We start from the raw sequence: 235,956 nt of genomic DNA, 5'->3' as shown, positions 1-235,956 counted from the left end.
TTGTGTAAACTTCCCCTCCCCGTAAGGCTCGGCTCTCTTTCTTATCTCGAGAACGACAATCTACAATCCACTGGTGTTAGAAACAATCTGCAATGAATCAAGTTAAACCTTGCGATCAGGCTAATTTTTGCCCTGGTGTTATTTGTTTATGATCGCATTCGGTCAGACAAATATTCTTTGTCTTTAATTTCGACTATTTTTCACTAAGTTTTAATATAATATTGCTTTATTATTGACATTATTTGATGAAGAAATTAAATTTATTACAGGTACGTCATAAGGTCGATTATTATGAACATAATCCTCACTGTCGGCTCGGCTACTCAATATTTTATACAACGTGTAACGTTAGCAGTAACCATTGCGTTACTAATAACGTTGCTTACATTATTGCGTGACCTGTTCACTAAGCTCGTTACCAATCTCCTTGAACGTCTCGCAGTGTTTACAGTTCACCATCATTTCAAAGATCGAGCGACTTCAGTGAGATCTCCACAAGAAATATGGGAATTTTGGCAAGTCGAGGAATAGAGTATGAAGACAGCTATCGTTCCTTTTCCGAGAAAGAACGCCAACAACTTTTGTCCCTATTCGACAGGCTGGCTACAGCGAACGAGCATGGAATAATGAAGGTAGAGCTTGAGCCGTTCAAGGTAAGGATATCAGCTTCATGTAAGGTCTATAAGATTGAATTTGAGCAACTATTGAAATTACGTCGTTAAAATTGTAACTTGAGCAATCCTTCCGCTTCCTAAAGAGGGACTTCTGTTCAGGAAAGAAAAGAAAAGTGTAAAATTCACAAATATACTGATGTAGATTACCTGACAGCTGAATTGGTTCACATCTTGTTTTTTGACGCAGCTCTTTGTGTTAATGCCAATAGTTTTGACGCCTTCGATTTCCAGCTGTCCATGTATTTTTGTTCGTTTCCCTTGAGTTGAAATCATTGAGGCTTATCTGTTCCTGTCATAACAAATTTTATTTACACAAGGGTGTGTTTTGTTTTTGCTACATTCTCATTCACTAGTGTTAGAAACATTTTTCCTGCTGCTGTGTTTTTCGTACCGAAAAAAATTTTAGTTTTAATTCGTAGATGTAATTTTAATTAGGAGGGGCTGGCTTTTGTGGACCGTGATTACCGTTCTTAACAGTTTTCTGAATAAACGTGAGCTAAACTAGAATGTTCATTTGACACTTTTCCACAAAAAATTCAATTTCAAGAATGGTAGAATTGTCAGTGGATTTCCAGATAAAATTGCATTCGATATTGACTGCTATTTCCAGTTGTATCTGGGTATAGGATATACATTGTCAAATAAATGTAGATAGATCTGATCTTTCTCAGCAATTTTTTAAAATCTTTTTCAAGGTACAAAAGAGGTCAGCCTGACATTTAATAAAAAGTGCTTTGCATTGCAAGCTAATGTAGCGTTTTCCAATTTTTGTGTGAGTACATGTACAGCAAATGCAAATCAGAATGCAACCCGTGTGGTACAAGGAAAGTGATCTGAAGAACATATATTACTTTCAGTAGTGTACAAAGTTTTAAAGCACTCACATTAACTGACAAATGTTTAACTTTTCCTTTTAGAGCATGAAATACAGTAGATATACTGTTATATATAGTGCTGACTTGAGGTAAACGTATATGTCATGCCCATATAAGGCCCATCATTTTAAGACTTCACTTCTAAAGAGCAGCTGTTCATGTTTATGACTCCCTACAGCTGCAGCTTATGTTATTTTTCTGTATCTTTAAAAGTGTAATTAAAGGGATCAATTAACATACAGAGTTACATACGTGCATGCCTTACTGAAAATCATTTGTTGGATAAAATCTAGAGATGTTGTTTTGTTTTAAGTTACAGATTATTTTAGAAGGTCATAATTTCAACTCAGTCAATATTCCCTTATTTGTGAAACAAACTCTTAGTACTAACTTTTACAGTTTGACATCAGGGAAAAGTCATAATATTTAATAAACAAGTATATTTTATAGTTTCAGTTAAATCTTAGCACTAATCTGACCATTAGTGGCCTCAAGGTACCAAAAATCTAACCGTATTTAAAACTAGATGAAGATAAAGGTTTAAGTTGCTGGTGATTGTGTTAATGTTTATGATCATGAGATGGTTATAAGACGAAAATCAACCAAGCCATTTTAGGTATGATTATTATAAATTCACTGGACTTTTTTCCAGCAATATATTATTTAGACGTGTCTTTTTTATGCATCACTTCTTTGCATATTTCCAACAAGGAAGATTATATTAGTTATAAGTAGTTTTCATATTAACTGACAGTAAAATTGCTAATTTCACTGGCTCAGATTAATAGAGCTTATCACAACATAATGGTCGTACATGTATTAAAGAATTACTTAAACTGCATATATATACCACTATCTCTATGTTTGTATACATACATGTTACACGGAGGTCAACATTTAAAAGTCGGTTCTGTTCATGAGCTTTGATATAATGATGCTGTGAGTAAGAGAATTGACATTTCAATAAATTGTGAATGTAATTGTAAATTTTCCATTCTTTTTCTTGCAGCTTCTCGTAACAGAAGTAGAGAACATTTTCTCCTTGTTAATATAAAGTTACATGTATTTACTATTATCATGAAACAAGTTTGTGCAAGTTTGAGAGAACTCAAAAAATTTTGGGAGAACTCAAGATGAGAATGTTTATAAATAAATATACATATAGTTTCAATTTGTTTATGGTGTGCAATTTTATAAATTTATTAAGTTTATGTCTTCTGCTGGGGTAACCCAAAAACACTGACCCCAGTCTGTGGACCCCCACTACACTGACAGGTCAACAGACTACCCCTACAGACCCCCTCCACAGACCACCCAACAACAAATGAAGATTTTACTTACGAGTTGTCTAAAAGATCAGTTGTGTTGGTGAAATTTTGAGTGTCATGCTATACAAATGTACCATACTTGGCTTTTTAAAATCCCCCAAAATAATTTCTGAGAGCTGTTTTCTGCAAAATGAGATGCCAATGGCAAAGAGAAAGAAAGTTCTTACCTTCCATGGGTGGCTGAATCCGGCCACAAAAGATGACCAAAGATTTGTTGTATAACGTTAGGGTCTTTTAAGCTTGTTTGTATCTGTTATTCCGTTGAGCAGATTTTGAAGTCTAGGATGACTCCATGAACCCACAGGAGAATGGGCTGGACATAAATGGCGGAGGGAAAGGGCACAAATTTCGAGGCCTCCCGGTCTCTCATAAATAGCCACAACAAAGGAAATGGCAGTGTGTAATGATGTAACTTGCCCTTGAACCTGAACCCAAGTCTGGTACATTTGCATAGCATAACACTCAAAATTTTGCAGAACACAAGTTATCTATTAGACACCCGGTAGGTCTATATTTGTTCTAATAATTTTACATTTACTTTTGGGTTTGTGCATAGAGGGGGTCCATAGGGTAGTCCATGAACCCAGTCCATAGTGGGGGGTCTGTAGACCAAGGGTCAGTGTTTTCAGGTTACCCTTTCTTTTGTTTTAATAGTAAATGTGTAGTTCTAGAAAATATCCATACCTGCCCAGCAGAAGCAATTTTTTACAAGACCCCCACCCCTCTGAAAATTCCAGTTAAGCTTCATACATTTCTTTAAATTTTTTGGTTTTACAGAATCCCCCACCCATCCCCCAGGAAATTCCAATCCCTTCTGTGGGGAGAGTATGGATATTTTCTTGAACTGCACAATATACTGAAACAGTAGAAAATGAATAAGAAACTGCTGAATGCTTTCAATGTAAAACATGTTTTAAATCACAGCATGAGAATGTATGAGCTTACAAGTACAAGTCAGTTTAAAATGATAATCATGTTGCTTTGTTTTGCTCAATTGCAGAACCATTTGACATGGCTTTTGCCAGAGCCCATCATTGACCGTTTCTTTAAAGAAATGTGCAATATTCAGCGGGCTCGTAGAGCTTTGAAAAATCCGCTGCAGAATGGACAAGTGGGAAAGGTGGCTTTCTTTGTGTCCATGTCTCATATCTTTAAAAGAAGCAGAGAAGAGAAAGCACACATATTTTACTACTTAACAGCTGATGTTGATCAAGTTGTAACCAGCGTAGAGGTAGAAGATCTCTGTAAAACACTATTGGATGCCTATGTAATTGCATTAAAGAAGACAAGCATTGGTGCAGAATGGAAGCTGCAAACAAATGCACAAGCAAACCATAGATTTGCCAAAAATGCCATCAAAGATCTTCTAGGGAAGAAAACAGATCCTAGTTGTGTTTCTCCTGAGGAAGTTGTCTCATGGTTTGGTAAGTTTCCACTGATTGAAAATTTGTTTCTTGCTGTGTCAAGAGCTTGTTTCCTTGATGTGGAGAGTCTGTTAGAAGAGAAGCCTCATGGACTGGATGAAGGATGTGAAGAGACAGTTGCACATGTTCAGTATGACAGGTCAGTACTGCAGCATAATACCTAAAGGTGGTGCATGTAATCTACAATGTAATTAAACTCTGTGACAACTGATAATCTTCTGAAACTGTGTTGCAAGTTTCGCAGGCAAATTCACAACCTGTTCCAGGTGTTTGGGTAAGTGGGAAAAACAGCAAGTCGTAGCAAGTAAAATATCATGTGTGCCCCTCCCCACCCCCACCTCCCACGCCTCAAACTAACTGAACACCTCCAGGGGAGGCTGATAGATTTGGGTTTTGAGTCTTTATTTGTACATAGGTGCTACATAGTTTTGTTGTTGTTCTTTTTTTTTATTTCATTTTTGTTTTTCATTGTCAAACTTCAACTTTAAATACGTCAGGTCACACATCATAATGCCATGCAAGTTTGAAGTGGATTTCAGTAAAATTGATTCACTGTTGGATATTCCATCTATTGTCCTCATTAATCATCACTTACCGGCATCACAGCAACATCGATGGCGGCTTTTGTTCTCAACTCAGATTCATGGTGAGAGCTTCAGTGCTTTCATTCACCAAATAACCAATCAAGGACCTGTGGTAATTGTGGTCAGAGACACTAGTGGACATGTCTTTGGAGGGTTTGCCTCAATGAGTTGGACTATCAAGTCTCATTTTGTAGGTGAGTATATACTATATATTTTAAGCTTATAATGGTGGAAAAATATGCTAAAGCCTAAAGAGCATTTGCTTAGGGCCAATTAGTGTCCCAGGAACTTATATCCATGTATTTGTGGTCGCTGGTGAGAAGCCTCTTCCCCTTGAATAACCCCAAGCAGTTTGACACACACACCTTAACTATACCCCAGGAGGAGGGGGCACTCCTTTAATGATGGACAAAACGAGGAGGCTCTGCCCAGAATGGAAACATTTTCAGACTGGGAATGAAAGGGTAGGGAATCTGAAGTGCACTTGCACTAACCGTTTTCAGTGCTTGCAAGATTGAAGGTAAAAGAACTGTATCTTTTATAACATTTACATGTATTTGGTAACGCATATTTTAATTAACCACATTATCTGTATTCTTAATCTCTCTGTAGGTGATAGCTACTGCTTTCTGTTTAGCATAAAGCCTAACATGGGTGTGTATCACCCTACTGGCTACAACGAGAACTTCATGTATCTCAATATGGGCATGCAAACAATGCCCAATGGACTGGTAAGCAGTGCAGAATTATTTAAGTTCAGGTGACCAATAACAGTTATTATTTTGTCCCATCACTGACTTGTCACTTAATAGATCAATACTACCATATGTACCCCGTATCTTATTTTAGAATAATTATTTACCAGAGCTTAATTTTGAGTTATATTATACATGTACATTTGTTTGCCATTGAGAAGAAGATTTTTAAAATTAATACTTTGTTCAATTCACATGTTTCTTTTGCTACCAGTAGAAAAATAGTGAGTAGCATCATGACATGAAAAGAATTTTTTTTGCAGGGTATGGGTGGTCAGTTAAACTACTTTGGGTTTTGGCTGGATGATGATTTTGGTTCAGGGCATAGTCGTGGTCAACCCTCCTGTACGACATATGGCAGCCCACAACTCTCTGCAGAGGAAGAGTTTAAGCTTGACAAGCTGGAGGTCTGGGGAGTCGGTGTACCCCCAGAAAATGAGGTGAGCTATAACCCAGGTTAGCCTTAACAATAAATGTAAAGCTGAAAAACGACACACGCATGTTTTGATATAAAATCAAACGGGGCGAGAATAGGGAGTTCAGTTGCCAATCAAGGGCTTTAAGTACTGAATGATGTTTTCTTAGCTTCCAATTGTACTCATCAACAAAAGAAGAGCTTAAAGAATGGTGCCGAGCCACGAGCAATCTGAGCCGAGTGCGTAGGGTACCCATGACAACCCTGTGTGCGGCAATTACCAGACCCTGTCCTCCAAGGTGCTCGGAGGGCAATGGGCCCGCGAACAGAGTGGAGGCGAGACCCAGACCCACCAAACCTTCCATGCCCCAGATCCATAGCCAGACGAAAGGTAGAAACTAAAGCCGGCTACATCACGATGCCCAGCACAACAAATGTCGGCTTGACGAGAAACAGCAAGATCGTACCAAGCCTGGCAGCGTTGACATGGACTGAGCCAGTGCAAAGAACTAAGGCCTAGAGACAGAAATAACTATCACTCTCTAGCGTAGCAGAGCTTTGTCATGACCTTTGTTCGTTACATGAAGGGAAGCATCATGGAGAACAGACTAACAACATTCACACATAACTGAGCCGACAAAAGCCACTCAGATTGGACGTAAGCCAAGCAAAGGCCTGACAGTCACTTCAGATCCCAGTGGATCCGAACTAAGTGATCAGCTAGTAGCTTAAGACACGAGCTGCTTCAAAAGTCGTGACAGCGAATCCGCAGTGCTCCAGATCTTGGATCTGATGGTCTGGGATGCCGTTCCTATCAGCTTCGGTTGCCGCTCCAATGCGGAAGCTGTGGCTGGAAAAATTGCCTTGAATGCCAACTGATGATACGATGCCTCGCAACCACGAAGACAATATGACATGGGATAATGGCCGTCCATCACGAAACAGAAACAAAAGGCCTGGAGCATCTCCCGTCAACGACAAATAAGCCAAGAGAGAATGGATTGCACACAGAGGGTACTCGCCCTTGCCTATGTACAAGAAAAAGCTCTTGCGGATTGTAGCTGTTTTAGAAGCCTTGATCCTGAAGGAGATGTATCCGAATCATCTGTTGGCTGCACCTAGGTGGATAGCAGATGAAAAACTAGCAAGATTCAGGACGGTAAAAGAAACCAAAAACAGCTAAATTACACGCTGCCTAAAACATGCAGTGGTCTGGAAGGCTCTAGTCCAATGCACGAAAAATCACCATCAAGATGTCGTCTGTAACTGGTACTGAAGTATAGCCGAGAAGCATCACCTTGTCTAAGCATCCGCTGTAACCGCAAGCAATTAGCAACAGGATCAGAAAAGCCCTGTTCAATATGCAAAGAGTGAACCCCCGACTGATAAACCTTGCTTTAATGCTTTAATTGGATACTCCTAAAAAACAGTAAAAAACTATACTAGGAGGTTTAATGTTAAACTTGAATCTATATATCAACTATATCAACTGGATGGTGTAATGTTGAACTCCAACAATCAAACTCTTGTTTGGCTTTAATTTTAGTATTTGTTAATGTCTGCACCAGCACTTAGAAGAAGATATATTTGTATATGATCTTTCATATATTCGCTTGCAAGATCATAATTGTTAGTCTCTCTTGTAAGTTATTTCAACATTGGACAGTTGAGAGTGAAGTAATGTAGTTATCAAGGAATTTTGTTCCTTCTTCATACTTAACCCAGCAATTGACGATTCCACTCCACACATTTCAATGGACAGTGTGATGTATCCTTGATAAACACATAACGGCATAAACAACATTGCAGCTCTCTGTGTTCTTAATTATTCCCATTCCTTTTTTCTTCCTTACTTACTTCCTTTGTTCCTTTGTTCGTTCATTTGTTCATTTATCTATATTTTGTCCCGTCTGTTTTAGTTGGAAAAAAAGAGTGTATTGGACACAGAGATAGAAGCCAAAGCCTTCTTGGAAGTGATGGGCAAGAAGATGCACAGTGAAGGATATAGAGAGCCAGAGACAGACTAGCTAAACCATGACAGAGATCTTATGATAGAAGTTTATCATGTAATATTAAATACTGTATTTTCTGGATTAATCGCCAGGTGCCGAATAAACGCCGGGTGTCCCAGGTAGATTCGTTCATAAGATCCGCGAGGAATTTACATTCAAAGTATAATAAACTTTAGGTATGGTTCATTCCGGTTTCATTCATCCATTCATTCGTGATTATATTTAGCTCTCAAAAATAAGATAGGAGAGGAGGGAGGGATTTAATCGAGAAAATACGTACTTGCATTTAGAATGTCTTACTGTTCAGCTTTTTATCCAAGTACAAACATAGTTTCAGACCAAGACCTTGCTTTTTAGCATCTGTATTTGTTTAATTTAAAATGGAAAATACTTCCAAAATCAATCCTGGGCCAGGAAGCTTATAATTTATTTGCCCAGGACATTCTCTTTTTCATAATCAGTCTTTCAATGGGATTTTGCACGACAAAAAATGAAAAAATTAAACAAGACTTACTTCCCTGTAAAGTGAAGTTTGATTGGAATCCTATCAAGTCATCATACTGCTCCAAGAGATCTCTGCTTGTGGTGGCCGTATTGAACAGGAGGGCGGTGCTATCCATGATAACCGTGAGAGTTAACTTTGTTTTTGACATTTCGCCATACTGGGTAGAGCTAACAAGCTTAGCCGAGCAACAAAAGCTCCTGTACTTTTTGAAACACTCAGTCCATCCTTTGGCTTCGACGTGGGAGCAAGTCCCACACCTCTTCACTGGCACTCTTGACGTTGAGAAGCGTGATATTCTGTTGTGATAAATATGTGTCCATACTCTCTTAATGTCGGTGGAGAGGTCATCCGTCAACATATTGTCAATTATTTCTGTAGTTTTTCACTAAGTAGCTGGGGATTATTTCGTGTTAGGTAGATAAGCCTGGCTCAGGTTCCCTACGATGTTGGTCTGGCTCTGAGACTCCGAGTCGGAGCAACAGTCACCCAGTCATTCACAGCTGTTGTGATCTGACTGATTTTGCTTGTCTGTCGGGATTTGGTTGATTTTTAAGGACGATCTTCAGGCTGTCGCAGACGGAAATTTTTGCTGCCGCCATCAAGTTCTAATTTTTGAGCCCGAGGGTGTTGCTGAGGGATCCCCCGTCGTTGCCGACATGGATAACGACATTAGATACCGACTGGGCAACTTTTTTCTCAGAAAAATTTGAGAAATCTGCGAAAAAACAGCGACATATTTGTCCGGAATACTATGATGTCCGCGCCGAAAGCACTAATTATGCGCATGCGCGTAGCCATCTCATTGGATCTCTATACAGTAATGATGAGATAGAATTTCAAGTTTTGAACAATGAGATTAAATACATGCAAGCTATACGAAAGGGGCCTGACACTTTACAATCAGTTGACATGTGTCATGTGAGGGGTGGGGATCTTAAGCAGTGGGTGTGGAAGAAAGGCTTTCCATGGGGTGGGGTGGGGAGAGTGTTGTAAAGTGAAAAAATTATCCTGACAAATTCACAAAGCAATTTAGTTATTGTATAAAATAGTATCCGAAGTAGAAATTAAGTAATATCAATGAATATTGAATGCCTCAGGAGTAATAATTAACACTACACAGTGTTGAGTCAATCCCGTATTATGATGAAAGAAATCTGAACAAACTCGTCCAAGTTAGTTAGAGGAGCCTGCATCCATCTTCTTCTTGTCAATAGTAGACGCACAGTGTTACAGGAATCTTGATGTATGATAAAATCGATTTTTAATTACAAGAGTTATTTATTCGCTGAGATATTATTTATTATTGAATATCAGTTAGGTAATCTTTAACTGAAAACGACCTTAATTCAGAATTTTAGTATACAATGTACGTGAAGCAATCTCTGTATATTTTGTGTGTGGTCACATCATCAGCAGGGCATTAAAGTTTAAAGTTATAAACAGACACTTCTGAGGGATAAGCTCATTTGAATCCCGCAGAAACTTTGCGCTGGAGGCATACATCATCCTTTTTTACAACACCTGTGTTGGTTGCCAAAGAATGGCTGGTGTTTTCTGGGTATAAATTGGCTGGGTATAAAGGGTATAAATTGCTTACTAATTCATTTTGCTTGCACCGGAAACTTGAAGAGTCTTACAGGTTGCTTATGTCGTCTGTCACGGCAGTGAGATAAATATTTGATCAACAATGGCCAATTAAGAAACTTCAATCTTATTGGCAGCAATTCACCAAATGAAAAATGTTGTAGAGCGGTTTTCATGTGAAGGTCGAAAAGTAATTGGAAGTGAAACCAAAAGCAACCGTGACTCGTTCGCATACGTTTTCCCGCGGTACGCGTCAACTCCGAGTTCTGATTGGTTCGCTGGATGTGATTGACTAGACTGATTACTTAGCTTTGCTTTTGGTTTTACGACACTTAGTTGAAAACCACTTTATAGATCGTTTTCTCTGTCTCCCAAAATAAAAAAAAAATTCCAAAACCATTTACGGGGTAAAGTCAAAAATTGTGATAGGAAATAAATTAAGAAGACACTTCTCCAAGTTTTGGGTCTCTGCGTTTTCCCAAACTTCAGATATTCGTCGAAATGTTTTGCAAAAATTTACAGAGGCCAGTATGGAGCCACCATGTTGACGTGCTGCGTACTCTGTGGTACAACAATATGGCGGCCAGAAAATAGTGTAAACATCTTGAGCTTACTTTGGCTATCTAGGCGACTGATTTTCTGAACTCAACAAACAAACGTTTGCTTAAGCACTTTTCCTAATACTTTAACTTCTAAAAGGCTCAAAATCGCGATAAATTCTAGTTGTGCAACGCTTTCTCGTTGTATACCATGCAATATCCCACGAGTCAATTGTGTTTTCTCGGTATGTATACCGAGAAAACAAGTAACAAGTAGGACATTCCATGGTATACCACAAGAGAGTGTTACATAACTATCTTATAACATGCCATAGAAAATATATAAGCCAACACAATCGATGCGACATACGCGCGACACATGATGGGAAGGTTGCGAGTAATACCGTCGAATATACAACGGCTTTCCTGTATTCTGATTGGATGTATTTTCTATGGCAAAAGCATATATTTTTCGAGAAACGTAATCGTAGTTTTAAGTCACGCACCGCCACAACTCTGAAATTCAAAATGGGCTGAGCACGCTGCTGAGGTGAAAAGTTGGAAACAGGTATAAATTTAGTATTTCTTATACCTGGTGAAAATTAAAACTTTGGTGGCTCTTTAGTTTGGATTTTAGAACATGATGACGTCAAGTGAAAACGATCTACAGTAAATAAATGTATCTCTGTGATTTTACGATGAAGTTAACGCGGTTTTTTAAAGGACTGCCCGTGCCAGTATACCTTGCAAGACAGATTCCCCTCTTTATATGTGCGGTTATGAACGGAGGTTCCTTCTCGTCTCTTACCGACCAGAAAGAGAGGGATCGCCTGGTTCAATCGTGCCCCAATCTCTGTCTCACCATAGTTACTACAGGGGTATGGTTATGAAACTCGACAAAGTTCTTTGCTGTAAGTTTTTGTTTTCTTTTTTGGCCTTGACCGTGCACCAAACACAATAGTTGTTTACTTCTGACCGAGGAACTAACCAATAGAACCGTTTTGATTGAGTGTATGAACGTAAAACAAAAGATTGTACACGGTCGTGACCTTCCAACATGAATCTTGGCATCTTTGGTTGCTCCTTTGATGCTTGCCGGGCTTCATAACCATTTCCCTCTATTAACTATCGTCTCACAGAATGGCATTTGTTTAGGATATGGCCAAGTACAGTTACTAGCCCCCAAAGTTACAATCGATAGCACACAATACGATGAGTATATGATTATTTTCCTTTATTTAGAGCGTAATAAGGTTTTAAACAGCAGTTATGGTTACGGCATGGGCTAGAAAAGGATGCCCTCAAATTTCAAAATAAAAATATGATGAACGTTAAAACCTAACAACGAACAAAAGTGACAACTTTTTTTGTCTCAACCCGTAGTATATATCGAGGCCGAGATTTTTCCGGTATGACTCAAATAATAGTACTTTAAAAACCCATTACTTTAGAAGAAAAACACTACAGAAATGAGCTGGAAAACTAGATCGAGATCGCCGTTAATGAGGCACTGTAGTTTTACAACACCTACGACAACTTTCATAAAGTACAGATTATCAATACACTTGACACTTTAAAAGATTACATCAGCTTCTATGACATTCATTCTACCACTCAGCACTCTAAAAACGACCAGAGATAAGTTGTATCTCACATGTGAAGAAACAACCCAAGGGCTGCAAAAAGCGTGATCACAGCAGACACTGCAAGCGACCTGGCTCCTGCTGCCGGTATCCGTCCTTTTTTGCCAACTGGCTCAGTTAACTCGACCAACCAATTGTACACGTCGGTTTTGTCCTGGTCTTTTAACATATTGCCAATCTTCTCCCGGCATTGCTTATGGTAGTTGTTGAGCCATTCAATCTGCAATAAGATGAAGAGTTGTCAATTTGCTTAACTATTGTTGTCTTTTCGTTTTTCTCTAGCAGCTTTTTACCGGGTAGTTCGTTTCCTCGTAGGATTGAAACGCTCGTGTCTCTCGCATATACCTCGCATACATCCCCCACTCCTCCCCGCTAGAATACATCCCACGCATCTCAGAGAAAAGAGGTTACAATCTTTACTTCGTGTATTTCTGTCACAACCATCAGGGCGGAAAACGGAAATAAACGCGATGGATAAAGATTTCTGCATATATATAGAGAGAGAGGAATCCACAATGGCAGGCGTTCTTGCCTATTCTGTAAACTTTATCTGTCCAGTCTTAATTAGGAGTAGAAAAGACAGAATGCTGTCTAAAAGCTCATTCTGAAACAGAAAACTGAAGAGAACTCAAAACAAGCGCAGTCCCAATCAAACGGGTTCAAAATATGCGCGATGGTAAACAACTGATGAGATGGAGGATGTTTTGTCTGGTACATACACGAGAAGATGATTTTTCTGTCACTGACACAGGCAGCCAGGAATCAAACCCAAGATCTTGTGGTGACCAGTTCAGATGCAACCACTGAGCTACAGGAGACACGTGGGAAGTAAGGCCATTAAACTTGGTTTATGTGACAATCTTTCTGCATACTGCATTCTGTTAGGTGTTGAATGTCTGTAAGTGAGGGTCCACCATAGGGTTCTCAGATCCCGCTTTCCCGTCCATTTTTTCCTGTTAATCCCGCCATCCCGCCTTTTTTTGCCTGGAAATCCCGATCCCGCCCACTTTTCAGACCTTTCTGCGTGAATTATTAACTTGTTAATTTAATTATTAACACAAACTTTTAAAAAATAGGGATATCGCATTAAAGACCACAAAAGAATTCAATGGCTAGCAGACAAACACAAGTGATTATAACGTTTCTTTCTGTTCACGGTTTACTGTTTTGTTTTCTTTTGTCCACATATTATTAAAAGAAAATGATTGTTCATTCCCATATTTAAGAGATGGCCTGTTAACACACTTGACAGTTTCTTTCAAAGCTTTAAACGCCTTCACTTTCCTTGAGGTCTGGCCTCAGAACTTTTCTGAGTGACGGCCTGCACATCCTTTTCGCAATATATGGTGACGCAAATCATAATGTCGCATACTTCACTCGGTAAACCACTGTCATAGCCATTCGGTGAGGAAGTTCTGGCCAAAAAAAAGCCAAGTGCTCTGGAAAAGGTTGAAAGACTAGACAAACTATAAAGGATCGGGGGGCAAAGATTACTGACGCAAGCGTCGAAAATGTCAGGAATGGACAGATGTCAGAGGTCAACACAAATGATTGCAATAGGACTCAAAGACCTCATACAGTCTCATGATACTAACGTAGTCAAGCGATAATGGATACGTTTGACAGAACCTGACAGGGTGCAGAGCCGTTGCTATAAACCTGACACAGCTATTCGCATTCGTCTCTGCCAGCTTGTGGTTTTTACGCTGGTCAAGAATAATTTATATGGTCATGTAAGAATTGAAATCCCGTATCCCGCTCTGTTCCCCTTGCGAATCCCACATCTCAACCCCATAAAAACACGAAATCCCGCTCCCGCTCATATTTGTAATTCCCGCTTCCCGCCCCTGGTTTCAGCTCAAATCCCAAATATCACGGCGAAAAAAAAGCCAAATCCCGCATCCCGCCAAACCTATTGTGGACCCTCTGTAAGTGGCATATTCGTAATTAAAAAAAAAAAATGGGATACTTGATTTTTTAGCCTGGTGAATATTTAAGAAGATTATTTTTTTTTCTGTCGGTGACGTTGGTTCTGTATTAATTTCATAGCTGACCTATTTTCACTGGAAAATTATTTTGATCTTTTCATTTAGCGGTTGAGTCAGGACTTTATGTGTATATTTTAAACTTGTTAACAGAGTTGAGGTGTTAACTAATCACAGCGTACAGTATCTTGTTTTTACTGTTTTAAAATGTAAAATTGATATCTGGTATGTTCTAAATTAAAATACCTCAGTGGGAGTCATGATATCCAAGTCGATCAAACTCTTCCAGTACGGTAGCTGCCAATTAAACAAATTGCCATTATCTCAACGCATTTGTTTACCGAGCGATAAAATACACTAAAAACAGCAAGGCGCTCTAACAAAGAAGAATTTAAGCTAAATAAAAAGTTGAAGTTAGTGCACTTACAAAGGACACTGCTTCAAATGTCACATACTGCTTGTCATTGAAGGAGTTCTAACAAAAGAAAGGAAAAAAGAATATAACCACATAAACCCAGAAATAAACACAGACTAACACCAAGAAAACTTTCCCACTCTTTTTAGGTTTTAAGTCATAGAGGAGGAAGTACATTTTGCTATGAACTAACCCCAATTTCTGATCCATATTATTACACAGAAAAAACCGAGACTCTTTGGGATTTTTTAGTCTTACTTGTGTCTTCGCGGGGACTGCCATGACCACAGTTTCAAGTCTGATGCCGAATTTACCATCTTCGTAATATCCGGGCTCTGAAGAAAAAGAAGGGTCCCCGTTAGAAATGAGAAAACTTCAATTTTCACCTGCAACTATTTATTTCAGGGCCATAAATTGTCACTGGACTTAACTTGCACCATGGTTTGGTTTGTAACGTACGGATGAAACTCATTTAAACGCCCTTTTCATCTGATACTTAACAAATGTCGTAGAAAACTGCCGATAATTTCTTACCTTCCAAATTATTATACTTCAATCTTTTTCGTTACACCCTCCCAGGATGATTTTCGTAGATAACTACACTAAGAAATAATAATACGCTAAGCTTACCATCTGATTGAAACATTCCAGGAACGATTGGTTTTTCATATGCTCTCGGGCAGCCGACGGTTATTCTCTGTGGTCCTACAACATACAACAGTGTGTCACAAAAATAGACACGGAGCTGTTGTTACGGAGTTTTTGTAATATCCCAACTCATTATCTTGCCTCATCTCACCTTCATGTACACCGAGAAACATGCCAATACCGTGCCCCGTCCCATGCCTGTAGTCCAGGCCATTTTGCCACAATTCTCTGCGCGCGATTGTGTCTAAGAAACGACCTGTCAAGAAAGTAATAGAGACAGCAGTGAGTTCATGTGATCGAGGTGTTGAAGTTACACGCAACACTCTGTAATAAATAGCAACACATATGAGTGGATTTATGGAAACAGTGTAAATGAAGAATGCGCTCCTTTGCAGCAAGTGAGTTACCTACTTTGATTTAACGCGGACTCTAAAAGACCTAAAATCACTCCAAACAATGACAAAAAAAAAAAAAAAAAAAAACAGCAACAGCGAAAGAAAAAGCAGAAAGGTAGAAGACTACAAAAGGACGATAAGAGAGAGGGGAAGAAAGAATGACACTCGCTTTGAAGTTCTATATTGTCTACTTTGTCTCTGACGAGAAAAGAAATGCTGAGGCAGGGTGAGCCATACATAAATATAGCTCATTAAAATTAGAAACATTAGTCTCTTTGTAAAGAAGACTTGTTTAGGAAAGAGTTACAAAACTTGAGCAGCAATATGCAGGTCGGCAACATGTGAAGGGTTCTTTCTCGGCGGAATTAGCGCAAGCATCGGAGTTTTGGTCTGAAGCTGGTGCAATTTTAGCAGAAGCTGCAAAACCATACTTACAAATACATAAAATACAAATTACAAATACGTACAACCATACAGAAAAATATTCAGGGAAATTAAAATTTCCCTGAATATTGGAATATTGGAATATTTTTTCCTCTTTTCTACTTGAAGGTTTTAACCTTCAAGGAAAAAATATGTATGTCCAGCAATGTGTTGATGATCAAACGATTCAATCTTCAAGCGACACACTGCAGAACAATGAACCATCATACCAGATCAATCAATCAATCAATCAATCAATCAATCAATCAACTTTATTTAGAGAGGGTGACACATGAAAGTATAAACTGATAAACTAGTGGCCCTCTGTGCTAAAAATCTACGAGCAATTATATAATAACTAAGTATAGTACAAAGTATGAACAATAAAAAATTACAATATTTAAAAAGTTACAATAAAAGGTTACAAAAATATATATAAATGTATATACATAATTACAATGATTTAATAATTCCTAAAAATTTCTAATTATAAGTGTTAAAATATTAATTTAAAATATAAAAGTTAAAATATTACGAAATTGTAAAATGGTCAATATTAGCGTACCCCTTCTTTACGTACTCGATATATTTGCGTTTAAAACTGAGAGTTAATACTTTCGCTGGATCTTATTTCTACAGGTAGGGAATTCCATAATACAATTTATGATGTTAAAAAGGTTTTACCCCCTTCTGTTTTCCTGTTGTACATGGGGCTGCGTAGTATTATGTGACCATAACCCGAGGATCGGACTGATGTGTCACTTACAAGAACTAACTTATTGCATAGATATTCTGGGCATTTACCCGTTTAAACATTTAAAGATAAGACACAGTTTGCTAACATTAATTTCATCACAGAAACGCATCCAGTTCAGCTTCTTAAATAAACTACTGAACTGTTCGTTCTTAACATGTAGTTAACATCTAGCATGGCCCAGACAGCTCTCTTTTGTAATCGAAAAACTCGTCTAATACGTTTGCTTTGGATGTCATACTCCAGACTGCTCCGCCGTATAGAACCAAAGGCATAATAGTTGCATTACAGAAAAGTATGCGCTCATTGAAAGGTAGGTAATGCCTAATTGATCTCAGGACGCCTATACGCTTAGCAAGTTTCTTACATAAACGTTCGACATGCTCGTTAAAAGAAAGGTCCGAATCAATGAACACTCCAAGTACCTTATGGCTTGTGGTCGTCTTACCAGGAATTTATCTTGTTGCCAGATAAATTCCAGATAATTATATAAAGTCGCAACGTTTAATTAACAGCGTTGACTTATTAAATATTGAAGAAGTTGTAGACGGTCAAATTCAGCAAAGGCACTTTTCACCGTCCTTCCTCCGTTCTGTCTGAAAAGCGTTAATCTGATATACATATTTTACCTTGCGTATTGTTTGGAAATATAGTCAGTGCTAGTGCGATCTGACCCTTCAAAACACGGGTGTAGGCATCCTGTGAAGCAACAAAGAGCGGCTCATTACTGTAAATAATACGGGCCGGGAAATTAATATAGCATTTTTTTTTGTATGTCGAAACACAATGGCTCTTGAATAGACCAATTTCGATGTATTAAAATTCAGCCTAAGACAATAGGCCTCAGCACGAGGCTCTGGGGAATAAACCCCCCAAACTCTGTAGATATTCCCCAGAGCCTCGTGCTGAGGCCTATTGTTTTAGGCTGAATTTTAATATATCGAAATTGGTCTATTGACATGTCAAAAGTAAGTTCACCTTTTCTTGGGCTGTTGGTGTTCCAAAGTGGACTGTACGAGTTGTATCTGTTGTTCCATCTCTACACAGGGTAAATCAAAATTAACAGAAAAAGTCATTGAAAAGCTACTATAACTAACGACTATCTATCGTGACGTTGACATCGCATTAACAGCAGGAGAAGACGAGTGATTTTCTCCAAGTTTTATCGCTGGTTCATTGCGCAGTTGTTAAATTGTCCGCAGCTTTGATCAAAGGAGCAGCTCGTGAGCTTTATTTAGAGGAGACGCTTTAGGCCTTTAATGTTTACAACATGTTTTCAAGTTTATCTGGGTTCCCTCTCAAATTTACATCAATCATGATCCAACTCAGTCCATCCTAACCCCATCTTCCTTCCTTGACGTGACTGGAAGACAGCAAGCGGAGGAGACTCGAAGGACATGTATGTTAAGTTGTTCATGGCCGTATGAATCAGATCAAAGTTTTGTCCATTTTTCAAATTTGTCTTCAGAATTAAGAACTTATTCTTAGTTTTATTTGTATATCACGAAATATCCCATTCGACACATGAAAATTTTAATGGTTCGCTTGGTTTGAGCAAGCTATGGATAACTTGGAACAACTTATGCTTGTGTTAAGAGATATGGAATAATTAGCTCTCACTTCAACTGGGATCCACTGTCAACGAGGAAGGTACTTTGATCGGTAATCTGTAAGTTTGTGCTTTCTTCTGGCCTGCGAGATGAAACAAAGCCTTTTCACCCCCTACATTACCATGCATTTGACCCTTCCTATTCTCAACTTTCCATTTTTCTGAGGTCCTACTGTCCTACTTCTAACTTGTATAGTACTTGTATAGCCATGGTTCATATTTCGGCAAGACGCAGTCAAGCCAATTACCCATGTATGGCGAGACCAAACGAGTCTGATATGTTACCGAACCAGACTTGTAACAAAGAGGTAGGATTACTCAGGTATTTATACCATACCCAGCAAGAGGGCGCACCCAGACTGAATCGGCCGTAAATCTACGCATGTAGTACCGTATTGGTACCCACCTTTGATTTCCTATGACTACATCTCGTTATATCAGGTACCGTAAATATATGTATAATACGTCACTTATTTTCCGCGAGTCTCTGTTCAGAAAAGGAATTTTATTTACAACAGCTTGATGAGTACACTGAATTTCTCAGCTTTCAGTACCTGTAATGAATAATAGCTCCATTGGGACCAAAACCTGCGATGGTATCAAAACTATGACCCATGTAGTCAACTTGTTTACTACAAATAACAAAAATATGAAATTGAATACAAAGCAAATATCATGTTAATGTTATGTTAAATATCATGTTAATATCAATCTCGAGCTTTCGGTCTGTACATATTTTTGAGAACATTACATTGGAGATTAAGGGGCGTTCGTGTCGATATTAAAGCATCTTTATTTTCTTCAATAAAGATAGTTTTGACACAAACGTAAAGGTCATTTACCTTTTAAATTCTTCCAGTTTCTTTACTGCAGACATTTCTGTTAGGTCCTTACTTCCTTTAGAGACCTTCAGGCAAGGAAAGAAAAGTTACTTTTCGTTTAAAAAAGACTTAGAACGTCACTAAATAGCCTCATTGCAATGCTAAGTATATTTATGTTGGTCAAAGGGAAACACTATTGTGAGTTCAGTGGAGGTTGAGGTTTTCTCTTTCTCGATTTTCTTGGAATTTCTACAACACAAGTCAAGAAAAGGACGCAGAGCTGAGAGACTTCTCGCGTTCTGATTGGTTAACGAAGTGTGGCATTTCCGGTGCTATAGCTTAACATGGGACTGCAACGTTCGTCGTTTTTTGTGCACTTTGAATGGAAAACAAACAGGTGAAGTTTTATTCAATTCATTATTTGATTTGATCACGCTTTCGTATCTTGCGAATATGTTGCGACTAAATCGTACCAGAGCTACATGTAAGTCGTAAATTTAACACATACCTCATTTTTCAGCCAGTAAAAAAACTCCAGCATCGCTGTATTGTCCTTGAGCTGTAGCAAAACACATGGAAATGGTAAGTATCTTTCTCCCGTCGAATGCCTCTGCCACGTCACGGAAGTTAAAATTAAAATCAAGTGAGATAAACGTAATGTTTTCAAAATGGCTGCCGTTAATCAGCGGCATTTAAACTAAAGAAGGCTGGTCTGGCTAGCCGAAATATTGTCATTTTATATTATAATTTTATGCCCTTTGTAGCTCTTTGTATCAGTTCTGCAATGAGGGGTGCTTCGATAGTTGTTTTGCTGGTTCGTTGCAATTAGTTAGGTTGGTTGGCTGGTTTGTTTGTTTGTCGCCTCTATGTGTGTTGGTGAGTGTGGTTATTAAACGAAACAAACCATTGCTCACAGTAGACTAGCAGCAAAGTTTTCATTTCAAAGGTGTCCGACAGCAAGTGGAATACTTGATATTTAGCTAGTTAGCAAGTTCATGAACTAGAGGTTGAGACGAAAGAACAGCGGTCAAAATATCGAATCGACATGACTTTATGCAAATGACTGTTGCCACATTAATACCATACCGAAAATATAAAGGTACAATTAAGAAGAACCGTTGCTTGTCATGTTACTTACATAAGCATTCTTCATTCCTTCAATCTCTGTGGGATTTTTAATAGATTTCGGCAGTGCTATGGGCGAGTCCATCAGCAATAAATTGTCCTGTTTGTAAGAAATTTAATTTTAAAAGCTGACACTGAAGAAAATCAACAATGAAGCTGCTGCAAAGATTTAGCGAGATGCTGTTAAAAGAATTCACTAACTGTTTACTCGAGTTTTAGAGCTGTGGCGATTATCTTGTTTTGGAACTCGACGGAGAGTACTAAATGAAGACAAGCTAAGTAGACTCTTGTATAAATGTATTTTCATGTTTTCAAAATTCTAGAGTATGTTGACGTCAGACTAGCTTATTTCGTCCCCAGACCTTGCTTAGAAACTGCAAGCTTGTAACTTCAATAGTAGATTTGCACGACAGCGTCATTTGACTACAAATACCAGAATTCAGTTTTTTTCTTTATTATTCAAATTTTAAAGCACCAGTGGGAATAACTATTGCGTTAATTAGCATAAGAAAGAGGAGAAGTGAAGGATTCTGGTAGTTGTAGTCAAATGACACCATCATGCAAATCGCCTATTAAGAAAAAATAATAAAAAAATAGCATGAAAGGTACCAAAAGACTGAAAAGAGTATCGTTCTACGTGGCTTGGGGATGGATTTTGAGCATCTCGCGAAATCACGCATTCTGCCTATTGGCAGACTAAAAACAAACCGAACTTTCTTTTCCTCGTCTACGTACTTCTTGTAGGTGAAAAGGTGGGTTCGGTAAAGGGCCGGACCTGTTGTTCCATGAATCTCTATTAAAATTCAGATCAATGAGAAAGATCATTTATAAGGAAGTTCATTGACTGACTCTCATAACCAACCTGAGGAATTGCTTCTTTCATGGCGTAACCGGATAAAGGACTTAGCTGAAGATAAAAAAATACAAGAAAAGTTACACAAAGAAAAGTGTTTAAGATCCTAATGCTATTAGTTACAAAGGAGGAGAGATAAGTCTACAACATCGTGAAATGCGCCATGGGCTGCCATCACACACACGTTAGTATGTGAAGACGTATTTAGAAATTTGTCAAAGAACTCTGGTGTTAGAGACAAACAAACAGGAAGCATGAGGCAAAGTGAATATTGCAGAACAGTAGCTAAGACACGTGATAAGACATGTGGCGAACATGTGAGTATGTGAGCAGGTCATATGAGCTCGTCTTTCCGATGGATCTTCCTTTGACTTCTTTCCATTCAGTCACCGCACGCCTCGCTATTATGTGCTCTCAGCGAGACTGAGTTTTGAATGAATCTACATAGAAACCACCCTTAAAGAAAGCATTGAATATAAAATGAAACGTGGTTGAAGGGACTTTCTCATGATCGGAAGCAAATATTTGGAATTTGAACTCATGTTAGTTTAACGTAATCAAATTCGATACAGAGCTTCATCAAACGTGCACTTTGCTTTATCATGCCACCGACTCTGAAACTTTTAGTAAAAATTGTATAAAGAATACAAGCTTACCCAAATTTTCGCATCACTTTTAGCTGCTTCGGTTTTTATGTCCCCCAGAAAAATGGACATGTTGTAAGGTTGTAGTGTAGCAACATTTAATTGCGTCTTTGCTGCGGGAGTTAACCTCTCTTCTTCAATGTAAACCCTGATCAGAAAAAAAGCGTCAATATTATAGCGTTTTTCTCGGGTTACCTTATATTTGCATAACCATAAAGTTGAATTACAGAAAGACAATTTTAAATGACAAGCTTTACAAATCCGTCTTCCTTAACCTCCTTCAAATGGTTCATCTGACAATTATTCCATGCGGTCGAGTTGGATGTAAGTTAATAACAAAACATACAGAACATGCGAGTGAAATGCGAATGGCTTTATCACGGTATACGAGGCGACGTCATCTTGAGCGGTCAGAAATTACAGTGTTTCTCTGGAATCCGATGGCAAATAACTTTTTCCAAAATTGAATTTTACACACTTTGTGAATCGCAACGTTAAAATACCAGGTAGACAATTTTATTTACCAAGTTTGAAGAATGCATCCTAACTAGAAAACGCTCAGTCAATTTTTCTAATTTTCCATACATTGTGAAAAGTGAATTGATCAACATGACATGTGCGTGGGACAAAGACAAAATCTGAGTCCCCGACAGGAATCGAACCCATGACCTCCCGAACACCGTGGGCGCCCTATCCACTGAGCTACGAGAACTCTTTGATAGCAACGTCATTTAACTGAGTTCATTTGTGACAGGCATCCTGCATACTGCTAGGATCAGCACTGTCGAAGTCACATATCCCTGTCGGGGAGTCAGATTTTTTCTTTGTCCCACGCTCGTGTCATGTTCATCAGTTCACTTTTCACATTTCATTACCGAGCGTAAAATTCACCATCTTTTTTCACTTTCCATGCATTTGTCTGTAAATTTAGCCGGGTAGACGCTGTTCGCGGGAAAAAAAAACAATTACAGACAAATGTATGCATCTATCGGTGCATAGTGTTCTTGCAGCTTATCGTTTCAGAAATTCATCGGTTGAGCTGGTTTGAAAACTTTGCCGCTAGAATAGAGTACGAGCAGTCGATTTTCGTCCCTGAAATCTCCCGCGCGATTGGAAAAACTAAAATTATGCAAATCAGAAATGTACAGAAACTAGTAAGAGGCCTAAAAATTGTTTCGGTTTCGGGTCTCCCTGTGAATCAAAGTAATTACTGTTTTCCTTTTTGTGCTCATTACTCTGTCGTTTTTGATGTACATTAACAGACATTTTCAATGAAATTAAATCTTCTGTTCTAAACTTTGTGAATCGTTTGAATATGATGGGCAAGTAAATACGCTTAATAGCAAATGCGCTTTACATGTAGGGTAGCGGTGCGATCTTAACCAATCGTTCAAGTTACAATTATTTTGTCGCTACGAACAACATCCAGGTACTTTTCATATTAGATAAAAACTCGGTGAATCGCTGTTAACCCAGATCTGTGAGCCAATCAGAAAGCAATAACCTACTGAGAACTTACTGAACAGTTTTAAACTGGAGCAAACCTAAATTAATCAGTAACTCCTTTGGTTTAAGAACGTAGAGAAGATCGTAATGCGATTTTTCTGTCACTAACATTTGTACTTACTTGATGTGGCTTGGAGTAACGATAACGAAAGCGAAAAAGAAAGGGCTTGAAGGCACGTCCGCCCCTCTCAAGTTCAACAGCCCTGTAAATTGGCAAGTATACTATTACTTTTACATGACTTAAAAAAAGCTTTACTAGGCTTAACTAAACTTGGCGTTCTTTGACGTTTTATGTTTGTAAGGGGCATAGGTCCAGACTTTTATCACATATAATCTTCGAAAACAGTAAAGTTTACTTACAGGCAACCTCATCAAGCTGGTACACAATAACCGCCGTCGCATCATTTGCAGTCATCTCGTTTCGAAGATCTTTTATTTTGTCAGACCATGCCTTTCCTAACCAACAATTGTAAAACATAAAACAAATAAACTAAATGAAGAAATGAGGTGCGGATCAATTGTGATTTGTTAGACAAACACTGTTAATTGAGTCGCCTCGTCTTGTACCAGTTTATGCTTTAGAACTTTGCCACTGAAATGTTGAAGAAGCGAGGACCCTTGTTTAGCGTTAGGGCTAGACAAGAGGTAGTTTGTTTGTTACACATTTCTGATCTAAATGATCTTGACTATGTCAAGTGACAATCATCATTATAAACCGATGAATTTTTCCCCCTTTCATTGGTCATCCGAGACCCAACCACGTGATCTGCATAACTACCAGCAAATAATGGTCTGTTCATGCGCAATACCGTTGGGCAGTGATTTTGTTTTTCAGAGTGTCGGAAAATGCTTTGAAACCTCAAGTAAACGAAAAACAAACTCGACTCTGAGTAATCGACTGATAAGACAATTGTTCAAGAATTCACTAACCTGTGAATTTCATTTCCAGCGGGTAGATCGTAGCGTTGCTCAAAGCTGGTCTACCCTCAGTCCATATCAAGTCAACAAGATTTTCAGAAATCGATTTCACTGTAATGTTTGACTTTTGAAGCTCCTGAAGAAAAAAAATCTCGCGGATCAGAGGCAAAACCAGGGGAGGGATTGAGAGACTTGGAACAGCATTATTTGTTATTTGTTTGAAACTTCATAAAACAAGAGAATAACTTTTTTTATACGCAGTTGTTTCACTTCCGTCAATTGACTGACTGCCAAGGTAGGGAAATATATTTTATTTTGCGACTGCATTAATATTTTTGTTCTTCTGGTTGAGAAGTAAGGTGAACACCAGATTTTATATCATGCAAGTATCAAGTATCAAGTGTCCGGAACGCTGAAAATGGCGTTTTACAGGGTAAAATCGGAAATATTCAACGTAAAGGGATGACCCCGGACCCCCCTCGAACCTCACGACTGCGACGCTGGCCATCCACGCCGATGAAATAAAAAGTTGTGAAGGTGTACACCGCCCCGCCCACCCCCCCCCGCCCCCCCCCCCGCCCCCCACCCTTCACTCCCTTTCAGAAATTCCTGGATCCGCTCCTGTGGATCGTGATTCTATATGCATTAATAGTGAATTGCAATTTAGCGGTTTGACGCTGGTTTAATAGCGGGCCGAGTAAAAAGATATAACAAAGTTGACGATAAGCTCTGTATGACTAAGGGTACAAGGATAGTTGCAAAGTGACATATGTAGAAGTTCTTTTGTCCTGTTCTGTAATCCGCCGTACTCCTCCCCAGATCTACTCGTCTTTGTTTTGTCTGGTTTGTCATTATTTCTTTAGTGTCTTCAATTGAAAGCAAATCCGGTCTTCTCTCAGTTGAAGAAAATTTTGCAATTCGAGGTTTAATTCTTTTTAAAGGAATTTTCCACACATGCTGTGAAAACTCTGAGAATAGAAATATAAATCTTCACACCTTGGTCATGTCCTCGTAATTACCTGCAAGAATTAAAACAATAAAATCAGGCTTCTGATAAAATATGTAAATTTACCTTAAAAAACCAAATGTGCACAAAATCTTCTGAAAATATGAAGCCGAAAGTTCCATTGCAATGTTCTTAACTTCCTTTTCTCTTCCATATTCAATTTATTACATGATTTCCCGCTTTTGCATATGTACATATGTTACGTTCCAATTACTTACCCTGCTCTGTATAACTAGAAAATTTTCCAACAGGGATCGAAACAATAGCTCAAGTTAAGCATAGCACAAACGCTTACATCTGTTTTCGTCTAACCTCTCCCAGGCGTTCAGTTAGTTTGGGGCGCAGTATAAAAAAATGCGCTCGACAAAATGGGGGAAGCGCAACACTAAGCCTCTCTCTCTCTCTCTCTCCCTTATTTCGTTCCGCCGTTTTTCTTCGCGCAACGTCCCAACTAACTGAACGCCTAGCCTGGGAAAACTTTGTTCATTCGCTACGTCTTGAATTAATACGTACCAATGGAAATGAGGTTTGCATCAACTCCAACTTTTTCATCGCTGGAAAGTTCCTAAACAAAGGTTATTGCTTATTCAGTAACATCAGGAATATTGTTTCATTGTTTAAAACAAGTTCGATAACAATCTTTTAAAAGAAGCCCATTTTAATTTCACGAACTCGTTCGGTTCCCTGTTGATCGCCTCTGTATGTCCGATGTTCGTTACTTGCAGTGCTTGGTTATAATAAACACCAAGCGCAATCATCAAAACATCCGTTATACACACTTCCACCTGTTTTACAGAGATCATATAATTTTTTTATTGCAAACTGGGCTTGCATTATATTCCGACAAGGCAATTCTGTGTCTAGGCAGGCCAGAAAAGTTTCGCAAACATCATTCAAGCTCGCCATAGCACTACCAGACATTCTCACACATAGATTAACTGACTAACAGTACGGCCGAAGTTGGTCACATTGAACCTGCTTTACGTCATTGCATAACTCCCTTGACCATCCTTTCGCACAGAGGTTGAGCGTTTGACCGAATAACCATGGGTTAGACTCAGAATTCTCGGTTTTCCGAGTAACTTCAATAACTTGGTGATGAAATGTTTCTCCATGTGCTGTACCGTGGTAAACGTATACGATCCGATCTTTCCGTGTCCTTACATAACGCAAAACGCGCATGTCCGTCCGTTCTTAATCAAGATATGATTCAAAGTATGAGTACCCTTTTTACGTAACAAAACAACCCGAACAAGTTTTCTCAGGTATGGGTCTAGTGTACGTTATCTCCCGATAGTCATCAAGTGCATTACCTGTGACAACCATTCGGCTTGTGTTGGGGTACCTGCCAGACCTAAGACAGCAAAATATGACATTTATTTGCACATCAAATTGGTATTATTAAGACAGGATGAATGTGAGAGAGCTAATCCCCATATAGGTCTTATTCCCAAGTTAATCTTTCTCAGGCTCTTTTTAGAGATGGTACTTCGTTCTCAAGCGGATAACGTTACTACTCGCGTTAAGTGGATGTTTTCGTGGAGGATAAAAATGCGTGTAAAACTGCTTGGATTGTCCACGCGAGCAAAGCATCTTCTTTTTGACTTCACCGCCTCGTATTACTACAGGGCTAGCTGTGAGATGTTGGTTCTAATTAAGGCAATTAGAGCGGTTTTCAATCGAGTGTCGTAAAACCAAAACCAAAGCAACAATCTACCAATTAGACTACTCAATAAATCTCAAACTGTAGTAAAAGCCAAAATCAAAACCAAAGTAATTGCCTGATTACTTTCGTGGACACTCAACTGAAAACCGCTCAAATCATACATCATGGGTCAATACATGACGGTGTATCGGCAAGGTGGTATGCAATGAAGCTATTACAGTTTGTGTAGTTTATGAACTAGTTACCCTGTTTCATCAACGTCCAGTTATCATCCATTTGCATGGTGGCTTGAAGGAAGTAGCGACCATCAGTCCACATTGCAGCCTTCGTCAATGTAACGACTGCATCACCTAAATAACCAACAGAGATGTGGATTAAATAAGAAAGTACATCGCATCAGTTCATCGCATCTGATGGGCTAGTTAGAAGACCTGCACACAAATGTAAGTCAAAGAGCTGCATATGCATTTTAAGGTACTGGTGTAAGTTAACCCATTGACTTTGGTCCACTTCTGACGTCATCAACTTTAGCCGAAATTGCCATCACTTATATCCAAGTTCTGTAGGAGGAAAAGATCTTTCCAATGATATCCAGCTCAGAGTGATTGAGTCAATTGAGCCTGAAATATGCACGAACATGCTTAGAAATTGGAGGGAAAAACTAGGAGGAAAATGTCCCTCAAGCTCAACCACACTAGGCTACTCCGTGGTAAGAATTTTTCGTCTCGATGAGGCTTTCTTGGGAAATGTTTGAACTGGAAGCAAGCCCAGTAGAAGGTCACAACTGCAGCAAAAAGATAAAAAAGGAAAAAAAAAGGAAAGTCAAAAAAATCCCGAAAAGCCTCAAGATGTAGGTCAGACGTAGATCGCAAATTTGTGATTTGTGCCCATACCCGAGAAAAAATGTCATAAAACGCGATGCTAGCGGAAAGAAAGGCAAGCTCTCATATTGCAAATACCTTTATGGGTAGATTGCAGCTAATTTAGCTGATATCCACGCTAAAAATGTCCAAAATATCCAAAAAATGCGTGTTTGCCAAAAGTCAGATCTAGGTGTCAATGGGTTAAATCAACAAAATTAAGCTAACAAACAGGGGCGAAATGAAGACGAACAAAGAAGGAATGCCAAGAGGCAAAAAAGCACCAAACCTTACCACTTGAGCCGGTAAAACCAGATATGTATTGGCGTCGTTGAAAGTGTGGGGCAACATATCCGCTCTGTATTTATAAGAGAGAGAAGTTTATAATTAAGTATCATTCATTTCTCAATAGCGCAGGCAAATACGAAGTCTGTAATTGCAGGGCCTTTGTATGATCGCAGGCGGTCTAACACGTCATGTTTCGACATAACACGAAGCGATTCAGACTTGCAATTGAACAAATGCTAGTTAGACCTGAAATGTTCACGCAACGGACCACGAAGAGAAACACCACTATTTTCAACGTTGTCTGAAGTCACTACATGTACAAAGCTTAAAATATTTCGGCCTTAATCAGTAAAAATATCAAAAGCCTCTAAGCATTTTTCGGCCTAATAATTGTGCCTTCGTTGGGCAAGAAAGCGACTTAATAATCTCAGGTGTTTAAAATAATATACTTCTAGCTAATGGAGGAAGTTCGCTGCGTTTCGAAAGAAACCATTATATTTGGAATGCCAGAAGTTCGACCAACGTCTAAGAGGTTTGTGGAAAAAGACAATCAAAATGTTAAACCCGAGGAGGATTTAACTTAACCAAGAAACAGTTTAGGCCGTTCCCTGGAGACATGCTCTGCCGGGGCGGCGATGAGACTTGACACCACAATAACTGAAGAATTGAGGGAACTACCCTATTTGAAAAGACTGACGACTCATTTCTCCACAATTACAATGATATCGCAAGTTTTAAAAACTTCTGCCAGCACTTCATAACCATATCAATAACAAGTAAAGACACAGCCTGGTAGCAACTTCTAAAATCGTTTACCATGTGTTGGTCAACAGAGGGAATGATGTAGGCCTGAACGCCTTCTTGTTGCATCTTCTGTCTTAGCTCCTTTAAGCGCTCAGTTGTGTTCACCTTAGGCAAGGACGGGGCAGCCTGAAAACGAAACGAAGTCAAAATTGCATGATGATTAAGGATGGCTAACGCTACGGTGTAGCGCAGTGTACAACACGCTTTCACTGTGTTTCCATATCGAGGAGCTGTGGAGAATATCAGTGAAGGATAAGACAGCCTTGAAATTAAGTCCAGAGGTCTGCGCTAAAATTTAAAAAGAAAACACTAACTAATAGGCATGTAAAGCGCTAGAAGCAACCTCGCTTCAGTCAAGATAAGCGGGGGAGGGGGGGGGGAGGGAAACTAGTAACTAGGGACTGGGACTCTGGTGAGAGGGATTGGCACAGCATGACCCAGTAGTATTCAAAAAATATTGTTGTTTTGTCAACGCAGACTGTTATTTAAAGATTCCAGTTTATTTTGAGTAAATCAGATCTAACATATTGGTCGTTAATGGAAACATCGAGCGTGTTCCACCTCAAGGAAACCGCAACAACAATGCAGACGGTGGAAACATTTCTTCCAGTACTATGTGTTCATCTTGAGCTCATCACAATTATAGTTTGTATCGGGGGTAGTTTTCGAAATGTAAAATTAGCGATTGTGCAAATGGAAAAAATATTTTGAAATATTCAAGTGTCTCTCTTGACAAGGGAGATAATGGTTAAGTTTCTTTATCGCCGTAGAATCTGTAAAATATTCATTCCTTTCTAAAAGGGGATATCAACAAAGTAAGCCAATCTCCTTCAGTTCTCACATCTTCCTACGCAGCTGTTCTCGTCACACAGGTATATTCAAGGGGTAATCTCTTCAGTTCTGAATGCGAGACTGTCAATTCCAGCATCAGATCACGTTTCGTCAAAGGGGATTCATTTATCACGAGCAAATATGCCAGAATTCTCGATTCTAAACTTTATTCCTGTCCAGATCTAACAGGAATCATCAATATCAGTCCCGGGTTTCCAGTAGCAGACTAGGTCAGTACTACTGAACGACTTGTCTCGGAGTTAAGTGTTTTCTTCAATATCGCACTAAATGTTCAGTTACTCGGTCTCAAACGAAACCCACGCAATTTTTTTTTAGTCAACTCCCTTTTGTCTTTACCTAGATTTCGACTCGATATAATTTATTGTCTACCAATTTCAAGCTAAAGTTCTCATTTAGTTGATGTTGCTGTTTATAGACTGAGGTGCATCTAAAATTCCGGGCAATCATAAAGGTTCTTTGGGGATGGGTGGGTAAAAAGAAGTTCAAAAGAAGTTATGGCCGAAAAGTAGCGAATATGTTATTTCTGTTAACATTGCTCTCATTGTAAAACCAAAAACCCGTTTTGATGAGTGAGTTAGTGAGAGGCGACGTCATACAAATGATTAATCTTGGAATTCCCACAACCGAGACGACAATTATTCACTCAATTCAAGCGCAGTTGTAATAAATCAGCTTGTGCTCTTGCGTCTTCTTTTCAGATCGCATAGAGCAGACTGTCAATATCACCCCTAAGCGTAAAAACAATGCATGGTTTTGTCACTTTAGCTGCTCAAATTCGGATCAAATGCTTGTGTAACTGCTCTGTTGCCTTGCTTACTGTCCTTTGGTTTGGTATTGGCTGAAGTCAAACTTGAACTTTACTACTGTTTGTGTTAAAGAACAATCTGACAGTGGAGTTGTTTGTTCTTTTTTAAAACACAGCTGTGAATGAAAAACAGTCAGTTGTTTTTCTGTCACAAAGGCGTAAGAAAATATTGAGTCTAAAATGCGAAGCTTATCAGTAATTCTACCTTGTGATATACATGGTCGACCTGTAGCTGAAGATGAAACGCCGGAAATAACAAATATGAGAGTGGAAATATGAGCTGCTCATTGCGCACTAACGAAAATAACACTCGATAAGTGACGCGCAGTGTAAAGGAAACAGTTGATTCTCTCGCATGCAGCTAAATTCTCTCCCAAGTTCACGTTTGTTTCAATATTTTTCTCATATTCGTTTTGTTAGCTATGCCTAGGTTGAATATATCTCAAGTGGCGGGTTATTTTTAAGCTGTGGTAATGCGAAATCCGAGTCGAACGGTTAGTTAATTAAACCGGAGGAGGACTTTTAAAACTTGACCGAGCCAAGTAACATTAAATTGCGAATTCCTTTCATTCTAGACAAACTGTTCTGGTGATTGAAGGTCAATGAGTGAATGGTGACTTGTACGAAGCATGAAAAAATGGATAAACCTTGGAATTCCCACAACCGAGTCGAAAATATTATGTGAGCGAAGTCATAGAAACTGACGTCTTTTGCATTTCTAAGAGAAGTACATTTGCAATATCACCCCAAGCTATAGAAAAGTGGTACTGTATACCAACTTGGTTGAATACTCTTATTGTGGAAACCCCAATTGCAGCAGAAATAATCGATTTTAGGTGTTCAGACTCTACTGTATAAACATTAAATAGTTGTAAACAATGTCTGCAGGATTTCTTTGTCCAACGAGAGATGAAGCGAAAATCGATTCACACCGCCAGTTAGTCCCGTTTCAGTTGTGAGCTTCTCAGTAATTCTTCCCCAATTCCCGAGTGAGATGACGCTCGCATCTAATAGGATAATTACAAATGCTGGCAGCGTTAACCAGGAAACTGAGAGAATCAGCTAGTAAAGTAATAAAGAGTTAAGCTGATCCCTGCTTGTGGGGCTGGCTGCTGGGCTGCTATCTTACAAGCTACTGATAGCATTTTCGCCGACTGCTTCGGAGGAAGTTAAAGGTTACGTCGGGAAATCATTCTAAGGTAGTTAATTATATCATGCTACACTCACTCGACCTACCCTGCGGGTCCTCACAGGTTCCAGCTCTTTACAGTTCACCAGGAAAGAGCACGGCAGAATCACTATTGAGAAAAAGCGCAAAGCAAACACACTTTAATGTATCGGTACAGTCCAACTTGCAAGAACAATTCAGCGTTATTTACTAACCAAAAACCAGACACACAAGGCTTCGACTTTCCATGATAGCTTCACTGCTGCTCTGATTGCTGGTTAAACCTCAGTGACAAAGTCGATATCCGCGATATTCACTTGCTGCAGAGTTAAGCCGACGCGGTATGCTATGACACCCGTATGACACTCTATGTTGCTGAAACAAATCATATACTGTTACGATCTATACACTCCACGCCTCACTGGGTTGCGACAAAAGAAATATATTATTTATTCAAATTTAAATCAAATTTATTATTAGAGACCACGTGGTCCACGTGTCCTCCATAGGATTTGTTCACTTGGTCATAGTTGGTAGAGAGGACTGACTTGATTAAACCTCTGCGCTCACTGGTCTGACCAATCATTTATTGTCGATAAAACAATGAGCTTTTTTTCCAAGCTGTAAACTAATTATCAATGCAAAATGCATGGTTATTGTTACCACTGAAACCACAAGCGGTCCTAGCTCAGGCTGTAAGCGCGAGCATCGTGCTGATCCTGCTGATCTTGCGTAGAATATATATTAGGAGATACAAAAACTGGAGAGCTCTTTATAAAAGTACTTTATCTTACTTCCGCAGTGTATCGTGTGTTTTCTGTTTGCTTTTGCAGCTGATTTGAAGCGATCTTAGCGAGTTGTCGCTTCCTAGGTTTCCAAGTTTTCCTAGATTAGGCCAGTATTGACACCTAAGAAGAGGTAACTCCCTAATACCGATTCAAATCAGCAGAAAAAGCGAACAGAAAACAAGCAATACACTGCAGACGTAAGATAAGAAGTTTTATGAAGAACTTTGTAGTATTTGGATCTCGTAAAACCAATCGTAAATATTCCCGGCTTCGTGGGGATACTCCTATACAGGTAAGCTATGTTGGTATGCGCTTCGTGAAGGGTATGGTTTTCAAACAGTTTAGTCTTGGATGATGGCGGTATAGAAATCAGACAGTTTTGGTCTAGAACAGGGTTCTTTACCCGAAGTTCTAAAACTTGAAACTGAAACTCGGAAGTGACTTTGTAATGATATTGGTTTAGTTAGCGTATATTGGACTATGATAGTGATAAAGTTTCTGTGTTGAAAATAGCTGGTCTGGGATAGAGTTGGGGGGTTTGGTGACTAGTCTAGAATGGGTTTGTTAAGTCAAGTTGATCATGGTCTAATACTCCTGGTCTAATATAGGGTGAGGGTTTCAAAGTCCCAGCCCTATACCCCTTCCCAAAGGTTTACAGAGTACCCATCCCCAGGGATATTCCCTTGCAAAGTCTTATGATTTCGCAATGACCGCTATCCCAAGTTCTCAACATATTATTCACACAGAGAGGAAAACAGAGAAACTGAAACTCGCTGGAATCGCTTTGAAACGGTTCCAAAAGCCACGGAAAAAAACAACACAGAAATCGTTCTTATTGAATTTCTTTTTTTGTATGTGCTATATTTGTTTCTATAGGTGCTATATAAGCAATTTGACGCGAAACTATGCACGGATATTTGTTCGCCGGCATTATCTGTTCCTCAAAGCCAACAGATAATGTCCAAGGACAAAATATCCGAGCATATTTTCACGCCAAATTGAGGCTATTGTGTTTATTATCAGCAGCACGCGCAGCACGCGCTTTTTAAAAAATTCAGGAATATCACTCGGATATTCTCCAGTTTTAAGCTGGGGAATATTCGGTCACATGACTCGTTTAGACTAATCGCGTGTGAACAAAAATATTTGATGGATTTTAAATACGATTGTTACATGGTGGCTTCGTGGTTGATGCGTTCGTCTCTGGATCGAGAGGTCCGGGTTCGAGCCCTGGCTGGGAACATGGTGTTTGTGTTCTAAGGCAAGTCACTTTACTCTCACAGCGCCTCTCTCCACTCAGGTGTACAAATGACCGGCGAACTTAAGGCGGGACTAAAATTCTGAAAGAAATTCGAAGTTTTGTTTTTTACGGAACTCGAATCTTAAGGTATTGAAGTTTTATTTTGACAAGTACTGTTACTGTAAGTTTAAAGCTCGTTTTCTCAAAACGAGCTATTTTCGCCTTCTAGAAAAGATATCTTGAGAAGGATTTATTCAATTGAGCTAAAATTCTCAGGATTTGTTGTTTTTAGTACGTTCTGTGGGATAAGCATAGAACTTTTCCATCCAGTGCATTCTGTCAAAGTTATGTATTGAAACGTATGCTAGATTTTCTGTATCAGATTTAACTGGTCATCATTTCACGTGCTTTTAACTTTTCAAAAATCTCTATGCTTATCCCAGCAAGGTGTTTGTCTTCTTTTGTAAAATGTAAAAATTATTCCTTTTGATCAGTTCTAGTAGGAGTTATCTTTTCTCAAGTAAGCCCTGCCATTCCCCAGCAGGTGGCAGACTTAATCAGCCGGTGTCAGGTTACAATACAGTTATAGGGTACACAAATATTTTTTTCATAATCTTTGCTCTTTGAACTTTTTAAGAATGTATACTTTGCCATGGTTTGGAGTTAACTCTTAGCCACGAAAAAATGTTTGAAACATGGTCTGTTTTTAAGTCCCACCTTAATGCTGGAGGTAACCTAGCGATGGACTAGCATCCCATCCATGGGGAGTAGAAGTTGCTCCATGCCACAGAAACGGGGATAAGCATGGGCCACTTGGCTCGTATGCAGACGTAGTGTGGGCCGCGCCCTATCTGTAACAGACCAGGTTAGACCCGACAAGGTAAGCAATTTCGCTACCCACCCCCCTACCCCCCTTTGCCCTGGTAAATTTTATTCCCCCCTGGTGTAGTGGTTAGTTTCCGTGGTCAGCACCATATTTGGTCAAAAGTGACACGCACTAACTTCCAAAACTTGGCTTGCCTTTCCTACTCCTTCCCTAGACATCTTTTTTGAGAGCTCGAGATTCGGAAATTATAATGACAGACGACGAGATCTGTAGGTCTTAACTTTTTATAAGGAAACCAAAAAAAAACCCTGACATATACCACCTAATATAAGGTGGCTGGCTTAAGTTTTCAGCACTCTCCAAGACTTAGATTTTGATGGGTCATAATCACAACCCTTTATTACTTGACGCTACAATCATGGTATCATAACACTGCCCAATCATCGGTGAACATGTCGTTATCATTTTCGTGACAAAATAGGTTGCGACAGCAAAAGTATAATCTGTTAAAACCCACTTAATTTTAGCTTTAAGAGCCTATAACTCAATAACGAGTTTGGTGACCCCCCTTGTTATCGAATTGTGATAAGCATGATAAGATCCAACTTTTTGCCGCCTTAAATTTTCAAAAATTTTCAGCATAGTAACCTATTATCCCTTTAAGATAACCATTATCGGTTCACCAATGGCCGGGCATTCACGTGATACCGATATTGTAGCATCACTTGATAAACAGAGGTAATGTTCACTCGTGCTGAAAACTATTGCCAGCCTCCTTAACTTTCCTTGAAATTGCTGCTTTTTACTGCCAGTCTTGGGATCTTTTTTATTAAATGAACTTTCCTCATAGTCATGCTGAAAACCAAATAAGATCCATCCAAGCTACCTATCGCAAACTTCCGAAAGTAACGACCCTAGTTACTTTCGGAATTAGCAGCCTTAGGGGCTCGCTTCCTTTGGGAGTCGTTACTTTCGAGGGTTTTTACATTCGGGAAGCAAAAAGCGTCATATAAAAATTGGTACGACTGAGCTCTTTTTACGAAATAAAAGACGAGAATTCGCACAAACAGTTCTTAAAACACGAGATCGAGTTCTTCGTTCCAGTTTAAATTCATGTTGCCGTGTTGTCAGAGGTCGGCATGAAAGCAAGTCAGATACTGTTGACTATTGTACTTCACGACGCACTGCTATGTTAGTCTGCTCAAGAGGGTCTGCCGTATAACAATATCTCAGAGCGTTCCTTTTAATGCGCTCCTGTTGAAAATGATATTAATTTGAATGGAAGTTTCCTATGGTAGGTTCCTGTAACTCGATGAAAATTCACGGGTTTTTTATAACACGGCACAACTTTAACTGAGGAGGTAGGAATATTGACATTTCACAACACTTCGTCGCATAAGGGAGAGGGGGAGGGGGAGGATCGTTACTTTCGGTGGGCTCACTACTTCCAGGGGGGGGGGGGGGGTCGCTACTTCCGGGAATTATTACCGGCCACAGTTTTTTTGAGGTTACTTTCAGGGGGTCGTTTCTTTCGGAAGTTTACGGTATGTTATCTTTCCCATGTGTTCTTCAGATACAGTTTAAGATGTCACTCCACTCACACACTTCAACTTCTTTATTGTTGCGCACTATTTACAACTAATTTACATCAGTATTATACTAGATAAAGAAATTGTGATAGAACTTTACACACATTATTAGATTTTATTTTATTCTCAACCATTTTTTTTTTTAATCACATGGTTTGAAGCGAATCGACTTGTCAAATATACAAAAGCATGCACAGTTAGACTGTTTGACATTTATTCGTACTTTTTATAGGTACTGCAGTTCCAGCCGAGTTCTGGAGCGGGGCTCATTATCAGGTTGTGCCTAAGCGCAACGCTGAATAAGAACACCCCTCGCCCAAAACAATCTGTATTTTAACATCCACTGACCGCAAAAAAAAAAAAAGTAACCAAAAACCAACATCTGCGGATTGAAACATAGCATTAAATGCAGGGTTAGTTTCCCTTGTCAACCTTTCAATGAAGAGATAAGTTGGTTGGGCTATTCCTTCTGGAAGAAAATGTCTGTTATGTTTGTGGAGTTGGGAAGAACGTATGCCCTTCTAAACTGCCGGTACAATGGAATTTCTTATAGTTGTTTGTATATAGGTACAATTTACGATGTTCCTTCAAAAGCAACAGCATAGGAAATAGCCCTAACAAAGAACGGAGATCTTCAAATTTTTCTGCAATACATGCAGCTCGACGATGGCTGAATTACGGTCATTTTGCCCCATGGTAATTTCGTCCCAACCAAAAGTCACTTCGCTCCATACAAGAGTTACTTCGCTCCATACAGAAGGTACTTCGCTCCATGTAAGAATTTAGTGAAATTTGTCGAGAACTTTTTGTTTTGATGTTGGAGTTGGACTGATTTTGAAATTTATGTCAGTTCAGATTATTAACTAATGCAACCTCCAGTCGCATTCGCTTACGCTAAATATTATTTCGTACGATTACTTTCCTCAACACGATTTTTTTTTTACGTTGTAATGCCTCAAAAACCCCGTTAATGCACGGGGGGGGGGGGGGGGGGGATAATTGAAGTGTCCTTGTTAATTCTCATCGTTATCGCGGCCCAGTAGTTTTACTTACTCGATAGAGACGACATTCGGTAAATGTTGCCTCACTTTTACCGCGCGTGATTGGTTGAAAACTTGCCATGACAACGCAGCAATTACGTGAGTCACTGTGCGAAGTAGCTCATGTGCGAAACCGCTTTTAGAAAAGATTACGAGTTTGAATAAAGATAAGTTTGCATAAATTATTCGGCTTTTTCTATGATTTTATATTTTATTAAAAGAATTGTCATGTTTTTTTTTTTGTTTTTTTTTCTGTATTCTATGTATTGCATTGTTGATCATTGCTTTTATTTTATTTGGTGGCTCCTAAAGGAGCCGTTTGTTTTTTTGTTTGTTTGGTTTATCCGCCTAGTCCCTCGGTGCATTGATGTAGAAGTAGGCTTTCAGCAACCGCTTGGCTGACCGTTCGTTGACCTCGTATTCGTCCCACAAGTCGAACACTTTGGTCTGGAGCTCGCGGTACTTGCGTCGTCGGATTCTTTTGAGTTTCCTGTCAGACACAAGACGGATCTGCAGGGCAGTAAGTTTGGCCTCTTTGTGCAGGAGCTGAATTAGGAGGTACAGGGGCAGCTGTCCACGTCCGGAGGCTCGGCGGTTGAGGCCATGGTGCCACCCCTCGATGTCGCTGTTTGTCCTCACGGCTTTCTTGAACACCGTCCAGTCTGACGGGCTCCAGGTGGTGCCACTGATCCAGTTGCTGGACATGTACTCAGTGAAGGGCTGCAATGAGACAGGAGCTTGGCGCTAGAGGCGGTTGAACATCGGCCGGATTTCGTTCCCTGGCAGGAGGGCAGCGCCAGCATCTTTCTTATGAAGTGGAAGGTCCCTCGATCGTGGCTGTAGGAACTCTGTAAACCAAATTCTTGTACCTAGGGAGAAAATTGAATACAATTTAGCTATGCCATTAAAATTAGGTTTTTTTTCGTAAATAACCGATCTCGTTAAAAAATAGTTTCAGTTCGAATTGATTTGCTTCTTTCAGTAATTGTGATTTCAATTAAAATTAGTAGTTTTTTGGTCTATTAAATCAAATTCATTGTTTTTTTGTTTTTATTTTTTTATTAACCTGGCCAAATTAAAATGGTGGCATGTTGTTGTCAATTTAAATGAAATTTCATCTCACCTTTCTCCATAGAGCCTGCGTCCAATGAAACACGCATCCCTGCAGTTTGGCCTGCGGCATCACTTTTCTCAGGGCTGCCCACACTGCTCTCTAGAAGTCTAAGGTGATCTGCTCTGCAGCTGGGGCTGATAGCAGGATCTCCAGATGCTTCTTGAAGACTTTGCAGTAGTCGTTCTTCTTCCTCCCGGACATAAGGACGAATAACAGCGGAACTTGTTTGGCGTGATCTTCGTGTTTTACGAACGCGTTGATGGTCAGGAGCTGGGTGAATGGTCGTCTGCACAGCTTGAAGGTGCCGTCAGTGTACCAGCTCTTTGCTCCGGCCAGGAATTGGAGCTGCTGATCAGTGGCGAATATCAGGTGGCGACGACCACACACTTTAACGCCGGAGCGGAAGAAACCGTCAGGGATGTGGCCTTCCTCTAACTCGAAGTCTAGATCAAGCGGGTCTTTCGGTCGTAGCTGCTGGCGCTTTCTGTTGGCAGCTCGGGCGATATACTCTGGCCTGGGTGAACTTGAGCAGGGTCCATCGGTCATTTGGTCTAGCAGAACTTCCTCGACGATGGCAGAGGCTGGTCTGAAGATATCTGCTGTAGCTTTGGCCTGAGCTGTTGCTGTTACTGCGGCAGGTACTGCTGCTCCAAGGTCTGCTGGGTGGTTGTTTTACAGGTGGGTGAAACTTTACAGAGTAAAAGTCGTTGGATGGTTTTCAAAGTTTTTCAAATACGATCGGCCATCGATCGATCAACGGACTTTGTTTGACCTTGTTGCTAAGTGCTACAAGTGAATGCTAAACAACGCGCGTAATCAAACAAAGATATTTAGACTCAATCGCACTTAAACTGCGCCAAGATCTCGGTCGCATTTTAAGTTCTCTACAGGGTTACAGTTTCTGAAATTTGATCAGCCATCGATCAACGAGCGCGAATTACCAACGAGCGCATCAACAACATCGGCATAGTGTGCGCGACAGAGAGAGATTAGGGCGAGTGAAAATATCAATTACAAACATGTCATCAAGATCGTATTTATAAATGGGACGATTATAACATTAGCTAGGCAAATAGAGACAATCTTGAAAGCATATATACATTTTAATTATATCGTGGAGCGAAGTAACTTCTGTATGGAGCGAAGTAACTCTTGCATGGAGCGAAGTAACTCTTGTATGGAGCGAAGTGACTTTTGGTTGGGGCGAAATGACCATGGGGCGAAATGACCGGATACCAGATAGCTTCCTCAATCTATGAGATCAAAATAATCAATCTATCCCCATGTATCAAGCAATTTACAAGATTATTTTCTACAATCCTGCAGGTTACTTTGCCATGTTCACATAATAAAACATAATATACATGAAAATAATTCACATAATATAATGGCAGCGAGACTGCCTAAGCACTACTTGAAACTTCAAATAGCTCTCCACTCCAAATACAGCTCCTTACCGTTCCTTCCTGCGTGTAAAATGCGAGGGACATGATCAAGAGTAGATAAACATTCCTGTAACATATGTAAAAAAGAAATCAAGTTTGACAGGTCACATTCTGTGTATAAAATGCAAGCAATGGCAGCACCTGGAGTGTGTAGGTTTAAATTTAAATCAAAACAAAGCAAATTGAAATTCAAAGAAGGCAAACTACAAATGTGAAGACTGTAAGTGAGAAGAAGATGTCAGCTGTCGTTACCAGTAATCCAATTAACAAAAAAGGGGGCGGGAAACTCACCATTGATAATTCAGAGCTGCATTAAAAGTGTGTAGAAAATTGTTGAGGGAAGCCTTATCCTTCCTTTCTGGGCAGTAAAAGCCTCACACCTGTGGAAAACACCACATAAACATCAGTCACACCTTTACATACAGGTACATGCACACCCATATTTAATTTAGCACTTGTTTTTGTGAGAGCTCTGTAAGATTCGTTTTTAATCACTGATGATCATACGAACGAGACATTTTATCTTCATCGCCCATCACAAAAAGTCATTTAAACTACACAACTCGCCAAAGTTAGCTGAAACATGCACAAAGGGCTGAAATTACGATCATAACAAAGCTTCCATATACTTGAACGCAAGTCCAGTGAGATAATCCAAGCAATAGGAAGATACCTGTACCTGCCTTTGATTGCCTCATCTGTTTATTTAGAAATCCGTGAGCATTTTTATCAATACACTCAAGGAACTCCATGGTCTTTAAATAATATTAGTGGTTGGTCAGAATAATTTGTCAACAAGTTTTCTTGAATTTGTCTTCGGGTGAATTTTTCCTGGTTCCCCAATCCACTTCCTCTCCTTCAAAAACAAACAAAAAGTACTAATTAACCACAAATACTCTACCATTGCTAGAGTAATATCTGTACATCTACCAAAACAGCTCACAAGACTGAACATGTAATAGTCTCTTTTTTTCACACTGAAAACTCCTTCCTAAACTGTTTATTTTTCAAAAGTTTCAAATGTTTCAAATGTGCAGTAACGAGAACAATATTATTATTTCCAGCTGTGGATGAAGCAGCTTTCTAGCATAGCTTGCAAATTCAGAACATCCATTCGTACATACTGATGGTGTGAGCAACATTAATATCCCTTTGCCATTTTCATTGGTAATGTTATAAAACAACTAATCAAAACTATAACAAAATTCTTGAACGTGATTGGCTATCAGCAGCCTGATTTGAGCATTAATTGGAGAGTGTGTAAGCATCATGCTTGTAATTGGACAGTATTCGTCATTTTGCGTGCGCTGTTGTGGTGCACTTTGTTGAGTAAACTGCTGTGTTTTTCAGCATTCATAACGACATTTAATCGTTCAGCGCTCAATCGATGGTTTGTTCATTTCTCGAATTTTGTCATAGTTTTGATTAATTGGTAACAGGACATCGTATCGTCCAATTCAGTCTGTAATCATACTTGTAATTGACAAATCAGACTCCCGCTTCCCAGTCATCTGATTTTGTTTATCACTCGCATGATTACAGACCGAATTGGACTCCACTCAGTCCTATTACCATTACTAATTCAGTCAGTAATGATGGACTTGGGAAGTTTAGAGACAACTCAAGATGATCAATATTGTATCAGGGGTGCATCACGACCCAATGATGTATGCTAATGCATGAATCCATTGCTACCATTTACTTCAAGGAGGTAGCAATCTATGAAAATAAATACAAATGAATAATAATTATTCAACATCGTCTCCATTTCAATAAATGTTTCTGTAATTAGTATACTGTTTACGTTACAAAAGTTATGGATACTCTTGATGCTTAAAAGCTACAGCCTGTAGAGTACAGTGCGAATAGTACCAAATTTGTCATTATGTCACTTAATACAAAGGAAAGATCATCAGAAGACAATTTCACATTCCTCACAAGTAATCAGAACAGGTCTGTGAAAAATCTCATCATTTGACAAAACAATGAGCACTACAGCATGCATGGCGTAAAGTATATAATTACAATATCTAGGTTCTCGCAACTACATGTACGTTTACCAGCATACACTGTCAAATTCTTGGTAATCAAATCTGAACTGACCTTCATATCAGAACACATCGCAGTAGAGAAAAACCTTCCCAACTGTCTTCCTAGGACCATGAAAACGATAAACATCACATGTGTGTTAGTCAGGTTTCAGCAAAGCACAAATAAAACATTTGCACTTTGGGGGATAGCTGAGCAGTTGTAACATACAAAAGACAGCACATGTGTCAATGTGTACAAGTACAAGATGTTGTCTGATTATCACAAAACGTATTGAATCAACAACTAAAGAGACATGCAGTGCACATGGCTCAATCACTTTAAATTGCAAAGCTGTCTCTGACTTGAGGTTTTCAACAAATGCATTCAGTCATATGCTTGTCTTTTAAAATTTCTTCATTGACAGCAACAATATCTCCCTCAAGAAATTCTCCTAGTAAGCATCCTGGTATACATTTACCTGAATGAAATGCCTGCCACACCCTCATCATTTCATACACAGGATAATAAAATTGGTCTGAATCTGGAATGTAACAGAGATGTAATTTTAGACTACTGTCATTAACAAGGGTTTACCATAAATTAAACTCCCTTACAGTGTGCAGCAGATAAGTCATATAGGTCACAAAGACATGGCATGATGTTTAACTAAAGTATTATTACCATCATCAATCCCTGATGGTGCATGGAGAAAAATTACAGCTATGTGTAATTTCATTTGAGATTTGATTGTATACTACTGTATGTTCTGTACATGCGGTGACACTTTTTCTTTACTATACTTTGCAAACTTGTTGGGTATCCCAAAACAGTTGACTACAGCTCAGCTATAGTTAGACCTCCCATAAGCAACACCCATGGAGTCACTTGAAAATGTCCATCCAGGGGAGGTTGAAAGGATGCTGCTGCTAATTTTTTAACACTCTGTGCTACTGGCTGCATTTTTTAACTTAACTAAATCTCCTGCTTACACTTGCTGCAATCTCATTTTCTGCAGTAAGTCAACAGTTATGTTAAAAGGATGCTCTACCAACTTTTTAACACTGTGTTACATGCTGCAATTTATAACTTAGCTAAGGCCCAGTTCAGACACCGAACTTTTCATGAGCCGAACTTAATTCGAATTTGGAGCAACCCAAATTATCAAAACTACACCTGTTGATTCAGACGTCGAACTTAATTCGCCGAACTTTATTTAGTTTAAACCAAATTACATTGAAAATGTCAGCGATTTTCAGGCAAAGTAAAAACTGCTTGTAAAATACGTTATGATAATTTATGCATTAGGTTCGGCTCATGAAAAGTTCGATGTCTGAATCAAAGCCATTCCAAAGCCGAAATTTCCAGCTGAGCTAGGCGGGAAGAACGGCTGGGCCGTTCCAAATTCAAATAGTTGTTCTTAACTGATTCAAACGCCGAACTTTTCATGTACTTAATTCAATGTATTTGGTTCGGGTCATGGAAAGTTTGGCGTCTGAACTGGGCCTAACTCTCCTGGTTACACTTGCTGCAATCTCATTTTCTACAGTAAGTCACAGAATTCTTGCATTTTGATTGGTTTCTTACTTATGATCTACTGGAGGACAGAGACAGATGACATTATTAACATTTTTCTTTTTGTTTTATTACCGGTATATAAACAGAAAGATTCCATGTTGCTGTGTGTCTTTTCAGTAACAGACCACAGAATATGTCAAAGTGTGGTAAAAACATCAGTGACACACCTGCCTAACGGCTTAACTGTATGTGCCACTTTTTTGTTCTTACCACCTTTTGACGTCACCTGTGGTCTACTGTATTACTGAAGAGGTGTACGGCAACATGGAATCTATTAAGTTGTTAAACTGATAACAGATTGTGATGCTTCAACACAGCAACTTCAGTAATTTATGAATGTGTTTATCTGTTAATGCCATCTCAAAGAATGAATTTTCAACATGCAATACTCGCGTTCTATCATATGCTTGTCTAAACATAAATTCCTCACCAACAGCAATGCAAACAACATTTAGTTTATGACTCAGCTGAATCAGATTATTCAGGAAGATGTTAATAACATGATACTCCTTGTACATGATTGTAGTTACTCTTAGGTGCTACATTGTATTCTATGCAACAGAAAAGACATGCAACTTCAATGTAAAAAGTACTAAACTAAATAATGCATGATGTTCTAAGTAAGTATTAAAGCAAATAACTAGTGGATACCCTAACGCCTTTCTTGTCATATGTGATTTGCATATATTAGATAATGACTTAGCTTATAAAAAGTACATGTAAAGTGCAGCTCAGATATATGTGAACTACACATACACGTATTATACGAGCGTATTTTGCGTATACGCGTATGTTAATACGCGCACATATACGCGTATATATGCGCACATATGCGCGTATATACGCGCACATATGCGCGTATATACGCGTGTATATGTCTCTTTGTTATGCATTCCCACAAGTTTCTTTATGTGAAGCACTGTTTGTTAAACAAAGGACATTACATTTCTGGGAATGAAAAAGGCTTCAAAGCGAAATTTGCACGTTGTTAAAACGTCCTGCCGATCAATGAAAGCTATCATGTTTCGAGTTTTCGCTTGCAAAATGTTTGTCTGAATTAAGCGTTCTGAAGATCCTCATCGAAAAAATGATATCTCCAGTTATATTTGACACAGATCATTCATTGAAAGCCATTGAAAACAACAATGACTTGTTAAGAGAAGAAAAAACAATAGGTTAGCTCATACATACTAATCAGGCATACGCATATATACTGTATACGTGTATGTGCGTATATGCATACGCGTATGTGTGTATATCCATACGCGTATACGCGTATTGGGCTGACGCGAATTACGCGTATATTTTGGTTCGGATATATCTGAGCTGCACTGTAGGTGGTTATAAAACTTAGAGCAAGAATAACAATGTTTTGATGTGTAAAGAAAAATTGACCATACCTTTAAACATAATTATAATCTGACTGATTTTTTCCCACAAACATTCCATGCATTGCTGTATCTTTACCCAGCAAAGGGATGCACATGATTACAGTAACAGGAATCACACCATGAACCACGAAGTTCCTTCCATGCCTCATGTCCTACAGGAAAATTTTTAAAAGTGACTTCATTACTTTGATACACTTTCAGAACATTTATTTTATAGTCTAATAACTTTAATATAGGCAATAACAGGGCAGAACTGGAGCTCAGTGTTAGGAAGGAGGTAGGAATACTGTATTGCATATTTCATATGTTTTACTGAAAAGCACCATTCCTGGAGTTTCCAAAATCAAATTGGCACTTGGGCACTAAATTAAATCAGGATGGTACATCTACATGTGGTACCAGTTCTGATAAAACAACCACTCAGACTTCAGACAGAGAATACTTTTCTCTTCAGCGCTTCTGTTGTGAAACTCAAAGCGAGCTGGGATTATTCTAGTCATCACAGTGGTTTGGTCTGGAAACTAACCAATGATAATGAAGGTCTTTACTTTTGAACTAAACAACCTTTCAGCTGTTTCCACATTCCAAGTCACGCATTCCCACACACTATAGATCACACTCCTGAAAAGACATCTTGAGACTCAGACAGCTAAAATTTTGGTTACTCTGCAGAATTTAGAGATATAGTCAATTCTTGTTATAGCAGACACCCTTAGAACCGTCATTTAGTGTCCGTAATAGCAAAAATCTGCTATACAGACTTGCAGTTTCTTTTACTTTGATACATAATCAAAATGCAGGTCAAAATAGAGTGCAACTACTAAACATTCCCAAACTGTAAAATAATTACCTCTATCAATATGTTCAAGTAGTCCACTGTGTCAAGAAGAACAATAAAAAATAAGTATTAGTTTTAGGCCACATGAAGTGTCTGCAATTTCCATAATACAATGTAACAGGCATCCGTAATAGCAGGAGTTGTTTTCATACATTTCTCTGCAGTCTTGGCCAGGGATGTAGCTTCTGTTTGTAATAGCGGCATGTCTTACGGTGTGTCCATAATAAACAGGGTGTCTGTAAGGTAAATGTTGACTGTAATGGTTCAGTTATTTACATGTTAATTATAATTAATTGGAATACCAACCTGTTTGTTCATGTATCACAAGCTAACAGTCTCAACTATTGTGGGAAGGTTATGCTGCTGGCAAACAAGAAAAAATTGGTCAGTTTAATTTGCTAATCTAAAATACCTTTGGTGACATTAAGGAGTCATCCAAGATTTGAACAAATTCAATCTACACAGAATAGTCATCTACCTCACCAAAGCATTCCCTACTTCTGTTAAGAGGCTTTTGCACAGCTAGTGAGAGATGAAAATTTCTAAAGCTTAGCTGGTCGGCATGGGGCAATCCACTCAGACAAAGAAAGAGAATGCTTTTTTCTTCAACGTTTCCCTTTAGGAACTCAAAGCGAGCTGGGATTATTCTAGTCATCACAGTGGACTTTATAATCGTTCACAAGCAGCAAGCTTTCGATTCATAAAACAATATGAGCCTAAGCTCAAGTCTTTACTCGCACATGCAATGGAAGCCAGAGAAACCTGCATGGAGCTCGAGATACGAGTACGTGTTCCAAACCACACTATTTCGCCTCAACACGACGTTTCGGAACCTACTTTTTACATAAGAATGTAGTGAATCGTATCTTTGAATCTCAGGCTGCGAATAAGGTAACAAACAATCAAAATATACCTGTTTTAAAAGGCGCAATTGCTCTCCGATCCGCTTCGCAAACCCTGTCGAACGAATGACCATGTGCTCGTAAATGACGATCGCACAGGCATATGGGAATTGTAACACGCTTGGCTGCATAGCATGCTGGGTGTTTCACGCGCGATGTGAAAGGAACATTAACAGGAGTAACAAAACTTCAGACAGGTTCAATAAATTCCGAGACGAAAAAGTAATAAGAGTAGAGATAATTATTTATGAAACACGATACAAATTATAACCAGTTTTATTAATCCTGTGTTAGAAAAATAATTAACATAATTTTGAGCAGAACGGGCCCCCATATAAAACGAGCTAACTTTTGGCACTGAACAGGTTCTCGATGCCGGGTCGATGTGCGCAAGTCCTCAAACAAGAATTAAGTTTGGCAACTACTTACAGCACGGCAGGTCTTGCCGTGCCGCACGGCAATAGCGCGACTTGGCTTTAAACGGCATGCTCAATTGCCGTGCCGAACTGAATTCATAGCCTGCTGCATCAGCTGCCGTTGCTTTCTACCATTTAAAGGCGCTCAGTCACGGTATTTTGAGTTATTTTGGCCACAGAAAAAATTACCTTTAAATGGTAGGATACCCGAAAATAGCAGTTTGATAAAATAGAAAAACACCAAAGAGATGATGATAAACCATAAAGGAACAAGGATGGCTAAGGATGGAGAAGAGTAACACGGATTACAAACGACGAATTTGAAAAATTGAGGCTAAACTTTTCAATATGCGCAAACCGTGACTGAGCTCCTTTAAAATGGTCTTCAAAGCAAACTTTTCCGGCTTCCGATCTTCGGCGCGACTGAATTAAATTCGACGTTTGAAACCACCGCCATTCTTTTGTCATGCCACTGCCGAGCCAAATTCATTTCAGTTCGGTACGGCCTTTGGACGAGGCCTTAATTCTAGTAATTAACATGTAGATTGGGACTCTTGAAACAATGCTCAGGCAAGTTATTTTCGCTTATTTAGAGTTTTAAACCTGACTGGAGTTAACAAATCAAGCTAAGTGAAGATTTCGAATTAACGAATGTTTAATCTGGCAGTTCGAATTAAGCTGAGCTATGAATTACAAGTGATAAAAATGACCAAAATAACAATTCATAGCTCTCGTAATGAAATTCTTATGCACTTCTGGAAGCTATCTACAAATGTATACTACTGGTATGAAATTTGTGAGATACTGTATCCCTTATTATTGCTTGGCTTAAAGTAGTACTATGATCAAATTTTTACCCCTTGATTTTTTAGGTGTATCACAAAGAATACCATGAAAGAATAAAAACGCTGTTTACCGTTTGCAAATATCTGCATTGGTTCCGAAGATATTTAAGTTTGAAAAATGTGTGAAATATGCAAATGAGATGACTGATGATGTCATACACTCAACCCAATATTATATCAATTATATAAATAGAGCTATCTTGGCCAATTTGCAACACAGATCATTGAAACTTGGTAGGCTAATAGTTCTACAGAAAACACGTCTACGGTTATATAAAATTCTGTTCCCATGGCAACTCACTCTTTCCCAGTCCCCACCCACTTAATTTCAATATGTTAGTGATTTTCAGCTCGAAAAACGTTAAACGAAGCGATGAACTCGAGCTAATAGATATATATGCTTGCTGGATCATGTATATGAGGCACCATTAGTAAATATCAAAATGGAATGCCAAAGGTGGGCAGAAAAGCCTTTAAAATTGGGGAGGTCTGGAACCCAGTATGTTGCCATGGTAACAAAACTGTTAAGTTCGCATTGTTGAGCACATTAAGTAGAATCTTACTGCAAAGAATCAAACATTTCTGATACAAATTGGCTGAAATATCTTTCTTCATCATATTTGATCAAAATTTGGTTGAGTGTATGACATCATCACTAAGCTAATCTGCATATTTTAAAAACTTAAATATCTCTGGAACGAAAAGAGATATTTGAAAATAGTAAACAGCATTTTTCTTCTCATACAGACGACTTGTTTATGTTTTAAAATGGCTTAGATAGGAAAGATGCGATTTTCGTCATAGTACCACTTTAAACGCTTTAAATGGTGTCTTTTCTGTACAAAACTCTGGCTCGATTTACCCCAGAGAAAAGTTCTAAGAAGCATGCATATACTGTACATTCTTTATAAAGATTGATTGTATCTAGTGTCTTTACTTGCAAAATACGAAAGGCATCACCCCGACCGAATTACCAGCTGGTCAGTGTCTACGTCTAGCTACAAGTCAAGGTAAATAATGATTATCATTTTAAACGCAAAAATTTAATACTCGAGTAAGTAAAAATTATTTAGAGAGAGCAAAACTAAACCATGAGAAAACGCTAGCAAACTTGTGGCCTTCCGTCTAAAAATAAAATATTCAAGGGTGACGTTAAAAAGTATTTACAATGACGATTTATCGTTTCAAGATCTCTTGTAGATGAATGCTAGGCGCAGATGTTCATCCGATTGCGAACTTCACACCATAATACTTAACTCGACTTCATTTTCTTCCTTATTTCCGGGTCAGACGCAGAACGTTTTGCCTGCGTCTTCTTGATCTCCATTTGGTAGCAGGTTACAATCCCTTCTCGGATGTATTCTCTGATCAAGTCGTAAGACAATTCCCCTCTTGGACTTCTCTTTATCGTCTCTCCGAGCACAACAGTCTTTATGCTACTGAGCTTGATCAAAGGTGCGCATTCATCGCAGGGAGGTTTTGTGACAAACAAGACACCATCTGTCAAATCCTTGGTGTTCCGCACCAGGAGAGCGTTTTGTTCGGCGTGGATGACATAAGGGAACTTTGTCTCCAGCGCGGCATCAGCGTCAGAGGCTCGTGGAAATTCACCATACAACGCCTTGGATGGAAAGCCATTCCAGCCAAGAGTTGCAATCTCCACCGGATCTTTACCCTTCAAGATGACAGCTCCAACACCAGTCTTAGGATCATCAGTCTGGCGAGCGAGCATCTTGGCAAAAATCATCATGTGGTAAGCCATCTTGAAGTCGGGGTAGTCGTTGGCATCGCAATCATCGCTTATCGCATCAAAATCCTCTGTAATCTTCACCCGCCTGAATACAATATTCTTGTCCATTGGCGCCTTGGCAACGGCGATCCATTTCATCAGGGATTTAAAATCACTTTGGACTTGAGATTTCATCCTGATATCCAGGCATGGCCAGGGAAGACATTTTTGAGCACGTTCGATCCATTCGGTGTTCCACCATTCTCCGAAAAGCTCGTCTTGGCAAATGCGAACATCATGTGGTGTAATTGCTACTGGGAGCCTCTTCTCGTCTTTCGTCAAAACCCTTTCTTCAACGCAAGGAACGAAAACCGACTGACCTACCGGGCTGACTTTGAAGAGATTATCTGCCCTCGCCAGCTCTCCTTCGTCTTCTGATTCCGGTTCTATCGGCAGGTAAAACACACGAGATACTCTGGACTGTACAAGAAGCTTAGCACAAAGGGAGCAAGGTTTCCGAGAAACGAAGACTTTACAACCCTCAAGTTTGCCACAATGGTTGACCATGACACGAGCAACTCCATGGACGCCATCGCGACTGCAATCGGCAGCCAATACTCGATCGGTTGGCAAAACAAACACCACTCCAACTTTCTTGAATTTCTTTGAGTTGCTGTTACTTTTATATGACTGCTCTTTCGAGAACTGCAAAGGAAATTTTTCCATCCACAGGGCTAATACCATGTATAAGTTTTCTTTTGTTATTCTCGTCTCTCGCTTCTCACAGTCGCTTGGTGTCTTGATCAATTTATCTTGTGAACTAGTGCCCGCCATCTTACGTGTTTTCTAGCCCTGCTTCCCCCTTGATCAGTTGACAACTGTAGGAGGCTGATGACTGAATCGAATAACGCCGATACACTAGAAACTGAAAGTTTAAAGGCCATTTAAGCACTACTGCATACCTTTTTCCCTCCGTCATGCTGTCTGCTTTTTATTTGGTGATATTTAAAAGATGAGGGCACGAAGTGTTCCCATGCGCTCGGTTGTCTTGAGCTTACTCAGCTCAGTTTATCCTGGCTCAGTACAAGGTTAAAATGATTTTTTTTATCATTATTATTTCTTGAAATGGGATGTTTGTGAATCAGGGATCAATTATGCAGGATAAATATAACCAACGGTAACCGCAACCAGTTCCGAGAAATGTCAGGGGTTCCCCCTCGTAAAATTTCGTTATGTCACACTCTTCTTAGTACGTAAGCTTTATTTTCGCTTTGCTTTATATCATCAAACATAAGCGTTCTGTGGTTGATTAATTAGAACTACATCTCAAGTCTAAAGTTCCCTAGAATATTATTACATGATGCATGAGCGTTTCCAAACGTCAGTTAGCCGACTCGTTTCGAAGAAATGTCAGGGGTTCTCCCTCTCCTCATACATTTGTTTAATAAGTGACAGAATCATGCAAAGTATGTATGCCGAATTTTCTAGAAACTTTGGAAGCCAGGAGCTCCACGGAATTGTTTTGAAAGCACTTTGAGGGAATAACTTTGAGGTAATAGCTGTAATACAAACACGCTTAGCTTTTGAGAACAGAATAACCCGTTTTGCAGTGATCACCAATGGTAATCATTTTCAGGCTTGAGCGAAATCACCATTACTACATCCGGCCCTTAGGGACCGTTCATTTTTTATAAGGTAGGGGGGGCTGGTGGGATTTAGGGGGGGCCATGCGAAAAAAAATGGCTTTCGAGGGGGGGCCATCCCAAAAAAATAAGGGGGAAAGGGGGGGTCACGTGAAATATTTTAGTAAAACTTTAAAATGGCATGATGTTTGAATATCAAAAAAATTGCTATAGAATAAACATAGAAGGCAGGATACAAATTTATTATAAACTTTCCATTTGCTTTAAAAAAACGTTTGGCGACAAAAAGCATTTGTAGCTACTGAAAAGAAGTATTTAACACTGTTATTTTCGAATGCAACTTTCACTGGCAGTCATCTTCATCTTCGCTGTCGTCGAGTTCTTCGTCGCCGCTTGTGCTGCTATGGGAGTCTCCTTCACCAATGCTGCAAGAAGCAGCAATGCTTTCCGTCAGAGTGTACTCTTCAGGGTACATGAAGGTGTAAACATAATCTCTGACTTCCTGCTCAAGGTTGGTGGTGATTCTGCTTCTTGCAGCATTAGTGAAATAATTCCCTTCCAAGAGCTGTGCGATGTATGGCCCATCTCCTCTAAATAACGACGTGGCAACATGCTCAACTTCAATACACTCTTCCGGGACGGCCGTTCTAGGAGGGTACACAAGGCATTGTGGAAGATCATTTCCTAGCGGGTTTCCAACACAGATTCCATAAACTCGTTGGACGCTGTTTTCAGTCCGCTTCCTCTTTCTTTCATTTCACTTTCTGCGGTTTTCTTTTTTCCTTCTCCTTTTGTTGATGTGCTGTTTGAGTATGCCCTTGAATATGTTGTTATAATTGCTCTTCTTATTTTCTAGTGCTTCCATGTCCTGCGTGACCTTCGTCAACTTAGCTTCTATAAATTTGATCTGTTTTACATTAAAACTGTGGGCAAATTCTTCGCCCTGCTTTAAAGCAAGCCCATTGGACTGAAAGAGTGTGGAATCGTAGCATTCAACTTTTCCACCATTGCTCTGTGTTCTTTGATGGAGAAGTTCAGTTTTCTTCCATCACTGGGCTTCAACTGGTACCCTGGCATGGAAAACTCACTCGCCCTTTCTGAACAGCCATCCGCACTTAGAAAGATTGCTTCTTTTGCATAGCCAGAAATCCCGTACAGTCAGCGGCTCGAACGGCGGGCGCGTAAATTTCTGCATTCAAGATGGCGGATAAACGAAGAGGAAAGCATTCCCAAGGCTATTATCGGAGCTTAAATGCTCTCAATACGGCAGATTTCATTGAGAGTCGGTGGAAAAGGAAAAAAGGCCCTTACTTTCAAGTGGAAAGAGTTTTAAGCTGCAGGAGAAATAAAGGAAAGGTAAATAAGACGCTTGTTTGAAGCACGTAACGTCACTAATGAATTGATAACCTTGTGTACACTTTTTACCGCACACATAAACAAGTGTTCTATGTATTTTGTCTTTAAGAATGAGTACCTAATTCGTTGGAAAGGGTACAGTTCGCTGGAGGACACGTGGGAAGTGGAGGAAAACCTTAATAAAACCGCAATAAGGTGCTTCTTTTAGCATTATTTTGTCCAGTCAAAATTAAACGTACGAACTTATTTTTTTACTACTCCTCGATCTAGTACGAAATAGTTTGGGACACGAGAAGAGAAGATAACAATTTTATGTCATCTTTCGCATTATAAGCAATTTTGTTAGTGTTTTTATTTGGTTATTGTTTCACTTTCTGCAAAAATATTGCATGTATTTTAGACAATAATGGATCCCAACTATTTTCTTTAGGGCATTTAGAATGTCCAAACCCTCAGAGGAAAGAATTAAAGAGGGATCTGATCTACTGGCAGTTGCTATTCTCCAGCATCTCAAGAGCAAACATCAGACAGCCTCAGCCACAACTGTAGTAGAAATTAGACATGATGTCTTTAATTATATTTTTAGAGGACGAGGAAGACCCAGCACAAAATCTGGTTGTACTTTGTTAGAGAAGACTGACCTTAACCGCTGTTCTTTTTTAAAAGAATGTCCCGACTGGGACTCTTACATAGACAACCTTGGAGATGGCACACAAGTCATATTTCCAATTAGAGCAAAACCTTTTGTGAGCTTGGGACCACAGACACATAAACTTGTGGAGGGGAAGCTTGTACCTAAGCCCAGATACCATCTCGAAAAAGTAAGTTTAAGTTTTAACAAGCGCTCAATTGCAGTATTGTGATTGAAACTGAGAATGTGAATGCATGCTTTTAGATGGGTTTAGGTACAAGCTAATACCCTGCTTATTAAGCGCATTAATAACCCTGCTTCTAAGAAATTATGTTGTTATGTCAAGTCAGAAAGTTACATAAAGGCTTTGAAATTGTTGTTTATATTTGTTTATATTTTGAAGATTCCTCTGTTTATGTGCATGCTTTGTAGCTGCTCAGGCTAGACTCTTTTTTTTTTCTGTTTTGTTTGTTTACCCTTTCCTTTCCCTTTTCTGTTTCCTTTTCCCCCATCGTCTATATGCCTTTTTCTTTTATTTCCCGGCCTTTCATGATCTGTGCCATTTCTTGCTTGGGGTTGTTCATTCTGAACTTGTGATGTAGATGTGTCTGGCGAGTTGTTGCTTTCCATGTTGGGTATGTTTGCTTCAGGTTGTCTCTTTTTACCCGCACGCTTGACACTGATTTCTTGCTCCCAGTATTGAGAATTGTGTTTTGTGTACTTTCTGCTTGCTCTTTCTCTTTCTCTTAGAAGCCATTGTCTGTTTTCAAGTCTAAGAATATCTCCAACTGAGTCAAAGTGGTTTGATTTTCGAAGCACTACATTCCTTGCTGAGTCATTGTTTTTCTCAACTCCTTGACCAGTGAATACTTTTAGAGATTTATGTGTATGGAGGAAATAAGGGACATGAGCAAAAGGTACATGCATATATGGAGTAATTCTCTTTCTTTCATAGCCAATTCTCTTTCCTCTGAGAGAAATAAAGGTCTCCAACCAGTTTTGTGCCTTGTGCCAAAAAGTGTCAACAGATTTGTCTGAGGACCAGGAATTTATGTCTTCATACAAACTTCTGAAATCACTCCACACCTTGGATATTTCAGTGCAGGTATTTGGCTGCAGCACTTTACAGAGATTTTCTGGTAGCAAGGAGAGAATTTTCTTCTTGTCGTTTCCAAACAGACTTGTAAATTCATACTTTCCAGTGCCTTTATTGTCAGCTGGATTTCGGAGTTCCCAAACATCAAAACCCACACCATAGGATCTGATCTCACTCACGAGCTTTTTCAAATGGATGCCTTGAGGCTCTTTGGATGATTTTTCGAAATCTTCAATCTTATCCCAGTCAATGACTTCAGTGATAATGTTGTCTAGCATCACATCCATTACACGTAGCAGCAGGTGTAACTCATCTACAATGACATGGTCAAGGTCTATGTTCAAAAGTGGTTCCTTCACACAGCAGTAATCACCTTTTCCTTTCTTCACCAGCTCCTTAATTTCCAATAGTGTTCTCATCATTGGTGGTGAATTAAAGTGATGGAAATGCTTGTCTGTTTCCCACCTTTTGTCTTCATGGATTTTACACCATAGGCAGGCATATAAAGATGTAACCCCCTTAAGTCCCATGACTGTCAGTAGAAATTTATAGTCCCCTCCTAGGAAAAACTCAAGCTTAACTTCTTGACCATCAACACTAATAGTGCCTTTGTCAATCAGAGAATTTATTTCTGAAAATGTAGTCTTGAAAGATACCTGTAGTGTTTCATACTTTTCACTACCATTGACTACTGCAATGGTATGATTTCCTTTGGCAGACTAACTTCGTCTTGTTTCTGGAGTAGTGCACAAGAGAGAAGAATGTAATTAGATTTCTGTGTCATTTTAGCTCCAGCCCCACTGATTTTTATTTTTAGTGTTTCATTGCCAAAATCAAACTCTGGATTTTCCTTTTTAAAAGCTGAAATTTGCTGCAAGAGCAGTGATTCAAATGATACTTGTGCACCTTCATTTGTTCCAGGAGTAGGTGTCACATGACAAAGTTTGTCCAGATCATTTCTGCATTGTTTAATCAGATAAGATCTTGGAAGACCATTTTCAATCATGCTAAATTCGTGGTAAAATTCATCACTGACACAGAATTTATCAAGAAGATAAAGAATTTGTTGAACTTTTTCCATGTCGGAATCGTTTATGTTAGTAACAGGATTTGAACATTCGCCTGATTTTTGTGCTTTGGTTTCAACATTTACTTCGTATGTTTTCCCTGTGTCTGCCTCTTTAACTCTAAGTGATTCAACATGAAGGCCAAATGCTTGTGAAAACCACAAAGCTGTTTCAGCTCTAGTCAGGAAAGCCTTCAATGTGCGTTGTCTGTTCTTAGTCTCAGAAATTTTTTTTCCATTGTAGGAAAACCCTTCATCTTTCTCAAGGCATTTGATATACTCTTGAAGTTGATTGTTGGTATTTTGAAGTTGACATAGTTCCTTACCCATTCTGTTGATAGTGTCCTTCATTTCATCAAAAAGGTTTTTTTTTCTGCCTCCAGGTTTGCATGTGCTGCTTTCCATTCTTGTAGATCATTTTGTAGAGAAACTACCTCATCTTCAACCTCTTGAAAAGAAGCTAATTGGTCTTCATGTAAATGAAATTTCAATGTTTTCTCATCCAATTGCTCCCAGTTTCTCTTACCTTTATTTGTGCGATACAGTGATAGAACATTTGCTGCTCTTTTTGCAAACTGCTCATGGACATTTTGGCGTGTACCCATGTCATCTTTGATTACAAATGCATGTGCTGGTGTACACATATCAATTAAATCTGGAAACATTAGCTTTCTTCCATCATTGACATAGTAAAACTTGGCCTTCCCATTGCTTTTGGTATATAGAATTCCCTGGAGGCCTCTATAGTTCCAGAGGAAGTTGATATTCTCAGAGTTGTTTGTAGTTTCTAAAAGAAAATTTAAAAAAATAATCAATAAAAACAAACATACTCTCAGGCATAAATCAATCAATCAATGGACAGTATAGAAGAGAATCCTGGCTTTATACACTGTAAATAATCATATTTACTGAATATATATTTAAAAGAAAATTAAAGGTGAGTGAGATTTGAACCCACAAAAAAAGTATCCACTGAAAAAAGGAGATCCTGTTGATAATAAAGTGTATGGTAGATCACAAAATAATGAGGACAAAAATGATGTATTTTGCTCTCACATCACCTTTTTTTAGCTGGATAGACTGGCCTTCATCAGGGTCATGTTAAGGCCTCGTGAAGTACATTTTATGCAGCTGAAATGTTGGTGATGATTATATATATATTTTTTTATGTTATGTTACTTTGTATCTTTCATCTTATGGATATTCCCTTCCCCTTTCACTCTCTACCACCCCTACCTTCTTATCAAGGAATCACCAGAGAAGGTTAAGAAAATATACCAAAAAGTTTACAAGGTTGTAAATATCAGGACAAAATTACTCACCTTCTTGATGAGAGGAATTAGCATCTTGACCCGCTGCTTGAAACTTTTCTTGCTCCCTCACAAGATAATACCACTCTTTAATGGTTGAATATGCCAAAGAAATTGTTAAGGCTACCTTTCTTGTTGCTATGTTTCTTGCATATTGCAAAGATTTATCTACAATATCGATTTTCCAAAGTTGAAATGATTTATTTGGTGGTAGTTCAGACATGGCATTTATAAATATTTTATTTTCCCAAGATTTTCCCGCAATCTTCCCGCTTTTTTCCAAATCCTGCCGGTTCTCATGTTCAGCGGCTTTCCTATTGCAAGAGGGAACACCACTGACCAAGGAAACGAGGAAAAACAAAATGGCTGTCGAAGAGAACGAAAACAGACAGGAGCAACGGCCATTCTTGCCTCAGTGTAATGGCTCTCACTTCGTTGATGACATTTACAGAAAATAGCACTTTTTATCTTGAAATGGCACTGCCTTAGCTGCTGTTTATATGGGAGAAGATATCTTAATTGGCGAGCTTTTCATCTTATCTTTCGAATGCAATGCTGGGGAAATGTGTCGATACGACGATCTTTGCATCAAGAGCTTAAGAAAATATGAAGGTAACCACCATTTACAGAGACTTATGGGAGAAAGGTACGCTTATTTCTGAGGTTACGTACCAGTAAAAGGCACCGACTAAAACAATTTTATCATCGCATGTTGTTCGAATAAACTGTTGTTTATACATTGTGTTTCGCATTTTTAAGCTGGGGAAAGCTGTGTTTTAGGCAACATTAGCAAAAACTGGCAAAGTTTACATTACTCTCCACACTCTCTCTATGTTCGGCCGCCATATTTAAATCCACATGTGTGCCCCCTGCGCATGCTTGGCAGCCATGCTGTATGGAATTTCTGGCTACGGCTTGTAAGATGTCAAACTGCCTGGATCGTTCAGCTGTAAACCTTTTCTTAAACGACTCGTCGCTTTCGCCATTATTGCGCATTTTGGAATGAGCCTCTTTCATGATTATTATGGACGTGCCCCGTTCTACATCGTGCAAGACATAGCAGCACTCAACTAACGTCAAGGAGCTTAAAGCAAAAATACGCACTCAACGTATAGCATCAACCCCATTTTAAAGACGGGGTTTGCAAAAGAGGAGGAAATAAAAAGGAGGAGTAAACCTATACATCGAGCAAGAGAAACACAAGCTCGATCAGATAGCTGCAAGAAACATAGGAATGTCTCTAGACAAACGTATAGCTTTCTCAAAGTAAAGCTACGGCGTCTCCGAAGGAAATCGTAGGAGAACAAATATGATATCCGTGATAACGATCTACCTACTGTGCTTGCAAACAGTTCTAATCACAGCCGGGCCCGGCGTCACAATATAGAATGCAAGTAAGCAACATGTTCACGGTAAATTTCATATTTTGTCCCTCAAAAGCAAATTCATGGAGATTTAAAAGCATATCTTGCAATAGAAATGAGCCTAAACAATGCATAAACACATGGCAAATTACAGAGGTGTCAAACTCAACGAGTCGACATGCAGATAACAGCGGAAACCATGCAGACCTATGACCTGTAAAAATTTGCCACAGCACGATCTAACGGCTCAACTCCACTCAATTCCTCCTTATTACACAACATGAAGTGCCCTTCATGAACACGAGTGAAGCGACAAGAAAGGTCGAACGGAGAACGGTAAATGTACAAATGTCACGAACCGTAAAAGTCGTGTAGGCTAGTCAACCCCATTTTACCTTGAAAATTAAGAAATTTTAAACCATAGATAAATTTAAACCACAACAAGTATGCTAAAATTTATAAAAAGTAATCCACTATTTGCAAGATTTGAGAACACTCGTAGCTTTTTGTTTTACCTGGACAGGGCAACATTTATACATGCCTATCACTAGAGTAGAGGTAAAAACCTTCCAAATAAAGACATCTGTAAATTAAATGTGACAATGTGTTTCACACAACACATCAACAGATTTCCAGTTTTTTCACAACATTTCGTACTTGGTTCAGTATCACAATGCAGGAGCAAGGAAAGACTCTGTTCCAGGTTACTGTTACTTCCGTAAGATTGAGCAGTTTATGAATGAGCACTATGAGGAGGGGGAGAACTACAGAGAGTTTCTAAAGTTGTCCTGTCAAGAAAAGGTAGGAGAAATTTGTTCTTTTTGTTGTGAATGGACTGGATCACCCTTAGAAAGATATCCTAAACCAGTTCCTGACCATTCCTGCCTACCGGAATACCACTACCTCTTCTACCAGAAGACCCCAAAAGAAGGGCGTGATCCAGATGACTGGCAGCCAAGGGACCAAGCGAAGAAAGAGCATGGAGGTGGCAGGCTGGTTTTATCTGACCCAGAGAGCGTTGCTCTATTTGCAGATAAGTTTATTGTCAAATCAAAGTTTGTGGTGGATTATCTTCAGCATCTTGAAGTGCTGGAATTTAAAAGGAAAAGGAGAGCAGAAGAAAAGGCAAAGTTAAGTAGGGACACAAAAGATAAATCATATGAGGATTATCCTTGGACTGAGTTGTGCGAAGATCTAACCAAGCTTAAAAAGCAACGTGTTCCAGAACAAAACAAGTACTTGAACCACCACGGGCTGAAGCAGCATTTGAAAAGCAGCAAGAGTGAGAAAGTAAAGGCAATTGTAAGACATTCAGGCTTGCGGCAGAAGAGTCCTCTCAGAGCTGGCCAACCAACACTGAGAAATGCCAGGACATCGACACAAAATGACAACAGGGTAAGTGCTGACAGCAGTGAAACGGATGAAAGTGACAATGATGAGTATGACAGTGATGCCATTGACTTTAGGGGAGAAGATGACTCAAGTGATGTCATTCTTGCATTCATCAATTCAGATGAGGAAGATACCAATGAGAGGCCAAATGCCACACGCTCAGGGCGAGCCATAACTAGGAGATCCGAAATTGACTTCTCTTTCTTTTGATTTGTTTTTTAAACAACAGCTCTCTGTAGTATAGGGATTGTAAATATTGTCTTCATAGTGAGCACAATAACGTGAAGTAGGGGGATAATAGAGAAATATTAAAAAAGTTGAAATCTAAATATTGTTTGTTCAATTTTTTTTTTGGGGGGGGTCATCCCAAAAAATGACCGCTATAAGGGGGGGCCATGTGAAAAAATTGGTAAGCTGAGGGGGGGGGTCATGCGATTTTTAAATGGTGCTTCCCAAATCCCACCAGCCCCCCCTCCCTCATAAAAAATGAACGGTCCCTTAGTTGAAGCAGATATCAGATTCTTCGTTAGTCTTAGTGCTTAATAAAGGTCATGCAAGGCTACTCAAAAGACGTAAATCATCTGACTTTAATGATCTTGACAACTGGCACCTTTTTGTTCTCTGATTATCTTCCCGAGCAGGAAGACTATGACAAGACCTGGCTAGGGAAGCTGATCTCATTCACTCACACGGAGCATGTCCACTTATATTCTCGTCCCCATGGGCCGCGCTCCTTTTGGTCAGCACCGAGAATCACGACCTCTGGACAGGTACAATGAGATTCCGGTTCTGATTGGCTTTGCAAACACAGTAGAATGAGACCGGAACCAATCAGATTTGTCAGACTTGACTCTGAGCATGCGCAGAGTGACGGGAAATTCATGAATCGCGGACTTCCGGTGTTTGAACTGGCCAGAGGTCGCCATTCTTGGTGCTGACCAAAATGAGCGCGGCCTCTGGGGACGAGAATGGTCCACTTAGAACTATGTGTACTTAGTCTCACTATTTAAAATTAAAATTGGCTGACCTAGGACTGTAGGTCATAAGCCACAGTTTATTAACGTAGCAGAATAGGCTACTGCTTCATCGATCGATGAACACAACACATTAATGGAACCAGTAAAGGATCGCTCATTTCTATGAACATGCATTGGGTGGGCTGTAGCCTGCCAAAACAGCCGTCCTTCTTCGCTCCCGCCCTGAGTGGCTTTTCGCGAAACGCCACTCGGAATGACGGCTGTTTTCGCAGGCTAAGGGTGGCGGGTGGTATCGGGGGACATTCCGGGAAGAGCCAGCCCCAAAAAAAGAGTGGAAGAGGACTGGGCGGGTGGTACTTAAAATACGAAATTACCTGAAGTATTGCCAAAGTGTCTCATAGGAAACTGAAAAGGGTTTGAGGAAGAATCGCAAATTATTCGGCTCGAACCCCTGAGTCGATCAAAAATTCTTTGTTCACAATAAGCGTCAAATTCAAAATCAACAGGAAGGCATGTGGCTTCATATACATGCCCGCCTGTCTACAGACACAAATAATTCAACGAGCCATGAATTCAGGCAGTCGAACAAGGTACTTCATACAGTACTGGAGATTAATTAAAAGTTTCAAATCCAAAGCTTTGAATAACATCAGTGTTGCTATAGCTACGTGACGATAAGGTTATTATTTCCGTTCATTTAGATCTTAACTCTTAACCTGGCTTATGTCGCTTACGTTCTACACGCAGCCTACAAGAAGGCAAAGTTAACTCGAGCGGTCCAAGTTTAACAGCATTTTTGCCCAAAAAAGTTTGCGTGAAGCATATCGTGCCATTCTTCAGTCGAAAAACAATAACTATATGCATAACTACTTGGATTTCAAGATAAATCGCCATCTTCTAACCCCTTTGATAATCATGTTGGACCCAGTAAGTTCAAACGTCACACTTGACATGTGTCGAATCTAATACATAAAATGATTCGAGTCCACTCGAACTAAAAAGTTCAACATTTTGTTTCAAAGTTAGAATTTAATTATATTGTGCCGAATAAGATGGCTCGAGGTCCATCAGTAAAATCCACCATGGCGGTCAACGAGAATCACCATGAAGAATGAGCTCGAGTGTAAATATCCTCTGCACGAAACAAAGACGCCACTCACCGCAGAAAAAGGCGGTTCATTCTAAGGATTTTTCTCCATTTGTCGCTTTCGCTGATGCAACGAAACTGGGAACAAAATGTCGCCTTCTTCTTTCAGTGACTGATAAGTAGTACAGCGCATGTCATGCATGGCAAATACACTCAGTGACGCTGGCGTTTCCTGCCAATTCTGCCATTTTGCTTTCTGAATCGCGTCTTCTGATTCGTGCATGAACTTGTAAACATCTAGTAGTTAAAATGATTTATGCGTTCGATTTCGCTCATGTGAAATTCGACGTTTATAACAAAAACAGTCAAACTTTTGTCAGCTTGACTGACCATGCTACGGCAAAAGCCGCATTTAGTTCAAATCTGTCGAATTTCGTTGATTTAAACGTCGCTGAGTTTCATATGTATTTTAACTGTGAATTAGATTCGGCACGCATGAAATGCTACTTTGAAACTTGAAACTTGTCACCGTTTGTTCATATCTTTCTATGAGCCCTTTCTTACTGACAAGGTTACTTAACAAGCCCCCAGAGTAACAATTTCCATATATGCCTCTTGTCCTTTCAGTTGCTTACAGGCAAACATAGCCTTCACTTCGTCTCGCCGCTCAGTCTTACTCACCTTAATAACTGCATTTACAACTCGTAAACCCGAAGTATAGGGGTTTTGCTCACAACAGAAAATTACCTTTTACCACAATTTTGAGGACAATAGCCATAATGCCATCTCTCCCGTCCCTATCCCCCCCAAACAATGATACATTTATCACAGTCAAAGCTGCAGGGAAAATTACCAGTTCTCCTTAATTAATTAGTAATATTTAGCACTGTTTGTGAACGGTCCGTGGAACAAAAAGGTCTCCCTCAGAGGCCTGTCACAAGACAAATACATCAAAGCAAACATCATATTTTTTTTACAATTGGAGGCAAAATTAAAGGTAACTTTTGTTTGAATTGCCGCAGTTTAAGCCCTCAGGTTAAATATATCACAGTTGTGTAATACCAACTTTCATGGCATATTCGATTCTTGATAACATCAGCAAAAGGAATTAAGATAGCGTACTCTATTTGAAAAGAAAACAGATTTGCCAGAAAGCCTTTTCATCGTTTGCTTTGTTTAATTATGTAAGTAGAGCCGATGACGCCAGCGGAAAATGTGTTATAGACTTTTGCAGGCAAAATAAACATTATCAATTTTCACTTTCAAAACTGTCTAATTGCTGTATATTTGCTTTCCCTCACGGCTTAATTTGTCACATTTCAAGCCAGGTTATTCGTTTCTCTTGAAATTCATCGGAGGAGTCGCGGGACAATAATTTTAGTTTTTAATAACCTAATCCCGAAGGAAAAATCTATTAAATTTGGCATCTTAAGAGTCAGATTAAAATATTCCGCCAAATTTGCATGTTGTATAAAGGCATTGATCAAAGCTTAAAAATTGACTCACCTGCACTTGTTTGCATTGTCGTCATGGGAGACTTACAAAATACGACGAATGTTCTCAGTTACTTCACCATCTGCAACCAGAATTCGTTTATTATCAGTCGCGTAGAACATTATCTTTTCATGTTGCTCGTAATATCAAGCAAAGATCTTTGATCATACCATTTCGAGAATGAGCCCTATCTCGACTGTCATATTGTGGAAGTTCGTCGTATTGTTAAAGGTGATTTTCTGTGTAGATTCACTTGCAGGGTTTGGGTTGGTCTGTGCCGAGTTATGAGGCAGGCTTGTGAACTTCTCGAACCTTGTTTGATTCATTTGTTTTGTTCCTTTCTTTATAGGCCGCCCAATTTTCCACAGAGCAGTTTGCAAACAGTAAGTAGAGACATTCTATTTCTTCATAAAGTGCCAGCAGTAGCTCTTAAATCCTTGTTTTCTCAGTCTAAGAGGAAAATATAAGATTTTTCTAACTGCTCTTTCTCCTATTTCAACAAATAGACATTCAGTGAAATAGCTAAGTTAGATAAAGAAATTGAACTCAAATAAGGTTTCCTCCCTTTTCCCTCACCCCTTAATAATATTTTTGTCTGCCATTTTCGAAAACAATACCCCTACTTAAAATTAAAACAAGGAAAGACCATGTTGACTCAAATATGATCAAAATCTTTCATCTGTCAACAGTGTCCCTTTTGTTGTGAAAATTCTTTGAAATAAACAATCTCACTTTTTACGGAATCCTCCTAAACACGTTAGTTTATCAAAAGCCGACAAGCTTTTTACACCTAATATTCTGCGCAATTGACATTTTGGTCCACAAATTTGATGCACTGTTTAGTTTGTGTGAAGGAAAACGTTGTCATTAATGACAGGAGGAATGATTGACGCCATACTAGTGACCAACAAGATAAGTCAAGTTTAATTTGCAAGCGATTTTAATTACCATCTTCAAAAACTAACCGGAGTGGCACAATATACCCGCGGTGCATAATCGTTTCCACCTATTTGAATAATAGTTTTATGCACTTTCGCCCCCGTAGCGCAGTCGGTCAAAAAGATAATTCTCTCTCTTACGTATATTCAGCAGTGATTTCTTTTTTTTTTTTTTTTTTCAATAATCAACAACTTAAAGTGGCATCTACGTGGGTTTGTAATGCTCGGGTACTTTGCACACCGACTGCCATATGACGGCGTTTCTCATAATTTGGAGAGCGAATCTTCGCGCAGGATATCGTTTTGAAATTGCTTCTGTTAGTTCGAAACTTTTTAATAGTTATTCGTGAAATGCCATTAAAAAAAGGAAAATAAGTAGATTGAGGCATATTTTATTTGCACAATCCATCTAAAAAAGGCCTTTATCAATCTCTTAGTAAAGCCTGCGATCAGGCGAGTTTTTTTGAGCCTCCGGTCTGATCAGTGTGCGAAGGCGATAGGTTCGACTATTATGTTTTTATCATCATCCCTCGCAGTGTATTTTCTTGTGTATTGTTGCATATGTATGTAGCACGGCTGACCCCAATAGCTGTTACTACAGTTATCAGCGCTTTATCATAAAAACGAGGCGATAGGGTCAATTCTGGTTTGTATTGACCCACCCGCCTCGTTTGCATGCCTTTTTAAACAAAAAAATATTGGACCGCAGACTCAACTGTAATAATGTTTTGCGAAACCTCATCTTATAGACACGGTTGAAATAAGTATAGTACTAAAAAGCAAGGTTTCAGCAGCAGGAAACTCAAGGTTTCTTTTACTTTGTTAAGGACTTAAGTAAGCAAAGCAATGTATTCCAGAGTACTGAGACGCAATCATACGGTTTTTTTTTTCATTATCCTTTTAGTTGCCTCTTTTACGCAACATTTTCTCTAAAAAGCAAAACGTTTTCTTTTAATGTCAATAAACATTTTAGCAATCTATAAGTTATCACGATGGTAAGACCAAATTCCTTTTTACGTATAAAAAGCGCATTTTACTTGATGAAACACTATTCAGGTAAAGAACTATTCTGCAAAAAAAAGGCGCATTTGTTCATACTAAAATAAACGGCACGCAATGCATGCAGAAGCGATGCCATTTAATTGCCATGGTTTGGACTTGAAATAGACCTCATCAGCTGGGAATTGTTAGATTTATTTTTGCACTCCTTCTGTCTAGAAGTATAGAGTCAAACTGAAAGAAATGAATTACAATTACTTTGAGGCTCTGTGCCGTAATTGTCGTAATTGACCTTGAACTAATACAAAAGTACAAATTGAAAATTATGTCATAATTCTACTTACAATTCTTGTAATCTTTTCCCGGCCGTGAACCTTCCGCAAGTTACGATACTTTCTCTGATACTTTCTTAGTGAAATAACGTTCCCGCTTATAGAGGCATGTGTCCCCATGGACCTTACATAATCCCGCAAGGACTTATATAACTTCGTGCAAAACATGCCATTTCCAAAATTCTGTCTAGAAAGTTCGAAAATAAACAAACAAACGGAGCTTAAACCACCCTCGTACCCAGCGTCTTCGTTCCCTTTGACCAGCTCGTTTCGTCAAGACAGCATGCGCAGTAACGCAGTAAGGAACGACGACTCAAGGTACGAGATTAATTTACCCACAGAGAACACAGCGGTCAAACGTCTGCGGATGTGCGAGCTATGGGGCAACTAAAGGCGGCCAAAATATTTTCATAACCTTGTTCTTTTCGTGGGTCATCGGCATCCTATAAATGACATTGTCCTCGTTATTTATGTATTTGTTTGTGTTTTAGCTTGTACAACGAGAGCTAAGAGAAATAAGAGTTAAAAATTGTTCTACCTTCTGCTTGTTGCAGGTCTTTCCTTTCCGCGGTTTGTATTTTCCGTGCTTCTTGAATTTTTTGTCCGCCTCGACTTTGCATTTAGTGCACCAGTTTGTCCAAGGTTTGTAGTTTGGAAAAGATTTTCCCACCTGGTCAAAGACCTGGTACAGGCGGTTTGGGATCGGTATTTTGGCCAGCCAGGCCCCCATGACGATGGACATGAACATCGTTTGTAGTTCGATTCATCTCGTTCCTGTGCTCCAGACAAATCCAGGATGCGGACGGAATCCTCCCAGTCCTTGCCAAGATTTTTCCAGCTCGTCTTACACCGAATCAGTGTAATTGTCTTTTTCTTCTCCAGTTTTTTCTCTTTTTACACACCGCTTGTCGTCCTTTTCCGGCGTCACGCATCGTGTGATTAATAAAAACAAACGAATGTATACTACGCCGTCGGCTGGTAGCATGACACTGGTTTTCAAGACTTATAAACTTTTTTGGTAAAGCTTAAAACAAAATGGTAAATCAACAGAATACCGGTAACTTTGTGCCTGAGAAGTCTTAAGTTTTCCTTTTACCTACTTTCTTTTCCTTCTACAGATTTCTATGAACTTTTCATTTTTGTTTTCGTAAATTTTGCGTGACACCGGTTGTTTTCCATGTTTTCCTTTAAATTTTTGCGCTGGAAATTGGCGCGCGGCTGCCAAAAATGCACCCATTTGCGCATGCCCGACGTTTGACCGCTGTGTTCCCACAGAGGGTTACCGGGATTGCACGTTTGCGACATGAAAGATATAGAATACCATTCTGATAATAATCATTACATTATCGGCCCAAAGCTGAAAAGGACTCATCATCGCTCCCTTTTGTTAGACTTTTTCTTTTTAGACGTTTTCTTTCCCGAGGATACTTCTTTTTAATATTTTTACTTTACAAAATGTTATTGTTATTGTTGTTGTTTTTTTTTTATTCTTATTTTTTATTCCTGCGTTTTTTATGTCTATTTTTTTTCATTTTTTACTCTTGTTTGTTATTTAATTGTTTTTATTTTTTTTTATTTTAATTCTTATTTTATATATTTTTTTAAATAAAAGAAGAATTTCTGGCTGATTTTCATATGATAACAATGGGCCACCATACCTCCAGTCCCGATACCTGCGTTTAACAACTGGAAATCTAACCAACACTTTGTCGATGCTACAACCTGCAGATAGCTGATAGCTGATAGCTGATAGCTGACCTTTTTGTTACACTGTTGTCCGTTGCTTTCTGGTATCTCTATTGGTTTGACAGCGAACTTCTTCAATGCTCTTCTTTACAAATATTTCAGTCCCCAGATGAGTTTAGCTCAAATATTTCAGTGCCCCTACAGTACTCATACAGTACTCTAACGGTGCTCATTCAATTCACTTCAAGACAGGCAAAGGTTCGGCCTACACAGCCCTCACAAATACGTAAATTTAATGTGGACCCTGGACCTATCGCGTGTGCGACTTCCTTGTCGATCGAAAGTTGTATGTATGCACGATATGTTCTTATAATGAGTTTATCCTTGAGCACAAATTTATCCGATACTGGATAAAGCACAATCCTCACTCAAAATCTTTGTTTACATGCTGAAATTAAAGGCTCTCTGTGGATCCTACAAAACGACGGCCGCAAAAGACAAGTTTCTCACTCTCCGAAACCAAATATGGCGAATTTTTGGTGCGTCTTATTTTTTAGCTCCCAGAGTGCATTTCGCTTCCACCGAGGGATAAATCGTGCTCGACATGAGCGCAGCGCGAAAAAATTGCGAAATCACTATCCAAAGGAATGCTGCGCGCCAGAATTAAGCGACGATTACGTCATCGCTTAAAAAGAGTCAAGAAATCTAAAATGTAATAATAAGGTCCCTATCTGAAGTTTGTTACTTATCTCCTACTGACAATCTGAACAACAATAAGTCAAAAAATTTTAAACTCCGAGGTCAGTGTTGGTTGAAATGATGCACGTGAATTCTTAGTTCTCCCAGATCTCTCAAACCGTTAGGATTTTACGCTTTCCTTTACATTTCATTAAAACTGTGTCTAGCATGATACTGGCCACTACTGGAAATCTTAAATCACTAAGCAAACTTATTTGTATCGTTTATCCCACGTCTAGCTGGACAGTTGACTTTAGAACCTGGAGAAACCCTTCTTATAAACACAAGTGAACCGTCCGCGTCAGTTATAGATAACAAAGGGAACAGAACAGATTTGCTCCTGTTGGCGGAATCTAACCACTCCTTTATTAATCAGCTTGGAGACTCACGCGAATGGAAATATGGCGTCGCGCGGCTCGTGTTTGTCAAGGATATCATCTTAAATTCCAACTCTACCGTGAATATATCCGGCGAAAATGCTTTATCTGTCGAATCACTTGAAGGAAATATAGTTCTTAAAACTATGATCGATTTATCATGTGCAGCGACTGAGCTGGACGGAAAATGTGTTGGAGGATACATGCCCATCGGCAAACCCAAAGACTGGTTAGCACCTGTAATACCAGGTAAGCCGGTGCAGTCATTTAGATTTATTCTAATAAACCAACTAGCTCTGTTCAAAAGTTGACTCGCTGGGAATGAACTGCCCTCTGAGTCTAACCTACTCTACAGCTGCCTCACTTTGTAGACCTGCGCGAAAGGCTAACTTACAAGCGTACTCTAGTAGCCATCTGTGCGGTTGCACAGCCATAGTATTTGCGTATTAGGGAGACGTCTGGGTTCGAGGCTTCTGTGGTACATTGCTTGGTACATATAGTTCCTACTGATATAACATTTAAGATTAAACAACCACAGGTTATTTCAAACAACGTTCACACGTGAACGTCTTTCTGTGCTTGACCTTTTCACGTCCAAAGAGCTCCCAAGTTCGAGTGAAAACTGCAACGACGCGAGAGTGGAATCAGGGTTTATCTGAACGAGAACTGGACAAGCTACACATCAATTAAGATTTGACAGTATCCTTTTTGTGTTTGTTAAAGGAAATGGACCGGGTGGCACGAGCGAAAATTACCTGATGTATTGGTACTCGCAATGCATTGGTGGAAGTGGCCACGGTGGCAAGGGTGGATACCCTGCGTTTCAGGATGTCCAGGTTAAAGGCTACAGTGGTTTGGAGTATGGAAAGAAAGACACTCACGTTCTACTTGGAGGCAGTTCAGGTACAGACTCTAACTATAGTGCGTAGATCTCTGTTGGTGTGTCGTTAAGCAAATAAGAAGTAAGTAGATATAAAAAATAAAAGAACAAACTAAATGAAACTGAAATAAGCAAACGAATTCAATATTGTAAATTGAGCATAACCCTGTTAAAAATCCCAACTGGCAGAAGGCTGACCAGTTGGTTACAGTAAAACCCGCGTGGACGAACCTATATAGTGGTTTAAGAACCTGCTGGAAGAAATTTTCCTTTTTAATACTGACAGATATAAGAACCTGTTTAGCCAAGCAACATCAAGCAGTTGAGGGGAAACGTTAAATTATGTAACCAAGGAACGTGATTTTGATATCGCAACTTTATATTACAAGAAAATATCGAGGAAAAGGTTGTTGTTATTCATCGTGGTAGATGCAATAATAAAGTGTATTATTGTTTGTCTCACGATGTAGTCACTTGAGATGTAGATCGCGACGTTTCGACTGCTTACTGCTAGTCTTCTTCAGGCGACAAGGTCCACTGATTGCACGGTATCATTTATATCACAAAGGTCGGCTGTGATTGGTGCATTTCGATCCTCCTATTGTTCCATTGTTCCGGCGAGTAGCTGTTCCCTCCGTGGTCCGCTGTTGTGTTGTCCGATGTAGACTTTGCCGCATTCACAGGGAATCCTGTAGACAACACCATCTTGTTTAGCCGGGTTGACGGTGTCCTTTGGTCGCACTAAGTGTGACCGGAGTGTCGCGTCGGACTTAAAGACGGTGCGAATGCCTTGTTGTTCTAGGCAGTGGCGGAGAGACTCCGAAACTCCTTGGACATAAGGTAAAACGGCGGTGGATTTAAATTCCGCGACAGGCTCTCTTCTTGGGGTTGTTCGTGCCTTTGTGATCTTCTGTACAAAAGAGGAGGGATATCCGTTAGAAACAAGTACAGATGACAGACGTTTCTTCTCTCCAGCGATTACTGATGATTTGGTGACGAGACGTTTAGCCCGGTCGTACAGACACTTCACAATCCCGCGCTTTACTGACTGAGGGTGGTGTGAATCATACGCTAGGTAATGATCATTATGTGTTGGTTTCCTGTAGACACTGGTGGTAGGGCGGCCATCAGGTTCTCTGTAAACTGACGTGTCGAGAAAGGCGATCTTGTTGTTGTTCTCGATCTCCATGGTGAAACGGATTGATGGTTGTTGACTGTTCAGGTGTTGCAGGAAGACGTCAACTCTATCCCGATCCAGGATGGTGAAAGTATCATCTACGTAGCGTTTCCAGATCTTAGGCTTGCAAGGTGCGGACTCTATTGCTTGTTCTTCAAATATCTACAAGTAGAGATTAGCAATAACCGCGGATACACTGCTCCCCATGGCTGTGCCGTCTCGTTGTTCGTAAATCGATCCGTTGTACTGGAAGTACGTAGATCTTAATACGAAATTCAAGAGGTCCGCGATTTGAACTGGTGTAAGTGTCGTGCGGTCAGCCAGGCCTGCGTCGTTCTCCATTTTTTGTAGCGCGGCTTGTACGGCGCCCTCGATCGGTACGTTGGTAAACAGTGACTCTACGTCGAAAGACACCATGATCTCGTGGTCCTGGATCTCTTCACTGGCGATGGTGGAGGCGAAGTCAGTTGAGTTCTTCACTGTGAAGTTCGAGTTACCTGCAAGAGGAGATAATACGTCAGCCAAGAAAGCAGACAGGTCGTATGCAAAGGTGTTGACACACGATACAATTGGCCGAAGCGGTGTGTCGGTCTTGTGGATCTTCGGCAAACCATAGATCCTAGGTGGTTGTTTGTGTCGGGGTCTGATCTTATTATAAACCGCCTCTGATATGTGTCCACTCCGTTTCAGGGTTAGCAGCTTCTCAGATAGCTTCCGGGTCAAGCGGTCTGTCGGATCTTTGTTGAGCAGCTGGTACGGTCCGGAATCAATTAGGGTGAAGTCTTATGTGAGTGCGGCAAAGTCTACATCGGGGAAACAGGGAGATCTATGCAGGAGAGGATCAAAGAACACGACAGGGATATACGACTCGCCCGTACCCAGACCTCCGCCGTTTCTGAACACACCCACGAGACCGGCCACTATCCTATCTGGAATGAGGTCAAGTTTATTGATCGAGATCCTCACTGGTACACACGTAAGGTCAAGGAAGCTATTCACATAAGACTTCACCCTAACAACATCAACAGGGATAGTGGAATTGAAATTCCTGAAGCATGGAATCGACGATCAAGAAACACAACAACAGGAGAACGGTACAACAGCGGACCACTGAGGGAACAGCTACTCGCCGGAACAATGGAACAATAGGAGGATCGAAATGCACCAATCACAGCCGACCTTTGTGATATCAATGATACCGTGCAATCAGTCGACCTTATCGCCTGAAGAAGACTAGCTGTAAGCAGTCGAAACGTCGCGATCTACATCTCAAGTGACTACATCGTGAGACAAACGATAATACATTTTATTATTACAAGATAGATACACAATATTCAAGGACTAAACCCACGTTTATCTATTTTGTGGTAACATCAACAGCTATATATCTTACGTAGAAATTAAGAACCTAATTAAGAATCTACTTGGCCTAAATTGCCAATAGTTACCCCAAAATGCAACAACCTATGAAGTCAGACTTAAAAAAAAGTGTTGGTTCTTACACGCGCGGATTTGCACTGTATTTACAAAACGTAGTAGAGTTTGGGAACATCAAACACAGATCCATCTATTCGCAAGGTCGAGAATTCGCACTCGGGACCCCCGTGTTACAAATCCAGCGCCCTAATCAGTAGGCCACACTATTTGCTAAGTATAGCAGTTTTTCTACGTAGTGTTTTTATATTTTCATCTGTTACAGGTTCTTATCTGAAATCTATTGAAACAATTACAAAACCTGGCCATGGTGGTGGGGCTATTCAGTTTGTGGCCAGAAGGGGATCGATAGAGATTGGTATTTACCATTTGAGTTTATTAAGAATCAGTTAAGCTTTGATTTGTAGCTTTTTAACACGTTTTTCAGTCCAACATTATTGAATTAACTAGTCCTGTACGTTGAGAGATTCTTGTAGATGCGCGTAATAGGATTAGTTTCAGTTTAGTATAGTATTATCGCACACTATTTACAGAAAAACAACTTAACGTAAGATGGTTTACAATGATATAGGAAAAATAAATACAGATAGAAATTAACTATAAGAAACAATATTTAATTGTGTACAGTGACCAAAGTAGCCAATGAGCTTTCGATTCGTCGGATGAGTAATGGTTCTAACCAATTCATCGCATGTCCCTCAGTTCCCCCGTTAGGATTCAATACATCGATGCTACGCCGACATGTTAAACTTAACGGAACATTCATCCCTTATGCCACAGCATTCTTAGAACTAACAATAGAAACGTGTCGCATAATCAAATAGTATTTATGGTATATTGAAACGCATCATTTTGTACTCGATCACAGAGTCAAAAATCAAAGCTAATGCACAGCAAACACAAGGGAATTTCGAAATTTACAGTGGCAGCTCAGGAGGGCTAATCCGCCTAGAGGCAAACGAGGTAGGTTTCCTCAGAGTTTTTCATTTATATTAACGTCATCCATGGTCTGATCTAAGAAAAGAGGTTTCTAAGAGTTGTAATTGTTTTAGCTATAATTTCTTTTTTGTAAGAATCTGTTTGTTCATTTGTTAGTCATCGATATAAATAAACTTAGCTATCGCGTAATACGCTTAGCTGCACTTATCCTAGCTAGTGAATCTGTTAGAATTAAGAGGGGCAGCATGAAGAGTAAGGGGGTTTATCCCTCTTGTAGGCCTTGTTCCAAAGGTAATGCCTCTTATGTTATGTAGATCCTGTGAAACGGAAGCTGCCCACGTTGACAGTGCAAGATGCTTTTAGTGCATTTACATCCTCCAGGAAAACATTCACGTAAAGCTTATGAGCACATGGTGTTATCGAAGACAAACTGGGTACCATGTCTAAAAATAAATTGAGAGCTAGGGATTACATTGGTATATTCCTATATATTGGGGATGAACTCTCGTACACCCTTGATCCTCTCTTGGTGAGGATGCAGACAAACGATGCCGGAGACTGATAGATCGAGATGAATCAATAGCTGTAACATAACAAAATAAATAAATAAATTGCAATTTAGGGAGAATATCGTCAAAATAGCTCGTCCATGTCTCTGTTTATCGAACAATTTGCAGTATTTTGACTCTAGCCATGTTTCTCTCCCAAACCCGGTTATTTGACACTTGATAGACCAACGTGTTGTCTTCGTCGGTGGTTACTTTTTTAAAGTGCTTATATTTTATCTTGAAATTGATCAACCAAAGGTCCAAGTCAAAAATGGCGGGTCACTAGAAGTAAATGGTGCTCATGCGGGACAAACAGGTCATACGCAAGCTAACTGGACTTCAGGCTCAGCGGGAGGTGCAGGAGGCATTGTACATATCCTGGCCAGTGGAGTATTCCTATCGTCTGGCTCGATCTCACTAAAGCCCGGGAATTCTACAGGCTGTACAAACGTAGATAGGGCATCTCCAGGATTTTTGTCGATTAGAGGTTTGTTAGAAACTAGCATTAAATACCATGTGACAAAATCAAATGCTATTATTTTTAAAATACACACGCATTATCGTTAAAACAAAACAGGATGACCTTACCACAAGAGACCATGATCATCGTCTCTTGACTTCAACCATATCTATAATTGCCTTGCCCTGCCTTAATGAACGTCAACTAATCTTTATTAGTCTCCGCCAGCAGAAATGGCACGTCATCAATACATTTTAGACTTATGGCTTGCGTGGCTTGGCTTGGCTTGCCTTGCCTTGCCTTATGTTACCTTGCCTTGCCTTGGAATTCGAAGAGATGATAAATCGAGCAGCATTGAGATATACCTATTGAGGTTAAGCCATGTTGTTCCACAATTGCAAAGAGATTGAATTTAATGAACCAAGGCATTGTTATCGTTTTTTGTTGCAGATCATTCGGGCCATCACAGCATGTCCTGGAATAATGATACGGTCTTTCCAATCAACCCTGAAGGATTTTCTTGGCCTAGCGCAAGCTCCAAAACAGTTTCGCTTCCCCCGGAGTCTAGTACATTCATTGTCGCTTTAATCCAGCCATCACTTACTCCAACCAAAACTGGTTCCAGCACATTTCCAATTGCTTCTTTTTCTACGACAGAGGAACTTATTATAGCTGCCAGTTATAGTTCAGATTTCCCTCGACAAACTATGTTAGAATCACATAGTGCAGTGTACACATCGTCTGTCGCCGATCTCACTTCAAACCAACTTAGACAATTTGCCACTGATGTTAGTCATTACTCAACTGCTACAAAACTTCCAACTGGTAAGAACACGAATGATCAGGTTTAATGCAGCAATGATCATAACGCGCCCTCCATATCATAGCACGCGCCTTTAAGCGTCATTCCATTGTTACCACACTGAGGGTGGTGATTCGTGAACGGCCATAATTTTTTTCCCGTGAGATGTGAAATTTTCTCTCGTGAATCGTGATTTCGTCGGAATTTTCTAAAATAATTTTCTGCGAAATGAGAAATAAACGTTTAAATTCGTCGGGAACCGTTATTTTGATTTGATTAGTTATGTCTTCTATAATTTTCGACACGAATCATTAGTGACTTGCCTAATAACTGATGAAAGTGTATAATGGTACATGTTCATTTATCTCTAGATCTAACTGTTGTAACATCTGCCTCTCCCGTTGACACTGCGTCAGAATGGGAAGAACTGTTGAAGAACGTAACATTCCTTAAGGTAATGCATAAAATGATGTTGTCATGTCTCGATTTCAATCTCTTTATCATAAACATGGAAGAGTCCAATAATTGAAAAGTGCTTAAATACAAAAGTTATTGAGGAATTTAACTCTTTGACTTAGTTTTTAGAAGTGCAAAAGCGAACGTCTCCATCAATTTCATAGACTCCATAGGGAGACACTGATACAGTCGGTCGACCCCGGTAATTCGAACTTGGTTAATACGAATTTCTCGTTTTTTGGGAACTCAAAACAATTTCCCTTGGATTTGTTCTTCAGTCATTTATTATATCGGCTATTTCGAATTATTTTTCGATTCCCCTGAGTGTTCGAAATAACGGGATTCAACTGCACAATGTTTGGTATAGTCTACAGTGTACATCTCCAACCTTATTTTCATAGATTACCATGGGAACCTCGCACAACAACTTCTGGATAGAGGACATTCAGAAGCTTGCACAGCGATTCCAGACACTTGTAGAGAAAGAAACTCTTATGGAAGAGTCTGTAGAACGGTTTCTACAAATCCTTAACGAATTTAGCATCATAGTTAACATAATACCTGGCGAGCATCAAGAAACTATGAAGGTAAGCTAAGAATATTTTCCTATTTTTAGTAAACATAATCAGATACATTCTCTAGGAGTGATGCTTTCACGAGTGATACTTTCAGGAGTGATTCTGAACCAGGACTGAAAAGCTTACCGAGCTGTTTTAGTATGTTTATATAAAACACTGGATCCATGGGGAGTGGTCGATGGGTTTGCGTTAGTCACATATCAGTAGGGATGATTCACTACGGTATCAGAAGCAATAGATCAAAAGAAAAAAGCAGTGAAGGCTTCGGTGAAACGCAACTGCCGCGTATTTTGGTTGATCAACTATCTGTATAATAGTTCATCGGTCAATTGTCTCGCTTGAACGTTCATGGTTATTAGTAAAGTAAAATTTCCATAAGTGAAAGCAAAGTCAGTTTACTTTAGTTGTCGTGAAAAAATTTCAAAATTCTGTCTTTTTGAAATGATGTTTGATCTCAAAGCTCATGAACTGTTTGTCTTAAAGAGCGTGGCTGCCTCACTGATGACAACGGCAGAATTCAGCTTTGAAATGAAGAACGAAGATGAATGGAAAACAACAGACAAGGTCGTGTAACAAACTGTTTGTCAGTTCATTAATGCAGTGTTTTTGCAGAGCTCAATATAAAATGAAATGTGTGAGTAGTCGGCTTCCTTGGACGTCCCTTGTCCTTCCAGCCTTGATTGGTTCATTGTTATAACCCCCCTATACATTGTAGCCCGAGAAGCATTTTCTCAGTTACCGTTGTCGCTTTTTCCGTGACCAGCTCCCCACTGTGTTGCGTATAGTGGAAAACATCACACTGGCACTTGGGAAAACTACCACCGAAAATCAACAGTTCAAGTTTGAGCATTACTCCCAGAGGACTGGTAAGTATGCATTTTAAATGTGTTTTCCTATATCACCTTCAGTTTGATCCAACATGCGACACACAGCTCCCATGAGCTATAACTGCTAGAAGCAAGTAGCGTTAATTTGGCCCGTTTTTACTCAGTAGCCCTTGACTTAATAGTCACATTTATCTCATCCGTAAATCCTAGCTAAGTAAGAATCGTCGGATTCCTATCCAGGGCCTAGACTACCCAGGCTATTCCAGTTATAGTTGCTAGTTTAAGACAGTATGAGGATGGGCCACTGTAAAGAGAGTCTAATGTAAAGCAGCTGACACAGCCTTATGTTTCCAGTCGTTCAAGTTGTAACTTTTAAAAATAATGGAGACAGCAAGACCACGACACACTTCATGCTACCAGACATCACAAGAACAAATCTGACTGTTTGGGAAGATATACGGGATGCTGTATTGATACCATTAGATGGACAGCAAACTTTCAAAGGTAAGGTACCGAGGTGTTGTATATATTAAGCTTTATGGAGTACACGAGTAACATACCGCAGCAATCATGTTTTGTGTTGTTCACTCAGTGGCTGTACAAAATTACGGAGAAGGAAAACAAAAAGGGCTACACGCTTACGATTTTCAAATTTACTTGTAACGAGACAACGTCAGCGTATTTATATATTTATATCCATAGAACTGATTCAAGGATATTGATTGAGTTAAACTTAGTTCTCATATTTTAAAACAACTCAAACACACCCAAAATTTCCGTTTATTTTAGACGAATTCACAGTGTCCATAATAATACACAGAAATATCAGCAACATTCTACCAACTGGTTTTACTGAACGTACGGAAGAACAGTAAGTTGCTTATGATATTTTTTAAATATAAGTGTGTTCTCACTAGCTAAAATGCACCTGCATCATTGTCGAATTTTAGAAGAAACGTTATGAATTAGATGTTGTCGTCTTTGAATCGATAGGATTACTCAGTGCACTTCCTGATCTGACCACTGTTGGATGTTATCAAAATAAATATCGACAAAGACATTAAAAGTATGCCGTAATATTTCAGATAAAGGTCGCGTTCATTTGGAATAAAATCTTTCATCCCTGACCAGTTTTGGTTCAGTTGATCATTTGGTTGAGAGGCGGAGACTGCTAAAGGGAGACAACCAATAACCAATAACCAATAACCAATAACCAATAACCAATAACCGTCGACCACTAATTTTACGGTGTATGTAAGCCAAGACAGATAATTCCTTTTCCAGTATTACTTGTAAAGATTTCTCAAGCGTAATTGGGATATGACATCCCTAATTTTCACTCGCAAGACGAAACTACAAAAGATCATGAGGTTAATTATTCCTTTTTTCCAGAGACAATGATTTTAAGGTGGCATCTCACATCATCTCCTGTTCTATACTTTACAATTCTCGTTTGGTAACAAATATGACGTCCCCGGTTGAGCTGCATTTCCATCACCCGGTAGGTTATTTTACATTGCTATCTTTTTTTTTCAACAATGACAGCTATTTTGGAACAAATATTATGTCTTGACCGTTTGCTGTGATTAGAGACAGTTGGAGCGAGTTAAATAAAAGTGAAATTGTAGTGAAAAGTATAAGGTATGTATTTTATTATTTTGTGATATTTATAGTGATAATAAAAATAGTAATAATAATAACAATAATAATAGTAATAATAATAATAACTTTATTACCGTGTCAATTACACCTAGCAGTGGAGAATCCTCACTGCTAATAGGGGACACCTAACTAGAACTATTTAAAAATAACATACAGAAAAGTCCTGTAAGAGAAATTACGAAGAATTTGACTATTACTGTTTGTTTGTTTCGTAATCGATGTGCATAACAAAAGCTGTCTTCTTTTACCATTGTAGGATAAAAGAAGTTTTCGTTCTCTCTGTGTATTTTGGGATCCTCGAGTTAGGTATGCCGGATGACTGATGAACTAAAGTAATGCAAAAGTCAGTGCACACTTGTTATCTTAAATGCAACGAAATTTTAAAGCATAAATTAAGCATTCATCAAATCAGTAACGTGGATGTCTTCAGTAGCAGGAACATAGGCGTAAACATTAAGTTGTCAAAGCAGTTTCATTAATTTTGTTTAACTTTAATTACGAGAGCTGGCTTAAGCAATAACCTGAGTGTGGGTTTGTTAACTGTCATTGCAGTGCTTGGTCTACCGATGGTGTGAGGACCCTGCAAGTCAACAAGACACACACTAGTTGTCATTCAACTCACTTGACAAGCTTTGCCATTCTTACACAATTCAAAGAAGTTAAGGTAAATGAAATTCTGAAAATAATTTACAATAGTATACTTGTCAAACTAATTTTTGGTTAGTAGAAAACGAGAAAACAGCCAGCCAAGTACGACTCGATAAAATCAATCAACTGAAAAAAGATTTCAGATAAAGAAATAGTTGTCGTAGTAGAGGCATGATGTTGATGTGAAGGGGTATCTTTTCAAGCTCAGTCTATCGAGATGCTCTGAACAGTGTTTTATACATGTATTAACCTTTTTTGAAGATTCCTGAAGACAATGAATTAGCCCTCAGTATTATAACATACATCGGCTGCGGACTTTCCATTGCCTGCCTGTTTGTGACCCTACTCGTTTATCTCGCATTTGAGTGAGTATCTTTCATTCTGTCTAACTTTAAGGACACGAAGTGTGGGATCAAAAAGTTGATTTAGTATCAAACTTTGATAATGAAACTAGCGTCTCTTTGCAATATATTGCAAGATTATTTACACTTTCATGTGAAAAAAAACACAAATTTAACTAACCTGTACTATGAGGCACGAATAAATGCACCCCGAAAGACGCCTGTATCTGTAAGTGCTAAGTAGCACATGAACTTTTTCAGTTCACATTAATACCTTTATTATGCCATTTTTGTCGCCCAAGGTAAAGGTGAGATGAATCGAGCGTCAGACAACGCAAGAGGACTAAACAGTTATCATATATGTTTCATCTCTGTCCGTTTTTTTCACTCTTACCCAACTCAAATAATTAACAATTATTCACCGAAGTGGAGGTGAATAGTGGTGGATATTAACCGAGCCGCGAAGCGGCAAGGTAAATATTCATCACTTTCACCGACACTGAGGTGAATAATTGTTTTAGGATATACCACCCAAGCTGAATAATTAGCGGACCAAAACGTTATTTGATGTGTGACAAGCGGTCGGAAATTTTAAAATCTCTCGCGCCGGCTGTTCAGAGGTGAATAGCACTTGCTAATCACCTTCGAGTTAACCAATCAGAGCGCGCGAAAAGCACTATTCACTTGTGGGGTATATACTAATACGGCTTACAAGTTACGTATTTGCGAAATTAGATTTGAAAGTTAGTTTCTTTTCTTTCCTGTAGAACTCTTTCTTCTGAAAGACATAAAATACATATGAGCTTAGCCTTTGCCCTGCTGCTGGCCCAGTCTTTGTTTCTGTCTGGCATTAAAGCCACAAGATACAAGGTACTACATTAACTTTGTCTTTGGGTTACAAGTAATCACTTTAAGTATAAAGACAGTTTGGGGTAATACAATCTTTGTGTTACAAAAGTTGGCAGATAAACATTGCTCTGGTTGTTGTACATAAACAGATTTAACCGTGTCTGAGATAGGAAAAATTAAACAATTCAATGTATGGCAAACAAATAGAGCCATTTACACGAGAAAGATAATCCGCGGCTTACACAAGCCGCTGATTAAATAAGACGTGAACTTGCCGCATAAACGGTACATTTTAGCCAGTTCACGTCTTACACAAGCTCGGCTTAAATAAGCCGCGGCTTCTGTAATTGTAAGACGCGAATCTACTCGTATAAATCGTATCGCGGCTTGTTTGCGGCTTACGTAAGTCGCGAACTCACACTGCGCAAGCGCAAGCTCGCCCAATTCCGATCTGGAAAAAAAAAAATGGCTGCGATAGTTGATGCCTCATCCGTGGTCTCGTCCGCAAGAGGAGCACAGGCCAAAACAAGAAATTCCTGGCGATATACAGAAGCGTTGGCAACCCTTCGTGATTTACCGTGAAAGTTCCTTGCTTGCCGATAAAAGGACCAAGTCGTTCGCACAGTTTTTGGAACGATTCACGAGAAACCCTGAAGTTTTGCCTGAATTCTCGGCTAAAATGTAAGATGTAGATCTATCTCCTGCACATTCCGCTCCCACCATTCTTAATCGCGCTCGTCCAGCTTGTCTCGGCTTTCGTTCAAATTTTTTCAGAAACTCTAAAAATTTCATTTAGAAGCCGTAGTGCAAAATACTTAACTGAAGCTTTCGTTTTCTTCGCGAAGAAGCCTGCCGTCTCGTTTCGTTGCTCCTGGTTGCTCGTTGACTGGACCACGATTGCTATGACAACGAACACCGAAGCGAAGCATTAGTCGCAAATAAGCAAGGGTTGCCTACTTCGCAGGTGTTCCAGTCGTTATTGTTGTTCGTTCATATTTTTTCAGAGGCTCAAAAAATTTCATTTAGAAGCCGTAGTGCAAAATACTTAACTGAAGCTTTCGTTTTCTTCGCGAAGAAGCCTGCCGTCTCGTTTCGTTGCTCCTGGTTGCTCGTTGACTGGACCACGATTGCTATGACAACGAACACCGAAGCGAAGCATTAGTCACAAATAAGCCGTGAACCGTTTATACGAGCTCTTCGCGTCTTGTATAAGCCACGCTCGTATAAATGGTCAAGTTCACGTCTTATTTAATCCGCGGCTTGTGTAAGCCGCGGATTATTTTTCTCGTATAAATGGCCTTAATGTTACGTCAGTCTTCTAGATTCGAAGTTAGCCTTAGCATTGATGATCCACCGAAATTATCATGTACGTTAATTGTTTTTCTCTGTACATGGTGGCTGAGGTTTGTATCATGCAAACTTCTAATATTTTACTTCGAAATATGTACTTTTTTAGATCCTTTGCCGTGTTATAGCAGTAGGCCTGCACTATTTGTTCTCAGCGGCTTTCACTTGGATGTGTATAGAAGGGTTCCATCTTTATGTCATGATCGTTAGCGTGTTCAGCGCTGACAGCGTGAGAATGAAATACTACTACTTGATTGGATGGGGTAAGTAAGTCTTTCTTTTTCTAATTTGTTCAATGGATTATCTCCGAGTTTTGACAAACAACGAACCTTTGATGACACCTCGACTCTTTGATGAATTGACCACAATCGACATAGCGATGTTCAAACGTAGTAATCAAAACCCTAACCCTAACTTAGAAACTGAATTTTTTTTTTAGTAAGTAATAGCTCCAACAAACATTTAATGAAAAGCGGATGAAATTTTGAACGACACAGGCCAAGTTCAAGACATTAAGACCACCTTAGACAAAAAAAAGAAAATGATATATGTTGGTTACCCCTGCGTCTACAAGACAGTGGGGTAAGTTTAAATACGTCTGTAGACTTGTGTTGCAAAGGTTTGCCTACTTCGCAGGTGTTCCAGTCGTTATTGTTGGAGTGGCAGCTTCAATTCACCCAACAGGATATGGCACAAGCAAAGTGTAAGTATGTCATTTACAAGCAGTCCAAAGTATTCAGAAAACACTTCCTTTAGAATAAGCTTTTCTTTCTTCAATTCCCCATCAACGGAGGGATTTCAGTGATTGCAGACTAAAACTGTTTTGTTTACAGAGTAAATATATTTCTTCTTCCCTTTCCATCAGATGTTGGCTTTCGACAGAAGACCACTTTATTTGGGTATTTCTGGCGCCAGTTGTGGCTGTAATTGTGGTGAGCAAAGATCCGTTTTTGTGTCTAGCACCATGAGTAGAAAAAACATTCGTTTCCACAAATGTGTGTATGTTTTATTTAAAAAATTTAATGATAAACTTTTTTGACGCCGTTTTACATTCAAGAAGCTTCAAAGTAACACAAAATTCTGTTATTCACATTTAGATCAACTTAATTGTCCTCGCTGCAGTTATGAAAGTGGTAACTGATTCCGCGTCAGCAACATTGACGCAAGCAGACTATGGACACGTCAAGTAAGTCAGAATTATACAGTAACTATTTTTATTGAAGACTCAAAAGGATTTAAACTGATTATGTGGCCTTTTCCATGGTTTCATTAGTTTAACTTAGTTTTCCGTCTGAAAATCATAACTGTTCCACTTGGCACAAAATATGTTAGAATATAGAATTTAGATAATATACATTTACCTACACTAGTGTCATACCGTGCACCTTCGGCTGAGCAAGACTGCTGTCAATGCAATTAGCTAAGCCCTCGTATTTCAACAGTCGTACGCCGTCAGAAGTTTTAACTTGTTGTCGACTGATTCCCTGTCCTAGTGTTCCGCTTGGTGTTTTATCAGTTGTTTGCTGCCTAAGAAAAAACCAGCGTCTCTAAGGACGTCATTTGCAAATTTGTAATTACGACTGAAATAGAAAACTTTATGACAAAACCCAGCTGCGGCTGTTCTTACCTCTTAGTTTTCTTAAAATAAAGAAAACTGTTACTTGAAAGTTGTGGGTTATTTTGCTGCATAATACTATCAAAGCCCAATTCTTCTGAAAGAATTCCTTCCTTGTTTATTTGAGCTGTTTGTTATCAGACTATATCTCTCTAGCTTACTCACGCCAGAAGCAATAATTTGTAAACTATTATGGTACTTACTTTATTGTTTCCTACAGGGCTGGAACGAAAAGCGTAGCAGTGTTATTGCCTCTACTTGGAGTTTCCTGGGCGTTTGGGCTTCTGACTATAAACAAAAAGACGATAGCTTTTCAGTACATATTTGCCATTGCTAATAGCTTCCAGGTAACAATTATTTTTCTTCACGATAGATATGGAAAAATGCTGTTCATATGTAACATGTTCAGAAAGCGTTCACAATCCTTTTCTTCAAAGAATTGCAAAAGTCGCCAAGCTCTTTTTTTCCTTGAAAGTAGATACAAGTATAATCAAATCCACATTGACGTCTTAAATTAGCGGCCTTGAGCAGTTCAATTACATGTATATAACAAACTTTTGGTAACTGTTAAAAATAAAAAAAAAATCACTTCACGTTAACTTAGACATTGTTAATTTCAATTATTTCTAGGGAGTGTTTATCTTCTTGGCTCACTGTGTGGGAAGCAGCGATGTAAGGGGCAATATTATTTCGTTTTATATTTGTTCTTTTAGTGTTGGTGTACACATCGAGTAGTCCCTCTTTCGCTTAGTCCGTCGCGCGTTACGCGAAAGAAAACTGCGAGAAAAAAAATGGCCGTGCGAAATACTGGAGGCGAGGAGCGCGCGCTCCTCGCCCCCGGGATTTCGCGCGGCCATTTTTTACTCGCAGTTTTCTTTCGCGTCACGCATGACGGACTAAGCGAAAGAGGGACTACTTGTAGTCTAGTTTATTTTTTATTTTATTTTTAACTATTTATATTTATTTGCCATAAAAAAGAAACAAAGAAATTACAAGTATTAGTATGGAAAAAAATAATGAAAAAATGGCGAGGGAACCTAATAAAAACCACGGGGCTTGTAAACTTAGGTTCCTTCCCAAGAAATACAAGATGAGATCAGATCACTAAAACTATATATCATTATAGTAACTGACGTATTGACAAGCCATATTTGCACGCTTTACAGAATAAGTAATTGCAGATAATACATGTAGCAAGAAAAATACAATGCTTATGCTAATGACAGCAGAAACAACAATATTCTATTGTGGCATCTTTCGCTGTTTACGTTTTACAGTTCGCCTTATTTTGTTACAGGTCCGCTCGGCATTCAAACGGATGAGGCAAAGACAGCTGCTGTCTCGTGGTTCCGACAATGCATCGTCTATTGCAGCTTCAGTAAGTTGGCCAGAATACAGAGGCTTCACTTTGCATGCACACACTAAACTCTCTTCCGTTCGAAAGACATCTGATTTATTTGGACAATCTCCATACTCGCAAGCTGTGTAGAGATCCATGAAGTGTTTGCGATTGAGTGGGTGTTAGTCAGATTAGAATTATCGCCCGTACGTAAACTCCCCGAGATCCGAAACCAATCTTTGTGGAAGTACTGACGTCATCTTCTTGGAGGTTTTTGGGTCGAAAATGAGAGTTCTCTCCACTGATGAGGAAAGTTTAACGCTAGAAGAGAGGAAGTGCCTCATGTGGTATATCAAACACGATAGGCCGTGTTTCACCGCATTTTCAAAGAGTAAGAAGAGAGTTGAAAATACAACGCGCAGCGGAGTATTTTTGACGAACTTCTGTGTCTGGAAATGCAGCCAAACACTGTCTTGAGTGTTTGATATATTCTCTTAATCAAAATTAAAAATTACGAGGAAACGGAGAAATAAAATTGTAAAAATCTATGCTAATTAAGATCGGATATCCAAACATCGTCACGGTCATAATCTCTTTTGTTTACACTTAATCAAATATTAATGAGTTTGAGAACAGTAGATAATTTTTTTCCCCCTATCAGATGCACCCACGCTACGACTGAAATGATTTTCTTGCTTTTTGTCTGTTTTTCTCCTTGCTTTTTTTTCCTGTAAATAGGAATACATTTACCTAGAAATGTATGTAGACCGTTATCTGAAATTGCTGAATGAATTTCTCGTTTTTGCCATATAAAGAAACTTTGTCGTATATTTTATATTGTCGTATACATTGTTTTTATAAATATCAGTCGTAATCAACGATATGGAAAATTCAATTCGATCATAGCATATTCGATATATCTAAGATATCTAAGAGATACCAACTGAGGTTATATTACGTGATAATGCTTGCTTGTACGTGCAGCAGGTGAACTTGGCTGGCTCAACAGCTAACAATGCAAAGCAAGATAACACAGAATTTAAAAGTGCTAAGAAACTTCAAGGTACGCAGTTACTTGATTCTACTGTAATTTACATTGTCCACTATACATAAAATACTGAAAATAACGGACCAGCAATAACGCATACTAGTTGATGAATTTAGTTATCAGCCACGCTATGGACGAATCTCTTCAGTCGCGCACACTGAACAGAGGATCTACTTAAAGGGTGGTCTTTCTATCGTTTAATGATTTGCTTATGTTTAGCACAAGTCTGTTGATCATAAAAATCAGATGTGAGATCAAACACATTAATGTACACTAAGGTGCGTGTGTGTGTGTGTTTTTTTTTACAGAGAAGATGCGATTTTCCTTACGCAGCGTTCCCAACACTAAAGTGGTTAAAGTGAAAGTAGGTTATGTCTTCTTTATGACATTCAAATTATGCTCCAACGAATGTAAAAAGATAATTAAACAAATTGTATATTAGAGTCAGCAATGCTCCAACATATAAGGAAAAATTAGAATCATTTAGAGTGACTTCAAATACCCTATTTGAAATATGTGATATACATAATTATTATATGGCTAGCTCTGTGAGGGAGCAAGATGAATCAAATCCTGCGCTGTTATTGGCTACCCGAGCGGGCAAGATGGAGCTATCTTGCCCGCTCGGGACTACCCGCCGTGTCCCGCAAGAAAAATTTCCCCGAAAGCCCTATAAGAAATCTTTTGTTGACCAAGCTTGTTCGGTCAAGATGGCTGGATATTGGCCTCGTTCTGTTTTGCGGGTTTATGGACCTCGACTCCGTCTAAGTAAGTAAGTAAGTAACCTTTATTTAAACACGATAAGTAATTAAGCTTGCAGCTTGTGGGGTCGTGTATAAATAAACAATAACGAATAATTACAAAATAAGAATTAAAAAAAAATTTACAATGTAAGATGTAATCTCTCGGTCCATAAACACGCAAAAAAAGAACTTGGCCAATATCCAGCCATCTTGACCTCACACTTGGTCAATAATCCATACTTCTTTAAATATAACTACAATGACTCGGTAATGTCTCAATTATATGTCGTTAGGCAACGAAAGACAGATTTGAGGCAGCCCATTTACAAATAAGCAGAACATATCAGATGCCGCGCACGGAAAACCTTCGAGTCAAAGATTGCTACGAAATGCCATTTCTCAATTGTCCACAGGTAAACCGTGATAAAATAACTAAGAAAACTTGTGCTAAATTGCAATTTACATCAACTAATTACTTCTGCTGTGATTTTTTTTTTTTCACTTCCAGTCTCTCTTTCAACATCCACAGGTCTGAAAAACGGAATCAATAGTAACTTTATATGATTTTATTCTTTTACAACAGGAAGTAAAATGCAAAAGTATGAAATCTATAAAAACTATCAAGTGATAAAATGATTTAACACTTAAGGTTAATCACGTGCCCCGCGACAATGAGAAACAAGTCAACCTTGTGCTAGTGGAGGATGGAGTTTTGAAATTAGGAAGTCGATGGTTTTTTTTATTTCTTGTCCCACAGGAAGTTATTTCGCGGACACACTCTCCTAATCGAAGACGTTCGTCCAAGCCAATGTAGTCAGCAATATGCTCGTCAAGAGGGACATTCATTTCATGCAGCAAACTAATCCGCGAAGAAGATCAGTCATTTACATTAGAGAATCACATCGCTTTTATATACTTTGTGTATATATAATTTTTTCTTTTTCTTTTTTTCTTTTTTTTTTGCTTTTATAGCTATAGTAATTAATAAACGGACGAGTTTCTTTTGTTATGGGGTTGTTAAATTGTTCACGTAAATTCCCAAATGATTGTCAGTAAAATACCGAAATTAAAACTGGCAACCTCTATTAACGGCCACCTTTTGGTCGTTCCGATTAGGGTTTTCCATTGTCTTCACCCTTATTAAGCGGCCACCCAAAATTTACAACCTGTAGCTTGCCTTTTTTCGGAAAAGGCGATAACAGATAAGAGTCCGGAATAGAAAGGAACGCCTGGTAAAAACATTCAAACATACGTTTATCATGATTGTCTTGGCGTTATTCCATGTTCTCTATCAAGTTAACTCGATGGTGATAAATATTCAAAATACACCAACCCCTTTTAAATGGCCTCCTCCAATTTTCCCGAGGGTGGCCGCATCCAGAGAACTTCTTGTTGGAGATAAGTTTGCAGTACTAAAACTCTGAACCTGGGACACTGAGTTTTCCTTGATTCAGCTTTTTTGAGATATTAGAGTATTAGGGTATAAGGGTATTAGGGTGTTACGGTATCAGGGTTTTAGGGCATTTATATAATTAGGTGTTAGGGCGTTAGGGTATTAGGGTATTAGGGTATTAGGGTAATAGGGCATTGGGGTATTAGGGTATGAAGGCATTAGGGTATTAGGGTATTACTGAATTGCAGTATTGGGGTATTAGGGTATCAGGGTATAATAGTATTAAAATATTAGGGTATAAGGGTATTAGGGTATAGACGTGTTGGGAAATTAGGGTATAAGAGTAATTCATAAAACCAATTGAAAGGCTGACCGGACGGCTGAAAAGGATAAATTCAATGCCCAATATTTCGGTTAGACGGGATTAACCTTCTTCAGGGACTACAATAAAGCTAAGTTGATGAAACGGTTATAGAATTTCAAATTATACTCAACGAAATATGTGGCATGATTGGTTGATAAAAATAGGGAAGAGTGAAACGTGTACTAAAGCGGATACGAGAAAATATTTCCCCAATACCCTGATACACTAATACCCCAATACCTCAATACCCCAATACCCTATTACCCTGATACCCCAATACGTAAATACCCCAAATACCCAAAACCCTAATAACCCAATACCCCAATACACTCCTATTCTAATACCCTAATACCCTAAAAACTCAATACCCCAGTACCCCAATACCCTCACACCCGAATACCCGAATACCCTAATACCCCAATACCATAATACCCTAACACCCTAATACCTTAATACCAGGAGCCATAATCGGGGACGGAGACCGTAAGCGCGCGCCATTTCTAGTATTGGGGCTGTCCCTATGATATGGTACAATTTTTCTGTTTTTAGAACAAATTATAATAAAGTTTCCATATAACGCGCGCTCTGATTGGCTGAAACAGCGTGCTTTATCAGAGAACAGAGCACGGGTTGATGACAGTAAGCTGGCTTTCAAATTTTTCTTCGGAATTTTACAAATTTGGCCCAAATTTAACATTCCCTGTGATTCAGACAAATGCAATGGAAACGAGCTCTAAGTCTACAGTAAATATGGCTCACGGAAACCATTGTTAGCAACAGTAGCGTGAAAACTTTACTAAAATGACAAGTTTTGCTAGATTCCCGCCGACAAAACACGTAGCGAAATAAATTCTCAACCTAACCAGTACTTCCATAAAAGACATTATATTTGTTACGAAGGCGGAAATTATACTTAACAAGTAAAACAACGACAGAAAACAACAATTGAGCTGTCTCTGTTTATGATGAGAAGCTTTATTTTGGTAAAAATGCACAATTGCTCAAAACAACACTTATATGCAGTGTAGTAACGCTCGCTCGTTCTCTGGTCTTCCCAGCGAAGTGAACCGACGTGTGGTCAGCTCAAAGGTTGCTCTAGATATTCTCCTCTGTGGTCAGAGTAGAACCAGTGGGAGCAGTTTAGTCTGTCTAACTTTTACGCTAGTTCGGGTAATCTTGCAGCAAGCGGCAGCAAGCCGTAAGCTCCTTTCAAATTCAACTAAGCATTTCACATTTTCGTCCGCAAGCTTTGAGCTCCTGGTTCCGTAATTTCCATTGGAAAAGTGCACGTTTTCATAAGCCACAATACGACCGGATTCCTATGGACTACAAACCTTTGCCTTCCTTTAGATTCTTATTTGAAAATTAACTAATAAGCGAACTTTGAAGGCATCGTTCTTCTCTCGAAAGCCGCTCGAAACCACTCGAAACTGAAAGTTTAGCTGAAGTCCAGTTTGTGATTGACAGCTGTCGCTTCGTTAGCCAATCAAATTATTTGAACATTTCTAACAAGGATTGTGATTGGCTTATTTTAGCGTGCTTTATCAGAGAACAGTGCACGGCTGACGTCACTGACGTCACTCGTTTGGAAACTAAAGTTTAGTTTGAAGATTCAGTCGAATGCGTGGGGAAATTATTGGATTCTTTATCATAAAACAAATAGAGAAGCCTCGATGTGCTCTGTTCTGTTGTAAAGCACTTAGGAAGAGGTAGAGCACTCAAGAAGTGGGGAAAAAAACTCGACTTCGTCTCGTGTTTTCCCCTACACTTCTTTCGTGCTCTTCCACTTCCTGCGTACTTTACAACAGAACACAACACATTCGATGCTTCTTTATTTGTTAATTGCGTTATCCCGTGCGGCACACGCGCGCACATGCTACGAGGATTTTTACGGATATAGCGCGGGGAAATGCCGTCCGAAATTCCCAAAATGTTTGATGTTTTTGGTCCACAACTCAATACTTTCATGTCTGTTGGAAGTTTGCTTCAGTGTTTTCGTCGTAAGCTGCTCCAGTTTGAGTGAAGTAAGACAGTGTCAAATTTAGTTATGTGCCGCTTTATATTACTGACCAAGTTGTGTTCCGCAGCTTCTTTTACAAGGGCTCCACATTACTCCACTCTAAGTTTCACATATGTTGAAGATTAACAACTTTACCAAAACACAGCAAAACACTAATTGGATATATTTGGATACAGCAGCGTTTCAGGACTTCAAAGTTTCCCTCCTCTAGCTCTCGCCACACGCTTGCGAGGATTTCACCAGAGTCTATCTCAACCGAACAATAACTGCAAGTTTGAGTTTCGCCTGAATTGTAAGCAACGCTTGATGTTTTATCAAGGCCCAATAGGCGACAATGTAGATGCTGCTCAGTTTTGTTTGTGTAAAAATCCAATAAATTGACTGTTGTCGATGAATAAGAGCGCCCGCCGATGCGTGTTTTGTGCAGCTAGTAAAACATAACAAATAGACCATTTAACAGTTGTCTGCTCAGTGACCTGGCCTTTGTATGGCAGCGAGGCTAGAGTTGACCTTGTTTTGATACAGACCTCACAGCTTTTGTTGTGTAAAACAAGTTGTTCTGATGCTAACTAGGTGCATTTACATGACAAAAGCAGTAAGGTCTGTATCAAAATAAGGTCAACTCTAGCCTCGCTGCCATACAAAGGCCAGGTCACTGAGCAGACAACTGTAAAATGGTCTTTTGGCGTTGGTGAAAATTGTTGCAGCATCTCGGCACAAAAGACAGCGAAAGAAATCTTTGTCAAGATTTGTTGACAATTAAAAACACCGACTCGGACTTGAAAGTGCACGCGCTGCACTATGCAAATGAGCTACTTGTACGCGTCAGACTTTCCTTTTAAAAACTTTTGCAAACTCGCCAAACAAACAGAAACAATAAGAAACTACCAAAACAGGGTTTGGTTATGATTAAGCATTGTTTGGGAAACTCACAAATTAACTCGATACCAGAGTAAAGAGTTTTCTTACATAACTTTTCTTTATAGAACAAGCGCAAAAGCATACGCGTACAACTAGCGCGAGCATTCATTTACAGCGCGAAATCGAAGTCATGTTTTCAGTTCGACCCTAAAAAACTCACCTTTTCCATTAGCTCAGAGCATAAAACTACATATAAGAGCCCTGGTTCTTATTCCCTGCGTTATTCCCCGCCATCGCTGTGAAAAATCTGCAAGAGAATCTCGCAACTCTCACAACTTGATCACGCAACGTGACAACATCCACGCGAGAGCCCCCGACATGCGCGTGGATCCGCGCGGATATATGACGTCAGGATGGCGCAATTTGTTCCAAAAATAGAAAAATTGTCCCATATCATAGAGACCGTAAGCGGGCGCCATTTCTAGTATTGGGGTCAGGGCGGAAAAAGGTCGGGCGGTGAAACGGGTAGTCCGCTCTTGGTCCAATGTGTGATGCGGAGAAGGACTGGCACGAGCGCTCCTTCCGCGCTTCCGGTGAGATTAATGGCTGCCAAAAATTTCCTCTCGACGAACCGGAAATCAACTTTTCTTTCTTTATTTTTGAGCCACCAATGGTGTATTTTCAAAAGCCTTTTTGATGTTTCAGACCCAAAAGTCAATACGTTTATGTCTGTTGTAATGATGCTTAAGGCGTTTCGTCGTAGGCTGCCCAAATTTGAGTGAAGTAAGACAGTGTCGAATGCAGGTATGTCCTGCTTATCACAACGAAGCCGTGATTCGCTTCTTCTTTTACGAGTACTCCACATTACTCCACTCTAAGTTTTACATATGTCGAAGATCGATAGCTTTTACATAACATAGTAAAAAATCCAGCTGGATATATTTGGATATAGCAGCGTTTCAGAACTTCAAAGTTTCCCTACTCTTGCCACACGCTTGCTTGGATTTTGCCATAGAGACCGAAAAGTAATAAAATTTTGAGTTTGAGTTTCGCCTGAATTGCAAGCAACACGCGACGTTTCATCAAGGAACAAAAATTTTCGTCTGTAAATACTGCTCAGTTTTGTTTGTGTGAAAATCCAATAATCGCTGGTTGTCGATGAAAAAGACAGAAAAAGAGCGCCCGCCGACGCGTGTTTTGTAGCTATAAACATGACAAATTGGACTTCAATTCCACTCTTTCGTGTAAAAAACCTACATCGCGCTCAAACAATATCTCTGGTTTGAAATATGTTTAAGACTGATGAATGTTTGAGAACACATTAAAAGTTTCGCTTAAAATATGGGAAGATAACAGAAACAAGCAGCACAGTTACGGTAGCGCTTTCATTGATCAACCCGAATAAGGATTCATAAGTCATTTTCGCAGTATATAATTTCACTATGTTGAAGAAACACACATGATGCTAGTAGCTTTATAGCGTTGGCGATAATTGTTGCAGCATCTCAGCACAAAAGATGACGAAAATAATCTTTGTCAATATTTTATATTGACAATTTACTTGAAAACACCGACTCGGACTTGAAAGTGCACGCGCTGGCTATGCAAATTTGCTACTTGTACGCGTCAGATTTATTTTCCTTTCAAAAGCTTCTGCAAACTCGCCAAACGAGCAGAAACAATAAGAAACTATCGAAACAGATTTTGGCCATGGTTAAACATTGTTCTGAGAAATAACTCGATACCAGAGTAGAGTAGAGAGTTTTCTTGCATAAACTTTATTCTTAGTCAAAAGCTTACGCGTACAACTAGCGCGAGCAGATCTTACTCATTTCACAGCGCGAAATTTGAAGTTCTGTTTTCAACCCTGAAAAACACACCTTTTCCCATTGTCTCCGAACAAAAAATGCGTCAAAAGAAGTTGCTAATTCCACACGCAGCCCAAGCTCTCTCTACGAACCACACAAGCAACACAATATGGCATCGAATTATAAGGGATTATATGGGATTTTCCACAAGATATCCATGGAGGTAGTTAAAAGTGAAAATTCTCAATAAAAATGGCTTACCTTATTCCAGACGTGTGTTGTTTGCTCCTGGTGTGGTTATTTTACCGATTGAACTTGATTTAAGCGACTTTTTTGAATTCCGATTTTCCCTTTATAAAGAGAGGACAAGGCGAAACACCTCAGTCGGAACAGCCTGTCGAACGAAGTCAAAAATCCCAGGCTAAAATGTACCCACGGCCACAAATCCACCGCAGAATTCAAGGGCAAAGGTTGATCTTTCATTTCAATCCTCTAGCCACACAATCGCAGCCCTGCGAGCGACGCCAGGCGGCTCTTCGTGTCCCCAGTGAAACGATGAAACTATGGAAGAGCTCCGTGTCGTTTGATCGGCGACCCAACGACCGTTGAAATCGGCTTGGTAACCTCGTCATGTTGGCAAACCAAGACTCGCGGGGGTACTAGACCGCAATTTGTCAAATTTGTCAAACGTAAGATCAACGGCGAAAGCTCCGTAGAAACTGAGGAGATCATTTTTGAAGTGGAAGTCATGGTAAGTTTTCACGTTTACGCACCTTTGAGTTACTTGGTCCTCGCCTCACCAATTTAACTTCATCTCCCCATAATTCGTTAAGAATTCTCCCGAGCAAATTTGAGCAAAACAGAGTTCAATTTGCTTACGGCAATTTCTTTCTCTTCGTATGTTCTAGACAAAATTTTGCTGGCTTCCATTACAGTTTCCTCACAATATTCGTAATTCCACAATACCCTAAGAGAAGCAAATTTAGTTTATCAGCTCGAGAATATTTTGTACAAACAAATCAAAGGTGCATAAACGAGAAAACTTACCACGACTTCTACTACAAAAATGATTGCGGTCTAGTACCCCCGCGAGTCTTGGTTTGCCAACATGACGAGGTTACCAAGCCGATTTCAACGGTCGTTGGGTCGCCGATCAAACGACACGGAGCTCTTCCATAGTTTTATCGTTTCACTGGGGACACGAAGAGCCGCCTGGCGTCGCTCGCAGGGCTGCGATTGTGTGGCTAGAGGATTGAAATGAAAGATCAACCTTTGCCCTTGAATTCTGCGGTGGATTTGTGGCCGTGGGTACATTTTAGCTTGGGATTTTTGACTTCGTTCGACAGGCTGTTCCGACTGAGGTGTTTCGCCTTGTCCTCTCTTTATAAAGGGAAAATCGGAATTCACAAAAGTCGCTTAAATCAAGTTCAATCGGTAAAATAACCACACCAGGAGCAAACAACACACGTCTGGAATAAGGTAAGCCATTTTTATTGAGAATTTTCACTTTTAACTACCTCCATGGATATCTTGTAGAAAATCCCTTATAAACCCTTGTAATTCGATTCCATATTGTGTTGCTTGTGTGGTTCATAGAGAGAGCTTGGGCAGCCTGTGCTAATTCATATAGAAGGGAGTCTCGTGGAATTTCTTTAGAAATCTAAGTTCGAGTGCAAGTAAGCGGAATCTGCTCGTCTTAGTAGACCCCAGTCTACAGCTGCATCACACCTTTTTGATCGGACCCGCTCGTTTCACCGCCCTACAGATAAGCGTCCTGATTGGGGCTGTCCCTATGATATGGGACAATTTTTCTATTTTTAGAACAAATTGCGCCATCACGTGCGACACACGCGCGTACATGCTGCGTGGATTTTTGCGGATGTAGCGCGGGGAAATGGCGTTTAAAATTCCCGAAATTTTTGATATTTTTGGTCCACAACCCAATACGTTTATGTCTATTGGAATTTTGTTTGAGTATTTTAGTCGTAAGTTACTCCAATTTAAGTGGAGTAAGACCGTATCGAATTTAAATATGTCCCGCTTTATATCACTAACCAACTTGGGTTCCGCTACTTCTTCCACAAGAACTCCACACTACTCCACTCTAAATTTCACTTATAATGAAGATTAACAGCTTTTCCATAACACAGTGAAAACCTAGTTGGATATATTTGGATATAGCGGTGTTTTATAACTTCAAAGTTTTCCTCCTCTTACCAGACGCTTGCGGGAATTTCGCCAGAGTTTATCGCGACCGAAAAGTAAAACAAAATTGCAAGTTTGAGTTTCGCCTGAATTGTAAGCAATGCTTGATGTTTCATCAAGGCCCAATAAGTTTACGTCTCTAGATACTGCTCAGTTTTCTTTGTGTAAAAATCCAATAAATTGTCTGTTGTTGATGAATAAGAGTGCCAGCCGATGGGCGTTTTGTACAGTCAGTAAACATGACAAATTGGACTTTCGTACGTACTTTCGTGTGAAAACGTATATCGAACTCATACAATAGCTCTATAGTTTGTAAATATGTTTAAGGTTGATAAATATGTTTGAAAACATATTAAAAGCTTAGCTGAAAATATGTGAATAAAGCAGAAATAATCAGCAAAGTTACGATGACACTTTCTTTATTCAACTTTGAATAACTATTTCGGTTTTGTTGGTTTTCAAAACTCCTTGTCTATTTTATTTTCGCAGTGTAAAACTTCACCATGTTCAAGAAACACACATGATGTTAGTAGCTTTTGGCGTTCGTGAAAATTGTTGCAGCATCTCAGCACAAAAGATAACGAAAGAAATCTTTGTCAAGATTTGTTGACAATTGAAAACACCGACTCGGACTTGAAAGTGCACGCGCTGCACTATGCAAATGAGCCACTTGTACGCGTCAGACTTTCCTTTCAAAAACTTTTGCAAACTCGCCAAACAAGCAGAAAAAATAAGAAACCATCAAAAACAGGTTTTGGTCATGATTAAGCATTGTTTGAGAATCTCACAAATTAACCCGATACCAGAGTAGAGAGTTTTATTGCTATATTCTTAAGTCAGAACAAACGGAAATTAAAAACGTACGCGAAAGTTTAATATATAGATTTAGGCCAGCCTAAAAGCGTAGCACCTAAGCCTGGTTGTTCAGAGCCCGACCAAGCTAACCCAGGAAAAGGTAGAATTTTGATTTGAGTTTTCAACTTTGCAGTGAGGTTTTCTGTATATTGTTTGCCCTTCTATTTTGAGTTTTAACAATCACCATATACACAAAACAAAGCAGCAAAAGCATTTGTATAGAAGAAAAAGTTATAATTCGGTTAATTTTGAATCCTGGGATAGTGTTAACCGCCTTCCGAACAATCCTGCCCTGTTTTCAACAAGTTAACCTGACATGAGCCCGCAATCCAATCGAAAATCAGCACTTGGTCAGCGGTCAACTTCAAAAAAACGCGTGACCTCGATGAGCTGTAAACTTGAGCCCTCGATATGGTAACCTGATACTGGTCAGCGGATACCTTGTTTTGACAGATGTCAATTGATCATAACATGGATGTCCAATATCAAAGAAGTTCACGGTAAAGGAAGGGTGCATATCTGTGTCAACCTATTATTTGGAGTATGGCCACCATGTTGCGCGACTCCGTCGCCGTCGTCGTCGTGCGCACGCGCCCACGAGCAATACCGCTAGCCATGATAACCATGAGAAAATCAACTCATGTGTTTCCTTTTCTTTCCTCCGGGCCGCCGGAGCTCCGCTACAAATAGCGCGAGCAGATATTATTCATTCACAGCGCGAAATAAATTGAAGTCTTGTTTTCGATCTTGAAAAACTCACCTTGTCCATTAGCTCAGAGCATAAAACTACATATAAGCGCCCTGGTTCTTAGTCCCTACCTTATTCAACGCCATCGCTGTGAAAAATCCGCAAGAGAATCCCGTAACTTATGGCCCGTAAATCATGGCTAGCGGTATTGCTCTAGCTGGGAAAATGGTCCTCATCTGACACAGGCTCTCAATCAAGATCTCAAACGTTTAGCTGAGTGGTCGGCACGAAACAAAATGTTTATTAACTCTCAGAAAACGAAGTCCATGCTGGTAACAGGCAAACGTTTGCGGAACCTTGTCGCCTCTACCTCAATAGATATTAACTTGAATGGAAGTAATACTGAACATGTTACTGATTTCAAACTTCTTGGGGTAACGTTAGATCAGGATCTTTCATTTAATCGCCAGATTGAGGAGTTATGCAAAAAGTTGGCGAAACGTATTGGACTCCTTCGTCACATAAGTCCCTATTTGAAACGCAATCAACGAGACATATACTACTCTACTATCATTAAACCTGAAATGCTTTACGGTAGCACGATTTGGACTTCTTGCAGTAAAGAAAATCTTTTGAAAGTCCTGCGTCTTCAAAAACGTGCGGCTAGAATTATCCTCGATGCCGAAAGAACAGCACCTTCTGTCGGCTTATTTAACACCTTAAAGTGGGTTCCCTTTTATGCTGAATCATATATAAATCGATGCGCTCTAACCTACGAAAGGCTGAATGGCAATACCCCGGAATATATAAATGATTTACTTATCAGAAACTCTGACACTCATAATAGATCAACCCGTTTTTGTAATATAAACTTAATGTGCTTGCGATTTAACAGAAGTACTGAAGAGGGTCGAGCGTTTGCTGTGCGAGCCACAAAAGAATGGAACAAATTAAGTGTGGAAATCAAACAGAGTACCAATGTAAAAAGATTTAAGCGCTCCCTTTTTAAAATAATTTTAGATAATCAAATTCTTAGCAAACTATTCCTGTAAATTTTTTTAAAAATTTGTAAATAATCACATTTTACAAATATTTTACGATGCATATAGGCTTAATTATTTTATTTCAATTATTTTTAATATTGTTACGATTGTTACTATTTCTTTCTTTTTCAAATTTTATTTTTGAGGGCCATTAGGTTATCAGTTTTTTTACTCGTAAAATAAAGTCTTACTTACTTACTTACTTACTTACTTACTTACTTTACTAACTCTCACCACTTGATCCCGCAACGTGACAACATCCACACGAGAACCCACGACACGTGCGTGGATCCGCGCGGATATATGTCGTCAGGATGGCGCAATTTGTTCTAAAAATGGAAAAATTGTCCCATATCATAGGTGCGCGCGGATCCCAAGACTTACGGTCTCCGTCCCCGATTATGGCTCCTGGTAGCTCTTCATTGAATTGAAACCAGAATTCTAAAGTTAACTATTATATGAGGCCAAAGCAGCTTTAGAATTCTCATTATTAACCCGGAGATTACGTAAGCAATCTATAGGGTTTTAGTGGTGGTGCAGATTATGCAAACGATATGGCCAGGACGTCCTTCCGTCATCTGTAAGCTTTTTGGAGTAATTCCGCTGACCAGTAGATAAAGCTCCCGAAATCACTGTATTAGTCAATATTGCAGGCACGTGTATCGCTTTACATTACTAGGTCTAGCTGCGATTGTTGCACTAAGAATGGAAACTTGTTTTGTTTGCTTTTTGGATATAGTTCATTTTAATTAGCATTTCTATTACAATTCTAATCTTAAATTAACAGTTAAATTTAAATAAGATCAAATGTTGGCTTTTGTGATACGCTTTGGGAACGTTTTAGATGACAGAGGTAAAGTTGCTGGAAGCTGCTATTTTAAATTTCCGCTCCGAAGTTTTAAGTTTAGTAAAGATTGACAAGAGGCAACCCTCTCTACACATCGATGGTACTACTACTGGAGGGTTGAGCTCCTGAAATTAAATTTCGGAAATCAAAGTGAACAGTTTCATTGAGGCCACCGTAGCGTTTGTCGAAAAGTCTCTAATAAAGAACACTGTGGTCTTGCGGGCCACCTAAAGCCTCATGATTACGCCAGATTATAAGTTTCAACCGCTAGCCTGGAATCCACCGCAAGAAAATCCTTCTCAGTCACATAAGTACCATTGAAAGACGAACCCCGCATAGCGGGAGCGAGGAGAACTAGAGAGAGCTTCACGGATTGAAATGCAATCCGAGCAATGTCCAGAGACAAAAATTTTTGGGCTTGTTCAAGCTGATACACTTTGACGCCTGAATAGGCTGATGAGCTATCATGTCGCAAAGTCACTCAACAGCTCTCGTGAAAAGCTTTATATGTCTATTTGTAGTAGATTTAATCATCGCAACACGATCGCATGGGAATCAACGAAAAATCGATTCGCGCTACAATTGTACGGCGAGTTTAACTGGAAAAAAGGTCAAATATGACTCCCATCAGTGTTCCCTATGTACTAACCACACTAAACGTCGGTATCCGAGAAATCTGCAGTTTAAGAGATATTAGGTCATTGGGATATAAGGGTGTTAAGGGATTAGGATGCTAGGGTGTTAGGCTGATAAGGTATTAGGGACTTAGGGTCTTGAGGTATTAGGGTATTAGGGTTTTCAGGCATTAGGATGTTAGGGTATTAGGGTGATAGGGTATTGGGATATTGGGGTATTGGAAAATGCATGAAATTCAAGCTACACATTTTATTTCCTTTAGCTGCTCAGTCTGTCCAGTGTAGTGGCTTGAGTGAAAAATGGTAAAATTTAATGGTTTAATGGATTTACAGTGCAATTGACGTAGCGACTCTGGACAAATGGATTTGGGAGAATTCAAAAGTTTCAGTTAGGTTGGGTTAATTCTGGGTTTTACCCGCAGGAGCCTGAGTAATGGTTTGAATTGGGGATTGGTGGGAAGGCGTTTATTCGGGCTGGTTGGCTGGTTATGTGGTTGGTTGGCTGGTTGGGTCAGGGTTTTGGTCCTATCTGGGGGTACCGTTAACTGCCGCTTATAGGCTCCCCCCCGGCTATAGGCCTATCTACCTGTAAATAAACCAAAAAAGGCATCCGGTTATAATTACCCCCGGATATAAGCCCCTCCCTAGCTTTCGTTGTTTAAAATTCGTTTTATCATGATGTTTTACGGTAAAGGTTAGTTACCAGTAAATGAAACACTTTATTTGATGCGAAGGAAGACCAACAGTCTGTACCGTCAATCCACTGCTAGACCTTATAATTGACCTCACTTTTGTTTTCAATTGCTTATTTGCCCTGAAACGAAAAAGAATAATGGATTCTAAAGACAGAATGAGTGGCAATTAAGGCAAAAAGCCCTATCGATTCGGAGTTTACTAAACAACGAATGGTCTTGCTATTCATCCATCGTGCGACCGCCGACCTGGCCCGTGTTTGGTCGGAGCATGCGTGTGCGTCGCGTAAAACTGAAAGGATGAACGTCAGTCGTTTTTGTTTTTTTTTTGTTTTACCTCATAAAGTTGGCGATAACCATACCCGAAATACCGTTTAAGTCCCGAAAGTAAACACTTGTAGCGTCGCTATACTTCTGGCGGGTCGTTAATTTTTTTTTTGGCTGATTATCGCGGCTGTTCTCTCATAATTTTCGACAATCATTTTCGTTACGCCTAGACATATAGCCTTGTACCCGAGGCTTCACTAGAGGTGTAGCTTTGTACCACAGACCACACTGGGTAGGATGCGAGCGCTGTTACTACTCTTACACGACAGAAAATATGAGAACGCGACAGAAAATTCAAGGTATAGCCAGCTAGAGCGCCCACAGGATCGATCTAAATAGCCGAGTTTCAAATTGCTTGTGCAAGAAAGTCCGATAATTAAAAACGAATCCACCAGAAGTTCGAGTGACAAGTGGACAAAAACTTTGTACCAAGATTATCTGCATCATGTTGCAAACTTCCGTGCGACTGGTTTAAATATCTTCCCAAAAGAAATAATTTCTAACAACACCAAATGTCGAAATCAAATTTTGAAGTTCATATAAAACACTTGAAAGTACTGGCGAAATGAAACTGATGATGAAATTTTAGCTGTGTTTGTACAATTTCTCTAAACTTCAGTTGAAATTTATTTCCTCGAGTTCCTATGGGAAATTGTTTTTGGTGTTGTTTCAGGCAATCAGTATTTATATATCTTAAGCTTTTAGAAAATGCGAAAAGGATTTTAATATACTTAACATTATTCTGGTACAAGATTTTGTCCACTAAAAACTGAAGTTGTTCCATTTCCTATCGAATTTCGTCTTAATTTATAACATAGGTCGAGGCTGAAGGGAATGAATGCGCGTTTGTTTTGAAAGCATGAAAAGGGTGACTGTAAGTGGAAAATGAAGTATTGTGCCATTTCTCTATGTAAAAAAATAACCATGCTAAAAAGAGGCCAGACAACAGCTTTTTTGAGTTCGTGAGAGAAGAGAAGCTTAAAATGAAATGGAGTGCCATTTGTCGTCGCGCTGGTAAGGCGGAGTTTGAGTCCTTCAAAAACTTGAACACATGCTCCGAACTACCCCTGGGTCTCCGAGGATGATACATACCTAGAACGTGGAAATATTATTTCAAAATATTATTTTCAAAATATTATTTTCCAAGTTAAAAATGAAACGATGACCTGCTCGACAGCCTGAATTAATGAAAGGAAAGGGAATCGAAGTTGTCAGTCATTTCAGTTTTAAAACACTTTAAATGACAAAGAGAGAGTAAAGCTAGACGACTTTATTGTCTAGTACATGTTGTACTTAGTACTTTGTACTGACAGGAAAATGGAATAGCAACAGCATAACTCGAGGAAAGCTCTCGTTTTGAGAGACAGCTTAAGTGCGGTGCTTCCGGATGATAATACCAATAATAATAGTAATAACTCTTTTTAAGTGTCAGTGCGTTTAACTTGATAGAGCTAATGGAGGACAATACCCTTTTTACTTAAACCCAGGGAATATAATATTTTTAAAGATCTCTTTTTAGTCACGGAAGCGTGATAAGATATGTTTTATGTCTCTTTTATAGAAAACGACGAACAGGGATAAGAATCGCATCTTATAAGGATCAGCTAAATAGAACAAATCCTTAAATTTCCCTACGGCACAGCAGTGTTTCAAATCAGGGAATTAATACCAATCGCAATTCAACTTTTTTTTCGATCCGTAAGAAATAAACGTTAACACTGCGCGTGATTATCCTGAAGTTAAAAATCAAAATGCACATGAGACTTTTTTGGTTGTACGTTTTTCACGTGCATGTGTCATCATCAATAGCCCTTTTCACGGTTAACTTTTCTCATTTGCATTTCAATCTAATCCAACTCAGAGGGGCCGGGCAATTGCGGGTATTAGAAACTGCAAAATGGCCGGAATTTTACAGATACTGAGGGGAACATTGGGGTTTGCGATATTGCGAGGTTTGCCAATTTTTTATCAGTATTTCGGCAATTAAAATCTTAAATCGTGGTATTATGGTATTATGGTATTCTTCAAACGCGTGGGATGAGCTTTTCTCGTCTTATTCAAGGATAATCAGTATAAAAACTAACCTTCCCATTTTCCCGCCATTTAAGGCTTCTTGTCCGGCGTTTCGGAAGGAGCTGAAAAAGCCCGGTTCCGTCTCATGAGTAAATATCTAAAGTGATCTTGTAAATCGTTCCTGACCACTTAATCTACAATTTGACTGTTTAAACAACTGTTTTAGTAGTGTCATTGTCTTCCTGTCCCCGCCGATCGTTTTACCGCCATTGCGGTATTTGCCGAGTTTTGTTCTGTCTCTTTTCTTTTTGTTTGTTTGTTTGTTTGTTTTTTTTTTGGCGGTATTTACCGAATATTTTGGCGAAACTACACGGTGTTCGGCTCTCCCAATGTCCTCCTCTATGTTGGATTATATCGTAATTCAAGCGAGAAAAGATCTCCGTGAAAAGGGCTATCATTTCTTACAGGGCATTTGCATTTTTTATGCGTGACTAGAGTTTAGCCCTCATATTGTTTGGAGGGCGTAAAGTAACAATTACTCTTCAAAACGAAAGAGCTTTCAGTGAGCTATCAAACTGAGATAATTATCCTAAAATACAAATTGTCTGATTCTGTTTTTGAATGTTTTAAATAAAGAAATCGCTATTTACTAGAATTTACGGAATATTTCTGCCACGGACGTCTGAACCAAAACTTCAGTTTTAAATGTATATTTTGTTCCCTCAAATTAAGAAGCTTATTTCAAACAAATTATCAAAAGTACATAACAAAATTAAAACTGACAGTCAGTCTTTGGCGAAAAATCTATTGATCAGGTTTGCAGCTGGCATGCTAAAATAAATGCTTTTCCAAATTAATAATTCATGGTTCATATGTTTTACGAATTAAAACAAAGCGTTCAGTATAGGTTGTTTGTTGGGAAGCCAGTAGAGGTTGAAGAGATTTTGTAATAGACACATTCCCCACCAGATTGCCGATAACCCACAAACCTACAGCGATACCGAAGAGTCATGAATGCGACATCAAACATTACGGAGGGTGAAAAACAGAAAACAGTTGAAGAACTGATATGCTTAGCGGGTTTGAACACTGGAATACACGGCCATTCAGGCTAGTTGACATTTATCTCAGTTTTAAACGGTTTTCTTTCTATTACGGCTTTAATTGGAAACGTTCTTATCCTGATTGCTCTTCGCAAGCAATGTTCACTTCGTCCGTCATCAAAACTCTTGCTTCGCAGCCTTGCAACAACTAATCTTTGTGTTGGTCTTTTTTCAGAGCCTCTGTTTGTTACTTTGTTAGTGACTATTGTCAATGAACACTGGAAAATTTGTGATCACGTACTGGTCGGAGTGTCTGTGACAAGCTTTATTTTGTGTGCAGTGTCTCTGTTGACACTGACTGCTATAAGCGTGGACAGACTTCTCGCCCTGCTGTTGGGACTGAAATACAAACACATTGTCACTCTGAAGCGCACCTATATGATCATTGCTACCTTTTGGCTTGTGTCCACTGCTCTTCAGGCGATGTCCCTTTGGAATCCTCTTATAAGCTTGTGGGGCATGATTATGAATTATGCAGTCTGTCTAATAACCTCGATCTTCTCGTACACAACGATTTTCCTTTTTCTCCGTCGTCATCAAAGGCAAGTAAAAACCCAAGCTCAGGAATCGAACCAAACAAATCAACTGAACATAGCACGATACAGAAAGGTACTGTCCGCTGCATTATGGCTCCAGGTCGCATTAGTCGCTTGTTATCTACCCGAAGGTTTAGTGATGGCTTTGGTGAGTACCAGTAGTGAACTATCTGCAGCTGTTTTTCTCGGCTGGGGTTACACAACGACCCTAGTCTTCTTAAACTCGTCATTAAATCCGATTCTTTATTGTTGGAAGATAGAAGAAGTGAGACGAGCAGTGAAGACTACAATCAGACAAGTACTTTGCTGTTTATTCTGAGTTAGCTCTTGTCAGAGTTAGACGCGGAGAAATTTGAAAAAGGAGCTGTATTTCTATGGTTAAGCCTACTGTCCTTATTAATCCGGAGAAATTGTCCACCGAAAACGGAGTTTTTTGAAAACGCCCTTCAAACCAGAGGAATTTAAAAACGCTGGCTTTGCGTTTTAATGTGAGGGGAACACATTTTGAAAACGGAGCTTTTCGAAAACTTTCAAGTGTGCACATAGACGTTTCTGTCGCCGTTGATTTTTGCGCGCGTTTTCAAATTTCTCCGGCGTAGCGTGGAAGGCAAATATTTGTTGCGTCAGTTTCACAGTGAAAAAGCCTTTTTCTCTAATTTCTCCGGCGTAGTATGGCCGGGCCTTATATCCACCCTACGATGAAAAAAAGAAAGTCAAGAAAATAAACAGTGGGAAGATTTCCCCGAAAGCTAAAATCTTCTTGTCCGACAATATAAATAGATGCAGCTAATATGACCAGCCTTGACTTTTTAAATTTGCTATGTATTTAGTGATTTAAATTCTAAATGCCGACTCAAACCCACAGGGTAGAAAACCCAAGAAAAAAGCTTGAATAGACAATGTTTTAATGGATTTTCCTTCAAAAGTTAGTCTAGACAGCAATTTTTCAAAGACGGTGTTTTTCAAATCTAGAGTCAACATTCGAGATGTTTCTTCATCGGTCAAGGGCACTCAACAATGGTTTTCTTTCAAAAACTTTAAAACGCTGTTTTGGGCTATCGGGATTGCTTTCAATGCTCTGAAGACTAATTTTGGGCTGTACTATAAAATGTTTATCTGTTTGGTCATTCTGCAGGGCATACTTGGGTCTTCTCAAATTTATTAGGACCTCAGTTGTCTTTAGTTTTCCGAAAACCTTGCCTCTTATGTTACACTTTTTGCCTTTCCGAAAATCATAGCTGACCTTTTTTCGGTACCCAAAATGACGTCCTTATCAATCCGAGGCATAAATTTTCCAGTCGATAGATTTTTCTTTTAATTTTTTACTGCAGTCAAATAATGAGTTACTTGTGTCAGAAATGCGTACGCGCCAACGAGCAATACGTACCGCTAGCCATGATAACTATGAGAAAATCAACTCATGGGTTTCCTTTTCTTTCCTATATGAGTATGAGGCTCCGCTTGGCGGCCCGTGATTGCTTGAATAGATATCCGCAACTAAAGTAAAATATGTGAGTAAAAATATGTGAGACGTGTTGCGTAAATGGACGCCACAGGAAGAACATTTTAAATATCAAAAAAGCCTTTCACACTTTTGTTTGTCCGTCCGTTTCTCTTCTTATTTGACCCAAATAAATAATTGCTTTAAGGACGGTGTTTTTGTCAGTGCACACACGTTCTACGAGTTGCGCAAGTCATGGTTTAAGCGCCACGCCCGCGCTGGGGTTGACATTGACGCAATCAACTACGCTACCAACTACACAACTAAAATGAAGGCGAAATTTTTCTGCTGTGACCAAATAAACCTGTACTTAAACCAGGAACACCAGAATAGCAGTATATCGCTAACCACTAACTGTTAACGTCTTCTAGCTGAAAACCTAGCTGTTATCTGCCAAAAATTATACTGAAATCCAACTGTAAACATGTACCTGCAGATGGCGTAGTGCGCACGCAAAACAAGTGCGAGATATACAAATGTGTTACTTACTAGGGAGGTCCCAGGGAAAAATGTAATGGGCACCGTGGGAGTTTTCAAAAAAGATCAATAACTTTAAAAAAACGTGTGGTTACCCCAACATTTTATGTTATCAAATAGAAGTGGCAAGACTATTCAACACGAGATTAGTTTCTGGTTGTGAGCAAAAGATATTTAGACTGTATTTTAGCTGAACCAGAGGAAGGCTGTCAGAGACGCTAAAAGCGCTGCTGCAACGATTTTGTTATTAAAAACATACCAAAAATGGTTTTTATGTTACCGCTTACCATGCAGTTTTAAGATCTTTTTAAGTGTGTTTGTTTTTCCGTACGTAAAGGCAAATTCTAAGGAAATCTATGAAGAAATATCCTTTCCTTTTTTTTTTCAGAAAAATGCTGATGTCAGCATTTTTGTTGAGATACAAGGCTAATTATCTCAAGAAAAAATGCGCGGCTACCCCTATTTTTCTTTGTGGATTCCAATAGCCCTTGCAAAGATCTCCATTTTCCTCATGGTCCTAACCTGGTGCAAAGACCTTTGTATTAAGTAGACACCGTCCTTAAATCCCTAAGGATGGCTGTTCAGTCTCATTAGCTATTAAGGTTATTTCGGGCAGCCATGTACTCTTTTTATTTTAACTTATTTTTGTTCATTTCATTTCTAGCTGAGTACAATTAAAGTTGTTGTTGTTGTTTTTGTTGTTCCTAGAATGTTTTGGTCAAATTTCAAGAAAATCCGTCAACGTCATAACGTTGCTATGATAACTCAGATCTTTATAAAACGTACCTCATTTGAAACTTAATGATGACGTTTCTTCCAATGAGCGCGCAGATAGTTGACGGGTAATGACAACGTTCCATCCAGTAATGGCCGAACGTAGGTAACGAAGGTAGTCAGGCCTGTGATATAGTGACGTAGTTCGAAAGTTGAACGGAGTCATGGGCAATGATGATGTATACAGGACACTTGATCTCGTGAAGTATATATGAAATAATTCATATTTGAACTGCGGTAGTAGATGAAAGTGAAGTATGATCATCGCAGTAAATTTTCCAATTTAAGCAACTGGAAAGAAGAAGCCTGAAAAAAATCAGGGCTTCAACGGGATTCGAACCCGTGACCTCCGCGATACCGGTGCGATGCTCTACCAACTGAGCTATGAAGCCACACATTGGGAGCGAGGTCAATTAATTGAGTTCATATCTCCCCGTCAGTGAAATGATGTGAAGTATATATGAAATAATTCATGCGAATTTTTTTCCCTGATTTTTTTCAGGCTTCTTCTTTCCAGTTGCTTAAATTGGAAAATTTACTGCGATGATCATACTTCACTTTCATCTACTACCGCAGTTCAAATATGAATTATTTCATATATACTTCACATCATTTCACTGACGGGGAGATATGAACTCAATTAATTGACCTCGCTCCCAATGTGTGGCTTCATAGCTCAGTTGGTAGAGCATCGCACCGGTATCGCGGAGGTCACGGGTTCGAATCCCGTTGAAGTCCTGATTTTTTTTTTTTTTTTTTCAGGCTTCTTCTTTCCAGTTGCTTAAACTGGAAAATTTACTGCGATGATCATACTTCACTTTCATCTACTACCGCAGTTCAAATATGAATTATTTCATATATACTTCACATCATTTCACTGACGGGGAGATATGAACTCAATTAATTGACCTCGCTCCCAATGTGTGGCTTCATAGCTCAGTTGGTAGAGCATCGAACCGGTATCGCGGAGGTCACGGGTTCGAATCCCGTTGAAGTCCTGATTTTTTTTTTTTTTTTTTCAGGCTTCTTCTTTCCAGTTGCTTAAACTGGAAAATTTACTGCGATGATCATACTTCACTTTCATCTACTACCGCAGTTCAAATATGAATTATTTCATATATACTTCACATCATTTCACTGACGGGGAGATATGAACTCAATTAATTGACCTCGCTCCCAATGTGTGGCTTCATAGCTCAGTTGGTAGAGCATCGAACCGGTATCGCGGAGGTCACGGGTTCGAATCCCGTTGAAGCCCTGATTTTTTTTTTTTTTTTTTTCAGGCTTCTTCTTTCCAGTTGCTTAAATTGGAAAATTTACTGCGATGATCATACTTCACTTTCATCTACTACCGCAGTTCAAATATGAATTATTTCATATTTGAACTGCGGTAGTAGATGAAAGTGAGGTATGATCATCGCAGTAAATTTTCCAATTTAAGCAACTGGAAAGAAGAAGCCTGAAAAAAATCAGGGAAAAAAATTCGCATGAATTATTTCATATATACTTCACACCATTTCACTGACGGGGAGATATGAACTCAATTAATTGACCTTGCTCCCAATGTGTGGCTTCATAGCTCAGTTGGTAGAGCATCGCACCGGTATCGCGGAGGTCACGGGTTCGAATCCCGTTGAAGCCCTGATTTTTTTCAGGCTTCTTCTTTCCAGTTGCTTAAATTGGAAAATTTACTGCGATGATCATACTTCACTTTCATACACTTGATCTCATTGGTTAATGTCCACGTATCGCTGTTGAGGCATTTGCCAAACCTTGCGACCAACGAGAGCATATGGGTTCCCGAGGTAAGTAACTTTTGATGTTTTAAGTTCTTTTTTGCATCATAATTGCTGGTGTTATCTTGAAAAATAACTGATAGAACGAAATCCGTGAAAAATTCGACATGGTTTTAGACTGATCAGTTCCACACTACGATTTGTCAGACGCGGATCACTTCCATTGACTGGAAGACTGTCTAGACTCAAGCTTTGGTGAGACTTGAAGACGCAAGCTTTGGTGGTCTAGGCTAAATTCAAACATTCACCACTTCCAACGACCGAAAGACTCAGTAAACTAACAAGCTTTGGCAGTCCATCGTTGGTTGACAACCGAGCAAAGAAATCGATTTATACCGCTTAACAGTCACGTACCTAAAAGAATAAATTGAGTCATGGCGTTGCTGAGAAAAGCTTCAAAGAATCGAAGCGGAAGTATGAGAAGGAGCTAGAAATTACGTTTTTTATCGTTTCAAGAATTTCTCGCATGTTGCAAACATTCGAATCGTTTCATCGTTTCATCGTTAAGTTGGAGTGCATTCTATAATTGCTCCTGAGGTAAATTGTGGTATCTCATAATTTCAGATAGCAAGGCCAAGGGAGTAGACTGTTTGAAGTATCAAAGAGTGATCTTCTTGAAATGAGAAAGACGTTGTTTTCGCCTCCTAAAGGAGAAAATTTAAAACATTAGCGGTAAGCTTAAGCTTATTACTGCGAATTTCATGAATCAGTTCTGTCTTTCATTGTTTTCTGGAGGTTTTAAGATATTTGTATCTTCAACTGATTTTTTTTGTCGAGACGATCTACAAGGAATATATTTTGTGAGCTTTTGTATCCAATGCTCTCTCGAAATTAATCTTTTTAGGTTTTTAATAGAGGGGGTAGTTGCAGTGTCAACTATTCCTAGCCGATTTGGTAACAAAAGAAAAAGGATAAAGTAACTTCACCCTTGGCTACCTCACAATCTGATACGCGTCGCGTGTAGGATCAGCTTAAGGCGTGCTCTTAAGTCAAACATAATAGCGCAAACTCTAGACCATGATGCGCTGCTACCCCAAAGCGTAACGTGACTGAAATAATCGATTAAGTTTAAAAAAAATTGTCATGACCATGTCCATTAAGGTGTCTGGATACCGCTGATAACAATCATTTTCAATCAGCTTTTCGCCAGTCTTCCCTTATTCGGATCGATATTAAAATTACACCAGTAATTAATATTTGAAATGGGTTGACGTTTGCTGTGATGAATAGGCAATCGATATTTTCCATTAATTTTAGACAAAAAAATCGGTCACGAATTTTGTACGAAACGGAGGTAAGTAAAATATAGACCAATACAAAGAATGAAACACTTCTCAGTGTATATCATTTCAAGTAAATCGCAGGAATATTTCAAATTATACTTTCTGCATAGATAAATCTATGCAAAACAGACAGAGAGAACAGATAACAGTCCTCATTTGGGCGGTGTTTGAATCTGTAATCATTTCTTCAGATGACGAAAATGCACAGGTGACGAATAGCTGCCACCCATAACACGTTGCACGTCTGTACGTGTAGCTGTATATAAATAACTCAGTGGCTTATGGACTGCTCGTCAGAAAGCCAAAGGACATGCTGGAGGAAGTTACATTAACATTGGAGAAGTCAAACTCCCAATTCAATATCCCAATGGTTTTATTTGTAACAAATGAGTACTGTATTGTTAATTAACCAAAAACTCAGCATCTACCTTTCTTTGTTAATTGCGTGCAATTATTGATAGCCGTTGACGTAGTTAGTTGTAAACTGACTTGAAATATGCTTTTTATCATTTCTGTATTAACTTATTGTGATAGCTGGCTGTCTTATCCAAACTTTAAATGTCTTCCGTAGTCAGCCGAAACGGCGCCTCGTTCAGCAGCTGCCTCCCGCAGCCGAAACGTTCTCTTCCCAGCTCTAAATTTGCTTAATTTTACTACATTTAATCGTATTTATAGTAATCTAAATGATAATTTTTTAGAGAGAATTGTCAAAATAGGTCTGAAACTTTAGTTAGCTATAGCTGTTCTTATATTTCCAAGAATAGAAATAGCCAGAAAGTTTATTAGTGTAGGCGTTTAACTCCGGCTAGGGACAGTCTCTAAATCTGATGCTCAAACTGTCAGGTTGTCTCTAGCATTTCATTCGGGATGCCCAGCCGTTACCATTTTACGAGGCACCAAATTACATTTATGACACGCAAAAGTATTTCTTGCATCTCTCTTCACATTGTCATGACTTAAAGGGATGGTTTCGCTGCTCGGCGCCTACCTTAGCCTGGGATTTGACTGATTCCACTGTTTATGAAACAATCAAAATTAAGCTGATAATTTTTGCGAGAAATGTTTCTTTAAAATTTCGTGGTCAGTCGCGAAAAAGCTGCGATAGAGATGATATTCCTCATGAGAAATTCCTTTTGTATGTACCGACTTCAAGCACCACTCAACAATATTGTTTATGAACCAATCGGATGCGAGCAGGTAACTCTTGCGTGAATCTAGAATAAATCCTTCTGCCCGAATAAGAAATTCAATGTTCAATTCTAAATTCGAGGCTGGTATTTAAATCCGTCTGCTTTCCTTAATTATAGCCTACATATGGTTCAGTCAAAAAGACAAAACGTTAGTTTATTATTCTCCTTTAATTCCGCGTCAATTTATGATTGCATGTTTGCCGTCTGACTGTTGGCAGGGCCTAAAAAACAAGTAATTATCCCTACCAATGAGCAGAAAATCGCCGAAACGTCTAATCGCTTTGTGTCAAAAGTTATACCGACCAAAACTTTTACTTTTCAAGAGAAAATAACGTTCTTAAACGTTGTTAATTAAGGCGGAGTATACGGAAGTGTAGTCATAATATGTTCATGATTAATTCATGATCTTCTTGTTGTCGCTTGGCTATATTTGGGTTCTAAATTTATTAACAAATCAGTTGCAGCCGGAGATCTCCCTGATGTTTCAGAAAATGATGGAGTCTATGTTTCTATTGCTCGTTATTTTTCCTCTAACATGGGTAAGTATAACTTTCGTCTCCAGTGTATGATCTTAAATCTGTCCTTCAAAACGCCGCCGGACACAAAACAGAAAAACAAAATGCTCTCTTACAGATCTCAAGTTTCCCCCTGCGTGATAGCAAACGTGGAGAGGTTTATACAGGTAGGCCGCTGTTTATTTCTTTTACTCATCATCTTTTGCCTTGAACGTATCTTGATGTATTTATTATTTAGAACATATATACCATAGGTAGCGAGACGAAACTGGTATTTTAATAAAGATTCAACAAAACTCTACACTTGATTTTAAATAAACGATTTGTATTTTCATTTGTAATTCATTAAAATCATAAGGTGATATTGGTTCAGCTTAGAGGTCGTACAAAACAAACTAAACCTTTCGATTTCTAGCTTACAAAATGTTGAAGGAAATTTAGAACAGTGAATTTTTATCCATTTTCGCTTTTAAGACGTCGAAGCATAGAGCCTACACAAGAAATAAATTGCGCGGTGTATGAACATTTTCAGGCGGTTTATTACTTACAGTTTTTAAATATTTACCTAGCGGTTTTTCTCTGTTGAAAACTCAAAGCTCGGCGACTTGACTGGCAAGTTTTACGGCTTCTTATACAATGCGGTTCTGCACGTTTAACAACCAGGTCTGGGAAAAAATAATAAGATTTTCCTAGGGTATAAACAAAGCAAGTAACATCAGTGTATGGTGAACTGATAATAGTCGTGATATCAGTCCTGCCGGCTTTCGTCATCCCTAGTCAATCTATTATGTAGACGCATTGACAAACATGAGCAAAACAATGATAGAGTTTTACAGATAACGAAATGAATCCCTCGGAATCAATAATAAGAAATGGTGCTAAAACCAAGTCAAGAATACAAGTACCAGCAATTTCTTTGTTTAAGGGATACAACGTTTTTCAAATCTCCGCTTAGTATTGGAGACAAGGTTCTCTAATAACACAAGTCAACTAATGTCACGGTGTCTTGGTGGTTCAGTTTTATTCAAGTAGTTTAAGACCAGCACTTCCAGACGAAGAAAACAACAAATGGTTCTGTCTTCATTCTTTAATTACAACTCCTCTACACTCACGTTAGCAATCATCTGTCAGTAACAGGAAAAAGTCCAAATGTCAATCACCATGACCTCTTTCTCCTGCGCAATTAATATAGTGTTTGGAGAATAGCGCAGATGTTTGCAGGTGCTCCATTTGCTGTAGCCGTAATAAGTTTTTGCTGTATTATTGGACTTCGACTGTGCATCAAAAATCAATTACGCGGATCGAATAAAATGTGTCCCCTGCCCTCAAAAAGTGCAGCTGAGACAAGATAAAGACCAAGAAAACCACAACAGTTTTCGATCCCTAGTGATGGGTTTCAAATAGATATTCATGTCTATGCAGTAATTTGTTAACAAAAACACTGCGTGTGTTCTAATCAGTTTCTTGTCAGTTTCCGTTGTCTGTTAGTTACGTGACTGAATGGAACCGAGAGAACGATGCCATTGCTTCAGTTGCGTGACATGTAGCGGGCGCATCTTAGTGTACAGTGTAAGTTCTTTCGGCGAAACTTAACAAAGCGTATCCACGCACCTCTATGGGGGTGAAGAAATATGCCTCCAGCTTGATTTACCCCACCACCTGCAGGATGAAACCTTGTAAGTTTACGCTAAGCTTTGCTGAGGAAATTTGGCCTTAATTTGAAATCACTCAGCGTTAAACTCACTTCTGAAATACGATTTTCTGTTTATTTTTCAACAAATTCAGCTCAATAGTTATCTGTTTAGTCAGTGGTGTTAGCAGACGTCAAAATTGTTCTTAACACTTCGGAGACCGCCTAAATTTCATCTCACGTGACCAGAGTCACGTGGACAAGACAGTATGGAGACCTTGCAGCATCTAAGAATTCTTCGCATTCCTAATGTAAAATTCCACATGATCTGTACTTCTTTAGCCTAAACGGGTCTAAGCCTGCATGCCCGCTTGGGATGAAGGCCCAGATTAACCAGTAATAACGCTTTCCCTGTCATTTTGAAAGCAATAGACCAGCTCCCAGTTGTCTTGATAGCTCAGTTGGTACTGAGAGCACTGCACCGGTATCGTAGAGGTCGTGGGTTCGAATCCCGTTCAAGCCGGAATTTCTTCCAGGCTTTAATTTCACAGCTGCTCTAGTTGGTATGTAACTGTGATAATCATTCAAGTTTCAACATCTCTTTTCGCAGTTCATACATATTCACTTACATTATAAGCTTAAAGAAAGCAGTAGGCAAGAAAATTAGAATTGATTAGGACCAAATGCTCCGCCCCAAAATTTGTATCCGTGGAAATTACTAAGAATTATCATTTGGATGGGGCAGTAAGGAACAAAAACACTTTGATAAACACAAGGTAAATTTTTCTACTTTCAGGAATTGAACGTTTAAGTCAAAAGAGTGAAAGAAAGCGCTCAGTTGAGGTAAGTGATTATTTAACTGGACTAAAGTAGAAATTCTTCTCTAATTTCAGGGAGCCTTACATCTTAAGTAAAAAGCTTTCAAGATATTACAGCAGAGATAAAAACAAATTAGTTTTTTCCGCTTTTAAGGAAACCCCAATCCTCTCTCGGAGAAACAGATGACGACTGGTACATTTACCCATAGTTCTTAGCGCAAGAAACATTTAACAACGTTCATGAAAACGTACAGAAAAGTTCTAACAACTTCAAACGTAGTATACAATATGTCGTTAGCATAGGTACAAATGTTGCAAAAATATCGCTTTCCTATTCTATGGGCAGTGTAAGGTTTGCATGGTATTGCCGGTCCATGTGCCGTCATCATTTTCCAAAATTGAAAATTACCAATTCTTCTGAAGATTTAGTTTCAGCGAATGTAAGAACCACTAAGAAATTGACGTTTTACAACGTTTAAGCTCGACAGAGGTTTTCATTTCAAGTTTGTAACAGAGCGCATTTGAATTTCTAAGTTTATGCGTTGCGTGGCATTAAACTGGCGGCCCGAGAAGGCTCTTTCAGTTCTTGCACTAGAATAAGTATTAATTTCAATCTGTCGATGCTCAGTCTACGGTAAATTTTCGTTTCAATGGTAAAACTTGATGAGGTGTGTTTCTGCTACTTTACGACCACCCTGTTGGTGCCCCTCCGAGCTGGGCACGAACATGGGTCTCCAGAAAATTCTCTATAAATTTGGTTAAAAAACTTTTCCAAATAACGCCCAAATGAAAAACCGCAAGAACCTAAATCTTGGCGAGGGTTTTTATATACCAGTCACCTATCATAGCCCAGATTCTTGACCGTATTTATTGAATGAATACAATTTTTGTTGGGGCTTCAGCCTCCACTATGCTACCGTCTGCGGAATTTATTTCTCTAAATGTCGCGTATCGCGAGGTCTTCTGGGAGGAATTGATTAGGCTTATATGACTTGATCGTTCGATACGGCGGCCATTGCTGTTTACATGTAATATTTCAGATATTTTTCGACAGTTTACCGTCGCGAGTCAAGGTAAGTTATTTTCCATTTCTAAATTGCTTTTCCTTGTTTTAGTTATATGTTATCTTTCTTCCTGCACTGCCCTCGAGAACTGTGTTCTCTTTGTTATTTCAGTTAGATCTTCGACGGTGAGAAAATTTCTTCGGCGATACAAGATTTGTTTTTTATAACAGGAAAACCGCTGGCACTAAAAACAATTAATAACCTATATACTCGTCAGGGGTTCTTACATAAACTAGTTCGCCTCTTTCACATAGTGAAAACACGATCGATCCGCTATAAGTACTTATCGATGGACACGCTGAGACCAGTGAAATCTCTTCAAAGCCATCTGAATGACCGCTCCACGGATGTTTCCATCGATTCCAGATTTGGCTCTGGTCTTCCTATAGGATTCCACGTGCGAATTAGGACTATTTAAACGCTACGGTTTCCTAGCGCGCCAATCTTTTCAACGTTTTCTATAGCTTCAAGCAGGAGCCATAATCGGGGACGGAGACCGTACGTCTAGGGATCCGCGCGCACCTATGATATGGGACAAATTTTCTATTTTTAGAACAAACTGCGCCATCCTGACGTCATGTATCCGCGCGGATCCACGCACATGTCGGGAGCTCTCGCGTGGATGTTGTCACGTTGTCTGATCAAATGGTGAGAGTGGCAAGATTCTCTTGCAGATTTTTCACAGCGATGGCAGGGAATAAGGCAAGGAATAAGATCCAGGGCTCTAACATGTAGTTTTATGCTCTGAGCTAATGGAAAAGGTGAGTTTTTCAGGGTCGAAAGCAAGACTTCAATTTCGCGCTGTGAATGAATAATATCTGCTCGCGCGAGTTGTACGCGTAAGCTTTTGCGTTTGTCACGGTTCTGTAAAGAAAAGTTATGTAAGAAAACTCTTTACTCTGGTATCGAATTAATTTGTGAGTTTCCCAAACAATGCTTAATCATAACCAAACCCTGTTTTTGATAGTTTCTTATTGTTTCTGTTTGTTTGGCGAGTTTGCAAAAGTTTTTGAAAGGAAAGTCTCATTTGCATAGTGCAGCGCGTGCACTTTCAAATCCGAGTCGGTGTTTTCAATTGTCAACAAAGCTTGACAAAGATTTCTTTCGTTGTTTTTTGTGCCGAGATGCAGCAACAATTTTCACCAACGCCAAAAGGCTACTAACATCATGTGTGTTTCTACAACATAGTGAAATTTTACACCGCGAAAATAAAATAGACAAGGAGTTTTGATAATTCAACCAACAAAATCGAAATCGTTATGTGAGTTGATTAAGAAAGCGTCATCGTAATTTTGCTGATTATTTCTGCTGTATTCACCTATTTTCAGCTAAGCTTTTAATATGTTCTCAAACATTTATCAACCTTAAATATGTTTAAAAACTAGAGATATTATATGAGTTCGATGTACCTTTTCACACGAAAGTGGGGAAGTCCAGTTTGTCATGTTTTACTGACTGTACAAAACACGCATCGGCGGGCGCTCTCATTCATCGACAACAGGCAATTCATTGGATTTTTACACAAACAAAACTAAGCAGCATCTACAGACATAAACTTAATTGTCACTTACTGGGCCTTGAAAAAACAGCGTTGCTTACAATTCAGCGAAACTCAAACTTGCAATTATCATTATTATTTTTTTGCTTTTCGTTCGTGATAGACTCTAGGGCGAAATCCTCGCAAGCGTGTGGCAAGAGGAGGGAAACTTTGAAGTCCTAAAACGCTGCTGTATCCAAATATATCTAACTAGTTTTTTTGCTGGGGTTTGGAAAAGCTGTTAATCTTCAACATATGTGAAACTTGGAGTGGAGTAAGGTGGAGCTCTGGTAAAAGAAGCAGCGGAACACAACTTGGTCACAGTGATCTAAAGCGGCACATAACTAAATCCGACACTGGCTTACTTCACTCAAACTGGAGCAGCTTACGACGAAAATACTGACATCCCAGTAAAATTCCAACAGACATGAACGCATTAAGTTGTGGGCCAAAAGCATCAAACATCTGGGGAATTTCGGACGCCATTTTCCCACGCTACATCCGCAAAAATCCTCGCAGCATGTCCGCACGTGTGCCTCACGGGATGGCGCAATTTGTTCTAAAAATAGAACAATTGTCCCATATCATGGGGACAACCCCAATACTAGAAATGGCGCGCGCTTACGATCTCCGTCCCCGATTATGGTTCCTGCTTCAAGTTAATATTGTTGCGGAATCTATACTCTACCTAGCTTCACCATCATCGCTACAGTCAGGAAACAATTGTTAGTCTTTATATTCTGTCCTGTATTTTTCTTATCGCTCGGCTCTTCTTCACATGTATTTTTATTTATTTTTCTAGTCGAACCTCGCTCGATCTTTCAATACTCAAGGGGCTCCTCGAGTCTCTTCAACAGAGCGTGAGTTCGAAATCTCTAGGCGTAGCGTCAACAAGAACTGTAAGCTACACTTCCCTCAAGAACAGAAGATTGCCATCACAAATAAAGCAAATAAATAAAGAAATGAAATAATATAAGATTTTAACCGACGGAATGTACTAGCACAAGCTCAGTGTGCTTTCATTTTGGTATTCACTGAGAAGAAACCAAATTCAGCATATATTTCAGATGATATTTCAGATGTTTCTTCAAAAACAATAATTCATTGCAGGCTTAAAATCATAGGAATATACTCTCCTCCCATCGCTTCGGTGGGTTTGGCACTTAGGTGGAAGCCACCTTTCTGAGCGATTGTAAACAGTCACGGTAAGTCTACCACCTGTACGTTTAAGTGCCAACCTGCAACCTGTAACCTGCAACCTGCGCCCTGCAAAATTTTCCTGCCGCATCAATTGAACAATACCGGTCGAGGAAGCGAAGGATGCCTTATTACATGTTCAACGGGGATGGATTCTTACCATGTCTTAGCTAAATGTGTTTTACTTGACAACATTGAAACAAATTCTGGACATGTACAGAAATGATGGGCTACATTTTGTCTACATTCCGTTGCTTGTAAGGGGAAGTGAATGATGTGGAGAACAATCCAGGCCCTGCAGTATATAATAACACTAATCCAACAACCATTCTGTCTGCTGGCCAAAAGTCAAGGAACTGACAAAAGCACACTTTGGTGAAAACGTCGGTAAGCAGTGTGTTGCAAATTATGTTCACTTGATTATGGTTAAAATTTACAATCAAATAGAAGACACTGTACTCAGAATGTGCTTATTGGATCGAGCCTATACAGTTCTACAAGATATAAATTCTGTACAAAAAGTGCGTATTTGCCGTTAACTGTTACAATGAGGTTAACTAATATTCCAGGAAGAGTTTCGGTTTTTGCGAGAATGTACATTAAATGCAACGTAATGCAATTTAATACATTGTTAATTATTTTTACTCTTGACATCAAACAATGCCCAATATATGTCTCCTAAAAATTCACTTGCAGAAGCATTTTCAAATAATTTTCTCGAACCACAAAGCTTTTGATCTTCCTGAGATTTTACTTAAATGATGTATAAGAGCAGCTGAAAACTAATATTCATACAAATTTTCGCTCCGAATGGGTTCTTGGTTTTGTGATACACTACGCTTGAATTTCTAAGCTTTTGCGTGAAGCGGCATTTACATGACGGCCTGGAGGGCTGTCGTGATGGTCAAAAAAGTGACTTATTTCGGGGAATTTGGCTATCTGAACAGTTCGTGTCTTAGAAAAAGTATTATTTTAATGTTTTAGAGTTCCTCGAGGGATAAATTCACGCTTTTGTAGCAAAACTCAGAGACAGATGTTTCTGTTGGTTTCCGGCCGCCATGTTGGTGCCCATATGGATGTGCACCAGCATGGCGTCTCCATACAAATCTCTATAAATTTAGGTAAAAAATTTCTCCGCATATCTCGCATAAGAAAAATTGCTGTGACCAGAATTTTGGCGAGAGTCTTTGGATATTTACCCTCTTTCATTTCCCAGATTCTGGACTTTATCTATTGACCGGTTTTGATTTTTATTTTGATCTATTTTGAATCACGTGACACTGAAAACCAGCAATAGTGTGTCAAACACCGAAGACCACATTCCATCACATTTCCAACACCTCAAATTTTGTCAAAAATTCTCAGCTGTGTGTTATATCTTTAAAACTCTTCTCCATAATTGCAAATGTGGTTAAACACGGTCTTTCATGCTTGAAGTATTACATCATTATTTCTACAATTGTTGTTTGTTACAGTTTTAAAGACGTCGAAGCACAGCTTTGACATATTTTTAATTTAACTTCGAGGATTTGCATAGGATACCCCTTTCATTTGGGAGATGCACTTTGGTCAGCGTTGAAGAGCTTAAAAACCGATTATATTTGCAATTGTCTTGCTCACAAACATGGACTGGTCCTTTCAAACTGAAAGGTGTACTGCACATGTCTTAATTTGTGGTTGTCGAACTGATAAGCAACACTGAGTTCAACACGACCAGGATTCTGATTACAGTGAATGAATGTGTGCACAAGAAATTCTCCTAAAAAAGCTGATAACAGTTGTATCGTGTTCTTCAAATAACATTTAATTAACTAACTTCCCCTGCGAATAGCATGATAAAAAATATTTTATTATCTTATTGTATTTTAAAACAGATCCAACCGATCAAAGTAGTATTAGGTTTGACAAAACAATTATAACACCTACAATGAGAGACATCTGTACCAGGTCATGTGAGCATAAGAACCTAGTAAACCAGAGTGAAACACACTGAGCAATGTGGAACACAGTTCCTTTAGACATAATTTTTATGTTTGTTGTGTAGCATTTGACTTTTCATCAAGTTTCAGCTGATAAACCTGTACTGTATACTTTTCATGTGAGTCGCTGGAATCCCTTAATTACACAACTCTTTATACAGCTGTATGTTATCAGCCACTTGAAAAATAATATTGAATCCAGAAACAAAAATGGACGCACTCTTCCATCCAGAAATTATTATGCAAACTACTCGTCAATCATCAACATGTACTTTTAACATCCCAAGGATCTTCATGTATCAAAAGAGGCATGCAAACTATATGAAGAATATGTTTTTTATAGTGTTTTTACTGCATTTACAGTAAAATTTTACCACATTTTGCTTCATATTAAAGCTAGCAATCAACAAAAGAACCTGCTTCGTGTATGCAAATTGATTATTGTTATTCCATGTGACATCATTTCTTTCCAGTCATGACAAAACCTGTTCAGAACTTCAGTGGAATCGACACCATTGACAAGGTGTCTATTTGGGACCAACTGTTGAATTCTCAGTTGCTGACGTTAGTAGGTAACTGGCTTAGATATTGCAGCAAACCCTCTTGACAGTACATGAGCAAGTTAATTTGATATCTGTAAACAGTCTTCAATAAAATAAATAACAACTCACCTATGTTGATACCAAATAATCAATATTACTTTATTTATTTAAATTTATACCTTTATCTTTCTAGTGATGGCCTATTCACTTGTATTACTTTAACTCCCGAATACTAACGTTTAAAACTCGCACTCCAACTGAATGGAATAAAAGTAAATATAAGCCCACACGAGTACGCACACACATAGAGACTACTGGTTCTGTGACAGATGTGTAAACAGAACTGATTTCAGCTCCTGAAACGACTCCTATCGTGAAAACCCACCCACCCACCCCCGATTTTAACGGTGGGAGTCGTTTCAGGAGCTGAAATCAGTTCTGTTTACACATGCTGTGCACAGAACCAGTAGTCTCTATGTGTGTGTGACACAACATGAAAAGAAGGGTCACGCGTATAATACAAAGTGTCACAGAAACCGAAGCATAGGAGCGCATTTTTTTTTTATCGACAACCAATTTTTCGACAACCATTTTTGGAGAAAGGACACATCTTTTGGTTGCAAAAAGTACAAGGTCTAGGATCTGCGGACAAATACCGTTTTGTAGATAGCTATTTTTACCTCGCAAGCTTGGTTGTCGAAAGTGCACCCAATACTAGGAGTGCATTTTTTTTCAACAACCAAATTTTCGACAGCCAATTTTCGACAAGGACACAGTTTTTGGTTGCAAAAAAAGTACAAGGTCTTGGATCTGCGAACAAATTTTCGGTTGTCGAAAGGACGCACAATTACACAATACATGCAAAAACAGAACAAACATGGTTTTGCAAGAAAAACTTCTGGATTTCGACAACCAAACAATAGTTCTCCAACCTTCCAATGTTGTTGCTCTATTTTTCCCAAGAGCCAAAGACGCAGCAGAAGCAGTCGAAGACGACGATGCAGCAGCAGACAAAAGCCCAGCAAATACAGCGACAAAACAAGCCTTCGAAAGCGAAGACGCAGCAAAACAAACCTTTGGAAACGCGGACACAGCAGCAGACGAAGACGCGGCAAAACAAAACTTTGGAAGCGCGGACACAGCGGCAGGCGAAGACACAGCAAAACAAGCTTTTGGAAGCGTACACACGGCAAATACAGCTACAAAACAAACATTCCGAAGCGCAGACACAACAGCAGACGAAGCCGCAGCAGCCACAGCAAATACAGCGACAAAACAAACCTTCCGAAGCATGGGCCTCCGGTGCGAAAAATCCGTCGCAACGCACCTTCTTCTGGAAAACGCGTACCAAAGCAACCTGTTGTCCGACATTTCCAAGGTAGACTATCTGGAAGGGAACCTCGGTAGCACAAATTTGCGCCCGCTGGAGGGTCTGCCGGCATTCGTAGACGACATATTTGTCTTTGTCTACGTTTCTCGAGAGGAGTGCGTCTTCCAGAGAGGAAAACTCCATTGCACAAGTGGGGAGAAGGGGGTCGCAAAACTAGTGGTGGCGAACATCGCGAACGCTTTGGAAAGAGCCCTGGGGAAAAGGGGCTACATGCAGACGTCCCTCGTGCACACGGTCGTGGTCGGAGAAGCTGCAACCAGCACAATCCGCGCAACAATTGCGAGAATCGAGAAAGACACACTCTACAAGGCGAAAGGAAAATGGAAAGAAATCCACCCGAAAAAAGAGATTGCCGGGTATTTCGTGGCGAAATGCGATGTTTCCGAAATCCCTCTGGAGGATATCCACAGCAGTCTGCGTGTTTTCGAAAAATGTCTGGAGGGCCATGGCTACGGAATCTACAGCATAGACTACACGCAGGATTTTTCAGGAGTTCTGGATCGCGAAGCGCTTGTGGCCCACCTTGATTTTCGAAAGGCGGAGGATTTCTGCACTGCAATCGCCAAAGAACAGCCGACGATTCTAGAAAACACAAAAACCGTCGGGAAGCACGTCTGCACCTGGATAGCCGCAACCGCAGAAGGGCGCACAGCACGCACAAAAATATACAACAAAGTCGTGTCGAATTTCGAGGCAGGAGAAATCCGCGAACTTGTGTGCGGCCATCTGGCAGACTACGCCGACTGCCCCAACCCGCACCTCCGCCAAACCTTCTAACACCCGGACGTGCAAGCCCGAGGGTGCACACGCATCGAAGTCTCTCTGTACGCGCCCCCACTGTACGAACTTTCGAGCAAGAAAGCCACAGAGTACATCGGGAAAGTCTTGGAGCAAGTTTCCACCGAAGACGAGGAGGACGGCGTATTCGTGGTCCAACCACCCAGCAAACAGTGGCAAAACCTTGCCAAAAACCTGGATCGGTGTCTGGTTCTCGCGGACAGACCGCAAGGAAATATCTTTGTTGGCTGGTATGCGCACACAGGAACAGGAAGAATTTCGAGGATCCACGTACGCCCCACATCAGCGAAAGTGCGAGACCAAGAAAAGTGGGAAAAAGCTGTCTTGTGGGCGGCGGGGGACTTTGGCTTTCGGAAATGTCCAATTTTTCGGGTAGACATCCTGTCCGCAGACGAAGAAGGGGTGGAGCTAGGCCCGCTCCGTTGCTACACGAAAGACGAAAACGCTCGCACAATACTCGCCGCGAGCAAAAAACCAAAACAGCTCCACCCAAACGAGGGCGACCCGTCGAAGCCTCTACCGCCAACAGACAAAGTTGTGTGGGAATGGTGGGACAAAAAATGCCACGCAATCGGCAACGATTCTTCGAAATACGAGCTCCAAGAAATACAAGAAATCGCAGAACAGCGCAAAATATCCGCACTTTCGACAAGAAACAGAGAAAAAGTTCTTGCAGAGATTTGGCACGCCCGCACAGCCGAGGAGTGGAGACGAGAGATTTGGCAAAGAGAAGAAAAACAGCGAAAAAAAGAGGAGGAAGCGGCAAAGGCTCGAGTAGCGGAAATTGCCAACCTGCGAAAGTACGCCGAGGCGAAGAAAAAAATCGAAGCAAAAAGCATGGAGATTCGTGCAAAAGTTGTTCGAACTCTGTCTGGGGGGGGGGGGGGGGGGGCAAAAAAAGTTTCGGAATTGCTAGCAGGCAGAAAATGGGATGTACTAGGCTTTCGAGGCAAAGACGGCAAATACCGAGTTGTATTGCGGCATGGGGAAGAAGAGGCAGTTGCTGTTTGGGCGCCAAAAGGTTCGCAAAAAATCCTTCTAGAATGTGTGGACAGCTTCCGTTCGGCCGAGGAAGACAACACTGGTCGGAAGCTTTTCTGACTAGTGGCTTTCTCCGGTGTCGAAAAATTTGGAGGGTTGGAGTTGGAAATCGAACCATCTAGAACTTTCAAAAACAGGGAAGGAAAAACCATCGTGTGGAACCCCATACAAGTGCTATCCGCGCCAGACAGCGGAAGACTTGCACTCTTGCAGGCTCTAGGATCAAAATGCGAGGAGTACGAAGCCCTTCGTGTGGAATTGGCCAAAAACTGTCTGCAGAAAATCCCCGCGCCGGGAAACAAAACGACGAAAAAAACAACAGACTTGCCGGAAGGGGAGTACATATGCAAACGTTTCGCTACTACAACCTTTCGAAACGCCTTGCGGACCATTCTGTTCTTGCTCCCGCTCGGAGAAGATGGGGAACCGGCAACAGACGAAGAAACTCCAACACACGGAGTCTTTCTGAAAAAAGAGATAGCGGCGATGGGCGGCATCGAAGCGCTAGAAAAAAGAAAAACCCCATTGCGTTGCTGGCTTGGCGAGGAGAAGACAACACCGAGCAAGAGAAAGTGCCGCAGGGTTGCGATAGCGTAGCCTTCTACACGGGAACAATAGTTCCACCTTCGAAGCAGAAAACAAAGTCTCCATCGCAAGCAACAACAAAGAGTTCTCCAAGATTCCAGTCCAACCATTTTTTCGCTGTCTCCGAGTCGATATGGCCTACAATGTTCACAGATTTGTTTTCCAACGAAGAGACATACTTGCAAAGAGCGGACCAATCCTTCCAACAAACCTTTTCTTCTTCCAGCTGCTGGTATTTTTTCTCGCATGCACGGAATTGTTCGAAGCGGAAACGTGGAAGCTGTCCTTCTTTTCGAACAAGTTCCATTGCGTATATACTTGTGTTGCTTCTCTCCAAACCCCGCGACACTTTCTATTCTACAACATTGCACGAACTTTTCTGGTGGAAGGTACTTTTTTTCGGGTGGCGTGTCGCTCTGTGCAGCCTTCCACTTTTCCAGTTTTTGAGATCCACATAGCCACAGAAGAAGGGCAACACCACCAAGCCCCAAAACAAGTCCAACCACTTCCACAACACCAAAAAACAGCAGACATTGTCGCATTGGCTGCACCAACAATTCTATCGGTTTTTTCGCGCACAGCGTTGCTATTTTTCTCTATGCTCTGCAGGATTCCATCTTTCGTTTCTTCCACACCCACTTCCAACCCACGCAAATCTGCACCGATGTCTTCCACATCTTCGAAATGGCTCTCTTGCAACCTCAACAAAAGATCCATATTTTTTTGCAAGTCGTGCACATTGTCCAAGATCTGGTACAAAAGCTCGCTAGTTTACTCTGTTTTTGTTTCCGCAGCTTGTTTCGGTTCTATTGCAGCGGCTTGTTTCGGAGCGATTGCAGCGGCCTCTTCCCAAATTCTGTATAGCTTTGTTGTGCCAATCTCGAAGCGCTCCCGGATCGATGCGGGCGACTCCTTTCCCCGCGCGGCAACGATTTCTCGAATTTCTTCGGCAGAAAGCTTTTTTGCAGGAGGCATGTTTGCAAATATAGCAAAATGTGCAGAATCCCAAAATGGAAACAACTAGTGTCTTGTTTGTGCAGAATTCCAAATGGAAACAACTGGTGTCTTGTTTGTGCAGCAATTCCCCTTCTAGTATACAAATGTTGTGCAATGCTAAGAAAATACTGTGCAAATACTGTGCAAATGCAAAGAAAAAAAATTGGGGGAATTGCTGCACAAACAAGACACCAGTTGTTTCCATTTGGAATTCTGCACAAACAAGACACTAGTTGTTTCCATTTGGGATTCTGCACATACTGCTATATTTGCAAACATGCCTCCTGCAAAAAAGCTTTCTGCCGAAGAAATTCGAGAAATCGTTGCCGCGCGGGGAAAGGAGTCGCCCGCATCGATCTGGGAGCGCTTCGGGATTGGCACAACAAAGCTATACAGAATTTGGGAAGAGGCCGCTGCAATCGCTCCGAAACAAGCCGCTGCAATAGAACCGAAACAAGCTGCGGAAACAAAAACAGAGTAAACTAGCGAGCTTTTGTACCAGATCTTGGACAATGTGCACGACTTGCAAAAAAATATGGATCTTTTGTTGAGGTTGCAAGAGAGCCATTTCGAAGATGTGGAAGACATCGGTGCAGATTTGCGTGGGTTGGAAGTGGGTGTGGAAGAAACGAAAGATGGAATCCTGCAGAGCATAGAGAAAAATAGCAACGCTGTGCGCGAAAAAACCGATAGAATTGTTGGTGCAGCCAATGCGACAATGTCTGCTGTTTTTTGGTGTTGTGGAAGTGGTTGGACTTGTTTTGGGGCTTGGTGGTGTTGCCCTTCTTCTGTGGCTATGTGGATCTCAAAAACTGGAAAAGTGGAAGGCTGCACAGAGCGACACGCCACCCGAAAAAAAGTACCTTCCACCAGAAAAGTTCGTGCAATGTTGTAGAATAGAAAGTGTCGCGGGGTTTGGAGAGAAGCAACACAAGTATATACGCAATGGAACTTGTTCGAAAAGAAGGACAGCTTCCACGTTTCCGCTTCGAACAATTCCGTGCATGCGAGAAAAAATACCAGCAGCTGGAAGAAGAAAAGGTTTGTTGGAAGGATTGGTCCGCTCTTTGCAAGTATGTCTCTTCGTTGGAAAACAAATCTGTGAACATTGTAGGCCATATCGACTCGGAGACAGCGAAAAAATGGTTGGACTGGAATCTTGGAGAACTCTTTGTTGTTGCTTGCGATGGAGACTTTGTTTTCTGCTTCGAAGGTGGAACTATTGTTCCCGTGTAGAAGGCTACGCTATCGCAACCCTGCGGCACTTTCTCTTGCTCGGTGTTGTCTTCTCCTCGCCAAGCCAGCAACGCAATGGGGTTTTTCTTTTTTCTAGCGCTTCGATGCCGCCCATCGCCGCTATCTCTTTTTTCAGAAAGACTCCGTGTGTTGGAGTTTCTTCGTCTGTTGCCGGTTCCCCATCTTCTCCGAGCGGGAGCAAGAACAGAATGGTCCGCAAGGCGTTTCGAAAGGTTGTAGTAGCGAAACGTTTGCATATGTACTCCCCTTCCGGCAAGTCTGTTGTTTTTTTCGTCGTTTTGTTTCCCGGCGCGGGGATTTTCTGCAGACAGTTTTTGGCCAATTCCACACGAAGGGCTTCGTACTCCTCGCATTTTGATCCTAGAGCCTGCAAGAGTGCAAGTCTTCCGCTGTCTGGCGCGGATAGCACTTGTATGGGGTTCCACACGATGGTTTTTCCTTCCCTGTTTTTGAAAGTTCTAGATGGTTCGATTTCCAACTCCAACCCTCCAAATTTTTCGACACCGGAGAAAGCCACTAGTCAGAAAAGCTTCCGACCAGTGTTGTCTTCCTCGGCCGAACGGAAGCTGTCCACACATTCTAGAAGGATTTTTTGCGAACCTTTTGGCGCCCAAACAGCAACTGCCTCTTCTTCCCCATGCCGCAATACAACTCGGTATTTGCCGTCTTTGCCTCGAAAGCCTAGTACATCCCATTTTCTGCCTGCTAGCAATTCCGAAACTTTTTTTGCCCCCCCCCCCCCCCCCCCAGACAGAGTTCGAACAACTTTTGCACGAATCTCCATGCTTTTTGCTTCGATTTTTTTCTTCGCCTCGGCGTACTTTCGCAGGTTGGCAATTTCCGCTACTCGAGCCTTTGCCGCTTCCTCCTCTTTTTTTCGCTGTTTTTCTTCTCTTTGCCAAATCTCTCGTCTCCACTCCTCGGCTGTGCGGGCGTGCCAAATCTCTGCAAGAACTTTTTCTCTGTTTCTTGTCGAAAGTGCGGATATTTTGCGCTGTTCTGCGATTTCTTGTATTTCTTGGAGCTCGTATTTCGAAGAATCGTTGCCGATTGCGTGGCATTTTTTGTCCCACCATTCCCACACAACTTTGTCTGTTGGCGGTAGAGGCTTCGACGGGTCGCCCTCGTTTGGGTGGAGCTGTTTTGGTTTTTTGCTCGCGGCGAGTATTGTGCGAGCGTTTTCGTCTTTCGTGTAGCAACGGAGCGGGCCTAGCTCCACCCCTTCTTCGTCTGCGGACAGGATGTCTACCCGAAAAATTGGACATTTCCGAAAGCCAAAGTCCCCCGCCGCCCACAAGACAGCTTTTTCCCACTTTTCTTGGTCTCGCACTTTCGCTGATGTGGGGCGTACGTGGATCCTCGAAATTCTTCCTGTTCCTGTGTGCGCATACCAGCCAACAAAGATATTTCCTTGCGGTCTGTCCGCGAGAACCAGACACCGATCCAGGTTTTTGGCAAGGTTTTGCCACTGTTTGCTGGGTGGTTGGACCACGAATACGCCGTCCTCCTCGTCTTCGGTGGAAACTTGCTCCAAGACTTTCCCGATGTACTCTGTGGCTTTCTTGCTCGAAAGTTCGTACAGTGGGGGCGCGTACAGAGAGACTTCGATGCGTGTGCACCCTCGGGCTTGCACGTCCGGGTGTTAGAAGGTTTGGCGGAGGTGCGGGTTGGGGCAGTCGGCGTAGTCTGCCAGATGGCCGCACACAAGTTCGCGGATTTCTCCTGCCTCGAAATTCGACACGACTTTGTTGTATATTTTTGTGCGTGCTGTGCGCCCTTCTGCGGTTGCGGCTATCCAGGTGCAGACGTGCTTCCCGACGGTTTTTGTGTTTTCTAGAATCGTCGGCTGTTCTTTGGCGATTGCAGTGCAGAAATCCTCCGCCTTTCGAAAATCAAGGTGGGCCACAAGCGCTTCGCGATCCAGAACTCCTGAAAAATCCTGCGTGTAGTCTATGCTGTAGATTCCGTAGCCATGGCCCTCCAGACATTTTTCGAAAACACGCAGACTGCTGTGGATATCCTCCAGAGGGATTTCGGAAACATCGCATTTCGCCACGAAATACCCGGCAATCTCTTTTTTCGGGTGGATTTCTTTCCATTTTCCTTTCGCCTTGTAGAGTGTGTCTTTCTCGATTCTCGCAATTGTTGCGCGGATTGTGCTGGTTGCAGCTTCTCCGACCACGACCGTGTGCACGAGGGACGTCTGCATGTAGCCCCTTTTCCCCAGGGCTCTTTCCAAAGCGTTCGCGATGTTCGCCACCACTAGTTTTGCGACCCCCTTCTCCCCACTTGTGCAATGGAGTTTTCCTCTCTGGAAGACGCACTCCTCTCGAGAAACGTAGACAAAGACAAATATGTCGTCTACGAATGCCGGCAGACCCTCCAGCGGGCGCAAATTTGTGCTACCGAGGTTCCCTTCCAGATAGTCTACCTTGGAAATGTCGGACAACAGGTTGCTTTGGTACGCGTTTTCCAGAAGAAGGTGCGTTGCGACGGATTTTTCGCACCGGAGGCCCATGCTTCGGAAGGTTTGTTTTGTCGCTGTATTTGCTGTGGCTGCTGCGGCTTCGTCTGCTGTTGTGTCTGCGCTTCGGAATGTTTGGTTTGTAGCTGCATTTGCCGTGTGTACGCTTCCAAAAGCTTGTTTTGCTGTGTCTTCGCCTGCCGCTGTGTCCGCACTTCCAAAGTTTTGTTTTGCCGCGTCTTCGTCTGCTGCTGTGTCCGCGCTTCCGAAGGTTTGTTTTGCCGCGTCTTCGTCTGCTGCTGTGTCCGCGTTTCCAAAGGTTTGTTTTGCTGCGTCTTCGCTTTCGAAGGCTTGTTTTGTCGCTGTATTTGCTGGGCTTTTGTCTGCTGCTGCATCGTCGTCTTCGACTGCTTCTGCTGCGTCTTTGGCTCTTGGGAAAAATAGAGCAACAACATTGGAAGGTTGGAGAACTATTGTTTGGTTGTCGAAATCCAGAAGTTTTTCTTGCAAAACCATGTTTGTTCTGTTTTTGTATCTATTGTCTAATTGTGCGTCCTTTCGACAACCGAAAATTTGTTCGCAGATCCAAGACCTTGTACTTTTTTTGCAACCAAAAACTGTGTCCTTGTCGAAAATTGGTTGTCGAAAATTTGGTTGTCGAAAAAAATGCACTCCTAGTATTGGGTGCACTTTCGACAACCAAGCTTGCGAGGTAAAAATAGCTATCTACAAAACGGTATTTGTCCGCAGATCCTAGACCTTGTACTTTTTGCAACCAAAAGATGTGTCCTTTCTCCAAAAATGGTTGTCGAAAAATTGGTTGTCGATAAAAAAAAAAATGCGCTCCTATGCTTCGGTTTCTGTGACACTTTGTATTATACGCGTGACCCTTCTTTTCATGTTGTGTCACACACACATAGAGACTACTGGTTCTGTGCACAGCATGTGTAAACAGAACTGATTTCAGCTCCTGAAACGACTCCCACCGTTAAAATGGGGGGTGGGTGGGTGGGTTTTAACGGTGGGAGTCGTTTCAGGAGCTGAAGTCAGTTCTGTTTACACATCTGTCACAGAACCAGTAGTCTTTATGTGTGTTACGCTCTGCCGACCTATTTTTATTTTTGACACTGAAAACCAGCGATTGTGTAAAATGAACACCCGGCATTTCAGCTTTCTTACGGAAGATTCACGTTCGCATTTCTGGTTCTAATACATGTTAAGTATCCGTTTTGAATCAAACAAAGAGCTTTGCGCAAAGATCATGAAATTGATTTTTTGTCGTTTTTGGGCCGTAAAAAATATTATGCGCAATTAGATTTTCAGCTGCTGAAGAATGAGACCAAGAGTGACTTAATTTAAAGCATTTTGATCAAAACAATACAACTAGACAACATAAAGCACGTACTTTGCAAATTAGTGCACTTTAGCGACACAAAAACAAACCGGCGGTTTGGAGTAATTAAAAACTCACTAACCTTCCTGTCAACACTCTCATCAAGTCTTTTAACAATGAATAGCCTGCAAAGGTGAATCAATGCTCCCGGAACTTTGCAAAAAATCAGAAATCAAAATTGCCTGTTATTGGTCAAACAAACGTTTTGAGCTTTTGTTGTGCAAATAACGCAAAGTCGCTAACTGTAATTTCGTAAGCAAGCACAGGACAGCGAATAATGTCGGCGGTCTTTTCAGAAACTTGTACTATTTATTTATTCATTCCTGATGGTGGACGGCGGCTGTTCAAATTATCACGCGGACGTTCCCTCTCATCTATCCACGAGTAGAAAAAAGAGGGAATCTTTCGTCTTGCAGCATAGTTCATTTGCTTGCAAAATGAAAGTCAGCATCAAGCAATCCACTATCAGTTTAACCAAACTGCGCGAATCGAGGGCTTTTGGGCCGCGGCGATAGATATGATTATGGGTGCAGTTAAGTTGCCCTCGAAGGAAATTTAAAATAATCGGCAGCAAGATGTCAATTCCAAATTTTCATATCAAAAACATTCAAAGGAAAACACAGTTCTATTCTCATCATAAAGAAAGCAAATTAGGCCAAAATGTTCATATCACTAATTGAGAAAAGAGTTCCTTTGTCAGTGAGGTGTGAATGAATCTCGTAGAAGTGTCAATGAATTCTCTTTATAAATGAAAGATAAATTTCAAGAATTCGCATGTATGCCAACAAAAATCCACCTCACGTTGATTTTTATTCTAGGGACATCATCTTGCTGAAAGCTGGCTGGAAGTACTTGCCGTAACTTCATGATTACAGAAGATGCACCCGGCACGCTTAATTCTGACTTGGGCCTGACGGCTAAATTATCGTGCGGGATATTTTTCCACATTCTACGAATATAAAATTAACCACTGGATACGTCGATGATGAAAAGCTAGTTTGTTAATCAAGGATCATCTGTGTTCGTTTTTACCCTCTAAATATAAATGCAGCTACTTTACTCGTATAAAAACGCGGATCAAAGGCGAATCGAGGGCTTTGGTCGCCGCGAAAGTTATTTTACAAATGTGAATTATGAGTGAAGTTGGGTCATAATATAATATTCCACAATGTTTATTAATATAGCAACAATAATGAGCATTTTATCTTAATTGTTATCGGAAATGACAAAGTCTAACTTTGAAAGCTAAATTCTCAGACGTGTTAAACTTCTGTTTCCTTTAATTTAGAAAGATCGACAGCCTATAAACTTATAATTTTAAAACTGCAAGGTTTTCAACCTCATCTGATCGGCATGAACAATTCATTCAATTGTCACAGCAATTTACTTGTCATATATTCTGCGCATTAACTAGGTAAACAAAACATAAGATTAGAATGGACCAGCTCATGAATGCATAAATTGTTGAATGCTCTGACAGATGTTAAGTTCTTTTAAAAATCTGAATTAAAATGTGTCTCGCCACGGGAAGCGTTTATTAGTGCTTTTTCGTATGGCGAGGAGGAGCGTTTCCATTCCTGTATTTGGGACGAAATGAGCCTCGACATCGAAGTAAACGTTTCACTGGCTCTTTTCGTGTTGCTAGGAGTTAAGGTAGACGTCCTGACACGCTTTCTTGATATTTTCATTTTTCCCTTGGTTGTAATTCCAATATTCTTTTTCAGATTTCAGGTTCACAGGAATGCTCATTAGCCACAGGTAAGGTTTTTACCGGAATATAAAAGACAAACACATTTTTCACTGTTGTTTCCTTTCGATATCTGCATGGAGGCAATTTAACAAACGTAAACAAAAGGCAATATTTCTGCAAGCGTATGCATGAGTTTTCTATAGTCATCGTCTGCAAATATACAACGAAGATTGCCGAAAATTGAACTTCTACTTGCCGCGAATTGAAACGAACAAATAACGTGAGTTGGTTAACGATTGCATTCGGTATATAATAATATATAGAAATATCTAATTTTGTATTTTTATTGCAGATATCTATTTTGACTTGCATGGTCTCCTATTTTGTTATTTTACTTTTTGCCGGAAAGCTCGAGGGGGGTACGAAAGGCGCTTTCTTGTTGTCAAATTTTCATCATAACAAGTTATTTTACCGCACAAGGATCTTAATTTGTTTTCTTTGAAAGACGTGACGAAAACACAATATCAAGAGTAGTTGAAAATTCAGCAGCTGTTACCAGACTTTTTAAGTGAAGCAATACCTGAATTTTTTTCTGTAGCCACAGTAAAGATTAATAAAATTACGTGAAATGAAAAAAGAAAAATGTTCGCATTCAGTCGTTGACTCAGAATCAATGGTCCCTGCATGAGCAGCGACATACTGATGCTTATTTATCATCGTCACTGAATGGGGAAATTCTTCACATAAACTGACAGTTTTCCACATTTGCATATACACAATTTCATCCGTCATTCTGTAGAAAGAGCCAGAATTTTCATTCCGCGGTCCATAATAACATCCACTTATATGAGCACGTGCATAAAATACTTAACAGTTAGTGTGCCAATATGGTGAGTTCAAATTAAACAGCAAGTATAATTAGAATAACAAATTACCAGCGTATGTCTTGTCATTTCACATCCCGAGAAATAATAATCAGCATCTTTTGAACAAGTGTTCAACATCCCTTGAATATCTTTTATTACGAAGGAAATAGTTTCTTTTTTAAAAAAAAAAAGAAAGAAAGAAAATTTTTTGTTTGGTCGAGAATCTCCTAGAAAAAAGTTTACCATTGTTAGATTGACAGGAAATGTTTCTTTTTTCCTCAATAGATAACCGCTTTGACTGACACTAGTATGGTTCAGTAATGTGATATTCTATTATTAACACTCTAATGCGGAAAGCCAGCTATGAATGAAAGTTAATCCTCCGTATGAAAAAAGATGGTGACTGGTACATTTATCCATAGTTCTTAGCGAACGGAAACCTTAACAACGTTCATAAAAATGTACAGAAAAGTTATAAAATCTTCAAACTTAGGCTACACAATGTCCTTAGTACAGGGACAAATATTGTAAAAATTTGGTTTCCTTTGTGCCTCGTAGGCTGTGTTAGGTTCGCAAGGTATTGTGGTAAAATGTACAGCCGCCATCTTTTTTCCTACGGTGGATTACATTCTCATAATCTCTCTCCACATGGCCTAAGCACCAGGTAAACAGCTTGAACTGGTCGGCATTTCCGTAGATTTTAATATGTAAACAGTCCATGTTAAGGAAGTTCGAGACCAAAATGTTCCCACATACAGGTAGTAAGATAAAGATCAACTTTTGCCGAAAAGTAAAAAAACAAAATGGGGGATCACCGCGCTCGTTTTCGAAATAGGACGCATTGTAGACCATGCGTTATTAGAAGTTTTTATTTCAAGACGATCTTAGCGTACGACTATCAGCAATAAAAAAGTTACATTAATGACATTCAGATCAGGTAAACGGACTCAGTTCAACACAACTAAGCCATAGCAGTACGCCTGGAAAATGAATTCATATAAGCCTTGCCGTCCACTTTCGAAGAAAACTTTGATCACAGGAGAACAGAAATGGCGAAATATTTGTAACTTCTCACGTAGATAGTTTGTCTGTTTTATTTTAAAATGGAGAAAATCAGGGAAAGAAGTGATCTATGAAAAGAAAAGAGGACACCTATCATTTAAAAAAGTAAATTGCGTGCAAAGTTAGCGCACCCAGTGCCAAGCATATACTTGCTTATATTTCTTCCTTAGCACGCGCACTTGATGTATTATAACGAGGCGTGACGTTGCGACATGAATTACGTGCGCAGTAAGGATGCGCAGAAACGATGGGCGCGAACGTGCAGCTTCGTGACGAAAAGTTGTAGGATCGAAGTGTCAAGCATACGGGCGCGACGAAACCGAATGGGAGTCTGGCAATTGATTGGAATTTGCTCATTGATAGAAAATTGATATAGCGACGAAGGCAATACATTTGCATTCGGCAACGTTACGACGACGAACAAGAATGGCATACCGGAATGCCAGGCTTTCCTGGCATTCCGGTGGAAGTGTGAAGACTGGTTTGTCATTTTTTTTGTCGTTATTTTGGCCCGGTCAAAAAAGTATAAAGGTAATTTTATTTGATCTCATCCATCGTTTACAACACGGCTGTGTAAATCTAGGGTACACGTTTTTGAATTCTTGTGTAAAAAGACTTCCTACCAGACAATTTAGCTTTTTGATGTAAAAGCTGATTTTAAACTGTCAAAACAGTTTTTGAAATTTTGAATAGCGGTTTGAAATAACGTGAGTCACGATCAGCCTTACGTACATATTGTCTGTAAACTTTAAACCCGGCGTGATATACTATCGACGCTTTTCCTGCCACTGCTCTTGTAAGCGGCCAGCTCCAGTTACGACCACCTTTGTTAAAGATGATTTCCAGTCCGTACTGCGCACTCTCGAGAGTTTGTTTGCTTTTTAGGTTTTGTCTCATGTAAGACATCACAAAATGTAAACATTTCGCAACTACTTACATGAAATAAATTCAAAGTTTCAAAACAATCGCCATTATGGATGCGATGCGGCCGAAGCTTTATGCTTCGTTCTTTCTCATATCACTTGATAAAACAACTTCGCAGCTGTAAAAATCAATGAAGCTGTTGGAAAAACAATTTGGAAGGCCTCAAAGATAAGGTATGTGCTTTGTAACGAATATCGCATTCCATTGAGTGAGCCGTTTATAATGTTTATAAACATTAGGGTGCTGAGACTGCGCAGTACGGACTGGAAATCATCTTTAAACTATGTTTGCACTCTCATTCAAGCTCTGTAAAGAAAAGCTCTCGTGAGCGATCGTTCCCTTGAGTGACCGCGTCCAATTTTGGAAATTACCAACTTGCCGTTTAATTTACTTTTTTTAAGCTCTCGCAAGCGACCATTCCAAGAGTCTGATATATTGACTTATGAGACACAGTACTGAATATGTGATTCCGGGAGGTTTTCAATCCTTGTGGATTAAATGGCTGTACATTTGTGAAATAAAGTGATATTCAATATTAGAGCTACTAGACTATTATTATAACAACTATTTACATTTCGCTTGCTTTATGCTAACTGTACTCGTAAAACAGCTCTCGTCGGTACGACCACTTTTTCGAATTCTCGAGGTAGTCGCTGCTTACGAGAGCTTCGACTGTATTACCCAAACCGAACGTTATCAATTGTATGCTGCCACTAGATAGTTTTTACCTAATAATATTCATTTAACTTTCCCATCTAACAGTAATGTGTACTGAAAACAACAAACTTCGGACCACCAACAGTTTCGAGCTACTCCATGGCAACTTCTCCTGGAAATGCACTCGTCGTTCTCTACAAATTGATTTGAGCTGCAAAGCATCGCAACAAAAGAATGCAACCCGAATGTGCTGTGAAGTTTCTATCCAAAACAAAAACAACACACTCACAAGAAGACCAGGTATTCCTTTTTGTGCTCGTATGTTTATTTGTTTGTTTGACTGCGTCTGAGATTCGGATTCATTCTGCACATATCACTATTGAAGGACATTTTCTGACCATTACTTTGATTTACATTTGTACGATTTCGAGATTTTATTATATACTGGGAGCATACGCTGTGGATGTTTCTAAACATAGTAATAAGCCATTTTCTCACCTATCCATTTCATAACTGAAGACAGGACAATAGCTGTAGGAAAGTGAGAAAACACATATATAGCACAAGAATGGAGACAAGCAACATACTCGGCTGGTGTATCGTGTTCTACTAACCGTGGGCAAAGCTTGCTATGAACTTGCTTCATTATCGTGCAATGGAAAGGAAAATCCAAAAAGTGTTGAAGGCGAAGAAACATCAGCTAAAAAAAAAAAAAGTTAAAATATTCAAAGTTTTACCAGAACCGAAATTTTAACTTCTTGACATCTTGTCACCAAATCAAATTCAGATTTGATGAACTGCAACCCCCTCCCATCCTCTTAATCCTGTACGTCTTCCTAAAAATAATTGTTTTACTTTGCTTTGAAGAATCTTTTCAATTTATCCCTTATATTTGGTGTCATACGGCACTAAAATATAGCAATTTCTTTAATCAACCGGGACATTGTCCCTTTAAATGCTAAAACGTTTGTTTGATCGGAATCACCCTACGACTGAAATAGATATAAGATTGGGACACTACTGCAGCGTTTCCAGTAACAGGCATAAATGAAACTCTTGTTTATTTTAATAGCTTCCTGCAAAGGGATTGTTAGAACGAAGAAATTCAACACAGACCACAATCCAGAGGTTCGAATCTTCAATTGTGAATGGGAATGGTCTTCTCTTAACATATCGCTACATATCAACGTCTCACGGAAACATGGCATATATTACCCTTGCACTGCACCGCATAACAATACATATCTTCAAACTTGCCACAGTAAGTTATTGGTTTTGCTTTATTAATTTACCCTTGGCAGCAAAAATCATGATCATGCAATTCTGTATATAAACATCTCCTGTCTTCCTTCACGGTTCTGACCAAATAATCGTCAGAAAGCTTCAGAAGCTGGTAAACAGTTACTAAGAAGTACATATCTCTTGATTAACAACCTTTAATTATAATGGCAGAAGCGTCGCACTTCTCAGCGTTTTTTCTGTAAATTCTGTTTTTTTTTGTTTTGTTTGTTTTGTTTTTTTGCTTTCTTGTAGAAAGTAAATTTGACTATTTGGTTAAATGCGTGGGTTTTTCTCATTTTCAGTGACACTAAGCACAACAGCAACTACCTTGACTACTGGTTAGTACGCCCGAAAAAGGGAATAATTTCCTTCACCTTTCTTTTCTAAGCCACGTTTACCTGAGTCAGTTTGCTACAAGTATCAAATAAAGGTTGTTTTCTATCTTGAGGAAGGAATACTGTTCAGGCCTCAATTGATCGAAAAATCTTTATTTGCTTACTTCCAGTGACCCGGAGCACTACAACAAGCTATTTGCCTTCCGGTAAATACACAAGTTGAATGTTTTAAGACATTGGCACAGGTGGTCACAAATTCAAACCACTAATAGATGAAACATAGCTTTAGAGTCATGATTAAGACTCTGAGCTAAAATCCAGTCATCTATATCTACAATTTTGACTTGCAGTCAGGATCAGCCTGAAAACTTCCTGATGGTGAGGTTGTCTCCTGGCTAAAGATATTTTATTATTAGTCATCCATCTGGCCGGACATATACTGGAACCTGGCCTCCGTAACGCTCTATCATACATCTAGTATTTCTGCAACCATAAAAATTCACGCAATATGTGACAATTAGAGCGGCTTAAAATTATTGCTCGAAAACAAACTCTGTGGGTTTTAATTTTCAGAGACACCAAATACCATAAGCTTTTTGTCCTCCCCCGTAAGTAGATAATTGACGTATGGTGAGATGTGCGTCCCTATGGCTTTAATTAATTTGCATCTACGTGCCCGCTGAGCCCACTTAATCTTTCATGAACTGAAGGTTTATTGCCAACGCTAAAAGTTCTGATCGAACGATAATTAGTTACTTGTAAGATTTGTCAGTTTCTTCCCTAGCACCATATTGTTATTTAGAAACTTAACAAAGACAGTCGATGTCATGCATTTGGGGAAGGGATGACGAAGTTAAAGGACATAAATACTGTACATGTTTGCAGTAACAATTATCTTTTCATTCGACAGCTAAACGGACAACTGGTTCCTCTGCCATCAACGAGACATTGACTTCTGTTGTAAGTCCACATTATTTTTGGTTCTTCACTAGTAGTGCAATATCATGTCACATGTTGTCACACGGGCCACAAAGGAGCATGGGATTTTTTGCCAGTAATAAGAAACTTTTTCCATCCTATTTTAATACAACTTGTTTTATTCAGCGGTTTGATATTTGACAAGATTGCGAAGGATTCAGGGGTTTGTGTTATGCTCTCATTGCCGGATGCTTTTCTATTATTTCAATATTTCACCCGACGTCGACATGATTTTCGATGCACTGACGATGCAAGTGTATTTAAACCCATCGAAATATATGAATTCCGCATTTTCTGGGACCGTGTGAACAGCATGTCCGGATTTTGGAGGTGTTTGAAAACAGCGGTTCTATGGCAGCCTCAATTCAAAAATTATCATAGTTTTAGAACCCAAGCTATTACTTTGTGCTTGCCAGGGAAAAACCTTGACCAAATCCGTTCACGGCGAAACAAGTAGGAATTGTTCAGCTACTTTGGTAAGTGGTAACGATGGAGTCCTTCATTAGCTGATTTTCCTTATATAATTATTGTATTGTTAATAATCAGGTATCTTTTTGTTGTTGTTGATTTTAGCTGTTGAAGATTAAATATAGTTAAAGTCAATAGTTCGTTTGTTAATTGTTTTATTACTTTGCTTATCGTTTTGAAAATTTCTATGATTTCAAAATTCCTGACCAACGGGAAAACTAAATGCGATTCCAACTTTATTCGCCAGATTCAAGAGTTACTTATGAAAATAGAGGAGACAGTCCGTCTATTCCTGAGTAGAATTCTCAATACTCCTGCTACTGTGCTACCATCATTCGTCGACAGGTTCATAGGTAACAGTGTTCCAACTTTTATGTTTTGTTTTAAAACACCATATATCACTTCATTTCTGAGAGACTATGCGCTCTTCAGTTGCTACCATATACATTTAGGTGCATGTCTCGCGTTCAAGCGATGTAGCACGTCCGGTTTAAACTGTAGATACCTGAACTCCCGTACCATATTAAACCTTATCGGGTTTGCTATTAAACTAAATCAAGAACTTTGAAATAAAACTGATCAATTGTCGAATTTCTCACGATTTCTGAGGTCCGTTCCAAACGCCGCTCCATTCATGCGCCGAACCTAACTTATGAGTTAAGTACGGCAAGAAGAGCGGCGTTTGAATCATTTTCGTTCGGTAGGTTAGGTTTGGTGCAGCAAACAACGTTAAATTCGGCAGGGTCTGTCGCACTATGCGACTTTGGAACGGCAGCTGATTCATACGGCGTTCTCCTCATGTGTCGCACCTAATGCATAAATTACTGTAATGTATTTTTCATATAACGGGATTCGTGATTGGCTCAAAATTGAGTGGCGTGACCAGTCATGCATGAAGCTTGAAGTCGTCGCTAAAAATATTAGGGACCTTAAGGGCCTGATTACATGGCGAATTTCAGCCCGGCTAGGGGGCTGAAATTTTGTTGCGATTACATAACGAATTTCAGCCCGGGCTGAAATATTAGCTTCGGCGCCAAATATGAAATTGTGTGCGAAAAGTCTCCAGAGAATCAAAATGGCGCCGAGAACACGAATCGTGAAAATAGGCGCATTGCTTCTCTCGTAGTTTGACCTTTTGTTGGCGCTCAGTTTTTAACTTTTTGGGATAGTAACACCCTACAATGATGATGGAACTGAAACGAAACCTTAGCCAGAAAGACGTACTTGCGTAGAAAGAAAATATGTCCTCAAGCTTGCCGAGTTCATGCCCTCCCTGACGGCCTCGTGCTGTTTAACCTTGTCTCGATGTTCTTATATTCCATCTAAGCTTTAAAATTAGAGAGATTCTCTATTTTATCGCCTTTATTCTACTGAGATCGCTTCTCCTTCGTAGCGGGCGCCATCTTATTTCCTGCTTTTCAGCCCGGGCTGAAATTCCGTTTCGATTACATGGGATTTATTCAGACTTTTTAGCCCGTTTGCCCGGGCTGAAAATCCTAGCCCGGTTTGTAAAACCGGGCTAGGATTTTCAGCCCGGGCTGAATTGCGGCCCGGGTTGAATCCTTCTCCATGTAATCGCCAATTTGATTTCATGAGAATTTGTTTCAGAAGTCGGGCTGAAATTTCAGCCCGGCTAACCAGGCTGAAATTCCAGCCCGGGCTGAAATTCGCCATGTAATCAGGCCCTAAGATACGAGGACGGGAAGGCCAGGACGGCAACGGCAGTGGACGCGGGAAACTTTCGCGGGTCCCGTCGTGTCGCCAAGAACAAAATGCTTAAGATGTGTACTTTCGCAAAGGACGGCGACGTCAATAATTCGAACTTCGTACAAGCTATTCACAGAAGCAGTGACATCCTTTAGACTATAAAAGAGGTGGTAGAAATCTTGTCTTATTAAGCTTACTTTAAACTATAGTGAACAGCGATGCTGAATTTCTTTTCCTTTATAAGCGAAGCAAACATCGGTCAATATTTTAATAGAGAAACCAGAATTTCCGTATCAAAAAATTAAACGAACAATCTGATCGACCTGCTTCAGATTGCTTGTTACCACCACAGCAATTGAGAATTCTGTCGCCGAAGAACCCTGACTTTTGGTGAACGTTTCAATTTCCATCTGTAATTGCTACAAGCATTAAAAAAATAAAACAAACGCTGCACGAAGTTCCGGGTAGTATGAAAAAACAACAACTAAACGTCAATTTGAAAATGTGTATTTTATTTGCTCGATAGATGCTCCATGGCATTCATTCTTACAACATTTTATCAACTGTACTTACACGGATGTATTCCCAATGAATACAGTTTGTACTGAGCTTGCACACTCTTGATAGCGACGGAACAGTGACTGCAGAAACACAAACGAACAGACGAGGAATATTTTTATTCACATTTTCGTATCTCAACGAGGTATTCTAGACTACAATCACGAAAAATGTGAACCTTATAAACATTCCTATCAATATAACTGAAAATAAGGTCCATTGGAACAGTTATCGGGGCAAAACAAGTGCAAAATACTCACGTTTTTGATACGACGGCTAGTCGAACGAAATTGCGTCCTCGACGAAACGAGGACGGCAGAGGGATGAATCGAGAGTTCTCTGGCGCATGCCCAGTTGAGTTAATTTACTTCCGGTAACCGTCCTAGCTCGTCCCGTCCTGGTATCTTAAGGTGCCTAATAACGACAACAAAATATGCCTTCGATTCATGAGAAACGGGACTGTATAAGCGAGTTTCTTTAGCGCAAATTCATCTTTTGCTTTTTCTTCGTGAGAATAGCCCAGCTTATGAGATTTCCCTTAAACAAGTCGAATTAACCGGGACAAAACCTGTCTAAATACAAATCCTGAACCTTGAATTTGAATTTGCTTCCCTAAATATTGCTATAGCAGCGAAATGTTAGTCACAGCTTTTCTATTTGAACAGAGTTCTTGAATTCAGAAGGCATATTTTCTCGTCGAAAATAGTTACCACCGGCTTCCCGAATTAAGTTCGACGCAAGTACGACGTCTGAAGTAGCCGTCGCTCCAAAGTCGAACTTAATCAAGTTTGGTTCGGCGCGTGAGTGGAGCGGCGTTTGGACCGGGACGATCACTCCACATTTTTGTTTCGTTTCCTCAGAAACGAAACGGTACTGTTTTCAGTTCAGGGGTGACTTTTAATATCCAATCAGAGTAAAGTTCGTAATTGTTAATGTAAATACGGTGGAAATTCGGTCATCGCAACAAAATGTGGCGTTCCGAACATTTCAATTGCTGCTTTATTCGAAAATGGGAAATTACGACTGAAAATCTTGTTTCTCGTTATTAAAATACACAAGGAAACTACACACTTGACTTCTATTCGGATAGTAATAGTGAAAAGGAAGTTTATTTTGGAGGTAGAGAGACCGCCAGACCACGCGATTTGTCAACTAATGCGATGGTCTAAGCCGATCTTTTAAGCCGAGCTGGTTTCCATGAAAACACCGATAGCATTTGTATTTTAACTTCATAATATTCAAGCGAAAGTAGAGGAATAATTGCACAACTATTGTCACACATGAGGCGTCCTTTTTGAAAAGAAAAATATATCGCGTCACTGACAACGAAACGTAGAGTGCCGCATCCATTCGAATCAAGGACTGCCCGGCACAGAAATGAAAAAATTATGCGTCAAATGCTTTTGCCTCTTAACTTTGTTTACCCTCACACACAATACTTTGAATTTCTGAAAAATTTGGCGGGGCTGTGCGGCTCGCTTCCCAAAGCACTTACCCTATTTAAGACCAAAGTCTGCGATTTTTCTAACCTATTTATGGCCTGACCCTTAAATTAATACCCTGTTTCAGACCTGCCGTAGTTTTCTAGTTCAGAATGATGTAAAGGTATTGTGCATGGCTTTAGTTGCTGGTCTTATCGATAATGATGAAAAAAGTTGCTTCTTCTAAAAAACATACCTAATTCAAGACTAGAGTACAAAAACCATACCCAGTTTGAGACCAAAATGAGCAAAATCGATACTCTACTTCTGAATAAAATGTCTTAAAAGAACATGTCCCTCTGAAGCTGGACATACCTATATAGCCGATATAAGGGAGCACCCCCTCCCCTAGGGCAGAGACAAAGTGAAGTATCACAAGTAAATACATTTCGAAGCGCGTTGACTGTAATAACTGATACATGTGTAGACAACTTGAATTAAGTAGCCCTTGTTCTTTTACAATAGGTTAAGTACTAAACCTCACCTGGACGAAAAACCCCAAGCTCCGGCAACTGGGCAGATCAGTGCAGTGCAAAGCGGCGCATTAGCACATCTCCACCTCACCCCAGCACTTCTCATGCACAAGATATCAAAACCCCAGCCTTTCTCGACTTTGAATATCTTTCCGGAAACGAAACACTATTTCTTTCTGAGAAATAGCTTCTTGTCTAAGATATCAGTATACCCCAAAGTTGACCATTTGTCAAAAAAAATGTTTTTCGCTTTTTCAGATAGTTCAAATGTTCAAAATGTTCAAATGTTGTTGTTTATAGTGGTCAATGCGCTTAGCTACACCTAGCTAGTTCACAGGCATGCTACTTTAAATGAAAGAAACAAATATATCAACTAAACGTATTTGGCTTAAAAATCCCAACTGGCGGAAGGCAGACCAGTTGGCTATTTACAAGAATGACCGAGGAGTTGAACTAGGGTCTACCGAGAAACAACCCCAGCTAAGTGGTCAGAGTGGAACTTGAACCCGCGACCTCCGGATTTCAAGTCCGGCGCCCTAACCACTCCGCCACGCTGCCTCCAAAACCTAGTTACTAGTTCTTATTACGATGATGATCTTTCATTTCAAAAGCATTTGTATGAAAAAATATTGATTCTATGCAAAGTTATAAATGAAAAACGTTTCTTTGCATTTATAACTGTCGACGGGTTGTCACGATAAGTAAACTTGCATTAAAAGTTGCGTGACAGATAGCAGCGTATTAACGAATGCCAAAGTTTGTTTGGTATTGTCGATGAGCTAGTCTGGGTGTTCTCCTTTTGTAGATTGTTGATTTAAGGTGGCTGAACACAGTTTTTGATACCTGTGTTTCATTCGACTTTTTCTCTAAAACCCTTGATGTCTCGGTCGCCAAAATGGCAGCAAGCACTGAAGTTAACAACACAAACTTTGGTTTTTCGAAGGTTTAGCTAACGTATGTGCCGTTGCCATGGCAACATGAATAAAAAGAAACAGGCCTTTAAAATCGGTTTTGTTTATTTGTAGAAAATCTGGTCATTAGATTTTCTTTATAATTTGCATGCAACAAGCTTGTAACGATTCTCACAAGTTAACACCTTTTTGTTAATAATTTAACAGAGAGATCTTTAATTATCCCTTGTTGAAGGTTCACTGGAATATCTAGAATTTCCTTTGTTAAAGTTCAATTAGTTTCAATACTCCAGCTACTTATTTCCTGAAAAATTTTCGTGCCAAATTTCGTGAAATTCTAACGAGCGGTTCTCGAGAAATAGGCGTATTTCCGAGAGTGCAAATTTTCATTCAATCGCAACGTTTTGACTTTACTACGCATGCGCTGCATTTAACTGGGTTCTTTCGGTAACGAAGAAAAAGCTGAGAATTGCCGGGGTTTTGCATCGTTACCCTTTCTAACATATCTCTGTGATAAAAGACTAAAGCCATCAATACACTGCGTTCAGTTATAGAGAAAAATAGCACAGATAGTGTGGGTGTTGAGTAAATAACATGATCGCTCTATTGACGGCGTGTTTGTCTTTTGCAATCCATGTGCGCGCTTCGAATTGCCTCAGCAAAAGCGCGCGCGAAAACTGTGTTAGGTCACCTTAAGCTTAAATATGTCGTCGAAGAAACGCAAAAGTTCGTGTCCATTTGCAAGCACGAAGAAAGTATCACAGAAGAAATAGTCGGTGAAAAAGGTTTAAAAAACATTCGATCAGAATTGGGCTGATGCGTTAGCTGCTAGCGACAAAGGTCCCTGCTTCGAGCAGGAGAAGTTGCTTGCACTGGACGAGGAAGACGTTTGACATTTTCTAAGCATTACTTCCCTGGCGCTTTCGCCGTTCGAAGCGGTAAAAGTGATAAACGTAAACATCTCAACTCGTGGGTTTCCTTCACGTTGTTTACGAGTAGGTTCTTCCGTTGTCTACGTCTAAGCTAAGGCGTTTTAGTTTAAAATCGACAAGAAGAAGAAACAGAAGCGAAAATTATTTTCTTACTAGCCTGGGCGCACAAGCGGTGGAATTCAGATCTATTGTTGACGTAAAATGAGCCTTCACTTGGTCGATCAACGCTCATTATTTTCACTTGTTTTGTGTAAATCTCTTTACACCGGAAGAACGCCCCAAAGTACTTTCCTTCATATCTGGAAACGAAAATTTCAGTGAGTGAAGCGAACATTTTGAGTTCGTTTCCGGCGAGTTTTCAACGTTTGTCGCTGAAAGTTCAAGAGAATGTTGCCTGATAATCAGGCAAAGAAACAGTGTCGGGAAATTTTTAGTTTTTGCTTCTTTCAAAAGTTACGACTATTGTAGTGAAAAGAATGCATGTTTTATCAAAACTCAAAGTTGAACTACGTGTCATAAACAAACCAGAGAAGTAATCAAAATTTCCCGACACCGCTTTTATAAACCAAGGTGATTAGTGTACCTCCGTACTTCGGGAAATAGGGCGCTATATTCGGAAACCTTAACCTTTTTTATTTTAATAAATATACCTTCGTAATCAACAATTCTTAAGCTTTCAGAAAATGCATACTTTACAGGGGTTTGTGTCAAACGTCCGACTGTAAAGTGGCCCCAACAAATGATGGTCATTTGGGGTACACTGATACCTTAATCTATTTGGAAAATGCTCTACACCTCAGTTCCACCGCAAATATATATGGCAAAAACGTAGGTACATTTGTTTTTTAGCGCTTTGGGTCTTGAAACTGTTCTCTGCCTTTTTCCAATTCAAACACCCATAGGCCAAGGGGAACCTCAGATTCCCTCTTTTTCTAGTGGGTTTTTTCTATTTCCCCTTGATTTATTTTCGGTAGTCGCCATGAATAATCAGCATTTAAGTTCCATATCTAGTGTTTACAAAGGAAACAAGCAAATGGGCTATATTCAGTATAATCGTATCTCTAACACAATTCTCGATCGTGATTGGTTCTCCGCGCGCGATCACGTGGGTGTCCAAATACAGGTATCCGGGGTATCCAATTTGAACTTTTTGTAATTGGATACCTACAATTGGATATCCACGTGATTTTCACGTCAATTACGCTTGCTTTAATGGCTTTCTTCGCAATGTTTCCTATAGTTTTCAAAACTCATGAAAAGCGCTACAGACGTTTTCGCTCAAAAGAACCTCCCAAAAGACATTATAAATTCAGAAATTTATTATAGATAAAATTAATTAGTAGTTGGACCTCGTGTCGTACAATTCAGGGAGTAATCGTGCTCTTATTTTCAAATCTCGCGATTACTCCCTGAATTGTACTCAACTCGGTCCAATTACTATTACAAATTGTTTACGACTTCTTGGAAAGAACAATCTACTTTAGAAACCTGACTGTGTTCGTGTCAACCAATGATACTTCTTCATTAAGAGCATATGTGTACAGTGTGACAATGTTTTATAATCATGTATACATATTTTATTACGTTCCAAAACAGAATTACATGGAATTATTACAACAAACGCCAATGATTCATTGATGGTTCCAGATCCCTTGGAGGAAAAAGAATCACAGGGAACATTTAGTTTACAGCGCGGCTCCATAGATATCGGTAGAGGTTAGGGCGATAACACTGGTGTAACATTTATCTCACACGTTTCTAGTTGAAATTAAACTGTTTTGTTTTTAGCAATTTAGAAACGGAAATATTTCACCTCTCAGTTTTGTGTACTTTGTATTTGGTAGGTCGACTTGGAATAGTAACAGTTGTATTTAAATTCAGCGCGCTTTGCAATGATACACGAGATTTGGGATTGGATTCAGCAGATACAAATAGGCAAGTTGATGGCACTGATTCAACATATCAATAAATTGTTCAAGATACAAATTCTCTCTGCTTGTCTTCATGCATTTCTTGTAGCAGAATCACAGGAAATTTTGTCCTTTGATTGTCCATTAGCGTATCAGTTTCTTCAGCTCTCTTTTAATTTCTGTCCTTTGCGCCCCTCGTGATATTTAATATTTTCATGTGGCTTACACTTTGGATTGAAAAAAAGCATTAAAATAGAGCACCGACGAACCATTTTGTTAAAAAGCAAGAGATTTTAGAAGATTGTCATATGTTTTTAATTCCTTACTTCTGTCTTTGGTAAAAACAAAACCACCGTTTCAAGAACTCAAAAGGAACGCCAATGCTGAGATTAACTCAACAAAATTTTTTGTTTTTACAGATCTTCATTATTACAATCTCCGATAGTTTCAGTGTTGGCAATGACTCAGAATGGCAGCGTAGGTGCGCTTCAAAGAAACGCCACTCTCAGGTTTAAGATTAAGGTGAATTAGTGATGAAAGTTTTTGTTATTATAGTTATAAGGTCTTAATAAATCGATTTGTAAGTGCAAATGGTTATGCTGATAATTTAACGAGTGGGGAAATTTCTTATAAATCTGCTGCATTTCAACCATATGCTAGTTGCCGTTTAATATTGTTAATACAATGCCTGCTTTAACTTATTCTTTCCTTTCTCCCTGCCCTTCTGTTTGCTACATTTGCACATTACCTCTTTTACTTAGCTTGGTCCTTTGCATGCTCAAGTAAGTTGTAGAAATAATTATAGTGTGGAATGGTTACTTTCAGAGAACGGAAGGATCGTCTATACGATGCATGTTCCTGAACCATACTTCCACGTAAGATCCTATGTTTTTATGTATCTTTTCTCTAAAAAGCAAACAAAATAAGGAAGGTGTGTCGAGCCTCCCTTGTCATGAAAACAAAAGAACAACAGACAGACGAAATGGTTAGTATTCCACATAATTACCTTCTTAATCAATCTCTGGAAGATTTACTTAATGCTAGTGCTGTATAATGACTAAAAAAAAAGTCATGGATTTATACGTTAAATATATTATTACAAATATAGTTCATTTTAACGAAAATATTTCATGTTAATCGTTGTTGCTTTCTTTTTTACGTAGCTCTAACAAGTCTTTCTGGTCTGATAACGGTATGACATTTGTAGACAACAGTGAAGACAACTTCACAACATGCTTGACGGATCACCTCACCAGTTTTGCTGTTCTTATTGATTATAACAACGACGACGAGAAAATACAGGTATGAAAGGTACTTGATATGGAACAAACTGCACGAGTATTACATGCAAGATCGGAGCCTGTGTTACATTTTGTAGTTAGCAAAAGGTCGGTCAGATACACATTGCAAGATAAAGGAGACTCTACTAATTAGGGAACTGAAACCTACCCTAAACGATAATGTTCGCAACGAAAAGCTTTATCTTTATTAGTTTGCATCTTTTAACATACAAATTTTTCTCAGCTTCTGTCACTGTTATTGTTAATTAGTTACTTGTCTGAAATTGAAAATTTAATTGTTACTTCTATTCCAAACGGTCACTTCTGAAGATGTATGTCGAAACATACAAAACGTCAACTTAAATGACTTTCGTTTTCCAAGATGCGTGTTATTGTCATGTTTGTCACTGCAGTTTGTGTGTTTTTTCTTATAAAGCTACCAGGCCGAAGAAAAAGAATATTTATGAATTACGGTAGCACTGTATGTAGAAAAAGTCTTTGCGCATCATTTAGATTGACCAGTGAATACTAACTGTCTTTAAATAAATTGTTGCTGTTGTTGTTGTTGTTATTGCTGTTGTTGTTGTTTTGTTGTTATAGCTTATTTGTCGTTGTCATTTTGACAAGCAATAGGGCAATGGTCCAAGTTGATGTCAATTATTTTTTCTCTCTCTTAGCTCAGCGACACAGAAAAACAAGTGTTGGATCTGATCACAAAAACTGGTTCTGGTTTTGCCATTTTTTGTCTCCTTGCATGTATTTTTACTTTCGCTCGTGTCAGGTTTGTAGAATGCTTGTTTATAGTATATTTTCACTTGCTCTATAGAGTTGCACATTGTTCTGCATTATCTCTCACAACGGCACAGAAACGTTTATACCAAGAATAATTAATCTTCCGTGGTTATCTTTCTCACAATTTTCCACTTCGATTTCATATTTTGGATTCAGTAAAATCACAGCACCTTCACTATGATGTGTTCCATAACTACAGAAAAAAATCTCTCACAATGTAAGAGAAACAAAGAATTTTAAAATTCTCTTATTTTTCTCACAACGACTCCTACTTCTTTTTACAGAGGCTTATCAGATATGCGATACCGAATTCATCTCAATCTTTGTGCTGCCTTAGCCGCTGCGCAGTTGGTATTTGTCACTGGTATTGATGCTACTAAAATTAAAGTAGGTGAACCCTTAAAGTTATGCCTAACTGATACAACAAACGGTGGAACAGTTGTCAAACCAACAAAAGAAAAGAAAATGATGAAGAAAGGGGAAGAAAACTGTCTTTTGTTTCTGTATCTTAAGTTCAAAAGACATGAAATATCCAGGGTCCAGTGCAGGCATTAATAATGTTGGTGAATGTTGCGTTGAGATACAAAGTTTCTCCATGCGTTAGCGACTTTAAAGTTGATTGCAGGTTTTCTATTAAGATCTGTAAGGGCGGTGTAGCACACAAGGAACGACATAACTGCGCCATCGAGATTGATCAATTGATAGAGTGAGAGATATTTTCTTTTGCTTTTGCACAGGGTGTCTGTGTTGCTGTCGCTGTTATGCTCCATTACTTTTTCACGGCATCATTTACCTGGATGTTTGTTGAGGCTGTCCACCTGTTCCTAAAAATCGTCTCAGTTTTCAACATACGAATCACTCGCATGCGTTACTACGTGGCAATAGGATGGGGTAAGTTTCGAGATACGTTCTGTTGTGATTTTCACATATATATAATCAAATTGCTTGAATAAACGCAAACGAACAGAGAAGAATCAGATTACAGTAAATATGGCATGTGACGCCACTTGGTTAATTAACTGAGTGGATAATATCAAGACAAGGGCAAACTCCATGGAATTTCAATTTAGACACTTGATAAAAGCTCTGCTTATCTTAATTCACGTCTCTTTCTTCTCCTTATGGGCATTGTTCTGATCGCAGCAGAAGAACAGCATCTTCGCGATAACCATTAAAGTTAATGATCCCTTGATCTAAATAGAATCTCCTTGCACTCAACCTATGTCTTCATGGCATTTAAAAAGCTAGTCAGATTCCTTCTGACAGACAGTCCCTCTATTCTATCTTTCTAACATATTTCGTAGCATTCTTTTCTGGTTTGTTATTCCAGGTATACCAGTCCTCATAGTTGCAATCTCCGTAAGTGTATATCATGAAGGGTACGGCACATCAAAGCTGTAAGTACAAAGATTCAACTTCACCTCAACGTTTATGATACGTTGTTGTGTAATCTGTCTGTTTGTTTGTTGAATTTTCAATTCTTTACTTTCCACTCAAGAACAGCTTTAATGTACTACTAACATGAACTGTATTCAGATTTAATGTTACATTTTAATGCACTTTGTGACATTTCTACGTTTCTTACAAGTAAACAGCCCCATGTACTTTTTTAGTGAAATAATAAGCATTCTTTTGATCATTAATGTTATACTGTCAGTTAAGGTGTTTCACTGATTGCTTCTCTGATTCTTCTTTTTGTAGTTGTTGGCTAAGCCTTGATGGAGGCTTTATTTGGGCATTTCTCATCCCAGTCGTAATTATTGTATCGGTAAGCAGAGTTTCAATACCATATAAAGTTGCTGTAGCTACCCTGGTCCGTTCTATTTTATACATTTATTTTCTTTCATTCGCAACTCCTGTTAGTTTAGGTAATTATTGTATTCAGTAATTTATGCTGGTAACTTACCCCGATTGCACACCTACACGCACATGCAAATATTATATTAAAACGTTTCCGTCTACGGCTGCAGATCAGTGATTTTCTAACGGACTTCCTTTTATTTAGGTTGGTCGTCTCGAATAAGTAAAGTTAACAACATCTTTATACACTGCAGCAGAGGGTTGACTTAAATACAAAAATTACGTGTGATATTTACCTTTTTTTTTCTTCTTTTAGATAAACGTTTTTGTTTTGGTCGCTATCATAGTTGTTCGTGTCTCCTTAAAAGGCAATCCTTTGTCACCGGGTGAAAATAAAAGATTTGCGTAAGTAAAACAAGCTAAGCGAGAGTACATTTTAATTATTGTTCCGACCCGTAAGGTCGCGCGCGATACTTATGTTTCAGAAGCAAATGTTTCCCGACATGTTATTGTTTCAGAGAGAGAACGATTTGCTTTGCGCAACTACACAACGAACGTTGTTTCACAATGACGTTTCCTTGCTAAGCATGAAAGGCCATAACGCTAACGAGGGACTGGACGAGGATTTTGAATCTCAGTTATCACTTCACTGTTCCGTTATTTCTCAGCTATCGATCAGTAGATTTTGCAGATCTCAGCTGTCGGTTAAAGAACGCGTCATCTCTCACCTGACGACTAAAATTTGACCAATTTTCAGCTTTCAGTTTAATAAACCCAAACAGCCCCTCCATAAAGACAATTTCAGCAGCTGAGGCTTATTTTTATTCTATATCCTGCTTAAATTAAACGTATTTCACGCTAGCAACATTTTGACTAGATTCATATAAAGAACATAATCACAGACTCATATAAAAGTAGAACTGGACGTGAAAGTGGTGAAAGTGGAATTGAAGCACAAAAGATGAACTTCTGACCTATTTATACTAATTGCGCAAAAATTTACTCAATGACCTATATTGTTGTTTTGCTTACATCTCGCTCACTTTTTTATTTGCTTTTTCACTTTTTTGTTTCGACTTTTTTTTCTCTTCTTTTTTCATGTTTCAGTGCCGCTCTCAAGACAGTAATAGTACTGTTTCCACTCCTCGGCCTTTGCTGGTTCTTTGGTATTGTTGGTGTAATGACAAATAGCCGCCCATTTATTTATGCTTTCGTAGTCCTATCTTCTCTCCAGGTTTGTGATTCATTACGCATTCATTTGTGTTTATGCATTCATTCTCAAAGGCACCGTTGCGAATTTTTAAAAATAGGCACACTGGCCACGGGTAACTTTTCCAACCAACTGTAGACTATTCACAACCATTTCTTGATACGCCAATATTGCAACAAGCACTGACTGTCATAAGCACATTTGGTAAAAGAAACACAATTGCCATCTTGTTGGAACTTTCAGACACGAGTGTTTGACCGGAGGTGAATTCTAGGTAAACTTTAGTATTCTTGTTCTTATTATTGCAATCAGACATACTGGTACTGTGAGCTGAGATTTAAGTACATCATATTGATTTCTTTGTAGGGATTTTTTATTCTTGTGTTTCACTGCATCGGAAACACCGAGGTGAGGAACTTGTGTAATACCATGACAATTACGATAACGATAATGATACTGATACTGATAAGATTATCGATAATAATAATGACAATGATTATAACATTAATAATGACCATAAAGATAATAACGCAGAAAATGAAAATGATAAAGCAATTAACCTGCCGAGATATTCCCTTTGGAGGAACCATCACCATTTGTGCGCGCAAAATACAAACTTTGTCTTGCGCGCGCGGATACGATAGCTTGTAAGAAAATATCTCAAAATTAGCTACAGGTTACTCAGTTTGCAGGTCAAGCTTTCTGTTCTAAAACTATTAGTCTAGCATGTCTATAAGTAAGAGCATAACCTTTAACCTCGAGTAAATGCTTTAAACAACCTTTGCAAAACGGAAGGGCAATATTAGTTTGAAGGCGTCAAATGCAGCGTGCCCACTTTTTTACCACTATTGACAGCTGTGTTGAGGATGTATTAACAAACCCTGGGGCCTGTTTCTCGAAAGACCCGGTAAATTATCGGGCCCGGTAAGTCACCCGGTAAGTCCCCGTAAGCGTTTCGGGTGTTTCTCGAAGCTCCCGTTAATTTCGATCCCGTTAATTTTTCCGGTAACTTGCCCGGTAATTTACGGGAGGTCGTGACCTCCCGTAAAGTTACCGGGAAGTCACAAATGTTGCAAAACCAAACAAAATGGCGGCCGGGGGCGGACTTTTTTGTTTCAACGACGCCCCTTTCTAGCCGATATGGCTGACTGGGAAGTCATTGAACGATTTCGGCTCTCACGAGCAAGAGTAGAGTGGCTCGTTGAGGAGCTAAAGGAGGAATTGGAGAGAAACAAGGCGAGAAGCTGCCCGCTGACTCCGGAAACCCAAGTAAATACAATTGTTGTTGTTGTTTTTTTTTTTTACAGTTTGAAGGCGTTTGCATGGAAGCGCTATATAACTGTGGGGTTCTATTTTATTGTTTTTCAAAACCAACAAACGACGGGAAAAAAATTAATGAATAGATAAACACTGTCATGTAAACGTCGATCACTCGCCGCGCGTTTTCGAAATGGCTTCTTTGTATGAACATCAAAATGGGTTCCTGTCACGCAAACCTGATCTTACTGCAAGCCAAACCTGTCTCCTGTGTTTAAATTGCAGATTTTGTTTTTTACTATTTTTGGAGAAGGAAGTTAGAAAACAGACATTCTACAAAAACTAAACATAATAGAACGATCTCGAAGAGTCGCATTAGGCGCGGTGCACAAATGCTGACAAATGTTGGTTATAGCATTTCAAGCTAGATGAAACACGAAGAAGCGTACTGTACTCACGATAGATAAACGAGAATAAGGAACATTAAAATTATTCTCCCCAATCACATAATTGTTTCAGTCGCATTTCTATTGATCTTGGCTTGCTTTATGCTAGAACAGTCGATTTGGGATCATTGAAAATTACGCTTGATGTTTGCCGGAGAAAACGGTTAAATCACGCCTAAAAATTTTAGTAAGATCCTTCCTTATTCCAAATATTCTTAACACTTACTTAAGCGAAATTCCTATCAGTATAAATTGCTGAAATAAGTGTTTGTAGCTAAATTTCAAGTTCTCAAGTTCACACTGTTTCCTCGGCGGTCGGCAGATCTTGTTTGATTGCTCAGCGGAACATTTTGAATTAGAATGAATCACGGAAAAAGACAACACTCCTAGAAAAGAGCGAGATTGTCGATCGAAGTCTTCGAATCGAGCTACAATAGGCAATTGATCATCACTTTCAAATAATATGACCATGCAAAATGACGATCTCTCTCAGTTGCTCTCCTTTGACACAACGATAACTTCGAAGTTAAACTTCGCACTGTTCTTCAAAAAGCATCACAGTCACAACGACAACAGAATCGATCAGAATCGAATGTGTACGTATAGTCCCAAGTGTTTCTCCTTCTCTCGCGAACGAGCGTGAAGCGCGCGCTAGAGATTGGTAACAACCCGCTATTTTATCGGGCCCGGTAAGTACCGGGAAAATTTACGGGTGCTTCGAGAAACGCTATTTCGGGCCCGGTAAAGTTTCCCGTTAACCGGCCCGGTAAGTTATCGGGCCCGGTATTTACGGGAGCTTTCGAGAAACAGGCCCCTGGGCGGTGTCTTTCCGTTTCTCCCACACTCTCCGTATCTCTCTTGACTAACTGGTCTTTCCTTACATACGAAAGTCGCTCATGACGTTTTTATAGCGACTAAGTGTCTAAACTGCCGAGCATGCGCAATTACGTCGATTCTCAGATTTCTGACACAATCAGACTTCACTCTGATCAACCAAAAATTGAGAAGATCTGGGCACGACATTAGCTACCTACATTAAAGTAAAACACTTTTGAAAGATGGAATCCCATAAAATTTACACATTTGTCGTTTGTAGATTCTTGAAAACACGGGCTCAAATTGTAGACATCTGTTATGATTTGTCATTTCCAGGTACGGGGATCACTAAAAGCACTCAAAGACCGTCATTCATTAGAGTCAAGCATTAGGCAAGAACAGGTTTGTTAAGATCTTAGCTTCTTGTTTTCTAGTTACGAAAACTTTGCTGCAACTTTATGCCGCATTTTTTTCTTTTAGAAAAAGAGATTGCGGGAATCCCGGACAGAACAGAAGATCAGCAGTTCAATGAGAGCCAATCCAGCCGGGAAAAAGAATTTAATCAAACAAGTTTCAGGACTAAAGCAAAGCAGAAAGAAAAGAGAAAAAGCTACCAACGTGTAACAGGCCGTAAAGCAAAGTTTAAAGAATAGAATAGACGTTTCATATCTGTGCTCTCCTATGGGATGAGCGCCCTAGAAATTCAAAACTTTAACATTTTCCCGATACAAATTTCTGCTTCAGAAACTCTCATGTTTAGTGACCTGCAGCCAATATGTAAACAAAATATTATCCAACATTGATGTTTCAAAAAAACTTCTGTCGAATCTTTCCTTTCTGGGGTACGCCGTGGTACGAAGTACTTCAAACTTTGCAGGAAATTTCACACCGGAAAAGCAATTTTGGAGAACTTAACTGGTGAACTAAATGCAACTAACCGTGATAAAGTAGTTCGAAATAAATCTGCATGTTCTGTAGACGGCGCGAAAGCCGATTAAATGACAAAGTTGAGTAAACAAACCCACTTGTAAGCCAATTTACTGCAGGAAGAAAAGGCTCAGAGTCAGTCCGTATAGTGAAAAACTGTGACCTCAAGCTTGAAAATGCTGCCCGGGGTTGCAGGGCGAGGGCAGCATTTTCAAGACATCGGTCACTGTTTTTCACTAAACGGACCGACCAGCCGACCAATAACAAATATAGCTTCAGGTGGTGAAATAAAGAAACCAGCCAGGGTGACTTCTCCCATTATCATATCCTTTTATCCTCGTGCAGAACGTTGCAAAAAATAAAAAGTGGATATCGATAATAGCCGCTGAAAAATTTATTCCACATTACAAAAAGTTAATGTAAAAAAAAAATTCAATTTCCCATTTTCAATTTCCCATGCCCCATACGCCATGCCCCATACCCCATGCCCCATTAGGGACTTTCATACCGGGAAGCCTGGGTACTAGTTTCGCGGTTTGTAGGGACAAAATTTTCGCGGGAAAAATTGTAAATATGGCGGTCCTTCATGAATTGTCATAGTTTTAAACACTTTTCATCAGAAATTCGTCTTTGGAGGTAGAAAACCCTATATAAAAGTTAAGTTGTTGGCCATGCAGAAAGAAATTCAAGAAACATGGAGAAAAGTGCATAGTTTGACAAAGAAAATTGCGTGAAGTGGTTGGCAGATATCGGAGCCTCTACATCTGGTATAAAAAAAGAACTAACAATGAGGAGAAATCGATTATCAAGATATCCAGGACTAGTTCAGAAACTCAAGGCAAAGTCAGAAAAAGCTTACGTATTTCCGTGTAGTCTTGATTCCGCGGATATTCCACCGGCCACAGCCAAGTGGAGGGCAGCCAACGACGATTTGCCCAAGATCAACAATGAAATGTTTACTCAGTATGTTTCCATGAAACGGGAAGGTAGTGCTGGTCAGCAGAAGAAAGCGTTACAAATGTTTACAAGTAGAAAAATTGTCAATGTCAAAACTCTTGTCAACGAGCGAGTAGTTTACGTGAAGGCTATGACAAAAAAGTCTTACGGGTCCATGCAACGCCCCACAGTTATTATGTTTGAAAATGGAATACCAACCAAAGTTCACTGTAGTTGCCCAGTAGGACTAAGTGGAATCTGTTGCCATGTATTAGCATTGCTTCTCTTCTTGAAACACTATCATGAAACTGGAGAGAAAATACAAGCCTTAACATGTACAGAACAACTCCAGAAATGGCATAGGTCTTCACACAAGAGTTCTATATACCAATGGTACCACTGAGGGAGTCAAAAGTTAAATCTGCCGTAAGAGTTGAAAACAAAGGAGGTACCATTCAAGTGGCTAATCCCCAAAATAGCACGATGAAACGTGATGTTCAAAACATGAGAGATGAAATGAAAAGTGGAATCATTAAAATTGAGGACACCTTTAAACTGTTTGAACATCATGTGTACACAGTACTGGTTGAATCAACTGAACAACCCCTGACTTTTCAGTGATACAGTTATCTGATATAGAACCTGGGTAGATATCACTGAAAGAAAAAAAAAGACTCATCCCATATGATGCAATTCCAATGAAGGCTTTGCCTGTTATGATGTTCTTGTAGTTAGAAAACATGAGAGAATTTAAATCAAGATTTGATACATGCTGAAATTTGAATTCAGTGCAATCGAGGATCATGTCTGTGAGTCCATGGCCAGTCTTAATGAAAATATCTGGCATCATCTTTAGTAAAAAACCAGCTTCTGGCTTAAGGTTAATACAAGTAAAGATTGTCTCAAGGAAAACTATCCAACTAACAAATATGCATAAATGCCATCACACCCTGATGGAGAGAATGTCCACAGATTGTAAGCACTGCAAAGAGTTCTGGTGGTTTATCTAAAGATCTCTTCCCAGTACCTTTACAATCAGTATAGATGATGACATCACTGTAAGGCTGCACACAATTCCAGAGAATGAATGAATTAATACCTTTATTTAAGTGTCAAACTAAAATAGCAGTAAATAACCACTTAATGGGGACACTATAAATAAAATAAAATTAATAAAACTATTTACAACTGATAAAACGAGTATGAAATTAATGAGATTATTTACCTGCGCATGATTGTTGAGTGTGGCTTAGAACTATTTACAAATACGTATAGACTTTATAAAATACTAAAGTGTCTATTAAGTACGACATAAAATACAATCAGAACAATGAGCATCAGCCAGTAAGGAATTTAAATCAAGCTTTCTAATATTCTGCTTAAATACAGATAATGCAGAAAGGTCTTATATTTTTGGGTATTAGACTCCATAACTTTAGGCCAATGTATCTGATGGAATGCTTGCCATATCTAGTCGTGTTAAATCTTTGCATGGCAAACTCCTTGTTTCTCGGTGAATATTTGGTGTCTGTAATATGGAGGAGGTCTGCAATATATTTCGGACAAATGCGTTTGTCATACTTTGCATGCGGTTTTCCTACGTGCGCGCATGCGCATCAGTGTCATGCATGTTGCTCGCTCGCTCGAATAAAAGTTGTTGCCTTGATTACTTTGAATCGTCTTGAATCTCTACCATCCTGACCCGAAAACACAACATGGCGTCAGAGGTGGGATCATTTCTGTGAGTACACAACTTAAACTGTGATTTTCATCGCGAGTTTGGGCACCAGGCCGGTGCATATCCACGTCTTTGATCGACATTCAAAACAACAAACATGGCGGAGCTAGCCGGATTACCAATTCCCCACATGGACTGGTCCTCATCGGACGCACCGCAAGCTCTCAGAAAATTCAAAAATCTCTGCCAGCTGTACTTCTCCGGCCCGTTAAAGGAAAAGAGCGAGCCAGAACAGATAAGTTTCCTGCTCATTTGGGCGGGCGATGAAGGCCGAGAACTAGCCTCCACGTGGACGTTGACAGCTGACGAAAAGAAGAAACTCAACACGTACTGGGAAAAATGTGAAGACTATGTGGCACCGAGAAGTAATTTCAGACTCGCCCGATACAAACTTCGCACCATCAAGCAAGAACCGAGCGAAGCGGTCGATTCCTTCCTCAAGAAAGCACGTATCTTAGTGAAAGAATGTAAGTACACAAGTCCTGACGAACATATCATTGACGCCCTAATCTTTGGATCAAACAACCCGCGTGTGCAGTCAAAACTTCTTGAACATGATGAAACCTTGACACTTGACAAAGCAATAAACATTGCGAGAACCCAAGAAGCTACAAGTAACCAGTTGCAGGACATCAGAGGCAGTCAAACTACAACGGTCAATGCCCTGAGGCAGGGTCCACACACGGGACAGCCCCCAACACAGGGAACCCAGGCTAAAGACGACAAATGTGGAAATTGTGGAAATTTTCATGATCTAGCTCGGAGATCATTGTGCCCAGCATATGGAACAAAGTGTGAAGCCTGTGGCAGATACAACCACTGGAAAGCTGTGTGCCGCTCTCGCCAAAGAGTAAAACAGCAAGACCATGGGCAACCCAGAGACCGATGGCAAAAGAAAAAGGAGAACATTCATGCACTTGACACAGCTGACCAAAGTGCTGAAGCTCCACCACCAGAGAACACACCACACATGCTGGACATTCCACAACACAACACTCCACAACTGTACTTTCACTCCTTGTACATAAACGGTGTCTCTGAGAACGACACACAAGCTTTACTACAGCTACAAGTGGACTCAGGTCAAGTAACAGCACCCCTATTATGCAAACTTGACACTGGAGCAGAGGGGAACGTCATACCCGTGGATATATACAAACGTCTGTGCCCACAGTCAAGCTACAGCCCAGAAGGCACACCGCTTGGACTAACTCCCTCAAGTACAATGATTACTGCCTTTGGGGGTCACACCATACCACACTATGGCATCTGTGAGCTCACCTTGTCACATCATGGCCACTCTAAATCGTATGCCTTCCATTTAGTGAACACTGTAGGCCCAACAATCCTGGGCCTCCCGACCTGTCGTGATATGAAGTTTGTAACCCCACCACACAGACCGAGGAAGTACCTATGCCAAACCCACAGGGCTGCCCAGATGCAAAGTCAGAGCTTCTTTGCCAGTATCAGGATTACTTCCAGGGAATTGGATGCTTCCAGGGGGAGTTTCATATCACCCTAGACCCCACGGTTCCCCCAGTCATCCACCCACCACGACGAGTACCTGAAGCGCTACGTGAGCCTCTTAAGAGAGAACTTGATGCACTTGTTGAACAAGGCATCATAGCAAAAGTACATGAGCTCACCGACTGGGTGAACGCACTAGTCTGCGTGACCAAGGCCAATGGTACGCTTCGATTGTGCTTAGACCCAAAAGACCTCAATCGTGCCATCAAGCGCCCACATCACTGCACCCCAACATTGGACGATGTATTTCCAAAGCTAAACGGAGCCAAATACTTCAGTATCGTAGATGCCCGAAGCGGATATTGGAACATTAAACTTGATCATGCCAGCTCTTTGTACACAACATTCAAGTCACCTCATGGCAGATATAGGTTCCTGCGGCTTCCCTTCGGTCTGATCTGTGCCCAGGACATCTTTCAGAAGAAAGTTGACGAAACTTTTGGAGATCTGCCTGGTGTAACTGGCATCGCTGATGACATCGTCATCTATGGATGCGACCTCGCTGACCATGATACAAACCTGAAAGTAGTTATGGAACGTGCTCGTGAAACCGGTCTCCGTTTCAATGCAGACAAATGCAAGATAAGATGCACAGAAATACCATTCTTTGGCCACATCATCAGCTCAAACGGCCTCAGACCAGACCCACAGAAGGTGGAAGCAGTTAACAACATGGACCTCTCCACGAGTCTTGCTGACCTACAAACCTTTCTTGGCATGACACAGTTCCTCAGACGTTACCTGCCCAACCTGGCAGCACACTCAGCCACCCTTTGGGACCTCACCAAGAGAAGCAGTGAGTTCCAGTGGCAGCCCCAGCACCAGCTAGCTGTAGATAAGATTAAGAAAGCCATCACATCAGCCGATTCGTTACAGTACTTTGACAGTACAAAACCAGTGACCATCCAAGTTGACGTATCCTCGCGTGGCCTTGGTGCAACCCTGCTCCAAGACAAGGGCCCCATCGAGTATAGAAGCAAGCTCTTGACAGAGACAGAATCACGCTATTCAAACATCCAGAGAGAAATGCTAGCCGTGGTACATGGTCTTGAGAAGTTCAACTACTATGTATATGGAAGAGGCGTCACTGTTGAGACAGACCACAAGCCGTTAGAGGCGATTTTCAAGAAACACCTTGCAACAGCTCCTCCACGCATCGCAAGGATGATGCTCAGGATCCAGAAGTACGATGTAGACATCAAGTATGTCCAAGGAAAGAACGTCCCATTGGCTGATGCACTGTCCAGGATCAGCCCCTGCCCTGGTGATACAACTGAAGGGCTGGACGTATCTGTCCATGAACTGCACCTCCACCTGAATGCAAGCCCAACAAGGATTGCTCAGATTAAAGAAGAAACAGCCAAGGATGAGGTACTCCTCTCACTTCGCTCAACCATTACCCAAGGATGGCCCGACAGAAGATCAGATTGCCCAGCACTCCTTCATGCATTCTGGAATTATCGTGACGAATTAACCGTCGCAGATGGAGTCATCCTGAAGGGTACACGCATTCTCATTCCGAAGAGCCTACAGGCAGACGTATTGCAGCAATTACACTATGCACATCAAGGAGCAGAAAAATGCAAACTGCGTGCTATGGGTTCAGTGTTCTGGGTCAACATAAACCGCGACATAGAAGAGATGGTCAAATCCTGCGCTCCATGTCAACACAATCAAAATATGAACTTAAAGGAGCCCCTCGTGCCTCATGACATCCCACAGAAACCATGGCACACACTTGGATGTGACCTATTCTTTTGGAACAACTCACCCTATTTGTTGTTATCTGACTATTACAGCAAGTTCTCACTAGTGCGAAAGTTGAACAACATCCGGTCAGACACAACAATAGCACACCTGAAATCCATTTTTGAAGAACATGGGATCCCAAATAAACTTGTCACTGGCAATGACACTCAGTTCACCTCTGCATTATTCCAAGAATTCTGCAGCACTTATGGTTTCACCCAGGTGACAACAAGTCCGTACTATCCACAAGCCAATGGTTTCATCGAGAGAGCCGTACAGACTGTAAAGAACCTCCTCCAGAAATGCAAAGAATCTGGTGCAGATCCTCATCTTGCCATGTTATGCCTTCGCAGCACCCCTCTTGACCACAACATCGCATCACCAGCAGAGCTCTTAAACTCAAGAGTATACCAAGGAAACCTCCCTTCTGTATCCAAACCAGGCCTGTCCTTATCTGCAGATGGAGACGTAAACACCAAGCTCCAAGCGCGGCAAGATCAGCATAAATCATAGTATGGCAGGTCTTCCAAGCCCCTTCCTGCCATACACCCTAATGACCCAGTGCGTGTACTTAGCCCACACAATCACAAATGGGAACCTGGTATTGTCAAGTGTAGCACACAGGCCCCCCGTTCATATATGGTCACCATGGCAGATGGTAGTACCCTCAGACGAAACCGCAGTCATCTTCGCCCAACAGGAGAGAAAATTTGTATCCAGAGCAACAACCCCAGTGATGAACCATCGACACCCCTGAATGAAGTCTATAGCACCGCGCCCAGCACCTTACCAAGTGAGAGTTTCCCTACGTGTGAACAGACCACACCGGCACCTGCCAGTACACCACAGTTGAGAGGTCCAGCTCCAGAACCCCCACTCCGCAGATCCTCAAGGCTTGTCAAGCCCCCTGACAGATTGGACTTATAAACTGAACAAAACTCATTGCTAATTTTTGTTGTTGTTGTTGTTACTGTTGCCATATCTCCGTCAGAAGGAGGGGGATGTCATAGTTTGCATGCGGTTTTCCTACATGCGCGCATGCGCATCAGTGTCATGCATGTTGCTCGCCCGCTCGAATAAAAGTTGTTGCCTTGATTACTTTGAATCGTCTTGAATCTCTACGATCCTGACCCGAAAACACAACAGTATTTTTTTGTCTTGTACATAAAAACAGCCATATCCTGTAACCGTCTGTTACGCAGGGTGCACAGATTAACCATACTCAGTAATTTATCATTTTGAACTGTTCAACAGATAATCCACACAAGTACTCAAATGTATTTGGCTTCTTAATGAGATTGGAGTAGCTAGATTGCTCTTGTTGTAGCCTTTTTACAGCAATCTTCAGTCCCTCATTTTTTTATTACTATTTTGCTGGGTTTGTTCAATGTTTCGCAATTTAATTTTTAAACTGAGATTTTCAGTCCTCAGTTTTTTAACTACGTCTTGAGCATTGGTCAGCTGCTCGGTCAATAGCTGCTTATCTTCGTCCAACGCACCCAAACGAGTAGATAACTGTCGTTTAGATAACTTCCTTGACCTTTCAGTAGTTGGCTGATCTCTTTCTGTTAGAGTTTCTCTGTTTTTAGATCCAGAAACGACAGAACACCGCCTGGCCAGAAAAAGTTTCCTACTTACTTTTCGTTTGGCAGGCTTTGTTGCTTTTCTCTCTAATTAAGCTTTCGCCTGTTTAAGCTTTTTTTTCCAGTGTCACTAATTGAGAGGCTGGGGCAGGGATGTCAGGAAAATCAGCACTCGTGTTCTCTCAATATCCACGGCTCCAATGTTCCGCACAAATATGGCCAGAATGCCAGGTTATACCCGTCTTTTGAAGAATCCTGGTGTAGGCAGCTTGAACCTCAGGGTCACGGGACAAACGATAAAACTTGTTCGATTCCCCTTGAGGATTTCGCGTTCGTAAATTGTTGGTACAGAATGCTGAACAACAAAACCACTTCACCATCCTTTCTTGTCACACTGCCGCGATATTTTTTATTGTCCCTACAAACCGCGAGACTAGTACCCAGGCTTCCCGGTATGAAAGTCCCTAATGCCCCATGCCCCATGCCCCATGCCCCATGCCTCATGCCCCATGCCCCACGACCCACGACCCACGACCCACGACCCACGACCCACGCCCCACGCCCGATGCCCCATGCCCCATGCCCCATGCCCCATGCCCCATGCCCCATGCCCCATGCCCCATGCCTTATGCCCCATGCCCCATGCCCCATGCCCCATGCCCCATGCCCCATGCCCCATGCCCCATGCCCCATGCCTCATGCCCCATGCCCCACGACCCACGACCCACGACCCACGACCCACGACCCACGACCCACGACCCACGACCCACGCCCCACACCCCACGCCCGATGCCCCATGCCCCATGCCCCATGCCCCATGCCCCATGCCCCATGCCTTATGCCCCATGCCCCATGCCCCATGCCCCATGCCCCATGCCCCATGCCCCATGCCCCATGCCCCATGCCCCATGCCCCATGCCCCATGCCCCATGCCCCATGCCCCATGCCCCATGCCCCATGCCCCATGCCCCATGCCCCATGCCCCATGCCCCATGCCCCATGCCCCATGCCCCATGCCCCGTTTTAGTAACATCCATTTAGTGGATAAAGTCACGGAATTATAATGTATATAGGAGATTAATAAAGTTGTGCGTTTTTCCAAACCTCAGATATTCGTCGAAATATTTTGCACAAATTTACAGAGCCCAGTATGGAGCCGCCATGTCCTCCGCAGTACACCAACATTGCGGCCGGAAAATAGTGTAAACATCTGAACTTACTTTGGCTATCTAGGCGAGTGATTATCTGTACTGAACAAACAATTTTACATAAGCACTTTTCCTCGTACTTTAACCTCCTAATGGGCTAAAAAACACAAGATAAGTATATGTTTTTCGACAAACGCGTTCGTAGCTCTATGTCACGCACCGCCATAACTCTGAAATTCAAAATGTCTCGCTTGCTTGAGAAACGCAGAAAAACAACAACAACAACAACTAAACCGACAAAGGCTAAGGAAACTGGACTGAAACGTTTATAGGTTGATATAAAGACCTTGACTCATTCTACGCCCTAAAGGCCTGCAAACGAGTAATAAGCTATTAATCGATTCCATGAATAGCTTGAGCACATCGACTCCATTGAATTTCGTACGACTTCAAATGCAGAACATTTAGCTCAATTGCAATGTGGCTAGTGCTTCTCAGTATAACGACTGCCTGGGTACACACAGCAAGGCGTCTAGTTTACAAAAATGATCCGACTTTAAACACTCAAGCAGACTTCATCCCAGCGAAACTGTTACTTACTTATGTGCATTCTTTTGTTTTCCACACCTAGTTTTATGCTAAAGTAATTTCACAATTTCATTTCTCTATATAGCGTTACCAATCTTGTAAAATTTGCATTTGATCATGTGACATTCGTCAATTTTCTTAGGATACTTTTATATTAACATGCTTTATAAGCAAATCAAACAAGGAATATGGCAGATCTAAAACTGTGTAGGAACCGTGAATACTCGCATGCTCTGATTGGTCGGTTTTCTACTATTAGTACTTTCTGCTACTTGCTGAAAAGGAGAATCTTTGTTTACGATATTTACCTCAGCATAAGTGATACAGTTTCTAATGGAACTACAAAAACATGAGTTCTGATATTGAAAGGGCACACAGTACTATTAACTGTCTCAACGAATTTGAGCCCGATGTAATGAATACTTTTTTGCGCGGGGCGGGTTTAAAAACTCAAAGTTTTACAAAAAATGTATGAACTCATTGGCGCTTTTGCCACCCAGAAATTTTGCAGTCTTTGAAAGCCAATTTCTCCTCGAATTTTTCACCCAAAGAGGCAAACATGTAATTCATTACTAAGTTTCACAAACCCTTGAAATGTTTGTAGTCAATTCGTGCCTGGCGTGATTCCTTATTTACGATGACCTCCGCAAAGATCCTCCTATATTTTAAAATTAGAATAGATAATTCAATAAAGGGTACAGCAGGCACTGAAGTGAAAACAAAATGTCCTTAATTCCCTTGGAATACCAGTGGAAAATACATTTTTTAGCTTTGGACCATTATTAGTTAACAGAACACTATCCGGTACTCGAATAAGAAGCGATGTTTCTAAACATTTAACTATAAAAAATTGCGATAAAATATTTCTAAGCGTATTGAGAAAGTTAAAAATTTTGTTATCCAGTACTACCTGAAAACCAACTGTCATGTATCTGTCAATTAAAATAGTATCCAGTTTATTTAAGAGCCAGTGCCCATAACTATGGACCAAACAACGGCACAAGTCGAAAAATCGATTTTGCTCATTTTTTGCCCATAGATTGGCCCTAGCTAGTAAACAAACGGACCATAGTTAGTTTCCGCTAATGCAGCTTTTTTGGGGAGAAATTTGCGAAAAACGATTTTGCCCCGATTGAGCTCAAAATCTACTTCCTGTTATGCTAAATTTTCTGAAAATTTGATTGCTTTGCGCGTCGCACAGCAGCTACTTGAGAATCTTTCAATGGTCTTTACATTCAGCTCAGGTCTTCATGGTATGACTGAGCGAAAAACAAAATAAATCGAGGTTTCTTTTGAGCCCGAAACGAGATCGAACAGAAACGCAAAATATTACGATGCGTTGCAAACGAATTATAGCACTAAAAAATCGCCATATTTTTCAATGGGCTATAACTTTAAATGCCATGAAAACACTTTCTACGGGTTAACTGTACACCCACCTGTTTGAAAATCAAAAAATATCTCTGGGCAAATGGTTTTAAGTCGCCCGCCTTGGCCTGTGCTTCTCATAGATTTTTCCCTGAACCGCCGTGAGAATGTAAACAATTGCGTGACGCGGGCGGTCACCGTGAATACATAATTCGTTTCCAACAAACCGCAGATGGCTATCTTAGAACATTTGGGTGAAAAAAGAAACACATAATGGACCACTTTTAACTTTAATATTTTGAAAGTCATCGCTTTGGAAATTTCGTTAATTAAAAACGTCAATTAAAAGCAATTTACTTGGAGTTCGGGTGTTACTGCTATGTCGTTTTAAGCTGTCGTTCTTTCCTTGATCATTTTAATTACAAGAGCGAGTTCTAGAAAGAAAATCGTTCTAAGTTCATTTGTTAAGCGTAATGACAAGTTGATATTGTTGGTTTGTATTGTTGCCTTACGTGATCTGAATGAACGCTACAGTGATTAAATTTGTATTTGTTGATTGATTTCGACGGATCGATTTTCGGTTAAACCTTTTTATTTGTACCAACACATTGCCTTTATAGTGCCTTTTCTCCCGCTAAAAAGTCGGAAAAAGTAAAGTAAACAAATCCTAAAAGTTTAAATCATAAATTAGAGGCATCGACAGTGCGAGTGTCTCGGTAAGCTGTTAATTTGAACAATTACTGTGCTGGACGGATTGCTTTCCAGGTTACGCACGTACTATACATATAGTTCATTGTGCGCGAATGTTTCTGTTTCAAACAACTGAAATGCTCAATGCTTTTTTTTTCTTTTTTTCTTCAGTCTTAAAACTTAAGGTTAGAGTTAGGCTAAACCCTAAACTGTTTTGGCGGCCAACCTATTTTTGGCTAATTGCTTAATCAAATTATATATATATTTCATTGAAATTCGCTCTTCCGTGACCGACTTCCGCGAACAAAACAAGATGGATGTTCGCTGTTCATTTAAGACTACAATCCTGGTCAAAAGTGTTGGCACAGTTACGGCAGATGACTTCACAGGCAGCCTCTCTTAAGACCAAAACCGCGCAAGCCCGCCTACCCCCCTCCCCCTGTCAATGTTGATAAAAATCTTGAAGAAAAAAAATCCTTGACAATAGCTTCAGAATAGCCACGTTTGAAGAATTGTTCGCCTCCTAGAACAGTATTCTCGAACTAAAGAGACGAGAAGATAGATATTCACGTCTTATTCCAATAATAGCGATTTTTCAGCAATCGCGTTTGGTTCCAACACAACTGTCTAACCACTTTCTATTGTCCCTTTTTCCTTTTTTCCCACATCCGATCTAGTCTTTAGAATAGCTTCGTTTTCATACAACATTGCTAGGGGGGAGGGGGGTCAATTGTACTTGCTTCTATTCATCTTTTGTTCTAAAACGTTAAGGACGTAGTTGAAATCGAGGGTTTTAGCGCGCAAAAGGGGGAGGTGTCCCAACAACTTATGGCCAGGATTGTAGGTTTACACGAGAGGAAATTGTTCCGGATTCGTGATGAATTCGGAACGTTTCAGTGCCGGATTGATTTTGCCGTTTACATAAAAGTGGACGAATCTGAAAAAAAAAAATCCCCGGAATTTAAAGTGGGAACTTTGAATCCGAAAACTTTTGAATCTGGAGAGTTTTGTCGTGTAAACGATTTTCTCTCGAATCCGCATATTTTTCCGCCTGTGATCTTTTGAGCTTGCGGTGGAACGAAAATGGCGGATTACATGATCCAGTCGTATACGTAGTCGAGTCTTAGGCACATTGATGGCCATTTGATGGCGGTCGCTGGGTGATTACCTCGTGCTGTTTCAGGTGTAGTAATCACTTTTATAATACTGCGCAGATGACGACGATGGCACGATCGAAAACCTCGACGGTTCTAGATATTAAGTAAAGACCAGAATAACTTCCTGGAGGGACCTGACATGATGAATAACAGTACCGTGGTCAGCGAGTTGAAAGAAAACTTCAGACTGTCTCAACCTACCCCCAGCCTTATTTTCGGAGGCATTTTGTTTCTCGTTGTCGAGGCAACAAACTGCTTGTTAACCATTCCATCATGAATGTGCCCGGAGTTATCGTCGTGTGTAAACGGTTAAGAATCCGAATATCCTTTCCCTGTAAACCCCTACTAATCCGAATACTCTAAAATTGATGAATCCGGGAACCTTTACGAATCCAAAAAAACTCCTTTAGTGTAAACCTAGTCCTAGATCGACCACTGTAATGTTTATTTGTCTACCAGTGTTATGATCTGCAAATTTCGGTTAATTGATCAAACAACCAAAGTAGAAAAGATGGAGTTTTTCCCAGTATGATCGAACTTAAACGCAATTTCTTCCTGGGCTAATTCAATTCAAGAAATTCCAGGTTTTCTAGCTGAGTTTGAGCATATTGTGTAGGTACAAATTTTCTACACAGCTAGAAGAGCTGAGATGCCATCACGCAGTTGGTAGTTTATAGAAATTATGGTATTTCCACTTGACTTTATTTGTCAGTCAATGATTCAATTGCCATAAACCATAGAGGATTGGTTGTATCTCTAAAACTGCCACTATATTGTAAGTTATCAGTGAAATCAATAAAATAAACAAGTGTTAATATCATTTCCCGGAGTACTGTAGCAACGTTCTTTATCAGGGATGTCGTGGGTGTTGCAATGCAAATGAAAAAACATATATATATTTATACTAACTTAAACAAAAAAAAACATTTTCCATTATTTTATCCACACAACGTTTCAAAAATTGCTTTCATCGGATTGCTGGAAACGAATATTTTACTCGAGAGTGGCTATCCGCGTCACGCAATTGTTTACATTCCAACGGCGGATTTTGGGCAAAATCTATGAGAAACACAGGCCAAGACGGGCGACTTGAAACCATTTGCCCAGAGATGTTTTTTGATAGCCTTACAGGTGGGTGTATATTTAACCCGTAGAAAGTGTTTTTACGGTATTTAAAGTTATAGCCCATAGAAAAATATGGCGATGTTTTTAAGCAATAATTCTCTTGCCACACACTGTAAAATTTTGCGTGTCAGTTTTGTCTCTTTTCGGGCTCAAAACTAACTTTGATTTATTTTATTTTTCGCTCAGTCATACCACGAAGACCTGAAAAGAATATAAAATCCATTGAAAGATTCTCAAGTAACTGTTCTGCGGAGCGCGAAGCAATCAAATATTCGGAAAATTCAGCAAAACCGGAAGTAGATTTTGAGCCCAATCGGGTCGAAATCGTTTTTGGCGTATTTCTACCAAAGAAAGCTGTATTAGCAGAAACTAACTATGGTCCGTTTCTATTCTTACTAGGACCTATCTATGGACAAAATACAAGCGAAATCAATTTTTCGACTTGTGCCATTGATAGGCGATTTAGGTCCATTTTTGTAGGCATTCACTCTTAATTATTAAAAAACGGTCTGTAAGATTGATTTGAATGTTTCTTTTCAAACTCTGGGTCCCCTACAATGGAATCAAAGTGATTTTATTTGGTTAATTTTGTATCCTGGACTTGCTTACAGTCAACAATATTAATAGTAAGAATATTTTAGTGCTGAGCAATACTATTGGTAGAAAAAAAGAGTCTAGTCGTGTTACTTAATTAAACATTCTTTGTGTATTTTAAAAGTATTAGGCCCTCGACAAGGTAGCGAATTTGCTCCAACATCGCGAAGTAGTACAACATGCACTCTGCGCGCTCGTATAAGAATTTAGTGTGGATAAGTTTGGCCTCTAGACTGTAGAAAAACTCTGTCGAGCGAGTACTACTACTTTTCGTCGCATTGTAGTTAATTAAAGGTTAACGCAGTCAGCGAGTGAATTATCGGGATTTACCTGCAAGAGTTCACTAACAATGAACGAGAAATTTCAATACCGCACGAGGCTTTGCCGAGTGTGGTATTGAAAATTTCGAGTTTATTGTTAGTGGACGAGTACAGGTAAATCCTGATAATTCACGAGCAACAAGAAGATCTGTTAGATCTTATAACCGCGCTTTAAAAATCTAACGGTTCCCTTAGCACTACCGTCGGAACGCAGTGCACATTCCAAAGCAGTCATTGATGATTCTTTTCTTACTGTAGACATCACATCACTTGATCAACACAAACTGTATTATTGCACCATCAGTGGTAGCCGTTGACAAATCTTCGATGACGTAATGGTCTTAACCTAGAACTTTCTTCGGGATATGTATGGGCATGAACGATATGAACGACACAATAACAACACTATTAACAACAGCTTTCTTTCTTAAAAGTCATGATTAAATTTAATTGGTGTTTTCGATTTTGGTCACTCCAGTGACCACAGATTGAAAACGTGACAGAAAATTGGCGTTACTTTTGATTCTCACCAAATTTGTCATATCCCCGCCTCGGGAGAATTTTGTTAAGTTAGCTAATTTGGTATGAAAGCCACCGTAATGGCGGTCGCCGTCGGCGAAATGTTTCTTTGCTCAAAATTGGGGCCAAATCTTTCGGAGATGGAAATCAGGACATTTGTAAGGACACAGAAAGTAATTTGGGACCAGTTGCTGGCTTCTAAGGCTGAATTTGTCCAGAAGTAAGCTGTATTTTCGTTTTCGTGCCGAAAGCCACGCGATGAAATCTTATCGGTTTGTTCTGCTGTCTTGTTCTGTTTTTTCTCGTGGTCTTTTTTGTAGCCCGCCGAGGCCAGTCTTTCTTCTAAATCAGTTGAAAAAAGTTCGAAAAAGATGTTCCCATCCAAGTTTAAGCTCTCAGGCGATAATTCTGGGGAGTGAGGTCACAAAAAAAATTCTAATTAATTCTGGTTTTGTTCGATTTCGCTGAAATTTTAACACGATAAAGCTGAATTGTTAAGGAATAGATTTACTGCCTGCCAATGTGTGGTAGCTATTAACGCTTAAGTGATATATCGCTTCGAAATCAGGGTTTTGAAGAGATTTTTGTGCAACGTGTGGGTTCGGCGTGATTTTGTAATCGGAGGTTTTTGTTGACCCCGAAGGAAAAAATACCCGGAAAAGGTCATTTCATCGATGATTCAAACGAATATAAATATGTATATGTTCCGAGCGAAATTTCTGCTGAAAAAATATAATTTTTGACGAACGCTGGGTTTTTAATTTTTTTCCCGCGAAAGTCAGTATCGGAGATGAGATTTATTAATGTTTCAACAGCTTTTGGCGGGTAAACATCACAGGTTGCGTGACTCAAAATTTGGCCGAGTGAAAGCTTGGGTCTGGTCGCCTACAAATCGAAAAAAAAACCACGGGTAAACCATGAACCACGCTCGGCCCATGGCCGCGCGGTTAATGAGTGCGTTAACATTTTTACTATTCAAATTGAATACACTGCATTGAAACCACTATATTTGAGTCAGCCGAAGCCATGGTGTAATGACAGTGGTGTGTTAAATTTACACCACGGCTATTACACCACGATAATGACGTCAAGGTGGTTGTTTCGTCACAACCCAGTATCACGTGGCAAAAATCAGCCAATCAGAAAATCGGAATTCGTACAGTGTATGAAAGTTGAATAATAATCAACAATAACACCTGACTCTCCAGACTGTCGATCACCTTAACTTTGTTAAGTGTTCTACACTTTTCTATATTCGTTCACACGTTCGAAAATTAGTTTCTGTGCATCATTAATTCAGGGCGAAACTGGATAGAACTGAATGTTAGAAACATGCTAATACTTTTGAATAACTTTGACATTTGTCAGTTAGTCAGAGATCCCTCAAACGAATTAAGCAGCTGGTGTGGAAATATTTGAAAGAATATGAACAAAAGTATCTTCTCGCATTTGGCTTCACAGCTATGTAGGGATACGTTCTCTTCGTCTATCGTCTGTTTTTCAAGCTTCGCTATGAGACACCGTAGCTTCTTCAAGCCGAAAACGTCCACTGACAAATATCCGTATATATTTTGTGCGAATTTTGTTAACTAGGTATAGCAACTTACGAGTCCATGACGTCAGTCTTTTGACATTAGTATTCCACTTGATGTAAATATTTTCATTTTCAAATAATTTGACAGACATTTGAGCACCCAAATGTAAAGAAGTTAACCATATTTATTGTGAAAGTTTGTTTAACGCTCCCTCAAACAATAGGATATTTTTCCGGACATTTGTTTGCTGCTGTCTTCTTGACGTAAATTGTTGAAGTGAAGGCACCACTGATAGAAAATACACAACATTTTCGAAAATGGCGTCTGTACTGCTTTTTTCTTTTCTTTTTCTTTTTTTTTTTTTTCCTGCAGCAGGGAACTTAACCGTCAGCGTTTGCATATCTGTCAAACTGAGCGGGTTAAAGTTGCGAAATTAAAAAAAAAAAAAAAAAAAAAAAAACTAGATCGCTTTTCCTGGAGTTTCTTGTTCACTTCAAAATTAATTAGAAAAAACGAGAAACCTTTCAAGAGCAAATGCATTTGATCAGTGTCAAAACTGTAACTCAGGCGTAGAACTAAAATCATCAAAGGGTTATCACGAACTACATGCAATAACTCCTGGGGAAAGGATAAAGATCACGAAACTGGAACTTAGTTAACTATGCCTGAAATAAGTTACGTTTCTCGATTTTTAAGATATCAACAAGTGTACATGTACTGTGTTTATTTTCCTTCCCGAAACGTCTTAATACATTTATTTATCAGTAGTAAAACTAGCAACCTTTGTGGCATTATAGGTGTTGAAAATGGAATCCCTAAAAATAGGGTTCCCACTCCACTGATGAGAAATCAGTGGGGAAATAGGGATGTTGTGTATGTGAGGGTGGGAATGTGTGTGTATATGACAACAAAACATTTTAAGAAAATGAAATGTATATATTAATAGTTAAATTGAGGGAGTGACCTATAATGCCACAAAGGTTGCTAGTTTTACTACTGATAAATAAATATATTAAAACTATTTTCCTTCCCAAAACGTGAATATCTTCGCTAAACTCCTATACCTTGTTTTAACCCCAGCCTTAAGTTAATAACACGTTTAACAATTAAAATATCTGTTATTTTAAACTTTCTTTTCGTTTTATTGATTGTTAAACTTTATTAAATTATCAACTGAGTATTCTTAGGCCTCTATGAAAGAATGAAATGCGAGTTTACAATTGGCGCAAAATTGAAGCGTTAACAACAGCATATGAAATGTTTACGCTAATATTAAATATTTACGCGCCTATTATTTAATCTGAAACCGATAAACTTAGGATTGATGGCATTTGTTTGGATGAACTTTCCAGAATTAGACTATTTTGCCATTCTTCTAAAAATTCTCTTGAATTTTTTTCTTAGTCAATAACCTGATCTACCCATATCGCCGAACTCATGTTTGACAAAGCGTTTCTTAATTGAAACAAGACATAATCTGCCAACATTTGCAGTACGGTATTAGTAGATGATGAAGTCATCTTTAGCAGACGCGCATATGCAAATTCAGCTGTTCGACTTAACAAACGAAAGGACTGTGCAATTACCTTGTTATGAACAGATCGGCGTATCCCTCGAATAATATTTAAACAGGAAGACCTAATTAACAACACTCCGGGTGTGGAGTAGACAATTTGAATTTGACTTCAGCAGAAGCGACTTTGCTTTGAAAATGACTGCTTTTGTTTTAATTCTTGCATTCATGAAGGTTAGAAAAATAACATTCATTCTATAGATATGAATCTTTTTCTTTTCTTCATTATATCTGGGCCATAATTGTGTTATTATTTCATGGTCTTTACTTGAACATTGTTGTTGTTTTCCTTATCGGCTAGTCTGCTGTTTTAATTCGTTTGGTGGCAAGCGTCTGCCCTGGCTCAAGTTCGGGTAAGATATAAACACAGTTCATTATCTTGAACTTTTCCATTCTTAGCATGTAAGGCGTATTTTAATTACAGTGTCGGATTAAAAATTAAATTTACGATTTGAACGCTGAAGCAACTCCCCACGATGGGTTCCCTTGCTAACTCGGGAACCTGAAGGGAAACCCTGCGCGGTTTGTTCAGTTTTGACCATTTTTAACAATATCTTAATCCGTTATTGCGAGGCACAAACGCTTGCATTTAAAGTTCTTTCCATGACTGATAAGAATTTTGATAATCGCTTTTTTCAAGAATGCAACTTAATTTCTTCTGTCCTTAAAATGCCTCTTGTTGACTTGACGACGTGTATTATTTTCTCTGGTTATATGGAATATTCTATAGCATAAGGAAAATGCAAGATGGAAAGGACGTTTCCCCAAATTTCATGGCAGAGTTAATTGCTTCTTTTGCATAATCGTCCTCAGGAAGATATTTTTCACAACAGCCTATCAGCAATTTTTTTCTCCTCTGGACAACATCATCATGCTTTCTTTACTCGGACTATAATTGCTTGTTTGCTTCAAGGTTGTCACAAATTAGGCATCTTTATGCTAGCTTAGGCTTTGTAGTCTTAACCAACAACATTCAGCTGCACCAATACCGATGATACGCGCAGAATCAGTAAATTTAAAATTTCATAAAACTGCTGAATCATTTTAATATTCTTACTTGACTTTTCAATAAAATAAGGAATTTAGCGCACATGAACTGTCAATCAAACATCTTGATGACATTTCCCCGACTGCCGCTGATCTCAATTTGCACGAAACAATTCAGTTCCCAATGACTTTAGGTATTGATTGCGTATATAAGATTTAGAGTGAAAAGCTACAAAAGGACAGTCTGTGATTGTGACTAGCGAGTACAAATAAGTAATTCATTTTAATTTTGGATATTTGCTTTAGCATGAGAATGATGTAATGGGTGAAATTCTGGTGTAACTTCAGTCCGTCAGAAGTTGGTGCCTCAAACCAATTTTATTCCCAGACCTTCCTCTCTCTCTCTCTCTCGTAAAAACCAGTGCTACCCGTTTGGCCTCCAAGATAGCTCTGTACAATTCTGAGTATCCAGGTTAACATCTAAGGGCGCTTTCCATTCGACGAAAAATTCCGGTGTGAATTTGCGGAAATTTCCATGGGCGAATGGTACAGACTTTTCCAGTGTGGAAAATGACAAGCCGCGCAGTTTGGTTCGCTTGGAATTTTTCAATGACTTCGAGGTTTAAATCGCAAATATAGAAGCAAACAGAACACTGATAAGTCGACGTCGTGACTTTTTATAGACCACAACAGCAGGGACCTTCACAAACCACAACGGTAGCGAAAACGTAGCAAAACAGGGGGTTTAATGAGTCGAACAACTGTTCTGCACACGTTATAAATCTTTATACACTTCCTAGCCAACCTACGCAAAACAAACAAGTACACCACGGGGGCATTATTTTTATAAAAGGCTCTCTTGACGAATTCAACTGTAGCTAGTATTTATCGAGATAAAAGTGGAAAGATTCTAAAGTATTTCCACATTCGACTGCGCGTCGCAGTCATCCTTGCGTGAGATGTCCAACTCGCTGGGCGTTAAATAGGAAAATTGCGAATTTGCATGATTTCCGAAAAAGAGGACAACCTCGTGAGGTATACCCAAATTTTTGAAAATTTTTTCCTGGAAATTTCTGTTCCAGTTGATTTCCATCTCGGAATTTTCGGAATTTTCGGTTGAATGGTTCGTTTTTCGGAAATTCAACAATTTCCAGATTTTCTGGAACCTATCCCAGGAAATTTCCGTACCATTTGTCCCCATTTCGAAAATTTCGGAATTTTTGGTCGAATGGAAAGCGCCCTAAATATGCTCTAGTGTCATGTGACAACCATACATGTATAATCGTACACTTTGTGCTTATAATCAAGGATTCAAAGTGTTCGGTGGTATTTTAAAATCTTAACAGATCACCTCTGGCGTAACAACGAACAATGGTCTTTACAGTAGAAATAAAACGGTGCTTTTATATCACAAATCATAATAACGTTTCCATATAACGCGCGCTCTGATTGGCTGAAACGGCGTGCTTTATCAGAGAACAGATGCACGGTAAGTTGCATTTCAAATTTTTGCTTCGGATTTTTTTACAAATTCGACCCGAATTAAACTTTTCCTGTGATCCAAACTAAAGTTTGGTTTGAAAATATTAGCTAAATGTGTGGGGAAAAAATGAATTCTTTATTATAAAACAAAGAAAGGTGTGCTCTGCTCTGTTGTAAAGCACGCAGGAAGCGGTAGAGTGAGGGGAAACACGAGACGTAGTCGAGTGTTTCTCCCTACTACAGTCGAGGCTTCTTTATTTGTTAGTTACTGATTACACGACAAGATACGGGTACGCTAAGTTATACCTCTTAAGCCGATTCTTTTGATGGACTCTGTATTCTATTCAATAGGAATTTTCAGCTACAATCCATTATTCGAATATTTAACGATCGATACAGGAAACAAAACAAGGACCCCGTCTATCAAGGTAACTTCAGGTAGTTTCCAAGGAAACCTCGTGAAAAATCATGTTGGCTGCTCAATCGAACGTGAATTCATCCACAATGGATCAGTTTGGAAATATCAGGTCGCTCGCTTCAAGTTTGAGAGCAACATTAATATACGAAGTCATATTCGGCTCACAGGAACTAACGCTCTCTCGCTAGTCGGAGAGAACATTTCTATAGAGACAAACGGAAAGCTGCAAATTGAACCAAACGCCATGCACCCACGTTACGGAGATCCAAGATTTGTTGGAGGTTTCGTCGCAAAAAGTGGCGGAAATGGTCAGTACACAAACGCTTTTTGTTGTCTTTGTAAATACCTACGTAGCATTGTGGTATCTTCATTTTGAAATTGCCCAAGACCCATAAAAAAGTGTATCAGTTGATTTCGTCGTGACAGATCCAAAATTGTCCAGCATATTTGTTGATTTCACTGGTTGGAAAAAGACTTCATTTGTTTTTTTAATGCTTTGGAGTACTAAAATCAACGTTGACGTTGTGTACAAGAAGAATTTGCCAGTGAGTAATATTTGGTAACACAACAGGTTGGATGATTTCATCACTGACTCAAATCAATATATTAAATTTAACGCATTCTCTGAAGTACGGTTTCCTCTCTGACTGCCAACAGGGGAAGGCTGAAAGAAAAACCCTACATCCTTTTTGCCTTCTTTTCTAAAAGGATACACGGAATTCTTCTACAAGTAGTCTGACCTTTTGATTCTAATTTTTCCATTCAGCTATTGGCCGGGCACCAAATTACTTTAGAAACAGAAGGAGCATTAACTATTTTGAAGAGGTTTCAATGATCTTTTAGGGCACGGGACAGTTTGTTCGCAATTCATCACTTTCTGATCATTAAGGCCATATTAACTTGTCATGCAGGATTTCATTATGGTGGACCTGGCCAAGGTATTCGTATCAATGGAGAGTTTGGAGGGGCTGGGCATGGTGGTCACGGAGGAGGAGACAGCAGCTTATCTAATGGCAATTCATATGGTCTTACTGATGCAGACCTCTATCTCGGTGGAAGCACAGGTATAAATGAGAGTCTCACCTCGTCGGTCCTCGTCTTTATGCGCGATAATCGTGTTCGTTACTAACCGTTATTTAGCATTCCTGTCTCATTGCAGACCGGACGACCACCACTTAGTAGATCTGACAATATTACTGCATTACATAGTTGCCACATAGTATCGAATAATCACTAGTTGTCACGGCATACGTTCCTAGTTTGCCTTCCACAAACAACGTCCGAAAATGGCCCGCTTTTTCCCTAACAAGGAACTGTTTTATTTCCGTTCTTAATTTTAAGAGGACATACTATAGATTCATCGCAGTTGAATCATTATCGAAGTTGCATAAGGGGCAACATTTTGACAGGAGTGAAATATCGCCTAATTAAATGCGCATAGACCTTTCTAAATTTTTCGTCAGTGAATTAAAAGTTAAGTTTTCGTATCTCTCCTTCATTCATTCATTCATTCATTCATTCATTCATTTCCTATTGTCTCAAGGAGCTTTTACGGGATCGAAACTACCAGGTGTAGGGGGAGCAGCAATAGAACTAGAAGCGAGTGGGAAAATAGAGATACGTAAGTACACTCTAGCTATTTCAACACAATGCTTAATTAATCTCAATTAGTACAGTATATGTTACCTGTTCTGTGTGTTCCTTGAACAAAGCATCTTTTAGTCTTAGATCTTTCCTCTCGCATCAGGTGGTACTATAGATGCAAATGCTCTACCAAGGCCAAACAATGCATTAAACAGCAACGAGATGACCGCAGGGAATTCAGGAGGTTTAATAAGACTTCTGGCTGAAAGGGTAAGAATGCAAACGTATTGTGAGGTCGTTATACGTGATGTACTCATAACCAGCTAATGATCTAAACTATATCGCTTTGTTTATCAATAGTCAATTTCTTGTATGAGACGTCCCTGCAGGGAATATAATCCTGGTAGTTGTATTCGTCATCTTGGACTGGATGTTGGTTTTGACGAGTACGGCTACCATGATTCCCTGTAGGCGCGTCGAGCTGACTATCGCTCGTGTAGGGCAATAACTTCAGCGTGTTTAGTAGAGACTCTTAAATGGTCACGGTCCCAAACCTAGCCCAAAGCTCCAAAGTTTTTACTTTATATTCAGTGAACGTTATTTATAAATTTTAAATATATTCTGTCCTGGCTACGGTTCCTCTATTTTTAAACTTTTTTGTAACTCGAAAATCAAGAAAAGTTGTTCCATCCAAGATGCGGTCGTACTCTATCAGAGAAAAGACACTAACGGAAGACTCGCAGATCCGCAGATTTCCAATAGAACATGTTGATAAGCGAGTCGGTCTTTTAACAGGTTAATATTTCACAAGGAGCAAGGGTTTCTGTCAAGGGAAATAAAGAATCATGTGGAAATCTCAGCAACTGTAAGGCCGGTGGTGGAAGTGGAGGGATTGTCCAAATCATATCAAGATCTGGTTTTATGGCCCGTCACGTCATCAGTTTAGGCGGTCAAAGCGGTGGCCACAGAGACCCACCAGAGAATGGATTTCTGTACATAAAGGGTGAGAAAAATAGCACTACACAAGAAAAAGATTTGTAACGTTAACCGAATTTCCCAGAATAAGAATTATAGAAGTTAACACAGTTCATTGCTGACCGATCTAAAGATGTTTCCATCCGATTTTGGTGACTTCTGTGACTAGGACAAAACATCAAAGAGGGTCAAATCTTTCAAAATCTATTTCTAGTGCTGTAATTCAAGTTAACATTTTTTCTGCTGTTTCATATTCATCAATCCCATCAGCTACTCAGAAAGTCCAATACGTACCTTTCATTTGTAGGTGTCAAAGACGGAACGTTTAACACATTTCCTAACGCACCGTTCTCCTGGGACCAAAGTCATTTTTCAATAAGAATGCGGCCCTCTTCTACCATGGCAACCATCCAGCAAAGCGCACTCAAGAGCCAATTGCCTGCACCTACTTCTCGAAGAGAAGTAGCTGATACCGCTACTTCAACAGTATTACTGATTCCCACATCGATGCCATCTTACTACGGAGCAACATTAAACATAACAACAAGCTTTGTACAACAAAGTCCAGGGGTCCCCAGCTCACAACAGCTTTCTCCAACTCGTAAAGTAAGCAGTCCATTACTGCATAATCCACATGCTACATTCTCAGACACTGAAGGTAGGTAGATGAAACAAAGCTAGTCTTGACGAAGTAAGCTCTCTGTTCTAATCCTTCGTCGCCGAGAGAAACCACGACAAGTTCTCTCATTCCTTATAACAAATCCTGCATTTATTTGGATGGTAACTTTCACACGTGTGTTTTTGATCGTGTATAAGTCTTAAAGTAACTCAAAACAACGATTTCAACAGCTGATATTACTACCCCAACAGTGTTACTGATTCCGACATCAACGCCGCCTTTCAATAGTGCAAGATTAAACATGGCCACGAGCTATGTACCACAAAGTTCAGGGGTCCACTCGCAACAGTTTTCTCCAGCTCGTGAAGTAAGCAGTCCATTACTGCATCATCCACATGTTACAGTGTCAAGCACAAGAGGTAGGTAGATAGAACTATGCTAATCTCACCTTTCTAATTAGTGGAGGCCATGACCAAACACAACACTTTCTTGTATTCGTTATTTATAAGAAATCTTGCATTTCGTTCAGCGAATATTTTACAGCAATATAGTGATAATAACTTTCACAAACTTTGTTTAGTTGACATAAGTCTTTTAAAAACCTAAAGCCACGATTTCAAATCTTGTTCGCACAAACTACACCAACATATATACATGAAGATTTCACCCTGGGCTACAACTTCAGTTGTTCACTTTCCTTTTGTAATAAAGGTTATGTATGTCTAAATGTTATAGGTCCACCTTTAGAAAAAGAAAATCCTGAGAATTTACGCCAACTTCTTGATCGAGTGAAGTTATTCAAGGCAAGTTTGCGTTTCCTTTATAGCGCTGTTTTCGTTTCGCCGGTTTCCTCAAGCAATGCCCTAACTGTTTTTATACTACTCGGATTATATGATCCCTCCTGCAAATCTGGATTTATCTGTTATTGCACTAAATCTATTGTTGTGAGTATTTTTTAAATCTACAGCATGGCTATCTTAAGAGGTCTTTATAGCTTATTAATCATATTTGATGTCTTAAAAGGCGAAAAGAGTTAATTAAGTAAGAGAATTCCAATCGCATTGCATGAACTCTAATTAATAAACTAATCAATGAACTACTATAAACTTCCAGTCACGTTTTAGGAAGATGCATAATCTCGTATTTGTTATAATCTTCATAGCACTTTTCTATTTATATTAGAATAAAAGCAACGTCTCTGGTGAGGCTGCAGCCATAACAGAGTTCGTGGAATCGTTTCAGGGATTAACAGTTGTAGGAAATCTAACAACAGAAATTATCAACATCAGCATTTCGTTGGTCGAAGAGCTGAATACGCTGATGATGTCGGAGGGATTGCCTATCAACAAGTCTGAGCTACAGGTAAACTCAAGATGAAATCAAAAGGTCGAACCAAAGCACGAAATGTGTTTTGCCAACAAGTCTGATGGAAAGATTGTATCGAAGCCCTTGTAATTAAGAAAATTTTTGAGTTGCTTGTTCTTGTAGCGAAACGGTGTTTTCTTAATACGCGTTGGCAGTGGCCTATTTTGTTTCACCTTTATTAATAAAAATGAAGCTTTTTTTAAATTGAAATTGTCATGAAACTGGCATAATAATGAAATAAATTATGTCCAGATGTGTTAGACCTTGAAACAAAATTCCCGTTAACTGCTAAGATCCTGCTTGAGTTCCCACTACGTTAATGTTCTTCCTTTAATTTTCGATCGCTTTTGATATTGACTTTTTAGAATCAGATCTCTACTTTAATGACCACTGTTGATGAACTCTTGGATGACAGAGATGCTTCTGCATGGCACAAGAGTGGAATGGTGATAACTTAAACCTTGATTTATCTTTGCCAACTTTGTTTAAAATCGTTGTCACTGTTCATTGCATTACAAAGAGCAAGATTCACCGGTGACTATACTCAGAAACGTTTTTCTTAGTACTATCATTTCCAACTTCAGTTCTATGCGTTAGCAAAGAAGAATGCTTTTCTTAACACTTTGTCTCAAGAAATAGTATAATTATAACTTTCATAACTAACGTAACCACGGTTGTCAGACGTACTCAGATAAGTTTTCAATGTTGATTTATTATTCTGTTGCGGGCTTATAGATCATGAACCTTGTCGAAGCTCTGGAGAAAACCTCATCCTTAGCTTTGAATTCTACCTCTACAACTAATCAAAGCATTTTGCTGAGCAAGAAAAATATAGGTAAGATTATAGATCACCGTTATTAAACTAAGATAGCGTTTTATATGTGAACATCTTTACCTATGAACTTGTTTGTAAACCATATATTTTTTTTATGAACATGTTTGTTACTTGCACTGTTAGCAGTGCAAGTTAGGTCGATTGCAAAGAATAAAAGGCTTTACAAAATACTGGGCATTAGAAAGTCATTTTTCACGTTATCTTAACAATGATTTCTTCTTGTCTCTTTTGAAGTGTAAGAAAAACCTGATCGTAGGCTGATTGCACAAAAAAACCGATATGACCTGCTGCCGCTATCCCTAGCATCAGTTATGGTATACTAACCTTTCATCCGTAGCTGATTTATGGATTTTTCTTGTAGACATGATCACCACTGTAAATTACATCAATTCAAGCGGCAGTTTAACGATTCCTGATCCTAATAAACACGTTCGGTCAACTGCCTCGATAACCTTTCAAGCAAGCGGCTTTTCTGGCGACACGGGTAAGGATACACACGGAGATGAGAGTCCTTTTATTTAGCACACATTTTATAGCATTGTGCATAAGATCCAAATAGATGATTGCTGCGCTCTCGAACCAAGAATGTAATTATTTTCCCCCAGTAGAATCGTTTTTTTTTTTTTTTTTTGATAATGATAATGTGACAAAGAAAAGAAACAACATTACTACATTATGCACTGACAATTACATCTAAAGCTTGGAAAGAATCCTCTTCTTACATTCTTTTTTTATGAAATGCCATTTAAGCGGCACAAGCGAAGCTGACAGAACAACTGATGGTCAGGCTACCCTTCTTTGCATGAACTATTCTTAACAGTCATTTACGCCGTCTTGATGCCATGGCCTGAGAAAATAAAACAGCCGTTCGTGGCTTGCAATTTGACAGTTCGAGTTTTCCACTTTACTGCTCGTCACCACCATTCTATCGATGTCATTTATCTCTTAGTTCTAACAGTGGCGGATCTAGGGGAGGGGCCCGGGAGGCCCGCCCCCCCCCCCTTATTTTGGGTGAAAAAAGAAGAAATGACTGAAGGAAGAAGAGCTGGCAGGGCAAGTAAAACAAAACCGCCCCCCGCCCCCCCTTAGCTCAAAGTCTGGATCCGCCACTGTCTAATTTCTGCCAACTTCGATATCTCTGTGCAATCTAAGGGCTGCCTTTTCAGTCGGGGGTAAATAATTGCTTGTTACACAACTTCGTTGTAAAAAGAGTTTCATGCATTATCCATCTAAACATAACGCAAGTGGTCATGAATATTTTTGTTGCTTAGCAACTTTGGAGGCGAGAGCCGACAAGCCCATTCAATTTTTGGAGACGGAATGTCGTCATTTGCATTGTGTATGCTGTTGCTCTTAATTCCTAATATATAGATTTAGGCCAGCCTAAAAGCGTAGCTCCTGGGCCGCGTTGTTCAGAGCCAAATAACCCAGGAGAAGGTAGAATTTTGATTTCAGTTTTGTAGCTTTGCGGCGCGGTTTTCTGTATATTGTTTGGCCTTCTGTTTTGAGTTTTAATAATCACTATATACACAAACCAAAGCAGCCAAAAAACATTTGTATAGAAAAAAAAGTTATAATTCGGTTAACTTTTAATCCTTGGTTAGCGTTAACCGGCTTCCGAACAATCCTGCCCTGTTTTCAACAAGTTAACCTTAGATGAGCCCGCGATCCAATCGAAAACCAGCACTTGGTCAGCGGTCAACTTTAAAAAACACGCGACCTCGATAAGCTGTAAACTTGAGCCCGCGATATGGTCACGTGATACTGGTCAGCGGATACCTTGTTTTGACAGGTGTCAATTGATCATAACATGGATGTCCAATATCAAAGAAGTACACGGTAAACCAAGACTGCATGTCTCTGTCAACCTATTATTTGGAGTATGGCGGCCATGTTGCGCGACTCCGTCGTCGTCGTCGTCGTCGTCGTCGTCGTCGCCGTCGTGCGTACGCGCCCACGAGCGATACCGCTAGCCATGATGACCATGAGAAAATCAACTCATGGGTTTCCTTTTCTCTCCTATATGAGTATGGGGCTCCGCTTGGCGGCCCTTCGGGCCGTCGGAGCTCCGCTACTAGAGAACAGCTTTTAACACTAGTAATACTCAACCTTCAGGTCGGCTTGCTGTGAGCGTGGTTATTTACAAAAACCTCATGTCTCACTTCACAAACAAGTTAACATCTTCAACTGACAGGTATGTGTAGGCTTTCTTTTTCTGATTTATCAGTCCCGAATAATGGAGGGACTTTCCATCTCAGCAAAATACAAAGGTACAGTACTGATAAGAATGAAGCGTGGAAGAGATGGACTATTGTGCAGATAATACACAGTATAAGGCTTTACTACAGTAGTGCTTTAAGATCCCATTTCCAGGCCAAAAATATTTTCTCCTAAATAATAGATATTTTAAAATATTACGAATAAAGCTAAAAGTTTCTTTATTTGTATTTTTTTTAAACCGATATAGAGAGGGTTCAGCGGAAGAAGTTCTCAATTCAGAAATAATCTCAGTCATTGCATTTTTTGATGGAAGACCAGTCCACTCGCTAAAGAAAGAAGCTTTTATGACATTTGGAAATAAGGTTTGTATTTATAGCTTTTGTCACACAAACCTGGCTGGTAAATTATACTACAATGGGCCACGTTCGAGATACCAATATTCTAACATGGCTCCGAGGCTTTCAGGCCAAATTTCTATATTTGGTTGTGTTTTCTTTGTATCCAAGTCTCTTTTGGGAATTGGGAGACAAAAGAAACTTTAAAAAGTTACAATTTTTACCCAAAAGCCCTGGAGCCATGGTAAAATATTAATATATCGAACGTAGCCTATTAGAGGTCATTATAATTAACTCATTTTTACAAAACATATTAACGAATTAACTTATAAATTTACTATTTATTTGTATATTACTAATTAATTCTGCATTGTTTACGCAAATTCTTGCCAACAGTCCTGGTTTATGAGAAAAGTCAAAACTATAATTGTTTTTTTTACATCTGTGTTAAATCTTTTAACAGACACAAAATGGAATAGATCCACGCTGTGGGTACTGGAAACCTTTACCTGGGTAGGCATGCTTCATTATATTTTGATTAAATCGAATACACTGAACAAAGATCGTGAGTAATTAATTTCAAACGAGTCTAGGGTGTACGCCAGAATCAATTTTTGTCATTCATGCCAGGTGAAAATATAACTAAAACTTATAGAGTCACTGTATGTTTACAACAACTAACTACCCGTAAATAAAAGACAGAAAATAGAATTTTACCGTAAGTAGTTTCTTGTAGGTAATGAACAGTTATTAGTTTACTCTAAGTATTACATGAGTACAGTTATTAGTTTATTGTATGTAATGTATCGTAAGTAGTGAATTGTAATTAGCGTACTATGAGCAAGTTATTGTAGTTATTGTAAGCAGTTTATTGTATAGGTATGTATTGTAAGTGTGTTTTCTTAGGCAAGTAATGTATTCTAAAAGTTTATTGTATGTAGCTTATCTTTAGGCATGAAATTGTAATGTGTTGTAAACAAAATTTAGCAAAATAAATAAAAAAATTACAAAAATAAAATGGAAATAACAGTCCAGTACTAAATACCAATCCATTACGACTGTATATCCATTATACTTTCTATCTGTTTAGTTGACGTTTCTACCCGGGACACTCAATAAAGATAGTAATTTAATATTCTGTTAAAAGGTGACATAAACAACATTATTTTCTCCTAGTGAAAAAGAATGGTTATCCAACGGGGTTTCCATAATTGTGAGTGACAGCAAGCAGACTGTGTGTTCGACAAATCATTTAACCAGCTTTGCTGTGTTAATGCATTTAACTGACGTACATGTGAGTAGCTATTTGTCGCTGACAAGTCTTAATATCATTGACATACATAGGGGCATGCGATAAGATTGCTTAAAATTTCATTTTCGTTGTTACATAAGTCCAGCTGAGGTTATACTATGGGATCCGAGAATAATCAAACATTTTGAATATTTTGAATACCATGTTCTGTAAAAATTTTTTAAAAAGAGGCAAAGTGTGTTGGGGCTGCTTTAGATTAACATTGTTTAGAACCATTCTTATATGGATACAGATGCCTTATTTGCTCAGGACGGTTGCGCAATATAAGAAATTTGCAAATCAAGTAATAAACGAGATGCATTACTTAGCTATTTTCTTGGTTAATATGTGGACTGTAACACCCTTTTATATTTTAGCTCTAAAGCCACTTCTATTAATTAATGGACAGCATAACTATTTCAAACAGTCATTTGAATCATGTCTTCTAGAAATCTTCTCAATAAGTTTTATTTCCTAGGTTTCACCTGAAGATCAGCTTCCTTTGGAGATTATAACTTACATTGGTTGTGGAATATCATTTATTGCTCTAACGGCTGCTATAATAATATTTTTAAGTCTGAGGTTTGTACAAGGTTTTTTTAAATTAGTTTTGCTATTTTTAAATAGGCCGATAAATGACTTTTTTCCTCTCAAATGTTATGCAAGGGTACACTGAAAGTGTATTTCAAAGATTCTAACCACGAGTTTCTGAAAAAATTTTCCACTTTAACTAGATCTTTGACTGACATCAAGTATCAAATTCATCTTCACTTATGCATCGCCTTGGCGATGGCGCAAGTTGTATTTCTTACTGGTATCACGGCAACAGAAAAACAGGTGAGGATGTACTGCATAGTATAATCTCACTTCCGTAAACAGATTGACTTAATTTATGAAGTTTGAAACACAGCTCTTCTAAAGTTCTTTTATGATACTTCATAAGGCATCAGATCAGATATTATTTTCTGCAGTGAAAACGATTACCTTTTTATTTTGTGATTTTGAAAGCTTACTACCTCGGAGATCTGAGTTAAAAGGATGTACTGTCAACGTTCTGTGTCCGTGGTCACCACAGTCTACGAGGCTAGAGTGATCTTTGTTTCAAATGTTTGTGTCTTGCAGTGGTTATGCAAATTAGTAGCTGTTCTACTTCATTTCTTGTACACTGCCAGCTTCACCTGGATGAGTGCAGAAGGATTGCATCTTTACTTTAAGATCGTCACTGTCTTTAACCTCGAAAGAATAAAAATGATCTACTACGTCATCTTTTGCTGGGGTGAGTAGGCCACAAGTTAGAGACAGTAAAATTTTCATTTAATGTGAATTTCCGCATTTCTTGTTTTTTTTTGTTTGTTTCTTTTTTTTTAAAGAAAATAGTTGAGAATTTTCTCAGAATACGTTTATATGTACATCTAAACTGACGTGTAAGTTTCAGAATATGAATTCATCATCTCCAATTTTTCTTTTTTTTAAAAATTCAATTTTATTTACAGGACGAACACTTACACTACTTACAGCACTAATATTGTACTTACATTTACACTTACACTGTACTTGCTACTTACACTACTTATACTTACACCATTTATACATGCACTAGTTACAATAAATATATTACAATACAATCACACTAATTAAATTACAGTTGGCTTACTTACAATGCTCTTTTTTATAATAGATAAATTGCACTAGCACATAAGGTACATACAGGCTACATTTTATTTTCTACAACGCACTTAATTATGCTAGACTGCTTCCTTACTTTTCAACTACTACCAACGGAAAAACACAAAAATTTACTTACAATACTGCTGATTAAACAAACGCACTTACCTAATAATAGAAAAAGAAGGAAAAACAAACAAGCAAACAAAAAGAGAGATAGTGAGAAATAAAAAAGGGGGGAAAGCCATGCGGGTTTTCTTTCGCTTTTCTTGTAATACGGGAAAACGTAACACCATTGATGTTCTTGGACCAAAAGTTGTTGGTTTATCGGCCTTGATGACTAGATTAGAATTATTTGAAACAAATAATTTTTAAATAAGGCAAGACCATTTCTTAAGGAAGGGACTGTATTTGTTGGCTGAGATCGCGATATATTTTTCAAGTTCTAAGTTTTCCTGCACAAGGATTGTGAAATCCACAAATTGGTATTTCCTACTGTTAAGGGAACAACTGTAGGGAAAGTCCAACTAATGATCTTGAACATGTTCCCAGAGGTTGCGTTCTAGTTTGGCAGTACACTGGGAGACTGCAAACATGTAGTAAATTTCAGTGTTTCAGCCAGAAAATTTTACTTGAGGGCCAAAGTGGTCCCTGAAGATCCTTTTTAGGGGCCAATTTTTTAGGAAAGGGGCCACTAAATTGAAAGCTACAGAAGGAAAAAATGCGTCAGGGAACCAAGGAAAATAAGGCAGTTTATTAGGATCTATGGTAAAATTTAATAGTAAGTGCTCTTTGAAGGGTTTCTACTCAATAAAGTTTCTTTTGAATCAGATACTAGTATGAAGGATCCGTGTATTACAAGAGAACAATTCTTAGGCATACATGACGTAGTCAATGATCAACGGCTTGCAATGCATTATAGGGCGATTTCAAACACGGTCAGCCATTCGAAAGTTTTCCGATATGAGAGAATCAATACAGCAACGCAAAAGGACGGATTGACTTCTTTTCTTATGTTGAATGTTTTAGAAGCAAAGATCTTTAAATATGATTTTTCTAGAAGGACAAAATGTGTGACAAAATAACCGTTACTGATCGTCAACACAGAGAAATGTAGTCGCCATTATGCCGTAATATGGCGACTAAACCAGAATTTTTGGTCGCCAAGGATGAACTGCTTGTTGCATTGGCGATCATATCGATCACAATTTCGAGCCCTGGGATGGCTTTTAAAATATTATGCCTTTGTTAAGCCTGTAGTCTTGTAAAAGGAAAGGGCTAAATTGGCCCCTTTTTCGTTTTTCTGGGGGCCATCTGTGATTGTAACGCGGGATTCCCGCAATGGCGCGCTCTGGCAGAAACACTGCAGTAAAAGTGTAATTATCGAAACCTTACGTGACTCTATTCATCCCTGCAGACGTGAAGCAGCTGAGCCTTTTTGAGCCCCTCCCTCCCCCACCCGACCGTCCACAAGGATGTAGTCAATTTAATCCCCTATCTACCAGAAAAAATATCAAAATGGTGGTAAAAATGTATTTTATAGAGATGTTTCGGACAGAAAGAGTGATGCATAACACATTTTGAAGATATTGCCATTGCTTGAAATGTTTTTTGTAACATTAGAAATTTTAGAACAGTGCAATACCATAACTTATTATATCTCTAAGTTAGTACGCGCGCTGTGTTTGGTCAATTTAGCGGGCCGTAATCTACTGTACGGCCCGCTAAAATTTAAAGCTGTTTTTGCTGCCAAAATGTTTCGTGATTTATCGCTAAGTACTTTTTTAGCAATTAAAAGTTTAAAAATTTCTTTTACTTCTGAAATTGTGTATTAAAACCTGCTAACGACTTGAGAGTCACTTAACAACGATTTCAAATTGAGTCGTTTTGCTTTTGAAATGCGTCAGAAATCTGAAGCCGTTCCGCGTGAATAGAAATCGTTCCTGAGCCCGTCAGACACACAGTAAAGATATAATAAATATCTTACTAACCTCGTTTTCTCGGTCCGTACTGTAAGTTACGGACCCTCGTTCTTCCCCTTCAATTTATAGCTCGCGCGCTTCGCGCTTGGGCCTTAAATTGATGGGGAAAAAACTCGGTCCGTAACGGCCCTCGAACTCGGTTAGTAAGAGGTATTTATATAAATAAAGGTAAAATGTTTGAATTCTTACAAAAAAAAGATATTATTTTTATACTTCCCCCTGGAAAATCTTAATTGTAATAACCAAGAAAAAGACCTCAATTCCCCTGCTGAATGCATGACAGCTCCATTTGAAATAACTGATCACTGAATTGCAATACAGGAAGGAACCTTCGCTGTGTCTTAAAAAAAATTAATTAATTAATTAACTTTGTTTAACGAGGGTAACACACAACAGTCTTACAACCGACAAACCCCTGGTCCTGGAATTCCCGATCGAATTGGAATTTAGAAATTTTGATTTTTGTGGAGGGAGGAAAACTGGAGAATCCGGAAAAAACCCTCAGAGCAAGGGCGAGAACCAACAACAAACTCAAGCCACTTATGACACCGGGTCCAGGATTCGAACCCGGGCCACATTGGTGGGAGGCGAGCGCTGTCACCACTGCGCCACCCCTGCTCCCCGAATAATTCGATTCTTTCATTCATTGACGCGCCTTTCCATTTATGCAGGATCTCCTGCCATTATTGTTGGGATATCCGCTATTGCCAAGACGGAAGGATATGGTGCAAGGAACATGTATGTTGTACTTAAACCGATGTTTCAAGTGTAATCATCGAACACATACGTATGACGTCTGCTAAAATATCCTCAAGTACGTGCGTTAGAGCGTGTCCAATATAAGAAAAGACAATTCCAGCTTTAAAGCTATCAATAACAACTTACTAAAATGAAGGTATGAGCTCCGTTTCTCGAAACCACCGGGACCTTTTCGTGCCCGTAAAGCAATTTTTAGTTAATCTGTATCTAAAAACAGAGAGGTGTATACGCCTGAAACTTCTTGTATGAAGGGAACCTCTGTTCACATTAAGAATATGTGAATAAAACAGCTCTTAAATCATAAGGTTTAAGATTTTACTACTGCCTTTTCGGGTGCAAAAACCTTTCGGGACCTTCGAAAAACGAGCGCCTGGTTTCCGAACCCCTTTTTTCTCAAAAAGGTGAGGGGGTGGTCTTACTTGTCAAGGATTTTATACAAAACGGTATAACCTTGGGATATCATAACACTAGTTAATAAGTTATGTAACCTTAAGGATAAAATATCTATAAAAACCCGGGCACAGATCTTTTGTTGCTACATTTTTTGAGCTATCATTAAATTAAATGACCGTTGATATCAACTGGTGCCATTTAGACTTTTTTGAATTTTTGGCCGTAACAAGTCAGCGTGGCTTAATTTGCATATAGAATCAGGCCTTAATTAATTTTCTTGATAACTGCAAGATCGCATAGTTCATATGTATAGTAACAAGACCTGAATTTCACACATAAAATTGTCATATAATGTTTTAGGTGCTGGCTGTCTTTTGACGAGGGATTTATTTGGTCGTTTGTTGGACCAGTTCTGGCCATTATTTTGGTAAGTAAGCCTTGACTCCTTTTGGAGAGTTTGCTTGTTAACTTGATCTTAAACGGTGCAATAATGATATTGTTTTCTCTTTAGTTCAACCTTGTTATCCTTGGAATGACAATAAAAGTTCTGGTTTCTTTGACGAAAGTGGCGGAATGTAATGCCCAGCAACACTCCGTGAGGTGACAATAAATTGTTATGTGACTGTAGGTGGTCTTATTTTCATTATCGTCCTAGAGCGGTTTCAATTGAGTGTCGAAAATAATCAGACAATTACTTTGGTTTGGTTCTGGTTTTCCTAAAATTTTAGACTGGCTGAGTAGTCTAATTGGGAAGCAATTGGTTTGGTTTTAAATACTGAAAACTGCTCTATCACAGCCTCTTAAAATTAGTATTTGGAAATACTTACATTGAGTTTTATTGTTAGAGTATCAATTTTATTTCATTATTTTAGTTGCGCTTATAAATTTATAACCAATTTGTCGATGATCTCAAGCTTATTCTTAATTCATACTATCAACTGTCGCCTTCTTAAAAGAAAACTTTTAATGTCATTATTTTTTTTATCATTTAACTATGCAACTTCTCGTACCGTACACGAAGATAGCCGCAATGTCTGCCCACATGATGGTGTAGAAAGGTATATTGTTCGCTCTGCAAACGGACAGCTACGTTTATCCGGTAAAGCTGCTAAGTAAACCTGATCTTACATATTCTATATCTCTTCCTCAAGCTAATGGTTTTTTTTTTTCGCCCCAGATCTGGTGTTAAGGCAGCTTTGGTTCTGATGCCCTTACTTGGCATAACTTGGGTGTTTGGCCTTTTTAGTGTTAACGCCAAGACCGTTGTTTTTCAATACTTGTTTGCTATAGTCAACTCATTACAGGTACGTTTTGTGTCAATTCAGCAAATATCGCAGAAGTAAATTGAAAGAAAGGTTGATCTGTGATGTTTACTACTGAGGACTGTTTCACGTCCGAGAAGAAAGCTGACTCAGCATGTTCTAAGTTAAGAAAATGATGGGGTTAAAAAGGAATGAAGAATCGAGCCCTTATCGGTACCGCTGTTAATTATATAAAATGAACTCCATGTTCCTTCTGGGTTTCGATGCTTAACACTTTCGCTATATGATGTTATGTTATGTTATGTTGGTGTAATCAAGCGACTGATTTCTAAGGACAGCAATAAAGACACGTGGAACGTCAGAAGCATTGAATTCAACTCTTAGATGCCTGTCTTGTCAGGAGGAATTAAACTAGAAGGGTCTCCAGATTTCGAGTTTCTTTACATATATAAATATTTATTTATTATTATTATTAGGCTTTATTTTTCTTTGGAATGTACCAATATTGATTAAATATGTTGAAAAAGTAAAGGAATATGATTTTGATTCATTTGGACTGTACAACTGTTTCAACCGTGGAGCAGTTTTGCAGTCTTAACTACATATTCCATTGCTAACACCCAATGTTTATTACTGCTTTTTACTTGTTTCGTCTTCGCTGCAGGGTCTGTTCATCTTTGCTTTTCATTGCGTTGGCAATACTGAGGTAACAGTTACTACATTTTCACTATCGACATAGCATGAAAAGTGTGCAAACATAAGCCCCAAAAAATAATTATAAGAATTTTGATTTCACCTGATAAACTGGTTAATAGTAATTTTATGAATTCATCATTGCTTCAATGCCTTGAATAGTCGTTCTTCCTTCGACTTATTTTAGGAACAACCCTCGTGCGACGGATATAGAATAGAGTCCGTAGAAGATATATGGGATCATAAGATTATTGTTATAAAAAAATTTCTTAAAGACTGGACAACTGATTAGAAGTGCGAAGTGATTTGGTCAAATACGCCATATCCTTTTCCAAGGAATTAGGTTGCCATGCAAACATTTAAAGCACTATTTCATGAGCGCTAAAAAAAATACTTTGTTCGTCCAGTAACGAGGTTCTGGTCTTGTCAACAGGTTCGCGCCGCGTTAAATAGGATGAAGAAAAGACGTTCTACGAAAATTGCCTCCTCGCAAGAAGTAAGTTTACAATGAAGTCCAAGGCAGATATTGATCTTCGTGGGGCCTAAGTGTTTTCACGAGATGCTCATTTATTTTGGCTGATACCATTTGATGGAAAACAAACATTGATCCACGAGTACGAGGCAATAAACTTAAACTGGTTTGGTCGATAATAATTAGTTTGTTATAAAGCCGGCCAACTCTGGACGTTTACCGAGAGGTAAAACAAGACGGTACGGTGGATAAATGAGACATCTCAATTCGTGAAAGTAGAACACGGATCTGAACTGTCGGATTCGGAATACCTTACAACATCTCACATCAACTCTCTGAGAGTAAAGACTGCTATGACCAAGAGACCATAAAGATCATGGCCTCTTGCTATTACTAAACGTGTGCTTCTACTGCTAAAAGGCTGGGAGTATTATTTGATGATTAAATCTCTATTAACTTCCCCTCCCCTCCCCCCCCCCCCCCCCGCGCCGCTACCTCCTCCTCAGGTTTTCCCCAGAGATGTTTTTGTTACTTGTACTTCTGTTGTTAATATTGAGTTACTCAGCTCACCCAATACTGAAGAATCGAGCTAAAGAGTCTTCACATCAACTTCATTCTAGACATAAACAGCAATAACTTAAGTAGATAAACTTTTCACATTACGTCATGTTTCCTTTGCAGGTCTTTTTGGATAGAATCAAGAGTAACTCTAAAAGTAAGGCTTATATCATGGGAAAGGTAACATTTAGCTTACACGAGATTCACTCCATCTGCGACATTAACAATTTAAGTTATTGACTTTTTCTTTTAGTGCTGAAACCATCGAAAGGCACGGATGATCTAAAAGAGAACACAGTTCAGGTAATAAAAACACCCTTAGCTTTTTACCATCTTGAAGGTGATACAAGTAAACTAACCGCGGTAGCAGGTTTTTCCAAAAAAATTAAGTTTCTAGCGATAGCTCTAGTTCCATTCGGCAAAACAAAGTGGGGGATTGTGGGTCATGTCTGTGCTTACAAAATTACAAGGGACTTTAAGAAAACCACGACGGCAACGGGAATGTCGCTAAACAAAAGATTTAATGAGCAGAACAATGCCCGTGCACGTGTGTTGTAATTCTTGATACATCTCTTTGCCGTCCTCTGCAAAACAACAACGTTCAAAGTGACCGAATTCTGCGTTGTCTGGAGATCATGAAGCACAACCGCTAATTTTATAAATTTCTATTTCAAATTTATCGCTGTGTTCCAGACTTAGTTTTGTGATAGTTTTGACAGCGATAAACAAAGTTTAGAGTTTAGAGCACCGCGAGATTCGTAGGTAAAATATAAAATCGTTTTTCAATAGACGTTGTCCTCGGCGTCGTGTCATGGTTCCTTACAGTCAAGTAGACGTCACGTCGTCTCTTACTCTCTTTGCATCATTACATTTTTTACCATCATCATCATCTTCGTTGTCGTTGCTGTTGTTGTTGTTGTCATAAACGTTTCATTAAAGTAGTATTTTTATTACCTTTTTGTCCAGGTTGTGGACCCGGCAGACTTAGACTTCGAACCCATCGACTGACTGTTCCAGCTATGACGCCTTATAACGATATAACCTGATAAATTATACAATAATTTCAGTAACTCGATTAGTTTTAACTACCGCAAACCTTAATAGCTTTCCTGTGAAATTAATTAATTAACTTTTAATTACATAAAACGATTCTTCTACAACAAATAGGGCGCGAAACATGTAAATAAACTATTATAATTACTTACTGGAACAATTCACGGGTTAGAAAGAGTTTACTTGCCTCGAAACGCCTTTGGACCCATTTTTGGAACTGCGAGATTTGAAGGAAGACGTAGACCTGCATAATAAAATGATTCGAACTACTGACTTTAAACTGGGTTCATAAAATTTGGAGTAAAGCAAGAGAAAAATAGAGAAAATACAAAGAAAATGCAGAAAATCCGAAGACGAATGAGCAGATCAGTTTTAAGTCACATATTATCTCATGAATAGCACTTAAATATAAACCAATGTATGCTGACGATTTATTTCAGTACCAAGTTTATTTGCATTAAAAAGGAAAAGAAATAAAATATGTTACAAGAAGCATGATCAAGTTACGCGAATGAGGAGTAAAGCTGAACGAACATTCTGATTTCATTTTACATGTCATATACGCTTCAAACAATTAGCTTAATTAGAAGCAAAGCCTGAGCAACGTAAGAAGGTTAAAAAAACTAACCTATCTACACGTAATCCATATTTACAATACAATGAAAATTCAGTGAAGGAAATCATTTCTTTCACCTTGATATTACTGTATTTACAACAAGACGAGTTTCAACACTTCTTTCGCTGTTATATTATTCTCTACTTTTAGAAATAGCAAAATGTTAAAACCAGATCACCTGACGTTCTCGGTAACGATACGATTCCGTGTAAATGAAGATAATTGACACCAGCTGGGTAGAGAAATCAATCCCTTTGAGAAGCTGAGACAAGCGGTGTCCTTCGTCGTTTACTCGGTGAACTTCCTCAAGTTCCGATTTGACATAGGACTCCATGGTAGAAATGTGCTACATATTTTCAGGAACACACTTGTTCAAGCCTCGAGGAACAGTTGATATAGCCCCTTTTAATATGACGTCACTTCATGAGATTAGGTCAATGAAAATGAAGGAAATGTAATTGGTTAACCTCATCAGTAATTCTTTTCAAGACTAATTCCTGCCACCAATCTTCTCGGCATAGTAATTCCTTTCAAAACATTTCGCATACCGTGGTAATATTTGCTATATAGCGAACCGGAGAAATCAAGAAAGAAAGAACCATCGCTAAGACTAAGCGTCTCTTTGAAATAAAGTTTTGATAACTAGACTGAAAACTTTCCAATAACTAAACTATTCCGAAAGGCTGTACATTTTGTAATAAACACTCAAGTTGATAACCAGTAGAAATAAACTAACAATAAGCCAACCATGTTGCTGCATCAAATTCCCATTCGAGAGGACTGTGTTTGTTTAGACTGTGTTTGTTTAGACTCTGTTTGTTTAGTCTGGTTGTCTTCACCCTTCCAAAAGTCTCGTTCGCCTGAAACACTTTCACGCGGCTCAAACACAGGCTCGGCAACAAAAATACGTCGTCCCCTCGTTCACAATTCGGCCTTCACCCCACGGGCAGAACTGTCTGCACCACTTCTCAGCTCACTATGGACTGAATTGGCTTAAGAGAGTGAAATACTAAACTAGAGCACACCTTGCTTCTGCAGGGGTTACTGAACTGTTGCGTGACACGTGAAGAGGGACCTAGTGGAGCCAGCTTCTCTTCAGTGATGTGTAAACAAGATTAAACGTACTCTCCAGAGCCTCTCAAATCAAAACTTTGTGTTAATCTTGCTTTCCTGTTTGTTTCCCCTTCCACTGGCATCAGTACCTTACAGCCAAATGTACTTGATCTATGTATAAGAATCAGAAGAGTTCCATATTCAATTGCTTCTCGATTCTACTGAACTGGCCAGAAGGATCCAAGAGATAATCAACTGCGCCATATGCAAAGACCCTTTCATTACCAATTAATACCCTAAAATGGATCTGGTTCTTTTGCAAAACTTCAGTAGTCTACAACAATTAATGGCGTACATGTAGTATTTAAAATCATCCGAATTTCATTTTGGCAGCGCTCCAATCAGCAAGCAACGTTGCTGGCTCTTACTGCGGTGCTCGAAGACACGGCTGCAGAGGTGAACATATTTCGACTTGTAGTAATCTCTTTCGTCAAGAATCGTTTTAAGTTCCCCTTTTGTTGCTGACAGTTCTTTCTCTAGAGACCGATTTTCTTCTGCCATATATTGTCGCTTACTTATGCTCTTCAATCGACATTTCAAGGCATATTTTCGGTTTTTGAGAATTCGCCTCCTTTTCTTGAGCCCTTGGACCTGATGTTTTGGAAGCTGTCGAGTGTAGTCGTTCAACTCCTTAATGCTCATCTTTTCCAGTTTCTTGTCACTCAATTTTGGAAAAAATCCCGGATCGAAATCGCTGTGCTCCTTCTTGGGAATACGTCTGAGAGCAGGCCTTGGCTTTCGTCTGCTTCTGCATGGCGATATTGATTCTTTATGTTGTTCATCGAGGTCTCCCATTAGGACCAAGCTTCTACGATGTCCTTGCGCAATTACTTGTGCCTTATGGTATGGAATATCGAATCAAATCGAAGAGGGGCTAACTCTACAAACGATTGAGTCGCTTCTAGATAGAAATATAATCTCCCAGGTCCAAATTTAAGAGCTTCCGGGATGTTGTTTTGAAACCGAAAGCCCTCAAGCTTAAACAATTATTGGGAATTTTGGCACATACAAAAGGGGAACCCCCTTCACTTAATTATGATACAACTGATTGGTTCTGGAAGCTTCTCGTATTCCTCAATAGGGGCAACGCTTGCGTCATTATCATACGCACTTTGTTTTCTGATCAAGCTACAAAAATATCGGCCTGAATATCGAAAATGCAAGATTTACTGTACGTCCCAAGGAATTTCAGCCAGATGTATAATAAATGCCTTTTGTGAGAGATGCAAGCTTAAAAACTTAAAATTCCACAAAGAAATGTATGGGCTCGTTAGCGTTTTTGCCACCCAGAAATTAATTCTTTGGTTTATGAAAGCCAGTTTCTCCTCCAATATTGCGCTCAAAAAGCCAAACATTTCACCAATTACTAAGCTACACAAGCTCTTTGAATATTTGGAGTCAATTCGTACCTAGAATGAGTCTTTTTCTGTGCAGAGTCGTATACTATAAATGAGGAAAACAATGACGTCAGTAGCGATCGCTCCATGTCAGTAGAATATAATGCACCACGGTGTTTCTGAAAAGTTCTAATAAGCGCTTCAAAGCATTTTTGAATGTGAAATGTTCTCACTGGCTGGCTGGCTATTTGTAGTTCCCTTAGCTACTTAGAATTACGCAAGTATATTACAATTGGTCACGGTTGCAAATTCATCTGTGATATTGGCAGTCTATTTTGTTTTTTATGTGCACCCAATCAGGACAATCCTGAGGCCATTTACTTTTCAAATTTTTTACCATTAACCAAAATATTCTCCAATCGTTTTAGATGGATATTATGTGGATCATTAAATTTATCGAAAGAAACTTTTTAAACCCCTGATAAGAAAAATCTTAAGAGGTATTCCATCTTATTTTTCCCGGTTGGCGGAGCCAAATCCGGATTTGTTTCGACTTATCTGAACATTTGACCCTTGTATAGTCTCTTATGCGGACAAAATTCACTAGGACACTATGAATCATTCACCTGATTTCCAAACAAAATCCCATGATTTAGAGCTAAATCCTGTCCATCCGAACTACCCTGGATCGGAGAAAAGGCTAATGAACCAGATTGCTCCCAGTTTTGCTATAAAACAGTGCAAAGTTTTTTTGTATTTTTAGTTCCGTCTGCTACTTTCAAACTTGACAAAGAAAAGAAACACACAAACTGTCGAAGTAATTTTATGTAGCTAATACGAAACAGAAAACTCGGGTTTAAGGAAAACCAACAGTAACATTTTTAAAGACTAGCACTACGTTGAGAACAATAAGGCAACATGACCTCTTCTTTTGTTACTCAGCACCCTGGGACTGTTTAATACTTCTGCTTTACTTCAATACAGATTATTTGAAATAACATAGTTTTTATTTTCAGTGGTCAGATTTGGGGTATTTGTAACATTTATAGATGCTAAAACAATGAGCTTATGTTTTTGGTACAAGACAAAACTGCCAACCCTGTTTAGAAATAATCAGCATTTTGACTAGTTTCACTTTCGAATCGGTGTGCGGCGTTTTCGGTTTCTAAACGCTTTATATAGCAAAAAGTAATAATCTGAACGGAATTTATAGAAACTGCACTTGTAACTAGCGGGCGCACATGATTCTAATAAGTACAATTTCTTCAAGAAAGAAAGTCGGTACGGTAAGACATCAACAGTTGCATTTAAATATATTGCACGCTATTAACCTACATAATGTTCAGAACACGTATGAATATGTGAAGAAACAGCGGTGACGAACGCGGAACCTCTGGCTTGGTACAAAAGTTCAAATTCATTTACGTCCGTCAATGATGGACAAACCAACTATCTGATAGCAATATACTTCTAACAACCCGCCTTTGTAGCCGAGGGAGGAACAAGTAATACATTCTTGATTACATAGACATAGGCAGCCAAGCTAACACTCTACACCACTGACTAACGCATTAAATAAAAGTAAAATGATTGGGAATTAAATCCCTTATCTCTATGTTATCTCAGCTATATTACTCGAGTTACACTGCAGTCCCTCGTAGAAGATTGTCTCCGAGTTCCGAGCCAGTTTGCAGAGGTATTGAATTTTCAATACAACGAGAGTCGGAACAGTTTTAACCTCTATGATCATCTCACTTAGTTTGACTGTACAGGCTGTGTAACTGTTCGTTATGAAGCAGTCAGAACACTTGAATACTTGATTCACGCGATTCCTGTCTCCAAGGCGAGGTCTGGAGGTACGAGACGTTCCACCATGTACTCTCCAATGCAAGCTGACTGTAGCTGCAGGAATTTTTTCTTGAATATGTTTCTCTCCTTCAGCACCTTACGAAGCTTCTCTTTGTCATCTTCCAACTGCCTTTTTAAGAGCTGATTTTCGTTGAAAAGGTCTTCCTGAAACTGTTGTCGCCGCATACGGCATCTCAACGCGTAACCTCGATTCTTGAGGTTACGACGCTTTCGCCGTATCTTTACAGCCTCGTCTCTCGGAACGCCACGAAGAAGCTTATTCAGCTCCGGAACCCGGAGATTCTCAATCGCCTCGTCGCTTATTTCTTCGATGTTTCTTGGAGTTCCCGGATTAGATATCACGTCTTCTTCGTCAAAACCCTCGTCCTTCCCTCCGCCGTTGAAAAGGTCCGCTATATCATTATCAGAGTCTACCTTTTCAAACAGCAAATTTTCAACTGACCATGGTGTATCCATGATATTCACAGACCCAGGGAAAACTTGGTCATACAACAGGCTATCATCCATTTCTTTGGTTCTCAAAAGAAACGATCTAGCACAGTAACCACTCCTAGAAGCTTAAAGTGAAGGAAAATTTGTATTTTCGAGTCAGAAAAGTTGATCACATTGGATTCATAAACCAATCACAAGCTCTTGATGTAAGGGAAAATTCCCTCACAAAGGGGAATACCCTACTTAATCTAAACACCATTATGAGTTCTTGGAATTAGCATAGCTTTCCGAGAACTTTAGGTCCACAAACTATGAAATTCAGCCAAAGAGAATGATGCAATGAAAAGGTACTAATCAGCTCACAGGAATTCGCTGTATATTCTATACTTTTAATACAGAACAACCATAAGAGATTCCGTAATTTCGAGTACAGCATGCCCTCGGGTCGCGTTGAAAATACTCTTACAAATCAGCCGTTCATACGAAAACAAGGCAGGGTTACTCAGCCTTTCCATATTTTATATTGATTCAGTATTTATGAAGTTTTTGCATTCTTGATTTAAGGTGTCTCGAAACAGTTTCTTTTTTTCCGGACCATACCTAGCATTTTCAACTAGAGTTTTTTACAGTCTTCCGTTAATCGGATGGATGTGAAAATTACACCGGTTGTTCAAAATAGATTGAAGTTTGCCATCGGTTTGCTATTACATATTTTAAGCGAGTTCAATACTTCCGTGGAAACGATACCCAAAACACCCAAAATCGATAAAATCTGATTTTTTCGAGAGCCATATTTGTTATTCAAAACAATACAATTTTCTTAAACTATGATGCATGACAAGTAGAAAATGCAAGAATGAAACAATTCTGCATATTTGATTTCGTGTAAATTGTTAAAACATTTACAAGAAAAACCATATTTTTTACATCAATAGTAAATCAAGAGAAGATCAAGGTAGGAAGGTTAATGCCTTATACCCAAAGTAATCCTTATTAAGTTATTTTTGGACTTTGCACCCAGTTCTTCAGCGGATGTTACTCACGCGATGCGTGGACAGCCCAAGCGCCTTTGTGGAGTCCGCTGGGCCGCCTGTGGCTGCCCGTAACAAGTATTATGGGATAGGTCTTGTTGTTATGAAAACACGTGCGCGTGAAAACGGAAAAGCAAGGTTATACTGTCTTCAATGCGGCTTGAATGCGAACAAAAGAGTATTACAACTGGCGACGAGGATGAAAACCAATCGTCAATAGTCTTCTAGAGGAAAAGTACCGAAAATGGCGGTAAACATCGAATTTGGAAACATTAGTCCGTTCGACTGCAAAGGCAACCCAACTAGCGTAGGTCCAAGATGGCGGCGTTGGAAACGTTCCTTCGAGTTCTTCCTTGAAGCTAAAGGCGTCGAAAAGGATTCCCAGAGAAAGGCAGTGCTCCTTCACTGCGCTGGGCAAGACGTACAGGAAATTTTCCACACCCTGACCGACCAAGGACCGGTTCCAGAAAATGACTCCGAGTACGCAAAAGCCATGAGGTCGCTAGATGCACATTTTGCACATCATTCCCTTTGAAAGGCACCAGTTTCGTCAAGTAAAACAGGAAGAGTCAGAAACAGCGGATCAATTCGCGCTGAGATTGTTTCAGCTGTCGGAGAACTGCGAATTTGGAGAAGCCAAGGAGGAACATATCCGTGATCAATTGATCGACAAATGCAGGTCACACAACCTTCCCAAGAAATTGCTGAAAGCAAGCGGAACGCTTACACTCCAAAGGCGCGAGAGATTGCAAGATCAACGGAAGCGGCTGAAAGTCAAGCATGATTGATAGAGAATGATTCCAGGGGTGACAGTGTACACGCGTTGGAGGATAAACAAGCTGATTACGGCACAAGGAAGAGAGGAAATTGCTACTGATCTTAGTTGGAAGGCCACTTCGCACGAGACCCTGAATGCAAGGCCAGATCTGTTACTTGCCAAAAAGAGGAGGACTGGACACCTCACAAAGTTTTGTAGGACCAAGGGCGAAGATAAAACCAAGAAAGGAAACGTTCGTCACGTGACCGAGGACGACGACTTTGCATTTACAGTTCAATTAGGTGTCAGAGACATACCAACAGTAGCCATTGAACTTGAAGGAGTACAACTGGAGGGTGTGCTTGTTGATTCAGTATCCACTTGCAATGTCATTGCCAGGGAGACGTGGGAGGTACTCAAAAAGAAGAAAATCAAGTGTAAGTCATGGAAATCAAACAAGAAATTGTACTCTTATGGCTCAGAGGAACCACTCAACACTGCCGGTGAGTTTGAAGGTGAAGTGTGTTATGAAGATAGACAATGTGCTGCACGTTTCGTTGTTGTGGAAGAGAAGGCCATATTGAAAATCGAGATAAACTCTGTCAGTAAGGAGAATTTGCTGAAGGAATTTGAGGGGATTTTTGTTGGAGTTGGAAAACTCAGAGACTTTCAGGCCAAACTTCATGTTGATGAATCAGTCCAGCCCATTGCCCAAAAGGTGAGACCCTCACCATTTGGATTAAGGGAGAAAATTGAGCAGAAACTAGAAGAACTTGTAAGCCATGACATCATTGAGCCAGTTGAGGGGCCAACCCCTGGGGTAAGCCCTGTTGTCATAGTCCCTAGGCCTTCTGGAGACATTAGGCTCTGTGTAGATATGAGAAGATCTAGAGCTAACCAGGCCATAGTAAGGGAGCGCCACCCCATACCCACAGTTGATGATTTTCTGTACCAACTCAATGGGAGCACGGTATTCAGCAAGCTCGATCTAAGATGGGGCTTTCATCGGATTGAATTAGAAGAACAGTCCAGAAACATCACCATATTTATCACCCACAAGGGGCTGTTCAGGTATAAACGCCTGATGTTTGGTATCAGTTCTGCACCAGAACTTTACCAACATACTATCCAACAAGTATTAGAGGGGTGTGAAGGTGCTTACAACATTCATGACGACATCATTATTCCTGGTCGTACTTTTAAAGAGCATGATGTCAGGTTAAGGAAGACCTTCGAACGTATTCAAGAAAAGGGGCTTACTTTGAACAGGGACAAGTGTGCGTTCAGCATGTCAAAACTGACTTTCATGGGATATTTATTGTCCAACCAAGGGATCGGGCCAACAGAGTCGCGAGTGGAAGCAGTCATTGACGCAAGAGAACCTCAAAATGCAGACGAGGTACGAAGTTTTCTGGGATTAGTGAACTTTAGAGCCAGGTTCATCCCCAATTTAGCAAGCATTGCTGAGCCACTTCACAGTCTAACAAGGAAGCAAACTCCCTTTGTGTGGGGCATAGAACACCAAGGTGCTTTTGATGCTCTGAAAGACAGCTTGGCAAATGCAGAAACCTGGCATATTCCGACAGCAATGCAGAAGAAACCAAACTTATCACAGATGTGGGTTTAGGAGCGGTCCTTACACAAGTTCAAGGAGGATGCGTACGAGTAGTCGCATACGCTAACCCAGTCTAACAGATGTTGAGCGTAGGTACTCTCAGACAGAGAAAGAGGCACTCGGACTTGTCTGGGGTTGCGAGAGATTTCACGTGGACCTGTATGGAGTGGAATTCACCCTGCTGACTGACCACAAGCCCCTTGAGGTTATCTACTTTACTAATTCCCGCAATTCAGCAAGGATGGAACGCTGGGTCCTGAGACTGCAGCCATACAGGTTCAAGGAGCAGTATATACCTGGTAAACAAAACATTGCTGACCCACTTTCACGTCTTGGAAAAGGAAAGGGGGTATGCATGAATGACGATGCAGAAGAGTTTATCCGGTTTGTGGCGGAAATGTCGACACCAGCAGCTATGTCTGTGCAGGAGGTTGAAGAAGAGTCATGGCTCGACCCAGAAATTTCACAGTTAAAAGAATGCATCAGAACAGGAGAATGGGACAATGCCCCACCACCGGATAAAGCCGTAAGAAGTGAACTTTTTTTTTGTTATTGATATTGCATAACATTTACAATACTTACAAAGACACAATACCTACAGGACTTACAAGACTTTTATAATACAATAACTACCACGTTTACATAATTATATACAGGAGAAAAAAAAGACAATAAAGACAAACATCGAAATATCCTTAAACTAAGTTAAAGAAAATATAAAGCACATACGTGTAGTGATTTTAGCATGGTTTTTTCCATAAAAGAGTTAAGGGGAGGAGATCCCTGTATTGTAATGTGAGAGGAAGAGGGGAAAGCTTTTTATCTCCGGAGAGGTGTTGCGTGTTTTGCATATCCATACAAAATATCTAGCGACCAAAAAAAAGAAGTTTAGTTTCTTGTTATCGTTTGGCTTAAGCCCTAGTACGATGTATGGCGACAGATTAAAAGTTTCCGAAAGTTCTCCACGATTAATTAATCATTGTTTAAATTCTTGCCAAAAAAGTTGGATATATCACAAGTCCAAAATAAGTGGATGAGAGTCTCTTTATCCTTTTTACAGAAAGTACACTGCTTGTTATCCTTGAGATTTATTTTGGTAAGAAAAATGTTGGTCGCTAGTCTTCTGTGTAGTAGCTTAAATTGGAACACGATTAATTTAGAGATTTTTGTGCATAGAAAGGGTGTTTTGTAAACTGCCTTCCAGTCGATATCGTCTGGTGTTTCAGCCATGCATTTTGTGACCCATTTTCTTTGGACGTCAACTGGGTTCTTTTGTTTTTTGCTCTTAAGGATTTTATACGTTAGTCTGTTTGGTTTTGTCGACTTTTGGAAGGTATCAAAAACAGATTCCTAAGCAGTGTTGCAGTTAGAAGTGAACTTTCCATTCTAGGCAAGTTAGTCCTAAGAGGAACAAGATTGCTTATCCCAGCAAAATTACCCGACAGAGTGGTAGATCTGGCACACGAAGGACATCAGGGGTTGACAAAGACAAAACTGAGACTCCGCAGCAAGGTCTGGTGGGCTGGAATTGATAGACAAGTTGAAGAAAAATGCAAGACCTGTCATGGCTGCCAGTTGGTTGGTTTGCCCACACCACCGGAACCCTTGAAACATACTGAGTTCCCCAGTCAGCCCTGGCAAGATCTAACAGCAGATTTGATGGGGCCCCTACCTTCCGGAGAGTATGTATTCGTCGCCGTAGACTACTATAGTCGTTACTTTGAAGTAGACATCCTCAAGTCTGTAACATCTGTCACCTGTATAGGAAGCCTGGAGAGAATATTCTGTACGCACGGTCTCCCGTAGTCGTTAAAAACAGATAATGGGCCACAATTCACGTCCGAGGAATTTGGAACATTTTTGGAAACAAACGGCATACAGCATAGAACCTCCACGCCCTTGTGGCCCCAAGCAAACGGGGAGGTAGAACGCCAAAACAGAAGTCTACTCAAAACCTTGAAGATTGCCCAAGTAGAAAAGAAGGACTTAAAGGTAGAGATGAGGAAGTTCCTAACAGCCTACGGGACCACACCTCATAGCAGCACTGGAGTCTCTCCAGCCAAATTGTTGTTTAACAAAGAGATACGGTCAAAGATCCCTGAGTTGACAAAGTGTGAATACATTGACAGTGAAGCACGAGACCGAGACGCAGAAATGAAATAGAGGAGAACCGACTGTGCCGATGAACGAAGGGGAGCGCAGGAGAACAGTCTAGTTCCTGTCGACCAAGTGCTGGTGAAACAAAGGAAGGAAAATAATTATAAGCTGTCAACCACTTTCGAGGATGCACCTTACAAGGTCACCAATAAATATGGCAACGAAGTCACAGTTACATCACCTGAAGGAGTTAACTACAAGAGAAATGTAACTGAGGTGAAGAAGTACCTGTAGGCAAGCGATGGACCAGACCAACAAAGCATAGGAGACAGTGTCACAGGTGGAACTGCCGAGTCAGAGGTTCCAGCATTACCCCTGAGGCCAACTAGAGAAAGGAGGACACCAGAGTATTTAAATGATTAGGAACTCTATTGACATTAAGGAGAACACTTTTAGTTCGATTATTAACTCTATTGGACTTTATGCACTCTATCGATGTTAGGAGTGGAACACTTTCAGTTGCTTAGTATGCTTATGACCTCTGTTGAAACTTGAACAGCAAGAAACGGGACACTGAACAGTGAACTTGTTGAGAGTTATTCCAGTCATGCTGAAATTTGTTAACCAGTTAATTAGTACTTTAATTCAAGGAAAAGAGGGGTTGTAGTGTCTCCTAGGCTGCCTGTGGATGCCTGTAACAAGTATTATGGGATAGGTCTTGTTGTTATGAAAACACGTGTGCGTGAAAACGGAAAAGCAAGGTTATACTGTCTTCAATGCGGCTTGAATGGGAACAAAAGAGTATTACAGCCTTCACACGCAAGCATTTGTTTATGTTTTGTTATTAAAGCTAAGGAAAACTTTCAACGCTGTGGGGATGCGTTATAATTAATTCGTTGATATTAGAACAAAGGAGGAGTTATTTTGCCGAAGTTTGGCCATTTGATTCCGTCGTTTATACAACGATGGAAAACGAGCTGACGAGTTTTGCGAGAGTTTTTTGAAAAATTTTGCGACCGGTCGCGAAAAAGTTGCAATAGAGGTTATGATTCTCATTAGAATTCAATTGCATGTCCTGACTCCCGTACAACACTCGATTCCACAAGTCATGAGCAAAAAACTCATGCATGTGTCTAGAATAAATCCTCTAGAAGGAACAATAAATTCTACGTTCAATATTCAGCAAATAAAACAAACCTCTTGGTACGTGACTTCAGTTACCCGACATGGCGGGTAAAAATAGATGAACATAGCTTTCACCCAGTATGGCTAAGAAACAAAGAGCTACACGGTAAATATTTTTGGCATGAATGAATGTGATTATTTTGACCAGTTTTTGACAAAAAAAAGTTGCACCCACGAAATCTAAGGTGCCCCTGAAACGTGAATATGTTTTATTATAATCCATCAAATATTTTTACTCGCGCGCGATTGGTCTAAACAAGTCACGTGACTGAATATTCCCCAGCTAAAACTGGGGAATATCAGAGTGATATTCCCCAATTTTCAAAACCGCGCGCGTTGCGTAAAGCAATTGAAGAATAGTAAACACAATAACCTCCATTTGGCGCGGAAATATGCTCGGATATTTGTCCTTGAACATTATCTGTTCCTCAAAGCTCACAGTTTTCCTCGGGCTACGCTCTCGGAAAACTGTTCGCTTCTTGGAACAGATAATGTCCGCGGACAAATATCCGAGCATATTTCCGCTCCAAATGGAGGCTATTGTTTATTTATTACGTCAAAACGGTTCAGAAGCAGGGAAGGTAAAAATAAGCTAAGGCTCGCTCAAAAAATGTTCTAGATGGTATTTATAAACTGCAAATTGACACATAACTTTGTGTTATTTCCTTATGTGCATGAAAACGATAGCGATACCCAATGGTCATGCATGTTCCCGGATGACAATTAGTTTAAGGTCATTCCCCAGTATTGCATTGCGCATCCCTACTGCGCATAATTTCACACGTGATTAGCGCGGGCGCATTAAAGAATGGTGGCTTTTTCTTTACGGCTGGACCTCGCCATAGAGGTAAATCGTCATTTTCTTGCAAACGAGTATGGTGACCTATCATTTTTTTCTGTTGTTTTGAATTGAGTAATAAAATTTCTCTGTGTAAAATAAATATAGACCAATTTTCAGTGTAGAACAAAAAACAATCGTCGGAAACGTGATTTTAGCAAGCAATCGTGACTACAATCATGGTGCTATTATAAGGATTTATAGGGGTATAAACAAGGTGCTGTTGCTCCTAAACGAACATGGGGACCCCTCATTTTTGTTTCAAAATTTAATTTCCTATAATATAACAATCAATAGGCAAAGTTTCACAAAAATCTCAGTGCAGGTTCTGTTTCAGTGGAATGACCTTAAGGTGATTCAGTAAAATTCAGTGGCGTTCAACAAAGGGCCTTGTTTTTCCCGGGTAAATGACCCGAAAGCTTTTCTGTCACTCCATAAATCCAACAATAACAATATTCCATTTTCGTTTTACCGAATGATGTGGCAAAATTCATTTTCTTTTCTCTGTCAATTCTGTATTTCATTGTTTTGAGTGTTTGTCCCCCCGTTCTTCAATTTTCACTCTCAAATTATGAACCATCGAACAAAATGGTCATCGTAACCGCTTTGCTCTTTCCAAAAATAAGTTAACTGGGAAGTTCGTAAATTATTCGACATTGTAATAGCCTCATTTTGGGCAAAATAATAAACAAAGCTCGCCATGCCATCTCCTTCAATTCCAGTTCAACTTTTCACTTAAAGGATCAAACCGCACTATCAGCTTCCATTAAATGCATTATCTCAGAAGTGTTGAAGCGAGATAGAGCATCGCATCTCGGAAAAGGTTTCTTAAAACGATCAGGAGCCAGGTTGTCTCATTGGGTTTGTATGGAAGATGAAGGCTCCAGGTGATGGGCTCCTGAAACGATTGATTTAATTTTAAGTTTTGAGGAAACACAAACAAAATCAACCGCAGCTGAATTTTGCTTTTTAACAATTTATAACAGACAGAAGAAACCGGCTGACGATACCATACACAACACCACAACCAAAATAATGACTAGCTTTAAAAGAAATTTCAGTGCCAAAGTTACAAGCCCAACAAAGGCGACATCAACATCGCGAAAGAGGTAGCATGGCAGTGTACAAATTTGAGTGTCCTGATGAACGTTACAAATTTGAAAAATTTGAAAAGCAATTACAAACCCTCGGCGGCACTCCTATACCCAAGCATGATTTTATGCGTTCTTAAAACGAAATGCCATGAAAATCAATGTACTTTCAACTACTACTGAAGAAGATACCCAAAGGTAACAAAACGTTTCAATGGTACTCAAACGGAAATACATCGCAATACTAAAGTTTACCGCTTGGGTTAAGAATAATTGGAGTTCTGTTCCAAAAGTGTTAATAAGTTTCTTTCCTTCGCGCTTTTAGAATGGAAGAAAGGAAATTAAACTTTTCGATTTAAAGCCGCTGTGGTTAATAGCGGCTTTTAAAGCTGTGAATTTTCCAAGCCCCCTTTCATGACAACGTGCTAAAAGAAGCCGAAGTTTATTTGAAGTTATAAATATATCTCAAAACAAAACGTTGCAAAATTTGAATGCATTAGAACAACTTGAGTTGGGTGTTACAAACAAGAGTAACAAGCCACCATGAAGTTTGTCTATCTTGTTCTTTTTCTGATGCTCTTTAGATTCACCGGAAACGAAGCGGTGCCAAATAGTAAGACGCTTTTAAAATGTTATGTTATGTTATGTATGTTTTGAAATGGGAGATACTTTTAAGATGTAACCATGTCTCGGGGAATGTTCTTCGGCTGTGCAATCGAGAATTTCATAATTGACTTACAGAGGAGACGAATTTCGAATTCATGTAAAAACTTTAAAGTTTTGGTCGGATATAACTCCTTAGAGTTTTATAAAATTCACTAGGGTCTCCAATTCGTAGAACAGCGTATTTCTAGGATTCAAAATTCTTGTTTAGAGAAAGAGAACCGTTTCATGTCCTGATCAAAATTGAAGAGTCACAGTCCAAATCTCTACTCAGTATGAAAATTGTTTTCTGAAGGACGACAGTGTCTTGGCGGTTTTCAAGATAGTTTTCCAAACTGTTATTTTAAAAAAAATTGTAAAAGGATAAATTTTATTTCATGATCAATCCCACAATGCAAATTACAATTCATTTAAAAAAAAATCACTTTACCGAATTAATGAAGAGCAAATAATAGAAGACTCTAAATAGTGCCGGGAAGCAGAGAAAGATCAAAAAGCGTCAACAAATATCGCCCAACAAATTAACATTCTCAGAACTACCATTGGAAATGTTTGCGTAACAGTCAGTTTGGTTATTGTGACCTTTTCAAGGGAGATCCTCTAGTGCGTGTTAACAAGCTAGTCCTTTCAGAAAATGTCATTGGCTATTGACGCCAAAAATGTGTTTTACTGTTGTATAGACCTACAATTACGATCTTGATGCCAAAAAGGTCAATAAAACTAATGATCACTTTCAGGGTACAAAGTCTAAATAAGTTTTAGTTGTGTTATCAGTGCGTTCGAACGCAAGACAGTAGCTTGGAAACTTTGTTTGACAACTCAGTGAAATAGCTTGAAATACATCGAGATGTGAAATTATGAAAATTTCACGGCTGCTCTTGAGGGCATGAGATGGTACTCAAAATATATTTCAAACTGTCGTTTCGAAATTTGAATTTTCGATTCATAATTAGTAAACGGCTGAATAACCTTTGTTCAGAAGACCTTAAATTCCGTTTATAACCCTCTCCCGTTGACAGGCCCAACTACATGTAAACTAAACTATTCCGTTTATAAGCCTCCCCCATTTGTAAGCTCCACAGATATTCGTCCTCTGCTACTTTTTTTTTGTTCGTCAATGTCGTCATTCTCACAGAATAAGCAGAGTATGACACAATATATTTTTTTCTATCTCGTCAAACGTTATTAACGAAACTAATTAGTGTTTTAAGTGTACAACATTTATTAAAATCTGACGTACGGAGCAACCCTTAAACAACCTTCGACTTTTTGAGAAGGCTCCATACAATGACCTAAGTGCTTAGCCTATTGGTTTCCTCGCTCGTGCGTTTGAGAGTTTCATCCCTGCGGATAAAAGCAGTCCTGTTTATAAAACCACGAAAATCCCTTATAAGTTCGAATAAGCCTAGGGCTTATAAGCAGTATTTAGTAGTAGCCTATGTAAATATCTATTTAACTATTTTATTTTTTTTTATCACAATATTGTAAATTAAATTAAAATTGAAAATTAAATTAACTTTGTTTAACGAGGGTAACTGACAAACACGTGGCCCTCGAATTCCCGATCGAATTGGAATTTAGAAATATTGATTTTTGTCGAAGGAGGAAAACCGGAGAACCCGGAAAAAAACCCTCAGAGCAAGGACGAGAACCAGCAACAAACTCAACCAACTTATGACACCGGGTCCAGGATTTGAACCCGGGCCATATTATTAAAGAAATGTATGTAAGGAATTAAAGAATGTTAAATAAAAAAAAATTTTAGTAGTAGCCTAGAAAGACTTATAGAGTCCTGAATATTTTTGTTATCCCAAATCGGGCCATCTCAGTTGGCCTCTGTTGATGCATTACGCTGCTGGATAAAAGGTTCTAATTTATGAAACACGGAAAGCAAGGCTCAGTTCAACCGCCTACACAGCAAGGAAAGTCATACTGGTTGATGGTGCATGCGATTTCACGGTATATCTCTAACATTCCCTCTTTGGTTGTCGAGCAGAAACGCCTGTAGTGTACAGGAGACATTTCAAGGAGTGCTACATCTGCTGTTACCTCTCAAGGAGGTAAGGAATATCATGAAAACAGGCAGTACCTTCAAACTTCGAAATTTATCACAGAGGCCTGGCCGTAACTTTTGTTTATTCTTGGAGATTATGTGAGTTAAATGAGATAGGGTTTGATCAGTTTCTTTAATCACAAAGGCGTTTCTTAGATCTATCTTTAGCTGGTAAATAAGTTGTTTTAATTCCGGCCAAAAGACGAGTTAAAGAAGGTGCATTTTCATTCAGTTTAGCTGAGCTACAAATTCATGGGAATATCACCTTTTACAAATTAAGTTTTTAACATTAATTTTTCCTGCTTTCAGTAACTGTTTGCCATGAAAACAGAAAAAAACTGGAGTTATATTTTCAAAAAAAAAAACCTGCTACCCGAGTTTCTTCGTAGCCGTAGTAGTTACTTATGCATGGAACCGACGTTCTTTTTAATAGCGATCTAAGTTGAATATCATGCAACACATCATAATATGGAATGGAACAATCAGAAAGTGGCTGGAAAAAGGGCCGCCGGTGTCCGTAAAATCTCCGTTGAAGCGCCTGTTCTGTTACCTATTTTTATTCAGATCCGTTTAGTCTGGTGCCAGAGGCCGAATTTGCCATCAACAGGCAGTTATTCCTTCTTTGGTTGGGAACCTCAGGAAGCTAGTAAACTCGACGAAATCAAATTCTTAATTCTTGATCATTTGTATTTTTTAAATTTATTGCAGCTGTTTGAAGCGTGTTCATCAGCGGTGCTCCTGCCGAAACGTAACCTAAATTCACTTCATTAAATTACAACACATGCGGCAGTGGATGGGGAATGTGACGATGTAAACTAATGAACAGGAGAAATAAAAATCAAGCTAGCACATGGAATACTGACATACCTGTAATGTTTTGTCGTCAACATATCTTAGTTTTATCAACTGCGTAAACTGGGTCATTGGGCTTTCTCTTCCTACAAAACGCTGCATCCTCTGTCCGCCAATGAATTAAGAGACGGACGATAAGAAAAGTAACTGTAAATGATGGGAAATTCTCAAGCTGTACGCCTTTTTTGGTCTAATTTCCTTAGCAGGATTTTTTTATGATAAAATCTCGTGCTATTGTTTTTTCTCTTGGTTGCGCAAGTATCTTAGAAGTATCTCAGTATTTCGCTCGCTGCGCGGCGTAAATTTACTGTTTCGCAATTTTCCCTTGCAAGATTTTGTTTCCGTATTTGAATCTATTTCTGAATACCTACGAATTAAATGCCTGCTGGTAAGCCTTTTCTGGATAGATAACATCGCGAAAATGCGACGTTGGTCAAGTTTTGGCACAAAAGTACAGAAACAGCCAGAGAACTATTCTAGAACAGGAACCCAAGATGCCGAGAAAAACACCGTTATTTTGTCTTTAAGTAAATGAACAACACTACGACAAATAAAAAAGAGACCTGTCAAAACAGTTTCACAAGTACAACCACTCTACTTTCTCTGATTGAGAATTGGGACTGGCAAGACGATGGAATTGTCAGAATATAGGGAGGTAGGGTATGATCGCAGTATGGAATCTAGGTCTGGTTTAGGCTTGATTTCCGCCGCTCTCGTGTTCGGGAGAGGAGCGCGGGCTCGTTTTCCGAACAGCGACTGGAAATCGAGCCTAGGTCTGGTTAGGTACAGTTGGATCCCGCTAACTCGAACTCGGTTATTTCGAATTCCCCGTTATTTCGAACTCAAATCCATTCCCTTCGATTTGTTCTTCAGTCATTTACGATCAGGTATTTCGAACTATTTTTCGATTCCCCTGAGAGTTCGAAATAACGGCTATTCCCATCGATATTAGTGGCAATCTCTCCCGTACTCATCACTTCCTGGCACTACTCTAAGAATATATTTGGTGGCAAAAACGGTTCAAAACTGTTCAATTTTATTGACTGAATTCCACTTCAGCTCTTTAAAGCGCAAACAAACAAACAAACAAGAAAAAATAAAGATATACTCGTATATATTCCCGACCTCACGTTGTTTGCTTTAGCTCTTCGAAAAATACGTTTACACAAAAATTGCACTATTTACAATTTCTCAAATTCTTTTGAAATGACACCGACAAAAGTAGAAAACCATCTTGAGTGTTCAAAAAACAATCTCTTATGGAAAACAGATATTCAGGAAATAAGTTCAATCTGAAAGAATAAAAAGCAATAAAGAAATAATGAACCTCGAACTGAATAAATTAGGTGTTTTTAAAAATGGTTGTGCAAATAAAGCCAAAACGGTAGACTTTAGTTTTAGAAAACATGATACAGTCAACCCTTCCAAATTCTGCCTCCCCTTTACTTCGAAGCCCTTAAACGAGTGACATATTCATATGCTTGCTTCAGAATACCACTTTTATATCAAGCTGAATTAGAGAAAGGTGGCATCTGTTAATTTATGTCTGCATGATCCATTACGATGGGTTAGTCACTCCAGGTGTTTGGCATTTTTACTACGAATAAGTAACAAAACACAAATTCTAACGAGATAATACAACAAATAAACCATATCAATGCTCAAAAAGTGAAGCATGATGGTTTGGTTGATGGCATATCAAGTAACCACCACTGCAAGGGGTCAGTAGTACCATGCTCAGTTTAGCATTTTCGTAACTTTATACTAAAAGTACATGGATCTAAGAATCAAAATTGTAATATGCCTATTCACAGATGAGCACACAACGATAACAGGAAAAGGATAATAGTAACAAATGGTCCCAGCCTCACCTGATAATCAAGTATGAGCCGGCGATCCGACCGTGTAGGGACCGCTGGATGATCCAGGAGGTGACTAAAAGAAACAAAGACAATAAACAGATGGCAATCACAAATGGTAACTAGGCACTGATTTAACAAACTTATCATCATCATCATGTCTCCGTCTGTCCTAGAAGCTATGGAAAATTTTTTATGCAACAAGATTGGCGTCACCTCCGGCCAATACTTAAACTTAGAAAAATGACTCTCGACCATCATATCGCTAATGCAGGGGCATTCACTAGTTTAATAAAATCTACTTTAAGTTGCGTTCTGAGAAAATTTCGTGACCGTTTTTTAAAGTGGTTCGCCGTGAAAACGGTAGTAGCGCCCCCAAACGTTGTATGACTTGTATTCTTTCTGAGATTATAATTAAGCAATAGAGCACTTTCTCCGTGTTTACATAGCCTCATCTAAACACGAGGAAGGTTGGGAGAATCCCAGACAATTATGCAAACCGTCGACGACGTCTCGGGTTTGCATAAATTTCGAGAATTCTCCCAACCCTACGAGTGTTAAGATGAGTCTATGTAAACACGAAAAAAATACTCTATTGCTTTTATTAAATAATTCTCAAAACTACGCGCGAATCTAAAACGTCACAACTGTGTTTACATAATACCATCTAAACACGACTATCGACCAATGAGAGCGCGCTTAAAAGCTCAGTTATTTTATATAAAGCATTACGAGCAATAGAGGACAACACAAATAAAAACAATTTTTTGTACCCTTTTGAACAAGGTCAGTAAAACTGCTGGATGCATCATCAGCAATCTCCTGTCATACTCTGGTAGATCAAAACGGCCTGAAAAATGTAAATCAGTGATGTCATGCCTCATCGAACTCATATCTACAATCAACCAAACTTTTATCTTGCACTACCGTACCCGCATTCGCAATTACCCAATCAGAAGCCGTGTCGGCTATCCTGCTTATATATCCTACGATATCAAGTCACTGACCAGACCACCGACTTGATATGACTACGATATCATGGTCACTTGGTCGATATCACGGTCACTTTTTTATTCCTTTTCCGAATTCCCTAATTAGGGCAAAGAAACGATTGGTCGAAAATGGATCGGCGAATTTCGATCGAAATATTCCAACCGAAATAAGTGGACCACCTCCAGAGGTGATCCCGAATATTCCGGTCGGAAGAAACCGAAACGGACCTTTCCATTTGAATTCCGACCGAAATTTCCGAAATCTTTGGCATAATGGAAAGCACCCATTGTGTTGTGTTCTTGGGCAAGACACTTTACTCTCACAGTGTCTCTCCCGAATGGGAACGCCGAGGAGTAACTCTGCGATGCCTAGACCTCGACCTAGGCAGTTCCAATACATATTTCACATAACCACTTGATTGCAATTGTGGACAAAGGAACTAGACATTGAAAGCTGTTGCTATTTAGCATCTTCTCACATTTTGCATGTCCTTCCGCCGTCATTAGCTCATCATAAAGCCTGCAATACAAAAGAGTAGAAAATAAAAATTTAAAAGTTTTGAATTTCTTTCTAATTCATACCTCACAAATAAGATTGGAAAGGATTTGCGCAAATTGACTGTGGTTTAATTGTGCAAAATCAATAGAGTACAACATCTGTTTAACAAATCTGTGCTCTTAAGTTTTTTTTTTAAATTCACTTGTATTCAGTAAGTTATTTCATTGTTCGGTTTGTTCTGGTTTCGGGTCATCCATGCTTAACATTTTCTTTACTTTGACTTCAGCCATAGTCAACAATAACAATAGTCTATAAGGAAAGGAGTCTTTGAGTTGATTGAAAGCGAGGACAACAGTGACCAGTACAAATGTACATGCAGTTCATGTAACAATAAGGAATGCTGTTGTTAATTAATTAATTAATAATTTTCAAATCAAAATTATTCATTTATTTTCTTAATTACCTGCGTTGCAAATTCACGGTAAAATACGACAAATCCGTTGTCTGCCTCTGTAAATGAAAGATGAACTAGTCTCCAAAGCTAAGCACCTTACTGGAATACACAAATATCAATAACTACAGCACTATTGCAAACAAAGGCGAAAACAACTTCTGGTATTGTTTAGTAATTTAAATTATTATTTTGATTATTAAAATAATCACGAGAATACTTGGACCGTGCAAGGTGCTATTGGAATTTTAATAACTAGCCTCTACTGCTTGTGCACTAGTCACGTGACTTTTCGTTCAGCTCTATGTCTCATGTTCTTTCAGTGAAGATTGACTTCCGCGAAACAGTCTTTTGTGTATATAATGGCCACATGGCTTCCCTTGGTGGTGTCGTTTGCTGCACACAATCTTCGCCTACTCGTCTTCAAAATCTTAACATGACATAGATCGTACATACCAAATAAAAATCCCTTTGGACTTTCATTTCATCCATCTGTAACAAAAATTGTATAAATTAATTTCTAAAGATTGTCGTTAAAAAACAAATGGAAACAAGCCTGGGAACAGTTAGTGCAATATTGTGTGTATTAAGTAAATTACATCAGGTGTGCACACGTGAGACTGCTGGATATTTAACACAAGTAGAGTCGCCTTCTGCATATTAATTTGTGTTACTATTCCTCCCAAAATCAAGTGCAGCTACGCAACCTACCTTGGACTTAAGCTGCTTCATTTCTTCACGTGCGTCATTTGTTTTCTTTTCACAGGAAACCTGGAATATAAATAACATATCGGCTAAAGGCAGTTACTACAGAGTCCAGTGGATAAGAAATAGTACTTTTTCACCTTAGCGAGCTCATTAACCTGAGCTAAGTTCGATGGAGTTTAAAATAAAAACATCATAGCTATGTCCAAAACTAATGGACAAGCTGCCGTTCCATTACTGGACAGAATGTATCCTTATTGACCAAGCGTGAGAGCCATACTATGAGTATAACGACTTGCGGTCTTGTCAATACGAAACGAGCGCAGCGATGTCCGCACAAAGAAGAAGGACAAATATTCTACCATAACGGTCCCGAGCAAGCTCAGTTAATGAGAGATTTATTACTGGACTGAAGACGTTTAGAGATACCTCACTATTACTGTTAACCTCAAGAGAGCAAAAGGACAACAGAGTTGAAGAAAAGAAAAAGAATCTTTGACGTGGAAGTTAATTCTTTTAGAAAGTAAGCCATAAAACTACAACGGAATAATTGGGACAGTTCCTCGATCGGCAATAGAGCAGTCAGATTGGTTGACTTAGTTACTGTCTCTCTGAGCTAACTTAGTCGAGTAATAAAAAAGCGTTCAATCTTTAGACAACTGGAGCAGCTTACTTACTCGAGTTAAAATCATATAAATATTTCATTGAGGACCGCGCTACAACACACGTAACACGTGCTGTACGTTTCACGTACCTTTGATTTCAATGCAGCGATTTCTTCTTTCATTGCTGACTTCTGCTGCTTAACCATTTCTTTATTCTCTGTTTCCCTCTTTGTATCCATATTAGCTTCAAGTTCAGCTAACCTCTTGTCAGCTATTAATAGTTTCTCACTGTGCTCAGCCACTTTTTTCTACAAGAAAATGATAACACGAGAGTGTTTGCCAAAAGTCCTACTTCCTATGTTACCTTTGTCAAATAAGCCTTTCTTCGTCTAGAATGATACCATACATACGACGTCCAAGACTTCTAGACACTGTTTAAGTTGTTTCTTTTTATTATAACAATGTCGCATTAAAAAGATCTTAACCCTCGCTAGAAGTTTCACATACATACATTACATACATTACTTTATTTACCCTCGGATTTCAGAGTAGCTTGTGCAGCAATATCTCCGAGCGTTTAACCATCAGATGAGAGATAGACCACCACACCGGGATCTCCGTCCCCTACTCTTTTCAATCAGTGTGTAGGTTCTTTTACGTCCCACAGAATTAATTATGAAGAGTCGTGAGACGGGGCCCACGGTTTATCGTCCTTATCCGAGAAGACTAGAAAGTCTACATTTACAGATGTTATTACAAAGGCAGCACTTTCTCCCCAGTTATTTAAAGACCCAGAGTGTTGGTCTGGCCGGGGTTTGAACCCGCGACCTCTCACACGCTAGTCCGGCGCTCTACCACTGAGCTAACCGGTCGGCGGTTTTCACATACCTGTGATTTCAATGTGCCAAACTCTTCTTTGATTGCCGACTTCAACTCTCCGAGCATTTCGTTCTGCTCTTTTTCCTTCTTTTTGTCAACATCCATTTCAAGTGCACGTAGTCTCTTCTCGGCTGCCAATCGCATTTCACGGTGTTCAGCCACTTGTTTCTACAAAACGACAAAAACGATAGTTGCAGCCCAAAGCACACTACATTGATTTCTCTGGACATATGGAAATAATATAATTGCATCGCGCACATCGATCGATGTAATTACACTGCTTTTGAGTTCACTGCAAATCTTGGAAAATGTCTGATGAATCATGTATCAATCATTGTAAATTTAACAACCAATAAAATGAGTTTTCGCGTTAAGTCACCAAGTAGCCTTTGTCACTGATCAACACATGTCTCCCATATGGACAAACTAATCCTAGCAGTATATGAGGAGAGTCTGTCACATCTAAACCTTGTTCTATGGCCCAGCTCTCGAGAGACTCCAGTTGATTACTGATAAAGCATTCAGCTTCTGTAAGGACGATAACTGGTTCAACCGATGCTGGGAGCTCGGATTTTTTTTTTTCAAATAGCCGCATCATCACCATAATCACTGCGCGCCAGTAGCCTGCATCACTGATTGAATATTACATTTTTCATTTTCTTTTTTTTTTTTTACTGCCAGGCTTACCTTATACCACCATTCCTTATCAACACACTTCTTCAGAAGTTCAGAAAACCTTACCTCCATGTCCACAATGGTCGCTTTGAGACGTTGGTTTTCTGCACGTAACCCATCCTCCTCATGATCAGCTGAAAGTGAAAGAAGTGAACGTATTAAAGCCATTAAGCTGGCTGTTCCCTGTTCTTCGGAATTATTTAGAAAATGTTTGGTTTTTTGATTCGTTTTGGCGTCATATAGGTTGTGTCGTCTTACCAGCGCTAGTGCTAACCAATCAGGGCTACCTATCAGACGTATAATAAATCCGTCCTGGTGTGATCGATTGAACCAATCTTCCCGGAACACGTCTAGGAACTTTTCAGCTTAAGAAATTAAATGAAATAAATTTTTCAACCCAAACTCAAATGGGGATTTTGAAAACCTGTTTACTAACATAACGACGAGGAAATTAGAATTGATATAAAAAAGAGAAGAGAGAGATGTGAACGACAATAATTTTAAAACCTTTTAGATAAAACGTGACTGCAACTGTGATGGAAGAAATAAAAAGAAACGGATTGCTATATATACGATACCACTTTTTCCTTACCCTTTCCTTGACTTCGAAATGCTGTCAACCAAACCTACCAAAGGATAAAAAAAAACACAATATATATATTAGTGCAGTTTTCAAAGCCGGACAGGACAGACCTGGTATAAGTAAAGTTAATAGCTTCTAAAGACACTGCGGTGTCGTCAGAACAAAGTAGAGGATTGTGGGTATGTGTGTCTTTATAGTGGAGTATGGAGTTTTAGTATATACCACACAAGTGAATAGTGCTTTTCGCGCGCTCTGATTGCATGGTTAACTCGGAGGTGATTAGCAAGTACCATTCACCTCCGAGCAGCCGGCGCGAGAAATTTTAAAATTTCCGACCGCTTGTCACACATAAAATAACGTTTTGGTCCGCTAATTATTCAGCTTGTGTGGTATATACTAAAACAATTATTCACCTCAGTGTCGGTGAAAGTGATGGGTATTTACCGAGCCGCGAAGCGGCTCGGTAAATACCCACCACTATTCACCTCCACTTCGGTGAATAATTGTTAAATGTTGAGGAAGCATGTTAACAGAACATACGTGAATGAATGAATTAAGTGAAATCTGAAATCTGAAGATCGCTTCCCCGAAGACCTAAAAAACAACAAAAAAGACGCCTCGAAACCTGTCTCCAAGCATTTCAATCTCCTCATATTGTCTATGGACCTGTGGTATTTGACTGCACCAAGACAACGCTAAAAATCGTAAAGTTCAAAACTGAAATTTACCTTTCAAGTCGGTATCTTGGCTCCCCATGGAGTCAATAACCGTTTTTCATTAACTAATTTATTCACGCATTTCTGTTACCAACAATGCTTCCTCCAATATCGTACCTCGGTGCTCCACTTTATGAACACGCATCAACACAATCTCCAACTTTGCTCTGACAAAGGGCTAACGTTCGTCAGCTTCACAAAATCGTCAGGGCGGTTAATTTACTCGCAAGATAGCTGGTATAAGTAACTTGGGGTGTTGGGAGGTTTTCGAAGTAACATTTTTATTGTTCAGTTCAACTCTTTGAATTTGCCATCTACAGTGGTACCCCGTTAATCCGGTCACCAACGGGCCACAAAAATTTGGCCGTGTTCACGGAGTGGCCGTATTAAAGGGTTCGTTAAATAAGAAAATGACAGACTAAGCTTTTGTTCGGAACAGAATAAAGTGGCCGCAATAACGAGGAGGCCGTAAGGCGGGGCTTCCACTGTACTTCAACCTGTTTATTCGGTCGTAATGGTAGAACCTCGCCTCTTTAATACCTCTTTGTCAGCTTAAGTTCGCTAACTTTCAAAATGGAGATACAAGCGATTGGGACTAATTTGTTTCGACGAGGGAAAGCTATAAAATTAGACTTACCGTTAAAATAACGACGAATCCCGCAGGTGAAATGAGAAGGAAAGACGAGAAGCATAGGTCGGTTATCTGAAAAGTCAAGATCATGAGTTGTAATTCCGAGAATCTATCGCGCTTGTAACTGGACAATGTCATAGAAATGAAAAGTATTTGACACAGCCTGCGTTGTGTCTCTATTTGAACTGTGTGGGGGTACTTTTTCAGCATAGCATCTATAACTGAGACATGTACAAAACACTATTTTTAAAGACTACTTAAGAACCGCTATAAAGTTTCAGATCATGCACTTGGAATCACTTTAACATCTAACGTGATATTAATTTCAAGGCAACCATCTATGATGTACGGTCCAGTAGACTAAGTGGAAATGTGAACAAATCATAGTGGAAGTGCAAAAAGGTTTCCATTATGCAGGCGGAACGCACGAGAAACGTTTTATTATCCACATGAAGCAACATATCAGCTACAACCACAATCTCACCAGTATAAAATTTAGAGGAAAATGCCTTCAAAAAGCCATCGGTAAAACTTTTTTAGGTTGTCATACTGGTTTTTCACAATTTTCAGATGATTAAACTAAAAAATCACTTGCTACACACCTTTCCATAAACGCTTTTGTGATTTATACATTTCAGCTCGTTTGAATAGAACTTTATATTGTCCCACAAACTCCTCACAGCCTGCAAAATTAATTAACAGAACAATCCATGAAGGGTCAATTAAGACATGTTTGCGACATACCCACGATACAAATAGTTTAGTTGAAGTCGTAAGGTTGCTGGTAAACGACAAGGCAAAGTGGCGTAAACTGAAAAAGTCGTGTCGTATGTAACATGCTCCTATCGTATTGTTTAAATTGCCTTTTTAGGAAATTACCAAATGAGGCGAGCAATTTTATGGCACATCCAATTTTTAATTCAATTTTAAATTTCACATGACTGATTAACCCATTCAACAGCAATGTGACTTGAATGAAGTTTTCGTTCTCACCGAAAAGGAATGCCTGCCACTATTTCATTCAATATTCAAAACTAATGTTTTTGTAGCTCCATCAGAAACTGTATCGCTTATGCTAATGAGGCAAATATACTCTGAACAAAGATTCTCCAATTCCTATGCATGAAAATGAAGACAGCTTTACAGAATCTGAACTGTAAACGAAAAACAAGACTAACCTGAGGTAGCGGGTATTTGAAAACATTTTCAGAAAGTGTCTTCAAAAAAGTTAGTTGATTTTCATTGCCTGCAGTCAAAACAAACAAAGCAAGGTTAGAAACGTGTTATCTATGTAACAACTGCAGGACAATAGTTTCCCATATCGTCCCGAGTGTAGTACAGGTGTAGGAACTATTAAAATCTGTGGTGTATATAGTGTAACTGGACTTAGTTTATGTATTAAAAAAAAATAAGTATAATCGGCAAGCAGTTATTCAAAGAGATGGAATCTTAAAGCAGACTTACAAGAGTTTTCTTTATCGCAAAGTCTAATTAATTGTAAGTTGTGTGTCTATTAGCACTGTTGGACTGGATGACACGGTTGCTATCTTGCGCCCTTGTTGTTCTTTTACCAGGCACATTCATGCACACCTGATCTGGGAATCTACATCAGTAGTCTGCTGTTTATACATATATGGAATATCTCTAGTCTAAAGAGGGTCATTCTAGTTCTCATAGAAGGTTGGTCATTACTCCCTTTCCTTGCTTACAATTGTTTTTTGACAAATCGAGCAGCACGTCGTTGCACGGCCCCAAGCACTTGGCCATCTAAAAGTTATTTCAGTGCAGAATCTCAGCTTCATTACACTGTATTTTCGTCAACTGAAAACACCGCTTTGAAGTTTCGAGTTATTTTAGTACCTTTATAAAAAATCTGATTGACTAAAAGTAATCAAACACAAATTTGGCGCATCCAGGGTTGAAGAACAACATCTGGGAGCCGAATGATCAACCTAACAATTACACGGAACGTTTACAAGATGGAACTCCCTCGAGTATTATACTGCTAACTTACCTGAGTAATTTGTCACAACAAGACTTAGAAAAACAATCGCCATAACACTTAGAATGATTCTCGAAATCATCTTTGCGGTATTAGCTGACCGTCTCTTATTTTCTTGCTGTAGAATGTCTGGCGCGCGCAAAGTTCATTGTTACGTGGCCATGATGGTGACTCCTGACGTGACATGATAACTGCATTGCCGATTTTAAATGTTATCTGGTTGTAGCTATTAAGATACTTTTTAATTTGATTTTGAATGGATAGATCATAAATGATGGAAGTAGTCACTGAGAAAACAGTTTATCGCTAACGCGTAACTGCTGACACGGACCATAGCCGAACATCAAATAGCAAAGATCTCCGCGCGCGTGAATACGTGATCTTTTTTTACAGCGGTCAGTCCATCCGAATAGCAAAACCTAGATCCCGCAAAAGACTAATCCACAAAATTAAACTCCTGCCAAAATTTAGAACAAAACTATTAGAATAATTTTTAACGTCCTTGTTACAAAATTGTCCATAATTTTAAAATCCCACGGCAGTTTTACCTTACTTAATCAAATATACCTGATATCTATAAAGTATTTTTTATTGTCTATGCAAGTCGCTGCACAAAATGCTGGTTAGTGGTAAGCTAAAGGCCTGTTTTCACTAGTCGGTGTCATAATCAGAAGCGTAGAGTGATACGATCTAGTGAAAATCAAAACGACAGAGACGGAAGCAGAACACCAATTCGGCTTATGACTCCGTCGCTTACGAACCAGTGAAAACTAGACTGTCGGAGTCAGAAGTAGAAGTGGAAGAATAAAGCAAACACACTGCTCGATTCCAGGCCTTGTGATTGGTTGGCTCTTCCACTTCTGCTTCCGACTCTGACGGGTTTCAGCAAACCACCGAACGGCGACGCCAACGAGAAAGTCGTCAAACAAAAGGTTTAATAAGCAGAAATATGCCTCCGCATGTGCGTTTTGAATCTGTCACTGCATATTTAGTCTGAGCAAGTTTTGAGACTGATAGGCGCACTGAGCAGATCTACAGAGTTGCGACATTCGAAGGTAAAATAGAAAAACATTATTTTTACAAGGCGTCGTCCTCGGCGTCGCCGTCGTTATTGCTAAAATTCCCCACTTAAGGCTGGTTTTCACTAGCGACGGAGTCCCAGTCGAAGTCGTAAGAGAGCTTACGACCCGGTGAAAATCGAAAATCGGAGTCGTAAGCGAAGTGATAAGCTCGACAGAATCGAAGTCGGAAGAATAAAACGAAGAATAAAACGTGTCCATTTCTTCCGATTCCATTTACGACTCCGTCACAACTCCATCGCTTGTAATCCACAGAAAACGAGATTGTCGGAGTCAGAAGCAGAAGCGGAAAAACCAACCAATCACAAGGCCCGGAATCGACCATTGTGATTGGTTTATTCTTCCCCTTCTGTTTCAGACTCCGACAATCTAGTTTTCACTGGATCGTAAGCGACGAAGTCATGAGTGGAATGGGTGTTTTGCTTCCGAATCCGTCGGTTTGATTTTTACTTGATCGTATCGCTCTACGCTTCTTATAACGACTCCGACTAAGCCAAGCACTTTAAGTAAGCCAAGCACCTCAAGTAAGCTAAGCACCTCAAGTAAGCCAAGCACCTCAAGTAAGCCAAGCACTTCAAGTTAGCCAAATACCTCAAGTAAGCCACGCACCTCAAGTAAGCAAACCAACTCAAGTAAGCCAAGAACCTCAAGTAAGCTAAGCAGTTCAAGTAAGCTAAGCAGTTCAAGTTAGCCATGCACCTCAAGTAAGCCACGCGCCTCAAGTAAGCCACGCACCTCAAGTAAGCCATGCACCTCAAGTAAGCCATGCAACTCAAGTAAGCCATGCACCTCAAGTAAGCCACGCACCTCAAGTAAGCAAACCAACTCAAGTAAGCCAAGAACCTCAAGTAAGCTAAACAGTTCAAGTAAGCTAAGCAGTTCAAGTTAGCCATGCACCTCAAGTAAGCCATGCACCTCAAGTAAGCCATGCACCTCAAGTAAGCCATGCACCTCAAGTAAGCCATGCACCTCAAGTAAGCCATGCACCTCAAGTAAGCCATGCACCTCAAGTAAGCCATGCACCTCAAGTAAGCCATGCACCTCAAGTAAGCCAAGCACCTCAAGTAAGCCAAGCACCTCAAGTAAGCCAAGCACCTCAAGTAAGCCAAGCACCTCAAGTAAGCCAAGAACCTCAAGTAAGCTAAGCAGTTCAAGTAAGCTAAGCAGTTCAAGTTAGCCATGCACCTCAAGTAAGCCATGCATCTCACGTAAACCATGCACCTCAAGTAAGCCAAGCACCCCAAGTAAAGCAAGCACTCCGAGTAAGCCAAGCACCTCAAGTAAACCAAGCAACTCAACTAAGCCACGCACCTAAAGCAAACCAAGCACCTCAAGTAAGCCAAGCACCTCAAGTAAGCCACACACCTCAAGTTAGCCAAGCACCTCAAGAAAGCAAAACATTTCAAGTAAGCTAAGTATCTCAAGTAAGCCAAGCACCTCAAGTAAGCCACACACCTCAAGTAAGACAAGCACCTCAAGTAAGCCAAGCACCTCAAGTAGGCCAAGAACCTCAAGTAAGCTAAGCAGTTCAAGTAAGCTAAGCAGTTCAAGCTAGCCATGCACCTCAAGTAAGCCACGCATCTCAAGTAAGTCATGCACCTCAAGTAAGCCAAGCACCTCAAGTAAACCAAGCACCTCAAGTAAGCTAAGCACCTCAAGTAAGCCACGCACGTCAAGTTAGCCAAGCATCTCAAGTAAGCAAAACACTTCAAGTAAGCTAAGTATCTCAAGTAAGCTAAGTATCTCAAGTAAGCCAAGCACCTCAAGTAAGCCACGCACCTCAAGTAAGCCAAGCACCTCAAGTAACCTAAGCACCGCAAGTAAAGCAAGCACCTCAAGTAAGCTGCCCAACTCAAGTAAACCAGGCACCTCAAGTAAGCCAAGAACCTCAAGTAAGCAAAACACTTCAAGTAAGCTAAGTATCTCAAGTTAGCCATGCACCTCAACTAAGCCATGCACCTCAAGTAAGCCAAGCACCTCAAGTAAGCCAAGCACCTCAAGTAAGCCAAGCACCTCAAGTAAGCAACGCACCTCAAGTAAACCAAGCACCTCAAGTAAGCAACGCACCTCAAGTAAGCCAAGCACCTCAAGTAAGCCAAGCACCTCAAGTAAACCAAGCACCTCAAGTAAGCAACGCACCTCAAGTATACCAAGCACCTCAAGTAAGCCAAGCACCTCAAGTAAGCCAAGCACCTCAAGTTAGCCACGCACCTCAAGTAAGCAAAACACCTCAAGTAAGCTAAGTATCTCAAGTAAGCCAAGCACCTCAAGTAAGCCACGCACCTCAAGTAAGCCAAGCACCTCAAGTAAGCAAAGTACCTTAAGTAAGCTAAGCAGTTCAAGTAAGCCAAGAACCTCAAGTAAGCCAAGCACCTCAAATAAGCTAAGCAGTTCAAGTAAGCAAAGAACCTCGAGTAAGCCACGCACCTCAAGTAAGCCAAGCACCTCAAGTAAGCCAAGCACCTCAAGTAAGCCACACACCTCAAGTAAGCCACACACCTCAAGTAAGCCAAGTGCCTCAAATAAGCCAAGCAGTTCAAGTTAGCCAAGCACCTCAATTAAGCCACGCAACCTCAAGTAAGCTAAGCACCTCAAGTAACCCAAGCACCTCAAGTAAGTTAAATACCTCAAGTAAGTCAAGCACCTCACATAAGCTAAGCAGTTCAAGTAAGCCAAGAACCTCAAGTAAGCCAAGCACTTCAAGCAAGCCAAGCACCTCAAGTAAGCCAAGCACCTCAAGTAAGCCACACACCTCAAGTAAGCCAAGCACCTCAAGTAAGCAAAGTACCTTAAGTAAGCTAAGCAGTTCAAGTAAGCAAAGAACCTCGAGTAAGCCACGCACCTCAAGTAAGCCAAGCACCTCAAGTAAGCCACACACCTCAAGTAAGCCACACACCTCAAGTAAGCCAAGTGCCTCAAATAAGCCAAGCAGTTCAAGTTAGCCAAGCACCTCAATTAAGCCACGCAACCTCAAGTAAGCTAAGCACCTCAAGTAACCCAAGCACCTCAAGTAAGCTAAATACCTCAAGTAAGTCAAGCACCTCACATAAGCTAAGCAGTTCAAGTAAGCCAAGAACCTCAAGTAAGCCAAGCACTTCAAGCAAGCCAAGCACCTCAAGTAAGCCAAGCACCTCAAGTAAGCCAAGCACCTCAAGTAAGCCAAGCACCTCAAGTGAGCTAGGCAGTTCAAGTTAATCAAATGACTAGGGTAAGTCAAGCGTCTCAGGTAAGCTTAATAAAGCACCTCAAGTAAGGAATGGACCATTAGAAAAGTGATGGGGGGGGGGGAGTGGGGAAAAACAAAATAAAATCATGCAAGGGAGGGTGACTGAAAACAAAATTGTGCAAAGAAGCAGTGAAGAAAAAACATTCCTGCAAGGTGAATTGCAGTCTGGCTTTTAAACTATACTCACCTGAAGGCACCTTTGCAGCCACTTTATACTGCAGTTTTAATTTCTTGGTCCTGGTGGAATCCCCATTCACCAGCTGGTTTTCTCTACAATTAGGAAAACAGACATTTTTCCCTTTCAAGGCTGATTCATTTTGGACACTGGTAGCTAAACATTCATGCAGAAAAACCCTAACAGATAACCATGGTTAAAAGTGATTTAAAAAAACATGTGCTATAAACAGCCATCCTGCTTGATTCATTTGCAATCAAGCAAACACATACCATGTTTTGAAAGCCTTGACATATAGGAGTGATTTCACAACTAACATGTATAAATGACGATTGTGGACACAGATTTGCACACCCATGGCAAACTATGACACTTCCCTAAGATGGCTACTAAGATTAATGTTGGACAAATGTTGTAACCAAAGGCAGTCATGATATGGAGATGTTAACTGATGACTAATGCATTTAATATGGGCTATTTCAATCTATTTTTAGCGACATTTTTTTATTTTTACTTTATTTGTCTTAAGTGTTTTTAATATTTCTAACTATAAAGCGCTTTTGAACTTTTAGGATATTGGCGCTATATAAATATTTTATTATTATTATTATTATTATTATTATTATTATTTTAAGTTTTTGAAAAAGTAAATGACACATTATCATTCAAGTCCAATCAATACATTAAATTTATCAGCTGAAAATCATGGAAAATGCACCAAACCACTTCTATTTTGCACAATTTTCTGGAAGGGGGGGGGGGGGGGCATGCTCCCAGACACCCCTAGCAGAATAGGCCCTTTGGCCCCATATATATTACTGGATGGCCACTCGCAGAATCCTAGCTAAAACCTTAATTCACTGCATGCCAAATTTTATTCCAAGGGGAATGAATGAATATAATTGATATTTCTCTAAACATCAAACAAAAAAATGCAGTGCAGCACCATCAGTTAAACAATAGCACTTAAATGTGTCTGATACTTGGTTATGTTTCCCTTTCCCCGTAGTATAATTTTGACAGTAAAGCAAATTGATTGTGTGAAAGATAAAAAATGTTTGTTTGAAGCCTGTTCCAAGCAATCAGATTGCGGCAAGTGTCAAGATTAAGATTGCCACAGTAGAATATGTCCCCCCCCCCCCCAAAAAAAAATAAAATTTAAAAAGTAATAAAAATAATTTCTTGCATTGGACTTGACCCAGAAACAAATCCTGCAGAGGCAGTGGACATGAAAAAAGAAAAATCTTGCAAGCTGAAAAAGTCCCACTCCACCCCACCCCCATCACTTTTCTAATGGTCCGTCCCTAAGCCAAGCTGATGAATACTGACAGAGCTCCCTGGTGGCAGAAATAACTGGCATTTACATAACTGAAAGAATAAGGGCTTCATACGTCTTTGTTTACAAAGAACTAATGCTTCCGCACCAAAATTGGCAAATTTGTAGCCCTTCTCAAATGTTAATGCCAATGGAAGCCATTTTGGTTAGCTGCGGTAATACTAGAGCCCTGAATAGTAATTTTAGAGGTCTGAAATGGGGTATCGATATTTGGCTCAAGTTTGAAATAGGGTATGGCCATACACCCCACCAAAAACATTGGGCTGGGAATACCCCCCCTCTACCCCCAAGGTCTTTGTTGAGGTTGTCTTAAATTAAATCAATTGATCAGAACAAATTATAAGCTTGACTTATTAACAAAAAAATAACAAAAATAGACTAAACATTCTGTCATTCACCTTTCTTTCCAAGAGAGCTTGTCAGAACAAACTGTGATTTGGTGATGTAGTGAAGGGAGTAAGTTCCAACAAATGATCACGAATACTTAACCCTCCAGTACATTGCTTGAAGCCAAATCATGCAAGCTAAACACCTCAAATACATGTAAGCCAAGGCAACCCAGCGTCAGTAGGCCAAGTAGCTATACAGACTCATGCACACTAACTCAGAGCTGTATATAAAGCTGCTAAAGTGCCTGCTGAAGTAATCTCACAGAGCCCCGAACAGAAGCACCGGTCGGCAGTCAAACCTGTCAAGTAAGCCAAGGAGCTCACCAAGTGAGCTAAGCCCCTCAAGAAAGCCAAGCACCTCAAGTAGGCGAAGCTGAGCTAAAAAGGAGCTCGGGACATGATAAGGGTTCTTACACTAAGTAGTAATAAGATTTGCAACAAGATTTGCGGAAGTCTGGAACCCACAATTTTCGCTTGAAGGTTTTCAAAAAAGCCCAAGCACCCCAAGTAAGGCACGCACTCCGAGTAAGCCAAGCACCTCAAGTAAACCAAGCAACTCAACTAAGCCACGCACCTAAAGCAAACCAAGCACCTCAAGTAAGCCAAGCACCTCAAGTAAGCCACACACCTCAAGTAAGACAAGCACCTCAAGTAAGACAAGCACCTCAAGTAAGCCAAGCACCTCAAGTAGGCCAAGAACCTCAAGTAAGCTAAGCAGTTCAAGTAAGCTAAGCAGTTCAAGCTAGCCATGCACCTCAAGTAAGCCACGCATCTCAAGTAAGCCATGCACCTCAAGTAAGCTAAGCACCTCAAGTAAACCAAGCACCTCAAGTAAGCTAAGCACCTCAAGTAAGCCACGCACGTCAAGTTAGCCAAGCACCTCAAGTAAACAAAACACTTCAAGTAAGCTAAGTATCTCAAGTAAGCTAAGTATCTCAAGTAAGCCAAGCACCTCAAGTAAGCCACGCACCTCAAGTAAGCCAAGCACCTCAAGTAACCTAAGCACCGCAAGTAAAGCAAGCACCTCAAGTAAGCTGCCCAACTCAAGTAAACCAGGCACCTCAAGTAAGCCAAGAACCTCAAGTAAGCAAAACACTTCAAGTAAGCTAAGTATCTCAAGTTAGCCATGCACCTCAACTAAGCCATGCACCTCAAGTAAGCCAAGCACCTCAAGTAAGCCAAGCACCTCAAGTAAGCCAAGCACCTCAAGTAAGCCAAGCACCTCAAGTAAGCAACGCACCTCAAGTAAACCAAGCACCTCAAGTAAGCAACGCACCTCAAGTAAGCCAAGCACCTCAAGTAAGCCAAGCACCTCAAGTAAACCAAGCACCTCAAGTAAGCAACGCACCTCAAGTATACCAAGCACCTCAAGTAAGCCAAGCACCTCAAGTAAGCCAAGCACCTCAAGTTAGCCACGCACCTCAAGTAAGCAAAACACCTCAAGTAAGCTAAGTATCTCAAGTAAGCCAAGCACCTCAAGTAAGCCACGCACCTCAAGTAAGCCAAGCACCTCAAGTAAGCAAAGTACCTTAAGTAAGCTAAGCAGTTCAAGTAAGCCAAGAACCTCAAGTAAGCCAAGCACCTCAAATAAGCTAAGCAGTTCAAGTAAGCAAAGAACCTCGAGTAAGCCACGCACCTCAAGTAAGCCAAGCACCTCAAGTAAGCCAAGCACCTCAAGTAAGCCACACACCTCAAGTAAGCCAAGTGCCTCAAATAAGCCAAGCAGTTCAAGTTAGCCAAGCACCTCAATTAAGCCACGCAACCTCAAGTAAGCTAAGCACCTCAAGTAACCCAAGCACCTCAAGTAAGCTAAATACCTCAAGTAAGTCAAGCACCTCACATAAGCTAAGCAGTTCAAGTAAGCCAAGAACCTCAAGTAAGCCAAGCACTTCAAGCAAGCCAAGCACCTCGAGTAAGCCAAGCACCTCAAGTAAGCCAAGCACCTCAAGTAAGCCAAGCACCTCAAGTGAGCTAGGCAGTTCAAGTTAATCAAATGACTAGGGTAAGTCAAGCGTCTCAGGTAAGCTTAATAAAGCACCTCAAGTAAGGAATGGACCATTAGAAAAGTGATGGGGGGGGGGAGTGGGGAAAAACAAAATAAAATCATGCAAGGGAGGGTGACTGAAAACAAAATTGTGCAAAGAAGCAGTGAAGAAAAAACATTCCTGCAAGGTGAATTGCAGTCTGGCTTTTAAACTATACTCACCTGAAGGCACCTTTGCAGCCACTTTATACTGCAGTTTTAATTTCTTGGTCCTGGTGGAATCCCCATTCACCAGCTGGTTTTCTCTACAATTAGGAAAACAGACATTTTTCCCTTTCAAGGCTGATTCATTTTGGACACTGGTAGCTAAACATTCATGCAGAAAAACCCTAACAGATAACCATGGTTAAAAGTGATTTAAAAAAACATGTGCTATAAACAGCCATCCTGCTTGATTCATTTGCAATCAAGCAAACACATACCATGTTTTGAAAGCCTTGACATATAGGAGTGATTTCACAACTAACATGTATAAATGACGATTGTGGACACAGATTTGCACACCCATGGCAAACTATGACACTTCCCTAAGATGGCTACTAAGATTAATGTTGGACAAATGTTGTAACCAAAGGCAGTCATGATATGGAGATGTTAACTGATGACTAATGCATTTAATATGGGCTATTTCAATCTATTTTTAGCGACATTTTTTTATTTTTACTTTATTTGTCTTAAGTGTTTTTAATATTTCTAACTATAAAGCGCTTTTGAACTTTTAGGATATTGGCGCTATATAAATATTTTATTATTATTATTATTATTATTATTATTATTATTATTATTTTAAGTTTTTGAAAAAGTAAATGACACATTATCATTCAAGTCCAATCAATACATTAAATTTATCAGCTGAAAATCATGGAAAATGCACCAAACCACTTCTATTTTGCACAATTTTCTGGAAGGGGGGGGGGGGGGCATGCTCCCAGACACCCCTAGCAGAATAGGCCCTTTGGCCCCATATATATTACTGGATGGCCACTCGCAGAATCCTAGCTAAAACCTTAATTCACTGCATGCCAAATTTTATTCCAAGGGGAATGAATGAATATAATTGATATTTCTCTAAACATCAAACAAAAAAATGCAGTGCAGCACCATCAGTTAAACAATAGCACTTAAATGTGTCTGATACTTGGTTATGTTTCCCTTTCCCCGTAGTATAATTTTGACAGTAAAGCAAATTGACTGTGTGAAAGATAAAAAATGTTTGTTTGAAGCCTGTTCCAAGCAATCAGATTGCGGCAAGTGTCAAGATTAAGATTGCCACAGTAGAATATGTCCCCCCCCCCCCCCAAAAAAAAATAAAATTTAAAAAGTAATAAAAATAATTTCTTGCATTGGACTTGACCCAGAAACAAATCCTGCAGAGGCAGTGGACATGAAAAAAGAAAAATCTTGCAAGCTGAAAAAGTCCCACTCCACCCCACCCCCATCACTTTTCTAATGGTCCGTCCCTAAGCCAAGCTGATGAATACTGACAGAGCTCCCTGGTGGCAGAAATAACTGGCATTTACATAACTGAAAGAATAAGGGCTTCATACGTCTTTGTTTACAAAGAACTAATGCTTCCGCACCAAAATTGGCAAATTTGTAGCCCTTCTCAAATGTTAATGCCAATGGAAGCCATTTTGGTTAGCTGCGGTAATACTAGAGCCCTGAATAGTAATTTTAGAGGTCTGAAATGGGGTATCGATATTTGGCTCAAGTTTGAAATAGGGTATGGCCATACACCCCACCAAAAACATTGGGCTGGGAATACCCCCCCTCTACCCCCAAGGTCTTTGTTGAGGTTGTCTTAAATTAAATCAATTGATCAGAACAAATTATAAGCTTGACTTATTAACAAAAAAATAACAAAAATAGACTAAACATTCTGTCATTCACCTTTCTTTCCAAGAGAGCTTGTCAGAACAAACTGTGATTTGGTGATGTAGTGAAGGGAGTAAGTTCCAACAAATGATCACGAATACTTAACCCTCCAGTACATTGCTTGAAGCCAAATCATGCAAGCTAAACACCTCAAATACATGTAAGCCAAGGCAACCCAGCGTCAGTAGGCCAAGTAGCTATACAGACTCATGCACACTAACTCAGAGCTGTATATAAAGCTGCTAAAGTGCCTGCTGAAGTAATCTCACAGAGCCCCGAACAGAAGCACCGGTCGGCAGTCAAACCTGTCAAGTAAGCCAAGGAGCTCACCAAGTGAGCTAAGCCCCTCAAGAAAGCCAAGCACCTCAAGTAGGCGAAGCTGGGCTAAAAAGGAGCTCGGGACATGATAAGGGTTCTTACACTAAGTAGTAATAAGATTTGCAACAAGATTTGCGGAAGTCTGGAACCCACAATTTTCGCTTGAAGGTTTTCAAAAAATGGCGCTCAGAATTACAGAGGAGTGGGTTAGAGAACGTGTCAAGTTAAATCATGATAATTTAGGTATGATCTCGTTCGTAATACTCAGGTTTCTCCACAAATTTATCATCTTTCGTTGGTAAAGTCATGCATTACAAGTTGAAGATTTACCAGTACTCTTGCTGTGCAGTTGATCGTGCATTCCAACGGAGTTGTGCATGTTCTTTGTTTGTGTTGTAGAACTTTTCTGTTTATCGTGTAATCCACGGTTACAGGTACCTCAATTATTATGTTTTACTTAACCTTTGACTTGCATATCCAATTTAGTATTAATCATAACTACATTTTGTATGCTAACTTTGACAAAATTGCTAATAGCGTGGTTAATAGGGCGGTTGTCAATTGAGTGTCGTGAAACCAAAACCAAACCCAATTAGACTACTCAGCCTTGGAATCTAAAACCGTAGTAAAACCAAAACCAAGACCAAAGTAATTGCCTGATTACTTTCGATACTCAATTGAGCGCTCTAGAATGTAGACTGTAGAGTTTATTATTATTATTCTCTCGAGGACATCGTTGTAGCCTATGTCTTTTTTTGTTAGCTTACACTCTTTCCTTTTATAAGGATATATTTTATAAGAATATCGAGGCTGAAATGTGCGAAATTTCAAGAAAACTTTAAGAGTAAACCCGAGGCTGAGATATAATTTTGTGCATTGAAAATTTGTAAATACAATACAATTGTATGTTTTTTTTACCAAACTGTGTAAGATTCTTCCTTTCTTTAAACGGGAAAACTAGCCAAAAAGCAACCAAAACAGCGCTAGCCACATGTTCGATACTAATAAAATTTGTGCAAGAAGTTATGTGTGTCATATCGGGCTTAAATGGCTGCAGGTGGGCTCCAAAATTACATAAAACACCATCCAGACACGAAATACATTCTAAAACAGAAATGTCATATGCTATAATCTAAGAATATTCACAACAATATTTTCAGACTAAAGTTGGTAGAAAAATAAGAATATTCAGCCTCGGCTGGAAAAACAATATTCTGACTTATAAAAAAAGAGTGTACATTTGTATCATAAATCTTAAACATTTGGCATTCAAATCAATGCATGAGATGGGTAATCTATTCGTTTAATATCCTCCAAAATCATGCTATAATATTTGAAGCTGTATTAGTGTTTTCTGTTTTCATCAATATGATTCTTTTCTTTTTGCATTCAATTCCTCTGTACTGCCGATATCTAGATGATGTGAAATCTCTTTCATTACCTGGTACTTATAATGAGAAGATTTCATCCCTGGGTACCTCCCTTAATGGATTCACACGTCTCAAGTCCTTGGATTTATCACGTAATGCTCTTGTGACAACTGAGGTAATCCTGTCTTCCATTTTTAAGACACTCATAAATTGCCCTTACATAAGAGCATAACAGCTAACAGGGCTGTCATTAAGGGCCGTAACCCGTAACACCTGTTACGGCTGAGTATGCTTGAATTTCCCTTGATGCTACGGGTGAAATTGCCAGTTGTTGATGGAATTCAACCACAAAGTAGCAAGTTTGCTACAGGTGTGGAAAGCAAGGCTACAGGTGACTTAAGACTTAATGACAGCCCTGGCTAACTACACTGATTACTGCATTTCATGTTTTTTGGAGGATCAAGAAACATAATTTTCCAATCCCATTGTCAAATAATACAGTTGAAAATGATTTTGTGGCCATTCCCTTGTCCTCCCAACTAGAGTAAGTGGCCATGCTTCTTACATATTTGAATTTTCCAGGAGAGTTATTGCGGTAAGCTGTTTGTCTGCTCTCAGGGATGCTGGAATCGGCATTTTTGAGAGTTTTGCTTCAAACATTTTTGGTGGGGCTTAGCTCCAAATCCCCCTAGCTAATTAGGCTAGCACCTTTGGTGCACACAACCAGCCTTACGGCAAAAAAAACATTGGCCTCCATTACTCTCAGGAACTGAATATGACACTTGAGATCATACTGTATATACAAAAATATGTACAAATACCCTATATGTATATATAATATGTTGATTCCTGTGGTTGTTGCTTTTATCCATTGCAAATGTTTTAGCCTGAATTTACCCATAGATTGTATTCTTTACGGCTGGTGCGACTAAGGTTGGCATAAATATTAGTATGATGTATTGTGAGATATACTACGTACATTTAATATACACACCAGTACAGTATGCTAAGAAAGTCATTTCCAATTAGTGGATTGTATCCTTTCCTTGCCTGATAGACAAGTAAGGTTTTTGGAGAATATTCATAAGGAAAGCCAAATTACTGTTCTAAGTACTGCAACAAATGAATTTGCTATAATTATAATTAACATATAGTTGAGAGGGCCAGAAGTTATTTAGTTGTATAACTATTAGATGTTTTACCCTCCATAAATATAGATTGATTGATTGATTGACTGACTGATTAATTGATTGATTGATTGATTGATTGATTAATTGATTGATTAATTGATTGACTGATGAGTGATTGATTGGTGTCATTTTAAATTAATTCATCAAGTCAGTAAGAACCTTTTGGGGCTAGTAAGGAAGACCTTTTGCCCAGTACAAGGTAGTTACAGCTAAAGGGCCAACCCTAAAAATTGGTTTTCTAACAGCCTGCAGTATTAATTTTGCATGCTATGCTGCAAAATGTGTACACAGTATATAGTAGTAATATTTATTGCAATTACAAATAATGATATTCTTCAGTAATAGATCACGATCTTCTTGAATAGGTGAATGCATGAGTTTGCTTGCATTTGAAAAAAGGTCCATGACAGCTCTGATTTTGTTGTGTCATTTTTACAGGGTCTTATGAGTCAGCAAACACTGGAGTCTCTTAACCTGTATCCTTCTTTGTCCATCAGGAACCTTCCACCTATCATGTTGATTTCTTGATGATTTGTAGTTATCCATTCACATGTGCATGTACATGTATATTCCAGGGTTACAAAAAGAGTGGCCAGTCACTGTTAATTAGTAACAACTGAGTGATTTGTAGTTGGTATAGTGTGGTCGTCCGGGTGAGTGTAGTTCTGAAAAGAACTGTTGTTGGTGACTGACGTTTCGACAACCTGAGCAGAAGTCATCTTCAGAGTCAAGTGAATAGTGTTTGTCAGTCGATGATCTTATAAGTCTGGTCCGTTGAACGTGATTGGTCAGTATAGCCATGATGGTATTGGCTGAAAGACTCGTGTAAAGTTTGTCATCAGTCATTGGTGAGTTTCGATCCGTCTATTGTTAGTCAAGTAGGTCGGTTTTGGTCCGTGTATTGTTAAGTCGGTCTGTTAGAAGTCCGTTTGTCGGTTTCGTTTCTGTCGTGGATAAGTTGTTTGTAAGGCGCCGGTAGTTGTTGACATCTGTTAAGAGGCGTTTGTTCTAGGTTAGTGTACCAGCTTTCCAGAGTCAGTCGTTGAAAATAGTTTGTACTGAAGGTTAAGCACAGAGCAGAGTCCCAGTCAATGTTGTGGTTTGTCAGTTGATGATGTACAGCAATGTGATTGTTGGCATCACCATTTCTCGTGGCTCGTTTGTGTTCAGTCAGTGTCGTGTTAAGGTTTCTGCCAGTCGCACCAATGTAGGAAGCCTGGCACTCGGAGCATTTGATCTTGTAAACTGCTCCCTGTCTGTCGTTAGGTTCGTCTCTGTCTTTCACGTTGGTCAGTAAGTGTCGTAACATAGTTGTAGGTTTGTGGGCTACACGGATATTGTAGGGCTGTAGGATCCGCGAGATGGTCTCAGAAGTGCCCTTAATGTAAGGTATAGTCACTGTAGTAACAGGCGTAGGGTCCCTGTTCGTAGCGTCAGCTTCAGTAGGTCGGTAAATGTTTCGTCTAATAAAGTCGGCGTTGTAGTTGTTTTTGTGAAAAAC

General features: G+C 39.6%; 12 protein-coding genes, 2 long non-coding RNA genes and 3 pseudogenes across 33 annotated transcripts in view; 11 read left to right on the top strand and 6 right to left on the bottom strand.

Moving 5' to 3' along the window:
• Positions 1-357: 357 nt before the first annotated feature.
• On the top strand, positions 358-10,018 carry LOC110049456 (MTOR-associated protein MEAK7-like). Its single transcript, XM_020755242.2, has 6 exons — positions 358-653; positions 3,878-4,440; positions 4,799-5,079; positions 5,498-5,616; positions 5,904-6,080; positions 7,975-10,018. The coding sequence occupies exons 1-6, from the start codon at positions 504-506 to the stop codon at positions 8,080-8,082; spliced, it is 1,398 nt and encodes a 465-aa protein (XP_020610901.2). The 5' UTR covers positions 358-503; the 3' UTR covers positions 8,083-10,018.
• A 1,896-nt stretch (positions 10,019-11,914) lies between these two features.
• LOC110049455 (xaa-Pro aminopeptidase 1-like) lies at positions 11,915-32,305 on the bottom strand. Of its 2 annotated transcripts, none has more exons than XM_020755239.2 (26): positions 32,099-32,305; positions 31,943-32,013; positions 29,071-29,184; positions 28,261-28,324; positions 27,352-27,456; positions 26,754-26,794; positions 25,954-26,005; positions 25,431-25,453; positions 24,447-24,570; positions 23,877-23,972; positions 23,638-23,719; positions 22,023-22,158; positions 21,376-21,420; positions 20,527-20,613; positions 19,897-19,947; positions 19,410-19,474; positions 19,122-19,199; positions 18,579-18,650; positions 17,937-17,997; positions 17,588-17,657; positions 15,538-15,642; positions 15,369-15,443; positions 14,997-15,073; positions 14,751-14,798; positions 14,570-14,620; positions 11,915-12,558 (listed from the first exon to the last, which is right to left on the bottom strand). In XM_020755239.2, the coding sequence occupies exons 1-26, from the start codon at positions 32,130-32,132 to the stop codon at positions 12,346-12,348; spliced, it is 2,040 nt and encodes a 679-aa protein (XP_020610898.2). In that variant the 5' UTR covers positions 32,133-32,305; the 3' UTR covers positions 11,915-12,345. The 2 variants fall into 2 exon arrangements, with proteins under 2 accessions (XP_020610898.2, XP_020610900.2); XM_020755241.2 differs by having other exon boundaries at positions 31,952-32,013; positions 32,099-32,304.
• Positions 29,888-32,014, top strand: LOC149106059 (uncharacterized). Its single transcript, XR_016210016.1, has 2 exons — positions 29,888-30,119; positions 31,291-32,014. It is a non-coding gene; the product is annotated as an uncharacterized LOC149106059 (long non-coding RNA).
• A 4,032-nt stretch (positions 32,306-36,337) lies between the features above and the next one.
• LOC110049434 (dCTP deaminase-like) lies at positions 36,338-51,320 on the bottom strand. 13 transcript variants are annotated; one of them, XM_089298739.1, is made up of 12 exons: positions 46,674-51,320; positions 46,239-46,282; positions 46,067-46,123; positions 45,913-45,996; positions 45,773-45,798; positions 44,932-45,074; positions 42,435-42,497; positions 42,029-42,078; positions 40,605-40,781; positions 40,217-40,305; positions 39,938-39,992; positions 36,338-36,708 (listed from the first exon to the last, which is right to left on the bottom strand). In XM_089298739.1, the coding sequence occupies exon 1, from the start codon at positions 50,484-50,486 to the stop codon at positions 49,176-49,178; it is 1,311 nt and encodes a 436-aa protein (XP_089154865.1). In that variant the 5' UTR covers positions 50,487-51,320; the 3' UTR covers positions 36,338-36,708; positions 39,938-39,992; positions 40,217-40,305; positions 40,605-40,781; positions 42,029-42,078; positions 42,435-42,497; positions 44,932-45,074; positions 45,773-45,798; positions 45,913-45,996; positions 46,067-46,123; positions 46,239-46,282; positions 46,674-49,175. The 13 variants fall into 13 exon arrangements, with proteins under 13 accessions (XP_089154865.1, XP_089154864.1, XP_089154868.1 ...); XM_089298738.1 differs by having other exon boundaries at positions 46,067-46,120; XM_089298742.1 differs by lacking the exon at positions 45,913-45,996 and adding an exon at positions 45,449-45,543 and having other exon boundaries at positions 46,067-46,120.
• Positions 37,685-39,929, bottom strand: LOC110049465 (uncharacterized; annotated as a pseudogene). Its single transcript, XR_016210012.1, has 2 exons — positions 38,490-39,929; positions 37,685-38,235 (listed from the first exon to the last, which is right to left on the bottom strand). The product of XR_016210012.1 is annotated as an uncharacterized LOC110049465 (transcript).
• Positions 51,321-52,289: 969 nt separating the features above from the next.
• LOC110040569 (uncharacterized) lies at positions 52,290-53,665 on the top strand. Its single transcript, XM_089298070.1, has 3 exons — positions 52,290-52,651; positions 52,761-52,846; positions 53,082-53,665. The coding sequence occupies exons 1-3, from the start codon at positions 52,496-52,498 to the stop codon at positions 53,512-53,514; spliced, it is 675 nt and encodes a 224-aa protein (XP_089154196.1). The 5' UTR covers positions 52,290-52,495; the 3' UTR covers positions 53,515-53,665.
• On the bottom strand, positions 53,304-56,468 carry LOC149106058 (uncharacterized; annotated as a pseudogene).
• Positions 56,469-63,129: 6,661 nt separating this feature from the next.
• Positions 63,130-86,840, top strand: LOC110049468 (uncharacterized). Of its 3 annotated transcripts, none has more exons than XM_089298719.1 (30): positions 63,130-63,299; positions 63,418-63,451; positions 68,001-68,387; positions 68,862-69,041; positions 71,895-71,987; positions 72,498-72,592; positions 73,375-73,603; positions 74,027-74,401; positions 74,750-74,832; positions 75,236-75,421; positions 75,896-75,976; positions 76,176-76,278; positions 76,594-76,743; positions 77,029-77,110; positions 77,632-77,740; positions 78,158-78,207; positions 78,454-78,565; positions 78,811-78,914; positions 79,658-79,760; positions 81,196-81,349; positions 81,723-81,789; positions 81,952-82,018; positions 82,184-82,272; positions 82,922-83,048; positions 83,332-83,373; positions 83,999-84,079; positions 85,028-85,103; positions 85,397-85,452; positions 86,125-86,244; positions 86,589-86,840. In XM_089298719.1, the coding sequence occupies exons 1-30, from the start codon at positions 63,249-63,251 to the stop codon at positions 86,643-86,645; spliced, it is 3,543 nt and encodes a 1,180-aa protein (XP_089154845.1). In that variant the 5' UTR covers positions 63,130-63,248; the 3' UTR covers positions 86,646-86,840. The 3 variants fall into 3 exon arrangements, with proteins under 3 accessions (XP_089154845.1, XP_089154844.1, XP_089154846.1); XM_089298718.1 differs by having other exon boundaries at positions 85,025-85,103; XM_089298720.1 differs by lacking the exon at positions 71,895-71,987 and having other exon boundaries at positions 85,025-85,103.
• Positions 86,841-102,466: 15,626 nt separating this feature from the next.
• LOC149106057 (melanocortin receptor 5-like) lies at positions 102,467-105,895 on the top strand (annotated as a pseudogene).
• Positions 105,896-110,592: 4,697 nt separating this feature from the next.
• On the top strand, positions 110,593-154,588 carry LOC110049457 (adhesion G protein-coupled receptor L3-like). 3 transcript variants are annotated; one of them, XM_089297524.1, is made up of 26 exons: positions 110,593-110,781; positions 110,876-110,924; positions 113,184-113,230; positions 131,173-131,206; positions 134,753-134,947; positions 135,720-135,908; positions 136,231-136,266; positions 136,434-136,469; positions 137,174-137,223; positions 137,658-137,717; positions 137,957-138,062; positions 145,368-145,487; positions 145,616-145,706; positions 146,101-146,203; positions 146,507-146,556; positions 146,845-146,983; positions 147,639-147,742; positions 148,038-148,140; positions 148,491-148,644; positions 149,084-149,150; positions 149,455-149,521; positions 149,870-149,958; positions 150,661-150,787; positions 151,130-151,171; positions 153,619-153,684; positions 153,763-154,588. In XM_089297524.1, the coding sequence occupies exons 1-26, from the start codon at positions 110,644-110,646 to the stop codon at positions 153,904-153,906; spliced, it is 2,406 nt and encodes an 801-aa protein (XP_089153650.1). In that variant the 5' UTR covers positions 110,593-110,643; the 3' UTR covers positions 153,907-154,588. The 3 variants fall into 3 exon arrangements, with proteins under 3 accessions (XP_089153650.1, XP_089153651.1, XP_089153652.1); XM_089297525.1 differs by lacking the exon at positions 136,434-136,469 and having other exon boundaries at positions 110,596-110,781; XM_089297526.1 differs by lacking the exons at positions 110,593-110,781; positions 110,876-110,924; positions 113,184-113,230 and adding an exon at positions 130,877-131,101.
• On the top strand, positions 120,291-122,439 carry LOC149106056 (uncharacterized). The gene has a single exon (XM_089298432.1). The coding sequence runs from the start codon at positions 120,402-120,404 to the stop codon at positions 121,689-121,691; it is 1,290 nt and encodes a 429-aa protein (XP_089154558.1). The 5' UTR covers positions 120,291-120,401; the 3' UTR covers positions 121,692-122,439.
• Positions 138,073-142,323, top strand: LOC149106055 (uncharacterized). The gene is made up of 2 exons (XR_016209633.1): positions 138,073-139,319; positions 139,364-142,323. It is a non-coding gene; the product is annotated as an uncharacterized LOC149106055 (long non-coding RNA).
• A 17,566-nt stretch (positions 154,589-172,154) lies between the features above and the next one.
• Positions 172,155-179,478, top strand: LOC110049459 (uncharacterized). The gene is made up of 10 exons (XM_089297528.1): positions 172,155-172,533; positions 172,661-172,712; positions 175,180-175,554; positions 176,158-176,310; positions 176,790-176,867; positions 176,994-177,100; positions 177,626-177,833; positions 178,113-178,463; positions 178,676-178,843; positions 179,160-179,478. The coding sequence occupies exons 1-10, from the start codon at positions 172,498-172,500 to the stop codon at positions 179,381-179,383; spliced, it is 1,752 nt and encodes a 583-aa protein (XP_089153654.1). The 5' UTR covers positions 172,155-172,497; the 3' UTR covers positions 179,384-179,478.
• Positions 179,479-179,552: 74 nt separating this feature from the next.
• On the top strand, positions 179,553-194,669 carry LOC110049460 (adhesion G protein-coupled receptor D1-like). Its single transcript, XM_089298336.1, has 21 exons — positions 179,553-179,564; positions 179,607-179,786; positions 180,155-180,235; positions 180,525-180,624; positions 180,986-181,108; positions 182,740-182,818; positions 183,092-183,206; positions 183,643-183,692; positions 184,356-184,473; positions 184,949-185,052; positions 185,205-185,307; positions 185,593-185,746; positions 188,789-188,855; positions 189,630-189,696; positions 189,781-189,869; positions 190,447-190,573; positions 191,196-191,237; positions 191,658-191,720; positions 192,378-192,411; positions 192,508-192,557; positions 193,221-194,669. The coding sequence occupies exons 1-21, from the start codon at positions 179,553-179,555 to the stop codon at positions 193,260-193,262; spliced, it is 1,800 nt and encodes a 599-aa protein (XP_089154462.1). The 3' UTR covers positions 193,263-194,669.
• Positions 194,670-197,299: 2,630 nt separating this feature from the next.
• Positions 197,300-198,857, bottom strand: LOC149106054 (transcription factor Maf-like). The gene has a single exon (XM_089298525.1). The coding sequence runs from the start codon at positions 198,747-198,749 to the stop codon at positions 198,195-198,197; it is 555 nt and encodes a 184-aa protein (XP_089154651.1). The 5' UTR covers positions 198,750-198,857; the 3' UTR covers positions 197,300-198,194.
• A 13,018-nt stretch (positions 198,858-211,875) lies between these two features.
• LOC110049467 (uncharacterized) lies at positions 211,876-228,430 on the bottom strand. The gene is made up of 18 exons (XM_089298327.1): positions 228,413-228,430; positions 227,983-228,073; positions 227,668-227,752; positions 225,946-226,028; positions 220,630-220,697; positions 220,054-220,134; positions 219,458-219,523; positions 218,114-218,147; positions 217,588-217,655; positions 216,856-217,014; positions 216,117-216,275; positions 215,369-215,428; positions 215,114-215,149; positions 214,670-214,716; positions 214,187-214,227; positions 213,489-213,565; positions 212,728-212,791; positions 211,876-212,148 (listed from the first exon to the last, which is right to left on the bottom strand). The coding sequence occupies exons 1-17, from the start codon at positions 228,428-228,430 to the stop codon at positions 212,735-212,737; spliced, it is 1,230 nt and encodes a 409-aa protein (XP_089154453.1). The 3' UTR covers positions 211,876-212,148; positions 212,728-212,734.
• A 3,621-nt stretch (positions 228,431-232,051) lies between these two features.
• LOC110049439 (centrosomal protein of 72 kDa-like) overlaps positions 232,052-235,956 on the top strand; it is a 20,586-nt gene continuing 16,681 nt past the window's right edge. The window contains exons 1-3 of one of the 2 annotated variants that reach the window (XM_089297500.1): positions 232,052-232,138; positions 233,313-233,440; positions 234,894-234,931. In XM_089297500.1, the coding sequence (XP_089153626.1) occupies positions 232,075-232,138; positions 233,313-233,440; positions 234,894-234,931 (230 nt within the window). In that variant the 5' untranslated portion in view covers positions 232,052-232,074. Of the gene's footprint in view, positions 232,139-232,290; positions 232,330-233,312; positions 233,441-234,893; positions 234,932-235,956 lie in introns of those variants that run through there. The other variant, XM_089297502.1, reaches the window with a different exon arrangement.

Source organism: Orbicella faveolata, unplaced genomic scaffold (assembly GCF_042242905.1).
Source record: "Orbicella faveolata isolate gen_17 unplaced genomic scaffold, um_ofav_v1 contig_3, whole genome shotgun sequence".
In the NCBI taxonomy this organism is placed as follows: domain Eukaryota; kingdom Metazoa; phylum Cnidaria; class Anthozoa; order Scleractinia; family Merulinidae; genus Orbicella; species Orbicella faveolata.
This window is presented reverse-complemented; position numbering and strand designations above follow the sequence as displayed.

Coding starts and splice junctions, on each gene's coding strand:
- LOC110049467 (XM_089298327.1), bottom strand. Junction 227,753..227,982: donor TGAGGGGCTTAGCTCACTTG/GTGAGCTCCTTG, acceptor TGGAGGGTTAAG/TATTCGTGATCATTTGTTGG. Junction 212,792..213,488: donor TACTGACCTTGTTCAAAAGG/GTACAAAAAATT, acceptor TGTTTCTTTTAG/TCACCTCCTGGATCATCCAG.
- LOC110049468 (XM_089298718.1), top strand. CDS start 63,249: ATGAGCCCTATCTCGACTGTCATATTGTGGAAGTTCGTCGTATTGTTA. Junction 77,111..77,631: donor ACTGAACGTACGGAAGAACA/GTAAGTTGCTTA, acceptor CCTTTTTTCCAG/AGACAATGATTTTAAGGTGG. Junction 83,374..83,998: donor ACTGTGTGGGAAGCAGCGAT/GTAAGGGGCAAT, acceptor ATTTTGTTACAG/GTCCGCTCGGCATTCAAACG.
- LOC110049459 (XM_089297528.1), top strand. CDS start 172,498: ATGACTGCTTTTGTTTTAATTCTTGCATTCATGAAG. Junction 177,101..177,625: donor TAAGACTTCTGGCTGAAAGG/GTAAGAATGCAA, acceptor GTCTTTTAACAG/GTTAATATTTCACAAGGAGC. Junction 177,834..178,112: donor TGGATTTCTGTACATAAAGG/GTGAGAAAAATA, acceptor TTTCATTTGTAG/GTGTCAAAGACGGAACGTTT.
- LOC110049456 (XM_020755242.2), top strand. CDS start 504: ATGGGAATTTTGGCAAGTCGAGGAATAGAGTATGAAGACAGCTATCGT. Junction 654..3,877: donor TAGAGCTTGAGCCGTTCAAG/GTAAGGATATCA, acceptor GCTCAATTGCAG/AACCATTTGACATGGCTTTT. Junction 5,617..5,903: donor AAACAATGCCCAATGGACTG/GTAAGCAGTGCA, acceptor TTTTTTTTGCAG/GGTATGGGTGGTCAGTTAAA.
- LOC149106056 (XM_089298432.1), top strand. CDS start 120,402: ATGGTTTTGCAAGAAAAACTTCTGGATTTCGACAACCAAACAATAGTT.
- LOC149106054 (XM_089298525.1), bottom strand. CDS start 198,749: ATGGATGATAGCCTGTTGTATGACCAAGTTTTCCCTGGGTCTGTGAAT.
- LOC110049457 (XM_089297524.1), top strand. CDS start 110,644: ATGATCTTCTTGTTGTCGCTTGGCTATATTTGGGTTCTAAATTTATTA. Junction 146,984..147,638: donor ACGACGACGAGAAAATACAG/GTATGAAAGGTA, acceptor TCTCTCTCTTAG/CTCAGCGACACAGAAAAACA. Junction 147,743..148,037: donor TTTACTTTCGCTCGTGTCAG/GTTTGTAGAATG, acceptor TTCTTTTTACAG/AGGCTTATCAGATATGCGAT.
- LOC110049455 (XM_020755239.2), bottom strand. CDS start 32,132: ATGGAAAGTCGAAGCCTTGTGTGTCTGGTTTTTG. Junction 26,795..27,351: donor CTGGACGTTGATGAAACAGG/GTAACTAGTTCA, acceptor TTGCTGTCTTAG/GTCTGGCAGGTACCCCAACA. Junction 15,074..15,368: donor TGGAATGTTTCAATCAGATG/GTAAGCTTAGCG, acceptor CTTTTTCTTCAG/AGCCCGGATATTACGAAGAT.
- LOC110040569 (XM_089298070.1), top strand. CDS start 52,496: ATGGCGGATAAACGAAGAGGAAAGCATTCCCAAGGCTATTATCGGAGC. Junction 52,652..52,760: donor GCAGGAGAAATAAAGGAAAG/GTAAATAAGACG, acceptor TTTGTCTTTAAG/AATGAGTACCTAATTCGTTG. Junction 52,847..53,081: donor CTTAATAAAACCGCAATAAG/GTGCTTCTTTTA, acceptor TATTTTCTTTAG/GGCATTTAGAATGTCCAAAC.
- LOC110049460 (XM_089298336.1), top strand. Junction 181,109..182,739: donor CGGCTTTTCTGGCGACACGG/GTAAGGATACAC, acceptor CTCAACCTTCAG/GTCGGCTTGCTGTGAGCGTG. Junction 185,308..185,592: donor TCACGGCAACAGAAAAACAG/GTGAGGATGTAC, acceptor TGTGTCTTGCAG/TGGTTATGCAAATTAGTAGC.
- LOC110049434 (XM_089298739.1), bottom strand. CDS start 50,486: ATGGCGGGCACTAGTTCACAAGATAAATTGATCAAGACACCAAGCGAC.